The sequence below is a fragment of the Callorhinus ursinus genome, unplaced genomic scaffold (assembly GCF_003265705.2).
Source record: "Callorhinus ursinus isolate GAN/ISIS: 27379988/994484 unplaced genomic scaffold, GSC_fseal_2.0 scaffold24, whole genome shotgun sequence".
In the NCBI taxonomy this organism is placed as follows: domain Eukaryota; kingdom Metazoa; phylum Chordata; class Mammalia; order Carnivora; family Otariidae; genus Callorhinus; species Callorhinus ursinus.
Window position 1 is genome coordinate 1,461,030 of NW_027397086.1, and position 238,243 is coordinate 1,699,272.

The 238,243-nt window shown below is 49.5% G+C and overlaps 5 protein-coding genes and 1 long non-coding RNA gene across 21 annotated transcripts in view; 1 reads left to right on the top strand and 5 right to left on the bottom strand.

Moving 5' to 3' along the window:
* Nucleotides 1-266, bottom strand: part of PRRC2B (proline rich coiled-coil 2B) — an 88,106-nt gene extending 87,840 nt beyond the window's left edge. For 4 of the 9 annotated variants that reach the window (XM_073905604.1, XM_073905603.1, XM_025888114.2 and 1 more), the window contains exon 1: nucleotides 69-263. The gene's annotated coding sequence lies outside the window, so the exon portion shown is untranslated. Of the gene's footprint in view, nucleotides 1-68 lie in introns of all 9 variants that reach the window. The other 5 variants (XM_025888113.2, XM_025888115.2, XM_025888110.2 and 2 more) reach the window with 3 other exon arrangements.
* A 49,422-nt stretch (nucleotides 267-49,688) lies between these two features.
* PLPP7 (phospholipid phosphatase 7 (inactive)) lies at nucleotides 49,689-67,233 on the bottom strand. Of its 2 annotated transcripts, XM_073905595.1 has the most exons (3): nucleotides 66,504-67,233; nucleotides 52,864-53,224; nucleotides 49,689-52,190 (listed from the first exon to the last, which is right to left on the bottom strand). In XM_073905595.1, coding segments are annotated over exons 1-3 (813 nt in total). In that variant the 5' UTR covers nucleotides 66,955-67,233; the 3' UTR covers nucleotides 49,689-52,189. The 2 variants fall into 2 exon arrangements, with proteins under 2 accessions (XP_073761696.1, XP_025744223.1); XM_025888438.2 differs by having other exon boundaries at nucleotides 49,689-53,224.
* An 11,814-nt stretch (nucleotides 67,234-79,047) lies between these two features.
* Nucleotides 79,048-94,016, top strand: FAM78A (family with sequence similarity 78 member A). 3 transcript variants are annotated; one of them, XR_003211457.2, is made up of 3 exons: nucleotides 79,048-79,370; nucleotides 90,790-91,884; nucleotides 92,010-94,016. XR_003211457.2 is itself a non-coding variant. In XM_025887944.2 (2 exons), the coding sequence occupies exons 1-2, from the start codon at nucleotides 79,048-79,050 to the stop codon at nucleotides 91,316-91,318; spliced, it is 852 nt and encodes a 283-aa protein (XP_025743729.1). In that variant the 3' UTR covers nucleotides 91,319-94,016. The 3 variants fall into 3 exon arrangements, 2 of the variants coding, with proteins under 2 accessions (XP_025743729.1, XP_073761697.1); XM_025887944.2 differs by having other exon boundaries at nucleotides 90,790-94,016; XM_073905596.1 differs by lacking the exon at nucleotides 79,048-79,370 and adding an exon at nucleotides 83,862-84,656 and having other exon boundaries at nucleotides 90,790-94,016.
* Nucleotides 93,983-100,244, bottom strand: LOC112836323 (uncharacterized). Of its 2 annotated transcripts, XR_012382157.1 has the most exons (3): nucleotides 95,987-100,230; nucleotides 94,988-95,193; nucleotides 93,983-94,728 (listed from the first exon to the last, which is right to left on the bottom strand). It is a non-coding gene; the product is annotated as an uncharacterized lncRNA (long non-coding RNA). The 2 variants fall into 2 exon arrangements; XR_003211458.2 differs by having other exon boundaries at nucleotides 94,988-100,244.
* Nucleotides 100,245-113,181: 12,937 nt separating this feature from the next.
* NUP214 (nucleoporin 214) lies at nucleotides 113,182-214,436 on the bottom strand. Of its 4 annotated transcripts, none has more exons than XM_025888657.2 (36): nucleotides 214,281-214,436; nucleotides 211,357-211,552; nucleotides 210,617-210,768; nucleotides 209,595-209,793; nucleotides 208,859-208,929; nucleotides 207,356-207,419; nucleotides 206,790-206,893; nucleotides 204,969-205,075; nucleotides 203,835-203,901; nucleotides 200,435-200,561; nucleotides 198,974-199,135; nucleotides 195,402-195,852; nucleotides 193,695-193,870; nucleotides 191,504-191,598; nucleotides 188,390-188,476; nucleotides 188,040-188,189; nucleotides 186,958-187,116; nucleotides 183,942-184,045; nucleotides 181,894-182,076; nucleotides 181,134-181,219; nucleotides 180,950-181,033; nucleotides 169,835-170,092; nucleotides 168,748-168,909; nucleotides 166,761-166,860; nucleotides 154,696-154,771; nucleotides 153,068-153,146; nucleotides 150,176-150,266; nucleotides 147,672-147,733; nucleotides 143,748-145,562; nucleotides 141,677-141,747; nucleotides 129,400-129,553; nucleotides 122,236-122,388; nucleotides 117,888-118,059; nucleotides 115,802-115,941; nucleotides 114,946-114,970; nucleotides 113,182-114,421 (listed from the first exon to the last, which is right to left on the bottom strand). In XM_025888657.2, exons 1-36 carry the CDS (start codon nucleotides 214,323-214,325, stop codon nucleotides 114,388-114,390), a joined length of 6,261 nt encoding a protein of 2,086 aa, XP_025744442.1. In that variant the 5' UTR covers nucleotides 214,326-214,436; the 3' UTR covers nucleotides 113,182-114,387. The 4 variants fall into 4 exon arrangements, with proteins under 4 accessions (XP_025744442.1, XP_025744443.1, XP_025744441.1 ...); XM_025888658.2 differs by having other exon boundaries at nucleotides 129,400-129,550; nucleotides 191,504-191,601; XM_025888656.2 differs by having other exon boundaries at nucleotides 191,504-191,601.
* Nucleotides 214,437-215,657: 1,221 nt separating this feature from the next.
* On the bottom strand, nucleotides 215,658-237,822 carry AIF1L (allograft inflammatory factor 1 like). Its single transcript, XM_025888732.2, has 6 exons — nucleotides 237,666-237,822; nucleotides 237,417-237,478; nucleotides 226,657-226,723; nucleotides 224,015-224,056; nucleotides 221,580-221,742; nucleotides 215,658-218,559 (listed from the first exon to the last, which is right to left on the bottom strand). The coding sequence occupies exons 1-6, from the start codon at nucleotides 237,694-237,696 to the stop codon at nucleotides 218,472-218,474; spliced, it is 453 nt and encodes a 150-aa protein (XP_025744517.1). The 5' UTR covers nucleotides 237,697-237,822; the 3' UTR covers nucleotides 215,658-218,471.
* Nucleotides 237,823-238,243: the final 421 nt, after the last annotated feature.

Here is a 238,243-nt window from a genome sequence, read left to right on the forward strand (position 1 = left end):
CCCCGGCCCCGGCCCGGCCCGCCCCGCGCCGCCCCGCGCCGCCCCGCCGCCCCGCCGCCCCGGCCCACCTGGTCTGGTTCCGCGGGCGCGACTGGGCCGGGCGATGGCGATCGGGCGGCGGTCGGGCGCGGAGGCGGCGGGATGGCGGCGGATTGCGAGGCGGCGGCGCGGCTGCTCGCTCGCTCGCTCCCTCCCTCCCTCCCAGGCTCGCTCGTCGCTCGCTCGCTCGCTGGAGCCTCGGAGCCTGTGTCTCGCCGCTCGCCTCCCTCTCGCGCTCGGCTCCCCGCCCCCCGCCTGCCGCCGCCCCCGCCTCCTCCGGCCTCCTCCTCCCGCCGCCGCCCGCAGCCGCGCCTCGGCCCGCGCAGCGCCCCCTGCCGCGCCGCCCGGCCTTGAGGGGGGGCTGGGGGCCCCGGGAGGGGAGGGGCCGGGCAGGGGGGGAGGGGCACGGGAGAAGGAGGGGCTGGGGTCCCGGGGGAGCTGAGGGGGAGGGGCACGGGAGAGGGGGGCTGGGGTCCCGGCCGGGGCGGGGCCGGGCAGCGGGGGTGGGGAGGGGCACGGGAGAAGTGGGGGCTGGGGTCCTGGGGAGACGTGGGGGGAGGGGCACGGGGGAAGGAGGGGCTGGGGTCCCGGGAGGGGCGGGGCCGGGCAGCGGCGGGGAGTGGACTAGAGAAGAGGGGGCTGTGGTCCGGGGGAGACGGGAGGAGGGGGGGCGGCACCGGAGAAAGGGCTGAGGTCCCAGGGAGACGCAAGGGAGAGGGTACGAGAGAAGGGGGGCTGGGAGGGATAGGAAAAGGCCGGAACTGGGGCTGGGGAGACTAGGGGAGGGAGTCGGGCGAAGGGGGTCTGGGAAGCGGGTGGAACTTGGGACTGGGGCCCGGAGAAGGGGCCCCGGGAGAGAAGGGGAAGGGGTCCTAGGGAAGGGGAAAAGGAGGAGGCCCAGGGGAGGGCGTTGGGGCGAGACGGGGCGCGGGAGGGGGGAATGAGTGCTCCGGAAGCCGGGGGGGGGGGGGCTGGGCTAGAAGGGGCCTGGGGCGGTGAGGCCCAGACTCAAGGAGGGTTGAGAAGGGCGGGGGCGCGAGCCCGAATCCCCGCCCCCTCCCCTTTCAGAACTGCCGCGCTTCCTGACAGTGAGCCCGGATTTTGTTACGTGATGTATACACGGAGAGGAAACAAACAATACACTGTTAACTCGAAAGCAAGGTTGTTGCACAATATAGATACTTTATCCGCTTTTGTAAAATGAAAAATAATAAGCCAAGCACCTTCGGCGTTTGTGTATTTGTGTGAATGCAAAACAAAAGGTCTGGGAGAATGCGCTCGGCTCCTGGTTACCTCTGCAGTCTTGAGTCTGGAGAGCCAAGGAGAATTCTCGCTTTTTATTTTCGAAATATCGGCAGTTAAAAGAACAAAAAATTTGCAAAAGCAAAAAAACAGAAAGAAATGTAGCTGGGACCTGGAATCCAAATCATCCGCCCCTCTCTGACATTTCAGGCCATACTCTGTGTGCCTTGGTTTGGAGTGGTTTATCTCATTTAACCCGGGTCCTGGGGCAGATGTTATTTTTCCAGTTCACAGGTGAGAAATGGAGACTCTTGAGAGGTTAAGTGACTTGCCCAAGGGCACACAGCAAGCGCTGGGGGGAAGGTCGACCCGCTTCAGTTAACTAGGAAGTTTAGGGGTTACCACGGGGCACGGTGCCCAGCACACGGTAGGCGCTCTGTAAATATTGGCTGGTTTGTTGGAAGGAGGAATGGGTGGCTCTTCTAGGCTGGTAGGTAGAGGCTCACGGAGAATCAGGAGGGGTTATTTTTTTTTAATTACCCGACAAGAGAGAGCAGAAGATGAAAAGCTTGGGTCTTGAGTGCTCTGGGAAGACAGAGGAGGATCTATTAAAGGCCACAAAGGGGGTGAAAGTCAAGTCAACAAGTGCTCTGCTCCCCTGGCAGTTCTGGAAGGGGAGTGACGCCCTCTGGGGACGGGAGGGCTCCTAGGTTCCGGGGAGTTCACTGGCCGCAGATGCTTCACTCCTGTAAAACGCAAGGATCAGACTGTATCCAAATCGCTTCCAGAGTTCAGGAAACACTTTTCTTTCTGAACTTTCCTGGGATGACAGCAACAACAATGCTAGGTACCCTTTACTGAGCACATTGTCTGGGCCAGCCATGCTGTTAAGCAGTTTACAAGAAATACTTAATATCTGGGAGACAGTTATTATTGTTCCCACTTTCTGGATAGGGACACTGAGGTCAGAAGTGAAGTGACCTTAGGTAAGATCACAAATTTGGCTTCGGTGGTAGGGCAAGGGTTTGAATTCAGCAGTGCCCTTCTTAGGGGAAAGCAAAGCTAAGATGCCCAAGCAGGTGTGGGGGCTGGCTGTGAAAGGAGGCCGTCAGCCAAGGCTGGCGCCTGAGATTTTTCCAGAACTCTGAAGGTGCCTGTCGAAGCTTTCCCAGAACTAAGGACCCAGAGAGACCAGAGGGAGGAAGAAAGAAGGAGGGAGCAGAGCATGAGGGCTGGATCAAGGCTCCTGGGGTCACTTAGCCCCAAGAGACTGCCTGCGATGTCGAGGGGGACGTTCAAGGGCACGTTTCTCATGTCATCAAAGTTACTATAAACAGCAACTGTCCAGAGTGGGACTACTGAGAGGAAGGAAGGTTTGGACCAAGCAGCGCAAAGCTGGGAAGAGTTGGCATGAACCAATGAACAACAGTTTCTTTCATTTGTGTTATTGGTTTTTTTTCCTTTTAAATCTCAGGAAACTTGGCAACTCTGCATGTGGGTGGAGAAACCTCTTCAGACCCCCAAACTGAGCAGAAGGGGAATTTCATCCATCCCTAGAGACCCAATGCAGATTGTATGTATTTATCATTTTTTTCTTCCCAAAATGTGATGCCTGAGGGGCGCCTGGGTGGCTCAGTCGGTTAAGTGTCTGCCTCAGGTCATGATCCTGGAGTCGCAAGACTGAGCCCCGCCCCGCGTTGGGCTACCTGCACAGCGGGGAGCCTGCTTCTCCCTCTGCCTCTTACCCGCCCCCCCCATGCTCTCACAAGCGCTCTCTCAGATAAATAAATAAAATCTTTAAAAAAAAGAACACCAAAATGTGATCCCTGAGTTGTTATATTGCAATTTAGTATTTTTGCATAATACTTATAAATGTATTTCTTTAGCCATGATTTTCTTTGTTGAACCTCAGTATGGCTAGATATGGCTCTCCTTCGCATTGATTTCTTTTTTTCTTTTTTTTTTAAATATTTTATTTATTTATTTGAGAGAGAGAGAGAGCATGAGAGGGGGGAGGTTCAGAGGGAGAAGCAGAGTCCCCGCTGAGCAGGGAGCCCGATGCGGGACTCGATCCCGGGACTCCAGGATCATGACCTGAGCCGAAGGCAGTCGCCCAACCAACTGAGCCACCCAGGCGCCCCCGCATTGATTTCTTGTGAAATATACAAAACCCTGCCATGGTCACATTCTGGCCTGCTGTGGTGGTGGTGGTGGTGTTTTTGAACTCATCTGGAAAGCTATCTGCTTTTATTCTCTCTCTCTCTCTCTCTCTCTCTCTCCTTTCTCCTCCCTGTGCTCTGGCTTCTTCTCTATCCCCCACCACACTGTGACATTCCGTCGATGATAGTCCCCATCTTGCTGGTGGTTGTCACTTCTATACATATCTATGTGCCCCCACAGGACTAGGAGCTCATCCAAACACAGTCACTGAATTATTCAATTTGAATTCCCCAGCACCTGGCACACAATCTGTGGCACACAGTAGGTGCTTAATGAGAGGTTATTGAATGAAAGAAGAAAAAATGTAAGGCAGAGAGAATTTGAGACTCAGAGAAGGAATCTGACCTCTGCTGATGCGCTGTCCAGTCCTGGCCTCCCAGGGAAGCCAGAAAAGCTTCCATGAATCACTCCATTGCCTGGAGAATCTAAAGCTTTGCTGGGCTTCTTTCATCCCTTTGTCAGAGACAGTTCCATTTATTGAGCACTTTCAGATGGGGAAACTAAAATGCAGACAGGCTTAGTGACAAGTTCACACAGGGAGCTCACACAGGGAGCTGGTGGCAGAGCTGAAAGAGAGAAAGGCTGGGAGAAAGAACACACACCTGCTGGGGGCTTGTGGTGCCAACACCCACTTTCTGTATATCACAGCCTCTTCACCAGGATTTTGTGAGTTAAGGTCTATTATTATCCTCATTTTACAGATCAGTAAAATGAGGCTCCAGGACATTCACTCGCCACTGCTTGGTTGCCAGATGCTTGTCATATCACTGTGGTTAGCAGAGGCTTTTTGGTTATCCAGACTCCAGAGCCAGCCGTTAAAGTGCTGGCCCAGGCACAGTGCCCAGGGGCAGCCCAGGGGTCTCTCATGTGGACCCTGCCTGGCTTCAAGGCAAGCTTCCCTCCAGCCACTCAGAGCCTGAGTATTGTCCACAAGGTGGGCATGTGTACTGACTCTGGCTCCACAACACACAGAGGCCCAGCCAAGCTCACCCCACCTCACCTCCTCAGTGGGGCCCGTCCCAGATAAACCCAGAAACAGGCACCGGGTCTGTGCCCCTGCCCTGGGCTGGCCCCCAGCACAGAGCCATGGCAAAGAGTGCAGGATTTGGAGTCAGACCGACCTGAATTGAGACTTGAATTTTGTCTCTATCCTCATTCACTGTGTGTCTTTAGACAAGTGACTCTAACTCTCTGAGCCTCTGAAAACTGGGGAGGAGGTTTGTCGTGAAAACAGACTGAGATTATGTGCACTGGCTGTCAGCAAACTCTTGCATCCAGCAGGCACTGAGTGTATGTCTGTTGCTACTGCTTTTCCTTCCTATTCCCAGATACATCAGAGAATGATGTCCCTTGTCAGTCATCCATTGCTGCGTAACAAACAGCCCCCAAACCAAATGGCTTAAAACAACTTGTTATTTCTCATCATTTGGTGGGTTTGGGGATGGTTCTTCTGCCCCACCTAGTGTTGATTGGTGTCAGTCATGCTGCCACACTGTCCCTTCCTCCATGAAGGGTCTCAGCCTCCAGGATTCTCCATGCGGTCTCTCTCCAGCAAAACGGTCTGGGCTTCCTTAGAGCAGGGCAGCTGGATTCCAAAGGAGTAAAAGCAGAAGCAGACAGGCCTCTTTGAGCTGTCACTTCTGCTGCATTCTCTTGGCCCAGAGGGAGTCACAGGGATAGCTCAGACCTCAGGGGGAGGGGAAATAGACCCCCTCTTGAGGGCAGGAGCAGTGGAGGTGGCTGGAGGTGTATGGGAACGAAAGGTTGCATGGCGGACTATTTGTCAATAAACTTTCAGGTTCTCGGGACCTCTTGCTTTCCCCCACCCTGTGCCTAGCCAAACCTCCACCCATCCTGTCTAATGAAGACACTCCATCCGACAGCACAAAACGTTTACTGAGCTCTATCATGGCCAGGCCAGTGGGAGCGCTGAGAAATGGCCAGAAGAGAAATACGCGATCCCTACACTCAAGAGGCTTCCAAATTTAAGGGGCATTAAAAACAAAAACAAGGGGTGCCTGGGTGGCTCAGCTGGTTAAGCGACTGCCTTCGGCTCAGGTCATGATCCCGGGGTCCTGGGATCGAGCCCCGGCATCGGGCTCCCTGCTCAGTGGGAAGCCTGCTTCTCCCTCTCCCACTCCCCCTGCTTGTGTTCCCTCTCTCGCTGTCTCTCTCTCTCTGCCAATTAAATAAATAAATAAAATCTTTAAAACAAAACAAAAGCAAAAACAAAACGGCAATAAGAAAAAACTGATCTCTCTGGCTCTCACACCTGCCAGGCACGGGCCTGAGGTGGGTCTGAATCATCAGGGCCTGGTCCTGGCCTGGTCTGGCTTCCCCACACCTGAGTCCTGCAGGACACTGGGTGACATGCCCACAGCTTGCCTGCCATACAATCCAGAAATGTGAGACCTACAACTTGTGTAGTGACCACGTGCTCCAGGATTCCTGGAAGGGCCTGCTTTCACATTCACTGCACCTGTTCTCCATAGTGCAATGTACTGATGAGAGAGAGCGTGAGTCCCTATTTCAGTCATCTTAACTGGCAGGGGAAGGGGGCATAATAGTCCAGGGAGAGGGAGAAATGGATTCCAGCTGGGGAGACTGAGGGCGCCTTCTTGGTGCAGGTGATTTTGATGCCAGGCTTTGAAGGAAAAGAGTTTAATCAGGGAGACTGGGCATGAACATTCCAGGTGGAGAGGCCAGCTTGAACAAAGGCCTGGAGATGGTGGTGTCTGGGCACTGGGAGGGGCCCATAGGCTGGCTGGTAGCCGTTGGAAAAGTGGCCCCAACCCAGGGAATGTGCATTCCAGTAGGGATGGGAGCCTTGAGCTAAAAATACTACACTTGGGTCTGAGCACACAGCAGGGGGCCCTGCACAGACCTAGAGACTCACACCACAGTGGGCAGCATCTGAGTCTCAGCACCCAGCACACAGAGACTAAAAGCATCTCCTCCGAGGGCCTGGATGACAAGGAGAGTCCAGGGCAGAGAGCCCTGGCCCCTTCTCTCCACATCACACCAGATTCTTACAAATCTGCCCTCATGGGGCACCTGGGTGGCTCTGTCAGTTGAGCGTCTGCCTTTGGGTCCGGTCAAGATCTTGGGGTCCTGGTATCAAGTCCCGTGTCAGGCTCTCTGCTCAGTGGGAAGTCTGCTTCTCCCTCTCCCTCTGTGCTCGGTCTCTCTCAAATAAATAAATAAAATCTTAAAAAAAAAAAAAATCTGCCCACCTTTTCCCACCAAGGGGAGAGACAGGAGGAGGCGGAGAGGAAAAGAGCCAAGACTGGAGATAAAAGAAGACTGAGGGTAAGATTGAAAACTCAGCAACTTCAGCTGAGAAAAAGCAGCAAAAAAATATTGAGGGGTGCAGTTCGAGAAAGCAAAGGAAAGAAAGGAAGAGACAGCTCTCTCCAGAGGCTCCCAACCCGGAGCTCCAGGAAGCATCCGTACCAACCACAGCCACTGACACGGGATGTAGAGGCGGCGTGCTAAAGGCGGAATGAGAGAGGGTCGTCGGCAGGGGCATTTAGTAATCACGTCTTGCCCTCTATGGCCACTACCTCAGAAATGTAGGCACTAGAGAAAGAATAGATCTCAAAATCTAACCTGATATCAAGAAAGAGAGAAGACAAGCCTCAGAATGGGAGGAAATATTTGTAAACCAGATACCTGATAAGGGTCTAATCTCCAGAATGTATCAAAAACTCTTGCAACTCAACAACAAAGAGACAAACTAACCAATGGAAAAATGGGCAAAGGACTTGAACAAGACCTTTCTCCAAAGATACACAAATGGTCAACCAGCACATGAAAAGACGCTCAATATCATTAGCTATCTGGAAAATGCAGATCAAAACCACAACGAGATGCAACTGCGTAACAACCAGGATGGCTATAATCTAATAGATGGACAGTGACAAGTGTCAGCAGGGACTGAGAGATATTGGAGCACCCCTACAGCGCTGGTGGGCATTTAAAATGGTGCGGCTGCTGTAGAAAACAGTCTGCTGGGTCCTCATAGAATTATCCTATGACCCAGCAATTCCACTCGTAGGCATACCTAAAAGAATTGAAAAGAGATATTCAAACACAATGTATACCTGAATGTTTACAGCAGCCCTATTCACAATAGCCAAAAGGTAAACATAACCCAAATGTCCATCTCCTGAGGAGCGGATAAACAAAACATGGTAGATCCACCCTGAAATACTATTTAGCCACTAAAAGGAAGGAAGTACTGATCCACACTACAACATGAATGGATCTTCACAACATTATACTAAGAGAAAGAAGCCAGACACAAAGGCCACATATTGTATGACCCATTTATATGAAATTCCCCGGAATAGGCAAACCCACAGAGACAAAAAGCAGATTAGTGTTTGCCCAGGGCTTGGGGGGGGAGGGGAGTGACTGCTTAATAGGCACGGGGTTTCCTTCTGGGAGGATGAAACAGATCTGGAAACAAACAGAGGCCCTGGTTGTACAACACTATGAAGGTACTAAATGCCCCTGAATTGCATACTTTAAAAGTAATTAAAATGGTAAATTTTACGTTACGTGTTTTTTATCACAACAAACAATGATCTCACTTGAAACTGCACTTTTGCAGGTATATTGGTCAATTATGTTACTATCATTTGTTCACACATGTTATCATTTAGATTTCCAGACTTGCAGGTGATACTTAAACATTAAAGGATGATGAGCAATTTTCTGTCCATTTCTTTTTTTTTTTTTTTAAAGATTTTCTTTATTTGAGAGAGAGAGAGAGAGTGAGACAGAGCATGAGAGGAGAGAGGGTCAGAGGGAGAAGCAGATTTCCCGCTGAACACGGAGCCCGATGCGGGACTCGATCCCGGGACTCCGGGATCATGATCTGAGCCAAAGGCAGACGCTTAATGACTGAGCCACCCAGGCGCCCGGATTCCTTTCAATCTTAACACAACCCTAAAGAGATTTTGTTTATGGGGGTTATAACCGTCTCTATTTACCATATTAGAACTTAAAACTAAGAAACATTTTAAGTATTTATTATTTGATTTAAAATAACAATAAGCCCCTTACATATTAACATCAATACTATGGTTTTAGGAAACTAATTCAATTTTCCAAAACATCTTTTTTTTCTTACCAAGGAAACTGGCATTTAAAAAATTTTCTTCATAAATCTGTTTACTGTCTGGCTTAATGGAAAACAGCTGGATTCTCATAGCTGCTTCTGAATTCAATCTATTGTGATATGTTGTCTTAGTTGAAGTATATGAAGAATATGGAGCCTGACATAGGGATGCTGTTGGAGAAGAGAGGGCTATTTCAATAGCCTTTTCAGATCACTGTGGATATTATTTCTTGACAGTGCACCAAAACTTGCCAAGTTTTCGTTTCTTAGTGGCCATTTGAAGCTGAAACCATAACCATGAACTTCCCTTACTGTGTGATCTCGAAATCCATTGGTCTATCTTTCCCTTTCATCCGGATCCTTTACTCATTCTGTAACATCATGAATTGGTCCCTCGGGAAATATTGATTCACTGACTCATTCAGATCTCCCAATGCCGACAAATGTAATTTTACTTCAAAATCACATTGGTTAATATCACTGCCAAAGCTCGAAGAAACTAACTAGGAAACTGTCAAGCTCACAGGGGCTGACACAAGTTTTCCAAAAGTCTATCTTTTGCTTAAGATTTCCAACTGTATCATCGGCAACAAATCCTGGCAGTGGCTTTCCTCCAGGTGACAGGCTCCCTTTATTCACTTTTTATTCACTTTCAAAAAAAAAAAAGGTCTTGTCTGAATAACCATGGTTGGTCAGATAAAAATGGTGGTCCCTGCAAAAAGCAGCTACTTCAACTGGCAGCTCAAATCCTCCAAGTGCTTTTCTTGGAGACAATCACTGTACTTTGGTATGTGGCAGAAGAGTGCCTTTTGTGTACTTCCCACCTCGTCAGACAAAATACTCTAAAGGTATGTCCTCAAGGGCTGAGATTTAATAAAAGGATTTTTACTGCTTCATCAAGGACACTCTAGAATAGAACCGGCTTTTATTTTTTTCTGCAAGAACATGGCAGTTGAAGAAGGCAATGACGACTAGGACAGCTGGGAGCAACTGCCTTGACACACCCTAAGGTGCTGGCTGTTTCACCGACCTCTGTTTTTGCACCACCAATCCACACAGGGAAAAAGGCAAAACTATGAACATAGTTTTGAACCATGCAGGTGCCTGAGAAGGTCTCAGTGACCCCCAGGAGTCTGCTTACCACGCTTTGAAAACTACTGGTTTCAGCTTGTTTCCTTCACGGTAATTTAAAAGCAGAACAGATAAACCCACCCAGAAGAAGCAGGATCACTTTGAGTTATTTATGGAGCACATGACTCAGAGTAAGGGGCTCAATAAACATTTTTTGAATCTTTTTTTTTAAATTTTTTTACTGTTATGTTAATCACCATACATTACATCATTAGTTTTTGATGTAGGGTTCCATGATTCATTGTTTGTGCATAACACCCAGTGCTCCACGCAGAATGTGCCCTCTTTAATACCCATCACCAGGCTGACCCATCCCCCCACCCTCCTCCCCTCTAGAACCCTCAGTTTGTTTTTCAGAGTCCGTCGTCTCTCGTGGTTTGTCTCCAGACATTTTTTGAATCTTGAATAATGGCTTCCTCCTACCGTGCCAAGCAATGTGCTAAACGTTTGACCTGCATTGTCTTATTGAATCTAATGTCCCCATTCTACAGACCAGAAAAGCAAGGCTCAGAGAAGAGCTCAGATAGCTAGTGATGACCAGATCTAGGAGTTAAACCTAGTTTTGTCTCATTTCAAAGTTTATAATTTTTTTTTTTAAGAGAGAGAGCGAGAGCACAGGGGGAGGGGCAGAAGGAGAGAGAGAGAGAGAATCTCAAATAGGCTCCACGTCCAGCGTGGGGCTTGAGCTCAAGACCCTGAGACCATGACCTGAGCCGAAATCAAGAGTCAGATGCTTAACCGACTGAGCCACCCAGGTGCCCCTCAATGTTTCTGCTCTTCACCACTGTGTCACACTGAATCTGATTGGCAGCAAAATCTTTGGTCATAAGTTAGATCAAGGGGAAAAAGAAAAGAGGGGTGCCTGGGTGGCTCAGTCGTTGAGCATCTGCCTTCGGCTCAGGTCATGATCCCAGGGTCCTGGGATGGAGCCCCGCATCGGGCTCCCTGCTCAGCGGGAAGCCTGCTTCTCCCTCTCCCACTCCCCCTGCTTGTGTTCCCTCTCTCGCTGTGTCTCTCTCTGTCAAATAAATAAATAAAAAATCTTTAAAAAAGAAAAAAGGAAAATAAAGGAAAATTTAAGGAAATTTTGTACAGAAGTTTGACTAACTAGGCTGCCTTGATGAATCTATTGTTTACTTCCCGGCCAACACACTGGATGAGGACACACTCTGTCCCATTGGCCTGGGCCGGCGGGCTTAGTGGCTGATTAATTGCAAGGCTGGTCTAAAGAAGGTGTATTAAGAATTACGGGCGGTGATCACAGGGAGTCCTTTCTCACAAGGACTGGGTGTACACGTTTTCATCATCCCAGCGGGGCACCTGACACAAACAATAGCTGGGGGCGGGGGGACATGCCATTGGGGCCCAGGTGTGGAAACTAAAATGCAACAAGAATAATGAGTCGGTTGGGCTTCCCTGGGCTGTGTCCCCACAGGTCAGGGTCCACACCTGCAGAAGTTCTGCCAGTGTGACAAGCAGTGGCTTTTCCCCGGTGTTCATCCCCCGTCCCGCCCCTGAGAGGCTGAGCTGAATCACTCCTCTACTATTCCTATCCCTTTCAGGGAGGCACTAACCAGTGAAAGACCAGCTGCCAGTCTTGCCAGGGGCTCATGAATGCCTTTGGCCATGTGCCTTGGCATTCCAGAATGGACTCTGGCCCCACTGACCTCTCCAGCCTTCTCTCTGCTTTCTCAATTTCCAGAGTCATAGCTTTTCCTCCCCTCCAGACTTGGTACCTGTTCTCTCTGCCTAGGATAAACCGCGCCCCTTGCCCACACAACTTCCCTTGCCTTCGTGAATCTTACTCAACGCTCGGGCCTCAGCGTGGACGTCACTTCCTTTGAGAGCCCTTCCCCATGGGTGCCCACCTCCAAACCGCCAGAGTACCAGTCTTTTTATCTCTCTCACTTGGTCAGCACCAGCACCAGGGATGCCAGGGCTTACAAGACAGATAGAACATTCATGAAGCTCATGGACCAGTGTTTTATATCAATAATGCTGTTGGCTTGTCTTACTTGCCCGTTAGACTGTAAGATCCCCCTGGACTGGGATGGCGTTACGTGTTTGGAGCTGTATCTCTGAGTCTCATACAGTGCCTGGCACAGAGTAGGAGTTCAATAGATAGTTGCTAAATCAATGAGTGAATGCATGAACACAGGAATCCATAAAAAAAAAAGAAGAGAGGGGGCACCTGGCTGGCCCAGTCGGTTAAGCATGCAACTCTTGGTCTCCTGGATCCTCTTGGTCTGGTCCAGGTCCTGAGTTCAAGCCCCACACTGGGCATAGAGTTTACTTAAAAAATAAGTAAATAAAATTTTAAAAAAGAAACAGAGGTGGGATGAGAATTCAATGATGTAGAAAACAACTTTTGTACCTACCTATAGCTATTTACCATTCTTGTCATTCCACAGGTATTGCTGGAAGAACTGAGCTCTGTGAATGTGAGGCACAGGGCCTCACAATCTTGTTGAGCAGCAGTGTGCACACATTTAAAATGCCCTCACATGGGCGCCTGGGTGGCTCAGTTGGTTAAGCAACTGCCTTCGGCTCAGGTCATGATCCTGGAGTCCCAGGATCGAGTCCCACATCGGGCTCCCTGCTCGGCAGGGAGTCTGCCTCTCCCTCTGACCCTCTTCCCTCTCGTGCTCTCTATCTCTCATTCGCTCTCTCAAATAAATAAATAAATAAATAAAATTCTTAAAAAAAAAAAAAATAAAATGCCCTCACAAAACAACACACCCTCAGCACGTACAATTAATCTTGTGGCAACTAAGTCAGAGGGCTGAGGAATAAAAAGAAAGTAAAATAAATAAAAATAGTACAGTAATAATAGAAATGACTATGTAGGGGTGCCTGGGTGACTCGGTTAAGTGTCCAGCTCTTGATTTTGGCTCAGGTCATGATCTCAGGGTGGTGAGATCGAGCCCCACATTAGGCTCCGAGCTCGGTAGGAAGTCTGCTTGAGATTCTCCCTCTCCCTCTGCCCCGCCCCCTGCTCACTCTCTCTCTCTCAGATAAATAAATCTTATAAAAAGGAAAAAAAAAAAAAAGAAATGACTATGTATGAGGCTGACTACCGACTGTGATAAGGAACCCCAGCATTTCAGTGGTACACCACAATAAAAGTTTATTTTCGAGTTCTCTCCCAAGTGTTTTCCTGGTTGAGCTCCTCTGTTCCAAGAGGTGTTGCAGGGATTCAGGAACTTTCCTTGTTCTGATTCCACTACCACTCCCAGCCGTGGCAGACAAGGAAATGGAGAGGACAGCAGGCCTGGGAGTGTGCCCATCACTTCTGCCCACATTCCATTGGCCAGAACTCAGCCTTGCGGCCCCACCTGACGGCGTGGGAGGCTGGGAATTGTAGTCTAGTGGTTGACCTGGAGGAGAAGGAGGTGGGGAACGCGGAGCGTAGCTCAGACTCTGCTACAGGTCTCATTTATTGAATGAGCATCTAATAAATGTCAGGCACTGTGCTGAATAAGTTACATGCATGTTGTCATTTTATACTTACCTCATCCCTCATTTCCAGAGAAGGACACTGAGGCTCGGACAGGTGTTTTTTTTTTTTTTAATTTTAAGATTTTATTTATTTAGGGGTTCCTGGGTGGCTCAGTTGGTAAAGCATCTGCCTTTGGCTCAGGTCGTGATCCCAGAGTCCTGGGATTGAGCCCCCGAGTTGGGCTCCCTGCTCAGTGGGGAGTCTGTCTCTCCCTCTGAGCCCTCCCCATGCTCTCTCTCTCAAACATTCATTTATTTATTTGAAAGAGAGAGAGAGGGTGTGTAAGAGAGTGCACGAGCCGGGGGAAGGAGCAGAGGGAGAGGGACAAGCAGACTCTCTGCTGAGCCAGGAACCCAACTTGGGGGCTCGATCCCAGGACCCTGGGATCAGGACCCGAACCCAAGTTAGATTCTTTTTTTTTTTTTTTAAAGATTTTATTTATTTATTTGAGAGAGAGAGAATGAGAGATAGAGAGCATGAGAAGGAAGAGGGTCAGAGGGAGAAGCAGACTCCCTGCTGAGCAGGGAGTCCGATGTGGGACTCGATCCCGGGACTCCAGGATCATGACCTGAGCCGAAGGCAGTCGCTTAACCAACTGAGCCACCCAGGCGCCCCCCAAGTTAGATTCTTAACCGACTGAGCCACCTAAGTGCCCCTGAGGCTCAGAAAGTGTTAGTAAATTTTATGAGGTGAAAGGCTTATGCTTGCTGAATCAATGTGGAACCTAATCTTTTCAACCCAAAGCCTGTAATCGAAAAGAAGCAAGGACAGATGACACTAGTGAGCCCCTACCTGCTCTGAGACTACACCCACCCACTCAACATCATTGTCATTGATTAAGGGCTGACTTTAGGCATTGTTCTAAGCACTTTCATATTAACTCATTTGATCCTCACAAAAAAACTCTATGAGATACTGCTAATACCCTTATTTTAAAAAGATAGGGAAGCTGCACAGAGAGCTTGTGACTTAGCTGAAATCACTCAGCGAGGACATGGCAGACACAGGGCTCCAACCCAGGTGGTCTGTCTCCAGTGTCCAAGTACACATTTGCCCCTTTCCTACTTCTTTACAGACAACAAAAGAAATTGTTCTAGGGCAGAGTCTCTGAAGTGAGGTGCCAGTACCCTGGGGAGGATTCTAGCTGGTCCACTGGGATGCAAGGGGAATAAATTTAATCCTTCTATTTATGTTTATCTTTATTCTTTAAAAAAATCATAGAGCTATTAAACTTCACTAATATGTGTTATACAGATTGACCCTGGCGCCTTCACTCGGCTGAGGATTGATCTATATAATACATATTAGTAAAATTTAATACAATGTATTTTTTGTTTTTTTAGAATAAACAAATAGGTTTCTCGTGCAGGGAGCGCTTGGATAAGTGGATCAGTGTGGCAAGTTTAGTTTTAATTAAACTAGCTCCCCCCGGGGCCTGGGTGGCTCCATCGTTAAGCGTGGGACTCCCGATTTAGGCTCAGGTCATGCATGACCTCAGGGTCCTGAGATCCAGCCAGGGAGGGGGAGGGGGAGCCTGCTTGGGATTCTCTCTCCCTCTGCTCCGCCCCACTCTCTAAAAAATAAAATAAAATAAATAAATTAGCCCTCTCAGTGTGTACAGGCACACTCTTTTTTAAAAAAGATTCACGTAGGGCGCCTGGGTGGCTCAGTTTGTTAAGCGACTGCCTTCGGCTCAGGTCATGATCCTGGAGTCCTGGGATCGAGTCCCGCATCGGGCTCCCTGCTCAGCGGGGAGTCTGCTTCTCCCTCTGACCCTCTTCCTTCTTGTGCTCTCTCTCAAATAAATAAATAAATAAATAAAAATCTTTAAAAAAAAAAAAAAAGATTCACGAAAAGAATGGATGATGACGAGATCCCCACCTTAGGTACCACCCGGGCCTTACTGCCCCAGGCTCCCTCACGCAGGCGCACAACCTCTCCTTCGCAGAGCGGAAGGCGGGGCCTTGTGGCCACACCCCTTTTCTTTCCCTCGCCTTCGGAGGCGTTATTGGCTGCTTCACTTTGCGATTGGGCGAGCCCCCGTTGTCGGAGGGCTGCGATTGGGCGGAGTCGCTGCCTCTCGTCCGGTGGCCAGCCTCTATTGGCCGAAGTGCCGCGGGGGGCGGGGTTTGCCAAGCTACCTCTAGGAGGCTGAGAGCCAAAGGGTTGGCTAGCGCCAGGTGGCGCTTGCGGGAGCCTGCCGGAGGGCGGCGCGGGTGGGGGGCCTCGGGCCCTAGGGGTCTGGGGGCAGGTCACGCGGCGAGGCCTGAGGGGCTGGGAGGGCCGCGGCCGCCGACAAGGCGGGATGTGGCCGTTGGCCTGCGAAGGACCGGCCGAGATGCCGGCGGGACCTCTGGTGGAGGAGATTGGGATGGCGCAAGGTGTCGTGGTGGACACCGGACACCCATCAGGGTCCCCAGGCCTGCCACCGGGCTTGGGAAGACAGTACGGGTCCGGAAGCCAGGATCGGAGGCTTCTGCCCCAGCAGATGCACACGACCCGTCAGGAGCAGTTGCAGGAAATTTAATCTGACCGAACAGGTGGAGTGTCTGCGGCAGCAGAACCCGCACGCAGAGGTTCATGAGCGAGGGAACTGGAAGAAACACATCAAAAACCTGATTGCGGACAGCGAGCCTCTCAGCCTACAAACTCCCCTCCAGAGCCGGGTGGGGGTGGGAGCGGGGCATTGAAGACACTGGGCCAAGGGAGAAGGATCCAGGAGAAACCTGAGCAGCAGAAATCTGCGCACAGCTTCTTCTGTCAGAAGCTCTGTATTTATTTATTTGACGGAGAGAGACAGCGAGAGAGGGAACACAAGCAGGGGGAGTGGGAGAGGGCGAAGCAGGGGCCCCAGACATAATTCTTCTATAAGAAGAAAGAACATCTGTGGGAATGAGCTTATCTGCAAAGATTGTCCCGAAGTTGTTGAAGAAGTTACGGGAAAGACTGGCAAGAAATCCATCACTACAAAAAGCCAAATGTTTTTCTGCATCAAGATTTTTATCTGTGAGATGCCTGAGGCCCAGGAGAGACTGGACTGGCTTTCTGAAAGGTTTTCTGCAGGCCTCCTGGGAGTTCTCCGTGACTCACGGTGTGGTTGCGGCGTGATTAAGACAGGCAGTGGCAAGAATGGCAATAGCAACAGCCAGAAAATTGGGCAAGTTCCATGTTAGCAGAGATAAAACCACAAAAAAAGATGATGGTAGACCCTTCGTGTGATGCCACTTGATTATATTTCATACGCTGAAGCTTGCTTCAAGACTACGCTCTGCTTGTTGAACAAGGGTAACAGAGCTGACGATACAAAGAGGTGAAGTCCCCTAAGTCAGTCACTTTCATGATCGAATCTCCAAGGGACCCCATGGAAACAACGAGGTTTATGCATGTAAAGGGGTGCCCTGGAAGGGGACCTGAACTGCAGTCTGCCTTGGAGTCCCCTTGAAAATACTCCCAAATCAGTCATTAAGAGCATTCCAGATCATTAACATTTATCTAGGGTGGTAAAAACACACAAGATTATTCTGTCCCTACAGGACTACTCAAAAATGACCCGGGATTTTTACTTAGGTCAAGCTGCTAAATAAAAAGTTCACTGTGTTCTTCAGAACCAGCAGGGGACATGCGTGCTGAAATATTAATAATCACAACTAGTACTAACTACGCAAATAGCTAATCCTCTCAGCATGCATCCAGGCGCTTTGCAAGTCCTTTACATGCATTAGTTTGTTAAATCCTTGAAATATGCCTATGAAGCAGATACTATTATCACTCCCACTTCAGAAAGGAGGGAATGGAGCTAGTCAGTTGAGCTATTAGCCCAGCTAGTAAATGACATAGCTAGGGTTTCAACTTAAGCAACTGACAATGGGTCCTCTACTTTTAGTCATTAGGCTACACCGACCGCCTCGCCATTCCCCAAGATGGCACACAGGGATGTGCTCTAGCAAGGAATGATGGTCTCTGCACCATAGCACGTTTTGTGTAATCTTAATAGAAGTTAAAATGTCAGTATTTGCCTTCTCGAATGGATCCAGTAAGAGGATTATTGACAGTAATGAATGAGAAATATTATAAAATGTTAGGGTTTTTAATCCCACAAGCCCTATCCATCCTGACAGTTAATTGGTAATAAGTTACAACACAGTTTGTGAATCTGACAGGCCGTTTCAAAACAACGTCTTAAGAATAATACTATTTCTTCCCCACCAATTAGCTTTCCAGATCACCAAAAAGAGCCCTTTAAATTCCAAAGTTTTTTTTTTTTTTAAAGATTTTATTTATTTATTTGAGAGAGAGAATGAGAGATAGAAAGCACGAGAGGGAAGAGGGTCAGAGGGAGAAGCAGACTCCCCGCCGAGCAGGGAGCCCGATGCGGGACTCGATCCCAGGACTCCAGGACCATGACCTGAGCCGAAGGCAGTCGCCCAACCAACTGAGCCACCCAGGCGCCCCAAAGTTGTTTTGTTTTTAGGGTAGGCTCCATAAGATCAAGGCCTGAGCAGAGATCAAGAGTCAGACGCGTAACCAACTGAGCCACCCAGGTGCCCCAACGTTTTTGTGTGTTTTAAAAAGCAATCTTATTTTTTTTAAATGTCTTTAAAGATTTTATTTATTCATTTGCAAGAGAGACAGAGAGAGAACAAGCAGGGGGAGAGGTAGAGGGAGAAGCAGACTCCCTGCTGAGCAAGGAGCACGATGGGGGACTCGATCCCAGGACTCTGAGCCAAAGGCAGATGCTTAACCATCTGAGCCACCCAGGCGCCCAGTTAAATGTCTTATAAGTAGAGAATCTTGGATGTAGTTAACCTTTTCCTGATCACTTAGCACTATTAATATTGATTATTGTCCCATGCTTTAATAGAAGTCTGTCTTATTTTTTGGATTACTATTACCTTCCTGTCAGGCCACCGGACCTGTGGCCATAGTCTGTCCCAAATAATGGTTTCTACACCCTACCATCTCCATCCGTACCCCCATCAGTGTGGCTGATAAAATGCTTTGGGCTAGGAAACCAAGTTAGTTCATTATGAATTGTATTTTCATTTTTTATTTTTTAAAGGTTTTGTTTATTGATTAGAGAAAGAGAGCATGAGCAGCGTGACGGGCAGAGGGAGAAGCAGACTCTCCACTGAGCAGGGAGCTGGATGAGGGGCTGGATCCCGGGACTCTGGGACGATGACCTGAGCGGAGGGCAGATGTTTAACTGACTGAGCCGCCCAGGTGCCCCTATTAATTGTATTTTTAAAAGATATTATAGGGGCACCTGGGCGGCTCAGTCAGTTAAGTGTCTGCCTTTGGCTCAGGTCATGATCTCGGGGTCCTGGGATCGAGCCCCGAGTCGGGCTCTGCGCTCAGCAGGGAGTCTGCTGCTCCTTCTCCCTCTGCCTGATACTCTGCCTACATGTGCTTTCTCTCTCTCTCTGTCAAATAAATAAATAAAATTTTTATAAATAAATAAATAAGTAAATAAATAAAAAGATATTATAATTTAGCATAAGATCTTTGTGACAGTGATTTCTTGCCCCCAGAGATCTTTTTTCCCCTTTACTTCCGGTTTAAGAATATGATTTTTTTCCTCCCCCACCCTCAACTCTCTCTCTCTCAAATAAATAAATAAATCTTAAAAAAAATAAAAAGACTATGATTTTTTTAAAAGATTTTATTTATTTATTTGACAGAGAGAGACAGTGAGAGAGGGAACACAAGCAGGGGGAGTGGGAGAGGGAGAAGCAAGCCTCCTGCAGAGCAGAGAGATGGACAAGGGGCTCCATCCCAGGACCCTGGGACCATGACCTGAGCCAAAGGCAGATGCTTGACTACTGAGACACCCAGGTGCCCCCAAGAATATGATTTTTTTTAAGAATGTACTTTTGGGGTGCCTGAGTGGCTCAGTTGGTTAAGTGTCCAACTCTTGATTTCGGCTCAGGTCATGATCTCAGGGTTGTGAGATTGAGCCCTGTGTCAGGCTCCGTGCTTGATGTGGAGTCTGCTTAAGATGCTCTCTCTCCCTCTCCCCCCTCCACTCTCTCTCTCTCTCAAAAAAAAAAAAAGATTTTATTTTTATTTATTATTTTTTTTAAAGATTTTATTTATTTGAGAGAGAGAGAATGAGAGATAGCACGAGAGGGAAGATGGTCAGAGGGAGAAGCAGACTCCCCACCGAGCAGGGAGCCTGATGTGGGACTCGATCCCGGGACTCCAGGATCTCGACCTGAGCCGAAGGCAGTCGCTTAACCAACTGAGCCACCCAGGCGCCCAAGATTTTATTTTTAAATCTCTACACCCAATGTGGGGCTTGAACCCACAACCCCAAGATCAAGAGTCACATGCTCTACTGACTGAGCCAGGCAGGTGCCCCAAGAATATGATTTGGAGGTGGTTATTGCTGGAAGACTGACTAGCAGATAAGCAGTTTACACATGTACTTACCTACAAGTTACCAGCAAGCATTCCTCACGATACCAGTTGGAGATTCCTTTTTACAAAAGGCCAAATTACTCCAGCTGTTAGGGGTTGGCAAAAAAAGGGCCCGATAGTAAATATTTTAGACTCGGAGGGTCATGTGGTCTCATTGCAGCTGCTTCACTCTGCTATTACAGCGTGAAAACACTACAGACAATAAATAATCAACAAAGGAGGGTAGCCAGGCTCCAAAAGAACTTTACTTACAAAAATAGGCAGTGGGCCAGATTTAGACCAGAGGCTGTGGTTTTCCCGCCCCTGCTCTATGATTTGATAATCTGAAGCCCTTTGCAATCAGAAGTTGGCAAAATACTTCACAGTGTAATGAACGCCTTCAGATGGATAAGGAACCAACTGCTGGGAAATCACATTAACACACCACAGCAAGGAAGACAATGCTCTGTCCATGTGAGGACAAGGAGGACCCATTGGACCTGGGCTTGGGGAAAAGTCATTCTGAAATCCACTCACAGCGTAAAAAACTTTAGTAGAAAGTAAGGTTGAAGTTCAGTATCTGGGTCCTTAATGTTGTCATAGAATATGCCAAAGCACAGGGGTTGAGTCCTAAAAGTTTCATTTCCTATGCAGGGGCGGGGGGTGGGTAGTTCTTCCTTTTGTTTTAAAAAAGGAGAAACAGGGCGCCTGGGTGGCTCAGTCGGTGAAGCGTCTGCCTTCGGCTCAGGTCATGATCCAGGGTCCTGGGATCGAGCCCCACATCGGGCTCCCTGCTTGGTTAAGAGCCTGCTTCTCCCTCTGCCTGCCACTCCCCCTGCTTGTGCTCTCTCTCTCTCTCTCTAACAAGTAAATAAATAAAATCTTTAAAAAAACCCCCCAAAACAGGGGCGCCTGGGTGGCTCAGTTGGTTAAGCGGCTGCCTTCGGCTCAGGTCATGATCCCAGGGTCCTGGGATCGAGCCCTGCATCGGGCTCCCTGCTCCGTGGGGAGCCTGCTTCTCCCTCTCCCTCTGCCTGCCTCTCTGTCTACTTGTTCTCTCTCTCTCTGTCAAATAAATAAATAAAATCTTTAAAAAAAAACAAACCCCAAAACAAACAAACAAAATCACTATTTGCGTGGGGTATAGCTGATGGGTGGCAAACTTCCACTGGGTATCAATACATCTATTTTTTTTAAGATTATTTATTTATTTATTTGACAGAGAGAGAGAGACACACAGCGAGAGAGGGAACACAAGCAGGGCGAGTGTGAGAGGGAGAAGCAGGCTTCCTGCAGAGCAGGGAGCCTGACTTGGGGTTCGATCCCAGGACCCTGATAGCATGACCTGAGACAAGGGCAGACGCCCAACCAGCTGAGCCACCCAGGCGCCCCTCAGATTATTTTTTAAAAAACAACAGGGGCGCCTGGGTGGCTCAGTCATTAAGCATCTGCCTTCGGCTCAGGTCATGATCCCAGGGTCCTGGAATCGAGCTCTACGTTGGGCTCTCTGCTCTGTGGGAAGCCTGCTTATCCCTCTCCCTCTGCTGCTCCCCCTACCTGCACTCTCTCTCTCTCTCTCTCTCAAATAAATAAATAAAATCTTTAAACAACATCAACAACAACAACAAACAACGTGCCATCCCAAGGACGTAGAGCCCCAGGACCTCTCACACACTGCTGCCAGGAATGCAAAACGGCGCAACCACTTTGGAAATCAGTTTAGTAGTTTCTTAAAATGTTAACCCTACACTTACCTATGGCCCAACTCTCCTCTTCCTAGATAAACTCAAGCGTATGTCCACAAAATACTCAGACACAAATGTTCATCGTAGCCATAACAGACAGAATAATGCCTCCCTAAAGATGTCCCTGTCCTAACCCCTGGAACCTCTGATCATTACCTTACATGGCTTTGCAGACACAGTGATGAAGTTAAGGATCTTGACATGGGGAGATCATCCTGGGTCATCTGGGCGGGTCCATTGTAATCACAAGTCCTCAGAAGAGGGAGGCAGGAGGGTCGGAGTCAGAGAGGTGTGACATTGGGAACACAGCTGGAGGGATGCTCTTTCAAGATGGAAGAAGGGCCTCGAGCCCAGGAATTGCCAATACACTCAACATTTCTGCATCTCAAAATAAGTAGGCGGAATGAAAGAGGTCAAAGAGTACATGACATGTGGGTCAATTGATATAAAATTCTAGAAAATGTGAACAGATCTACCACGACAGATCAGGGGATGCCTGGGGGTGGGGGCCGGAGGGGAGGGTGACAAAGGGGCCCAAGGCAACCTGTGGAGGTGGAGGAGATATACTGTTGTGATGATTTCATGGGTGCCTGCATACGTCAAAACACATCAAGCTGTGCGCTTTAAACAAGTTGTTTACTATCCATCAGTTTTACCTCAATAAAGCTGTAAAAGAAGAATGAAGCCATCTAGGAAAAAGCCAAGACTAGCTCAGGGTGACAGTGATGTTGAAAGTAGAGCTCCAGGAAAAAAATGTCAGAGCCGGCTCTTCTCCCAGTCCCAGGGCTCTAATTAATCCAGAAGTCTGAGATGAGGGTTTTCAGCAAGCCTCCCTCTTTTTTTTTTTTTTAAGTGGAGGGAGGGGCAGAGGGAGAGAGAGAATCCCAAGCAGGCTCCACGCCCAGCACGGAGCCTGATGCGGGGCTTGATCTCCTGACCCTGAGATCATGACCTGAGCCGGAACCAAGAGACGGATGCTTAACAGACTGAGCCACCCAGGCGCCCCAGCCAGTCTCTTCTTTATTTTTTATTGACTTAAGATTTTATTTTTAAGTAATCTCTACATCTGCCGCGGGGCTTGAACTCATGACCCCGAGATCAAGAGTTACACGCTCCACTGACTGAACAAGCCAGACGCCCCAGCCAGTCTCGGACCTGAGCCTGGGTGGAGATTGGCCTTGAGATGTCAGGTTATACAATATTCAGCCATCCCAAGTTGCAAAACACGTCACAATCAAATGTGCAGACAAACCTCTACAGTTTTCCCAAGAACATTTAAAGCTGTGTCATCTGTTACTTCCCCCCAAATTTCTTTAAACTTCATGATAAATGTTTTGAAGTTTTTTTTTTTTTTTTGAGGTTTCTTAATAGCAAAAGCAGAAACGTAAGTACCCTTGGGAATCTCTGTTCTTCCTGCTGTGGTAAAACTGTCTGTAGTAAGAACTGTAACAAAAATAAAAACAACTTGGCAAAGAACTAAAACATGTTTCTCCTTCTCCTTCTTCTTCTTCTTTTACGTTTTCTTCATCAGCAAGTATTATTGGAGAGCTGGGTGGAAAGGGTGGGTGACAGCACATCCTGGGACAGAGGAGGCAGCCCAGCATACACACGGGTAGGTGGGGGTGACAGGTGTCTCTGCTTTATGGCATCTGCCAGATTCCGCTCCACTAATGAAAGACCAAAGCACTACTCCTTAATTTTTGTGAGTCTCCAAAGCAAAGATGAACCGGAGAAGATACGGTCTCATCAATAAAGTGAGTCATTTAATAAAAACAATGATTCATGGAAAAAACAAACCCAACTGTGGGAGAATAATTACTGACAGAGCAGCTGCTTTGGACTGGAGCAAACCAAGTATCCTGGGATGCAGTTATTGAGATAGCAAAATAAAAATCACTCAGAGTATCACTCCTGGGGAAGAAATGAAGCCAGAAGTACACAAAGTACAGTTTATTTTTTTAGTTAGTTATTTTTAAGTAGGCTCCATGCCCAGTGTGGAGCTCAACGCAGGGCTTGAACTCATGAACCCTGAGATCAACACCTGAGCTGAGATCAAGAGTCGGATGCTCAACGGACTGAGCCACCCAGGCACCCCCTTATTTTTTTAAGTAAACTCTACCCTGATGTGGGGCTTGAACTCACCACCCTGAGATTAACAGCTTCATGCTCTACTGACCGAGCCATCCAGGTGCCCCCAAAGTATAGTTTATTTATTTATTTATTTTTTAAAAAGATTTTATTTATTTTTTCATGAGAGACAGAGAGAGAGAGAGAGAGAGGCAGAGGGAGAAGCAGTCTCCCAAGAAGCAGGGAGCCCGATGCGGGACTCGATCCCAGGACCCCGGGATCATGACCTGAGCCGAAGGCAGACGCCCAACCATCTGAGCCACCCAGGTGCCCCCAAAGTATAGTTTAAATAGTATAGTTTAACAGTGTTTTTCAAAAAGGAAGGGAATGATCATAAAAATGTTTGCACTACAGAAAAGTTCATTGCTTATCTCAAGGCAAAGAATATACATGGACTACTCTAACTTAAACATGAATTTTGCATTTTTCTTTTACAAAAAGCTGCATATTTCAAATTTACTGTCCTTTTCAGTGATGACAAGTAGCTCTTGGTATGTGCTCCCAACAGATCTGTCATAATAAACACACACACACACACACACACACACACACACACACACACACACACAATCTGCACCTTGTGGAGGAAGGGCCAATTTACCAGAGAATGGTACAAAAATTACTTTTTGACAAATTTTTGCTATGGAGAGGGCATTATGAAAAATGGATGTTTGGAATATTTCTAGTATTACATGATTGGATCATACATAAGAGCTCTTACATCTGCAAACTTAAATAACTTGGAAATAGAGTTTTCTAACTTGCTTAAAAATCTTCCAAATAGGGACGCCTGAGTGGCCCAGTCGGTTAAGCGTCTGCCTTCGGCTCCAGTCATGATCCCAGGGTCCTGGGATTAAGCCTGGCATCAGGCTCCCTGCTCAGCGGGGAGTCTGTTTCTCCCTCTGCCCCTCACCCTACTCTTTCTCACACTCACTCTCTCTCTCTCAAATAAATAACTAAAATCTTTAAAAAAATAAAAGTCTTCCAAACAAAGAATTTAAATGGATTTTTGATCTACTTGTTAATGACATAAAAATATGATCCCTTTTTAGTTTGTCAGGACAATTAGTAGACATTGTAGAAAATGAACTTTTTTTTAAATATTAAAGTTAGCTATTTTTTTAAAGATCTTATTTATTTGACAGAGAGAGACACAGCGAGAGAGGGGGAGTGGGAGAGGGAGAAGCAGGCTTCCCGCTGGGCAGGGAGCCCGATTCGGGGCTCGATCCCAGGACCCTGGGATCATGACCTGAGCCGAAGGCAGATGCTTAACGACTGAGCTGCCCAGATGCCCCGAAAATGAATCATTCTTTAGTCAAAACCAGATATTTGGCTTTGATATCTGCTCATCTTACAGAGAGACTACCAGACATCAGTCTCTTGTGACAATAAAAGACCTCCTCCTAACAAATTCTTTTACACACTCACACATACTTACACTCACTCACACCCCACCGCCCTCAAACTGGAGCTTCATGGAAGCCTCTAGATCCAACTCTTAATTTACAGGAAAAGTAGAGCACAAAGGCACATACTAAAGTCTATCCAGAGGATGCAGTCAGTGCACTCCAACAGTGGGAAACTCTCGGGCAAATGGCCACGTTTCTCCAACAAAGTGCAAAGCGGGGGCGTGTTATGGATTGAACTGTGTCCCCCAAACTCCTAAGTAGAAGCCCTCACCCCCCAACATGACTGCATTTGGAGATGGGACCTGTGAGGAGGTGATTAAGGTTCCATGAGGTCACAGAGAGGGACACAGCAGGAAGGGGGCTATCTGGAAGCCAGGAAGAGAGACCTTACCTGAAAGCAACCCCGTTGAGCCTTGATCTCAGACTCCAGAACTGTCAGCAAATGGGGTATTCTGTTCCTGCAGCCCAGGCCGACTCACACAGAAGCGGGGCTGGGATGCGGCTGTGTTGGGGAGGGAGGGAGATGAAGGGGGACCCCCCAGGCTGAGACACTTAAAACCATATCAGTTAGTTATATATTTTACCACATTAAAAATAAGTAAAACAAAAACCATGTCAACCAACTTGATTAATCCTCATCACCATTGTCTGGTACAATTTATGATACGTGTGAGATAACAAGGAATTTGAACACGCTGGGTATCAGATGATAGTAAGGAATTCTTATTTTCAAGTGTGATATTGCCCTTGGTGTGTATTTTTAAAAGAGTCTTGATCTTGGAGAGCTCCAGACAGAATTACTTGCGGGTGAAATGATGTGATGATTGGGGTTTGCTGTGGAATAACGTGGTGGGGTTTGCCTGGCTGGCTCAGTGGTAGAGCATGCAGCTCTCAGCATCAGGTCAGGTTCGTGAGTTCAAGCCCCGTGTTGGGCATGGAGCCTACTTAAAAAAAAAAAAAAGAATATCGTGCGAACGAGGGAGTGAATGGCTGCAGATTGACCACAGGGCTGTGTATTGGGTCAGATGGAGCTTCGTTATACTACTCCGTCTGATTTTGAATATGTTCACAATTCTGCATAATGCAGAGTTAAAAAAAAAAAAGAAAGTTAAGCCAAAGGTAACTGAGAACTCTCACGTAATTGGTAGATGGAATTGAGAAAAAAATTGTGCCATGGTTTGCTGGTTTTAGCAAGGATGCTCTTGCTCTTATACCTACGTGCCCTGACGAAGTGTCCTCCCCAGCTGTCAGAGACATTAGGGCCAAGTGTTAAAATGAACTGAACTGCTTGGAATAACTCTATAAAAGTATCAAGCCAAGATTTTGAAAAGATGAAGTATATTATTATATTTCTTATTAAAATATTAATACTATTTAAGAGAGCCCAAATATTTTTGTATGAGCCATAAAGAAAATAAAAAGCAAATTGCTTTTTTAAAAAGATTTTTAAAAATGTTTTATTTATTTATTCATGAGAGTCAGAGAGAGAGAGAGAGAGGCAGAGGGAGAAGCAGGCTCCCCGCCTAGCAGGGAGCCTGATGCAGGACTCGATCCCAGGACCCTGGGATCATGACCTGAGCCGAAGGCAGACACTTAACCATCTGAGCCACTCAGGCGCCCCCTTTTTTTTAAAGATTTTATTTATTCATTGGACAGAGAGTGAGAGAGCAGAAGCAGGGGGAGCGGCAGGCAGAGGGAGAGGGAGAAGCAGGCTTCCTGCTGAGCGCAGAGCCGGATGCGGGCTCAATCCCAGGACCCTGGGATCATGACCTGAGCCGAAGGCAGACGCTTAACCCACTGAGCCACCCAGGCATCCCAGCAAACTGCTTTTTAAACAATACTATTTATTGGGGCAGGGGCACCCGGGTGACTCAGTTAAGAGTTCAGCTCCTGGGCACCTGGGTGGCTCAGTGGGTTAAGCGACTGCCTTCGGCTCAGGTCATGACCCTGGAGTCCCGGGATCGAGTCCCACATCGGGCTCCCTGCTCGGCGGGGAGTCTGCTTCTCCCTCTGACCCTCTCCCATCTCATGCTCTCTCGCTATCTCATTCTCTCTCTCAAATAAATAAATAAAATCTTAAAAAAAAAAAAGAGAGTCCAGCTCCTGATTTCAGCTTAGGTCTCCATCTCAGGGTCATGAGTTCAAGCCCCATGTTGGGCTCCATGCTGGGCTGGAGCGTACTTTAAAAAAAAAAAACTTTTTATTTTATCCCACTCTTTAAACTCTTTTTTTTTGTGGATTATACAATATATCATATTAATATGGTCAAGGGTTTCCTCTAGGACCTGCCCCAGGGAGGACAGGAGCCCATGGTGCCACTGTTCTAGAAAGGCGGGTCAGGCTGCTGGGCCGTCCGCCATCAGTGACTCAAGCCTTTCAAGTGTGAAGGCTTCGGGGTGCTGTCCAAAGTCCGACCTCACTCCACAGCTGGGGCCAGCCCACTGTCCCCCACCCCTCCACTCAGGCACTTGTGGGGGGGTGGGTATAAACAGCCACAAGCCCCCAGGGCTGGCTAACTGACTGGCATCCCCCCGTTTCCCCTGTGCCTTGTAGCATTTATTGAAGAGACCGTCTGTCCTGCCCAAACCCAGGATCAGGTAGAACTAGCAGAGAGTCCAGCTCCAGGTCGAGCTCGGGTTCTCCTGGGGGCAGGAACAAGATAAGGACGCTGCTCTTGCCACTTCCCCACATTGTGCTGGCAGTTGTAGCCAGAGGAGGTAGGCAAGAGCAAGAAGTCCAAAGCAGCCACGTTGGAAAGGAAGAAGTAGAACTATGTTTGCAGATGACATGATCTTATACGTAGAGAACCCTCAAGAAGCCACACGCACACGCACACCCGCACGCGCACACACAGCGTCAATAAATGAATTCAGCAAAGTTGTAGGACACAAAAGCAACATACAAGCATCAGTTGCGTTTCTATACACTAGCAATTAACAATCTGAAAAGGAAATAAAGAAAGCAGTAATTTATTTATAACAGTATGAAAAGAAGAAAATACTTAGGAACAGCTTTAGTCAAGGAAGTGTGTTAAGACTTGCACACTGCATACTACGAACCATTGCCAAGAGAAATGAAAGGAGACCTAAGTAAATGGGGAGACAGGGTGTTCATGGATTATAAGACTTCATATAGTTTTTTTTTTTTTTTTTAAGATTTTTAACGACTGAGCCACCCAGGTGCCCCAAGACTTCATATCGTTAAGATGTTAATACTACCTGGGGCGGCCGGCTGGCTCAATCAGTGAAGCATGTGACTCTTGATCTGGGGGTTGTGGGTTTGAGCCCCATGTTGGGCATAGAGATTACTTGAAAATAAAATCTTGAAAAAAAGATGATAATACTACCCAAAGCAATCTACCAATTCAATGCAATCCCTATCAAAATCTCAATGGTGTTTTTTTGAAATGGAAAATCCATCCTAAAACTTTTTTTTCCATCCTAAAATTCAGGGACACAGAATTTCCAGGGACACAGAATAGCCAGGACAATCTTGAAAAGGAAGAATAAAGTTGAAGCACTCACATTTCCTGATTTCAAAACTTACTCCAAAGCAATCAAAGCAGGTGGTACTGTGTGCTAAGGTTAGACGTGTAGACCAATGGAACAGAATTGAGAGCCCAGAAAGAAACCTTCACATCCATGGTCAATTGAATTTTTTTTCAGATTTACCTATTTATTCATGGGGAGGGGTGGGAGGAGCAGAGGGAGAGGAACAAGCAGACTTCTCACTGAGCACAAGTCTAACCTGTAACTCGATCTCAGGACCCTGAGATCATGACCTGAGCTGAAACCAAGAGTCAGACGCTTAAGCAACTGAGCCACCAAGGCACCCCATGGTCAACTGAGTTTTGACAAGGATACCAAGACCATTTGATGGGGAAGAGACAGTCTCTTCAATAAATAGTTCTGGGAAAACTGGTTCTCCAGATGCAAAGAATTAAGTTGGACCTTTACCTCACACCATATACAAAAGTTAACTCAAAATGGATTGAAGACCTAAATTTAAGAGCCAAAACTATAAAACTCTCCGAACAAAATGCAAGAGAAAATCTGCACGACCTTGGATTGGCATTGGTTTCTCAAAAGACACCAAAAGCACAGGCAACAAAAGAAAAAAAACGGATGAACTGAGCTTCATTAAAATTAAAACCTTTTGTGTATCAAAGGACATTATCAAGAGAGTGAAAAGACAACTCACAGAATGAAAAAAAATTTGTAAATCACATATCTGATGAGGATTTCATATCCAGAATATATATAAGAACACTTATAACTCAATTATTTTTTTAAGCAGGCTCCACACTCAGTGTGGGGCTTGAACTCATGACCTTGAGATCAGGAGTCACGTGCTCGATAGTCTGAGCCAGCCAGGCACCCCTAAGAACACTTATAACTCAACGACAAAAAGACAAGAAACTCAATCTTAAAATGGGCAAAGGGCTTGAATGGACATTCTCCCAAAGAAGATGTACAGATGGCCAATAAGCACGTGAGAAGATGTTCATCGTTGGTCATTATGGAAATGCCAATCAAACCCCAACCAGTTTGCCACTTCATATCTACTGGGATGGCTATAATTTAAAAAATGGAAAATAACAAGTGTTGGTGAGGATGTAGAGAAATCAGAACTCTTGTACGTCGATGCAGAATGTTCCTATTTGCATTAAGAAAGGAAAAGGGGGTGTGGAGGCAGGTATGACCTCTAGGTCACAGACTCAGGTGCTGGTCACGCAACAGCTCCTGGAAGGCACCCAACTGGCATCTGTGGTTGCCGTCACTGGGAGGCTTACCATTTTTTAGAAATTTATTTTATTATTTTTTAAAGTAATCGCTACACCCAACATAGGGCTTGACCTCACAATGCCAAGATCAAGAGCCACATGCTCTGCTGACTCAGGCAGCCGGGGCCCCAGGGGAGGCTTACCTTTCATGGCATACTCTTTTGTTCCTTGAATTGTTCTTTCTTATATAAATATGTTACCTTTTCCAAAATTGCAAAAATTATATCCATCTGTTTGTTCATCTACCCTCCCACAAGTTCATTCACCCACTCATTCACCCATGTACCCATTCACCCACCCATCCATCATCCTTCCTTCCATCATCCATCCATCCATTCATCCACCCACTTGCCTGTCCATCCATCCAACCATCCATCATACAAATACTTGTCGAACACCAACTATGCTCCAGACCTTGTTCTAGGCACTGGGGACACAGCAGAGAACAAAACAGACAGAAATCCCTGCCTGCACAGAGCTGCCATTCTGGAAAGGGAGATAGACAGTGAACAAAGAAACAGAGAAACCCGCAATGTCAGGTAATGACGGGGTGTAAAGATAGCAGTGAAGTGGGTAGGTGGTGGCGGAGTTGGTGGTCGGGACTCTCAGCGACATTTGAGCTGAGCCCTGATTCAAGGGAGGTTTGAGCCTTGTGAAAATCTGGGGTCAGGACACATGAAAAAGCCCTAGGTTGGGACTTTGCTTTCCTTCATTTTTTCTTTGTTAATTCTGAAATTATTTTTTTTTAACGATTGATTTATTCATTCTAGAGAGAGAGAATCTCAAGTAGATTCCATGCCGAACACAGAGCCCGACGTGGGGCTGGATCCCAGGATCCTGGTGTCATGACCTGAGCCTAAACTAAGAGTCAGATGCTTAACCCATTGAGCCATCAGGCGCCCTCCCCGCGCCCTCCCCCCACCCTTAAACATACTCCCTGCTTCTGTGTACTGAAGGGCCTGCGTTAGCATCCTGGGGCTGCTTTGCGATAAAGTACTACAAACCAGGTGGCCTAGAAAAACAGAAATGTATCGTCTCACAGTTCTGGGGCTGGAAGTCTGAAATCCAGGTGTTGGCAGGGTCATGCTCCCTCCAAGGTGCCAGAGAAGGGTCTGCTCCAGCCCTCTCGGGGCTTCTGGTCTCCCGGTTTCTACATGCATCCCTCCGGTGCTCCAGTTCCTTGTCCTCACATGGTGTCTCCATCTCTTCACTTCTTCTTCCCTCTGTTCATGTCTGGTTCTGTGCCCTCATCTGCTCATTTTATAAGGACACCGTCATATTGGATCAAGGCCCACCCTAATGACCTCATCCTAACTTGATCACCTCTGTAAAAAGCCTGTGTCCAAACGAGGTCCCATCCTCAGGTAGCGGGGGTTAGAGCTTCTGCATATCTTCTGTAGGGGAGCACCATTCATCCCATAACTGCTGTAGGCAAAGACAACGCAGTGGCAACGTTTCCATTGAGCCCTCAGCTCCTGGAGCTTTGCCTTTGCCACCTGCCTTCCTGGGGCGAAAGGCCGGATGCCCCATCCACCAGGGCAACACCCGGCTGAGTCTGAGGGGAATGCACAGGAGGAGGCTTGAGGGGGGAAGGGCCCTTTATGAGCCCCCCGCCTGGGCTAGCCAGGGGTCCCCTGCAGCGCATAGTGCGTGGGTTCCAGATTAGAGGAAGATGGGCAGTTTGGACATCCCTGCTCTAGAAGGCTTCATGGACTACCTCAGCCAAGGCCCCTTGTTACGTGTCCCACTGCCACTGACTGTGACACCCCCCGCACCCCAGCCCTCTCTGCCCCCGGGGCCTCCTGCCCTGTCCTCGCTCCCAGACCTTGGCACGGATCTCTCCCTCACCTCCACAGGCATTTCCTCAGAGGCGGCTCCTCATCTAAAGTCCAAGCCTCCTCCTGACTTTTCCCATCCCCTCTCCGCAGTGTCTATTGTTGGAAGGTGGGGAGCCAGCCCCCGGGGGCACAGAGGGCCTCAGGCCTTGGGGTGGCCTGTCTGCTGGAGGAACGGGAGTCCGGCTGGCGGGAGAGGGAGGCCTCCACAGGAGAAATGGACTGGGTGTGCGTGAGTGGAGACTCTCCCCCAAAGCCGTGTGAAGACAATTATGGAGTTCAAGGAAAATCTAACTTAAGTGTTAAATAGGATCCAACCCTCTTCATTTTACCTAAAAGAGTATCATCGGTCACTTCCCAAACCCTTTAACCAAATTTATTTTCTTCCCAGAATTTATCATCTGAAATACTTCATATTTGTTTACGCATTGCCCGTCACCTCTCTCCGCATTATAATATAAGCTCATGGAAGCAGGGTCTTGGTTTTGTTCATTGCTGAGTCTCCAATGCTAAGGATGTAATACACGCTCAGTAAAAACCTGTAGTATATACTTTTATTTTAAGTCATCTCTATCCCCAGCGTGGGGCTCAAACTCACGACCCTGAGATCAAGAGTCGCATGTTCCACCGACTGAGTCCGCTGGGCCACCCCTGCAGACGGGAGACTGGGTCTCAGTGAAATACTTGGTTCAGCAGGGACAAGAGTTGCATAATCATGATAAACTCTGGTTATTATTATTATTATTATTTTTTACCAAACTTGTGATGTAACCATTCTTTTTTTTTTAAAGATTTTATTTATTTATTTGAGAGAGAGAATGAGAGAGAGAGAGAGAGAGAGCGCACATGAGAGGGGGTAGGGTCAGAGGGAGAAGCAGACTCCCTGCTGAGCAGGGAGCCCAATGCGGGACTCGATCCCCGGGACTCCAGGATCATGACCTGAGCCGAAGGCAGTCGCTTAACCAACTGAGTCACCCAGGCGCCCGTGATGTAACCATTCTGGGGTGGGGAGTGTAAGCACTTGGGGGGAATGCAGGGAACGTGGCCGTGGACTTAGGTGGTGAGGGAAGAAAGTTAAGTCCTTAGGAACCGTGGTGGGAAGTTAAGAGGTGATGTTTGAAACTGATACATCAGGAAAGAGCTGGGTAAACGTGATTTTAGGAAAGATGGAGGAGGTGGTTCAGGGAAACAGCTAGAAGGCTGAGGGATGTGCCTTGGGGGAACCGGCCTGGGGAGGGGGAGAGAGGATGGACAGTGATTTTCCGGGATAAGGCTTTTAATGCACTTTTTCCCCCCTTTTCCTTTGTAAACTCTGTTCTTTCATTATCTTGTTAAAAATAAACTAGCAGCATTGAGCTTGGAGGAAACAGAGATTCTCCGGGTTGCAAGAGGCCCTCGAGTTCAGCCAGTTGGGCTTCCACTCCAGGGGCTCCCCTCCAGCACGAGGGCCAACCGGTCACCTCTCTGCATCAACACAATGGGGCCTCACTACCTACTCTAGGGAATCACGGGCCTCACTGTTCTGTACGGAGCTCTGCTCCCGTGTGGCCTGTGCTCACGGGTCCTGACTGTGTTCTCAACAGCTCCAGAGACAGAAGGGTTTTACTGGGCTGGGGGAGTGGCAGAGACACCGAAAGCAGACCCTTTCCAGGAGAGGCAGGCCCCCGGAGAATCCTCAGCAAACGGACATTCATTTAAGGGGGCTCAGCCTTGGGGAGCAGGAGGTGCTAGGAGGCCGGCAGAGGACAGGCTGGGTCTGCAGAAGCCCTGGAAAGGGACCCTCGGGGGCTCCGGGCCTTGCTGTCTCTGCATCTGCAGCTGTCAGGGCCTCTGGCTGGAGGGAATCATACGGCCACTGGGAGCTGGTGGGCAGGTACCTGGTCACTACCGCTTTCTGAATGCCCGCCTCTGGTGCCTGGCCTTCTGGGCTTCCTGTCCCATTGGCAGATGAGGTCTCTGAAGATCAGGGAGGTTGTTAAAGGGAACAGGACCCAGGACAGAACATGGCAAAGGTCACTGATGCCAAATCAGGCTGCCCCGTCCGATGAGCTTCAAAGGGAAGGGAGTGGGTCTCCTCCCTCTTTGCCTGGCCTCCTGCGCATCATAGAGGCTGTGAACTTAAGTTGATCAGAAAGGGCACGTTTTGGACTCTCTGGAGCTCGGAAGCCGTGAAGCCCGCGCAACCTGGGCCCGGAGCCCCTGCAATAACCACCTTTGCCCACTAGAGGGCACTGCGGGACAGAAACGCTGTCCAGGCCAGCCCAACTAGCTGTCAGCGGGGACCAGCACCTGATGCCACGGGGACACGTTAGAAGGAGCTGGGGTTCCCAAAACGGGCCCTCTGTGACAACGACCTCCTTGAGTCCTCCCTGCAGAGCCAGGACCGGGTGCTCTTCGGAGCCCCCACTTTATAGATTAAGAAACTAAGTTTCAGCGTTGTCCTAGGGTTTGTCCCAAGTCACCAAGTTGCAAGTGGGAGAGCTAGAGAGCGAACTCAGCTCCGATCCCAGAGCCCCAACTGTTGACCACCTGACTCCCCCCCCCCAATGCTTTTTGGCTCTGCCTTTCCTCCTGGGTCCGTTCTAGATGGTCTCCTTGACCGTAGTGGGATTTACCCAGGCTTGCTCAGCAGTGAGGAGGGGTCTCAAGGATTCACGAGAATCGCCCTGCAGTGCGAGGCAGGGACATGGGGGGTGGGCAGGAGGGCCTGGGGAAGGAGCTGGGGCTGTGGGACCAGCTGAGGACATGAGCAGGGAGATCCTGGGCCATGGGGCTGGGAGTCCTCCTACTCTGGCCCCTGGCAGAGCCGGGCCCCCTGGGAGCCCGCCAGGCTTATTAATATCCTGCTGAGTCAGGGGGCTCTTGAGTTTCCGCATCACAAGACTCGGGCTGAGCGCCGCAGGAATATTCTTGACTCCCCGATGCCCTCTCTCTCCCACCTGCGCTGCTTGCCTCGGGCCGGAAGCCCCACAGCTCTGAGTTGCCCTGTGGCCTGGGGACAAGTGTCCTGACTGTGGAGATAAGACCTCTCCTCAGGGCTGTAGTCAGGCAGTGCTCCCAAATGGCCTGGCCCACAGGAGGGGCGGAGAAGCAGGAGCCGTTCTTCCAGAGAATGCTTTCCTGGGGGCCTACTGTGTGCCCAGCCCTGTGCTGGGCGCTGGGGGGTCCTGCAGCGGGGGCGGCATGGTCAGGCAGCTCAGGGTCTCCCAGCCGACTGGGCTTAGCTGGGGACTGATGGAAGCTGGTCTTACCCTGAGCTCTCCTGGACACTTGGAGCTGGGTCCTGGGGTCCCTGGTCCTACGGGGTGGGCACTGGCTGAAGGGAAGGGCACCAGAATTCGGGGAGGGGATGAGGAGCGTCCATGTGGTAGTGACCATGACAGCAGAGGGGGCCAGACTGCAAAGGACAAAATAAGGCAGATACAGGAAAACACAACTGCCGGGAGGGAGGCCTCCTAGGTCCTGGCTTTCAGCCCTCTGCACCCGTTCCCGTCCCAGCTCCAGGGGCTGCCCTGCACCCCCATACAACACCTGTGTTGCGGCTGCAGACCTCCATGCGGCCCTGTGGAGGCAGGCGGGAGCTAGGGTCATCTGGGACCACCAGGCCCTCAGACTTCCTGAGTCATGATCTAAAAACTGTTTACTGAGGACGCGCCAGGCTCCAGGGCCTGACCTGAGAGACACACATCACCGACTCAGCTTCTCATGTCTGTTCTCCCATTTTATAAATGAGGACACTGAGGCCCACAGGGCCAAGTCACAGGCCACTAAGTGACGGAGCCAGGCCTCTAGGCCTGGTGTGATTCAGTCCAGAACCCTTATTTTATTTTTAAAAAGATTTTATCTATCTATCTATCTATCTATCTATCTATCTATCATCTATTATTTAGAGAGCACATGTAAGCAGGGGGAGGGACAGAGGGAGACAGAGAATCTCAGGCAGACCCCGTGCTGAGTGCAGAGTCCAGTGTGGGGCTCAATCCCACGACCCTGAGATCATGACCTGAGCCAACACCAAGAGTCAGACGCTTAGGTGACTGAGCCACCCAGGTGCCCCCCAAATTCCCCTCTTAACCGCCTCATCCATGCCCCCAGGCTGTGCTCCCTGCCTGGGAATTCTGCAGCAGCGGCCCCCCTCACACCCAGCCCACAGCATGCAATGGCGGGGCTGCAGCTCTGGGGCCCTGTGGACTAAGCCCTTATCAGCCAGCTCCATGTGTCCCCAAGCCCGTGACAGGCAGCCACCTGCCCCAGCCCCTCACAAGTCCCGTTATCAGGGCACACATTCCAACCGGGCCTCTCCTCAAGGAGGGGAAGATAAAGCCTGCCACTTTCCGGCCCTTCTTCAGAGTTTTGTCAAGTGGTGAGGGGTTGCTCTGGCGGCAGGAAGGGGGTTATAGAAACAGGAAGACCGTGCAGTCTGCTTGTTTCTTCAGCCAGCTTGGGAAAACACCAGGGGCTCTGCCGAAAGGGCCCTCGGGCCTAGAAACCGATCCTCCTCAGTGGCCGGGGGGGGGGGGGGGGGGGCGGCTGGGGTGTCAGCAGGGAGGGACAACTGCTTCCTTGGAAGCCCAAGGGCCCAAAGAGCCAGGGTGTGGCTGGTGAAAAGGGCCAGGTCTCAGCCAGAGGCTGGTGGATTCTTCTGGAAGGATCTCAAAACACCCGCCTTCTTCACCTGGCTGCCTGCCTCACGAAGCCTTGAGTTTTTCATCCTTCAAGTTACTGATACTGCAAGTCTCACCTCTTGGGGCTATGGGGTAAAAATACGGCAGTGTGTGTAAAGGGCCTCGCATGGAGCCTGGCACCCGGCAGGCAGCGCTGGAAAGCTCTCTGCGGGCCTCACGCACACGTTTATTCAGCGCTAGCCAAGTGGCCGGCACATGCCGACCTTTCTACTTGGATAAGCACTCCAGGAATAAGGCACAATGGTTCTACCCATGGTGTGGACGAAGAAAACAAGGCCTAGACCTAGGAATTGGCTTGTCTGGGGTCACACAGCTCTAAGTGGAAGAACCAGAGCTGGATCCCGGTTGGTCTGACCTCGACATGTAGGCTCTACATCGCTGTGGTCCCGGGCTTTCAGATGAATTCACTTATCACCTTGTGTACACAGCAGGTACTCCAGGGCTCCAGAGATCCCACCTGGAGCCCAGGTTCCTATGGCTGCAGTGCTGTGGGGGGGTACCCCACCCACCCCCCAGCAACAACTGTGTGGGAGCTGGGTGGCTTCGGGCTCCAGCTCCCGGCCTGGAGTGGACATCCTGACAACAAGAAGAAGCAAAGCGAACCCTCTTTGCAAGAAGATGCCACGGCCACATAAGGCCCCAAGGGTGCTCACCGATTGGGGTGAATGACATTCAGCAGGAGCAAGCACACTCGAGGACCATGGGCCTGGGAACGCTCAAATCCAGAACCAGAATGGCCAGTGTGCCACCTACATACAGAGATCAGGGGCACACCATGAGGGAGCCGACTAAAAGGAGCGATCAGGAAAGGACAGAGTTAAAAGGCAAATGGGGAAGGGGGCGCCTGCCTGGCTCAGTCGGTAGAGCAGGAGGCTCTTGATCCTGGAGTTGTGAGTTCGAGCCCCATGTTGGGGGTAGAGATGACTTAAAAATAAAATCTTAAGGGGCGCCTGGGTGGCTCAGTGGGTTAAGCATCTGCCTTCGGCTCAGGTCATGATCCCAGGGTCCAGGGATCGAGCCCCGGATTGGGCTCCCTGCTCAGCGGGGAGTCTGCTTCTTCCTCTGCCCCTCCCCTGCTCATGGTCTCTCTCCAGCTCACTCTCTCTCAAATAAATAAATAAAATCTTAAAAAAAAAGGAATGGAGATACACACAAAGATTTATTTTGATATCAGGCAAATTTAAAAGCATTGAGAATAGAGGGGGTCTGTACGTAATGAAAAGGTTCCAATTATCCACAAGTTGTAATAAATCTAAGCATATATGTATTGATATATAAATATATGTTCATTTCTTAGATTTTTATGTAAAAGAGCCTCAAAGTACCCAAGGCAAAAGCACACAGAATGCCAAGGAGAAGGGGCTCCTGGGTGGGTTCAGTTGATTGAGTGTCTGACTCTTGATCTCAGGTTGGGTCTTGATCTCAGGGTCTGGGTTCAAGCCCTGTGTTGGATGTTGGGTGTGGAGCCTATCTAAAAAAAAAAAAAAAAGGAAAGAAAAAAATGCAAAGGAGAAATCGACACGTCTCGCCATCCTGGTGAGAGACTTCAACCCACCTCACAGGTATGCCAAGCAGATCAAAAAAGTAAAATAAAATAAAATAACTCAGCAAATACATATAAGATTTTAACAGCTCAAATAACAAGTTGCATTAGTTGACATATATAGAATCTGTATCTAATTTTTATTGATTGATTTGATTTTTACTTTTTATTTTTTTGAGAAAGCGAGAGAGTCCTCGCGTGAGAGAGCACAAGCAGGGAGAGGGGCAGAGGGAGAGGGACAGAGAGATCTCCAGTAGACTCCATGCCCAGCGTGGAGCCCGATACGGGGCTCAAAATCATGACCCTGAGATCATGACCTGAGCTGGAACCAACAGTCAGGCACTTAACCGACTGAGCCACCCAGGAACCCTGAGTGATTTTATTTTTAAGCAATCTCCACATCTAATGTGGGGCTTGAACTCACAACCCTGAGATCATGAGTTGCATGCTCTTCTTGAGTCAGCCAGGCACCCCATATTTTTATTTATTTTTAATGCTTAACATTTTGATTTATTTTTTTTTAAATTCAGGTATAATTAACACAGTGTTATACTAGTTTCAGGAGTACAATACTATGAGTCAACAATTCTATATGTTACTCAGTGCTTATGGAGAAAAGTACACTCTTAATCCCCTCAGAATCCTGTATCTAATTTTTAGAAAATCACTTTCTTTACGTATGGAACATTTGCAGAAATCAATCCAAATTCAGCCATAAACATTTTGAAAAATGTTCTTTTTCCACATTTTCTTAAACATTTCAAAATTAAAAAAATATTCTTTAAAAAAATTCTCTCACCACAGTGCAATTCAGACAGGTGTTAATAATAAAAGGATGTTAAAAAAATAATAAAAGGTGGGGTGCCTGGGTGGCTCAGTCGTTAAGCGTCTGCCTTCGGCTCAGGTCATGATCCCGGGGTCCTGGGATCGAGCCCCGCATCGGGCTCCCTGCTCGGCGGGAGGCCTGCTTCTCTCTCTCCCACTCCCCCTGCTTGTGTTCCTTCTCTCGCTTTGTCTCTCTCTGTCAAATAAATAAATAAAATCTTTAAAAAAAATAATAAAAGGATGTTTTATAAAACCAGCATATGTTTGGAAATTGGATGAAAAATTTCTAAATGACTCCTGGATAAAAGAAGAAGTCATAATGAAAGTCTAAAAAAAAAGATGTGGAACTGAAAAAAAAAAAAAAGTAGGGAATATTGCCTATCAAAATGTGTGTGTATATGGCGCACCTGGGTGGCTGGGTTGGTTAAGTGTCTGCCTTTGGCTCAAGTCATGATCTGGGGGTCCTGGGATTGAGCCCCACGTAGGGCTCTCAGCTCAGTGGGGAGTCTGTTTCTCCCTCTCCCTCTGCCCCTCCCCCAAACTCATGCTCTCTCTCTCTCAAAAGAAATAAAATAAAATAAAAACTTAAAAAAAAAGTCTAATGAAATATAAGAATTAGGCAGAAAATGCTATTTCACGAAAAGACAAATAAGAGAGAATGCATGCTAAACATAAGGAGTTCTGGTAGCATAAAGATGCCAAGAAATGCAGGTCAGCCACCTCATGCTTCTGGGACCTTCTCTGTGTGAACCTAGCAAGTGAGGACAAAAGGAGCCAGCTTAGGGGGGTTGGGTAAGTGTGAGTAATAGTATATTTGGTAGGCTTTTATCAGTGGAAGCTACTGTTATCATGCTTGTCTGGGGTAACCCAGACAAGGAGAGAGGGGCAGGGGGTTAACGTGGCTTTCCCTTCCATTCCCTGGGGTGGGGGTCGGGGGATGAGGACTGGTCTGGTCTGTGAGCCTGCTCAGCCCCCCTCTGGTTAAAGTGTGTGCCCTTCATTTCCATGACCGTTCTGACAGCCTCCTGTCTGCGCCCGACTGTGCTCGTTAAAAGTAACAGAAACCCTGCTCCATCCCGCTGCAAAGAGGCTTGATCCACTCACCCACCAGAGACGGCCAAGGACTGAAACTCGGGCCCAGCCAATTTTCAAAACAACCCCACTCATCCCATGTTAGAGATGCTGACGCCGAGGTTCTGAGCAGTCAAGAGACTTGCCCAACACTGTGCGACCCTGATGGGAAGTTGGTGCTGCAGCCTCGTCCTGCTGACCCAGAGCCTGGTTTGGGTTCATTTGCAGGAGGAAACACTGCTGAATTAACAGCCAATGACTCCAGCAGCCACAGGACTTGCGTGAGCAGAATCGACACAAACCGGTCTCCCTCCTCCTCACCCACAGCGGGGTGGTAGAATTAGTGGTAGAATTAGGTACCTGGGCCTTTCTGAACCAGCTGGGACAATGAATCCCAGGACAATCTTGCTAAAGGCTCAGAGGCTTGGGCCACACCCCAGCTGGACGCCACTGATTTTTCCAGCTGAGGGTCCTGGAAGTCAGGGTTGCTGGTTCTCGAACTTGGCTGTACTGGAGTCACCTGGGGAGCTCGGAAAAAAATCACCCTGTGGAGACCACACCCCAGGCCAATGACATCCTAACCTCTGCAGGTGGGTTTCCTTCTTCTTTTAAATAATCGAAAGCTGTGGTTAGTCTCCCTATTATCCACGCCCTAAGAGAGGCCACCTGCTTCCAGGGACCTTTTCTGTCCAGCAGCAAGACCTTGCTCTCAGCAAGGCAGGCTGTGGACCAGCACAGGGGGAGGGCCGCTCAGCGCACTTCAGGTTCCTGAACAAGGGAAGGGCAGATGACATGGACACGTAACTCTCAAAGAAGAAAAACAAATGCAACAGCTAACAGCGCCTGAGAAAACGTTCTGTCTTTGGATGAATTTGCCGGGGCTGCCACTGCAAAGTCCCCCACACCGACTGTCTTAAACAACAGAAATACTGTTGAACAGAAGTAACAACAGTACGTGTACCATTTCTCGTTTCTAACCTCAGAGGGAAGGCCGTGAATGTTTCCCCATTTATCAGGCTAAGGTAGTTCCCCTCCATCTCTGAATTGCTGAGAAGTTGTTAGCATGAATTTATGTTGCACTCTTACAAATACAAGATGCTTCAGCCTCTGTTACGATGATCCTGTGGTTTTTGTTTCTTTAATCAGTTAATGTATTAAATGACACCGATTGATTTTTCATTTTTTTCTTTTTTAAAGAATTTATTTATTTATTTGAGAGAGAGAGAACAAACAGGGGGAGGGGCAGAGGCAGAGGGAGAAGGAGGCTCCTCGATGAGCAGGGAGCCCAATGCCGGGCTTGATCCCAGAACCCTAGGATCCTGACCTGAGCCAAAGGCAGACGCTTAACCGACTGAGCCACCCAGGTGACCCTGATTTTTCTAATAGTAAACCTTTCCTTGCAGTCATGGGATAGAACTAATTCCATCATGTATATGATGCGTTTTTAGATACTGTTGTATTCAGCTGCTGTTTTAGTTGTATTTGTTTTATGTTTTACCTTTACATTCATGAATGAAATGTGTCTGTAATTTTCCTTTCTTGCACTGTTTTTGTCTGGTGTAGTTATCCAGGTTAGACTGGTCTAGTAGAGAGAGTGTCTCTCCTTGATCTGTTCTCTGCAGTAGTTTAATATTAGAAGGATCTGCTCCTTAAAGGTTTGGTAGGGTTCACCTGTCAGTCAGCCAAACCTGGTGTTGTTTGTCGTTGTTCCATTCCTTAACACAATCCTTGAATAAAAGAATATTTAATTTTCTAATATTCTTTTTTTTAAGATTTTATTCATTTGAGAGAGAGAGAGAGAGAGAGAGAGAGAGAGCACAAGTAGGGGAGAGGGGCAGAAGGAGAGGGAGAAGCAGACTCCCCACTGAGCAGGGAGCCCAATGCCGGGCTCGATCCCAGGACCCTGGGATCATGATTTGAGCCGAAGGCAGATGTTTAACCATCTGAGCCACCCAGGAGCCCCAAATTTTCTAATATTCTTTAATGGTTGGGGTCAAGGGTTCTACTTCTTGGGCCCATTTTGGTATAATTCTTTTATCCTACTGGACAAAGGGTAAGTTGATGAAACTTCTCTAGTGATCCATTTGGTAACACTCACCAAAAACCTTTTATTTCTTTAAAGAGTTATTTATTTATTTGAGAAGGAGAGAGGGAGAGAGGGAGCAAGCAGGGGGAGGGGCAGAGGGAGAGGGAAACAAGGGGACTCCCTGCTGATCAGGGACCCTGATAACTTGGAGCTCGATCCCAGCACCCTGAGATCATGACCTGAGCCGAAATCAAGAGTTGGATGCCCAACCAACTGTACCACCCAGGTGCCCCACCACCAAAAACCTTTTAAAGAAATGTACACACACAGGGACGCCTGGGTGGCTTAGTTGTTAGGCGTCTGCCTTTGGTTCAGGTCGTGGTCCCAGGGTCCTGGGATCAGGCCCCGCATCGGGCTCCCTGCTCTGAGGGAAGCCTGCTTCTCCCTCTCCCACTCCCCCTGCTTGTGTTCCCTCTCTCGCTGTGTCTCTCTCTGTCAAATAAATAAAGTCTTTAAAAAAGAAAAGAAAAAGAAAGAAATGTACACACACACATGCACACTCACCACTGGGTCTAACAATTCTACTGGTAGGAATTTAACACGAAAGCCAATGGTGCAGGGCGCCTGGGTGGCTCAGTCTGTTAAGCATCTGCCTTTGGCTCAGGTCATGATCCCAGGGTCCTGGGATCGAGTTGGGCTCCCTGCTCAGCAGACAGCCTGCTTTTCCCTCTGCTTGTGAGTACTCTCTGTCTCTCAAATAAATAAAATCTTAAAAAAAAAAAAAAAGCCAACTGTGCAAAGAGACACAGACAAGGGTTGTGACTGCATGACTCGTATTTACAGCAAACCTGGGAGTCTGTTATAATACCCATTCGAATGGCTACATTGCAAGTGCAGGGAAGGGTGGGCAGGGAGCTGGAGACATGGGACCCCTCACACCCCGCCGGTGGGACTGTAAATGGTGCAGCTACTGTGGGATAGGTGGCGGTTCCTCCAAAAGTTAACACACAGAATTTCCCTGTGCCCTAGCCATTCCACTCCGAGGTGCGTGCCTAGAAAAACTGACAGCAGGGACTCAGCAAATACTTGTGCATGAACGTTCACGGCAGCACCATTCACAACAGCCAGAGAATGCAAACAACCCAAATGTCCACCAAAGGATGGATGGATAGACAAAATGTGCTCCAGCCACATGATGGAATATTACTCAGCCATGAACAGGAATGGAGTTCTGACACCTGCAACAACATGGATGAACCTCAAAGACATTACACCTAAAGCAGCCAGACATAAAAGTCACATATTGTATGATTCTATCTGCAGGAAGTGTCCAGAAGAGGCAGATCCATAGGGACAGAAGGCAGACTGGTAAATTCCAGGAGCGGGGGGGGGGGGGCGGGGGGGGGGGGGGGGGGAAGGACAGGAGCTCACAGAGAAGTAGGCTTGGGGTTTTATTTTGGAGTGATAAAAAGGGTTTAGAACCTCGTGAATATAATAATTACCACTGAATTGTACACTTTAAATTGGTTAATTTTATGGTATGTGAGTTTCACCTCAATTAATATGATGTTATATAAGGGATCACCATGAGGCTGTTATAAGTCAAGAGGTAGATGTTTAACTATTGATGTAGGAAGATATTCGCAATATGTCAATAAATGAAAAAAGTAGGTCATAAAACTATAATGTAAACAGCTTTTTTTTGCTCAAAATACATCATATTTTTATGAACACATAAAAAAATGTCTCAAAGGAATAACCAAAAAATGTTTGCTTTTGGCTTTCCTCTGTGTGCTCATTTTTAAATAATGAACATGCATTCTTATGTAACCAAAAAACAGGCTAACTGGGGAAAGAGAGTGCTTTCTTAAATTCACCCTGTTCTTTGTGAGGCTCTCAGGAGACTCTCCGCACATCTGCTGGCCTGGGGCTCCGGACTAGACTTCCTCTCTTATAAAGGGGGGTGGGGGTGGGCGGCCGCCCAGGTCACAGGGGGAGGGGCAGGTCTGGGCCTTTCCCCAGGGACCCCTCTCTCTGCGCCAAGGTCCTCCTAGGACCGTGCTCACTAGTGTCTGTCCACACAAACCCTCCTGGCTGAAGGATTTCAGCTGAGGAATGAGGGTTTCAAGACCCTCTTGCGCTGACTCGTCTGCCACCAGGGGATGCTGCACGGGATGGAGCAGAGGCAGCTCTGGGCCTCCAGGGGCTCCCGTTGCATCTCTGACCCCACTGGAAGTCTCTCCTTGAGGCCAGGCCCAGGCTTCGGCTCAGGGTGGGGCTCTTCCCAGGGCTTGGCCGCTCCTTCCAGACCTTGCAGCTGGGTGGCTGGTGAGAGGCGCTCTCTCAGGGTCCCAGCAAGCCCTGCGCTCGGGCTGGAAGCCCTCCCTCTCCCACCAGCAAGCCTAGACCTGGGCCAGGCTCTTAGCTTCAGTAACGGGGGCCAGGAGCTGCACCGTGTCTGGGGGAGCAGCTGTGGGGCCGATGCCAAGACGCGGGAAGGTTTCAGAAATTCTGTCTGGGAGACAGCATGTCCTAGGCCGGGCCTGGGGACCCTACCGTCTTCATGAGTAAGAGTGTGTGTGTGTGTGTGTGTGTGTGTGTGCGTGTGTGCGTGCGCGCGTGCGCGCGCGCATGAACAGATACATATTAGGATTCCAAGGTAAAATATAGGACATCCAGTTGAATTTGGAACTTTGAATAAAATGAACAGTTTTTTAGTATGTGTGTCTCAAATATTGCACCCTGCATTTTTATTTGCTAAGTCTGGCAAGCCTTGTACGTGTGCCAGTGTTTGAGTGTGCACATTTGCGCAAGAGCACACATGTGTGTGTAGAGACATAGGCAAGGCCAGGTGTATGTCCGTATACACATCAGAATGCAGGTGTGGAGGGGTCACTGAGTTCGAGCCTCTGTGTGTGCCATTGTCTACGTAGGCGTGTGTATCGATGTACGTACGTGGACGTGAACGTGCGTGTTTCCAGGTTTGCATCTACACATACCGCAAACCGTGAGACGTTAGACGTGGAAGTGTCTATGTATGCGCAGGTTCCAGAAGAGTAAAGCTGGAAGCCAGCTTAGAGGTTTCCTGTGTGTGATTGCACATGGGAGGAAACCAGGTTCCGCCGGCCAGACGAGATTTCCTGTGCGCACGAGCTCTGCGGGCCACGGGGAGGGCACTCTGAGCTCTGACCCCGAGCCAGACACCCTGCTCCGGCAGCACCCCGGCCCCACAATAGCCCTCTTATCATGAGGCGCACTTCACACTCGGGGCAGAGTCGGGGGGAGTGCGGCCAGGGCACCAGCCTGCGCCCGGACACGTGTGCTCACACGTGAGTTACATAAACGCCGTGGGCCACAGTGGCGGCCAGATGTTCAGTTTCTTCCTGGAGCCAGATTGGCAGCTGATCTAGGAGTCCGTGCATTTTTCTAACTCCTGCTATCCTTCCTCTTGCCCCTTCTGGAGTTTTCCGCAGGCGGGGAAAGGGACTGGGGACGTGGGGGTTTCCTGAAGAACTGGCCGCTCCCGCTTCCCCCGGGCGGGGGCTCAGGATGATGGGGTGGCCTCTGCAGAGATGCCAGCCCTCCTGGGCGGCTCCTTGCACAGTGCTCATCCCACACCGCCTGGAAGTGTCCCGGCTCCGCCAGCAGGGTGGTGCAGGCCTGGTCCCGGCGCAGCGCTCCACTGGGCTCCAGACCTGCCCCCAGCCTGGCGTGGGTCCCGCTCTCCCCGGAGCCTTGCTCTTCCTGTGCTGATGGGTGAGAGCCAGCTGACCCGATAGACTCAGTGCATTTGTGTCCCCGGGCTGCCTTCGCACAGGGCCTCGGATCGGGGACTCGAACAACAGAAACATGTTCACTCACCGTTCTGGAGGCTGGAAGTCCGAGATCAAAGCCCCTCTCCTTGGTTGGTAGACCCCACCTTCTTCCTGGCTCTTCCCATGGTCTTCCTTTTGTGTGTGCCCTCGTCCAAATTTCCTCTTCTTGCGCAACACCTGCCCTGCTGGGTTCGGGTCCACTCTCCGGACCTCCTTTTAACTGAAGCATGTCTTTAAGGCCCTGGCTGCAAATACAGTTACGTTCTAAGATACTAGGGGTTAGGACTTCAGTGTATTTATTCAGAGGGGGCCGGGGACACTGTTCAGCCCCTAATGCCCACAGTGGTATGTTTCCTGGAGAGGCTCCCTCCACCCCAGCCCCACCATTGCTAGGCCGACGTTGCCGGGGGGCTTCAGAAACCCCAGCTTCCTGTCCCTTATTTTGACATGACAACTTTATCGGGTGCCAAGTTCCAGGTCGGGGGGACCCTTCAATCCCAGCCGCGAGCTCCTTTGGAGAGAAGGTTCGGCTGACACGGAAGCAAACTTTATGGGGCTGGAGGGGTCAGTTCGTAGCCTGGAGCCCGGGAGGCTGGGGGCAGAGGTTCGGGGGTGGCTCCTTGGTGCCCGGGGCACTTGGTGTGGCCCTGACAGCCTCACTGGGCCTCAGTGTCACCCTATGTGAAGAGGCTGCTGGGCCGCTGATCCCAGAGGCCTCGGATTTAATGGCGGGCATGTTTTCTGGGAGAGGGGCAGTGGGGCTACTGGCCACGGCAGCAGGTACGGCTGGGGTGGCCTGAGGGAGGCGCCCGGGCCAGGCTCCCCTCGCTGCCCTAACATTCACTGCGTGCTTAGGGGCTTAAAGTAACAGCAACTGACTGTCTTACCGCCTGGAGGGTCACAAGTCCACGCCAGTCTCATGGGGGGGGCTTAGATCCAGGTATGGCAGGGCTGGTTCCTTCTAGAGCCTCCAGGGGAGCATTCTTTCCCGGCTTCTAGAGGCCCTTCCTCTGCCCCCGAGGCCAGCAGGCTGAGCCCCCACGCTAGAGGCTCTGAGATTTCGTCCCGCCCCCTTCCACTTTCAAGGACCCTTGTGATTGCGTTGGGCCCACCTGGAGGCGCCCGGTTATGCTCCCTATTTAGGGTCAGCTGATCAGCAACCTTGATTCCATCTGTGGTCTCAATTCCCACCTAATGAAACATAGTCTCTGGTCCGGGGCGTTTGGGAGCAGACGTCCCTGGGGGGCTGTTATTCTGTCCGCCACAGCATGCCGCATGCATCATCTGTTCCTCCCCGACCCTTGGGCAGTGGGGACTGTCATCATCACCCTTGATTTATCTGCGGCTCTGTAGTGTCGATGGCCCCCTCCGGGGAGCGGCAACGCAGTGGCTCACGCTGTCCGGCTGTCCGGCTTGGAGGCCTGGCTCCTGGCCCCCACCCCACGCCGCCTGGGCATCGCTTCTGCTCCCTTTCGCATCTCCGGGGATGTCCTATGAGGAGACTGCCACAGATGTGTGCACAAAGAGGGAGCAAATTTTCATGGGGGGGGGGGGTGTGGGTTACAGCAGAGAAAACCTTCCAGAAGCCTAAGAAACCAGTACCTACCCAGAGAGGCCCGGCTAAGAAAATGAATGCACGTTAACTACACTGGAATTAGTATTTGAAAATTAATAAAAAGGGGAAAGCGAATTCAGCAGGGGTGCAGCTGACGGTCCTGTGGGACCCTATGGAAGCACCCAGAGATGTGTCCATGACATCCGATGACACGGGATGGCGATTATAAAACAATAGTCATCATTCTGCTTGGTTTGGAGTGTGTGTGCGAGCATCCCTACGCGTCTGTGAGCACACCGAAGGATCACCGGGACCAGTCCCAGGGCCACCTCTTCCCACGGTGGGGTTGCAGCATTTGGGGGGCTGGAGCCTCTCTTTTGCCAGGTCCGAACTGTAACCGTGATGAGGCCTGGTGCTCTGGCCCTCTCCAAGGGACCTCCCCGCCCCCACTTCCTGTCCTCAGGAGGCCAACTCCCAGTGGCCTCTCTCATCCGTGAGCTTGGACTTGGAGGGGCAGAGCAGCGGCCCCAGCAGCCCTGGTCCTCCCAGCTAGCTCCGCCTCTCCGGCCCCCTTCCCCAAATCCTCCCCACCACACCGAACAGCTGTTTGTCCCTTTTCTGGGGCTGGAGTGGGGTTCCTCCCTCTCGCGGGACTTGAACCACAGTGACGATGGTCACAGAATCCCCGAAGCCCTGCGGTTGCCATGGAGATGGGAGCAGGTGGTTAGGTGGAAATCGCACTTCCGCGCCACCCTGAGAGGTCCTCCCCCCCTCCGTCTGATGCTCCTGTAACAGCTTTCCAGAAAAACCGCTCTCGCGGGGGAGGAGCACAGACCCTCCACACCCCGCCCTGCCCTGCCCACCCCCACACCAGGGTCCGGGCGAGCCACGCCAGGAGCCGGCCCGCACTGGTCCCACCGGGACATGGGCACACGCCCACCTCCAGGTTCCCGAGCTCCCACCCGACGCCTGCCCATCCAAGCCCCTAAGCATTCTGCCCCGAGCGCCCAGGGGACATGCGCGGTCCTCTCTGGGGCCGCGGTGGTCCAGGCGGCTCATCCTTTCCTTTGCAACCTTTAGTGTGCCAGGCCTAAGCTGGGTGCTCTGCATCCCTTGCTCTAATGCTCCCACCTATGCAGGGCTAGTATTAACCCCATTTTATAGAGGGGGAACTGAGGCTCAGAGGGCGTTTGAAGCCGGATCTGACTCCCATGTGGGCGTTCCACCACCCTGCCCAGCCCACCTCCAGCTTGGCCCTCTGACCACGTGACCTGGACAGAGGCAACCCAGGTGTGGGAAGCTCTGGCCCACGCCTTTGGGGCCGGGTTGCCTTGAGGGGACATGTCCTCAGGCCTTTTCCTTACAGCACCAGGAGCCCCTGAGGGCTGGGGTGGCCACCTTCTCTGTCAAAGAGGATCTGCCCAGATCCCCCCTAACATGCTACGGCCCTGCTGTCCGCACCCCCTCGGAGCCCTTAGTCACAGCAACATCAGGGACAAGCCACACATTCCTGCTCAGCCAGGGAAATGACCTTTGCAGGTTTCCATGGTCACCGTTCTTGCAGGTAGTCTCTGGATTCCTGTTCTTCCACACTCTGGGAAGGGATCACCTTTGCCACGGTGGCTGGGCGTGGGGGCGGGATGCTGGGTGGACGGGATGGGAAAGATTAGAGGTGGGAGGGCACTGGGTGAATTCAGGACCAGCTCCAGCCCCCAGGAGGAGCAAGCTGAAGCCTCTGGGGTCTGGGTCCAGCTGATGGCGGGGGAGGGGAAGGAAGGGTGGAGGAGGTGTACAGACAGCTCCTGGGGCTTGATCCTGCCCTACCTGACATCCAGCCTGGCATAGTGGCAGGGAGTCTGGCCGAGGCTGACTTCAGACAACATGGCAGCCCTCTGGCACGGTGGGATTTGACTTTGTTTTTTTTTTTTTAAAGCAGTACACCTGAAACTAATGTAACACTATGCATCAACTATACTTCTTCTTGCCTGTAAAATATGGCTAAGTCCCCTCCCCTCCCGTCTCCCCTCCCCTCCCTTTCCCTCTCCCCTCCCTTCTCCCCCCCCACCTCTCCCCTCCTCTCCCCAGAGTCAGCTGTAAACTGAAGGGTCAGCTCCACTGAGTGGTGGTTACTGAGACGTTAGGAAAGGAGAGGCCTGAGATCTGAGGGCTAAAGAAAAAATCATGCCCGTGCTGAACAGACTCTCAGAGACGTAGAAGAGGCCAGCATTACCCCGATGACCCGAGCGGACACAGACAGATCGAGGACACAGCACAAACATCCCTCACGGATATAGAGGCAAAAATCCTTAACGAAATCTTTATCCTGTCCAATCTAGCAATATTTAGAAAGGGTACTGCGTCTTGACCCCTGGGGTTTATCCCAGGTATGCCGGATTGGTTTACCATCCAGAAACCAGCTCTCATCTCAGAATTCACCGTAAATAAAGAGAGCAGTTGTTGGCTCTGGTCACGGAAGGGCATTTACTGTACCCACGTGAGCACACGCACACACTGTCTCCGGTTCCATCCCTGGGGCGCTGGGAGCTGTCCCCCAGCCACCCCTGCCCGCCCACGTCCCCCCTAGGCGCTCTCCACGAACAGCGGGGTGAGGGCAGGCTCCCTCGGAGGAATCCATCCATGAGGCCTGGGTGGCATCCTTGAGCACAGACCTGCCAGGCTCCCACATGGAGGGCACCCCTGAGTCACACAGGACCTCCCGGGGACCACTGTCACCCCTATCTGACCGAGCAGTACATGGAGGCTCCGAGAGGGGATGTCACCCCTGCCCGGAAGTGCTGACATTGGCCTGAGCCTGGGTCTCTAGCTCCCAGCGTGACCGACCCCCCACAGGATGTGCCTCCCAGACAAAGCTTCCCAGGGACCTTTCCTCTTAACCATTTATCAGGCACTTGGGATCCCACCAGCCCCCTCTAACCCTTAGGGGGGCTGCTGAGAGCCCTCCGTTCTTCAGAAACTCCTCCTCATCCTACGGACTCCAGAGACCACCCCCCAGCCCCCGTAGATGGGCCCCAGAGGGCAGCCGCCTGTTCCCCAGCCCAAAGCTGGAGGAGGACCCACTGTGGATGACAGATTTCCAGGGTGGGGGTGAGTTGGGGAAGGAAGACACCCTCACCCCTTCTGCTCAGCATCTCAGAAACTCATCACCCGAGAGCATCTGGGGAAACATGCAGAATGTATTTTAAAAAGACTCCAGAAGCAGCCAATGATCCAGATTGGAAGTTGGGGCTTTTCATCGTGGTGGCCTGGCCAGTTTGGTGCCCCAGAGCCCCTTTAGGGGAAAGACAATGCGCAGATGTCCTGCACCCCCAGCAGGGCAGGGAACCCTGGGGGCTCAAGAGAGCAGCCCCGGGGTCTTGGGAGAGTGGGCGGGTGGGTGGGGAGGGTCCTGTCCGCAGGGGCCATGCCCCAGCCTGGCTGTGGGGGGTGCCCACAACCATTGAGGATGTGGTGAGGATTTGGGTCCCCTGCAGCAGGAGGGGTGGGTGGTCAGCCCCGAGGGCTAGGCCGATGGAACAGTCTGGGTCCGGAGACCCAACCCCCCTCCATCATTGGCAGCTGGGCCCCTCTCCCGATGGCAATGTGCCCTATCCTGGCCCTGTCCCCATGGCCTGGCTGAGAGACAAAGGTGGGTTCCTCCCCCAAAGGGTCATAGGTGTTATGGGTCGAATTGTGGCCTCCCCCAAAAGATATGTTGAAGTCCTAACTCCCGGTACCTATGACCGTGACCTTATTTGGAAATAGGGTCTCTGCAGATGTGATGAAGTTGTCGGTTAAAACGAAGTCACACTGGAGGAGGTGGGCCCTGATCTCCCGTGACCGCTGTCCTCAGAGCGGAGGAGGCACGGATGCGGGGAGAAGCTCCTGCCGGGGCTGAGCAGGGACGGAAAACTGTGGGGCCGTGGCCAGCATACCCCCAGGACCCCGGGCACCAGCAGAAGCCGGACGGGCAAGGCAGGGCTCTCCTCAGAGTCGCAGAGGCAGGATGGCCTCGGGGACCCCTTGATTTTGAGCCTCTACCTCCAGATCTGTGAGACAATAAGTCTCGCAGGGGCTTTAGGCCGCTGGCTTGTGGCACTTCTCTACGATAGCCCTGGACGCCGAGCCGAGTGGCGGGGACGTGGGCGGTGGGCTGCAACATACTGCCCCCTGCAACCTTGGGCAAGTCACCTCCCCTCTCTGGGCCTCTTTTACTCCTCTGCACCATGGGCACGTCAGTGGCCCCACGTCAGAGGCCTGACATAAGGTGTCGAGCCCTCACACACTAAGCGCTCGCTCCTGGAACCCCGAGCCTCGGCCCCAGCCTGACGCGTCTCCCCCCTACCCTGCCCTCTGGGCGCAGCCGTGTGGGGCTCCCTCTCATCTGTGACAGGCACAGCCTCTTTGCTCCCTCCTCCCCCGCCTAGAACACTCTTCCCCTCCTTCCTGGCCGGCCCCCGGCCCGAGCTCCCCTGGCGCCCCTCGTCATGGCTCTCCTCGGGCTCGCCTGTGTTGGCCTGATGGCTTGTCCACTGGCTCGGGGGCAAGGAGCCGGGGAGACCTGAGGCTGGAGCGAGAGAGGGTCCGGGCCCCCAGGGGAGACCCCGACGGTGGCACCTTAGGGGCATCCCGAGCTGTTCATGACCCAGGCCCTGGACCCCCAGACAGTGACCTCAGGGAGAACGACCCACCAGCCTGGAAAAGTCTAGGAGCCCCTTGCCCCCTGACCACTTGACACCTTAGCCCGTCTGGGGCTGAAGAAATCCCACCCTGGTTGTCAACAGAGACTGTCCTGCCCGGAAACGTGCATCACATGAGAGAGAGCACGCGGGAGAGGGTCCGCTGCATGTCATCTGTATTGTCACATGAAACGCACATCCATAACGGGTACTTGGAAATGACCTATCAGGTCACACGGAGTCCGGCCCCTGGGGGCCAAAGCGGCACCGATGCCCGTGGCCGGGGGCTCTCCGCAGGCGGCACGCGACACCGGGCCTCCCCGGGCGCTGGAAGAGGCCCACTCTCGCTCAGGCCCTCCGGCTCCCGGGCAGCATCTCCCAAAACGTGCTTGAAGAGGCGGCGGATCTTTGGGGGTCTGCAGCTGTTCCTCGAGAAAAGGGGTCTATGGCCAAATAAGTTGAGGAAACATGGAGTTAAACCGGGTCTGACAGGAAGCGTTTCTACAGGACTTGTCAGAGCCTTTATGACAACAACGGCCCTTGTGAACGGCCAGCATGGGGGCAGAGTACGCAGCATTCCCCAAGGTTATTTGACCACAAAACCCTTTTTCTTCCAGAAGCGTCTTGCAGGCCGGCGTCCGGCAGGGCACCCTTGGGGAAAGGGCTGCCCTAAGCTATCGATGGCTGTTAATGGCAGTGGCACCTGGGTTGGGCGCTGGCTGGGGGTGTCTTGCCAGGCATCGCGCTGTGGCATGGGGGGCATGGCCAAGCACTCAGCAGTCACGATGACAAAGGGACAGGACAAGACTCGGCCCTGCTCCTGCCACCTTGGTTCTCGCCTTCCTCCTCCAGGGCAGAAGCAAAGCGCGGCTGTCCCACGGGTGCCCGGCCTGCCTCGAGAGGACGCTCACAGTCTCAGCGCAGGAGCGGGGACACCAGGCACTACCAGCCACACCGGCCCTCGGGGCGGCCTGGCCGAGGTCGCCAGCCTCCAACCGAGGTGGGGGAGATGAGGCTGCGGGTTTGCCGCTGTCCCCCCCCCCCACCGCCGGCCCTGCTGCTCCTGTCCCCTCTCTCGGGCCACCCCAGGTCCTGAGCCACGGCCAGGTGGCTCACCAGGCAGAGATGAGCATCTGGCAGGTGTTGGAGGACATCCAGACCAGCTCCACCAGGCGGAACTGGAAGTAGCCGATGATGAAGCCCGAGATGACATCCGTGATGTGGTGGCGGCCGATCATTACGCGCGACAGGCCCACGCAGAAGGCCCAGAGCACCAGCAGGACGCGCAGGGGCACTGCCAGCACCAGGTGGCTGAGGAAGAACTTGGACACCATGGCCGCGCGGCTGGCGTGCCCGGCAGGGAAGGCGTAGATGTCCATGGTGAGGTAGTCCAGGAGGCTGGGGCTCGTCTCGAACGGGCCGCGCCTCTTGATGAGCTTCTGGACGCCGGCCACCGTCATGATGTCCAGGAGCAGAGCTGTGGGCGAGAGAGAGAGAGAGAGAGAGAGAGAAAAAGAGAGAGGCCCGAGGGACGGTCAGTGTCCCCTCACAGCTCAGCACCCCCCACCCCATCTTGCTTTCTTCCTTCCAGCCACACTCACCCCGGGCATGTTTCCACCTCAGGGCCTTTGCCTGTGCTGTTCCCTCCGGCTGAGCGCCCTTTTCCTGGGCTATCCACTGGCTCATGCCTTCCCGACCACCTGTTCACCACAGCCCTGGTACTCTCTACCCCTCCCGGACTCCCTCCTTACAGTGTTTCCCAGCCCTGACACATCACACACTTTCTTAGGATTTCTCTCGTCTCTCTCTTCCCTGATGCTACAGATGCTCTGGGAGGGTCCGGACCCAATTTCTTCATGGTGCTCAGGAAAGGTGCTGCATGAAAGAGTGGGTCATCGGGGGGCATCGCTGGCCCCTGGGGGCCCCTCGGAGGGCCTGATCCACTGCCCTGGCTGGTGATTGTTCTCGAAGGACCTCACTGAGGTTCCTGCTGCGTTGAGAGCAGCACATTACCACCCCTGTTTTTTTTAATTTATTTTTTAAAAGATTTTATTTATTTGAGAGAGAGAGAGCAAGCAAGCATGGGGGCGGGGTGAGGGGTAGAGGGAGAGGGAGAAGCAGTCTCCCTGCTGAGCAGGGAATCCCAGGACCCTGGGATCATGACCTGAGCCGAAGGCAGGCACTCAACCGACTGAGCCACCCAGGCGCCCCTCCATCCCTGATCTTTAAAAGTTAAGGTGAAATTCACGTCACTTACAACGAACCATCTTTTAAGTGCACAGTTCAGTGGCATTTAGTACATTCACAGGACTGGGCAACCATCACCTCTATCCAGTTCCTGCATATGTTGATCACCCCGAAAGGGGGTCCCGTACCCAGTAAGCAACCAGCCCCCGCCCTCCCCACAGCCCACTTGTCTGCGTTCTGTCTCGATGGATCGGCCTCTTCTGGACGTTTCGCATCCAGGGGATCATCCCCGCGGCACGGGCCCGTTCCTCATTGCCAAGGCTGAATAATACTCCCCTGTCTGGATGTACACGGTTGGTGTCTCCGTCCATCTGTCCGCAGACATCTGGGCGGCGGGCACCTCCCGGCTATTACGAATGTTTGCGTGCGAGTATTTCTCAGCGCCTGTTTCCAGTTCTTGTGGGCGCACACCCACGGGTGGGGTCACCGCGTCCTACGGTGATGCTACGTGTCTCTTTAGGCGGGACCTCGTCACACTAGTTTCCGCAGCAACCAAACCACACCGTCCCCCTGTTACAGACGACAAGACAAAGCCTTGGAGATGGGACCGTTCATCCCTGCGGCTCCTCCTTTCCAGAGGGTTCCGCCCTTTCCCTCCCCCACTGACTTATTCTCCCTCATCCTTCAGGCCTTGGCATGAACGTCACCTCCTCAGAGAGGCCTTCCCTCACCACCAGGTCAGGCCCCGAATGGCGCGTTCCCAGCACATCACGTTCACCCTCCTCGTCACTCGCCCAGCTGCAGCCAAGCAACCCTCTGGCTGGCGAGATACTCGGCATCGGCTCCTCCCCGCCTCCCTGCACCATCCCTCCATGGAGGCCGGGGCCGGGGCCCCCTCATTCACAGGTTTGTGCCCTGGGCCAGGCATGGAATGGAAGTCTCTAGATGTTTGTGAAGTCATTGCCTGGGGTGAATGGCCAGGGGCATGAGCTCTTCTCCCGTTTGGGAGCTCGGGGGAGGCCTGGGTCTTCATCCATCCTGCCTCCGCCCACCCACTCCATGCTGTGTGGTCTTGGAAGGGGTGCTCTGTCTCTCTGTGCTGTTAGAGGAAGGCATGGTGCCAAGGCTCCGGTTTCACCCAGCTGATCACAGTGGCATCCAGACAGCCAATGGGGGGAGGAACCTCCGAGGAAACCGTCCCCACCCTTAGAAAGGCCCCTGGAGACCCCTATCAATCACAGCACCTGGAAACCCTTCTTCAGGTGACAGAGGAGACCAGGCATCGTGGTGTGACGGCCAAGCTCACGAGTGTCACAGAGACCTGGGTTTGCATCTCAGTCTGGGAGCCTCCTGGCTGTGCAACCTTGGACAAGTCACTCACCTTTCCTCACCAGGACGATGAGATCACAGACACCTACCTCCTGGAGGGGGTCAGGCCCAGGTGACCAGCCTTCTCAAGTGTGCCTGGGACAGAGGGGGTTCCTGGGACACAAGACATTCAGGGCTCAAACAGGGACATCCCAGTGCACTGGGGCAAGCTGGTCCCCCGTCATGCCTGGCACAGCAGGAGGGCCAGGGAAAGGTGGAGGATTGATTGCCACTATGTGATAATTCACTGCAGCTGTGCACTGGGAGCTTTTCTGGAAACTGCAGTGGATATCTAAATTGTCGGCCTACAACGGCTCTTCCTCAGACATGGGGAAAAAATCCAACCAACATTTGAAAAAAAAAATGATGCAGTAGGTATTCACTATAGAAAGTTTACAAATTAGAAAACAAGAGTAAAATTTTAAATCACCTGTAATCCTGCCACCTACAGGTCGCTGCTGTTCCAGACCCTCATCCACCTACGGAGCATGCATAGATTTAATATCTGTAACACGCTCTGCACACGGTTCTGTAACCTGCTTGGGAAAATCTGGCCACACCCCGCCCCCCGACTCCCACAGCCGTGGCAGATGAAGCCCCGTGGCATGTTTATTGAAAGGTCCCAGCACGGGCCGTTCAGATCGCTCCCAAATTAACACTGCGTTCCCTGGTTAGTTGTGCGGAACTTCTCGGCCTTCCTTGTTACCTGCACCCTGCCCCCCCAACCCCACAGGACTGCTGCCTGCTATCTGGTCTCTTGGTTTGGGATCTGAACCCCTGGCCTCTCGCGGGCCTTCCCCTCTCTATAGCTGATGTCTGCCCACCTTGGCAGGTGCCTGGCCAGCAAGGGAGTCCAGGAGCAGGGAGCCGTGGGCGGAGAGGCTGCCGGCCCGAGGGAGGCCGAGCCGCCGGGAGCGAGGGAACCTCGTTCTATAGGCGCCCACCCCGCATTTCCATGGCAACTCGTTCCCGGGAGCTAGCCAGCTCCTCCAGGGGGAGGCGTGTGGCCGGCCAGCCCACTGACCCAGGTGGAGGCCAGGCCCAGGCAGGGAGCCAGCTGGAGCCTGCGGGAGGTCACAGTCCCAGCAGGAGGAAGGGACCAGGGCTGCCAGATCCCCGGGGCAGGGGGGAGCTGAAGGGAGGCAGCTGACCCCTGACACTCTTGGCCTCATGGAGCAGGAACGGCAGGAGGCCAGGCAGGAGGGGGGCAGTTCTTGGGGTGGGGGTTCAACTCACAGCTTCCAGGATCACGGGTGGGGCCAAGTTCTCCCTGCACTACTTAAGGACGAGTCCTTCACTTTTCAGGACCTTGACCCCCTCACCTGTAGCGGGCTTGTCACAGGACACAGTGAGCTCCTCAGTGCCCGAGAGGCATCCAGCACAGCCTATGTGTGCTGGTTGATGGCATGGCTGCTGTCATCCTCCCTCAGTCCCAGCCGGCCCGACCTGGTGGCTAGCTGCCATCAAGCAGGTGCATCGGTGAAAGGGTTTCCTTCTGTGAGCTCCCACCAGGGTCAGACTTTTACATGGCCCCGGTCCTGCGACCTCTGTCACCTGAAGGGAAGTCAGAGCGTCCAGGGCCCGGGCTTCCCTGGTGCTGGGGGGCAGTGGCCAGCCACAGTCTGCGTGTCAGGTGGGCTGCCGGGGTCTGAGGGGGCTAACGTGGACCAGAGCCAAACAGGACACTAGCCACTGGAAGACACAGTCGTCTGTCCAACCGGTGACCAAGTTTCCTAGCCAAAAAACCAGGGCTCATCAACTTGGCAAGTTGCTGCTGGTTTGAAATCTGCCTTCCCAGACAAGTGTGAGTCCTGGGGAGGTGTCCGCAGAGGAGTTGGGCGGGAGCAGCGTTGGCACGTCTAGGCTGCCCAGTGGGGGCCCTGGGCTCAGGGCCTGGCTCAGATTCGGTGACTGAAGGCAAGAAGGGCTTGTGCCCCCACTCCCCCCACAAGCCCCAGCTCTCCTCATGGGTGGTCAGGATCCACAGGCCAAGAACTGAGCTAGACCCACACCCTCCACACAGCAGCAGAGTGTTTTTTCCCCGGTGAAAGCATTTACAAAGACTCAGTACATGTACCAGATGCCCGAGGCCGCCGGGTGGTGAAGCTGGCGGGGGGTGGGGGGCTTGGCTCTGCGACCCTCCCCTGCCCCCCTGACGGAGGCCTCGGAGGCTGCCTGTGTCGCATGATTTAAGAACCCTGCATCTGGGCCTTGGGGAACCTGCTGCTATTTCTGGCTGGTTCTGTCTCTTGAGGCCATAATGTGGTAGAGACTCTACCCCTTTGCCCCGTGCCCCTCGGAGACCGCTGGGCCATCCTAAGCCGTGTTCATTCATTCACCTGACCTCCAGTTCTTGGGTAGGTCAGGCGGGGCCGGGCCTGGGGCTGGAGAATCAGGCTGGCCGAGGCAGCAGGCGGGCAGTAAGCACTGGATACAGAGTTCCCGTACAGGTGCAGCGGGCCGGTGGCCTCCCCCGCGCCACGCTGCCTCCGACCTGCCCCGTGCCGAGGCTTCCCCGGGCCCCCCACCCCCCAGCCCCTCTCCTGCTGCCCCGACAGGGCCGCCCTCCCCTCCTCCAGCGCCGGGGCCAGCCCTCCCTGTGACTGTGATTCTGACACTGTCAGCGCATAATCTACGGCCCAGAAATAGAAGCAAATGGCGCCATCACTCAGGGCTCCGTGAATTCTGCTCGCCCGGCGTTGTCAGGTTCCCTGACCTACATTCCTCCTGGACTTGGAGGGAGGCAAGGGCTGCCCCTCGGGGAAGGCCCGCCTGGCAGGACACTCGGGGGCGAGGGGCAGGAGAGTAGCCGAAGCCCACTGCCCCCTGACAGCTAACCTGAGCAGGGCCGAGCAGGGAACCTCCTGGCCTCCACTCCCTGCCATCAGCCAGGGCACGCACCTGGGCTCCAGAGTCAGAGGCCAGCTTCAAGGGCAGCTGCTTGCAAATAGCGTGACCTTGGCACGTACCTCTGTCCGAGCCTCCCTCCCCTCACTGACAAAATCCCAGAGGCCACCCGAGGGCTGCTCGTAGGAAGCGCTACCTAAACAGGGCCTGGGACAGGGTCGGGCCTCCCTCACCACCTCTCATGCTTGTACTGGTGGCCATCTCCACGCTCAGACCCTCTCAGCAAGCAGGACTCTGAGGTGCCTGGACCCCCAGGCCCTGCTGCCCCAGTGGCCTCCCGGCCTCAGAGCAGGGTGAGACCCTGCCTTGGCACCCTCTGTCCTCCCCCAACCCAGAGACCCTGGGGGCCTGTGCTGCCCAAGGAAATGGGGCTGCCGGGGTGCAGGGGCGAGGCAGGAACCAGAGCTTTCTTAGAAAAAAACAGCTATCATGGGGGATTTGGAATTGGCTGCTCCTGAGGTCTCCTGCCTGCCTGTGGCTGGCTGCAAGTGCCTGCGTGCGTGTCTGCCTGGAGGCAGGGGAACGGCTGGGATGACCTCTCACGGCCGCTGTGGAGGCCATGCCCTCAGGAAGGAGTAGAGCTGGGCCGTTCGGGGGCTCCTGGTTGGCTGCTGGGGGGACAGGTTTGTGGGCCGTGGGAGGAGGGGTCCCAGCTCTCCTGGCCTGGGGGTCGACCCCGCCTCTCATCCCCCATTCCAGCTCCTTCAGGAGCTGGGGGGGGGGCCAGCCCACAGTGCTGGGGGGCAGTGTAAATGGGCCTAAACTTTCTGAAGCGCATTTGGCCTCAGACTTAGAAGTCTTTGCAACACATCTCCCTTGACTCAGTTCTCCCGCAGGTAGGAATATCTCCTCGGGAAATAATTAGGGATGTGCCCCATGATTCACGGTCAAGGGTGGCCACTGCAGCATTCTTCATAACATTGAAAACCGCACCAACCCAGTGCCCTTGAGGAGGACCGGATGGGACACATCGTGGCCAAGTCTAGACAATGGTGCACTCTGAGGCCAACGCCAATGATGAGGTAGATGTGTATTTATAGCCACCGAGGGAGTGCAGTGGGGTTTTCTGTTAAGTGGGAAAGGCCAAGCCCCAAACAGGATTTACAGTAGGATGCCATTCTTATAAAATAAGATGTAGATGTGTTTAGAGGTAGAGAAAAAAAGTCTGGAGGGCACCGCACTGAGTGGTAACAGTGCTTCTCTCTAGGTGGGAAGATGAGGGTGATTTTCATGGTCTTTTTGTAATTCTGTACTTAAATTTTTCCTTACCACAAACAGGCATTACTTGGGCACATTTTTAAAAAGTTATTTTTACAGGGGCACCTGGGTGCTGCAGCCAGTTAAGCGTCCGGCTCTTGGTTTCGGCTCAGGTCAGGGTCTCAGGGGCGTGAGGTCAAGCCCCACATCCGGCTCTGTGCCGGGTGTGGAGCCTGCTTGAGGTTCTCTCTCTGCCCCTCCCCGCGCGCTCTCTCTCTCTCTCTCAAATAAATCAATCTTTTTTTTTTTTTTTAAGATTTGTTTATTTATTTGAATCAGAGCTGGGAGCAAGAGAGAGAGAGAGCACATGAGCGGGGCGGGGTGGGCAAAGGAAGAAAGAGAATCTCAAGCAGACTCCCCGTTAAGGGCAGAGCCTGATGTGGGGCTCGATCCCAGGACCCTGAGATCATGACCTGAGCCGAAATCAAGAGTCAGACGCTTAACCAACTGAGCCACCCAGGTGCCCTTCAAATAAATAAATCTTAAAAAAAAAAAAAGTTATTTTTACAAAAGGACAAATATTGCATGACTGCACTTTTATGAGGTCCCTAGAATAGACAAACTCATAGAGACAGAAAGAAAGTAGTGTTTACTAAGAGCTGGGGGATGGGTGAGGACATTCGGCCAAGTGAACTAAGTGAATGAGGAGTTCTTTTTTTTTTTTAAGATTTTATTTATTTATTTGACACAGAGAGAGAGAGATAGTGAGAGAGAGAGCACAAGCAGGGGGAGCAGCAGGCAGAGGGAGAGGGAGAAGCAGGCCTCCCGCGGAGCAGGGAGCCTGACGCGCGGCTCGATCCCAGGACCCCGGGATCGTGACCTGAGCCGAAGGCAGCCGCCTAAACGACTGAGCCACCCAGGCGCCCCTGAATGAGGAGTTCTTGATTACTGGGGACAGAGTTTCACTTTGGGAAGATGGCAAAGTTCTGGAGGTGGATGGGGGTAAGTGTCGCACACACTTGCACACCCAAGTGTGAATGCACTTAATGCTACTGAATTTTAGCACTTAAATATGGTTAAAATCATAAATTTTATGTTATGTGCATTTCAGCACACGCACACCAAAGTTATTTTAAAAAACAAGCACGTGGTCCCAGCAGGATGCAGCTCTTGGGGAGGGGTGAAGGGAGCAGAGGGGTGGGGTGGGGGGTGTCCTAAGAGTAGGCGAGAACCTTCCAGTCTCTTAGCACTGGGACCTCTGCTCTGCTGGGTTGAGTAGTGTGTGTATGTGCGCGTGCGTGTGCGTGTGTGTTCCCATGCCCGGCACCTCTCCTGACCTGGGCAGCCCCTGACGTCAGCCGGAGCCACGCCCCCAGCCCCGGGCACCCGCGAAGCCGCCACATGGGCCCTGGCCGGTCTCTATCTCCCCTGGCCTGAGCGATCCTGAGCACGTTCTGTAACTTTGCAGGCTTCCATTGCTCAACTGAAGAATCCAGATACTAAAGTCGGCTCTATCTCTGAAAACCATCGAGGTACAAGGAAATGAAAACTACGGGCATTGGAGTCTGACGGCAACATCTATTCACTCAGCTGAGTGCCAGGCAGTGTAGACACGAGCCTGCCCAGTTGCACATGGCCACAAGGGCAGCTGTTAGGACGGCGCCTGGGCAGGGGGCGGCTGAAGGCCCCCCAGAGGGACCGACATCTCACCGAGCCCCACTGAGACATGACAAGTGAAGCAGGGGTGGGGGAAGGAGGGGGCCTTCTCTCCCCCTGCAGAGCTGGCAGGGAAGGCTAGGGGCAGCCTAGGTCGCCATCGATTAGGGACAGGCTCTGCAAGTCTCGGGGACGGTCATCACCACGCTGTCCCTGAGAGCAGGACCTGGTGGGCAGTGAGGGAGAGCCGACGCCACAGATTATACGGAGGGTCTGCCCAGGGGGGCTGGCTGGGTGTAGGGGTGATGCAAGGCTGAGGGACCAGTTCTGGTTTCTGAACCTTCCAAACCTGAGGCAAAGGGACGTGGGGCCGAGACCATGGTCCCGAAGAGCACATTCACGGCCCAGCAGGTCCTTTGCTACCCGTGAGAAGGAGGCCAAGCTGGGCAAAACACCCCAGGAGGTCATTTGAGAAACAGATGCTATGTTAGCATGTGCAGAGTTAGGGTGTCACAGGGGGCCAGAGGCCCATGCAGCGGATGTCACTCCTGGGAAGGGGGTTCAAGGGTTTTTTCGTCATCTGTCCTTGTAATGTTTGAGTTTTCCTTACTGTAAGAACATACAATGAGGGCGCCTGGGTGGCTCAGTTGGTTAAGCGACTGCCTTCGGCTCAGGTCATGATCCTGGAGTCCCGGAATCGAGTCCCGCATCGGGCTCCCTGCTCAGCGGGGAGTCTACTTCTCCCTCTGACCCTCCCCCCTCTCATGCTCTCTCTCTCTCTCATTCTCTCTCTCAAATAAATAAATAAATAAAATCTTTTAAAAAAAGAACATACAATGAAAAGGTGCTCAACATCACTAACCATTAAGGAAAAGCAACTCAAAACCACGAGATACCACTTTTCACGCTCACTAGGATGGTTATCATCAAAACCCAGAAAACAGCAGGTGTTGGCAGGGACACGGAGAAATCGCGCAGCCCCTGTGCATCACTGGTGGGAACAGAAAACGGTGCAGCGGCCGTGGGCAATAATACGGGGGTTCCGCAAAAAATTAAACATAGAATTACCATTTCACCTGCCAATTCCACTTCTGAGTATTTATCCCAAAGCACTGAAAGCAGGGACTTGAACAGATGTATGCACACCCGCGTTCCCAGCAGCACTATTCACAACAGCCGAAAGGCGGAAGCAACCCAGGTGCCCACTGATGGATAATGGATGGACAAGGTGTGGTCTACCCACACCATGGAGTATTATTCGGCCTTAAAGAGGAAGGAAATCCTGACACCTGCGACAACATGGAGGAACCTCAAGGACATTAGGCAAAGTGAAATAAGCCAGTTGCAGAAGGACAAATACCGTGTGAGTCCACTTTTCTGAGGTCCTGAGAGAAGTCAAGTTCATAGAGACAGGAAGTGGAATGGTGGGCACCAGGGGCTGGGGGAGGGGAGAATGGGGAGTTAGTCTTTATGGGGGCTGAGTTCCAGTTTGGGAAGACGAGAAAGTTCTGGAGATGGGCGTGGTCATAACATGGTGAATGCTTTTAATGTTTGTGAAGTGTGGATTTAAAAGTGGTCAAAATGGTAGGTTTTGTATCGTGTCGATTTTTTCACAATAAAAAATGATACAGCGGGGCGCCTGGGTGGCTCCTTTGGTTAAGCGTCTGCCTTCGGCTCCCTTTGTGACCCTGCGGTCCTGGGATCAAGCCCTGCATGGGGCTCCCTGCTCATCGTGGCGTCTGTTTCTCCCTCTCCCTCTTCCCCTACCCCTGTCTGTGCTCGCTCTCTCTCCCACTCTCTCTCTCAAATAAGTGAAAAATTACAAAAATGATATAGAACAAGAAGAATGTATAGTTTTCATAATCAGGAAAATCTCAATAAAGAGATCATGGCAACAAGACATGGGAGCCGTTGTCCACCAAGCACAGGCCCACCAAGAAACTGGATGCACCTCGGTCACTTGTCAGGTGGCTCCCTTTGGGATCATCAAGCCGAGAGCGGCAGGGGAGGGACAAGGGAGGGGACGTGGCATCCACAGGCGTCTAGAGCCTGCAGGGGACCTGGGACTGCTTTTATTCCAGTGATGATGAGAATGGTGATCACCACTACTGCAGGAGAGCTCACAGGCCCTGGGACGCACCAGGTTTCTTATGTGTGTTCTTTGGTGAACAGTCCCAGCCACCCCTTTGACAGACGAGGGAAATGAAGCTCACAGAGGAAAGTCCCTTGCCTGAGTTCCCACAGCAGGGCTAGGATTTGCACCCAGGTCCAGCCGACTCTCGAGACCAAGGTCTTGCCAGTGGCTCCGATCCCTTTGGGCTTTTTCTCCAGTCTGGGCAGCATGCCCTGGGGGAGGGAAGGCGGAGCAGGGGGGCCGTGCAGAGAACTTCCTCTGGGCCCAGCTGGGACTCCTCCCAGGCCCCGCGGCTAGACTCCCATTTCCCAAGGCCCCTGAGTTTTCTGCTCTGGGGCCGCAGAGAGCCCAGGTCCCAAATGTACAGGTGGGGCCTCCACTCTTAGGGTACTGGGTGGCATTGGACCCCCACTGGGAATGGCATCGGACACCCCCTGTGCCCGGTGCTTTCTCAGCTTCCCATAAACTGCTGGAGCCCCAGGTACAGATCAGGAAACTGAGGCTCAGGGATGGGATCCGGCTTGACCAAGTTCACAGGAAGAGAACGGGTCAGGGGCACCTGGGGGGCTCAGTCATTAAGCATCTGCTTTCGGCTCAGGTCATGATCCCAAGGTCCTGGGATCGAGCCCCGCATCGGGCTCCCTGCTCGGCGGGAAGCCTGCTTCTCCCTCTCCCACTCCCCCTGCTTGTGTTCCCTCTCTCGCTGTGTCTCTCTCTGTCAAATAAATAAATAAAATCTTTAAAAAAGAAAGAGAGAGAAAGGGTCAGAGAAGGACTGGACAGAGCCCAGTCTGACCTTGGAGCCTGTGCTCTAGGATTGAAAGCTGCCCCCTTGGCCCCCCAAAGACTGAAGGATGGACAGAACCCTGCAGTTTGTGCTCAGTGGATGGGCTGTTCTCCCAGGTGGAGAAGGGCGCCAGCAGCCCCCTTGGCAGGCTGGGCCAGAGCTGTGGGATTAGAACCCACCTTGGCTACTTGCTGGAGTTTTCTCCCATGGAACTGAAAGGCTTGGTCTGCATCCCCCAGAGTGAGCCGAGCCCACAGAGCACTCTGCCGGCTCTGAGCGGCTGCTTTGTGTTGGGCCCTCATTTCTCCATGGTCTCGGTAACTAGAGGGGCTGGGAGGTGGAAAACAGCCCGCCAGACCCTTTGCTCCCTTACTGCATATATGACCCTTCACCTCCTTGCTGTGTTCACGCCTCTGGAATGGATTGGGTGGTACGCCCAGGCTGCAGGCGAACAGTGATTGGGGAGGGGAGGGGTTTCCCCGTCTGGAGGATGTGGCTTTGGTTCCTGGGCCGAACACTAACACTTGTGTGCGGTGGGCATGTCCCTTGACCCCTCTGAACCTCAGTTAACTCCTCTGTAAAGTGGGTATATTAATATTTATCCTATTAAGTCATTAAAAATATTTTTAAAATTATGAAATACAGGACATTCATGGCTTAGTATTTGGTACATGATAAAGCTCAATAAATTCTTATTCAAGAAGGGAGACATCTCGAATCCTGGTCTTCATCCTCTGAAGCAGACACCTTTGTGCCCACAGCGGCGGGTTGCTGGAACGAGCCAGAAACGCCATCTCCACAGGCTAGAGCTGCTCCCAGGTCTCACCCCTGCCCCATCTCTGACTAGCTGCATGACCGTGGGCAAGCCGCTTCCCTGTGCCTCAGTTTCCTCCTCTGTACGAGGGGAAGAGTCACTGCCTCTCCTTCCCGGGGCTGTGTGAGGATTACAGCGACGGTGCGCTGGGAACACCAATGCTGGGCACACAGTAAACACTGAACACATTCCCAATACGGTGTCACCACCTCCAGCGTCATCCAGGGAGGGACGTGGGGGCAGGGTCGAGGGGGCAGGGTTGAGAGGGAGGCTTGAGGGTGCCTTCTCAGCCCTGTCCTTGGACACCAGACAACCTAACTCCCAACACAGCTTCCTTGAACTGCTGCTGTGTCTGGGGCTGTAACAGTCCCGGGGAAACCTTGGGTATTGAGCGTAGGGTTCTGCCCGTGGAAGCCCCTGGCCTGGCGCCTCAGCCACCTTGCTCTGTGCCCCCTCCCGCTCCCCGCCCCCCCCCCCCGCTCCCAAGCCCACGGCACTGCGCCTGGAAAGAGCACAAGCCTGGGTGTCAGGCCGACCCGGCGCCAATCTCCAGCTCTGAAGCCTTGGCCAGGTTGCTTTATTTATAGGAACCTCAATTTCCTAATCTGTAAAGTGGGAGTGATAATAGCACCAGGCACGCGGGACTATCTGTTCGGGAGAAATAACAAGTAATGTAAACAATTTAAAAATGAGAACAAGAGAACACGGAGGGTGTAGGAGGCATCTGACCGATTCCTCCTCCGCGCGGCCCACCCACAGAGCGTCCAGCCCCAGCCCCTCTGGTTATCCTGCCTTCCTCTGGGACCACAGCTCTTAGTGGCCCAGCCCACATCCCTTCTGGAGCTGCGTTCCCCCATCAGTGTGTGCTGAGCCTGAGACCTCCGGCTGCCTGTGCCCAAAATGGTGGCCACGCTGGGAGGGCCCAGCACGGAGGGTGGAAGCTTGGGGTTCCCCCAGCACCTTAGGGATCTGGAGGCACCTGGAAGTGGTCAGGACGGCGGCCGGGTGTCACCTCGTGAGTGGAGGGGAGGGCCTGCCTTCCACATGGGTCCCCTGTGCCAGGCGCCACAGGGCAGCGCTAAACTGAGAGACGCTGGTGGCAGAGACTATGGTAAGACAAACCAAGGACCAGCTCACCTGCCGCTCCTCCAGTGACTCACCGAGGGAAGCAGGGAAGCAGCAGGTAAGGACCCTTGGTGGCCACAAGTGGGCGGAGCCACAGACTGGACCTCCGGCACCCCCAGGCCCAGGCACCTGGCAGGGTCCCTGAACCAAGCAGAGCGGGCATCGGGGCAGCTCACAGGCGCGGTCTGCAAGCAGCCTAGGAACTCAAGGGCCCCAACCCATGGGATGGGAGTTACCCCGCTCTAGCACACTTACCAGGATCCCTACCAGACTCCTGACCGCCTCCCTCAAGGCCACAGTGGTGCACTCTGCCGACAGCTGGGCCTTTCCTTGGAGGGCCCCACAGGGCCTCCACATCCTCGAGGCCCCCACTTTGGAGGGGGCCCCTGGTGGCACATCCCCAGTTCTCTCTTTCCCAAGCTGGAGGCTTGCTTGTTTCTGGGGCACCCTTCCTGCCTAACCTCATTAGATCATTCCAGTTGGTTTCTGAGGGCCCCACTCTTCCTGGCCGGGGTGGGGTGGCGTGGGCTCCCTCCCGGAGGGCCTGGCAGGGTGGGATGGTGGATGGCAGGCACACTCACCTAGGAGCAGGTTCATGAGCACCTCCTGGCCGGCCAGCGTGCTGCTCTTCACCAGGCAGAGGATGGTACCCCCGATCCAGGGGATGCCGTGGCCCGTGATGCCAATGAGCTTGACCATGGAGCGGGCGCTGGCCCAGGACGCGGCGCGGCCGGCACACACCCCCAGCCGCTTGGACATGCAGATGTCAATGGCCAGCAGGGAGTTGAAGGCGATGCCCTTGAAGGAGGGGTTCAGCTGCATGCAGTCCTCCTCGGGCAGCTGCTGTGACTGGCGCCGCTCGCGGGCCCCATCGCCAGGGGGCGGGGGCTGCGCCGAGGGGCCCGGGGCCTTCCTGCCTGAGCTGCGGGGCTCCGGGGCCCCCTTGGGGGGCTGGCTCAGGGACAGGAACTCAGCCCGGTTGAGGACATTGCTGCGGTCCCGGGCCCGGGCGCGGCTCTGGGAGGCTGGCATGGTGACGCTCACACGGCGAGGGCCGGTGCCAGCCCGGCTGCGAGGCCTTGTCCCCGAAGACAGGAGCTGCCCCGGGAGCCACCACCACTCCCTGCCTCCCTGCCTTCTCCGCAGCAGCTGTTAAATATAGAGTGGAGGATTGCACGTGGCTGTTTACCTCGGCTGCCACCGGGCTCCGAGGGGACGTCAGTGCCAGCTGGGCAGCCAGTCGAGCCCACCGATGCGGGCCGGCGCCAACGGAGCCAGGGGGAGGCGGGCGAGTCCACAGCTGCCCTGGCTGCCTCGGGCCTGGGCTATTTAAATCTTCCAACGGCTCACTCCCCGGGATCGGGGCACTCTGGGAAATGTAGTCCTTCTGCTGTTCTGACCTCGGCTGGGCCCACATGTGGGCCCTGGACCAACCCCTGCAATTTTACCAGGTTCCCTCTGAGCAGTGCAGACCCCTGTGAGCCAGCCCTGCCGGCCCCCCTGGTCCCGCGGACGGGGCGGCAGAGCCAGGTCAAAGGCCCGTCCGGGCACCAGACAGAATGAAAGACGTCACTGACAGCATCATCTTGGGTCCGCTGGGGCCAGGCCCAGCACCTCCCCTCTGTGAGAGCATTTCATTAAGCTGGCAGGCTGGGGTTTTATTTTTATGTTTTAATCAGTCTTGAATTTGACTTCCCTGCATCAGAGTCCAATCAAATGGCAATCCGTAAGATTTGATTTCCATTAGCGGGAGAGCTAATTGATCTGTTGGTAATGGATCTGCCCCTTGGAGGCTGTCTCCGACAGGGGCACTCCAGCAGCTCAGGCAGGCCCACGGCCATCAGACACCCAGCACGGGCAGCGAATGAAATGTCTGTCCCCGTCCCCGGGAAGCTCAGGGCAGTGGGGATTAAACCTGCAACATGTAAATGATGGCAGGTGTAGAGATGTGGGGTAGGGTCACAGAACCCCGGCCCTGGGTTTGGCCTGGGAATCATGAGGGGGGGCTTCCCCTGGAAGAACAGGTGGGAGGCCCCAGGCAGGGGCGAGCCTACCCCAAGGAGGCCCGGGAGGCCCGTGTGGCTGGTGTACTGCACAAAAGGACAAGAGAGCCTGAGAGCCCAAAGAGAGCAGACCAAAGGGCCCAGTCAAGGATTTAGGGTTTGAGTCAGGCCTCTCTGTCCTCCTACCCCCGGTGACTAGAGGAACCGGAAGTCTCCACAGCCCTCATAGGGCTGACTGGGCCTGGGTTCAAGGGAAAGTCACTGGTATAGGGTCAGCGGAAGAGTCAGGAGCGAATGCCCTGGTCTCACAATTCAGGGCAGCCAAGGCCCTGTCCGCCCAGCTGGGCTGGAGGCAGGAGGCAGGAGGCAGGAGGCTGTGACTTCCCTTCCAATCATGGAGCCCACCCGTGAAGCCCAGGGCCCACCCCACATCCTGCCAGGCACCAGTGAGCGGCCTGGGGTGGGGTGAGTGCTCTCTGGCCACAGGGCACCAGCCGTGGGGTTCAGATTCTGACAGATGGGGGATGATCTGGGCTCTGCCACCAACTAGCTGTGGGGTCTTGAACAAGTCACTTGAAGAATGCCAGGAAGTCTGTAAGGAACCCTGGATTCAGGGCTCCTGGAGTCTGGCTTCGCACCAACAGGTATGGCATAAGGGCCCAGTCTCTGGTGGGAGGGTCCTTCTGACGGGGGCAGCCGGAGGGGAGAGAGGACTGTGCCTTTTCTGCTGAACAGGATCAGTTCCTAACCCATGGAGCGAAAAAGCTCACTATGTGTCGGGGACCCTGCTCGGTGTGTAACAAACATCATCTTCGATCTCACACTAGCTTTTTAAAGGTAGACACTATGATTCCCACGTTACAGGTGGAGAAACCAAGGCCCAGACTTCCCGGCATTCTTCTTCCAGAGGGCCCCATTCAGACCACACAGCTACAGAGGAGGATGTCCCAGCCTCTTGGGTAGAAATGATGGCTTATGCTGCCTCCTCCCAGACCCTGGACACACGCGGATGGAGATGGACTCAGAACGCGGGGATAGTGGGCAGTGTACTGAGCTATGTGCTCTAACTTATTCACATCCTACAACCAACCTTTCCGTGAAGATGTGATACCACCCCCATTTTACAGATGAGGACGTTGAGGCTCAGAGGTGTGAAGGCCTCCAGCCAACAAGCCTAAAAGAGAAAAGAGTGGATGTTCAACTCCCAAGCAGTCCCTGGGGAGGAACACAAGGGCCTCCAGACAAAGGTCCCTCGGACAGCAGGGACCTGGGTGTGCTCGCTCAGTTCTCCACCAGGGAACTCATCTCACGCTCCCTGGGTGGGGCCCCTGACCTCGGCTGACCTCTGGAAGGGAAGAGGAGCCCAGCCCAGACTGGGGCTATTAATGCCCTGAGGCCTGTGTCAGCATCTTGGTCTGGTCAGAGCTGCCAGCAGGTTCTGAGGGCCACAGTGGGCTCTATGCTGAGGGGGTCCATGAAGTCCAACCGGGCTCTGCCGTGAGACAGCCCCAGGTTCAAACCGTGGCTCACCCACCTCCAGCTTAGTGGCCACAAGTGAGTCTCGTGAGCCCTCCTGGCTCTGTTCCCCACTCTGGGGGGCTGGTGGAAGGATGGTGTGAGGGGCTCATTCAGCCTGGGACCTGCTCCTCCCTCTGTAAGGTGGGGTGACCCTGTTCACATTCTCAGACAGCTGAGACGCAGGCTCCATCCCTTTATGAGGCCCTACCATAGACCACACAGTCCCACTTCTCAAGGATTCTCAGAACCCACTCATTCACGGAATCGATGCTTTCGTTGATCTCTTCATGAAGCCTAGTTGTGGAGATAGGACACACACCCCGCGAAATAACTAGCCAGTTTATGAAACTGTTTACTTTTACCAATACCCTTACTTTTTTTTTTCTTATTGTCAAGATACTACATGCTTACTGAAATAAATTCAATAAATGCAGACAATATAGGCAAAATCCTACTGCCTGGAGACCACCACGGTTAACATGAGGGTGGTCAGGTTACAAAGGAATTCTCCCTTGTCTCATTGCCAATTATTATAATATTTTACGAAACTAAGTATTACTTTATTTTTTTGAAGATTTTATTTATTTATTTGACAGAGCGAGAGCAGGAACACAAGCAGGGGGAGCGGGAGAGGGAGAAGCAGGCTCCCCACGGAGCAGGGAGCCCGATGCGGGGCTCGATCCCAGGACCCTGGGGCCATGACCTGAGCCGAAGGCAGACGCTTAATGACTGAGCCACCCAGGCGCCCCCTAAGTATTACTTTAATAATCAGAAAGAATATATATTAAACAAACTGTATGTGTATGTATCATATATACACAAATATGCATTTAAAAAAATGGTTGTGGGGCGCCTGGGTGGCTCAGTCGTTAGGTGTCTGCCTTCAGCTCAGGTCATGATCCCAGGGTCCTGGGATCGAGCCCCGCATCGGGCTCCCTGCTCCGCGGGAGGCCTGCTTCCCCCTCTCCCGACCCCCCTGCTTGTGTTCCTGCTCTCGCTAGCTCGCTCTCTGTCAAATAAATAAATAAATAATCTTAAAAAAAATAAAAAGATGGTTGTTTTATATGCCCTTTAAAAAAATAACGTACACGTTTTCACTTAATATAAACCTGGCTATGTTTCCATGACAATCCACCATTTTTCAATGGCTGCTTGGCATTTTGTCATGTGGACGGGCCATATTTTATGTAAGCGACCTCTTATTATTGGACATGTAGATTGTTTCCATTTTATGACTATATAAAACTATTCTGCCATGGCCATCCTTATACACACACCCCTGCACACCACATATAAATGTAATTTATTTATAAGTATATAAACACGAACATAAATACGTGGTTCAAGTGGCAAGTGCCAAAGAAGACCATGTGCTCAGCTGCCTTCACATAGCTCTGATGGGTCACCCTGAGCTACCTACTGCAGTATCCAGACCTGGAAGAGCACGGATTATAGACGTTTCCAGCCAAACAGAGCAAGTCCAACCACCCTTTTCCCATGTTAGAGACGAGGAAGAGCAGCCTAGGCATCACCTGTGAGGCCACAGAGCTGGTCAAGGCCAGAGATGGGACGTGGGCTGGCTGGTCCCTGCAACTCTGAGCCTGCAGTCTTCCCTTGTGGCCACAGGTCCCCCAGCTTCTCCATTCCCTGACAGCTTGGCACTCACTAATTCACTCGCCTATTTGTGGAACACTTCTTGAGGACTGCTACACACCTGGCCTCATGCAAGGACCAGTGGGAAGTGCAAAGGTGACTCGGAGGTGCCCCGAGCCTGCAGAGCACCTGGCCTCCGCTGAGCCACTACCCCACCTGGCCCGGGGTCCACACAACCTTCCTGTTCCAGCCCTGTCAGGTGCTGAGAGAAGGCTGAAGCGACTTGCTAGGGCCCACAGCTGGGAAGAGGCACAGTAGGATTCAGACCCAGGTTGTGGGATCTAGAGCCGTCTGTACACAGCAGACACTTGCTGTCTTTAAGAGAGATCAGGGCGCCTGCGTGGCTCAGTCGTTAAGCGTCTGCCTTCGGCTCAGGACGTGATCCTGGGGTCCTGGGATCGAGCCCCGCATGGGGCTCCCTGCTCGGCGGGAAGCCTGCTTCTCCCTCTCCCACTCCCCCTGCTCGTGCTCCTGTTCTCGCTGTCTCTCTCTCAAATAAATAAATAAAATCTTTAAAAAAAAGAGAGAGAGATTTACTACTACTATTTACTACTTCTACTACTAAGCGTGTGTATCATTAACTGGTACTTAGTAGTTGCTCTGCGCCTACTCGGAGCTAAGTGTGTGTCCCTGAACTGTCACAGTAACTTGACGGGCTTTTAGTCTTCATCGCCCAAATGGGAACATCAAAGCTCAGAGGTGCAGGGGTTCTGTCCCGGTCATCGAGTGAGCCAGAGGGGCACCCCGGGATTCAAACATCACCCCGCTACCCCTTACCCTCTCTGCTCTTTTCCTTTTCCCTTGGTCATAACACTTATTCTCTGTGTGTTTATGGCTCGTGTCCTCACAGCAGTGTCAGTCCAAGGGGCAGGGACTGTCCTCTACTTGTTCACCTATGTGTGGCGGCGGGGGCGGGGGGGGGGGCAGGCAGGGTCTGGCCCACAAGAGGCGGCCAGTACGTATTTATCAAATAAATGATTCTGTGTTTCCGAAGGCCGGGCTCTAATCTACTACAAGCTTCACCATCAAAGACGGATGACCAAAGGAGGCCGGTTATTTGGGGTGATAACCCCAGCAGGGAAGGGGAAGGGAGTGGGGGGGAGAAGCTCCGCGTGGGGCGGGCGGGAGGCGTCCCGGGGAGACGCAGACCTGGAGGGGGGAGGAGGAGGGGCAGCGGCGGGGCCCTTGCCTGGAGGGGGAGGGAGGCCTGCGAACAGCATTTTTCACCACCGCCTCCCCACCCCGGGTGCTCCCGCCCGGATGGCTTTCGCAGTTCGCATTTCGAAGGCCGCTCCTGGGTTATTTCGGTCGGGAAACCTGATCCTTCGCGGGGTTTATTTTAGCACCTTGGAGAACTCCCAGTGCCGCACCGATCCGGGCCGCACCCAGCCCGCGGACGCCGCCTCCGGGCGCCTCCGGGCGGTGGGGCAGGGGGCGCGGGGCGCGGGGACCCGCGGAGCAACGCCCGCACGCGGGACCCTCACTCCCGCAGATGCCGTGGGGCGCGAGGGCGCGAGGGCGCGGGGCCCGGGGGCTGTGCGCACTGCGGCCACTCCCTGACCTTGGGGCGCCGGCTGGGGCGACGATTGTGCGGGAGAGCACGACCTTGGATGCCCTGAACTGTGGCTCTGAAGGCTCCGCTGGGGAAGCCGGACCAGAGGGGCGGGGAGAGTCCCTACCTGGGACCCCCAGAGGGCGCCCCCCTTGGGAGCCAGGCTGGGAGGAGCAGCCCCTAGCCACCCTTAGGTGACCTCCACGTGGCCAGTGGACTCTCCATCCCGCAGGTTACCACCCCCCCCCGACCTGGGAAACCACCTCCCATACGCCTGTAGGCACAGACACACATGCACACCCTCACATACACTCACATTCAAAAATGTGCTCAGCTACACTCACCATCACACACACATCCACTCATCCACGGGACGCACACTCGCCCTCACCCACAGCCACCTGCTCATACAGACATACCTCTCACAAGGCACACACACTGTCATACGTGATAAACACACACTTGCTCATCGATACCCACACCACTTAGGGTCATCACACCCAGACACACTCATACACACACACAACTGTCACATGTACCCTCCCACACAGAGCTGCACAAACCCACAGTCACATACACTCACACCGTCACACGCTCACACATACACTCAGTCACACACTCTAACCTCTACTATGCTTACTACACACACTGTTGCACCCCCGCCCGAAGTGCTTCCTTCACCCTCCCTTCCCCAAGCTCAACACTGGACACACACAAATCAAAACAATTTACTCTCTATATCTGGATTTATAGCAATCAATGCTGACTCGTAACCATTGCAAGTATGAATTTGTACTTATATGTTATTCATGTTATTCATACCTCCATTCATCATTCCTGGTTTTACCCTGACGTCTCTCCGACCCATGGGACATAAGTGCCGTGGGGACCACGCCCGCCGTCTGTCCTGGCTCTGGCTCTGTCCCCAGCGTCCTCTGAGTGCCCAGCCGAGCACAGGTGTCCAGTCAATACTGGGGAAGGAAGGCACGTGCGGATGGTGGAAGGACCAGCTGAGAAGTCCCGAGCCTCACACACCCTAGAAGCAATGTGGTTCTGAACTTCTGGCCGGAAAGGCCTTTGCCTCCAGACATGCAGCCACCCGAAGCGGGCGGACTTAATGCCTTCCAGACATTTCCCAGACCACACCACTGCCTCTTAATGGAGAATGACCTCGTTTCTAATACGGGGGGCCCTCTCTGGATGACCTCGCTGGGCCTACGTTCCCCATCTGTAGGGGAGGCCGCGGAGCAGCCCTCTCCGAGATCCCATTCCTGCTCCCCGCAGAGGTGGGGTGCATCAGTGACGTCAGGTGAGCTCTGCGGCGGGATCCACCTCCTAGCCACCCGATGCCCACCTCCAGCCATCTGCCTGGCCTTCCAGCCCTTGCCCACTCTTTCCCAGGTGGGCATTCCCAGCCTTACTACTGGCTTCCAGTCTGGTCCCGAACAGTTAAGGAGAAAACCCTGTTTCCCAGGGCAACAGAATTCCAGCATTCACATTTCCATCTGCAGAACAAGGGCTTTTACTTCCTGGGAAATGCCTTTCTAGGCCCATGATGACAACACCCTTGGAGGCCAAGAGCTCTTGAAGGGCTGGCATTGGCCTTGAGATGCAGGTGGGCCAATGAGAGAGATGGAGCCCGGGGACCACCTCCGATGGCCATGAAAGCGAGGCCCCGACAACTACAGGGACATGAGGGAGAGGGCCTGCTTCCTTGAATCACCAGCCTCCGGGTCTTAGGGCTGGGCTGCTGAGTGCAACCCACACCACTGCCTTCCCCGGCCTCAGTGTCTCAGCTACAGAATGGCATGGTGACAGAAGCCGGCTCATGGGCTCAGTGTGGAGGGCCGTGAGGAGGGTAAGTATGATGGCTTATAGTGATGCTCAGTGAGGAGAAGCTGCATCCGTCCAGCTCTTTCCGCAGACCTCGGAGGACTCTCAGCTTGTTTGGGCTGCATGTGAAAACCCAGCTGGGCCAGGCCACATAGTTTTGATCTCGGATTTGTTGTATGGATGGTTCTCCATGGCCTCTCTGGGCCAAACGTGCCCAGAATTGAGGGACCTTGCCCTCCCATTGACCATACTTTGAGTCCCCAAGTTGCCACACTGGGGAGTTCACCATCTCCGGGCCGGCGTCGGGGCTGTGCATCCAGTCCCCCCTCTTTCCCATTCACTGGCGACTTTACCGACTTTACCAGGGCTCTAGGGAGACTGAGGTCTAGGGGAGGGGAAAAGGTCGGCGGGGGGCACCGTGAGTGTCCCCGTGGTGTTGGGCCCATTACCACCAGATGTCCCCTTCCTCCGATCTGCAGATGCTAGCCTTTCACACAAGTGTGGATGCACCCCGAGCCTTCCACAGATGCTGAGGCAGCCATGGGTCGGTGCCCAACACCCACAGAGCTCCAGAAAATGCTGAGCGGGAAGAAGACTGAGTCGGGAGGCAGGAGGGCCAAAGGGGAGCTGAGGAAGCAGCCAGAGCCTTGAAGGGCCCAGCGGGAGCTGGGACAGGGCATGTACAAGAACCCAGCCCCTGGAGACCCCCTCTCGGTCAGGGCTGGCCTGCAGGGAGCACTCTTCAGCTCAGAGCCTGGTGAACAGGCCCACAAACACTGTCGTAGCCCTCTGCCCACAAAACCAGCCTTCAACTAGCCCAGGACGAAGTACTGCATGGGGCTTGATGTGAAAGGGGCGGCGTCTATGGGGCTGAGGTTAAGGGGGAGGGCGCTTCTATTTTGCAAGAGCCCTCACCCTATGGGCACCTGAGCACCTCTTCCAGTGGGACTCCCTAGGGACAGGGCTTACTAGGGGTCAGTTCCACCCCATTCAGAGGGACTGGCCCCAGCTAGTAAAGGGCAGCATCCCTGGAGGAAGGAACTGAGTGGGCTTTGGACTTGGCCAGGTCTGGCTGGGGATCCAGGCTATGAAAATCTCCTGCCCCTCAAACCCCGGGTCTTTGTCTGTATAGCCCACCTCCTGGGGTCAGTGGTCACTCAGGCAGCATCATCTCTAGGGGTTTGGCTGTTTAGTGACAAGGTTAAGGCTCTGGCCTCTGTCTTTTTCACATCAAATGAGAAAAATGTGCAGTTTGGCACATGTTCACGGAACACCCATGTTCTTGTCACCAGGCTGGCATCTGTGACTTCGGGGAACACCCTGGCCAGTGGGGGCTGCTTTGTTCCAGGCACTGGGGGTGATGGGGGTTGGGAGATGAGACAGACATCCCCACAAGTTAATATCTTACCTACATAGAAACTGAATAGCATAATAATTATCCGAAGGCAAAGCAGGTGTTGAAGGCCATAGTGAGACCCAGAAGGGCAGAATGCTTTGGGGGAGCCATGACTTGACAGCAGGGAGAGGCCACCTTGGGTTAAGAGGCCAGGGAAGTCTTCTTTGTGGGAATGGACATTTACACGGGGTCCCTGGGAGACATGTGCTGTCTGGGCTTCTACTGTGCAGCAGAAAATAGGTCATGAGGGCCACCCTCCCTTCGTCTCAGTCAGCAGGACTAGAGATAAGGTACCTGTGGCCTAAGCTGGTGTTGGCATGCGACGGACCCCTTGACCTGGCTGGTCATCCCTCCCTCTCCAGCTTCTGCCCTCACTGGCACTCAAGAGGCTCTAGCTGGAGAGTGGCCGGACCACCTGCTCCCCAGCGGGCTGTGGGTACCTTTGGAAGTCAGAGTCATGGGGCTGGGGCAGGGGCAGAGCTCGGCTCTAATGTGGCTGCCAGGTTTTCTGATGTCACAAACCACCTGGTCTTTCCCTGGGGGAGGAAATTGCAAGGTGCGGTGGGGCTATTGGCTTGAGGCAGCTGAGAGAGGTTCACAGGGCTGTCCAGGGTCAAACCCTCCTTGAACCTCGGCACTCAGACTTCTGGGGTCCCAGTATCAGCTGGGACACCTGCCAGGGTGGGGCCTCAGGCAAGTCTCTGGGGTCTCCCAGCTTTGAATTCCTGCTCTGTGAAGTACCCGTAATAGACCTCCCTCCACAGGGTGTGGCTGATGGCAGATGAAAATGATGAAGCTTGTGCAGCACTTATCACAGTTGGGGCCCAACAGGCCTGACCACCTGTCAGGGTGCCAAGAAGCTCAGTCCCAGGAACACTTTCCCCAGACTTCTCTCCCCCACCCCAAGCTTCCCAGCCCTGGGACCTCCCAAGACCCCTGCACTGTTTCCACCCAGCCATGGCCTCAGGAATACCAGGACCGTGCAACCCTCCTCCCCAGAGAGGCTGCCCAGTTGAAAGGGCAGAGGAGCCCACCTGGACCCGAGACAGAAAGCCGCGAACTACACTACCCAGAATTCCCGGGGCTAGCCCGAAAGGAAATGTCGTTTATGCAAGGAGAGGCTCAGCTCCCCACAAGCTGCAGAGGGAAAGAGAGGGGGGGAGCCGGGGAGAGGATTAGCAAGGGGAGGGCGGGTTGTGTGCTCGGAGCGAGGGTGGAGAGCAGGGCGGGCGGCGAGGAGGAGGCGGCGCCCGCCGCCGCCGCCGCCGCCGCCGCCGCCGCCGCCTGCGGACCTGCATCCCCGCGGGGCTGGCGAGCGGGCGGCGGTCCCTGCGCGCGCTGCGCTCCGGCCGGCGGCTGCGGGCGGACGCGGGGCCAGGCCGGCGCAGGGGCTGAGTTTCTGCAAAGTTTGACCTGGTTGCCTTTCCGATGCTGCAGCAGAGCGAGGCAGCGCCGGGCGCGCCAGGCGGCTGCGGCGCAGCGGCGGGGCTGAGCGGCGACAGCACGCTCACAATGATCATAAAATAAAGCGGGCGCGCGGGGTGGGGGCGAGAGAGCCCCGAGCCTCACCCCTCCGCCCCCGGCCACCCCCCGGCAGTCCCGGGCTAGGAGGAGGTGGGGGCCGGGGGCGCCCCCGGCCGCCCCGGACCCCAGTAGAGCCAAAGGACACTGTCCGGGGGAGGGAGGGACGCCCCGCGGACGTACCCGCGGCGGGGGTCAGGGGCGTCCGGAGAGGGCGGCGGCCGGGGCACGCGGAGCTGCCCGAGGGGCAGGTGAGTCGGTGGCACCGCCCGGGTGGGGGCGTGCGCGCCAAAGTTCCCTGGCGGCAGCGAGCGCGCCCGACGCGCGGGGGACCCAGGGCCGCTCGGGGCTGGTGAGGGTGGGGACAGAGGCGACAGGCGCGGCGGGACTGGGGCACTGCTCCCTCCGGGGTCAGGGGATCCCGGCCCGGGAAGGGGCGCACGCCCGATCATACCGGCCTGCGGGGTGACACTGCGCCCCCAGGGGGCCGGAGGGGCCCGGCCGGGAAAGGGGCGCCGGCGCTGGCGGCGAGGCGGTGGGGACAGTGCCAGGGCCGGCAAGTCCACGCGGCCCACTGCAGTGCCAGCCGGTCGCCCCCCCCAACCCACGCCCCCCCCGGGTCGGGAGGGTGTCAGCGGAGATGTCACGGGCCGCGATTTTCCCCGGTGGGGCGCGGTCGAGCCGCCGCCACTGGCGGGGCGGGGGGGTTGGGGGGGGGGGGCGCCGCCTCCGGGGAGACCGCCCAGAGCTGCGCCGTCAGCTCCGCAGCCCGCGCGCCCCGCGCACACGCGTCGCCGCCTCGCGCGCCCCCCCGCAGCAAAGTTCGGCTCAACTTTGAGGCGGGCCTTGACGCCCTGTCCCTTCCACCCCCCCCACCAGGTCCTCGGCGGCCGCGGCGAGCCAGGCGGCGGCCCGAGAGCAACCCCGGAGCCCCGCGCGGCGGCGGGCGGCGGGCGGCGACAGCGACAGCAGCGGGGGAACGCGGCGCGCCCGCGTGGGGGCGTCGGCCCGCGCCCGCGAGTGGGCGCCGACGGGGACCCGCGCCGCGCCGCCCTCCTTCGGGACCCCGCGGGCGGCCGGAGCCGGCGCTCGCCTCCTGGAAGCCGCGGGTCGGCGCTCGCCCCCGAGGGCGCCCCAGCCTCCGCGGTCGAACAGAAACTGCTCTTCCATTGATTGGGCCCCGTTGGGCGAGCGGCCGGTGCGTGTGCCCCGAGCGAACGCGTGCGGAAGGCAGAAGGGCAGGAAGTCGGACTTCTGCAGTGAGGGTGGCGGCACCGCGCAGGGGACGAGCCTTCCACATTTATGTGTCTGCCGGCCTTCGCCTTCTTCGCCCTAGGACTTCAGAAGCGTCTCCGAGCTGCGTTCCCCGCGTGGGAGGCACGGAAGGGCTGGATGTCTGAACAACATGATTATCCATTAACCTCCAAACTTTCCTTTTTTTAACCCAAAGAATATCGGTGATTTTTGTCCACTGCTAGCAGAAGAAGAGAGAACCCGGGGCTCTTGAAATGCAGCAAAATCCTTATTTATAAACAGGCCCAAGAGAGTGATATGCAAACCCCCTGTACTCAGTGAATTTTCTATCCTATGGATATCAGTCTTGAGATTTGAGATTGTCTGCACTGGGTCCGGCAGCCTCCATCCTTTCAATGCCCAGTCTCCTCTGGGACTGCTGGCCTTCCCTGGAGATCAGAGCGGTCCTGTGTGCCATGGGCTGTATTCAGAGCATCGGGGGCAAAGCCAGAGTCTTCCGGGAAGGTATCACGGTGATTGATGTGAAAGCCTCTATCGACCCCATCCCCACCAGCATCGATGAGTCCTCCAGCGTGGTGCTCCGCTACCGGACACCCCACTTCCGTGCCTCGGCCCAGGTGGTCATGCCACCCATCCCCAAGAAAGAGACCTGGATTGTCGGCTGGATTCAGGCGTGCAGCCATATGGAGTTCTACAACCAGTACGGGGAGCAGGGCATGTGAGTACTGCCCACCCCGCAAATGTTGGGGGGCTGCTCAGGGTGGGGAGCGTGAGGGCTAGGGGGCCAGAGGGGAAGCTTTAGGCAGGTACGGAAGTGGCCTCTGAGTCCTTCTTCTTGGCCAGGTGATCTCCTCAAGGGTTTGCCTGTTGATTCAGATTGGGGTCATGGCTCTGGGACCTTCCCTCCCTCTGTCACTGGCCCCTGGGGGTCCTGTGTCCTTCCCTGCAAGAGGCCGAGAATGTGGAGGCGCGTTCCACCAGGTGCCTCTTTGGCAAATTTGACAAGCGTGCTGTGCTGGGGCCATTAGAGAGGCTGAGGCTTGGCCCCCCCAGGCTCGGGCCTCCCTGGGACGCACCCGTGGCCGATACTCAGGAGGAGAATGGGGCCCTCGGTTGCCTCCATGGTTATTTGTACAGTGCTTTGTGCTGGGCTTGAACTTGTGTCTGCGGCATTATCAGAGGCACATGAGGACCTGGGGGAATGCTTTGCTGTTCCTACGGTGTTTTGTTAGAGAGGATAGCTAGTTCTAGAGACCTGGTGTGTTTCACGGAGTAGCGTGTTTCTCTCTCCAAGGCAGAAGGCCGCTGCATGGAGACATCCAGTGTCAGTGTCCAGAAGGTTCCAGAGGGGCCCTAACAGCTGAGAGGAGCCCACTGGCCTCTTCTTTCCAGCCTGGTCTCCAGAATGTTCCCAGGACAATGCACATCTTGGTGCAGGACACGGGGGACCTGTGTCTTCTTTCCTGCTATGTTCTCTGGCCCCAGAGATGGTCATCCCCGGTCTGGAAAGAGTAGTGATAGAAAGGAAAGCCACTTTGCTTTCAGGGCCGCCCTCAGATAGGGTAGCGAAAAGAGCTCGGTCAGAGCACGAGGTGCCCTCGGAGGGAGCTAGGCAGGCCCTGAGGGCAGCCTCCCACCCTGTGCACCCTGCTTCCCGGTTCTGCAAGTGAGAAGCAGAACAGGGGGTTCCCTGGGAGTTGGACCTTTTCGCTGATTTCAGAACATTCTGCCCCCCGCCCCCGAAATGAGAGGGGCTGAGGAGGGGGCGGAGGGTGGCAGGACCCTGGATCTTGTCGCTTCTCCACTTAACAGTTCCAGGGGCGCCTCTGAAGTTGTAAGGGAAACAAGAGGAAGGTGGTAAAGCGTAAAAGGGGGGTGTAACCAGGATCACCCCACGGAGGTGCGTGGGTGGCCTGTCCCTCTGTCAACCTGATGTCTGTACCCAAAGGCTTTTGATTCTCAAAAGTGGCTGTTAACCCAGGTGGGGGCAACTTTCCATGGCAAGAAGGAAAACATGATTCTTAGTTATTCGGTGTGGACTGTCCTAGGAAGCCCTAAGCCAGAAGCCTTTTGGGACTTTGTAAAGGATCCAGGATAACTGACAAGACACAAAGGTTTTTCTAGGGGTTTTAGGTGAAGCCTGTCTTCTTCCCTGGAAGCGGAGGGAAAGGCAGAGAGTCTCGCAGAATGTGGAAAGATAGAGTGCCTGGAGGAAGGAAGTGGGGGAGAGCCAGGGGCGCTGAGTTGAGACAGACACAGTGCTGTGCTGTGGGGAGAGGCAGGCCCGGCTGGGGCCTCTGCTTCCCGGTCTGTGCCCCGGGGGCTGGAAGCCTCCCTGTGGTGGCTCTGTGTCCTTTCAGGCACTATGGCTGGAGGCAGACCTGAGGCCGGAGACCCGAGATGACTTTCCCTTGCAGCGCCAGTCCTTGCTTCCTGGTTAGAGGCATCCGGTGCACACCTAGGTTGCAGTCGAGCGGACCTGGGCCTGAGTCCAGGCTCTGCCACTTTCCAGGGTGTGACCTTAGGCACTCTGGCCCTCGGTTTCCTTGTCTGCAGACAGGGCCAGTCACAGCCCTTGCCTCCTGGCTTACTGCGAGAATTATGGGAGGTGACATTTGTCAAGCGGTTGGCACTGCGCCAAGCCCAGGGTTGTTGTCTTTGACGTTGTTTACTGTGACCATCCATCTCTCAGCCAGGGGCTTGAGCCCTGGTGTCTGTGAGGACCTGAGAACCGCGGCCGAGACTGCAGAATTCGGATACATGCAAACTTCTCCTGGTCCCGAAGTTTCTCTAGAGCACGGGTCTCCGTCTTTTACACAGCGCCCACTCCCTGCCTTTTAAAAAATTTAAAAATAGTGCAAGTCACAGATGATTTGCGTTTTCAGAGGTTGAAGGCCATTTTCTTTGCTCTCCATTTGCTTCCCTTTGTTTCCTCCCCCACCCTGGGGTACCTCTTACAGCATGGGGGGCCCTGTGTCCCCTACACCCATTCTTCCTGGGGCCCCCAGCTGGGGCAGGAGCAGCCCCAGGCGGAGGGCAGAGCCTGAGGCTCCCTGGCAGGGGGGTGGGCCGTGTGCAGCAACCCCTCCTGGGCTCAGCACGGGGGCAGAACAGCCGACCACCCTGGCTCTGGGGCCCTGGCCGGTCACCTGGTGCCATGTGTCAGCTGTCAGGGGGCATAGGGAAAGAAGTCCCCGCAGGCGCCTTTGAGGGCCCAGTGAGGGGACAGTTCTAGGTGACCACCCTGTGGCTGCGCCGCTGAGTTGGAAGCAGCTCCACTTAGTACTCATCGGCCAAATCGTATTAAAAAGTGGAATTATCAGAGAGTGTGGCTCCTCTGAGCCGTGGGCAGAGCTCCGTATTCGACCGGCGCCCTCTGGGAATGCGAAGGGCTCGTTTGGAGAAAGCCTGATGTCTACTCCTTCTTGAGTGTAAATGGAAGCATTTTAGGTGCGATCCTCTCAAAGCCAAACGATGCTTTTCGTTTTTTTGAGCCCCGCGACATGACAGAAAGCGAGGGGCTTTCAGGTGGGACTGAGCAGAGACCACGGGGCAGGACACAGCTGCCCCCGTCCCGTGCACCTTGGGATGGGGGAGCAGCATCCCTAGACTCTGCCCACTTGGTGCCAGGAGCATTCCGCCCCTGCCTGGACCACCAAACTGTCTCCAGACATGGCCTGATGTCCCCGGGGGGGGTGCAGAATAGCCCCTGACTGAGAACCACTGGACGAGACCCTCACGATTAGAATAATTAAAATGAAACCCACGCCCTGGGCCTTCGTGGCCCGGGCAGAGGGCAGCTAGGTGGCAGGGGTTAAGGTTAGGGCTTCTCTCCTTTACAAACGGGCTTGTATTCAAAATATTAATTCCAAACACTTCACCGAAACCCATAATACCCCTGCACATTATCCCTGCTTAAAATTAATCTCTAATCCAGGAGAACTTTCTAGCATGACATCCTGGTTTGAACTGTTTGAAACAACCATCGTGCACGCCACCTCAGTAATACCCTGACTCCTCCAGAGGAGAGCTGCAAAATGGTGAGTCTCTCCGTGCCAGCTTCACAGGATTCTATATGGTTTTCGACCAACCCACATTGCTTTAAAAGCCACCCCCCCTCCAAACTGTTGGAGACACCTGCCTCCACAACCCCATCCTCCACGATTCCTCAACCGCCACCTGTCAGCTGGCATAGCCTTCGAAGTGACAAGTCACAATTTCTAGCCTGTGTGGGAGACGCTTCATGTTGTTCCTAGCTTGCCCTCCTCTGGGGCCCCCAGGGAGGCAGGGGCATGGCTGGGGCCAAGGCCAGGGCTAGTTTGGGGTGAAGGGGAGAGAAGAGCTTAAGAGAGAGGGTCTCTGTGGGTGGACGGTGCAACTCCCCACGCCCTAGTCCAGCCAGGTGTGGATCCCAACTCCTGCCCTGCGCTGGAGCTGCGAACTTGGGGCCGGTCTCTTAACCCTTCCGAGCCTCTCTGTTCCCATCTATGACATGGGGAGAACGGTCCTTTCTTTTCCTGGGTGGTTGTGAGGATTAAACGAGATGAGGCACGATAAGAGCTCAGCACAGTGCCCGGTGCATTCCACGCACTTGATCCGTGGCCCCGACAATGGCAGAGCGCTACTACGAGTTCATCGTTAGTCCTGCAATGCCTGGTGGGGTCAGCAGAAAGATTGCTGTGGTAGTGCTGCGCTCTCTTCTGGGCTGGGTTTCGCAGGCCCGCCTGCAGCGTGAGAGCCGTGAGTGAGGAGACCTGCAAGGAAGGGTCTTTCCAGCCAGAAGTGCGGTGACACCTGCCGTCAGGACCGTGGGAGGCTGGTGGGCAGGGGCCAGGCAGGGGTGGAGGGACTGAGGCTTCAGGCGGAGGGATGTGCACAGCTGCCCCGGCTCCCCTTCCTCCCTTGTGTCCCCAGGACCTCATGGGGTCCTCATTTTATGCTGGGGAAGCCGCCTCTGAGACCTGAGACCCCTTGCCCAAGGGGGCTTGCTCTGCTCCGGTGGGGGACCATGTGGCCTCTTCCTGCTGTGAGGGCCTGCACAGAACAATCGAGGACGAAGCTTCCTCTCTGGGACCGGAAGGCGGCCTCCCCCATCTGCTGGGCCCTGGCAGAGGCGAAGGTGGCGTGGGTGGGAGAGGGAAGTCCTTGTTTCCAGGCTTTGGGGTGGGAGGAAGTGGGGGGGGAGTGCCTGGCCCAAAGAGAGCTCCCCATGGACCGGCCCTAGCCAAGCGACGACTCCAACCCTCACCTTCTGAGTGCCCAGTGCCGCAAACAAAAGCTGGCTGTGCTCGGAGACGTGCAAGGAGGGACATGACCGCCACAGTGATCAGGGAAATAACAGATTAAATCCTGAGATCCTCTGTTGTTCGCTGACCAGATCTGGGCAGAAATGAAACTGATCACTAATGCCCCGGGTGGGGGTGGGGGGAAGTGGCCAGCCTCACCCGTGGTTGGAGGGGGCACGATGTAGGCAGCTTCTAGAAGGTGAGTTTGGCTGGATCTATGACAATTTCACACAATCCTGCCCTTCAGTGCTGTTCCGCTTGTGGAGTTTGTCTTACAGAGACTTGGAGCACCTGGCCCGGTGCCTGACATATAGTAGGCGGACAAAAAAAAAATCTCCTGACCAAAAAAAAAAAGGAAAAAGAATTGCCTAATGCATGAACGGAAGAGCCAGGGTATAAGGATGTAGGTATGAGGTTGGAAACTCCAGCACTGTTCGTAACTGCAAAGCGCCGGGAGCAGCTCGGGCGCCCATCAGTGGGGCGGGGAATTACGGTCTGTGTACGGTGCGGGAGATGCGGAGGCCGCCACTACCGACGAGGCAGAGCCAGAGGTGCAGCCTCGGGAGAGAATGATCCTCGTGTTGCATTTTGTTACGAAGTTGTAAAATATGTAGGGTAGAAACCCAGTTTTGTTAAAAAGAAAACACTGTCAGTGGGAACATGTACTGCGTGTCTGTGCAGAGAAAGGTCTAGAAGGATGTTTACCAAAGTGTAATGTGGTGAGTAACCTCAGCGAGGTGGGGGAAGGCATGGAAGATGCGGCTTTTGTTTCTCACTTTATACTCTTCTCTACAGCTTTTTTTTTTTTTTTTAAGAAAAGCACCGCTTTTGGGGCACCTGGGTGGCTCAGTCGTTAAGCGTCTGCCTCTGGCTCAGGTCATGATCTCGGGGTCCTGGGATTGAGCCCCGTGTCAGGCTCCCTGCTCAGTGGGAAGCCTGCTTCTCCCTGTCCCTCTCCCCCTGCTGCTCCCCCTGCTTGTGCACGCTCACTCTCAAATAAATAAAATCTTAAAAAAAAAAAAAAAAAGTAAAGCACAGCTTTTATAAAGCAGAGCTTTTATAACTAAAAACTCAAATTAGACAGGCACTGTTGTTGGTTCTTTCCGGGGGACCCGGGACTGTGGCCTGGACAAAGAAAAAGGCTGGGCCCCGGAAGGAGTGGGGTTTTTGTTTGGGGGAAACCCTGGGAGCAGGCAGGGAGGGGGGACACCCCCAGACCCTCCCTCGGAGAGCAGGCACCTGGTGGGAAGGGCCAGCCCTGTGGGCGGCCTCACGGGGCAGAAGTTGGGAAACTGGGCTCCTGGTTGCAAACTTTTACTGATTTAAACTCTTTGCAAATTGTGCAAACCATGAAATGTGTAAAACTGGGGGTGGGGGAAGATAAGACCTAAGTGTCCATGTGACCCATCTGAGGCCCCGAGACCAGCATGGGCAGAAAAGCCTTGGTGTGGGTGGCCCTCTTTGTCCTCAAGCCTCAAATCCTTGTCTGTAAGCGAGTTACTCAGAGCATCCGACGGGCATCAGTTGTGGGATGTGAAATAATATTTAAGTGATCTTGGTTAAGCCTAAGTATAATTTGAATTTTAAGCAGCATATTTATTTTAATGTATGTCGGGGAAAAAATATATCTAGCCTACCCAACATGTTATTTCAGTGTGTTTCTTGGGAAAAACTGAATGTAGTTTTTAAAAAACGATTGATTTGGGGCACCTGGGTGGCTCAGTCGTTAAACGTCTGCCTTCAGCTCAGGTCATGGTCCCGGGGTCCTGGGATCGAGCCCCGCATCGGGCTCCCTGCTCAGTGGGAAGCCTGCTTCTCCTTCTCCCACTCCCCCTGCTTGTGTTCCCTCTCTCGCTGTCTCTCCCTCTCTGTCAAAAAATAAATGAAGTCTTTAAAAAAAATAAAAAAATAAAAAATGATTGATTTTAAGAAAATAATTTAGGTGAATAATAATACAGGAGATATGTAGACAGGATCGAAATGAACAGAGATGTAAAGCTTGGAAGCTCTGCTCTGAGGCTCGGTGGGCTGAGCCAGTCCGGCTCTGGGGTCCAGAACTCAAAATGCAATCAGAGCCCTAGGAGAGGCAGGGAGCCCCAGGGGTGCAAGGGGCCATCCATGCTGGGGAGAGAAGCCAGGCCCAGGCTCACTGCCCCTGCCCAGCACGGACCAGGGCTCTTCCTAGAGCCACGGGGAGGGTTGGGCTTCTGTCTTCCAAGGTCACACAAGGAGCAGGTCCCACCTTCCCTCCCAAGGTGCTGCCCTGGGCATCCCGGGGTTCGTTCACCTTCCACTGAGAGGGCTTGGCCCTGGGCCAGTCCTGGGTGATGCTTCCCAGCCCCCATGGTTGCCCCTCAGCACAGCCTCCACCCCTCCTCAGTCTCAAGGGAAGGCTTTTCTTTTCCTTCCTTCCTTCCTTCCTTTCTTTTTTTAAAGATTTATTTATTTGAGAGAGAGAGAGAAAACGCATACATGAGGGGTGGAGGGGAGCAAAGGCAGAGGCGGAGAGAATCCCAAGCAGACTCCCTGCTGAGCGCAGAGCCTGACACGGGGCTTGATCCCAGGACCCTGAGATCATGACCTGAGCTGAAACCAAGGGTCAGATGCTTAACTGACTGAGCCACACAGGAGGACCCAGGGAAGGCCTTTCTCTAACCCCTGCAGGCTTACATTCTCGGTCAGTCATGGTGCTCAGAGCTTGTGTGTGAATGCCCATGTGCGTGTGTGCATGTGTTGGGCAAGCCTGTGTGTGTGTACGCGTGTGCGTATATGCCTGCATACGTGTGTATGCCTGTATGTGCACGTGTTGAGTGAGGGTCTGTTGGCAGCTGTGGGTCCTGGCCCGGTGGCCTTGTGGTTGAGTCACCTTGAGCTAGGCCTCTCCTGTCTCCACGCCTCTGCCATCAAACGTGCCCCCAGTCTTGGCCCCAGGGTAGTTGAGGAGAAGCACTGCGCGGACGTGTATACACGGGGTACCCGGCACACGCGATGTGCTTGGGGAACGACTGCTGTTACTGGTGTCGTCGCGGGGTCGCCATGTGCTGGGAGGGGCTATTTCAGGGGCACTGGCTCTAGGTGAGACAGCGCACAAACAGGAGCAGCTTGGGGCGCTCTAACCTCATTAAGGAGACCCCCTTATGGGGCCCAGGCCCTGAAGGAGAGACTGGGCAGGCTGCCCACTGTCACTGATCCAGGCCGCCAACACTCATTTTGCCTGATTCCAGGCCAGGCCCGGCACCAGGACAGATCCTGGAGGCCCGGCTCCTGCCCTCTAGAGATCATCAGCAAACGATGCCATGATTATTTAATCAGCCATGTGCATGTGCCAGGAAGCAGCAGCAGGAGGACGGAGTGGCGTCGGATGTGGGGTAGGGTCAGGGTGGGCTTCCCTGGGGGGATCCGGAGCTGAGGCATGAGTAGCCCTGGCTGGCACAGGAAGAGGAGGGGCATGGCCCCTTAGAGGAACTGAGAGTGACTAGTGGGTCTGGAGCCTGGGGAGGGTGTGTACGTGTGTGCACCCCAGCATGAGGGGTCCTTAGCTTCGATTGCGTCGGCTTTAAGGGCCATGAGGAGTCATGGCAGGTTTAACAGGGTTGGAGGCAGGGATGGTGGTAACAGATTTGTGTTTTTAAAAGATCACTTGGGCTTCTGGGGAATATTGAAGGAGGCAGGAGTAGAGGGTGGGAGACCTGGGCAGAGGTGCTGGCCAGGGTGAAGGCAAAGAGAAGGGGGGCATCTAGAGGTGAAAAGGAGAGTCAAGGATGGTGCCAGGTGCCCAGAGGGTGCAGGTGCTCTGCAAACACTGATGTTGGGTGCTCTGCAAATGTTTGGTGAGTGGATGACGGATGGGGACTGCCGCAGGAAAAGGGGTGTGAGGCAGGCTGAGGAGTCCGATTCAGACGTGATGCGAGGGGATCCCAGAGCATTCTGAGGTCCAGCTTCGAGCCTGGACTGGCCTGCTGTCCTTTGGATTCTCACACTTAAGAGGACAAGGGCAGGAGTGTGACAGGCGGCCCGTGGCAGCAGGGCGGTTTCCGGGGTGTGCAGACCGCAGGGGCGCACTGGGCCCACGCTCTGGAGGGCCTCTCACATGGTTCAGTGCTCTGCTGTTGCCATGTTGAAATTCTTCATTTTTGAACAGGTGATCTTGAGTTTTTGCTTTGCACTGGGTCCCACAAGTTCTTTAGCTGGTCATGCCCTGAAGACCAGCAGAAGCCAGTGAACACCTCCAGGGGGTAGACGCAAGGGAGACCAGTGTCTTCTGCTCGCATGTGCGAAGGTGAACACAGACGCGTCTGCACTTACGCACAAAATGCCTCTACTCCCAACCGACCCATTGGCCGAGCACTTGTGTCCGTGCGCAGTCCTGGGAGGCTAGCTCACCCCTTGCAGTGGCCTCTGTGTACCAGAGCCTACCTATAGCATCTCTGTCGTGCAGAAAGGAGAAGTTTCAGTATGTGCAGGGCTTGGGTCCCAGCTCACCCCTCCATGCCGTGGAGCAAAGGACTGACGGTCTGCCTTGAAGTCCAAGGTCATTCCAGAGCAAACAGGGAATCTTAGAGGAGGCAGTGACTGTGTGCAATCCACTCCCTTCCGAACATGTATCGTCCAAAAACTGTTAACTGGGGTCAAAAAAGCTTCAGGTCAGTCAGGGCCGGCATACCTCTAAATGCCTCCCTCAGATGGTTTCCGGGAGCTTCCATGTATTGCCATTTATATTAACGAATTTAATCATCACAAAAACCTTGCGAGGTGGGTAGAATTATCCGCAGTTAACTGATGAGAAAACAGAGGATTGGAGATTTGTGACTCAATCAGTAGCTGGACTGGGGCTGGATCCAGGCTGGTCTGTGTCCCCTGTAAGTTGTGCCCCTACCCGAGTTCCTTCCCACCCCCTTGACCAGGGGGAGGGGCAGGGCCTAGGACCCCAGGGAGCAGAGGCAGCCTGTGCTGGCCTGTGATGATTTGAAGGCAGATGCCCTGGGACCTGGTTCTGAGTAATATCCCACATGAGACACGGCTGTCTGCCAGCTCATGGGGACCGTCACCTGTCTGTGACTGAGCCAAGGCTCAGGCATTTGGGGGCTGGGGGAGGGAAGCAAACCTGAAGCTGGGAGAGAGGGGCCATTCTGGTGCTGAGTTCCATTACCTTAAAACAAGCCGCTCTTAGGCAGTGAAGGGGGGCCATGGAAGAGCAAAGTTCCTTTTGCAAGTTTACTTTCTGCCTTTTTATTATAATTACTATTATTATTATTATTATTATTATTATTATTTTTAAGTAGGCTCCACGGGGAGCCCGACTTGGGGCTTGAACACATGACCCTGAGATCAAGACCTAACCTGAGGTCAAGAGTCAGATACTTAACTGACTGAGCCGCGCAGGTGCCCTATTTTCTGCCTTTGGAAAAAAACCTTTTGCAAGTGGGTATAGCCACTGTGAGAGGACAGAGTGGGTGCCTTCCGGGCGCCTGGGCACAGGTGGGGCAGAGGCACGGGCTTCTGATAAATCCAGGACGGGGACCCTAAACTCCTTCTCTGGCCCACAGTGCCCACCTGCAAGGGGAGCCGGATCAGCAGGCTCATGCCTGCTACCACCCACCCGTGGCTGCTGTGGCCTGGTGGCTCTCGGGGACTGGTGGCGACTTCAGAAATGGGAGGTCGTCTGAGCTGTTGCTCCAGTTCCCTGGGACTTTGATGGGCACAGGGCCCCAGGCAGGAGGTGGCCTAGTAGGCAGGTGTTACCCTAATTTGTGACTTTTTCAATGGAATAAACATAGAACAGAAAGGAAATAAACAGGAAAAGTAGCAACGTCGCATTCCTAGTCATCCCTCCCAGAGCGTCCCCAAATTTGCTAACTGCTGACATCAAATGATGCATTTGGGTAGAGGAGTGCATCTTTTTATAGTGATAAGATACGCCTAACGAAATTGACCATTTTTACCGTTTTTGAGTTCAGTGGCATTAAGTACATCCACATCGTTGTGCATCTGTTTCCAGAACTTTTCCATCTTCTCTGCCCGGAACTCTGCACCCGTGAAACACTGACTCCCCATCTCCCCCCTCCCCCAGCAATCACTGCTCCACTTTCTGTTTCTATGAATTTGACCACACTGGGGACCTCCTCTACGTGGAATCATATAGCATTTATCCTTTTGTGTCTGACTTATTTTACTCAGCATGATGTCTTCAGGGTTTATCCATGTGGTAGTATATTGCAACATTTCCTTCCTTTTTAAGGCTGAATAATATTCCCATTGTGTGGCTAGACCGCATTTTGTTTCTTGATTCTCCCGCCGATGGACACGTGGGTTTCTTCCATGTTTTGGCCATTGTGAATGATGCTGCTGTGAACAGGAGTGCATCCTGTAAGGTACTATAGTCTGGAGGGTACTGCTGGCTTACGCCGTTGTGAGAATTCTGGGTGCAGAGCGTCCTGAGCTTTGGTATTACAGGTGCTCAGGTGGAAACAGCACCGGATGAACTCAGGCTGCCTGGAAAAGCTCCCCTGGCCCCGGCTTCACTGTCTTTATCTGTCTGGTGGGATGGACATGATTGTTGATGAGTGTCCAAGGAGGGGGGGCTCCCTGGCTGCCGCTGTGCCCCCAGCCACATGGGAGACAGGCTGGTGTCCTCTTCTGTCCGAGAGCTATTACTATACTAACAGTAGTGATGACTGATTTGAGATGAGGCAGGAGAACAGGACGTGGCTTTGAAGGGGGCTGCGTCTGGGGGAGCCCAGATGGGACGGTGGATGTCTGTGGATTGTCTGCCCCTACCCACCCCCAGAGGGGGGGTGGTGGAATGCAGCCTCGTGGGTGGCTGATTGAGTAAACTGGCCTTCCTGTCCTCAGGTCCAGCTGGGAGCTCCCGGACCTCCAGGAAGGCAAGATCGAGGCCATCAGTGACTCAGACGGGGTGAACTACCCCTGGTATGGCAACACCACAGAGACGTGCACTATTGTGGGTCCCACCAAGAGAGACTCCAAGTTCATCATCAGCATGAACGACAACTTCTATCCCAGTGTCACGTGGGCCGTGCCCGTCAGTGAGAGCAACGTGGCCAAGCTGACCAACATCTACCGGGACCAGAGCTTCACCACGTGGCTGGTGGCCACCAACACCTCGACCAATGACATGATCATTTTGCAGACGCTGCACTGGCGGATGCAGCTCAGCATCGAGGTGAACCCCAACCGGCCCCTGGGCCAGCGCGCCAGGCTGCGGGAGCCCATCGCCCAGGACCAGCCCAAAATCCTGAGCAAGAACGAGCCGATACCGCCCAGCGCCCTGGTCAAGCCCAATGCCAACGACGCTCAGGTCCTCATGTGGCGGCCCAAGTACGGGCAGCCGCTGGTGGTGATCCCACCCAAGCACCGGTAACAGCCAGGGTGCCCTGCTAGGCTAGACTCAAATAATAACACTGCTCCAACAACACCCACACGGACTCTTCAGTCATTCAGCAAAATACAACCACTCTACCTTCTCGAGCGGGCGGATCTCACTGTGCAAATGCCCCGGGATGGCCTCCCCCAGCCCTCTTGGCACCTGCTTCCTTTCGGGGAGGGGGAGGCCCGGCCGGGACACCCAACCCCCCATGCCCCCTTCACCTTGGGTCTCCTTTTCTGGCAATTCCAGTCATTCACTTGCAAGACTCCCTGAAACAACTGCTTTTTCAGTTCTTCTTCTTCTTCTTCTTTTTTTTTTAAACACCTCTTTAAGAGGTTCTGGGCGGGAGGAGGCGGGGCTGGCTATGACCCTGACTGGCAGCCGCTGCTGATTTGTGAGTGGCGGCCCCCCACGGCAGCTCCCCTCGTCCTCCCTCACACGGCCTTACGTAGACTCGCTTTGCCAAACTTTTGCCTTAAGCTGAATTTAAAGGAAAAAGCCCAAAACAGACAAAGAAAGCAGGATCTCTTTTCTACCGGACTGTTCATCTTCTGCTAGAGGTGAGGGAGGGGGCAGGGCCAGGGAGGAGAGAGGGGCACCTGAGCCCTCCTCCCGGCGGTCTTGAGAGAGGGGCAGGGGACAGATTTAGACCTAAAACCAGCTGCTCATTCTTTCGTTTCAGCAGAAACGAAACCAGAAACCAGACCGACCACCTAAAGAGCTCCTTCTCTCAGGCTCGGTGGAAGCCCCTCTTCCCCATACGTGCGGAGAAGGTACCTCTGCGCTCCCACGGGGTGGATCTGCTGGGGCCGCTTCTCTCCTCTCTCTTCTGGCAGCCTTACCTTGCCTGGGGCGGATCTGGGAGGAGTGGGGGCTGAGCCCCGGGATTCTCAGATTCTTACCATCTCAGTCCTCAGCACCCAGCCACAGATGGCTCCACAGGCACATCTCACTATTGTGCGTCTTTTTCCTTTTCTGTCCACACTGGCCCCAAGAGCCTGGAGGGCCAGCCACCTTGAGCCAGATTTAGTTCCAAGGTAAGAGAGGCAGGCAACCTCCTTCCTGGCTCCTTCTCAGGAGATGCCCCCCCTACCCTGTGCCAGGCGCTCTGGGAGAAGCTACAGACAGCTCTGGGCACCAGTGTTGGGGGTGGGAGCAAGCTGCCAGGGGGGCACCCAAGGATAGGTGGTCCTGGATCTGGGGAGGCCGGGGAGGCCATCAGCAGATGCCCCCTGCTGCTTATCCTCCAGGAAGCAAACCAGGGCCTCTGGCTGGTGGGGGTGACATGGGGCCATGGTTGACAGGCATTGGGGCCGCTCTGGAGGCTGGTCGGGACAGTGTGGCCAGTCTGGAGGGCCACCATCCCTCAGGGCCTGGGCCCTCCAGAGCCCAAGGATGGTCCTGAGCGACCCCAAGCTTTACTTAGTAATGTCTGCCTTGAAGGCTGCTTGCAGGAGCTATGGGGGACACCCCACGGAAGCCCCCTTTCTCAAGCTTGCCAACCCCCACAGCTACTTCACCTGGCCCTGCATTCAAACTAATAATACCCAAGCACAGAAAACCATCAGAAAAGAAAATTCATTTCTGCTGCAGATGAGCCACTTGTTAGAAGTCCCAGTGACAGCGTGGGAGGATGTGGGTCACCTTGCTCTTGTACTTACTCCAGGGGTGCTTAATGTCCTGTCCGTCACCCACGCCCCGCTCCTGACAGCGGGCCCTCAGCTATCCTGGGACAACTGGACCGGAACATGCCTGTGGTACCAACACTTGCGTGCTGCTTGGGGAACCCCTTTGTCAGGCCCAGGACCTTCCCCCTGGAAACTGCCTGTTCCCCTCAGTGTGTACGGAGACCCTGTCACCCCGAGAGGCCAGAGAGCCTCGAGTGAGGGGGACGATGGGTCCCAGCTCTACCTCTGGGGAAGGGCCAGGGAGGGTCCAGGCTGACGGCGTCCTGCTGCCGTGGACAGGACCTGGCCTCCTAACGGAGCGGCCCTTCTCTGCACTCAGGTCTTTCTTGCACTAAAAAAAAAAAGAGGAATGGCCCTGGGCGAGGGGTCAGGGAGCTGGAGTTCGGGTTCTGGGCTGGGTCATCATGAAGGGATGCTCACTGTGCGATGGGGTGGGAGCAGGAGAGGACAACATGGAGTGGTCCTGAGCTGTTGGGGGCGGAGTCCCCCAAACACGCACCGGCTGAGCGTGAGCAAGCTCTCACCAGGGACCAGCGCTGTGCCCACTGGGAGGGAGCGAACCTGCTCTGGCTGCCTCCCCCAGCCTGCCGCATGTCTGGGCCCCAGCTCGCCTTGCTCCCTGACTCACCTTGTCCCTCCGGCCCCCCTTTCTCTCTGTCGCTCCTGGCCTTTCTGAAGACGGGGCTGGGAAGACCCTGGAGAGGCCACAGGTCCGGCCAAGGACACTGGGCTTCACTTGGGTCTGGTCCCTGGGCCTCCTCCCTGTCAGGAGCACAGACCCCAGGCTTCTCACCTGGGTCCCCAATCCCTCTGGTGTCCCCCTCCCCTGGTGTGGACACACTCCTCCAGCAATAAGGACCATTCGTGGTCGTGGAGAGTACTGTGAAAACAAACCAATGCACTTACCAGGAGGCACAAGACTCTTGAAGAACATGTAAAATTCACCTTTTTAAAAAAGAACCAACAAATATTCACAAAGAGAAATAAAATGTAATTTTAAAGTAGGCCTGGCTAGGATCTGGATGTTTCTGAAGTGTTTTCTGAAGTGGTGGTTCATTTTGGGGTCGATGGTGTTCTGGCCACGGGAGTGAGCATACTTGGAGGTGGGCCACTTTGTTCACACATCCTCTGCTGTCTGCAGCCCTGGGACCTCAAGTCCCCGCCCAGAGTGCCCCGGCTGGTGCCCTGTGTGGAGGCAGGACCTGGGGGCAGCTTGGTTTTTTGGCAAACAGTAGAAACCCACATGATGGGGAGTTAGTGTTCAGATGCCCACGGGCCTGCAAACCTGTCTTCACACGGAGAAACAGCTGCCGGGACGGTGTCAGTCCAGAACATGGCTCTGTGCCCTGCCCTCAGTCAGCTGCCGACGAAAGCGAAAGGGGGTGGCGTGGAGTCATGGCCCTCGTTGTAAATGCTTTCTTCTAATTAGAACTTTCTTATGAAAGGATGGGAGGTGGGTGTGGGCTCTGAAGGTGGACTGTGGAGTCAAGGCAACTTGCATGAGTTTGGGTAAGACACTGAGCCCCTCTGAGCCCCCTTTACCTTGTATGGAAAGTCGGGATTCTCCGAGTCGTTGCCTTCTAGCTGACGTGGTGAACACACGCTGGTCTACTTGGTTTCCAGGTGTTAACAACCCGGGTGTTCTTAGGGTCCCCATTTCACAGATGAGGAAACTAGAGGACAGCAGAAGTCGAGAAGCTGCTCAAGGCCATGCATCTGGGAAGAGGCAGAGTCAATCAGAGTTTGAACCCTGGCCCTGGAGCCCAAACCCTTACCACTGCATACCCTCAATCCTGGCGTATTGCTACAGAGCATTGTTTGGTGCTCAATAAATATCAGTGACTGTTAAGAAGGCCCTGTGCCTCTGCTCCATCCATCCTGGGCTCCCGGGCAGGAAATGCCTTTCTCCCTGCTCCCCCGACCCCCCCGCCGCCCCCGGAAGGTTTTGTGCAGCCGTCAGTCCTCTGATACCCACAGTGAGTCCAGCCTGTTCCCTTTGGTGGGAGGGCTGCCCGGTTGGCTGCAGACCACGGGCTCATCCTCCAGGGGTGCCAGCAGCCTCTTGGCGTTGCCACGGAGGACAAGGGACCCCGTTCACTGTGGGCATCGGGAATTGGTTTTCTTCTCTGGGTTTTCCGCATTGTAACAACCCAACGGCATTCTGCATCCTGTCTCCTGGGTCTGAGACACCAAAGCAGGAAATTGCATAACAGGCTCTGCTGGCCGCCCTCCACCCAGATGGCTTATGGGTGGTACAGTTCACTGTGGTGGTTTGGCTTTTGGTTGTGGTGTCGGCTCCCAAGCTCTGCCTATGAGAGAGCATGGGGTGTGTGTGCGTGCCTGCGTGCGTGTGTGTGTGTGTGTGCACACGTGCACTTGTGGACAACAGGGGTGCCGGTCTAGCCAGCGGCGGGACAAAGCCAGGGTTGCTCAGCCATTTGGGCCTTCCGGCCGACGCGGCTGACGACGCGCAGATGGTGGCGCGCACTGGGGGGTGGGGAACGTTCCAGAGGGGAATGCGCCAGGAGGGTGGCCATGAATGAAGAGGGTTCCAAGTGGCATTTAGTCACAGTGGAAGCCCTCCTGCCTCTCAAGCTGATAGCAGGTTAAATTTAGAAGTCCCAGACTGGGATGAGACACAGACACCAGACTCGAGCCAGCTGTCGCAAGGTCCCCTGCTGGAGCGGGGCCTGGGAGAGCCAGCTGTCAGGGCCGGGCCAGGCCCGCCTGCCCCACAATGCCGGAGAGAAGCAGGAGCGCTGTGACTCTACACACAGACTGACTGTCGCCTCTGGAGAGAGTCCAGCCTCTGGACTCGGGCTCCCTGCCGGTGAGGTCTTGAGCCCACAGAGGAAACCCCACTTGTTGTTGGGCCAAGAGCGGGACAGCTCAGAGGGAACCACAGAAAGGCCATGGCTGGAGGCACTCTCAGACCCCAGGGGACATTTCTATCGGCCCACATGTGCTATCTCACCTCCGGCTTGATTTCTCTCTCGGTCATCATCTGTCGTGCCCGGCTGTCCCCACAGACACTGTTTCGCACCTGGCTGGGGTCTGGGCATTGGATTAGGGCAAATATTGGAGGTAGCAACAGGTTACTGTGCACACATACCATCCAAACAGACCCACCCCAAATCCTTAGCCCACCACTCAGCCCCGCAACAACACACATGCAGAGCGCATGCTCTGGTGCTGGAGGGCCCTTCCTGCCACCGCCGAGCACATACGAGTGTAGAAGGGGAACTTTCAGAGTTGAGGAAACTGGCCCTCAGAAGGGGCTGCAGGACCTGCTGGAGGTCACTCGGCTGGGAAGTTGCAGAACTGGGAGGGTTTCAAACAGCCGTCTGGTGACCTTGCTGGGTCACTGCTCATTTGGCTACACCACCCCCGGCCTCTCCACACTCCAGTTCTACCAGACTGCCCATCCCTGCTCTTCTGCGGACTGCCGCGCAGAAGGCCCCTGGCGTGGGGCTGAACGTGACTCATCACAGGCCCGCTGACCCAGGAAGATGAAAAGTATTAAATGCAAGAAAACACATCTGAGCGAATGAGCTGCATCTCTGCACTCGGGTCCAGAGAGGCCAACCCGTGCTGCTGACAGGGGTCCAGGCAGGTCCTTCCCCACTGCTCTGTGTGGACTGGAAGGCGGGACGGATTCATTCCTCTACCGGCCTGAGCCCAATATAGCTTTAAGGGCCACTGCCCTGCTTCATCGTTTATGGTCCCTTTTTTAATCAGACAGATGATGGGCGGCGGCGCTGGGTGTTTACGGCAAGTGAGACACAGTTAGAAACCCTGCGCTATTCTTGGCTGCCACTTGTCTTGGTGAATGAGGTCGGTGAGGGAGGTCGGCTGGTTGCCTGACCTCACATGCCTGAGTTTCCTGATTGGCAAGCTGGGACACGCACACCTAGCTCGCCCTCCTGTCAGGGCCCAGCAATGTGCGGCAGCTGTGAACCCTGCCCAAGGGGCTGCCTGAGGATGACCATACCAGACTGGGGCTTCCACAGGAGACCAGAGACACCCTTCCTTCAAAATGGCAACACCCAGACCACAGGCCTTGATTATTCGGGATCCTTAGACTCTCACCCAATGCATACTGGGTGCCAGCCAGCCAGCCAGACAAGAGGGTTTCAGTGTTGTTTCCACGGCTTATCGAGTTAGAGTTCACATGTCAAACAGCTCACCCATTTAAAGTGTACCATCCATTGGCGTTTCGTGTATACACAGAGTTTGCAGCCAGTACCCCGACTTTGGAATGTTCACATACCTCAAAGGGAAACCCTGTACCTGTTAGGTATCATCGTCCCCAACGCCCCAGCCCCAAGCCACCGCCGATCTCCCTTCTGTCTCCATCCATGTCCCTACTTGGGACATTTCGTGTGAATGGAGTCACACCACATGTGCTCGCCTGTGCCTGGCTCCTTCCCCTCAGCATGGCGTTTTCAGGGTTCCCCTGTGTCGTGGCGTGCATTGGCACCTCCTTTTCAACAGATGTACTTCTGACCATCTCCTGTGTGTGAGGCCTTTGCCAGGTGCTGGAAAAGCAGCGGCTTGGAGCTTACCATCCCCAGGAGAAAGTGGTCTGTGACGATGAGTCTGCAGGGGGCCGACTGGAGGGTCAGAAGGGGGGACCAGGAGGATGGCTGGCTTCTGGGCACACAGTAGGTATGAGGGAAATTTGACCTATTAATGCTGGTAAGCCCCTGAGAATCAGTTTCCTCATCTGCAAGATGGGGCTATGGTGTTCTCTCAGGGAAGGAGGACTTGGGATTGGCAAGCATGGCCCTTAGCCCAGGGCCACAGGTGTTAGCTGTTATTGACCTTGTAACCGGATGTTAAAAAGATTTTTTTCTGTCTCCTGCTGGATGTGCCAAGGGACCGAGGAGCACTTTGGCCTGCCTTGGTCCAATCCCTGCTCAGGCATGTAAGCGAACGGTGGCAGGGGTGCGGAGGGGAGGCTGGAGAAAGGCCGCCCTACGGAGGGCTGTTCATGCACTGAGCATTCTTCAGGGGTGGCTGCTTCACTCCAGCCCCTGCCCGAGCTGACAGTCTGTGCCAGCCCAGCTCTCTGCCCACCAGGTGCTTAAGGCTCAGTGAACATTCACCACCACCTCTCCCGTTGGAAACGATCCCGAAGAGCTTAGAGGCATGGTCCCGCATCAACGCTGGCTCCTTGGCTCGGCGGTTCACTCTGAGCACCGTCAGGGTCCTTAGCTGAGAATGTGGATGGTCTATTACTCATCGTGACTTGTGATAACATAATCACAGAACTGACCTTCGTAACCACGTTTAAGCGTGCCATTCATACGCATTGTGCAACCACCACCACCCTCCGTCTCTGGAACTTTGTCATCTTGCACTGTGGAGACTCTACCCTCACCAAACAGCTTCTTCCCTCTCCCCAGTGCCCCGGCGGATGCCTTTCCACTTTCTGTCTCTGGATGTGATGACTCCAGGGACCTCCTATCAGTGGAATCACAACTTGTCTTCTTGTGACTGCTTTACTTCACAGCGCATCAGGCCCTCAAGGTTCATCCATAGCGTAGCATGTGTCAGGATGTGCTTCCTTTTCAAGGCTGGCTACGACTCTCAAGGCATTTCTGTCTGGGGCCGTGGGTCTCAAGACGACCCAGAGGCCTCCTGGGATTACAGCCTAGCCCCCGCTGCTCACAGTGAGTCATCATACACCAGCAGATTATGGAGCTGTGCGAGTAAGTCCACATGTGGTTCATTTTGGAAGACTTCCCTCCCAACTGGTTAAAATAATGAAATTCCAAGTGCTTGAAGAGGGAAACTTTTCTCATCTGGAAAATTCACTTATCTGGAAAATGCTCTTTTCCATAAAATGTTATTTCTGTGCATGAATAGGGAGGCAGGAGGAGGAGGAATCATTTTGGGAAGTGCTGTAGGGCGGCTGGACTTGAGGGTGAGCTTCAAGAAGGTCCTTTACTGTATCCTCGGGGGCAGGTGTAAACTCGGGCTTCCCCAGTCCTAATCTGGACGTGGCACCTCCCAAGATGTGGTGCGGACAAGAGGGGAACCCAGAGGCTGCGGCCACGGTGCTCCCCGTTGGCCACCAGTTGATGTCCTCATCATGAGTTACTGGCAGAGGCACCTGCCCTGATGTTCAGTGATCACTTGGTGAGGCTGCAGATCTGGCTGTCAGCCATGGAAAACGAGCTGTCTTGGGACACCTGGGTGGCTCAGTCGTTAAGTGTCTGCCTTCAGCTCAGGTCATGATCCCAGGGTCCTGGGATCAAGTCCCGCATCAGGCTCCTTGCTCAGCAGGGAGCCTGCTTCTCCCTCTGCCTGCAGCTCCACCTGCTTGTACCTTTGCTCACTCTCTCTTGCTCACTCTCTCTAACAAATAAATAAATAAAAATCTAAAAAAAAAAAAAAGAAAACGAGCTCTCTTAGGGACTTCTTCTGGAACCTCTGATCAGGGAGGAGTTCTGCACTGCAGGGCCTCAGAGAATACGCCGGGCAGCCGGTGAGGTCTGAGCACCAGGCACCAGCCTTTCGTTGCAGAGCATGGACTGAGCCACTAACACAGCACTTCGGGTGTTGCTATGTGTGAGGCAAAGGGATTTCCCTGTGAGCAGCCCGCCATTTCCTGTGAAGGTTAGCGGAGGGAGGCTGGCACGGCCTCTGCAGCTGTCCTCTTGACAGACAGCACCACACCACAGTGATTCTGCTGCATGGACCTGTTCCATCTCCTTCTGATGCATGAAGAGAATCCAACCCCCGGCTCCCAACAGGAAGCTGCTGATCCTATAGGAATGATGGGTGTGAGAAATAGCAGTGGGATTGGCATAACCGGTGGTTGGATGGCCAGGGAGCCCAGAAAACTCTGAATCCTGCCCACTTCCTTTGTAGCCGGGGGCAGGGAGGTGTCCTGAAATCCAGCCTGAGAACCCAGAGAACTGAATCCTGCAGAAAATCTCCCCCGAACTGCCTCTTCACCTTTGTCAACAATTAATCATATAGGTGTGGATCTATTTCTGGACTTCCTGTTTTGCATAACTTGATCTCTTTATCTTGACACCAATTTCACGTGGTCCTAAATATTGTAGCTTTATAGTAAGTCCTCCAACTTTGCTTTTCATTCTTTGAGGTTGTTTTGGCTGTTACAGGTCCTTTGCATTTCCATATGAAATTTAGAATCAGCTACAAAAAAAAACAAAAGATCATGTTATCTGTGAATGAAGTTTAATTTCTTCCTTTCTAATCTGGATGCTTTTTTTTTAATTTAATTTTATTTTTTTTAAAGATTTTTATTTATTTATTGAGAGAGAGAGAGAGAATGGTAGAGAGAGAGCATGAGAGGGAGGAAGGTCAGAGGGAGAAGCAGACTCCCTGCTGAGCTGGGAGCCTGGTGCGGGACTCGATCCTGGGACTCCAGGATCATGACCTGAGCCGAAGGCAGTCGCTTAACCAACTGAGCCACCCAGGCACCCTGGATGCCTTTTTAAAAAAAGATTTTATTTATTTATTTGACAGAGAGAGACACAGCCAGAGAGGGAACACAAGCAGGGGGAGCAGGAGAGGGAGAAGCAGGCTTCCCGCTGAACAGGGAGCCCGACGTGGGGCTCGAACCCGGGACCCTGAGATCACGGCCTGAGTCAAAGGCAGATGCTTAACTGACTGAGCTATGGAAACGCCCATCTGGGTGCCTTTTGTTCCTTTTTCTTGCCTTGGCATATTGGCTAGGTCTTCCTATGCGGTGTTGGATATAGACAGAAGCAGTGAGAGTGGCCATTCTTGCCTTGCTCCTCATCTAGCATTCTTTCACCATTACATGTGATGGTAACAGTAGGATCTTCCTAGATGCTCCTTATCAGGCCAAGGAAGTTCCTTTCCACTTCTGCTTTGCTCAGAGTTTGTCAGGAACAACACTGGATTTTATCAAATGCCTTTTCTGTATCTATCGAGATGATCATGTGTGGGTTTTTTTTTTTAATTTTTTACTCTGTTAATGTAGTGAATTGTATTGATTGATTTTCAAATGTTAAACCAACCTTGAGTTGCTAGAATAAATCCTACTCGGTCATTATGCATATCCTTTTTATATAGTATTGGATCGGATGACTAAACTTTTAAGAATTCTTACATCTAGGGGCACCTGGGTGGCTCAGTCAGTTAAGCGTCCGACTTGTTTTTTTAAAGATTTTAGTTATTTATTTGACAGAGAGAGAGAGAGAGAGACAGCAAGAGAGGGAACACAAGCAGGGGGAGTGGGAGAGGGAGAAGCAGGCTTCTCCCGCAGAGCCGGGAGCCCGATGCGGGTCTCGATCCCAGGATCCTGGGATCATGACCTGAGCCGAAGGCAGACGCTCACCTGACTGAGCCACCCAGGTACCCCAGGTGCCCCATGTCTGACTTTTTTTTAAGCTTTTTATTCACTTATTTGAGAGAGAGAGAGAGAGAGTGCACAAGTTGGGGGCAGAGGCCGAGGGAGAGGGAGAAGCAGGCTCCCCACTGAGCAAGGAGCCCAACATGGGGCTCGATCCCAGGACCCTGCAATCATGACCTGAGCTGAAGGCAGATGCTTAACTGACTGAGCCACCCAGGTGCCCCATTCCCTTTAATTTTCTGTAAGAGTTTGTGTGTCATTGTATTATTTCTTCCTGAAATACTTGGTAGAACTCACTGGGGAAGCCCTTTGGATCTGGAATTTATTTTATGGGAAAATTTTGATAAATTCAATTTCTTTAATAGCTATAGGGCTATTTATCTGTTTCTTCTTGAGTGAACTTTGATGATTTGTGCTTTTAATTTGTCTACTTCATCTAAGTTGAAGTAATGAGTAAGGATATTCATATTCCTGATTATCCTTTAAATACCTGAAGAATTTGTAATGATGTCACCTTTCTCATTACTGACATTAGTAACTTGTGTCTTCTCTTTTCCCTGATTAGTCTGGCTAGAGGTTTATCAATTTAATTGATTTTTTCAAAGAACAGTTTCATTTATTTTTCTTGTCTTATTTTATATCCTATTGTATTCATTTTGGCTCTGTTCTTTATTATTTCCTTTCTTCTACCTATCTTGGGTTTTATTTACCTTTTTTTCTACTTTCTTAGATAGCCTCCTTCTTTTTAAAATATAGAAATCGGGGCGCCTAGGTGGCTCAGTCAGTTGGGTGTCCAAATCTTGGTTTCAGCTCAGATCATGGTCTCAGGGTCATGGGATGGAACCACACATTGGGCTCTGCACTTGGTGTGGAGTCTGCTTGGGTTTCTCTCCCTCTCCTTCTCCCTCATGGTCTCTCTCTCAAATAAATAAATATTAAAAAAATATATAGGCATTTAGTGCTATGAAGTTCCCACTAAGTACTGCTTTAGCACCACAAATTGTGATTGGTTGTGTTTTTTTGTTAGAAAAAAATTTTTTTAGTTCAAACTATTTTCTAATTTATTTTAAAATTTCTTATTTGAGTCATGGGTTATTTAGAAATGTGTTATTTAGCTTCCAAATATTTGGGGATTTTCCAGATATCTTTCTGTTACTGACTTCTAATTTAATTCCACTGTGGTCAGAGAACATATTTTGTACGACTTGATTCCTTTCAACTTTATTGAGACTTGTTCTGTGACTCACGATATGGTCTATCTTGGTATTTGTGTACACATGAAAAGAACATATGTTCTACTGATATTGGGTAGAGTGTTGTATAAATGTCTATTATGTTCAAGTTGGTTGAAAGTGCTATTCATGTCTTTTACAGCCTTATTGATTTTTCTGTTTACTTCTATCAATTATTAAGAGGGTTATTGAAACCTCTGATTATAATTATGGATTTATCTATTCTTGCAGTTCTGTTGGTTTTTCTTCATGTACTTTAAAGCTCTGTTATAAGGTCTAAAAACATTTAGGACACATGTACTCTTCATAAATTGACATATTATGAAATGACCGTGTCTTCCCTGATAATATTCTGAGCTCTGAAATCTGCCATATTTAATATAAATATAGCCACTCCAGCTTTTCAGAAAAATTTATGTTGGCATGGTATCTTCTTCCATTCTTTTTTTTTTTTTAAATATTTTATGTATTTGAGAGAAAGAGAGAGAACGAGTGCATGAGGGGGGTGGGGAGAGGCAGAGGGAGAAGCAGACTCCCTGCTGGGCAAGGAGCCGGATGCAGGGCTCGATCCCAGGATCCTGGGATCATGATCTGAGCTGAAGGCAGCTGCTTAACTGACTGAGCCATCCAGGCACCCCTTCCATTTTCTTTTTAACCTGCTTGCATCTTATATTTAAAGTTGGTTTCTTGTAGGCAACATATAGTTGGGTCTTACTTTTTTATCCAGTTTGACAATCTTGGCATTTTATTTTTTGTTCTTTTTTTAATATATTTTTTTATTTATTGACAATCTTGGCATTTTAATTGAGAAATTAGATAATTTACATTTATTGTGATTATTGATATGGCTGGGTTTAAATCAACCATCTTGCTGTTTGTTTTCTATATGTCCTCTCTCTTTTTTGCTCCTTTCTCCCCCTTTTTTTCTGCCTACTTTTGAATTCGGTTTTATGATTTCTTTATATCCCCTTAGTTGGTTTATTAGCTATAACTCTTTGTTGTACTATTTTGGTGATTGGTTTGAGGTTCACATCTTTAACCTACCATAGTCTGTCTTCCATTGATGTTATGCCACTTTAGGAGTAGTGGATAAACCCTACAACAGTATACTTTCATTTCTTCTCTCCCAACCTTTTTGTTATTGTTGTCGTACATTTTTTCTACCTAAGTTACAAAACTGTAAACATGGTTATTATTTTTGCTTTAAACAGTTATCTTCTAAAGAGACTTGAAGAATCCCTTCCAAAATCTTTAGACTTACTCATGTAGATACAATTTCTGATGTCCTTCAAATTTTCCCCTCCATCTCTCCTCTCTTTTTCAGGAACTTTCATTACACATATTATTAGGCTACTTGAAGTTATCCCACTGTTGAGTGATGATATATTCCAACTTTTTCAGTCTTTTCTCTTTGTGTGGTTCATTTTGGGTCATCTCTATTGCTAAATCTTCAATTTCACTAATTCTTTCCTCTGCAGTGGATAACATCCTCTTAGTGCCATCCAGGATATTCTCATCTCAGACATAACAATTTTCACCTCTAGTTTGATTTGGGTCTTTTCTATGTCATTATGTAACATGTTCAGTCTTTCTCCTAGCTTCTTAAACATATAGAATACACTTTTAATCATGGCTTCAAAGTTCTTGACTACTTTTAGCATCTGTGTCACTCTGGATCAATTTCAGCTATTTGATTTTTCTTATTATAGACCATATTTCTCTGCTTTTTGCATACTTGGTAATTTTTAAAAATATTTTATTTATTTGAGAGACAGAATGAGCGAGAGAGAGCGAGAGAGCATATGATCAGGGGGAGGGGCAGAGGCAGGGGGAGAAGCAGACTCCCCACTGAGCAGGAAGCCTGATGCTGGGCTGGATCCCAGGACCCTGGAATCATGACCTGAGCCGAAGGCAGACACTTAACCGACTGAGCCACCCAGGCACCCCTCATACTTGGTCATTTTTGATTGGATGCTGGAAACCGTGAAATTTATCTTATTTGGTACTGGGTATTTTTGTACTGCAGTAAGTTTCTTGAGCTTAGTTCTGGGGTCTAACATGGAAATAGTCTGATTCATTTGGGTCTTGCTTCTAAGCTTTGTTAGATGAGATCAGAGTGGCATTTTGTTTAGGACTCACTTTTCCCTGCTACTGAGGAAAAACCCTTCTGAGTACTCTATCCAAATGCTAGGTGAATTATGAGCATTTCCACATTGGCTGGCAGGAACCAGCACTACTTGCTGCCCTAGAGCTCTGAGGATTCTGCCTCTAATCCTTTCATGTTCTTTTTCTCCAGATACAGACTTTCCTCAAATGTGCACACTGATCAATACTTAGCCAGTACTTGAGAGTCCCTCTGCAGAGCCAGAGTCCAGAATCCACGCTGTGCAGCCTTCTCCTCCCCTCTCTGATACCTTGCCTTGTGAACTCAGGGAGGTCACTGATCACTGGGCTCCACTTGGACTCTCCTTCCCTATGCTGGTCTGGAAATGTTTTCCAGGCAGGAAACGGGGGCAACTGTAGGGCTTACCTCATTTGTTCCTTGAATCTCAGGGGTCACTGTCCTTTGCTGCTTGATGTCAACCATCTTGAAAATTGTTCGACTGAGTTTTTAGTTTTTTCAGAAAAGAGGGCAAACCCAGTATCTACTAATTCATCTTGCTGGAAACAGAAAGGCTCATCTTCCTTTACTTGGGAATGAAACAATCTGTGGGCCAGTGTCACTCATTTCTACATTTTCTAGAGGAAAAGAAGAACTCAGAAATAACCAAGAATTAGAGGAATCTACTAATTAAAAAAAATGGTATGACTGTAGCAATTTCACAAGAACCTAATGATTACTCAAGACAAAAGCAATAATAATTCTACAATTCATTAATTCATCCAGGGCAGCAACTGGAAACCATGACCCACTCAAGGCAACAGTGATGCCTGCAGAAAAACAAAAAACAAAAACCAAAACAACAACAACAAAAATGTGGCCCTACCCTAAACTGCAGGAATTCCAAGCTCTCCTGACAGGTACTCCCTCCCCACCCCACCCCCGCTCAGAGAAGCACCACAGGTTGCCAAAAGTTGCACAATGGCCAAGCATTTCAACAGGGACTTAGAATTCCCCATAGACTTTCCCCATGCTTTTAACTTGTGACTAGCTACACTGGGTAGCTCTTTCTAACTCAGTAGGTCACTTTCCTTGCATGTGAAAGAAATCTAGGGAATTTTGTGTTGAAGAATAGACTTTCATTTTTAGATCCATAGACCCTTATAGAGAATGCTGCCCCCTGGCTTGGGCACTTGGTCCATAAGAAGTAGCCCTGATGCCAGGAGCTGAGACACAGACTGAGGGTTTGGCTTTAACATCTGTCTTCTTCTCTAGCCCTTTGCCCTCTCCTACCCCTCAAAGCTTATGTTAACACCAGGGGCAAAAAACAAAACAAAACAAAAAAACCCACAACCGGAGTCATTATTTGACAGTATGAATACACCTACAGATGGTAATGGATCACCTTAACATAGGTCCCCAAGGTCCTGTTTCATTTTAGGAGGCAGCTAAGCCAAGTGTACCTCGAATATTCTATTTGTTCTTGACAGAAGTTTAGCTGTAAGACAAAATGAACATCTTTGACTAAGAATCTCATTGGAAATTAAATTGGCTTTTAGATTAGAAGAGTTTTACCTACTCAGGCAAGTTAATCTCATGCCCTGATCAACATTATATGACCAATTGAGTAGAGCTGTGCCCTCCTCTCTCACTCCCAACCATCCAATCTAATCACTTCAGTAAAAAATACTCTTTATAAGCAAGATAAGCCATTGGAAAGAAAAGTGAGGGGCGCCTGGGTGGCTCAGTCGTTGCGGGTCTGCCTTCGGCTCAGGTCATGATCCCAGGGTCCTGGGATCAAGCCCCGCATCGGGCTCCCTGCTTGGCAGGAAGCCTGCTTCTCCCTCTCCCACTCCCCCTGCTTGTGTTCCCTCTCTCGCTGTGTCTCTGTCTGTCAAATAAATAAAATCTTAAAAAAAAAAAAAAAAAGTGAGTAGCAGAGAAGCCCAAGGTGCATTCTGATTTTATATCTAAGAGGCAAGCGGATGGACGCCATCATGAAAAGGCTCATCTCTACCATAAAAATCAGACTAGAAGCTTCTTCAGAGGTAGGGTTTTAATTTCTGTGTATCATTAGCAGGTTGCAGTTTCAGGCCCAGTGCATTTTGAGACCTCGCTTTAGCAAGGATTGCTGAAAAGTGAAATCTCAACCTCCATTGCAAGAGGTGCCATCCTATTGGGGAAAATTGTGCAGGGAGGGCATTAGGGACAGCCAAAGGCCATTAGGGACGGATCTTGGTAAACGGTTGGAGGTGGGAGGAGGCAGGACCTGCCTGGTTTGCACCTTTGAGCTACGAGCACTGTTTCCTGAGGCCAAGCCAAAGCCCCAAACGGACCATGTGTTCCTGCTACTCCTCAGTCCTTTGGAGACCACAGAGACCCATGGTCTGCCAGATCCCCATCATGTGACTTTCAATAATTGGTATCTATGGCTGAATATGTGAAGATAAAATATTTACCACAACAAGTTTGACCATGGGTATCTTTCTTATCTGGTGAATATTCACTGTGCAAGCTGACCCATCAGGCATATCTTTTTCAGTTGTAATAATCTGAGAAAGATTTTACCTCTGGCCAGCCATCTCATCCGTTTGGGAGCCTAAAGGGCTAAAAGAGCAAGTGACTCAGATCTTGCAACAGACTCAATTTCAGCTCTTTGACTGTAGCCGTACACTAATGAGTGTAAGAATCGTTATGTACAGTAAAAGAGAAACAGGTCAGGGATGGGGAACTTTGCTTTATATACAATGTCTCATTTAATCCTCAACAAATCTAGATGAATGTATTATCACTTACCCTCTGTATGGATGATGCAACTGGGGCTCAGAGAGGTAAAACGACTTGTCTGAAGTCACACAGCTAGGATGGGATTCCGGTGCAGACAATACCCGTGATCTTAACCAACAACCTCTACTTGCTAGAATGACTCACTTTTGTCTCTACTCCCTTCTGTGTTCAAGGAGGGAATCAAACTGGATAATCTTCAGCCCTAAAATGCTAGACTCCTCTGGTTCCCACCTGGGCCAGGTGAGAGGGCCACAGAAGGAACCGCCTCCTCCCCGAACACACATCCAACAGCCAGCAACACACTCGGTGAGAGTAGGGCCTGGGTGACAAGTGCATGGCTGGAACAGCCAGACCCAGCATGCAATAGGAGAAGGCATGATGTGCCTGCTATGGTGATGCTGTCCTGGCATGGGACCAGCACACAGGAAGTATGAGACGTCAATACAGGCTTCTGGATGGTGACCACTGGTCCCACCATCTGTGATGCCGACAACCGCACGGCCGTCTGAGCACCACTGGGCTTGGAAGGCTCTGAGATGATGCTCATTCCTGTTTCCAGAATGGCTCAAAATGAGGAAAGACAACCCTACAGACCAGAGTCAGGGGTCAGCCAGGCCAGATGCCTGAAGCCCTCACGTGGGGAAGAGGCTCCAGAGCCGAATTTAGCTCCGAACGATTGCTGCTACTTGACAAACAGTCTCGGCTCCCTTGGGCCCTAGGCAAGGATGGGTTCAGGCCGCACTGTCCAATCACCCGTATCTAGAACCTTGAAAATCATTATAGCAGTTTCATTTCCCTACGCTGGGGCACATCTTGTTCCCTAAAACACAGAAAACAGAAGTGATTTAAAAGCAAACATCTCAAGACGTGAGAATTCAAAACGCTCCTGAAAATGCTGGCTGGTGACAGTCAAGCCGTTCCATCAGCTCATATAGCCCCTTTGTCAGCCACAGCCAGGGACTCGCCGGCCCTCCCTACTCCTCCTGCACACCCCCCTGGCCGGCTGGAGAGCTCTGGGATGGAAAGATTAGCAAGGGCAGGACCAGAGAGGGGCTGGGGTGAGGTGGGAGCCGAGCAGCTGGCTGTTCTCCCTGCAGGGACAGAAACCCGTAGACTGAACGATAGGGGACCCAGGGGCTCCTTTTCCTGGAGTCAGCCCCCAGGCGCCTGGTGTGGTGGGCTTTTGACCGGCCGCCAACCCTCGTCGTCTCCTGTTGGGGTCTGGCTACCGAGTGAGTGCCGGCTTCTGTCTGGAAAGCTGGTCCAGGTGGCACTGACTCGCGCCGTCTTTGGCAGACAAGGTGGACGCGGCCCCTGCCCCCCGGGAGCTGCCTTTTTGGAGGGCGGGAGGCAGAGTGCAGGCTAGATGAACAAATCCAAGGACCAAGTACACAAATAACAGTGATTGTGACGCATGCCCCCACGAGAGGGGAGCTGCCGTACCCGAGCACGCAGGCGTTGGGGGGCAGCGGGCGAGTGGGCAGGGCAGGAGGACGCACTGCTGCGGGGACCGAGCTCCTGCGGAGGGAAGCACAGTGGGCCATCTGAAGAACAGAGAGAGTGCAGAGGGGCCTTGAGAGCCAGGAGGGCAGAGAGGCGAGACGAGGGGACGGGCGAGGTGGGAGGGACCAGACGTAGGACCCGCCGGCTAGGGTCAGGACTCCAGCCGGAAGGGGGGGCACCGACCTCAGGAAGGGCAGGCGGCCAACCTCTTCTGTGTCCTCCTAGCCGGAGACCAGCTGGGCCAGCAGGGGGAGGCCGGGCAGGTGCGGTGCTAGGGGGACACCGTGATGGAACAGAGCCTGGCTCGCTACCACGTGGACTCCTGCCCGTGTCCCCCTCCCACACACAGACTGTTTCACTGCAGCTGCCGATCTAGGGTCGAAAACAATGTGGAGAATCTCCGGCCAGGGCTGTGGAATGGACAGGATTCTATTTATAAGCAGAGAGGGGCTGAACAATGGAGTAACTGCTGCCTCAGTGGGTCTGCGGCCTGACCTCCTGTGGGACTCTGGAAAGCCTCAAAGCCAGACCCCGGAAGAGATGGCACAGGAAGGAGGGGATGAGACCGCTCAAGGGCACGAAGCCAGCTGCTTCCCCCAGGGTCGGATCACCTCCATCAGAGAGCGGCTAGTAAGCCCCCATCTGCCTCTGGTGCGCACCAACATAAGCTCAACGGATTCCGCCTCTGCCCCACCTCCCTCCCGGGTGTGCTGTTTAGACAATGACCACATACCAGGTTGGAGCCAGCAGAATAAGGGGGCAAGTAACCACATGATAGGTAGAACATTTGCTGTGGTCCGCGTCCAAGGTCGGCTCACGTGCGCGGGGTAGGCTGGACAGGTACATGGCAGTGTCCCTGGCACAAGCAGGCAGGTATCTCTTCTGAAATAATGACTATATTGGGGGAGAAAAACCATGAGAGCCAAGGGTGGATGGCCCGGGGCTAGCAGGGGGCAGGGGCGCATGGTGCCAGGCTGGGCAGGGGGCACTGCCCGGGTTCCTTCTGGCTCTATGCCAACACCTGGTTTGAGACTCAGCAAATGGCTTACTCTCCTGGCTTCATGCTCTCCTCTGGAAGATGTGGGTCACAATATCTAGCTTGTAGGTTAAACGGGAAAATGTCCGTGAAGTGCTTAGGACAGACGTACCTGGCACATAGTAAATCTCCAGTGAATCATCACTACTGTCATTGAATACAAGAGAGGAATGTGCGTTAGAAACACAACCCACAGGAAGTAAGCTATGCTTCTGTCCCGTGACACCAACGATGAAGCAGCTCCCAGCACGAGCTCTGAGGAATCTGGCTCCAGCAGAAAGTTCCCCGGTCAGAAAGATTTGGGAGATGGCAGACTAGTTCATCTTCCCGATTTACGAAGCAAATTTGCATGTTAAAGTCTCAACAGAGGCCTTCAATATGAAAAATCCGTGAAATTTTGTTCCGTCCATTCTTCTCCCCAACTTAGCTGGCCACAGAGCCCTTTCTGTTTTGGCTGAATACAAACTTCCCCCAGGAATCACTTCACACAGAGGTCTGGGAGCCAGAACGGTCCCAGTCTTGTTTCCACACGCGAGGCGAGAGTAGACAAACCAGGGAGAACGAGGGTAGGAGGGGGGAGATGGATGCGGACAGCCCGGCCCAGGGGCGCCCCTGCCCTGCTTTCCACCCAGTAGGCAACACCTGCAAGGAACAGGAGTACGAATCAGCAGGCGCTCAGGGGTGCCGGCCGGGTGTTCTGGGAGACAGGGTGTGGAGCCTGCGGGATGATGACGACGGAGCGAAGGGAGAGACCGAGACCCAAGCTCGGGAGGGCGCAGGGGCGTCAGTCCTCCTCCATCACCTTGTCACAGCCGGCTACATGGAGGCAGGACGGAAGAGGGAGGAGTCAGGCCAGGAGGCAGGGTGAGGTGAGGGAACGTCCTCTCCCACCCGCCACGATGAACAGAGGCCGCGATGGGGAGCGGACAGCCCACCTGTGCCGCAATATATTACCTCCATCCACAGATACGTAGTGAGCAGATGGCCCAACAAGCAGCTACAATGTAAAATGCGTGTCTCTCCTTGACAATTCAGAAAGATCCCTTACCTTGGATTAACGGCAAAAAAACCATGTCCATGGCAGTGAGGTTCTCTTTCAGACACTCCCCTGGAGGGGACAATATTTCTGGTTATTGCAGTTAAAAGGTTTCTCAGAATGTGGCCCACAGACCACCTGCGGAGCTTGTTAAGAACATTCAAGGCCCCAAGTCAGCTCTCTGATCAGAATCTCAAATTAAAGTCGAGGACTCCCGTGTTAGAGCTTCTTTACGTGGGGGGCAATCCCTCACCCAGTGGAGTCCTGTGTTTGACGATGAGGGGCTCAACTGCCACGTGGAAGATATGCCCCTCTCCAAATCCGGAGAGGTAGAAGCGGGAATCTAGAACTCTTTACCCTGGAGGTAGGGCAAGGTCCTGTGAGGCAAGAACAGTCTTCATTTCGTGACAGCCTGCTTTGTGCCGGGTGCTCTGCCATGTGTCACACCCCCCACGAGACCCCCTGCGAGACCGGCCTTCCCATCTCCATCACCAGCGAGGGAAAGGCCCTCGGGACACCAGGAAGCCACGGTCCTCTCCTGCTTCTGGTGACAGAGCCCGTGAGGGTTAGGATCAAGTCAGCCTACCAAGTCCATACTCTCCCTGCAGCGCCGAAGACCTGACCTAGAAGCTTCTCTGGATGTTGCCAGAACGGAGAGCAAAGCTGAGGGGAAGCACCGGATGCTCAACGCAAACAGGCAGGACGACACCGAGGGGACCTCTGCCGCAGGTCTCGAGGGCTGCACAGCCACATCAGCACACAAGGGGACTTGCACGCACACCTATTTTGTTACTTGGGTTCTTCTGTCCCCGAGAAACCCATTTTCTGGCCTCTATCAGTGTTGCCATCTGAAGCACCAATTACAAACATAGGACATTTGTGTCTGGAAAAGCCAAACAAAACACAACCTCACTCATTAAACCGTCTTCTTCTCCTTCCTGCCTTTCCTGTGCCACACCAGCAGAAATAGAAACCGGGCCAGCGAGGCCGCCCACCTGCCCGCCGCAGCTGACCGTGCCGCAGGAGCGGGTAGGCCTCCTCGTGGGCCTGAGCAGCCCCTGTGGTCCTTTCCCCTCAGAGGTACCCGGGCCCCACACTCCTGCCCCTCTTCGGGGAGGGCTCACGGCCCTGGGAGCTCGGGTTTCAGTGGATGCACACAGCCAAGCTCCGGAGATGACCCTGGCCACCTACCAGTGTAATCGACCCCAGAAAAGGCAGGCAGAGGGGCCGGGGCACCGGTGGGGCACTCCTCTGCTGACAGTGAGCGGCGGAGGTGTTATCGGGTCGGGCACAGCTGATATGGCCTTATGGAGAGATGTCACATGCCACCTCTGTAGAGGATTAACGCAGAGAATTCGAGGTCAAGGGTTTAGGCCGAACCAGCTTCTATTTATAAAAAAGAGCCTCAGGGGGAAAACAGGAAGGCAGGAGACTGGCTCAGTCTGGGTGCCAGTCGGCAGGATGACACGCTGAGGCAGAGTCCGCTCTCACTGCCTCGCCTCCCTCAAAGCGGGGCCCCCCATCGGGAGCTTCTCCCAGGGATCTGAGCGCCTGCAGTCTCTAGATGGCCCGTGTGTGTGAACTACAGGGCGCGGGCGGGCGGAACACGCCCCACGTCTGGCTGTGTGGATGTCGTGGGGACTGTCCCCTGCTCCACAGCTCAGGAGGCCTCGTGTGAGAGCAGGGGGAGACAGGCTCTTTAGTTCCACAAGGACCCAAACAGGTACGTGGTAAGCAGCTCCAGTCGAAGCTCTCTGAGAGGCAGATGCCCTGACTGACAGGAGGCACAGACAGACCCCTACTCTTTTCTCCTGCCGCACCGGGGACCTAATCCTGGTTTGGGGTTCCTGAAACCCAACAGTGCCACACGATGATACTCCTCTTCTGAGGGGCCTAAGAACCAGGGAGCCCAATGCCCTGGGGGCATCCGGGCCCAATTTCAGGACTATCGAGTCACGGTCTGCAGGACTGGGGCTCGAGGGCCTGTACTTCACACAGAACCTCCAGGCCAGTGTCGCAGAGGAGGACGACAGAGCGGGCTGTGGCACAGGGGTCCCACCCCCACGCCCACCTGCCCCTACGGAACCAGTGAGACCACACTGGCTGTCACGGGACAGATATAGTCACATGGAAAACTTTTATTAAAACTTTTTAAAATAGAACTTTCCAATATGTAAAACTCCAAACAACCCTTCCTGACCCGCCCCTGCCACGACCCGAGCCAATGCATGGTCGCATCCCTGCCCGACGGATGTGAGGCAGTCCTTGTTTGTCGGCAACTGCCTAGGACACCACAGGCCCAAGAAGTGAAACATGCCCAGACCTGAAAGCTACTGCACTTCACGTGCTTTGATAAGACTGAAGTTGGGGTCCCTCCGCCACGCCAGCAAGCACGTGACTGTGGTGTTGGCTCGGCTCCAGGCCTGCCCCAGGGTTATCTGCACTGCGGTTCACAGGCAGCGGGCCAGGCATGGTGACCAGTGTCACGGTCACTGGAGATAAAGTCGCTCTTCTCCATCACGCCTCTCCAGAGTCGAAGAAATCAGCCATGGGACACACAGCCCCCAGAGCCAAACCAAGCAGACGAGCTGACGGGGCTGGTCCAAGGGCAGCGTCCCTGTCATCAGCGCCCACTTGCCTTTTTTCCATGCTCGTCTCAGGGCCACCTGTACTTCAATTTAAGGTGCCACGAGCTCTTCTGAAACTCAGCTGATGCCTGCGTGAGGGAGTTCCTGGCCCTCCACCCAATCACAAGGCTGGTGCCTCAAGGGTCCTGATACCCAACAGCAGCAAGGGCACGAAAAGGAGATACCAAGTTATGGCCTCAAAAAGGTAGCTGGCCAGCACTCAACCTCTTCCCTGGGCAAGGGCCTAGGCAGGGGAGAGCGGGCCATGGGAGAAGCTCCTGCCCACCCTCTGCGTGCACCCATCTCCTGCGTTGCTAACTTCTGGTGCCATCCTTGAAGACAGACACTGCTGGCTGGTGGAAGGCCAGGAAGGTTTCTCAGAGCCACAGCCATGAGGAAACCTCTCTGCCAGGCTGTGACCTGACATAACCCACATACATTCAGCATGGAAACAGACCAGAGTTTAATAGTGGGGGACCGACAGTGGGGGCGGGGGGAGCACGACAACCAACACGAACTCGAAAATAAAACAAACAAGCAATCAAGCATCTCTATAGAGTTTTGGTTTCTGCTGTTTCTTTCTGGGTGTGTGTTTTAGCGCAAATGTTCACGGGAAAGGACTGCTCCAGCGTGGCTCAGCGAAGAGGAGCTGAGAATGTAGTTGGTCACGGGAACTGAAAGGAACACCGACGCCCACTCAGCTTCTCCAGCCACCAAAGCCCTGGACAGACCTGCAAGGAAGCGCCGGGACAGAGGCAGATCAGCGATGCTCTGAGGAAGGGCTTCGGGGCTCATGCGACTGCCCGTGGGCCAAGTTCGGGACTCTGAAAACTTAATGTCATGCAATTCCACACAGCAGCACAGAGTGAGGATCAAAATGTAAGACTTGGTGATGGGCCTGGAGGCCTGCAGGGAGCACGAAGCGAAGCTTCTGAGACACTGACAGGGAACTAAGGAACAGCATCCCTCGGGTCCCGCCCTCCAGTCTTTGTTCATCAGAAGGCACACTCCTCTCTCTTACGCGTGGCCCTCGAGGAGGCCAGGCTGGGCACCTCCTGCTATAGTCCTGCCAGGATCAGCAGGTCCACGAAACCCAAAACCTGCCGCTGAACCCCATGCTTCCAGGACAAGCTTATAAAACGGGGAAAACAGATCAAATGTACAAATAGCGCAGAAGTTAGTAGTGTAGTATTTTCACATACCACACACTCCTCCCTCCTTATTTAATGACTGGAAACTGGAGGTGGGTACTTACGAGTTGGATGATCCAAAGCTGAATCCTGAAAAAGATGGGAAGGGCGGAGTGAAGTGAGCACGCACACACTCGAGAGGCAGAGGGGTGTCCCAGGCCCCACCGTGTCCCTCCCTTCACTCCCCATGGAGAGCCCCGCTGGGTGGCACAGGGAAGGTGAGGGGCCTTGTTGGCATTTCAGGGTTCTTCCCTCCCCGGCACCCACTGTGAGCAGTGGGTCCCTGGCACGGCACCTCCCGCTCAGCTGCCCCGGGGCCACATGGACCCCCTTCATTACGAAATCATAGTTTTCTCTTTTCATCCACTTGCTGCTTCTTGGGAGAAGCAAGACACTTGGGTTCTAGGCCCGGCTCTGTGGCTCATTCTCTGGCCCTTTGGGCAAATGGGCCCCATGGGGTTTTTGTCTTCACTTGTTAAACAACAACGATGCCAGGCTTCTGTGCCTCATAAATGTGTTGTAGGGACAAAAAGCAGAATATACGTCTTCCACTATCTGAAGAAGCGAGAGTGCAACAAATCAAAGACATTTCATCGAGTCTCTACAGCTTATTGTTGGCATTTGCCGCCTTGGATTTTTTTAAAACCAAGGTCTAGTAAGACAATTATTATTTTGGGTTCTTGTCTTGAGAGAAAAGTCAAGGCAGTTATGTCTTTCTTTGGTAAGAAACGGCACAACGTTACACATCTAATTAAAGCCTAAGAAGAACATTTTGTCTTTCACCCACTTTCAGCCTTCAAAATACTAAACTGAATCGCCAGGTAAAAATCACTCATTTCTTTGGGTGCAGAGGTGGGGGAAGGTGTTTACTAAAGAGAAGGCAGGAGGGACTGCGGGAGGGAACCATGTCTGGTCACCTACCTCCTCCGCTTGATCCAAAGCCAGAGAATCCCCCGCTCTGGGTCCCAAAACCAGAGGTCTGTTGGGACAGTGATCCGAAAGTCGGAGCATTCTGACTTGCAAGGGTGCCGAAGGATGTGGTGTTGCTGCTGCTCCCAAACCTAGGTTCCAGGCAAAAAGCAGTTGGTGGTTTGCATGGCCGCACAGGCACCTGCTGCCCGGAGGCCTTGGCCTGCCTGCCACACACAAATCGAGGGGACATGCTTGGTTCAAAGTAGTGGCCTCTCAGAAAGAGCAGGCTAGAGCCCAGAGCAAATCTCAGCTTTGGGAAAGAAGACGACAGGAACCCAATACGAAAACCAACCAGTCCAGGCTATTAGCTTTACTCCACTGTCTGGAAATTCCAGGACATCTGGAAATCAAGCAGCACTACCCTTTTTGCTCTATCTCCAATAATTCTTGGATTTCATCCCATCATTTTAGCATTTCTCATTTATCGACAACCTTCTTCCCCCAGTTTTTTGTCTTCAGCTCCTCTCTGGATCTTGATCTACTGACTTTTCACAACAAGATGAGGGGTCTTCTGGAAGCAGACTCTTGAAGCGGTCCTGACTGGTCCTGCTCTATTCCTACCCCTGCTCCAGGCTTCCCAAGAACAGCGGGAGCTCCTCAGACATCTGTCAGGGGCAGATCAGGGGCCTGGGGAAAGGTGATGGGCTCTTCTGGAGTTCTCATACCCGAGTCAGCACTTGTCAGCTGTCTTTGACAAAATGGAACTAATCAGCCAGTCAGGATTTATGTGGGTGAGCTCCCCCCGCCAAGGCAGAATATGACACTTTTCTACTAGTAAAGAAACTGGCAGGTTTCAAATAAATAAATAAACTTCAAGATTCCCAGTCAACCCAAACCCTCCAACTCTGCAGGACTCTGTGCTGGGTGGTCACTGGAGACATCAGTGTCCACTGGAACGTGCCAAGAATGCTAGTTAAAAGTTGGTCCCAACTCTCCTTTAAAAGCTTTCCTTAACTTTAATTCTTGGGGTTTCCTGGGGGAAACTTAAAAGAACCATTAGTCTCTACATGAAATCCAGGAAGCAAATCTATCAACTCGCTCACTTTCTGGAAACTTGCCAGCATTTCCTCACCAGCATCTTTCATGGGGAGGGAAAGGGTATGAGTAAAAACATACTTCAGTTTACTTTCAAGATAAAGATGCTATCACCTCGCCAAGACTCACCCTAAGTACCCTGACCATTCCCCCAAACAAAGCTCCCACCCCCTCCCCGCGTCTCGAGCTTTACGCATCCCATGTCCTGCGCCCAGGGCCAGGTCCACCAGACGGTGACTTCAGATGCTAATATGCCCTCTGAACGAGGCACTTTGTAGTCATCACCACAGGCATTTTATCGTGACTTTGTGGTGTGGTGAAGGCTATTTTCGCCTTGAGGTTTTGGCAACCAGACTGAATTTCTGGGGCCCTTAAAAGCCAATCCCTAATATGGCATTTTCAAGGGAGGATGTGCACGAGGCGGTAAGAGCAGCTTTGAAAGCTGAGCAGTCACGGAGACTCTGAAATGTGCAGGGGGCCCAGTCAGTGTCCAGTGTCCCTGGGACTGTGACCCAAATACCCCCTCTGGGGGTCACGAGTGGAACGAGGGACACAAGGAGTGGTTTGCTCAAGGACAATGGGTTGACGACACAACAGTCCCAAGAGGAAAGAATGTGGCAAAAACTATTCATCTTGAATCTCCTGACAGAAGTCACCACACAAGGGGCAGGCCTGGCTCTAAAGTAGCCAGGACAGGACTTTCCTTAACTCATCCTGTAGTTCCACCAGGAGAACAGGGGCCTGCCAACCAGTACTCTTATGTTTTCAGGCGAAGGCAACACAGCTGGTGCCCACCCGCACACTTGACAGAGTCTGGCTTGGAAGAAGCGAGCCTTCCCCAGGGAGGAAGAGGCATCGTGGACTGACTTGTTCGTGGATTTTGAGGGAGGGGGGCTCAGCTCAGTCAAGAGTAGGGAAAACGCAAGAACTGTCTTTCCAAGCCAGGAGTACCGGGCCCTGTGCTTTCGGCCGTCCCCAGGTCCCTCCCCGGGGGGCTTACCCGAATCCTCCCGCGCTGGCAGCCGCAGTACCCTCTCCGAACACTTTGCCTCCCGTCGAGCCCAGAGGGCTTGTAAAGGCTGGGGCTGAACCGAATGCTGGCACCCCTCCAAACCCAGGGGATCCCCCAAAAGTAGGAGGGCTGCCAAACACTGGAGCAGCACCGAAGCCACCTGAGCAAAACAGAGGCAAACAAACAGGGAAAAAGAAAGGAGACAGGAAGAGAAGACAATGAGCGGTGAGAAACCAAATCAAAAGAGGAAGGAAAACGGGGGAAATAGGTTAGAAATTCAAATTCAAAAAACTGTGACTGGGGGCGAAAGCCTTTCTAAATACCAAACTACCCCCTCCATTTCTAGCAGAGGGGTCGTGTCCACCAGGGGAGCTCCTTGGAGCCCTAAGAACCCAGCAGACCCCGTGTTTGTCTGTGAGACCCTCGAGCCCTCCCATGGGCAAGCGGGAAGTGTCTGCTCCCAGTCTCATGGCATCAGATTATCACCAAGAACCAAGAACCAGCCTGGCGCATTTCTGACCCCTTCCCAGCCCCACTGCGCTGTTCTGAGGCTCCTCACTGAAAAAGCATTCTCGGAAACTCCGATCCCGGCCCAGGTGTCAAAGATGACAGATGTTGTTACTATCACGACACAGGCTAGGCCTCCAGCTGTGTGGAAACACACATTATAAAGCCAGAGGCTCAAAGTCTCCTCTCGGGGAGAACCTATGAACTGGGTTACAGAAGAGATGGAGAGGCGCACGGCACTGCTGCTCAGCCAGGGGCTTTTTATTTATTTAAAGCCTTATGGCTCTCACATCTCTCTCCACAGTCTCTCTGCACAGAATTTCTTACAAAATGCTTTCTCTGTGCAGTCAGGAGCTACTCCTCAATAAAAAAGCACACCAAATTTGCTCTCTGGAGGAAGGCTGCTGGATAAATGTGATAAAACAATCAAGCAGTCCTGAGGAGAGCCACCAGAGCCCCTGACGTCCCCTGCTGCTCACGTGAACAGGGGCAGAGGGGGCGGGGGGGCCGGCACACGCGCAGGCCATCGTGCTGACGGTCAGGTGCGCCGAGATGGCCTCCTCGGACTGGCAGAGATGCCCACTGGGCGGGAAGCCTGGCCACCCTTCTCTGACTATTCCTTGTGCTCCTGAGGGGGTTCTCAAACCCCAAGATTCTGTGTACATCATTTTAGGCTATGAGCTGAGACCCTCAGTGAGTGTCCACTGAACAGAATGGAATAAACTGGTATAAGAAATGTGCTCTAGAAAGGAGTATTTCTTAAAATGAGTACTGGCTTAAGAAGCCATGTGCTAAAGGGAATGACAGTGGCTTCGGCACAAGGAAAGGGGCGCCAGGGACACTATTCTCGCCCCTTGTGGAAAGTGAGTCCTGCTGTCAGAGGCACGACTCAGGCCTTCTTACATAAGCATAATCACACCACAAGCTTCTGCTACCTGGATCAGGAAAGATCAGACTCTGGGTAGGAAAAGCTGTTAGCTGAATTCTTTCGTTATTTGTTATCTTGTGATTCAGTCACATGCTTATTATCATTGCTAGTGAAGATACTTCTTGCTAAGGCCCATGTTTGGGTTAACATTCTAGGTTTTCAAACCTTGAGTGAAATTCCAAGCCATGATAATGGAGACTGTCGGGTTACAAATATAAGAGACTGGAAAAAAAAAAAGTGCTAAAAAACCCTTGCAGTTGAATTATTTACGACCGATCACAGATCTAGTTACACTTTCTTCCCAGACACACGCAGCTGGACCTGGTGCCTTGTGCACAATATTACTCCAACTTCTTGATGGAGGGCGAGTGAAAAATGAGAAGTCACAATGATACAGAAAGTAAACTGGACAGGGGAGAGGAGATTAAACATGCGTACACACACGTGTGCCACCCCTCCCCCCACATGCACACACACCACAGCCACACAACGCATACACATCTACCCTCACATACACACCCCACATACACACACACACCCCACGTACACACTACATTGACATACACAACACACACACACACACACACACAATATGCCCCCAAACAACAAACCTGGGTCATAGCTAAGTGAAACAGGGGGAAAATGGTCACTCTGGTATTATTTTTTGGAGATAGGCAACCCACTCCTGATGCTAAGAAGGACTTGATTTTATTAGATGCTACATTTTCACGATTCTCTTCTCCAGAAGAAAGAGAAATTCGCTCTCAATGATAATAAAATACCTGACTTACTGAGGGCCCCCTGCGTGCCAGGTACGGCACCAGCTGCTGTACAACACTCTGCCTTAACCCCCTCTCATCCACCTGGGGAGCCTACCTAGCAGGTGAGGGACAGGCTCCGAGAATGTTATCTGCCCAAGTTCAGCCAGCTGATTGTGGTAGCGCTGGGCTGAGTGACTCAAGAGAGCACCTACCACCTAACTGCATGAGTCAGCCTGCCTCCCTCTACCACAACTGGGGTGAGCCCGATGGGCTGGGCACGGTGGTCTGGGCCCACCTCTGTCCCCCCGACAAGTAATCTCCAGCACTACTATTTCCTAAGGCAACTGTACTGAGGGAGGATGGACACTTCTGGAATTTTCCAAAGACCCATCAAAAATGGTCCATCTAACATCGTTATTCAAGCAAAAGGCCAATCATGATGTCCTAGGCATTTGCACTGCCTGGGCAGGAAGGATGACTCCTCTATTTAAAGCAGCCTTTCCTTATGCTCAGGACTCTGTGGCACCTCCTTCTACAGCAGGAGAACTGCCACGAGTCCTACAGCGAGAGCCAAACTGCCGGAAGCACAGGGGACATGGGCTGCCTCCACCCTCACTGTCACCCTTGTTGCTACCGGTTCATTCATCCCTTGTAGCTCTCTCAGTCTTCAGTCTGAGGGATTTCACGGGGCAAACAATCAAACAGGAAAAGTATTCTGAAAGGGAGGAGGATACATTTTCTCTAAGACTAAAAAAAATAAAAGCATAAGATTCTCAAAGTCAATTGGGACCTGATTCCAGGATAAAGAACATAAAAAAACCACATGAATCAAAAACAAAAAACAAAACAAACCATTATCCAGTTCCTTAAAAAAAAATAAATTAAGCCTCAATGAATAATGAATTAAAATTTCTTAGTCAAATGTTTTCTTTGTTAGCTAGGCCCCAGAGCTTTGTAACCTTTTCATTTTTAAATCCTTCACTGTGAGGAAGGCTGGGGGCAAAATAAAGCTGCAGCGCTCATGTCTAGTGCATTTTAAATTCTAGGAAGAATCAAAAACTGGAAGGCAAAGACTAAGCCACCCGAGCCACAGGTCTGCGTAATGGAACACAGTGCATGGAAACCACAGCAATTTAGGTTCTAGAAGGTGGGATTCCAGGCATGGAATGTGGGGCGGTCCTAAGTCAGAGCCACCTACGCATCTGGTCCTCAGTAGGGTCCTTCCTCTGGAACTCACATAATTTCAAAGGCTCCCAAACACACGAGGGACAAGCATCCTGACCGCTCCCCCATGGGGAATCTGCTTTAAAGAACTCCTTTCTCTGCAAACATCCTCACCATCTCTGCCAGTGATTTTTTGGGGAAAAAAGTCTTTTCACACAATTTTCCACACAACAGGGGCAGGAATGCAGACCCTCTGTAGCTCTGAGACAGAAAGAGGACAGAGAGGCAGTTGACAGAAATGAAATATGTCTGTGTACCAAAACATGCATTGTTCCTTAAATTCTGAAATTATAAACGTCGTATATGATCACAGAAAAGTCACACTGTTCCCAAATGTATCCTTTACAAGTAATGCTGGGATAAGAAGTAATGCTGCTGGTGCTCTTTACTCTTGATCCCACTGGCGTGTTCTCCCCGTGAGAAGTAACCACGCTGTGTACTTACGATAAGTGGATGTTGTATGCGGGCACGTATATGTAATATATTTATTTATGTTATGCTCAAAGGTTAAAAAAAAAAGTGACTTGAGAAAGAGGACAAATCAAAAAGACATAAAAACTAAGCAGACCACCTGTCTTGCCCATGACCACGAATGGGACCCAAGCTCTTCTCTGACTCTGGTGTTTTCTTGTTTATATTTTAGTTATCACTGTCTTGTATGTTCCTTTACTTTGGATGCTCTGCACTTGCTGAATATTTACATTCTTGCTTTTAACATGTCTCGGAGACCTAGAACAGTGTTAGGAACACAGTAGATGCTCAGTAAATATAAAAATGAATTGGGGAGAAAAAGTCACTTCATCTATACTCCAATCCTACTCTCTTGAGAGCCACCCTAGAGACATCTCCTTCCAGGTATCTACACATATGTAATATACACCTAAAAACAAACCACAGCTAATGAGTATCAGAGTACCTGTTTTATTTGGAGTAGAAAACCCGAAGCCTTGGGATGCCACACTTCCTCCTCCAGAGCTGAAAGTGCCGGCAGGTTTCTGCTCTCCAAACGATGAGCTGGCAAATCCACCAAATGTCTTGGCCCCACTGTTTCCGAATAGATTAGAGGTATCTAAAGAAAGGGGGAACATGTTGAGGGAGATCAGAGGTAGAAGAATGTCCTTATCTACTCTGAACAGAAAAGAAACTGCAACTAGGTGTTTGAGGAGAAGCAAGTGACAAGTCTGGAATTCAAGGGAGCCGAGCTGCGGTGCACACCTCCTGTGATTTGCCTGCATGTTGATGACAAGTTCTTAATCTCTGGGAGCCCAGGCTCCGGGTTCTATGGGCACACCATACAGCGGAGCTGCAGCAGGGCCCAGTGAAGGGGCTCCTTTGCAGAAACGTGCCTGTGCTCCCACACGTATTGGGTCTATCTACCAGCTTCCCACGAGACGGTTTTCTTCTGAAGAAGAGGGCTCCGTTTCATTCATCTCCTCACACGAAAACCAACTTCACGTTTTGTCGAGCTAGAGAAAATAAAAGTCGGAGCAAATCCGGAGCAAGCTTAATGGCTTCCAGCTTCCTGCTTTTATAGTCAGGATGGACATGTCTGCTGTTGCCCGATCTGCTCAGGGAATGGCAGCGAAACAAGAAAAACCATGATGCTCCTAACTCTGATCTGAGGGGAGCTAGAGATGTTCTGAAGAACGTTAAGAGGCAGCAAGACTTCCAGTCTGATTTCCTTTTCCTAAGCGGTTCAGTGTGAAGCCCTTGACCTTTCAGATGCTTATCTAGGTGGGTCACTCCCTCTACACAGTGAAGCCACACCAAGACTGAAACGAATAAAGGAAACTAACTCCTAAAAACCAAGACGGGTAAGAACTGTTTTGTCGGTTACAAGAAATGCAGATCTGACCGGTAACACATAAGTAGCCAGAACCATAGATACAGAAGCACTTGGGAACACAAACAGCACACTAGCAGGAATTTTTCTTTCACCCTTTTTTGGGGGGAGAGGGGAGGGACAACTCACACTTCCCCACCGTGTTTGGATGGGTTTTATTAAAGTAAATTTGCACGCAAAGAAGGCAGGGAGAAGCTGTCCCAAAACGGGGTCTAGGCCCAAAGGCACAGGCATAAGCTCCAGTGGGTAATGGAGAGTGCGTGCCACACCACCAAGTGAGAAGAGCAAGCATCCGCACGGGCGGGTCTTCCCCGACACCGATCAGGTGCTCTCCGGGAAGGTGATGGAGAGAAGTGGAGGGGAGCAAGTCACTCTCAAAGTCCAGTTGTTTGAAGAGGTGGTCCGCCACTAACCCGTCAATCCCAAGGCCCCCCATCTTGCTCTGCTGCCAGCCCCACCCCCGCGTGAGATGCGACTGTCAATACTTCCAGTTGCAATGCTCTTGGTCTACGATCCAGGAAGTGAACAGCCTTATCTCAGGGACATGACCACCTCGAATTTCTAGGCACCAATACACACAGCCCCAGGCCACCACATGGTCACCTGCTCTGTGAAACTCCTGCTAGCAGTTCGAGAGGCCGGCTAGGAGTGTGCCAGACACTGACGGCGGGAGGGGTTCACGAGCTCCTTTTCATCACCCCCATATGCGGTACCACGGGATTATCCATCTCCCTTTTGTAGAGGGATTCGTAGGGGGAGCCTACAAAATGTCCTTTTTTTTTTTTAGATTTAGATCTAAATTTTATATTTAGATTTTTTTTTTAAGATTTTATTTATTTATTTATTTGACAGAGAGAGAGAGAAAACACAAGCAGGCAGAGCGGCAGGCAGAGTGAGAGGGAGAAGCAGGCTCCCACTGAGGAAGGAGGCCGACGCGGGGCTCGATCCCAGGACCCTGGGATCATGACCTGAGCTGAAGGCAGCCACTCAACCAACTGAGCCACCCAGGCGCCCCCAAAATGTCCTCTCAAACAGCCTGAGTTTTCTGTGCGCCAGCCTGGAGGCCACATTTTCTTCTTTCAGGGGCAGTACATTCTCGACGCTGGAGATGAAAAATGGGCTCCTCAGCCATTCCTTCACTTGGTACCTCAGGAACAGAGGGCTGCAACTTTCTGACTTTGTTAGTTATCAACGCGGCAAAAATTCCAAATAGCAAATCAATTCAAGTGTGAGATCTGGGGCTAGCTCTCCTCTTGGAGAAATCTGAGATACAGAGGTGAAATGATTTTACCGGGACGATGCTGGGAGACTGGAATGCCTGAAGTCAGAGAACACAGAAGTTTCCGGGCATCTTTCACCCCTTCATCTCCTTGAGACGCCTCTGTCTGAAGATGCTCACGGGCGTTACAGTGGAATGCACAGGTGTTCTGCAGTCAGCCCTGGCTCAGGACACCTAGTAGCTAGAGGCAAGGACTTCACCTTCCCAAGTCCCAGTTTCTTCTGAGACAAAACGAGGATAGCGAGGCGGGGGTCCACATGGCTGCTGTGAGGATCAGATGAGCTGACGTGTGCAGAGTGCCTAGTTGGGCCGATGGTGGATCCTCAGGAAATAGAACTTCCCCTCTGTTTCTTTAACTCTTCCTCCTACTACATCCCACTTGTGTTCAGTATAAGACACAGAGCAGATCAGCGGCAGAAAATGTAATCCTTTTCATTTTGCAAAGATCCTGAGAGTTAAACCAGTCAAGTTGTAACAGTTTTCGTTCGCAGTCTCAAGAGGAGCTCTGCATGTTGAAATGTTTTAGGATTTATTCAAGCGACTCTGAAGCAAAGTGGCATTAAACGAGGTCTGCTTCTCTGTTTCCACGGTCAACAACGTGCTTCTCGGTTCTCTCCCAATAGCTCTAAAATAACACTGTCCCTGGCTCTTAAAATACGGCAAGTAAGAGGGTTATCTTGGTTGTTGGAACACTATGTCATCGTAGGAGATGCCTCTTCGGTTGTGGGTAGAGCAGCTGGAAGAAAGCCTGTCTTCACAGAGCTGGCTGGTGACTTCTATTCTCCGAGGTGGCGAGTCCAGGGACAACCGGCGTCTGCTCTGGGCTTCCCCCTGCTGGCACGACATGGGTCCTCCGGGTCTTTTATTTGGCAAAAAACACTTGCCTAACCCAACATCAGGGTCCAACCCTACTTCAATTAAATTATACCTGATATAAATTTGATATAAACACTATCACAGAGACTAGGTCCCATGTCATTCTGCGGGTCTAAAGTCACTAATTAGAATTTAACACACACTGAGAAGGGGGTTCCTCAAGAAGCTCTGGCCCAGGATACTTTCCAAGACATTTTCTTAAAGAACAGTTGTAGAGGGAGCCTTGTGGGCCCACAAGCTTGTCCTCAAATAGCTTCTTTATCCTCACGCAAGTATGTCTTTCAGATCTCTGAACAGAAAGAATGTGCTGAGGATGGTTCTAACCAGTGTCCTTAGGACAAGACTCGAGGAGGCAGTAAGTCCCAGGTAACAGTGTAGGGTGGTGCTGAATTTTAAGCGACCCCAGGGGTTAACCGTGTACCTCAGGTAGTCCCTGGGGGCAGAGAGCGCAGAAACCTTTATGAGGTGGGAGCTTCTGGATAAAGAACATGCCAACTCCCAGCAACAGTGTTCCTGGCTTGTCTTTCTCTGTCAGGGCAGAGGTCTAATGACTTCTCAGGGCTGAAGAGGGCAGCTTCAGGACCAGGCAGCCTGGAGCCCACATGTCACAAGGGAAAACTGCTGGCTGCTCAGTCTGTGCTCAGACCTCTATCCGCACGGAAGCACGTTCGATGCCACCGAGAACGAGCCCGAGGGCTGTCAGACAAGACACACCTGGGAGGAACTGTGCTCCGTCGCAAGGCTAGGAAGATCTCAGGAGGCAAGGGGGTGGATCAGAGTTCTGCAAACATACTCGGATTAAACCCTGGCTCCTCCTTAACGGCTGCTACCTCTGTAAGTCCATGTCCCTTCTCTGAGCCCATTTCCTTACTGGTAAAATGGGGGCAGTCACATCTAAAAGTCCTGTTGTAAGAAGTGGCCACCCCACCTACACAGAGCATCTGGTGCACAGTAGGTGGCCCATAAAGATCCGTTCCCTTCCACCTGATGTCACATGAAGGAATGGAACACAACGGCTGCCGGATTCCAGATGCAGGTGTAGACTTACAGTCACCTTTAAAGGAAGGGTGGGTTCGGCGGGTGGAGTAGAGGGAGCAGGGGAGCCCTGGCACTGAAGCGGGGAGAGAGGAGCGGCGTGTGTACGAAGGATGGCCAGCAGACAAACTGGCCAACGCAGAGGGAGCATGCTGGGGGAACAGAAAAGTGTGCGGGGCAGCTCACAGAGGGCCCAGACTTCCAAGCGGAGGAGCTGGCTTCACGTCGGTGGGAAGCTGCCGGGGGCTTTACATAGGGAGAGAGGCAAAAGCAAAGCAGAGTTAAAAACACTCAGCTTGGCGTGAATGTCCACGTGCCAGGGGAGGAGGCTGGAAGCAGGGAGGGGAGGCTGGAGACTACTGTGATAACCCAGATGACAATGGGGACATGCCTGCAAGGCCAGAGAGAAGCAGTAGAGAAGGAACCGTTTGAGAGGCAGGAAGAGAACCAGGAGAGTCGGTCTATCCAGCGCAGGAAAGATGTTGTGCTCAAAGTGTCAAATATTGCAGATTTACCCAAAGAGAAAGAGGCTGTCCCCAGTGGTTTGCAGAAAGCATCCTTAGTTCTGGCGAGGACAACGCCTGTCCCCAGATGACCTCTAGCTCCTTCTCCTCCTTCTCCTCCACCGTTCCTGCCCTTCTGCACCTGGTCCTCTGCACTACAGAGGCTCCTGTCCCTTTCACTATCGAATCATACCTTCAGTTTTCAAAACAAAAGAATGTTTAAGTCTTCTGTACCTGAAACTTCTCTTACCATAAAAGTAAACTGATGATTTATAAAAAACCAATGTTTAGGAAAATGAAGACCAGCAGGTGTCTGGTATCAAGAATCTGGAATAATCCTATAAAAATATCTGGTTTAATTTTATTTATTTATTTATTTACTTATTTATTTAAAGGTTTTATTTATTTATTTGACAGAGAGAGACAGCGAGAGAGGGAACATAAGCAGGGGGAGTGGGAGAGGGAGAAGCAGGCTTCCCGTGGAGCAGGAGCCCGATGTGGGACTTGATCCCAGGACCCTGGGATCATGACCTGAGCCAAAGGCAGATGCTTAACGACTGAGCCACCCAGGCGCCCCTCTGGTTTAATTTTAAACCAGAATTAAGGAATTGGAAAAACGGTGTGCCAGTGGACAACGGACTGGGGGTGCAGGAGGGCAGTGCTGACTTGCCCTGTCGTCCAATTCCCATGGGGCACACACTCGCATAATGGCAGAGTTCAGGCTGCCCGACATGAGGTCACCGGAGGCAGATTTGGAGAGGTGTGCACAGCCAGCTCTCACGAGCCAGGGCAAACCATCGTCAGTCCCCCACCAAGAGAAGGCAATTCTTTGACAGGTAAGAGCCAGGGCCTAGGAGATGAATCAGCCAGGAGGAAAGGGGATTTTACAAGGATATGACACACTTAAGTTTCAACAAAACTGGTTAGTAACACAATCTCACAGATGGTAACCTACCTACGGGAGAAACCCACGTTTCTAAGTAGCATGTTACCAAATGCTTCTTCTGCGCCAGATGCTGTTCCGTAGGCTACATATGCACTAGCAGAGTCCTAGATCTGCCACTTTCTGGCGCTGTGACTTAAAATCACCTCACCATTCCGGGCTTGTTTCCTCATTGGAAAATGGAGAGAATGCCACACAAGGATCCTGTTGTCCAAGTATGTGCTATGGAGCCCTGCGGTTCCATGCTGAGAGCTGGGTGCGGGTAGATGGGGAAACCACCCAGCATCTCTGGTTCTTGACCCCTACACTTCCAAGCAGACCTATTTTTACCTGTTTTACGCATCAGGATTCTGCTTAGAAGTTCATCTGCAGAAAGTATTTTGAAAACTACTAGACTCAGTTTCTAGGATCCCTTCATTCTAGGATTCTTTTTTTTTTTTTTTTAAGATTTTATTTATTTATTTGACAGAGGGCGCACAAACAGGGAGAGCAGGAGAGGGAGAGGCAGGCTCCCTGCTCAGCAGGGAGCCTGACACGGGACTCGATCCCAGGACCCTGGGATCATGACCTGAGCTGAAGGCAGATGCTTAACCAACTGAGCCACCCAGGTGTCCCTCATTCTAGGATTCTAAATTTCTCCCGGAAGACTGAGAGCTGAAGAACAAAAATTTCTGCTCATATAATTTCACAAGTGAAGAGGTCTGTGTCTCTTGACTCTAATCTTTTCTTCTGTGTTACTTAGGTGGACAGTGACATCAAAACAACTGATCAGTGACTCTGGAGACTCAGGACAGAGAACTCTGCTTGGAACTGCATGAGCCTTAACGTGAAGGGAGTATCTGTCCTGTCTGAGAACATTAGCTCCTGATTCTCGAGGATCTTGTGTTAGCACAGCAGATGAGAGATGCTCCGTGTGCAGCGTGGTAAAGGAGGGAAGCAGAGATGAAGATGACAGGCCCCCAACTTCCCATCTCAGCCTCCATCTGCAGCAGGATTTTTTATTTTTTTCAGATTAAAAAAAAAAAAAACAAATTTCTTTCATTTCTAACCACGAACAGACAGATCAACAAAGAATTTGAAAAATTAGCTGGAGAAAAAAGTGCCAGCAGAATGATACAGCTTCATCTGAAATGTGAGAGATGAGAAATAACGAAGGCTCTGAGTTTTGGGTAACATTTCTCTGTGGCAGCTGAATTTTAACGCAAATTCAGAGAGAGTACTACACAACGAAAATCCAGATGCCCCTTCTCCAAGCACACCCAGCTTGCTCTGCTGCTCTCATTTATGCCTGTCCGCTTGCATTCACTTCATTTCAACCCTAAGAAACAGAGCGATGTGGGCCTTGGGAGAGAAGAGGGGAGGAGCTCAGTGCACAGACACTCACCCTGCAACTCTGATGTCTTTTCATGATTATATAGGACATCTCATTAAAAAACCAAAAATCAAAATCAAAACAGATCACACTGCTTTGATCCGTATATTAAACAGGCCTTCTAAACCCCCTCTTTCCTTTCTACACTTGTCACCAAAGCTCTGCTCGCACCACAGGGATGACAATGGCATTATGGGGCCAAGGGACTGGGAAAACGGTCTCAACTTACTTGGGGTGGCTGCCGATCCAAAGCCCCCGCTGGCCGAGCTGAATGGGTTTTTGTTGGCTGCATCCTGGCTGGGTTTCCCTCCAAGGCCACTGAAGAAACCTCCCCCTCTTCCAGTGTTTCCAGACCCAAACACGTTCCCACTGCAAGAGGGCTGCTGGAAAACAAAAGGGGCAGGAAGCGAGATAGGATGAGAGGTCATCGTCAAACGGCAGGCCACATCCGCGGAAAGAAGGCGCTCACCACTGGGACAAAGGGAAAAAGCAAGAGGACTCTGATTAGTTCTGGGACGGATGCTCTAACACCCACAAAAGAAGCTGGACTCTGGACAGGGACTTCCTACAAATCAGAAGTTCTCAAGCTATTCCATGTTCACAGTTCTCCGAAAACATGATTTATGGGAGGAGGGAACTTTGAATGTTTATCTGCCCTGCTGCCTCCAGTCTCTGCTTGACACAATGCCAGGGGCAGGAAAGCCAGACCCTCAAGAGTTCCCCCAAATGAGAAAGTTTAAAAACATTTCTAGGCAATTATGAACACGACTTATTTTGATTCCTCCAGGATTTGGCTGAACTCATCAGCAACTGATGAAGAGTGATTTACACTGTCTTTTCTCCTAATTTGTGCACTTTTATTTCATAATGACTTTCCCATACTGCAGAAATAAGCTTAAATTAGCTCCATTGTTGAAATGATGACCATAGCTGAATTTTGTCCAAGTCTGCAAATCTTATGCTCAGAGGATGCTGCTAACTTAGGGTGCTTGCTGACTCAAAGCTGTCTCAGGCACCACACACTTTATTTCTGTTTGGAAATTGGTTCTCTAAGAAAGACCAGTGTAGACTCGAGGGACCATTAATATTAGTTACACGTAATGTCTTCTTGGCTGATGATGTAGAATAAGATAGGCTTTTAGAAATGGGTCACTGTGGGGGCGCCTGGGTGGCTCAGTCGGTTAAGCGTCTGCCGACTTTTGACCTCAGCTCATCAGGTCTAGATCTCAGGGTCGTGAGTTCAAGCCCCGCACTGCGCTCCACACTGGGTATGGAGCCTACTTCAAAGAAAAAGAAAAGAAGAGAGAGAGAAATGGGTCACTGTGCACAGGAACCTTATAGAAGTGTCTTTCAAAGGCGGACACAGAGGTGCAGAAGTCCATCCCCTGTAAAATGGGAATAATGAACTACCTACCTCAAAACAACGAGTCAATTAAATGTGCTGAGAAGCGTGATGCACTTTAGAATAGCGCCTGAAATATAAGCACAGGCTCAGAAAACAGCTGCTGTTTAGTATTTTAACAGTGATAGTAACAGACCAGACTGAGCACTCTCTAGGTGCCAGGCATTTTTCAAACACTTCATACTTAAGTCACACCTCCAGTGGGCCACCTCTGAAACCCCCCCAGGGCGTCCCCTCAGGAGCACAGCCACCACCCAGGTCTGAGCCACCACACCTCGACTTCTTGCCTGGACTACACAACTCAACCGACATCCTGCTTCCACTACAATCTATGTTCACACAGCAGCTAGAATAACATCTATGAATGGCAGTCAGATCATTAAACTCATATTTAAAAATTCTACAAGACCCTACGCGATCTGGCCCCTGGCCACCTCTGACATCATCTTTTATCCTCTCTCCCCCCCTCTTCCCCCAACGTGGTCCAGTTAGCCTGGTCTTTTGTACTTGAATACGACAGGCTAATTTTTACTTGAGGGTGACTGTACCTAAGGCACTTATACTTGTCTCCAACTCCCTCTTTTTTCCCCCTAAATTTCTTTAAAACAACAGTAAGTTTACTACAACCATTTAATGACTTTTTTTTTTTAAAAGATTTTATTTATTTGAGAGAGAGAATGAGATAGAGAGAGAGCATGAGAGGGGGGAGGGTCTGAGGGAGAAGCAGACTCCCTGCTGAGCAGGGAGCCCGATGTGGGACTCGATCCCGGGACTCCAGGGTCATGACCTGAGCCGAAGGCAGTCGCTCAACCAACTGAGCCACCCAGGCGCCCCTAATGACGCTTTTTAAAACCTGGCATCCAATCCAATCATAAAAGCTTTGCTAACTAGTAGCCAGACTTTGAAAAGAAGGGAGACATGGCAACGAACCCATGCAGCATGTAGGAAATATCAGACATTGTAGCTGACTTCCACGCATCAGACTGGAACAAAGTCAACTGCCAATATGTGGATATTTTCACCCTACCAAAAAATGGGAATTTCAGATGGTTTAACCTAAATTGTAAAAATAGGATTTGAAAAATAGTGACTATCTAAATGAACAGAAGGGGATCACAGAAGTGAATGTGAATTGATAGCTACTGCACCCTCAGAAATAGGTTAGAGAGAGTCCCGTTCATTTTAATCGCAATAAATTATAATAGTTTTAAAATTTTAAATTATGGAAAATCTCAAAAGTGTACAAAAAGTAGACAGAAGAATATAATGCTCCTACCCCATGCCCATCACCCAGTTTTAATGAATTCATGGCCAGCTGAGTTTTATCTATACCCCACCTACTTCCCCTCGTCTTTTATTAGCATGAAGCAAATCCTAGACATCTTCTCACTTGAACCACTGATGTTTCTAATATAATCTCTAAAACATAAACCATAACCTTACCATTATCATGCCTAAAAAATTAACAATTCTTTAATATCATTAAATAGGGAGGTAGTGTTCAAGATCCAAGCTCATAATGTTGCCAAAAAACAAAAAAAAATCAAATCTGAATCTCCTCAAACCTCCAGACCCAACCCCCACTTCACAGGAAGTTAACCAAGGACAGGGGACCAAGTTAACCTAGGAGCTGTAACACAGGAATGCAGTCAGCAACCAAACCATAGGAAATTCTACAGAACAACTGAATCATGAGAAACAACAAGAGGAAGAGAGACACGGAAGGGTTATCTATAGAGAGACACTCAGGAGACCTACCAAGCGGTCTCAACGTGTGGACTGGATTTGATCCTAATTCAAAGAAACAAATATAAAAAGGAAAGGGAGACACTGATGAGACTTCCTCAGAAAGGCATTTCCTGACTATGTAACCTAAATCCTTCTTCCTGATTACTGCTTTATTCTCTTCATAGTACTTAAAACTCTCTGAAATTAAACATTTTAATAAGGACTCTCTCCATCAAATGTAATCTTCCAATCCATGAACACTGGACATCCTTCCATTTATTTAGATCATCTTTAATTTCTTTAAACAATGTTTTATAGTATTCAGAGTATGTTTTATACTTGTTTTGTTAAATTTATTCCTAAGTATCGTACCCGTTTTGATGTTATTGAAAATGGAATTTTCTTACTTTCACTTTCAGACAGTTCTTTGCAAATGTATAAAAACAGAACAGGCTTTTGAAATTTTAATCTTGCATCCTGCAACTGTGAACCCATTTATTAGTTCTAACAGTATTTTAGTGGATTCCTTAGGATTTTCTATATACCCGATCATGTTATCTGCAGATACAGAGTTTTAGTTTTTCCCTTCCAATCTAGATGCCTTTTATTTCATTTTCTTGCCTAAATGACCTGGCTAGAATCAACATATGCTTTTGAGATTCATCCATATTGCTGCATGCATTGGTCATTCTTCCCTTTATACTGCTGAGTAGTATTCCATGATAGGAGTATGCTGGTGTTTACTATTCTCCTGCTAGACATTTAGACTATTTCCAGGTTTTGGCTGTCATAAACAAAGCTGCTATAAGCATTAAGTCTTTCTGTGGACCTAGATTTTCAGCTCTTTTGGGTAAACACCTAGGACTGGAACTGCTAAACCACACAATTAGTGTGTATTTGACTTAAATTGCCAAATGATTTTCCAAAATACCATTTTATAATCCCACCAGCAACACATTAAGAGATCTATTTGCTCCAATCTCCACATTTGGTTTTGTTAGCTCTTAAATTTTAGTAATTCTAGCAGCTTTGGAGCAGTGTCTTACTGTGGTTCCAATTTGCATTTCTCTGATGACTAATAATGGTGGGCAAGTTTTCACATGCTTATTGGCCATTCATATACTTTGTAAAGTTATCTGTCTCCAAGTACTTTGCTTAGTTTTTAAAGTTCTTTATATATTTTTTTAACATTTTTTTAAAGATTTTATTTATTTATTTGAGAGAGAGTGAGAGAGAGCATGAGCAAGGGCAGAGAGCATGAGCATGGGCAGAGAGAGAGAGGGACAAGTAGACTTCCCGCTGAGCAGGGAGCCTGACTCGGGGCTCGATCCCAGGACCCCGAGATCATGACCTGAGCCGAAGGCAGATGTTTAACCTACTGAGCCACCCAGGTGTCCCAAGTTCTTTATGTATTCTTTACATATTCTGGACAGAAGCCCTTCATTTGATACATGTATTATAAATATTTCCCCCCCGTCTATGCCCTCCCTGCCTTTCATTTCATAACATTTTGATTAGCATTACTTTTTTTAAAAATTTTTTTATAATTAGCATTACTTTCTAATTCTGATGGAGTCTACTTTTAAAATTTTCTTCTTTTATGATTAAGTGCTTTTTGGGTTCTAAGAATTTTTTTTTTTAAAGACTTTATTTATTCAACAGAGAGAGAGAGAGAGAGAGAGAGAGAGAGAGAGATCACAAGTGGGGGATGGGGGGAAGGGAAAGGGAGAAGCAGGCCTCCGGCCGAGCAGGGACCCCAACGTGGGGCTCGATCCCAGGACTCTGGGATCACGACCTGAGCCGAAGACAGACACTTAACCAACTGAGCCACCCAGGTGCCCCTGGGTTCTAAGAAATCTTTACCTCATAACGGTTTCTTAACAGTGGCATTGACATCTGGGCTGGATAATTCCTTGTTTTGGAGGGTTATGGAATGTTTAGCAGCATCCCTAGCCCTAGATGCTAATAGCATCCCCTACTCATGAGGACCAAACAGGCCTCTGGACATTGCAGTTGTGAAATTCCTCATGGGGGTGGGGAGTGGAATTGATACCATTTAAGAACCACTGGTCTACGTGAAGAGGGCAAAGATATTCTCTGCCTTTTTGCTCTGATTGCCATATATTTAACATCTCCTCATAACCATACAGATACATTGTTTTCCTGTATGGCCTGAGTCTTTTTAGCTGCTTCAAAATTTTTCTCTTTGTATTTAGTTTTCAGAGGCTTATCTATGATGGGTCTAGGTGTGGTCTTCTGCTATTTATTCTGTTTAGGGTTCACAGAGTTTCTTGGATTTCTGGATCCTTGTTTTTCAATACATTTGGAAAAGCTTGGTCATTTTTCTTCAAATATTTTTTGTCTACTTCATTCTGTCTCCTTTCCTTCAAGGACTCTGATTACCAATAAAACAGACTGCCTGATACTGTATTACATAGGTCCTTAACGTTCTGCCCAGTGGTTTTCTCAGTCTCTCCAAGTTTCACTCAAAAAATTTTGTTTACTCTACATATATATTAATTTTAAGTAGGCTTCATGCCCAATGTGGGGCTTAAACTCACAACCCTGAGATCAAGAGTTGCACACTCTACCAACTGAGCCAGCTGGGGCCCCCATTCTGAGCTTCGTTTTAGATAATCTCTACCCTGACATGTGTTCAAGTTCACTGTTCTTCTGTAGTACTCACTCTGCTGTTATACCTAATAATTTTTTATTTCAGATACTAGATTTAAACTGCAGATACAGATCAAGACTTTCTATTTATTTTTATAATGGCCAATTCTCTGCCGAGATTCAACCATTCTTTTCTTCTCCTCTAAATCCTTGAGCACAATAGTTACAATAGTTATTTTAAACTCTCTGCCTGCTAGTTCCACTATCCAGATCATCTACAGGTTGTTTCTTGCTGTTTTCTAAAATACAATTGTGGGTGGCCCCTTTTATTTTTGCTTTTGCATATGTTATACATACTATATATGTGACATGTGTAAAACATATACATACATGTATTTTTTGGTATATAAGACTTTGCATGTAGAACAGCGGTGTGCGGATTGAAGAACACTGTTTTTCCTACATCATGAGAAACCTCTCTTTCATCTGTATCCCAAAGTCAATATGCAATTATTCATATTTCACTAAGTGTTGAGTTGATCTGGAAATGAGTCAAAGATTGAAGAATGAACTTACCTCTGTGTTTGCTTAGGGTTTAAGTTATTTGTCTTAAGGTTGAGCCTGGAGCCAGGAGGCAGGTGGGCTGCAGTGTTACCTTTGGATTCAACAGTTCCGGGCAGTGAGAGATTGCAGGACTGCACAAGTTCTTTCTGCTTTTCGGTCCTGCCTCTACTTTCCTTCTCTTAGCAAAAGTCAGGGAGGGGTGGATAGGGAAGATTTTTATACTGAACAAATTACTGTTGTACTTGCAAGTCTTTCAGACCCAATCTGTTTGTTTTTTTTTTAAACAAAAGAGCTCTATTAGGATACAATCCATATCCCATAAAACTCACTGATTTTAAAGGATAAAATTCAATGGTTTTTGGTATATTAACGTTATTAAGTTAAAATTGCGGCAAACTATCATTTTGTCATTTTAACCACGTAAGCATACAATTCAGCGGCATGAATTATGTTCACAAGGCTGTGCAGCCATCATCACTACCTATTTCCAGGATTTTTTTCATCACCACAACCAAAATTCTCAACCACTAAGCAGTAACTCCCATTCCTCCTAACAGCCACTGGTAATCTCTAATCTACTTTCCTGCTCTATGAATTTACCTATTCTAAATACTTCATGTATGTGGAATCATACGTTATTTGTCCTTTTATGTCTGGCTTATTTAGCATAATGCATTCGCGGTTCATCCATGTGTAGTATGAATCAGGATTTCTTCCCTTTGGAAGGCTGAATAATATTCCATTTTCCGTATAGACTGTATTTTGTTTATCTAGTCATCTGTTGATAGACATTTGGGCTGTTTCCTCCTTTTGGCTGTTGTGAGTAATGCTGCTGTGAAGACTGGTGGAAAGTGAGTCTTTGACTTCCTGCTTTCAATTCCTTTGGGTATATACCCAGTAGTGGAATTGCTGGGTCATATGGTAATTCTATGTTCAGCTTTTTGAGGAACCACTGACCTGTTTTCCACAGTGGATGCACTATTTTACATTTCAACTGGCAATGTTGCGTTCCATTTTCCCCACATCCTTGTCAACACCTATTATTCTCGGGTTTGTTTGTTTTTTAAATTATAGCCACCAACTGGACGTGGAGTGGTATTCTCATTACGGTTTTGATTTTCATTTCCTAATGTTTAATGGTATTGGTCATCTTTTCACATGCTTATTGGTCATTTATTTTGCTTACCCCCACTGTTGCCAATAACTTCTTCTGGCTTCTTCTCTAGCCAGTACATTTCTTCCTCAGTCTTCAGCAAGGCCTCTCTTCCACTTCCCAATCTGAGACCTGACACGTGCCCCCAGAATCTGCTATACCATTACACTCACCTACAATGGGCTCCCCTCTCTCTGGAAATGAATTCCACAAGGCTTTCTGCCACTCTTGGGTCCCACTATGAGATTATATTTTCCAAAGATGGTCACAGCAATATTTCTAGACTCATGTGCTCTTCTAAGAGGTGAAGTCTATTGCCCTCCTTTTACACCTGGATGGGATTTTATGACTGCCTTGAACAAGAGAATGCAACATAAGTGATGCTCTGTGACTAGGTCATAAAAGGTTATATATTTTCTGTCTGCCTCCCTTTCTTTTTTGAAATTTCTCCTTGGAATCCAGCCACTACATTGTGAGGAAGCCCAGGCCACACAGAGAAGCCAAGAGCTCCAGTTCAGTTCTGAGCCAATAGCAAAACCAACCACTGGATATGGATATATATATATATGCCACTAGGTTTGGGGGTCAGGTGTTACACAGCACCAGAAAATTCCAATATCCAACGGATAAGTGTGATTATTACACTATCTGGATTTTGCTTTGTGTTGTAACAGGAGTTAAGGTATTCTGCATCCTAGCCAGAATCTGCCTTGTATCCTTAGATATTTCTGGGAATACTCCTATCAACTGAAAATTCATTCATTTTTACAGTGCTTATCATGTGCTAGACACAGTCCTAGGAACTGAGGATACAGCAATGAACACAACACAGAAGGCCCCTGTCATCAGAAAAAAAATTACTGACTTGAATTTCTGGCCCCTCCAATTGCAAACATAATTTCTGTGACGGAAGAATATGGGGGGGGGCGGGGAGGAGTAACCAATACAGAGTTGATCACAGTAAGTTTTCTGTCTCTTAGCTCAACATCATGCCTGTGAGTCCCCCGTGCCACTCCAGGTTAGTCATTGTCATAGCTGGATAAAATTCTATAAAATACTACAAATTCATCTACCCATTGGAGTACTGGTCAACATCCAGTATTTGGTTACCAGAACCAGTTTTTGATTACCAGAACACTGTGGCTACGAGCACCCCTATATCCTGGGGCCTGTGTGCATGAATTTCTCTAAAGAACACACCTAGGAGTTGGAATTGCCAGTCTCCGTTGGATCACACCAAACTATTTTCCAAGGTGGTTGTACCAAATGACACCCTGGCCAGGAGTGAATGCAAATTTCCTTTGTTCTGCATATTCGCTGGCATTTGGTATCACTGGGCTTTGAATTTTTGCTATCGTATGGGTGTGTATCTCTTTGTTGGTTTAATTTGTATTACTAATTGACTGTTTCTTGGTCTTCTGGCTAACCCTTATTTACTTATTATATTTTATTTCTCCTTTAAAAAATTGTGATAAAATATTCATAAAACTTACTGACTTCAGCATTTTTAAGTGTACAATTCAGTAGCATCAGGTAAGTTCACAATGCTGTGCAACCATCTTTTTTTAATGAAATCTTCTGCCTATTTTCTTTCTATTGTGTTTAAGTTCACAGATTTTGTGTGTAGAGAGCTCAGTGAATTTTGACATGTGTTTGTAACAGATCAAGATAGAAAACATTGTTTTAGAACTTTGGAAGGCTCCTCTGTACCCCATGTTTAATGCTCTAAGAGTAACCACTATTGTAATTTCTATCATGCTAAGTTTTGCCCGTATTTCCCTCTTTAGGAAACTGTAATCCAACAGTATGTATTCTCGGATCTGGCTTCTTTCACTTAACACTACGTCTGTGGGACTTACCCAGTTTGTTTTGTACACGAACAGTACATTTGATTTCACTGCTTTGCAGTGTTCCACTGTATAAATATACTGCAATTTAATTACCCATTCTTCAGCTGATATGCATTTGGGTTGCTTCTTGTTTTTAGTCATTAGGACCATACCTTCTAGTGAACACAGGCCCTCGTTTCTGCTGGCTACCTATCTGGAAGTAGATTCGCTGGCTCAAGAGGAACTTTTTGTGTATCTCGTTTTGGTAGTACCAGGTGGTTTTCCAAAGTGGTTATATGGATTTACACTGCCTTCTCCAACATGAGAGTTTATTGCTATACTCCTCACCAATATTGGGTATTGTCAGCCCTTTCAATTTTAGCCACTGTGGTAGGGTGTACTTGTCTTTTCTCTTTTTGATTTGTATTGTTTATATATTCTGAACACAATTACTCCGTCAGTTTTACAGGCTGTAATTTTCCCATTTCATGGCTTGTTTTACCCTAAAATTAAAAGAGCCATAATTTTAGTGAAATCAAATTTTCCTTTTGCCTGAAGAGCATCCTTTAGAATTTCCATCAGGTCTGCTAGGCATAAATTCTCTCAGTATCTGTCTGAAAAAGGTCTTGATTTCCACACACTCTTTAAAGATGTTTTTTCTGTGGGGTTTAGAAATTCTAGACAGCTAGACTGCCTCTGGCTTTCACTGTCGCTGTTGAGAAGTCAGCTGTGAGTCCAACTCTTGCTCTTTTGAAGGTAACCCGTCTTCTTCCCGAGCGCTTTTAACATTTTATCTTTCTAGCTCTGCAGCTTCACTGATGGGTCTTGGCATCCGTTTCCTTTCACACGTTCTGCTTGGTGTTTGCTGGACTTTTGAATCTGTGGGTTACTGTTTTCTACTGGTTTTAGAAATGTGTCTTTTTCTCTCATATTGTCACACATCCTTTCTCTTTCTCTTCTCCTCTGATTAAACATGTTAAATTTCTCTTTTAAGATTTTGCTCTCTCTTGGGTATTTTCCATCTTTTTTGCTCTCCGTGATGCATTCCAGATAACTTAATCTGACCTGCCTTCCACGTCAAGGGCCACCAAACTGTAGTCTGTGGGCTCAATCCAGACTGCTGTTTTTTGGGGTTTTTTTTAAGATTTTATTTATTTATTTGACAGAGACACAGAGAGAGAGGGAACACAAGCAGGGGGAGTGGGAGAGGGAGAAGCAGACTCCCCGCCGAGCAGGGAGCCCAATGCGGGGCTCGATCCCAGGACCCTGGGACCATGACCTGACCGAAGGCAGACGCTTAGTGACTGAGCAACCCAGGCGCCCCTGCTGTCTGCTTTTGTAAATAAAGCTTTATGGAAGTATAACCATGCTCATTCACTTACTTAATGTCTATGGCTGCTTTTGTGAAGCATTGAGTAGCTGTGATGGAAACCGTATGTGGTTCTCAGGGTCTAAAATATTTACTATCTAGCCCTTTACAGAAAACGTTAGCCGATCCCTGTCTACTATGTTACCGTTCTCTTCAGTTGGGTCTAATCTGCTGGTTTTAAATTTTATTTTTCTAGAAGTTCTATTTGGTTTTCAATGTAGCTATGACACTTATCTCCTATTCTGTACAAGTATGTTCAAGTTTGCCTTTTATTTCTACTGAACTTGTAAAAACAGAGCTGTTCTGCATAGCCTACAAGTCTCTGCAAATGTATGTCTGCTGTTTATCCTGGCCCTTGCTCATGGTTCTTTGTTTCCTTTTGTGATTAATTTCGGCATGGGAATCAATGTCCTTAAAAACTGTCCAAGGACTAGAGTGAAGTTACTTTTCCTCAAGGTGGGTCTGTGCTGCTTTTGTCAGGAATCTGCAGACACCACCATCCTAGGATCCTGCCAGGCTACATTCACAGGCAGAGACCAGTGAATCTGGAGTCCCAGCTCATTGTGGGGCAGGGTCTCTCTTAGACTCTCCCTTCTTTGTGCATATCTCAGTTAGTGATTTCTGTCCCTTTGCCCTTTGGGGTTATTAAAATAGGAAATTAAAATTTTCTCAGATTAATAAATGTCCTCACTTCTGTAGGCACCCATTTTCTTTTCATTTGGCTTGGTAAAATACCTTGTTAGCTTTCCAGTGCTTTGAAAACTATGGTTTTTATGTTTTATCCACCATTTTTAGCTGTTTCCAGTGAGGAACTTGGTTTACATGACTTAACCTGCCATTTCCAGCTCTGAAGTTTCACTTCTCCCTGCCACAGATCATGGACCAGGGCAGAGCCCATCTTTGAAGGAAAGGGAGCACCAAGAAAACGTCTTCCTGCAGACGTGGCAGAAACACACAATACGTCTGCTGCTGCGTTAGTTAACGGACATGTGCCAAGCCCACCTTCAGAAAGCCATCATCGTCTCTGATCCATCAGAGGACCTTTCTTCAGAAGGACTCTTCGAGGGGTTACTATGACCTGAATGCTGCTGGCATGTGATGTAACAATACAGTTACTCTCTCTGGGCCCTTCCCGTCCTCATCTGAGGAATGGGGACAATAATAGCACCTATACCTCAGAGAAGCACTAATGATCACGTGAGTCCATTTATGTAAAGCACTTAAAACTGTGCCCACACGTAGATAACCACTAGTTGTACAAACTCAAACAACTTAGGTCACCAAAAGGAGCGGGTACAGCTTAGCCCAGGGGCCATTTATGGTGTTGGTTACATAGTCTTCTTTTCGTTTAAATAACCATTTAAAAGGGTAAAAACTATTCTGAGCTCCAGGATCTTAAAACACACACACACACACACACACACACACACACACACACACACACACACACACACACACAGGCTGAGGAGCGGATTTAGCCCATGGACTGTAGTTTGCCACACACACACACACACACACACAGGCTGAGGAGCAGATTTAGCCCATGGACTGTAGTTTGCCAACCCCTGCCCTAGCAGAACGGGCAGAAGATGGATGGAGATTAGGCACTGCGCTTTTTAAGTGCTTTCCTAGAGGACTGTCAAAGAAAGGTCAAAACTAGTGAGTCTCTCCAATCAGAGGCTGAGATTTCTGCCTCCCCAAGGGAGCTAAAGAAGGCAGAACTTGAGAACCCCATGAGGCTGTTTGCTGGCCTCGGGCACACAGTACGAACTGCTTACACTGTGTGGGAACAATGTGGATGGGTCTGCTACACACCGATGCGAACGGAAGCAAACATAAGTTATTTACCTGGCCAAAGACTGTTCCGCCAGTGCTGGCTGCTTGACCAAACAAAGAACCAGTATTACTAGACCCAAAACCTGTAAAATAAGAAGAGAACAAGTTTAATTTGGATGACTCCTTCACAACATCAAGTATTTTGTTTGTTTTTAAATGGCATTCAGGTGTACTAAGATACCCGATAACAAATCAACTCATGAATAAAATCCGTTTTCCTTTATAGGCAATGGAGAACATTATGAGTAAATAAAGATCTTTGGTCATTGCTAAGATTTCACACTAGCATAAATTCCAAAATCTTGAGGACTGAATCCTTGTCTCCTACCAAACTCCGGGTGCGTAGGGGCTGATAATGGCGGTACATGCACGGGGTAGCTTTTCCTTAGATTTAGCTGTCAAGGAGTCTTTCCAATGACTGACTTAATACCATGAATATTTTTACTCCCTGGTCTCCTCTGATCTCAAATACAGATTTTTTTTTTTCTTTTGAAGATTTTATTTATTTATTTGACAGAGAGATAGCACAAGTAGGCAGAGAGGCAGGCAGAGGGACAGGGAGAAGCAGGCTCCCCGCCGAGCAGGGAGCCCGATGCGGGACTCGATCCCAGGACCCTGGGACCATGACCTGAGCCAAAGGCAGTCGCTTAACCGACTGAGCCACCCAGGCGCCCCTCAAATACAGATTCTTTTGGGGTAGTTCATCTTTCTTCTGGGTGGCATTGGACGGTTGGGGTGCTGGTCTGAACAGGGCCTGGGAAAACCAGGCGGGACTGTGTATTTTAACCAAAGAGCCCTAGATAAGGAGTTAGAAGGCTGGAGTTCCATTCTCATCTCTGTCATTGATCTAGGTAGGTGAGCTCAGGCAAGTCTCAATTCCTCCACCAGAGCTGGAGCAGACTGCTCAGGTACCTTTTCACATCGTTACTAGAAGAAAGATTTCTTCAGAGGTTCTCAATGTGTTCAAATAGTTTGATTCTACTTGTGTGTGAGGGATTCTCAAGTTCAGGCTGCAGAAAAAAAGGACGCACCCGAGAGCGTGTTGAACACCCTTCTCCGCAAGACTCCTCAGGCTTTTCCCCCTGCCCACCCTCTCCACTATGTCATCACATTTCCCATAACTCCCACAGGCCAAACAGCCTCCCAACAGGGCAGGAGGTAGATCTCAGGACTGTCTTTCAGCCCTGTGTCCTTGCAGCTGAACTTAGTGGGGGCTTAACAAACATTTGTTGAAGGAAGGAAAGAAAAAATTTCCTTCCTGATAAATTGAGCCATTTTCAAATAAATAATCACCCAATGAACGAATGAGCAGTTATTTATAATCTTGCCCACCAAGAAATCATTAATCCTTGTTTCTCCCCCCAGAGCCTTACTGCTGAAGAAATGCCTTTCCTAAGATAATGATCAGAAAGTGAAACTTAGAAACTATTTTCAAATTGTCCTACTGATAACTTGTGGAAGTAAAAGCAACTGCTAAAATTGGACACGCAACAGTGGATTATGCTTTACTTCAAAAAATAGTAACATTTATAGATTTTTAATTACACTGAAAGTAGGAAAAAACACACCTTTTCAAACGTCAGTTATCTGCCCTTCTAGCAAGCAACATGGTGCCAGAGGAAGCAGAATATAAAATGCTGTCAGGCAGCAAACCAGGACAAGGTGCTCCAGAGTCTGGTTCTGGCTCCACGGTTAGCACCTCATGACACTAGATTGGTCTCCTCGAGGCTTGACAGTTTGGGACGTAATAGCCTCTAAAGCACCTTCCAAATTTAAAGGTTCATATTTATGAGTCATTCATTACTTGCCATGACCTTAAGCTAAAGATGCCTGTGTTCTTCCCCATGAAACTGGCACTCTGGTGGCTAACAGAGTAGAGAATTTGCTGAGCAGCAGAACTGCAGTGATGGTGACAAGGCCCAGGAAATTCCTGAGGCCGCCAGTGCTCCAAGCACCCTTCTTGAATTTGGAGTCTCTCTTTTGTTTTCCCTTCCTTTCCTTTAATTTGAAAGTAATATAAGACTTTTGCAAACATTTCAAATAATGCAGAGGAGAACAAAGGAAGTCTTCCGTAAATTCTTACCTGAAGCTTGACAAAAGCTAAACCCAGAGGACGACGCTGTCGTGGTGGTGGCTGAGGTGCCACCAAACACAGAGCCTCCCTGCCCAAAGCCGGGACTCTGCCCAAACGCAGGAGGGTTGCTTTGGCCAAACAGCACCCCTCCTGTGCTGGCAGAAGACTGTCCGAATGAGAAGGAGCTGGAGCTACTGGCGCTCGAGGAGGCACCAAAGACGTTCCCACTGGCAGACGTGGAGGTGGAGGACACGGGCTGCCCAAAAGCAGGCACAGAGCTGAACCCAGGCTGACTGAAGGAAAAGCCGCTCGCGGGGCTGCTTGTTGACTGCCCAAAGGCCGGGGCCTGCCCAAACGACGCCTGTCCAAAGACCCCAGGGGCCGAGGTGCCAAAGGCGGGGCTGCCAAAGCCCGAGCTGCTGACCGGTGGCGTAGCGGCCGCCGAGCTGGCTATGCTGCCCGTCTGCTGAGCAAACAGGCTCGGTGCAGTGCTGGCCGCCACCTGCCCAAACATGGGGGCAGCCGAGGGGGCGGTGGCCGTGCTGTTGGTGAGCTGACTGAAAGCTGAGCTAGAGCTAGCAGCAGGTGGCTGAGCGAAGACAGAGGAGCCTGAAGTGGCGGTCCCAAACGCCACCGTCTCCGTCGCCAGGCTTGGAGCAACGCTGGTAACAGAACTGGAGGTCGTGGGGGGACCTGGGGTTTCAAGGGCCACGGGGACCGTGCTTGGGGCCGTCGCTGCCGTGACGGTGGGCTGCCCAGGTGCCGAGAGCGTGGAAGCAGGAGCTGCCGGCTCCGTCTTGACATCAGGGACCGCGGGGGCTGCTGGAGTGGCCTCTGCACCGGGTGCCACGAGACTGGAACTGGACGCGGCAGAACCGGGGCTGCTGACCGCGGGCTGCACGAGGGCAGCTTCTTTCTTCCCAGAGTCGGAAGTCTGCAGAGGAGCTGGGGGAAGTGGGGCTGACTGGTGCTGCCCCAGGAGTGAGGCTGTTGATGCTGAGGCCTCACTGCTGTCTGGCTTCTCAGGTGAAGCTGAGGATGTGGCCTCCTCTGTGCTTTTACCAGAGGACACAGGCAGGGAGGGAGCAGATGCTGAACTCAGGAGGCTACCAAACGACAAGGTGGGGAACGAGGTAGGAAGGGGAGCGGCAGTCGTTGCCGACGGAGGGGCGGATGGGGGGACTGTACTACTCGTCTGTTGGCTTCCAAAGGAAAAACTCGTCTTGCTACCACTTGGGGCCATCCCACTGAAACCGATCACCCCGGAGGATGCCGCACTGGTGAGGGGCAGACCGCCAAAGATGCCAGTCGAGGAACTGCTAGCGCTTGGGCTCGCTCCTGCCGGTGCCCCTGTACCGGTGGTGACAGAGGAGGTCACAGGGGGCTCTGCGTGCTTCCCTAACACGGGAGGGCCAGTAAAACTAAACCCCGAGGGGACGGTTGAAGTCTTGGTCAGCTGTGCACTAGTCAGGCTTGTGGATGAAGCCTTAATGGCCGGCTTTGTAGAATCATCTGCTTGGCCGACGCGCAGTCCCGAGAAACTTCCCAGGGTCTCTCCGGCCAAAGAACTTGGAAACAGAAGTTCTCCCAACTTGGATGGTGGAGTTTCCAGCTTGCTAGAGGAGTTAGAAAGAGCAACTCCAGAAGGTGCCGCGGGTCGGCTGCTGGAAGGCGCAGGCTCGGCGGGAGAGGCTCCGGTGCTGGGTGGCGCTGTCATCCCCGACGGGGGTGAGCTCTCAGCCACAGGCTCATAAAAGGGTTTGCCTCCCCCGCCAAATGAGAACGCGTCGAGCTGGTGTGACTCTTTAGTGGGGGGTGCTGCCCCTAGCGAGAAAAAGAAATTACAAAGTGGGTTGGATTTAGTGACACATGACCTGTCACATTCCCACGGACTGTGTCCAAGCCCAGGTCTCTCTCCCCTTGATACAGTCGGGACGGCTATTCCGTGACAGCGCTTTTCCTCGGGGAAACAGAGTGAATGCATGCTCTTCCACAGGAGCGCTAGCTCTGAGCTCACGGAGGTGAGAAGAATAAATATCCTTTTTATGGCCACTCCGTCATAACAAATACACCATCCTACCCGGAAGGCATGAGATTCACAGTGTTACCCCAAAAGAGAAATAAGACGGCATCTTCTCTCATTTTCCCATGTTTGACTCCCTCAGTAACACTCCGGACACCGTGCCCGTCTATGGACCTCCTGGTATGCCAGGACTTGATCCAAAACGGAAGTTCCTCCTGTGTCTTTCCACTGTCTGTGTCAGTCCACAGACTATTATTTTTATGTACAATGAAGGGCTACGTCCTAGTGCTCACCTCAGTAAACAGCTCTACAGAGGGCAACGTGGCCTCGTGGTCAAGGACACGGGCTCTGGAGCCAAGCACTCTGCCACTTGCTGGCTGTGCAACTCTGAAAAAGTTACTTTACCTCTCTGGGCCTCAGGTTCCCCATTTGGAAAATAAACACAGTAATAGTAGCCACCTCAAAGAGCTGTTATAAAGATTAAATGAAATATAGGTGAAGCCCTGATAAGGCCTGGTCAAACAGTAAGTGGTCAACAAATACAAGTAACCAAAATTGGATAGTTATAGGTAAAATCAACCTATTAGAGTGTTTATTGATATTTCTAACTCCATATTGTTCTTGGGAAGGCTATAAAGCCCCAACTTCCCACGTACAATTTCCTGAAAGACCCTGTTGTATCACTGCTGTTGTACTGAGTTGCTTATGGTTTTGGGTTGTTTCTATTCTCATATTAAAATGTTTATGGAATTACCCCTGCATTTTACGACTATTTTACTTATGACTTCTGACAGTTATTATTTTATTCCTTTTAATCTTTTTATATCACTGAGTTGTTTTTCCTCTAGAAAGGGTGATGGGGAAGAGATGGACCTCGAGGGTACTCTGCCCTATCTAAGTGGGCAAAGGTTACAAAAAACAGTTTAAGAATCACTATTCTAGAAAGAAAGGAAGGCTACCAACCCTTTAAGTGAAACACATACAAATCCGGTTTAGGAAGTCTGCCATGCTTTCAGCCCCCTAATTTCCCTCCAGATCTTAAGGGATCCCCTTTTTTACTAAAGCCTCTACCACTTGGGTTGGCACAGAGAAAGAACTCAAAAAATATTTGTTGAATGAACAGATGAAAGATGGTCAATGTCTTATTTATCATAGGGAACATCTGGAAATAACTTAAATGTCCAACAGGTAAATGGGTTAAATAGTTCAAGGCATATATACAAGATAGAAATTATGTAGCCACTACAAATAACACTTATGTAAAATTTCCAGTAATACTGGAAAAGTCGTAAGAGATGGTGTTAAATGAAATAAAGTAGAAGACAAAACACCCGGAAGGACATATAACAGAAATGCAGTAACTGAAGGGTACAACGCGTGATTCTAGGATACATCACTTCCATAATAAGAGCTTGCTTTTTAAAATGAAAGAAAAATAAACTTAATTACTTAAACTGAGAATTGGAAGGCACTTAAAAAATACATGTGGTTTCTTTACAGGTCCCTAAATTCTTTTCAACATTAAAAACATGCCAGTTGATGGATACATAACAACACACAGAGGACCAGCGTGTTTGCCAACAGGTTATGCAGGAGAGATGAACAGTCTTTTACAGATAAGATGGAGCGAGACATTTTAATTCCCATGTTAACATCCACATCGAAAGTACAGCCTTGCTTTTCCAGAAGCAAATCCTTTCCTTGTTCTTAATTTAAAAAGTCAACAGAAGTCCTCCCATTTAGTTTAAATCCAGCTTATTTTGAATGCACAACCTCGGCACCGAACTTACTGCAGATGCTTTAAGCAAGACTCAGCAGCAAGGAAAATGTCGACGCATCTGTACGAAAACCCAGCATTTGTTTAGAGGAAACACAAAAGGACGGCTGCGCCCCGCAGAGAGAGACTGTACCTTGTGTGGCAGTGACGTTAGAAGACGGGGTTGGTGTGATTATCCCAAAATTAAAGCCAGTCCTAGGGAGCGCAAGAAGAGAAGTTAAACACCTGGGGCACAATACTGCCCTTTCAATGTCACATATTATGACTTACTCACACAATCGATCTGCTCGTAGGAACTTACAACTAAGAAGATAAATGACAGCAAAGTGAAAGCATGGATCTCAGAGGCAGTAAAGGGCTCAGAGGGATGGCCGGGCTCTCCACGGCAGAGTCTGGGTGAGGCCCTGTGCCAAGACCAGCTAAGGAGCAGTCGTGGAAATGCGATGGGAATGTGCATGCGGGCACGGTGGCGAGGGCAGACGGCGTGTCTTGTGATGGAGGCAAGGGAGCCGGGCCAGGGAGAAACCCTCAAAACGCACCCCAAGATCAGAGAGCTCGTCAGGAGCATGCCACACTGCCAGGGAGCAGGGAGGAAAGCATGAAACAGAAGCCACCATCCCTGCCGTTTGGACAGAACTCTTCATTCTTGGCTGGGAAAATTTGGCTCAAACCGTTTCTGGACTCCTTTTATAAACCCCTCTCTCCTACTGTAGCTTTTCTTTAAACTGTGAGTTAAGTCACCCCAGCCAAAGGAGAAAATTCAGCACGTGCATGAACCAGAAGAGACTATTCACTGTGATAAAAGTTCAAATAGCAAATTTAAAACCATAGTTTTAAAACATCAAGGGCCAAGCATATCAAATATAGTATTGTAAGGATTTAGGTTTTTCTTACCCATCACTGCCTTCCTTGAATGGACAAAGACCATCTAAGAGGATGTGCTGAACATTTTATCATATTTTTTAAAAAAATCCTTTCTTTGTCTCAAGCTTGGTGAAGAAATTTTCTCTAATAGAGGTAAGCCATTGACCTAGTGACCCAAACTTTTTCATCTTATCTTAAAAATGGGAAGAAGAATATCTGTTTACAGAAGTGAAGGTTATTAGCCTTTGTGAAGGTAGCAATAACTCCTGGCACTGACCTACTCTTTAAGATTGGCTCCAAACTATCTTTGAGAAGTATAAAATACAATGATTTACACTAAAGAAAAAATATTTAACCTCCCCCCTCAAATTCTATTCTAACCACTCTTTGCTCTTAACGTGTTCGGTTGAACGACTCTTAGGAAACACATTCACATCAGGGGAGAGACTGGTTAATGTGATTCCAGTCACAAAAACATGAAATGAAAGAGCTCCAGAAGCTTTCCTAATGGAACTGAACATGCAACCCTTCAATGGCAAAAAAAATCTTTGGATAGGTTTTTATCTCTACTCCACAGAGCCTAGCTCCCCGCTGAAGGCCCCTTCCCCAGGGCTCCACACAAGTGTCTCCAGCACAGAGAAAAGGCACTGTCCCTCTGAGGTTAATCAAGGCTCCCATGGAAAGAAGTTAGAAGACTCTTTCATTTTTAAAAATGACTCAACTTCACAAGTACAGCCATCATTACTTTTAGAAAAATGCGACAGGAGGGCGCCTGGGTGGCTCAGTTGGTTAAGCGACTGCCTTCAGCTCAGGTCATGATCCTGGAGTCCCGGGATCGAGTCCCACATCAGGCTCCCTGCTCAGCAGGGAGTCTGCTTCTCCCTCTGACCCTCTTCCCTCTCGTGCTCTCTCTCTCTCATTCTCTCTCTCAAATAAATAAAATCTTTAAAAAAAGAAAAAAAGAAAAAAAAGGGAAATGGAAACAGGAACACTTCCCCATATCTATATAAGACCCAGATTTCCCAATGGCTACTGTCTTTCATCACCTTCTCTCAGTTTAATGTAGTGACCTCTCAAACAGTAAAGCAATCCAAACATTACACCTAGCCCCCAAATGGTGTGAGAATGCAAATATGTCAGGGTGATAAGCTAGAAGACCAACCACAGCATCTGACACAGACCTACTACCCAAAGAAAAGGAGGCTTATCCCAGAAAACAAAACAAAGAAATATAGTAACACACGTATAAACTTGAACTGGAAAGGGGAAATACAGCTGGCCCTTGAACAATGCAGGGGTAGGGGCACCCACCCTCATGCAGTGGAAAATCTGTGTATAACTTTTGACTCCCCAGAACTTAACTACTGATAGCCTATTGTTGACGGGAAGCCTTACTGACAACATCAACAATTGATGAACACATATTATACGCATTATATCCTGTATCTTACAATACAGTAAGCCAGAGAAAAAAATATTAAGAAAATCAAAAGAGAAAAGATATCTATGGTACCGTACTGCATTTATCGGCAAAAAAACCTGCATACAAGTGGGCCTGTGCCGTTCAAACCCATGTTGCTCAAGCGTCAGCTGTAGATTTACGTTAGGACGATAAGCTGCTGCTACTATCATCAGATGCATTATTGAAGTGATAAGAACTCCGGGTTCATATACAGTTAGTAAGCAGATAAATATACCTCTGACTGTAAGACTGGGGGAAGCTATCTATAAGGTTGCTGGCGATCTGCCACGAAATTTAAGTTCATTACTGACCCTGCCGGAGAAAATGAGAAAGACTTGCTGAGCTGCCCAGCAGCAGGCGGGGGAGAAGTCACAGCTGTTTCTATCTTGGCTGCCCCTGGCCCTGAAATCGTGGGAAAGAAAATAAGAACGTTACAAAAAGCTGTTAGAAACGCCGTTCCAGTTTGTGATTCTGCACAGCCCCAGCCGCACGGTGCCACATAAAGAAGCACAGCCCCAGCCTGCGGGCCACACCGTGCTCTCCCGACGGGCCAGGTCAGGGGCCAGGGGAGCGGGTGCATTCCAAACTTGTATGCAAGGCCTTTGAACTTGCTCATTGGCTCTGTCAGTGTTAATTCCAAACCAACACATGCCCCACTCTCCTTTCCACAAAAGCTATCAAAATGATTCCAGTGCAGTTTAAATTGAAACCTTTGAAAGTAGTTTTATAATTTTATAAGACATAATTTACAATGAATTTTTGTAATCATGGAAAAGTAATATATACTGAAGGAAAAAAAATCCAAAGAGAAATAGGTTAATATGCGAAACATCTCTTCAGTAGTGACTTCATGGCCATTTGCTTTCTCCCTACATTCCTGTATTTCTCATAGAGAATAGTTTTATATTTGACAAATAGCTTTCTTTTTCATTACCAAAGTATTACATGATTGCTGTAATGCAGAGAAGCGCAGAATGCTAAAAGTGTAATCCAACCTCTTCCCCACGTTCAATTTCACTGCAAGTACTCATGAACAGTTCGGGGTATTCAATCTTCAATCTCCCGCCTATTGCTCTACTTTAAAAAAGGGAGGGAGAGGAAACACTTTATCTAAAAAGCCCAAACTGGGGCACCTGATGGCTCAGTCCGTTAAGCGTCTGACTCTTGATCTCAGTCAGCTCAGGTCTTAATATTGGGTTCCTGAGTTTAAGCCCCAGGTTGGGCCCCACGCCCAGCGTGGCACCTACTTAAAAAAAAAAAAAAAAGCCCAAACCAAATCAAACGTTAAGAAAAAGTACATTCTCTTCAAATGAGTCCAAGGTAGATATTAGTAAAATTATTTTAAAAACTACTATAATGTAATGTGCTGTGTATTAAGGATATTCAATGCAACCTTGCTTATAATCTTGAAAAATCAGAAACAATCTAAACTATCAGCACAGTACTGGTAGAACTTAACAGGGTGCAAGTCTTAGGCTACAGCTGATACAAGTGAGGTAGAGCTGTGTCAGACCTGGAAAGATGAACAGAATATTTATTGCAATAGGGGGAGGGTTAACATATATAGGATATGTCCATTTTTGTTTGAAAAACAACAATGAAGTAACCTTCAAGATACACAAACTAAATCATTAAGGGTTATTTCTGGAATACGAATTTAATGGGCAGTTTTCACTTTCTACATTATATATCTCTTCAATGTAGATTTTTTTGAGCATAAGAGTTTTATAATCAGAAAAGACAATGAAGGTATATCCATTCTTAAAGAACTATAGAGGTTTCAGAAAAAAATTTTTAAAGAAATTTTTTGTAAACTTTTAAAGAGTATTTTTCAGGGAAATTTTTCTGCCTCCAAAAGTCCTTTTCCTTTGATTATCCAGCAAGTGAAAACAGAAGCAAATGTCCAGCAATGAAAGACAGTATTTCACAATCACTGCTACGTGATAAATCTTAGAAATGTCTGGGCAAGTCATGCTAACTGTGTTAAGATGTATGTGAAGCAAAGTTTCTTAGATTTCCTTGGTTCTTAAGTTCAGGAGTGACAAAAAGCCCTTCAAAGCAGTCCTTGAATGAAGTTGGAATACAGGGTCTTTCAAAAACTTTCTAAAACATGAGCCAGAAATGGAAACAAACTTCTTAATTTGATACCTAAATGATTCAGAAGTCTTTGGCAACCCTGCTAAACTGTTCCTTCAGTAAACTTTAGATCCCAGTCCAGAAGTGCTGCATACCTCCTTCTCAAGGAGCGCGCATGGTGACAATGGAGGCGCTGCACTAAGCCAAATTCTAGAATACACCTGTGGCGTATATGCTAATGGTTTTCTTGAGTGCAATGATAAACCCAGTATCTAGTCAGACAGCTTTCGAGTACAGAGAAAGTTAGAATGACGGTATGGCTGAGCAGAGATGCTGGCAAGTGGGCTGCTAATGTGGGGGGTTCAGTCTCCAACAGAATCTGCCTGGAGACCCACTTGAGAGCATGAATGAAAACAAAGCCAGAGTCCCAAGTGTGGTGAAAACTCAGAGCTGTGGGTGGCACAAGACCCCCAAAGCAGAAAGTAACACATGCCAAATTAAGGGTTAAAAAAAAAGGTGCCCACAGAAGGGGATGCTGAGGATCAACATCAGGTTATACATAAACTTGTGCTTCAAGGTGGTTTGGGCAACGTGGACCTCTTGGTCAAAGCACCAATGGTGACTACAAAGACTACAAATTTTAGTTAAGAATAACTAAGCTTGAGTGGGTACTGGGAAGTACGTGAGGCCGTAAAATCTGATACTGACATGACATCTACTCTGACATCTTATATTACAACACATCTGTTTTACCTTCTGCATTTTACCAGCCTTGAATTATCACTGTGAACCAAGAGGATTTTTCATCCCTTTTAGTAGAAGAATACAGTTCGTGTTCCACTCCCCTCCCCTCTTGACTTTCCAGCAAGGCTAATGAAGACAACACTATTGCTTCTTTTCAGGAAAAGCACTTCCAGGAAGATTTTTCTCCTACTGTGCTCAAATTTCAGAAGTCTGCAGAGCTGATGAGGGCTCACTGATTTCCTGGAGATTCTTCATTGACTGAGGCCTTCCAAAGATCTCTTTATTTAATTTCCTATGTCAACTGCCTCTGTGATCTAGAACACTGAACTGCTGTGGGGATTTCTTTCACCTTTAGTTTCACTAAAGCAAAAATGTAAACTGACCTGAAGCTTTATCACCAGATGACAACTGACCAGACACTGGTGTGGGCCCCGGAGGCTTTAGGGAATTTATTAGAGATCCCTGTAACAGAACACAAGCAGAACATTTACGTGAAACTACTAACCATCCTTTAGAAAAAAGAAACATGTAAAAGGAGAACATCATTTAAAAGTAAGCAAGCATAAATACTTTCATTTAGCTTAATTTTAAAGATCCTTACAATTTGAGTATATTTATTTATTTATTTTTAAGATTTTATTTATTTATTTGACAGAGAGACACAGCTAGAGAGGGAACACAAGTAGGGGGAGTGGGAGAGGGAGAAGCAGGCTTCCAGCTGAGCAGGGAGCCCAATGTGGGGCTCGATCCCAGGAGTCTGGGATCATGACCTGAGCCGAAGGCAGACGCTTAACGACTGAGCCACCCAGGAGCCCCTAAGTGAGTATTTTTAAATGCCTGCTGTGTGTAAGAGCGTATTGGAGGGTGGAAATGGGAATATCCTGCAAGCTCCAAGAATGCAGTCTTGCCTATGTGGCTATTTTCCCAGTGCCCAGCACAGTGCCTGGCACACAAGAAGCACCGGATTATCAGGTAGGTGAGTAAGTGAATGAATGAAATGGGTGCTGGCTCGCAATAAATTTACAATAAAATAAAAAGCAAAACTGTTTACCTTCTCCACTTCTGGGCAATGTTCCTTTACTCATTTGTTACGACTCAGGCCTACCCAGGTGTCCTCCAAGGCCAAAATGGAACCCTCCAGAAGCATGACCCGATGCTAAATGCTTAAATGCCATTTTAAGTCACGGCAAACTAAGGCTCAGAGCCATGTTGAGAACTCACAATAGGCAAATTCTGATGTTCAATCTCAAAGACAGTCTGAAATGACTCATCTCAGAGACATGGGAAGTAGCAGAGAAACCAGGTCTTCTTAGGGAAGATTTCAGAGATAGCTTAATCTACCTTTCAGCCGTCTCTGATTATTCTTTTCTGGATTGTTTAACTGTTTACAATGTAACCTATATTTGTAAGAAACAATGTTTATCAGGCAAAAGCCTAAATGTAGACATAAGGAACATTACTGAATATGTAAGCTCTGAACAGCAGACATTGTAGGAGAAAGCCAGAGAAGCTGCTCCCCAGGCACTGATCCTGAAAGGTGCAGTGTAAAAACCACAGATGGGAAGGAGGTACGAGAGCTGGGCTCCAGCTCTGGCTCCAGCATTTATTGATCATGTGAGCTTGCATCAGTCACTTGTGCCTCAGCTTTTCTTCAACAGTGAAACACATTTAAATACATGCCCCATTCTACTGCACATGGTTGTCGTATGGGTTAACAAAGATCATGTTAAGTGAACGTAAATTAGAAACCCAAATAACCCTTACAATGATAAGGTATTAGAATTTTGACCCAAGATGACTAGGTGCAGAATGTCAAATGGTACAAGAAGACAACGTCAGGTCCCGACTGACCTACTATGTCAAGACCGGCATAAATTATAGAGAAAGGATCACAGGTCTTTGTGGGACTTAGTGTTTGTTTAAACAAAGTCAAGACTTAAAACAGTACTGTCTTCAGTTTCAAAGACAGACACTGCAAGGCTGTTCAAAAAAGCAAAAACCAGTAAGTCACCTGCTTAGCCTGGTTAGCAGCTGCCGGGGTCATCACGGGGTGAGGCGTCTTGGCTGCAGAGTATGGCACCGAAGAGCTGGAAAAAAAAAAACAATGCTCCAGAGAAAGACACGTGGGTGGAGATCGCGTTCATCTTCGAGCCTACCTTCTAGCCAATAAATGATACCAATTTTGGGTAGGATATGCCAGGGACACCAACCAAGGTCATGTGACACTTTTCTGAAGAATAAATAAATAAAAATTTGAGTCTTCAGCATAAAAGTCAAAGCAGTGAGCCTAAAACTTTTTTTTCTTCCTGAAATCCTAAGAAAAAATGTTAAAACCGTTCAGAAGTAGAGCTTTTTCTTATCTGGAGAGTCAGCCTTCCTTATCCTCTCCCCCCAGTCCTAGTTCTAGACTCTGAGGGGCCTGCCTCTTCTCTTCTCCAAGCCTGAGAAAATGTTGACAGGATCCATGGGATGTGTGGGAACTGCTGCGATAAACAGCTCCAAGGTGTTCCTCGAGGAGGAGGCTGCAACCACCTCCTCGAGCCCAGTGCCCACCAGCCAGCACACAAGATAATCAAATGCACTGCTATAGCATAGAGCCTGCACCTTCGCTGCAATCTGAAGTCTGTCCACTATTTGTAGAAATGAGATCTTTTGTTAACCCTGAACGCAGTATGCAGTGAATTGTTATTTTAGGAATTATTTAGTGTTCAAGTATGAGGGAACAGACCCACTTGCTTAATGCAATCATGGATAAAAGCTCTATTCTCGGTTCCTGGGAGCAATTTATGTACCTGTCCTCAGTCCAAAGCTACTCTGACTGGTAAGGATAGCAGTAGTAGTAGCTGTAGGATCCAGTTTTATTTTTCAGAATCCCCCCTAGAGTAGGGAGGACTGCCATTTTCCATCAAAAAATTAACTTGGAAGAGGAAAGACAAAAATAAGTCCATGCCTCACAGAAGAAAATTATCAAACGATGTAACGATCTTACAAGCTCCTCACGATTCTCTGCCAGATTAACACAGGCACCTTCCCAAACTTTATAGATGGAGAGACAAGAAAAAACGGGTTGTTTTCAATGAAACAAATCCCCTTTGCTTTTCCAGGAAGACAGAAGAAGCTATAAACGTGTTCTCTGAAGAAACACATCTCTGCTCCCCTGAGATGTTCCACCACAGAGAGAAGGAATGTGGGAGCAGGGTTGCTGGGGCTGAGAAAGCCCCGGGGCAGACACGGCAGACCTGGGTAAAGATGTGGTTTGAGCTCATAAAAATCACAAGGGAGGGGCGCCTGGGTGGCTCAGTCGTTAAGCGTCTGCCTTTGGCTCAGGTCATAAACCCAGGGGCCTGGGATCGAGCCCCGCATCGGGCTCCCTGCTCCGCGGGAAGCCTGCTTCTCCCTCTCCCACTCCCCCTGCTTGTGTTCCCTCTCTCGCTGTCTCTCTGTCAAATAAATAAATAAAATCTTAGGAAAAAAAAAATCACAAGGGAAATGAAAATCTTTTATGCTTTCCCAAAGACAAACAAAAAAGAAATTATAAGTAAAAATAAAAGCAGCAATTTATCCAACCTTTGAATATTTTTTACACCCAAAACTTAGTCATGGCGTGATGGTAAATTAAATCATGCACAAAATAGGCTGAGTACAATTATTGTTCTCGTTGCTTGTGATAATGCTACAAAATCTGTTGGGTGTCCTAAATCCCCAAAGACACAACATTAGGAATTCCCAGCACCTCCACACAGGGCCAGGCCACGTGACAGTCCTGCAGAGAAATGCTGCTCAGCGCAGGCCACTGACAAACCAATCGACTAGTTGGGATCGGCCGTGATCCCAGAGAGCCGCAGATGAGAAGGCATGCCTGAATTCTACTTTATAGCACTACAGGCCTGAAAGGGATGATGAGAACTTCATTTGATGTGCTCTGTTCCACACATGGAAACACAAGTCAGAGGACCTCAAGCCGACACCGGCAGTGCACCAGAACTCCAAAGAGACGCTGACTGCAGGCGTCCACAGATGACATTACATTACTGGCAACACTTGAGTGCTGCTTTAGAAATGAGTAACCAGGTTGAGCAGGTCACAGAGTGGGTCCAGTTTGGTTCCTGGAGAAAAAGACTTTCAACGGAAGCTAAGTCCTCTGGTTCCCATTCCCCAGACCACTCTGATAAAAATTAAGCAACAGTGCAGGTGAAAATACCAAATATCATCAACACAGGAAACGTCACCACAGACCCCTGACAGAGACTGCCTTGAATACAGAAGAATCACTCTGCTCTCTGTTGTTCTGCTGTTTGCCACACCCTCTCAGCGCCACCTGCCCACGGAAGCGGGCTGATGTGCCCATGTTGTTAGGGTGTGCGTTCTACACACGATTACAAAACCGAATCGTTAAGACCATGAAGCATTAAAATGTCACGTAGGCCCTTTCTTAGCGGTCCTTTAGATGTTAATGAACCTTAACAAGGTAAATACACTGTTGTTGTGAAAGGGGCCAACTACTCATTCTTTTATCTATTTCAACATTTTTTTAAGTAAGCTCTATGCCCAACATGGGGCTCAAACTCATGACCCCAAGATCAAGAGTCGCATGCTCTACCGACCGAGCCAGCCAGATACCTCTATTTCAACATTTGAAAGGGCTTAAAAAACAAGAAACCTGAGGGGCGCCTGGGTGGCTCAGTCAGTTGAGCGTCTGCCTTCGGCTCGGGTCATGATTCCACTGTCCTGGGATCAAGCCCCACCTTGGGCTCTCTGCTCAGCGGGGAGCCTGCTTCTCCCTCTCCTACTCCCCCTGCTTGTGTTCCCTCTCTCTCTCAAATAAATAAATAAAATCTTAAAAAAAACAAAAACCAAGAAACCTGGTTATGCTTTATTTTGATAATTCTGAATCATTATCATGAGCATCCTGTTATGTATTCATCGATGACACAGCAGATCTAAACTGTGAAAGCTACTCAAATGTTAACTAAGGAACTAGGAATTTTTTGGTAATAGTTTAAAGAAAGGTAAGGCAAGTGAGGAGAAAGGACAACATCTCAAGAGCAACCGGAGAAACAGACAAAACAAAGATCAGGAGAGAAAAGGAAAGCAGATGACAGAAGATGCGGAAACAAAAGTTATCAGTCCATTTTCTCACCTACCAGATGGACAGTCACCCTGAAGTCTGATAACAACTGTGACACTCTGGGCAAAAATACAGGCAAGCTTGTCATCATACACTGCTTGTGGGAAGATAAATGATACAACCTCTACAGGGGTAAATGTGGCAACAGCTGTCATAATTACATCCACGTACGACCACAAGTACACAGATGCCTCCGTGGCCTCAGAAGTCCCGCACTGGAGAGTTTATCCTACAAATACAGCCAGCTGCAAGCATGCAAAATGATCAATGTGTCCATTTGTCGTAGCATCGTGGGTAACAACGCAAGAGGAGTACCCCCAGTGTCAATCAGTGGAGGGAGAAAAAAAAAGCTATCAGTTCATTTTTAGGAGTTTCTTATGTCTGTCAGTGGAGATTGTAACTGTCAACCATTGTTCCCTATTGGTAAATTTTATATCCTTGAAGATTCAAAATATTTTCCAAAATACCATTAAAAGTCTTCTAACCCAAACTGCAGTTCTTGCATGAATGTCCAGATGCCAAATGACTTAAATAATGTAAGTTGTAACTGCTTTACAGTCCTGAGAAAGGCCTATATTAAATATAAAAATGGGATTCTGTTAAGAATTCATAACTTGGAAAATGTTCACAACTAATAATGTTTCATGTTTAAGCTGAAAGAGGAGGTTACAAAGCAGCATGTATTCAAACTTTACTTTAAAAAACTAAATTTTCAGAAAATAAAGATGAATAATATGTAAACAGTGACTGAACCTTTGTGGTGGGAATAAAGGTGATTTTAATTTTGTTCTTTTTAACTACCTGCTTTTTATAATGTCTACAATGAACATTTATAATTAGGAAACATAAGGATCAAAAAAATTTTTTAAGGTTATGGTTGTTACTAAAGTTAAAGTGGGGCAACAACCTTAAGTAAGTGAAAGAAAAAACTGTCAGCCTAGAATTCTTGGTGAAAATATTCAAAATACTTGAAGTATGGTCAACAAAACATTCAAAAACAAAAGTGAAATAAAGACTGTGGCAAACACATGAAAGCTGAAAGAATTCAGATCTACACCTGAAGAAATGTTAGAGGAAGTCCTTCAAGCAGAAGGGAAACCATAGAAAACAGAGACATGGGACTGAACAAAGAACTGAAGGACACCGGAAATGATAAAACCATCTGGGTAAGCAAAAGAGGTTTTTCTTCTTCTTTAAATCTGTTTAAAGGATAATCAACTGTTTATAACAATGTATCATGGAACTGATAACACAGGTGGAAGTACAATGTACAATGATGACAACAGCACAAAGGTGGAGAGGGCAGAAATAGAAAAACAGTGTTAAGATTCTTTCATGGTATTTTTTAAAAAGATTTTATTTATTTATTAGAGAGAGAGAGAGCACGCAAGCCCACACGATCAATGGGCAGGGGCAGAAGGAAAGAGAGAAGCAAACTCTCCGCTGAGTGGGGAGTCACTTGGGAGACAAGACTGGGTAAGTTAAAGATGTACACTGTAAACCCTAATGCATCCACATAAATAACATACAGTGTTAACAGCTGATAAGCCAACAAAAAAGATAAAATAGAATCATAAAAAATACTCAACCCAAAAGAAGTTGCAGAAAAAGAGGAAAAATGGAACAAAGAACAGATGAGACAAGTAGAAATCAAACAGCAATATAAGATTAAAACCCAACATCATATAATCACATTAAATATAAATGGTTTAAGTACTCCAATTAAAAGTCACAGATTGTCAGACTGGATAAAAAACAAAGACTCAACTATATGCTATCTACAAGAAATCCATTTTAAATAGAAAGACACAAAATAGGTTCAAAATAAAAGGATGGGGAAAAGATATGCCATATTAGGACCAAAGAAAGAAAGCTGGATTGACTACATTAATATAGGAGAAAGTAGATTTCAGAGCAATTAATCCTACCAGGGATAAAGAGGGTCATTTTTATAATGTTAACTGGGTCATTTCATCAAAAGAATGTAACAATCCTAAACGTTTATGCAACCAATAACAGTACTTCAACAGGACAAAAAAACTGACAGCACTGCTAGGTAAATAAGCAAATCCACAACTATAGTTGAAAATCTCAACACCACTTTCAGTACCTGACAGAACAAGTAGATAAAATCATTAAGAATACAGAACACTTGAACAACACCATCAACCATCTTAACTTAATTGACATTTATAGAACACTCCAACCAACAAGAACAGAATACGTGTTCTTTTGAAGTGCACAGAGAACATTTACCAAAATGATTGATATTCTAGCTCAGAGGTTGGCAAACTACAGAACAACGACCAACTGCCTGTTTTTATAAATAAAGTTTTATTGTTAACAGCCATGTCTATTCATTTACCTAATGTCTATGACTGCATACAGGCTACAATGGCCAAGATGAGTAGTTGAGACAGAGACTCTATGTCCTGCAAACTTGAAATATTTACTGTATGGCCCTTTAAGAAAAACCTTGCTGATCTCAGTTCTGAGTCATATAAGAAGTCTCAATAAATTGAAAGACTTCAGGTCATACAAAGCATGTTCTCTGATCACAATGGAATTAAGTTAAAAATAACAAAAAGATATCTAGAAAATGTCCAATTATTTAGAAACTAAGTAACACTTTTAAATAACCCACAGGTACACATTTTTTTTTCAAAAACCGCAAAAGATAAATTCAAAAGTATTTTGAACTGAATGAAAATGAAAACATAACATATTCAAAATCTGTGGGATGTAGCCAAAGTGGTTCTAAGACAGAACTGTATAGCACCAAATGCCTGTATTTGCTCTTTTCCCCCTGCTCACGTGCGCGTGTACTCTCTCTCTCTAATAAATAAATAAAATCTTAAAAAAAAATAAGTAGAATTGCTAGATCATATTGTTAATTCAGTGTTTAGCTTTTTAAGCTAAACATAGTTCAAACTGTTTTCCAAAGCTGCTACACCCTTTCATGTTTCCAGCAGCAATGAGAGTATTTGAAAAAGAAAAGAATGGTCATAAATCAATAACCTTAGTTTCAACCCTAAAACACTAGAAAAAGAAGAGCAAATAAAACCCAAAGCAAGCAGGGGCGCCTGGGTGGCTCAGTTGGTTAAGCGACTGCCTTCAGCTCAGGTCATGATCCTGGAGTTCCAGGATCGAGTTCCAGGATCGAGTCCCAGGATCGAGTCCCACATCGAGCTCCCTGCTGAGCAGGGAATCTGCTTCTCCCTCTGCCCCTCCCCCCTCTCATGTGCTGTCTCTCTCTCAAATAAATAAATGAAATCTTTAAAAAAAAAAAAAACCCAAAGCAAGCAGAAAAATGAAAAAAAAAAAAGTAGAAAAATAATAGGAAAAAAAAAATCAGTGAAACCAAAAGCTGGTTCTTGCGATCAATAAAATTGGTAAACCTCTACCTAGACTGATCAGGAGGGGGGAAAAAGATACAAATTACCACTAACAGGAAAGAGGGAAGTGAAATCACTATGAATTCTAAACACATTAAGAGGCTACTAATCTGGGACTATTAGGAAAAACTTCACACCAACAGATTCAACAACTCAAATAAAATGGACAAATTTCCTGAAAGACACAAACCATCAAAGTTCACTCAAGAAGAAGTAGATAAGCTGGAGTCCTATAGCTATTAAAAAAAAAACTGAAAATTTTAAACCCAGATGGCTCTACTAGTGACTTCTACCAAACATTTAAGGGTGAGATAATAACAAATCTACATAAACTCTTCCAGGACATTGAAGAGGAAAGAATACTTCCCAACTCATCCTACAAGGCCAGCATTGATTGTTCTGATACCAAAAACTGAACAAAGACATCACACGAAAAGAAAATCTATACATCAATATCCTTCATTAAGATAGATGCAAAAATTCTTAACAGAATTTTAGCAAATGGAATCCAACTATATACAACAAGGGCAATGCATCATTATCAAAGATTGGTCTAACATTCAAAAACCAACCAATGTGACGAGGCTACCAAGACAATTTAATGGGGTGAAAAAAGAGTCTTTTCAACAAATGGTGCTGAGACAACTGGATATCCATTTGTCAAAGAATGAAGTTGGACCACAATGTCACACTATTTACAAAAATTAAGTCAAAATGGGTAAAAGATCTAAATGTAAGAGCTCAAACTAAAAGATTTAGAAGAAAACATAGATATAAATCTTTATGACCTTTGATTAGGCAATGGTTTCTTAAATATGACATCCGAAGCACAGGCAAAAAAAAAAAAAAAAAAAGAAAGAAAGAAACTGAACTCCATTAAAATTAAAACTTTCGTGATTCAAAGGGCACTATCAAGAAAGTGAAAAACCACCTGAGGAATGGGAGACAAATGATGCATTTAGAAAATGGGCAAAAGATCTAAATGGACATTTCTCCAAAGAAGGTACAAATGGCCAATACACAGAAATGGATGCCCAACATCATTAGCCATTAGGAAATGCATATTAAAACCACACAAGAGGGGCGCCTGGGTGGCTCAGTCAGTTAAACATCCGCGTTCGGCTCAGGTCACGATCCCAGGACCCTGGGGTCGAGCCCCGCATCGGGCTCCCTGCTCAGCAGGAAGCCTGCTTCTCCCTCTCCCATTCCCCTGCTTGTGTTCCCTCTGTCGCTGTCTCTGTCAAAAAACAAAACAAAACAAACAAAACCACACGAGATACCACTTAACACACAACTAGGATGACTATAATCAAAAACACAGATAGTACAAGTGTTGGTGAGCATGTAGAGAAAATGGAACTCTCACTCATTGCTGCTGGGAATGTAAAAGGGTGTAGCAGCTTTGGAAAACAGTTTGAACTATGTTTAGCTTAAAAAGCTAAACACTGAGGGGCGCCTGGGTGGCTCAGTCGTTAAGCGTCTTGCCTTTGGCTCCGGTCATGATCCCAGGGTCCTGGGATCGAGTCCCACATGGGGCTCCCTGCTCCGCGGGAAGCCTGCTTCTCCCTCTCCCACTCCCCCTGCTTGTGGTCCTGCTCTCGCTGTCTCTCTGTCAAATAAATAAATAAAATCTTTAAAAAAAAAAAAAAAGCTAAACACTGAATTAACAATATGATCTAGCAATTCTACTTATTTTTTTTAAGATTTTATTTATTTGAGAGAGAGAGAGAGAGAGTACACGTGCACGTGAGCAATGGGGAAAGAGCAGAGGGAGAGGGACTCGATCCCTCAACCGTGAGATCATGACCTGAGTCAAAATCAAGAGTCAGATGTCCAACCGACTGAGCCACCCAGGTGCCCCTACCGATTCTGCTTCTAAAATATTACCCAAAATACTTGAAAGCAGGGACTCAAACAGACACTTGTACAAGGACAGTACACAATGTTCACTACATTATTCACAATAGCTAAGAGGGGGGAAACCCACATGTCCGTCAACAGATGACTGGATAAAGAAAATAGAGTATATCCATACAATGGAATATTAATCAACCATAAACGGCCTGAAATTCTGACACATGCTACAACTTGAATGAATCTTAAAAATCCAAGTGAAATAAATAAGCCAGACACAAAAGGACCAATAGTGTATGATTCCACTTATATGAGGTACCTAGAAAGGCAAATTCTTAGAGACAAAAAATAGGATAGAGGTTACCAGGGGCTGGGGAAAGGGTGGAGTGGACAGTTATTTAATGGCTACAGGTTCAATCTGGGATAATGAAAAAGTTCTAGAAATAAAGAGTGGCTTACACAACATGGTAAATGACTTAATGTCACTAAAATTGTACACTTAAAAATGGTTAATGGTAAATTTTGTTATGTATATATTCTACCACAACAGGAAAAAAAAAAAAAAAAAGAAAGAAAAAGCTTCCTAACTGTTCTATTTCTACCATTCCTCACTCTAGCCCTTTAGAAATATTCTCAATATAAGAACGGGAAGCTTCCTGCTAAAACTGTAGGTCATCCCAACTATTCATGTTTATCAAAGCTCACAGAATTTTACACTAAAAAAAGGTGACTTTTACCATATATAAATTATGTCTCAACTTAAAAAAATCTGCTAAGGTTAAAAAACAAAACAAATCAGATCAGGTTATACAACTGCCCAAAGCATCGAATGGTCTGCAGCTAGGTCCTGACTAAGGTTCACTAGATGTTATAGGACACAGTACTCCACTCCTGCCCCCACTCCCTGACCTTGGCTCCTGGTGCCCTCCCTCCTGTTCCAGCCACCAGCAGCCTCCTGGCCTTCCCGAACTTGCCAGACACGCTCCTGCTACAGGCCCAGTGGGGCTTTCTTCTTTAGGATACTCACGAGACCTGCTAGCTCTCTGGCCTTTTGGTCTTTACTCAAATGTCAAGTGTCAAAAGCCACTGGAAGGCAGAATTTTACCTAAGACAGGAAGAGCCAGCTTAATGGTGAAAGCAATATGGTCTGGTGCTTCTGAAATACTTTAGTCACTAACCATGGAGAAGCACCCTCTTCAAAATTATAGCCCACACCCAGATAAAAGTGCTTAAATCCCTTCCCTACTTCAATTTCCTCCATCACAACTGTCACCATCTTAAACACTTCATATTTTACTTATTCATTTCATTTATTGTCTTTCGATGACTAGGGCAGGGTTGGTTGGTTTTTTGTTTGTTTTGTTAACTGTTAACTGCTTTATCCCCAGCACCTAGAAGAGTGTATTAAGTATTTAATTAAGGGGCGCCTGGGTGGCTCAGTCAGTTGGGCATCTGACTCTTGATTTCAGCTTGGGTCGTGATCTTGGGGTCATGGGATCGAGCCCTGTGTCGGGCTCCACGCTTGGTGCAGAGTCTGCTTCTCTCTCTCCCTTTGCCCCCTCCCTGCTCACATGCTCTAAGATAAATAATTTTTAAAAGAGTATTTAATTAAGCATTTGTTGAAAGGATAAATAAATGAACACCAAAATTCCTGAAAGAAATGATGTCTCTGGGCGCCTGGGTGGCTCAATCAGTTAAGGGTCTGCCTTCGGCTCAGGTCGTGATCCTAGAGTCCCAGGATCGAGTTCCACATTGGGTTCTCTGCTCAGCAGGGAGTCTGCTTCTTCCTCTGACCTTCCCCCCCTCATGCTTTCTCTCTCTCTCACTCTCTCAAATAAATAAAATCTTAAAAAAAAAAAAAAAGACAGGAAGAAAAAAAAGGAAATGATGTGTCTGGCGTGTTTTGGTAAAAAAGCAAAGAAACCAGCAACTCCACCTCATTTGGCCCCCCTCTTCATACTCCACCTCCTGCCAGGTCTCTATACTGGCCTTCTTTCAACTCTGCCTCAAATGTGCTCTGCTCTGTCCCAAGTTTGGGCTTCCAGATATTCTGCATCCTCTGTCCAGAACACTCTTCTCTCCACGGTCAACTTCCGGTCACTTTCAGCTAAAGTATCTTTCCCTTACCAACCTCCTCCTCAACCCAGACTCAAGGAGACTGCTCATTACATGCTTGCACTTCCTCATCAGACTTAACTGTACTGCAATCAAATAACTCCTTGTGTAATTGCCAGTGGCTCTTAGTGGCTGTCTTGCTAAAATGTAAGTGCCGTGAAAGCGGGGCCTTGGTAAGTCTCATTCGCGACTGCATCCCTAACATCCAGGGCAGTGTCATACTCCTAGCAGATGCCCTGTAAGAATCTGCGGAATCCCACGTGACTGAGTAGCCACGGGTTTGCATTAGATAAACCCTCTTCCTTAAAACAGGGTGGTTAGTCAATGAATGTAATGGATGAAGCCATGCAGAAATATGTAAGCTCATCTTACAATAAATTTCTGTAAGATACTACTCAGAAAAAGTTAAATGCAAAGTGAAGTACTTAAATACTTAAAATACACTTAAGGAAACTACCGCCTACCAGAATATGAAAGCAGTTTCACAATGAACGTCTTTCTCTCTCCAGCTTTTTATTGGAAGAGGCGGTAAATGCCAATTTGCATTTATCAATTAATGCTTAGCATTAACCCATTAGTCAATGCATGGTTATTAAAAATGAATTCCATTCCAGGCACTGCGCTGGGCATACAAGTTCAATAAGTGTATTAAGAGTCCAAATCCGTAGGGAAGGAAGAGAAAGTTTAAGATTCCTTTTGATTTTCTTTGTCTATTTTTCTTAAGTCAGAGAAAAGGGCAAGCATAAAACTGTTCCTCTGACAAAGCCCTGATCAGAGATCTGCTCAGATGAACCAGTTGAGGGAAACAGAGTTTAAGAAAAGGCTAAGTGAAACCACTAAGGGTGCTTCTCCTCCATGGTTAATGGCTAAAGTATCTCAGAAATCCCAGACCATACTGCTTTCACCACTAAACTGGATTTTCCTGTCTTATGTAATATTCTGCCTTTTGATGGCTTTTCTTTGCCTTCCCTACACTAGGAATCTGGCTACAATTCCCAAACTCTAATACACAGTTCTTTCCCTTGGAAGTTCACAACAACCACAAATGCCATCTTGGTATAAACAGCATACCAAAGCTTCAAGGTCACTACAAGATAGGAAAGTGGGTAGGTTTGTTTTTAGCTGTTAGGATAGCCCTGAGACCACTAAGAAATTCCTGGAACAGGCAGTGTTGATAAACGGACCAATAAGGAATAAAGAGAAGGCCGGTGGACTAGGGAAACAGGGTCACTCGATAAGGCCAAAACAGAGCAGTGAGCAGACCTGCTCTGTGGCGTGGCAGAGAGCAGGCACGATGTGGAAAAAACCAGGGCCTGGGGCTGCTCTTCCTGCTGCAGGACTAACCACCAGACACCAACTCCCTGAACGACATTGGTCCTCACCACCGCTATGTTCAAAGTGAAGAAATGCCCCTCAACTCTTCCCTGTGCCCGGGAGAGGGTGCAGTGGATAAAGAGATCTAACCGGACAAAACCTAAGGCTCCGCCAGGAACAGTGTGACAGCGCAGTGCTGCCCCCTGCAGGCAGTCCGTCGCTACTACAGAAGAACTCACTGGCTGAAACACACTCCAAGTGGTAACATACCCCATCGCGGCAGAGGTGGCTGTAGGATTATTCTTCAGTTCCTGCACATTTACCACTTGAGGGACATTCTTCAGAGTTGATTCAGTCAAAGTACTTACAGCTTTTTAAATAGAGAAGAGAGAGGCGTATTAATTGCAGTAAAGGATCACAAATTCCAGCCATATACAAATGAAAAACCAGGACAACAAATCCAAGCAGGATGTAATCTTATTATATAAAGGAAATCTACTCTGGGCAGTTCTGCAGCTCTGTGCTCAATGGGACAGCTGGCCTACTCCATTAGTCAAGATTACGGGGTGAGGTTTTGTGCAATTTAATCAAATGTACTAGTTTAGGGAAAAAGAATTCCCTGGCCATCTTTTATAGAGCGAAGGCACATGAATAAGATGTGGAAAACGGAGCTTGGACAAGAATGGGGGAAAAGGCCAAGAGGCCTGAATTAAGGAATGGCAACAGGGATGGGCGTGACACCTTATCTATGTTAGGCATGTCAGCTTGCATGTGTTTTTGGTCTTTCAATTTAAAACTGCGTTCCAAAACACTTAATGACATTTTATAATTAACTACTAAGAAAGTCTGAGCAAAGCTCTTTGATCAGTTTTTTGACACAGCTGAACGCGGTGGCCAAAGTGGACCGGGGGGTGTGTGGCAGCTCGCTCATTCCCTCCTTCAGAGAAGCGAGCAGGCTCTTCTTGCCTACGGCTACACTACACCTTAGGAATTTTTGTTTCCAAAATGATAACAGAAATCACACCACCTCCTGCTGAGTGGAATAATCCCACATCCTGGCAGATTTTATGTTTATAAATAATTGACTCAATCAGCTTGATTTGGGGCCTATTCAGCACAATGCCAAGATTCTGCTTCCTCCAAGTAACATTTAAAGAAAACATCGAAGACTTCTATTTTTTTTTCAGAAGGCTCGAAGCTACCTTAAAAAGTTACCTTGTTTGTGCTCTTTCATATCTTTTATAGACGCCTTAATAAGGGTTTTAATATTTGAGCTTTTCTTCAGAATGCTTTTATCGTAATGGTAATCCTGTTTTTGTCTAAATCAAACCACTATGTCTCTTTAGTCTTTTAAAAAAGAACTGTCCAAAGTGATACGTGTTCTGAGCAGTGATAAAACTAAAAAATAATTTTATTCAACTAAAACAAAACTGTTTGATTTATAGCAGTTTCTCAACTTTGGCACTCCGGACACTGTGTTGTGGAGGTGCCCTGTGCACCTGAAGGTCTCCCGCAGCATCCCTGACCTCTACCCACTGGATGCCGGCAGCACTGCCAACCACTGCGGAGGCGTGCGGGGTGCAAAACCGCCTCCATCTGAGAACCACGGGCTTGTACAAACATGACTGGTGGCAACTGAAGCCCTTGAGGCCAACTACCTAGAAATCCTAATGCAGGAAGTTCTGGATAGCCACAAAGCATTGACAAAATGCAAGTGCTGCTGCCGCTGAGCTCATTAGAGTTTCCATCTGTAAAGGCTAAACTGGCAATCTTAAGAAAACACTGCACTGAAACAGAAAGAGCACAGGGTTGGAGGCCAGGTTCTGCTCCTTATCGGCTGGGTCACCTTCACCTCTCTCCAAACCTGACATTACTCAAAAGCAAAATGGGTACACTAATACCCACCCCCTAGGGTGGCTGGGATCCTATGACACTATGAGACAATTCTAATGTTATCCAGTGATCTAACAGCAAAGCTTAATTTGGGGCTTGAAGCAGATATTATTCAAAAGTAGGGATCAACAACCTCACCCCAAAACCACGGACTTTCCACTTGACTGGATGTGCCTGATCTAATACCTCCCCTTGAAATGGAAAAGCTTCAGATCTAGTCTCTGCCTTCTTGGAACCCACTCCCCGAAATGGGGGGAGGACTGTCCCGTCAGTCCTCTCTTCTCAAGGGCAGCAAAGAGAGCCAGCTGCCGCCTGGGACCTGCTATGCTGGCCTGCGGTGGCCAGAGCTCACGACCATGGCTACCTGGGGCCTGGCTGGCCATCTGACGTCTCAGCGCTGCAGCGGCAGCTGCCTGGGGGGCCGAGAGGCTGTGCGAAGGACCGGGGGCGCCATGCTTCACGGTTTTTGTTGCAAGCATTGTGCTATCAGCTCCTTGAGGAATAATTTTGCTAGCAGATGTCGATACTGAAGGAAAAAGAAACACTAAGTGAGAGAGTGGGTCGGAGAGGAATACACAAAAGTGAAAGTGGCATGTCCTCCACTGTGAGGTTACAGGGAAAACACTAAGGTTAAAAATGCTTAAGCACGCACACAGAAAAGTACCAATAAACTCACGGGCTGGCACCTCTATCTTTCAAAGACGTCACATGCGATGTGCCTGCCCACGTCCATTAGCTAAATCTTTAACATGAGCACTTCCTCTGATACTGACCGAGATAGAACTTTCATGCCAACATAGGTCAACTCCCTGCTCTCTTCTCATAAAATCTCTCCATTCGAGCACCTCCCAATGGGTGTTTGTTCTGTTAGAAGTCCCTTCAATGCGAAGTCCTGACACTGAACTGGAGGTGTGACAGCCCAATACGGGTCACTTCTGAGAGCCAATACAGACACCGGGTGTGGCAGCTGGCAAGTTCCGGGGCAGCATATGGCTACAAGTAATGAGCTGAAATGAGCTAGAATTTGAAAGGCATGAGTGTGGATGTTGCTTTAGAGCGAGGCAAACAGCCTCCTCCTCCTACTCCTGAAAACATCATTTGTGCGTGTGCTGTTGTTTTTTTGTTTGTTTTAATGTATGTATGTAATTCTCTCCACCCAACGAGGGGCTCGAACTCACGACCCTGAGATCAAGATTCGCACACCCCTCCAACTGAGCCAGCCTGGCGCCCCACACCTGTTTTGAAACACCAGCTGGACTCAGCAGGAAAGCTGTGCCGGTGTGAGGCCTGCAGGGCCCCTTCTTCCTGCCTCTTTCAGATTTCCTGAATTCAGCTTCTAATTTCTGGACTATTAGCAGAGTGGGGCTGGACTTGGTGGTGGGACAGTATAATGGCCAGGTACGGCTCCTCCAGGAGACCCAAACCTAAGAGGGAGCTTGCTGTGCACTTACTAGATGTCCCCAGCACGCCAGGTGAACCATGAATCAGGTGAGATTTAGTGAAAGGCATTGCCTGCGGCAAGACACCAGGCTGGATGGAAGGGGTGCGCGCCACAGGCGCGTGCCGCGGGACCTGCGCCACCGTGTCGTCTTTACAGGATGCCCGTATGTCTTCGCTCTCCAAAGACTGGGACACAGACGATGTGGAGCTGGCTTCGTCCAAGTCTTCATAGTATCTCTGAGACAGGAAGGCTGACCGGGACAGGCTGGCTACCAAGCCCGAAACAAAACACAAGTTAGACGATTTGGGCAAGTCTGCAAGCTGTGTCATTTCATTTTCACTGTCAGTAAAGAAATATCCAGTTGAGAAACACTTTAATTATGACTTATTTTAAGTGGAAGAAGCTGTTGTAGAAGGTGAACATACACGGTTTGGGGGCCCTGCTCAAAGGAAGCTTTGAGAAACCGAGCAGTGCAGGACAGGAACATTTTGACTGTCAAACAAAATGTGAAGTGAGAGGTGGGAGCCATGCTGTGCTAAGGCAGCAGACCTCGAGCCACCACCACAAGTTGTCACAGGCAGAATACCAACAAACCGGGAAAGTACCAGACAAGCTTGCACAGAAGAGTCTCTCGCCAACAACAAACTTCTAAGAATAGGTCACGCGAACTGGGGAAGACTGAATGCCCTCAGTCCCGGCACCTCCAACATCCCCAACCCTCACATGATTCTTTTGAATCAACTTGGTTTTAAAAAAAAAAAAAAAAAATCCCTGAAATGAATCCTGACTTTCCCTCTTTTTTCCCTTCTATAAATGATAAAGTAAGGCCTCATGCTATTTTGGAATACATATGACTGCCATATACCGGAAAAAACATAAACCAAACCAAAGACCTAGCCCTTTCTCAAATTACTTAAAAGCACTGCGACTATTTACTGACTTGGTTGCCTCACAGGCACATCGCTTCAACTCCAGATTTTATTCGTCGCGATCAACAAATGCAACTGAAAACCCATGCTACCTGCTGGGGCTGCTGCACTGTTCAGTTTGGTGGCCATTAGCCATATGTGACTATTTAAGTTAAAAATAACTGAAAGTAATTAAATGAAAATTTCAAGTCTTCAAGCTTCGCCAGCCATATTTCAACCGCTCAACAGCTACATGGGGCTACCATACTGGAGTGCACAAATGCAGAACAGCTCTCATCACCAAAGGTTCTACTGGACAGCAGTGGGCCAGAGTGCTTTCATGCGAGTAAATATGCAGCAGGGTCACCTGGAAATTCCATCCATAACCACCAGCACCGCTAATAAAACTGCACTGCATATTTTCTGAGAACTTATTTGGTGCCAGATGCTGTACAAAGGATCTACATATATGATCCCATTTAATCCTCACAATTATCCTATAAATTAAAAATTGCTATTATCGGACTTTATAATTAATACTTAAAAAGTTAAGTATTTGCATAAGGTCCTGAAGCTGCTAAGTGGTGGACCAGAATTCAAATCCAGGTGCATCTGACTTGAAAGACCATGTTCTTAACAATATTACCGAACCCTGTGCTGGGCAGAACTGTGACCCATGACCTTTGCTCCTGGTGCCACACCACGGTTATGTTTCCTCAGATGGCAAAAGGAGGTTACAGACATAATTAAGGTTACTAATCAGTTCGTCTTAAAATTGGAAGGTTATCCGGGATTATCCAGGTGGGCTCAAAGTAAAGTCTCATGAGCCCTTAAAGGCAAAGAGGGGAAGCCAAAGAGGAAGTCAGAGAGCTGACGCCCAAGAAGTCCTCACCGTGCTCTTGCTGGCGTGCAGATGAAGAGGCCGGGAGCACACACCAAAGAAACACTGACCTCAGTCTGACAGCTGCAAGAAACTGAATTCCGCCAACAAGGGGAATGAGCTTAGAGGTGGCCTCTTCCCCAAAGCCTCCAGATAAGAACTGGGCCCAGCCAACATCTTGACCTCAGCCTGGGAGCCCTGAGCAGAGGACACAGTGCAGCCATGCTGCGCCTGGACTTCTGTCCCACACAACTGTGAGAGCATAAATAGGCGGTGCTTCAAGGCACTGCATCTGCGATAACTTGTAACAGCATGCAGAGAAAGTAAGTACGAACCCCACATTTGCTTAGGGCAACACTGCTCTAAAACAGTTCTCTAAAATCTTAGTTCCTCAGAGGTAAAAGCAACAGAAGACGATTCACATTCATTACCTTCAAGAACTGGACAGAGACTGATATAACTATGTAACTCCCAAGGTCTGATATGACCCAGGAGGTCTCGTGTTTCCTTCCTTCATCTTTGTGATGCCATTCGCTGACCTTGGGCAGAGGGAGACCCACTGAGAGATGCAACGGTTATGCTCACTCATATGGGCCAGGAGCCCGGCCCGCCCACCTTCCCAATGGCGCTGTCTTCACAGCTGATATGCCCACTCCCTGTTGGGATCAAGGATGCAGCTACCTTCCCGGCATTAGAAAAGGGGCTCCACTGAAACCTAAAGAATCTTCTTCTGCTTAAACTCTAACTCAGATTAGAAAACGCAGAAAGCCACGTTAACAGAAAAAAAGAAGGAAAGAAATCATCATCTCAGTAGACCCAGCAAACCTCACATCTCACGGGGAACTACAGAAACCGTTCCCTTTGAGCTCAGGACAAGGATGCCCATTCACCACTTGAATGGACTCTGCACTGGCAGTCCTAGCTACTGAAATAGGTAAGAAAAATAAAGGACCAAAAAAGTAAGAAACAGAAGTATTAGTACCTATAGAGAATGTAACTGTTCCCATAGAAAGTTCAAGACATAGCTACAGACATTATTTGAATAAGTGAGTTTAGCCAGGTTGCTGGATACAAAGTCAACATACAAAAATCCAATATATTTCTATTATCACAGCGAACATAAAACAAAAAAAAATAAAGAAAATGAAATTTAAAGAAAATCCACCATTACAGGAACATCAAAAATACTAAACTCATAGGAATAAATCTAACAAAAGATGTGTATGTTCTTCATGAAGAAAACACTGAAATTAAAAACGCAAATAAAAATATACCATGTTTAGAAGCTAAAAGATCAACATTGTACAAATGCCAATTCTCTTAAGTCGATCTAGAGATTTAATACAATCCCCATCAAAGTCTCAATTTTTCTTTGAGGGCTGAGGGAGACAGAATTTAGCAAGACAATTCCAGTATTAATATGGAAAAAGAAAGCACCAGGAAGAGTCAAAACATTCTAGATCATGGGTCAGCAAACTAAAACCATGGGCCAGCTATCTGTTTTCACAAATAAAGTTTTACTGAAACACTGACATGCCCATTCATTTGTATACCGTCTGTAGCTGCTTTCCCATCACAAGGGCAGAGTTGAATTAGGCACAACAGAAAACCATGAGGCCAGCAAGCCTAAAGTATTTACTACCCAGCTCTTAAAGAAAAAGGTTACCAACTGCTGTCCTAGACTGCAGAACTTTCTGTGATGATAAAATTATTACTATCCTGTTATAGTAGCCACTAGTCACATGTGCCTACTGAGCACTTGAAATGTGGCTACAGGGATTATATAACTGAATTTTTAGCTTGATTTAGCTTTTATTAATTTACATAGGCTGCTGTATTAAGACAACACAGCTTTAGAATCTAGAAAAAGAACAGTACTGAGGTTTATTTCAATACAAGTTAATTAAGGCAGTGTGGTAGCAGTGGTTTCTAATCAGTGTATGACACCAAGAGACCTACATATAAGGATAACTGATTTACAACAAAGGTGGCCACTAAGCAGGGAGCAAAGGAGTCTTTTCAATAAACACTACTGGGACAATCAGATATCTAAATACAAAACATGTGAGCCCTATTTATATCTTACACACAAATCAATTCCAGACAGTATAAACAAAACATGGTAGACCCATACAACGGATCACTACCCAGCAATTAAAAGGCATGAACTACTTATATATGTTATGCATCATGCATGAACCTCAAAAACATACTAAGTGAAAGAAACCAAACAAAAAAACTACATATGATTCCATTTATATGCAATTTCAAAAAAAGGCAGATCCCTACAGAAAGAAAATAGATCAGTGGTTGCCAGGGGCAGAGGAGGGAATGACTATAAACAAGCACGAAGAAACTTCCTGAGTGGTAGGAGTGTTCTAAAACTGGAATGTGGTAATGGTTATACAATTCTGCAAGTTTAATAAAAATCATCAGACTCTAAACTTATAAAAGATGAATTTTATAATACATGAGTTATACCTCGATGCAGCTGTTTAAAAGAGAATCAATTCCAGGTAGATGGCAGATCTAAATTTGAAAAGCAAACCATTAATACTTCCAGACAATAATAAAAGTGCACGCATACTCTTGTTACACAGCACTAGAGAAGGATTTCTTTCTTTTTTTTTTTTTTTAAAGGTTTTATTTATTTATTAGAGAGTGAGCGAGAGAGAAACAGCATGAGAGGGGAGAGGGTCAGAGGGAGAAGCAGGCTCCCCGCCGAGTCGGGAGCCCGATGCGGGACTCGATCCCAGGACTCCGGGATCATGACCTGAGCTGAAGGCAGTCGCTCAACCAACTGAGCCACCCAGGCGCCCTAGAGAAGGATTTCTTAAAGAGAACACAGAAAAGTACCAACTGCAAAAGAGAAGGATGGGGAAGTCTATTTTAAAATGAAGCACTTCTGTTTGCAAAAGACATCATTAAGAGGGAAAAAAAGTAACGAAGTGAGTACCTACAGCCCATATAACCAAAAAAGGGCTAGTATCCGGCATGAATACAAACTTTCGCAAATCAGTAAGACAGATTACCCAATAGATAAGTGAGCAAAAGATGCAATCACACACTTCACAAAAGTCAACAAATACGTAGTAACACATACAAGGGTTACATCCGAGTAGTTAAAAGGAAAAAGACTGACAATATTAAGCTTGACAAAAATGGAGAAAACTGAAAGAGCCAAACCTTGATGGTAAAAGTAAAATAAGCTGGTACAACCACTCCGGAAAACGGTATAAAAGACTCTACTGAAGCGGGGCATGTGGACAGACCACTAGCTAACAATTCCATTCCTCGCCACGTGACCAAGTGTAAGGTGTACACATGTGCCTGAAGATGTTCAGAACAATATGCTATTCTATTACAGCCAGAAACTGGAAACAGTAAATGTCCACTAAGAGGAGAATGGATAAGCAAACGCGGCACATTTATACAGCCGGATACTATACAGGCCGCCACAAAACAAATGACAGCTACCTGTGCTGGCATGGATGACTCTGACAAACCTGATGTGCAACGACGGAAATCCAGCCAGAGAATAAACACATGGATGTACACAGCATGCAAACCCCCCGAAACAGGCAACACCAAAGGACAGTGTCTGAGGAGACACTGTTCAGGTAATAAAACTGACAAGAAAAGCACAGTTAAGGAGACTAAAAAGAATGACGACTTAATGCGATGTCCAACCCTGGACTGGATCCTTGATTTTCAAAAGAGTTGCTATGAAGGTCATAGGAGGGACAGTTGGCAAACTGGGAGTGCGGACTGCATATCAGATAACGGTGTTCTATCAATGTTAAATATCCTAAATCTGATCACTGCATTATTGTGTAAGAGAACATCTTGTTCTTAAAGAACACACGCCGGAATACTTAGGAGTAGTTAAGTCCTGTCTGTAACTTATTTCAAATAGTTCATCAAAAATAATAATATAAAGACCTGTACTCTGAAAACTATAAAAAAAAAAAAAAACCAATGAAAGAAATTCAAGACGACACAAAGAAATGGAAAGACGGGGGCGCCTGGGTGGCTCAGTCAGTTAAGCATCTGACTCTTGATTTTGGCTCAGGCCATGATCTCAGGGTCCTGGGATCGAGCCCCCTGTACGGCTTTGTGCTCAGCAGGGAGCTTGCTTGAGATTCTCTCTCTCCCTCTCCCTCTCCCTCTGTCCCTTGCCCCCCTCGCACACATACTCTCTCTATGAAATAAATAATAAATCTAAAAAAAAATGGAAAGACATTTCATGCTCATGAATTGGAAGAACAAATATTGTCAAATGTCTGTATTACCCAAAGCAATCTACACACTTAATGCAATCCCTATCAAAACGCCGACAGTCTTTCTCACAGAACTAGAACAAACAATCCTAAACTTTGTATGGAATCACAAAAGATCTCAAAAAGCCAAAGCAACCTTGAAAAAGAAAAACAAGACTGGAGGCATCACAATTCCAGATTTCAAGTTATGTTACAAAGCTACAGTAATCAAAACGCGATGGTACTGGCACATTAAAATCTGACACATAGATCAATGGAAAAGAATGTAAAACCCAGAAATAAACCCACAACTACATGATCAATTAATCTTTAATAAAGGAGGAAAGAATATGCAATGGGAGAAAGACAGTCTCTTCAACAAATGGTGCTGGGAAAAGTGGACGGCCACATACAAAAGAATGAAGATGGACCATTTTCTTACGCCACACACAAAAATAAACTCAAAATGGATTAAGGACCTAAATGTGAGACCTGAAACCCTAAAAATCCTAGAAGAGAGCACAGGCAGCAATTTCTCTGACATCAGCCATAGCAACATCTTTCTAGATATGCCTCCTAAGGTAAAGGAAATAAAAGCAAAAATAAACTATTGGGACTACATCAAAATTAAAAGCTTCTGCACAGCAAAACTAAAAGACAACCTACTGAATGGGAGAAGATATTTGCAAATGACATATCCCATAAAGGATTAAAATCCAAAATACATAAAGAACTTACACAATTCAACACCAAAAAAACAAACAATCTAATTAAAAATGGACAGAGGACACGAACAGACATTTCTCCAAAGACATACAGATGGTCAAGAGACACATGAACAGATGCTCAATATCACTCATCATAAGGAAAAGGCAAATCAAAACTACAATGAGATATCCCCTCACACCTGTCAGAATGACTAAAATAAAAAACACCAGAAACAAGTGTTGGTGAGGAATGTGGAGAAAAAGGAACCCTCGTGAACTGTTGGTGGGAATGAAAACGGGTGCAGCCACTGTGGAAGACAGTATGGGGGTTCCTCAAAAAATTAAAACTAGAACTACCCTACAATCCAGGAATTTGCACTACTGGGTACTCGCCCAAAGAAAAACACTAATTCAAAGGGATACATCCACCCCTGTGTGTGCTGCAGCATTATTTACAATAGCCAAATTATGGAAGCAGCCCGAGTGTTCAATAGATGAATGGATTAAGAAGATATGGGGTGTGCGTACAGACATAAAAAAGAATGAAATCTTGTCATTTGCAACAATATGGATGCGTCTAGAGAGTATAGTGCTAAGCGAAAAAGTGAGTCGGAGAAAGATTAGTATCATGATTTTCACTCATATGTAGAGTTTAAGAAACAAAAATGAACAAAGGGGAAAAAAAGGAGAGAGGAGGGCAAACTAAGCAACAGCCTCTTTAGAGAACGAACTGCTGGTCACCAGAGGGTAGGAGGGTGGAGGATTGGGTGAAACAGGTGACAGGGGTTAAAGAGGACACTTATCCTGATGAGCACTGAGTAATGTATAGAATTGTTGATTCACTATATTGTACACCTGAAATTAATATAACACTCTATGTTAACTATACTGGAATTAAGATAAAAAACTTAATAAATATATTAGAAATAATAATAATAACGTGAGCATGTGTGGTAGAGAGGAGAAAAATAAAGTTAATTGTGACCAACGTTACTAGGAAATATGGGTGAAGGGTAAGTGGGTGCTCACTATTGTTCTTGCAGCTAGAGTTCTGAAATTTTTCAAAATAGCAAGCAAAAATTACAAATATCAAAAGAAAACAAACAAACAAAAGCAAAGGCATACTTTCATATATGTCCATACAGTGGTACCTCTCGGGAGCCGGAAGACTGCAGTGCACAAGGGGGGTCTAGGACGTTGGCAATGACAAGGTTCTGTTTCCTACCCTGGGTAGAGGTTACATAGATGGACATTTTTGTGTTCTTTTCTGTACACGTGTTATAGTTCAGGCCTTTAAAAGTTAAATGTCTTGGGGCGCCTGAGTGGCTCAGTCGGTTAAGTGGCTGCCTTCAGCTGAGGTTGTAATCTCAGGCCCTGGGATCGAGTCCCGCATCGGGTTCCCTGCTCGGCGGGGAGTCGGCTTCTCCCTCTCCCTCTGTGCCCCTCCTCTGCTCGTGCTCTTTTGCTGGGTCTCTCAAATAAATAAATAAAATCTTTTTTAAAAAGTTAAATATGCTTATATGCTCTGAATTATTCTTTATAGTACATTTCCTAGATTTAAATGCTTGAGTCTAATATGCAGTTTCTGCTTAATGTCTGTATTATCTTCCTATTTGAAAGTCTAATGTGGTCAGAGACTGTTTCTCTTATTAACCACTGTCTGGAACAAAGCAGGCAATCATATTTGTTGAATGATCAAATAAATTACATAAATCTCACTTCTTAGGAATTTATTACAAAGATAAAATCAGAGATGTGGTTAAAGTTTTGTGAACAAAGATGTTCTGAGCAAAATCCTGGCAATAAGATTAACACTTAACAGGAACTGGGTAAGTAAATTACTCCTAATACAAGGAAATAGTGTGCAGTCATTAGAAGGCCTATGTTCAATATTTGAAAACAGAAGGCAGAGGAAAGGCTCATGAAAGTTATTTTTCAATTTTTAAAATTTTCCATTTTTTTTATTGTGGCAAAATACACAAAACATGAAAATTTCCCACCTTAACCATTTTTTAAGTGTACACTTCTCCAGTTTTATGTACATTCACACTGTGGTGCAACCATCCATCTCCAGAATTCTTTCCATCTTGTAAAACTACAGTTCTGTACCTGTCTACATAATCCCCCATTCTCTCCCCCTTGGTCCCTGGCAACCGCCATTCTTTTTGTGTCTGTAAATTTCACGACTCTAAGGACCTCATCATGTAAGTGGAATCGTACAGCATTTGTCTTTTTGTGACTGGCTCATCTCTCTTAGCATGTCGTCCTCATGGCTCATCCACAGTGTAGCATATCATCAGAATTTCCCTCCTTTTTAAGGTGCATATATACCCCATTGCACGTATCCATTCAGCCGTTGATGGACACCTGGCTTGCTTCTACCTTTCAGCTACTGTGCATAGTGTTGCTGTGAACATGAGTGTACAGTTATCTGTTTGAGTCCCTGTTTTCAGTTCTTTTGGGTACCTACCCATGAGTGATTTGCTGGATCACATGGTAACTCTCTTTCCCATTGTTTTTGTTTTTTTTTTAAGATTTTTATTTATTTATGTAGAGAGAGAGCATGAGAGGGAAGAAGGTCAGAGGGAGAAGCAGACTCCCTGCTCAGCAGGGAGCCCAAGGCGGGACTCGATCCTGGGACTCCGGGATCATGACCTGAGCCGAAGGCAGTCGCTTAACCAACTGAGCCACCCAGGCACCCTCTCTTTCCCATTGTTTAAGGAACTACCCAACTGTCTTCCACAGTGCCTGTGCCATTTTGACCAACAGTGCATGAGGGTCCCAATTTTCCACATCCTCACCAACACTTACTTTCTGTTTCATACTAAGAAACCGTGAGGACACAGAACTACGAATGTTATAGTCCCAATCTCATTTTCAAAAAATCAAATTTATGTATGCAAAGAAAAAAGTCTGGGAGTAAACCAAAATGAACTAACTGATGACATACCCAGATTGAGGGATTAGAGTTATTTTCTATTCTTCAGACTCTTCTCTATTTTTCCAAATACACACGAAGAAAATATATTCTTTAGACTTAAGAAAAGGCTGTTAAAAATTCCCTTGTTGGAGCACCTGGGTGGCTCAGTTGGCTAAGTGTCCAACTCTTGGTCTCAGCTCAGGTCTTAAGCTCAGGGTCGTGAGTTCAAGCCCTGAACTGGGTGTGGAGACTACTTTCAAAAAAAAAAAAAAATTTCCTTATCTATGACTACTATTTACCTAACTCAACACTATATGATTATAGAAAAACTAATAAATCATGGTACAGTAAGATTAAATTTCCTTCGGCTATTTTAATTACCAAAAAGCATTTGTTGTTGGTATAAAAAATAAGTTTCAACTCAAAACAGAATTTCAAAGAAAAAAGCAGATATGAGCACTAAAGCAAAGCAGGATTATGTATGAAGTTGTACATGACAAGTATTTTTTTTTTAAAGATTTTATTTATTTGACAGAGAGGGAGAGAGAGAGCATAAGCAGGGGGAGCGGCAGGCAGAGGGAGAAGGAGAAGCAGGCTTCCCACTGAGCAGGGAGTCCAATGCAGGGCTCGATCCCAGGACCCCTGGGATCATGACCCAAGCCGAAGGCAGAAGCTTAACCGACTGAACCACCAGGAGCCCCTGACAAATATTTTTTTTAAAAAAGATGTATTCATTTGAGAGAGAGAGCATGCTCAAGCAGGGAGAGGGGTAAGAGGGAGAAAGAATCTGAAGCCGACTCTGCACTGAGTACAGAGCCCAAGGCAGGGCTCGATCCCACAGCCACAAGATTGTGACCTGAGCCGAAACCAAGGGTCGGAAGTTCAACCGACTGTGCCACCCAGGTGCCCCAGGTGACAAGTATTTTTTTGAAAAGAAAATTGAGATAATAATGTAGATAATTTAATGACAAAATTCTCTTTCATTAGTCACATGGGCTTCTTTTTCCACAAGTGTGTTGTGCCATCATTCCCTTATCAGCAGTTTTTTGCTTTTTTTCCTACATAGTTCCCCCCCCAGCCCCAATGCAATTCTACTCAAAACCCCATACAAATGAGACAAGTAAAGCATCTCCAGACAAAGCAGAGGCCTGGGTCCCTGGCGCCAGCTCAGCCTCCTCCAAACCCTTGGGAACCACCATCATATAACTGAAGGACTGCAGAACACAGTGTCAAAACCACAGCAACCACCTTGAACTGCCCTGTCCGGTATGTATAAACTGCTCCCTACTCTAACACTCAGAGGGACAACAGATTCTGGGGACATTTTCTCTGTTTCCTATTAAGAACTAAAGGGACACACAGACACAGATACATACAGACTCCTTCCATCCTACTTCCATACCAGGTGCTGCATGTTTGATGCTAAAAAATTCAGGACCAGTCCCCTTTACCTGGAGCAGTGGATCTCACTGGGGGAGTCTTCCTCTTGGCCAAGAAGTTTCTCAGCTGTGCCTGTTTCACGGGGGACAGTTTAGCTGCAAGAAATTCATGAACCCATAAATGCTTAAGACTTGGTTATTAAGACGTCAATAGAAGAGGACCTAGAGAGTTAAAGAGCGAGAAGAATGTGTTTACCTGGCACTCTGGACAAGGACTTGGTGTGGGATTCTATGGTGGTTTTCAATAAAGCATTACGGAGACTTTCGAGGTCACTGTCAAAACTGAAAGAGGACCGTGTTACATACAAACCAACTAAGACCTGAGAAATCTCCCAATATAAGTGCCAGAGAGGAAAGCCTCCCCAATACAGAAACAGGAAATCTGACCAATCAACATAGCCAATCCAAAAGGAAAGAGATTACAATCTCAATACCTCCCTAACCCGGGGCAAACACAGCACTAACAGCGCTTTAGCACAAAGGGCAATTAGAAGGTACACATTCAGCCTAAAGGCAGAAACATAAAATCACCCTGGTAACTGCAGGAGTAAACTGTCTAACTGCCAGGTCTGAATGTTTCTACTCAAGCAAAATGACAAGTCTGAGCTTCTAGACACGTTAGTCAACCTAATTCTACCAGTTAATTTTCAAAAGAACAATGCCATTTCTATAGGATCTGCCATCATCCGCTGGTACCCGTTTCATCTGGCATGCTTAATTTAACTCTCCAATAATCCCGAGGCAGGTATTGTTACTCCCATTTTTTAGGCAAAGGAACAGAGAATCAGAGAGGGTGAGGAACCTGACCAGGATCACACAAGTGACAGCAGAGTCACTTTCAAACCCACATCTGAACTACTCTAGGACTTCTGCACCTGACTCCCAAATAGTTATCTGTTCCTTCAATCACATTCATCGAGTGCCAGTGGCACTGACAGGCCAGTTCCCCTGCACACCCATGAGTGCCGCTCTGGGAGGTGACATCCGAGGGAAGGCTCCACTGGGAGGTTTGGTTATAGAGACGGAGCTGCTGGAGACTGTCCACCAGGTGATTCAACCTCTTCCTCTGCTGGTTGATGATTTCCCGGTTGTTCGCTAGGGTGTTAAACAATGTCTCTCGCTCTGGCACAAGCAAGCGCCTGTTGACAGTAAGGAGGAAAGAATTCAACATGAATGGTGCAAGTACTACAACTCTAACAGTGAAAGAATAAAATGGAGAAATTAACCAGAACATAAAAAGGGGATGAAAGCTTTACAAGGATAATACAGAATGAGGAAGGAGAAGCTTAGGCTAAGCAGGCTGGGCCTGTAGCAAAGGATAGCATCATCAGACAAAATCTCACAGAGGTTCCAGGGAAGAAAAGGGTGGGAGACAGAGTCAAAAGTGGGGATGGGGGGAGATGCGTTTAGCTATATATACTTAGGGTTTGTCTATTTTCCTGCATGTCAATTACACCAAGAAAAAAAGCCCTGGGGTCCACTAGAGGTCTATGGAAATCAGTCATTTCTACAGGGTGCTGTTAAGAAACACTGGGATAAGCTCTCAGTTTAGCAACAGGGAGGTACCCACCTAAAAGATCTAACACAAGAAAGGAACAACAGCACCTTTCTTTCTGGTGACAGGACAGTTCAACATAAATTTTTAAAAAGGCATTTCAGTAGGCTATAATATTTAGATGGACTTAAAAACAGAGATGTGCTAGAAACCTACAGATTTATGAACTTAAAACTCTGCAGAAAAGGAACTTAAAAAAAAAAATGTGAAGCAGAAAATCCATGGTTGTCGTTAACGGGGAAGAAAGCCCGGTTTCTCTGTTAGCATCATACACTTTTGAGGAAGCCTAACTTATTAATTAGCAGAGAGAAATCCATCAGTCATGCAGAACAGAAGGCTCCTGCTGTCAGGTCAAGCCATTCCCTCCCATGCGCTTGAACATGAATTCAGAACCAGCGCAGTGAGCTGTGAAATCTCTAATGGGGCCCAACTGCCCAGGCCACAGAATCCTCCCCCTGCCCAGCGTCTGCAGCATCGATGCTCACCTCTACCTTCCCCTACCTATGCTCCAAACTGAGGCTCTCAGGTCAGGTACAAAGCCTTCCTCCGTGTGGTACAATATGACATACTAGATTCTGTTTACTGAATTTTAAGCACATTCTAGCCCAGCCCCTGACATCACACCCAGCTTGTCCCACTTACAAGTTCTGTGATCCCACAGAATAGCAAGTAAACAGATCATTTCCTGGTTTGCTTCCTTACAGGGCTAATCACACTAATCAAGTGTAGGTGTTTCAGAAGCCAAGCATTGTGAGGGCTGATCTGTTTCTCGGTTTTCCCGTGGGCACCTTCACTGTTCTCACGATGTACTGCTTTCTACTCCTTCAGGAAAACGGATGGCATACAACCAAACAGCCGGGGACAGAAGAGCAGGGTAGTACAAGGCTTTCCTGCACCTTTCTCCCTCTCTTCCTTCTAAGTTATCCACACTAATTAGGAATGTTTTCTCAACAAGAAGATTTGGAATATACAGAAAAGTATAAAAGAAAAATTCCTCTTAATCCCACCTCGAAGATATAACTGAATATTGTGACTGATTTATTTCTAGCCTCTTTTCTACGTTTAGACCCCCAAACTGAGATCATCCAGTCTGATTTTTGTCTTACCTCTTTCTTCCATATTTTGGGGGGGGGGGGGAATCAGTGGTTACACAGTATTCCGCATTAAGGAAAAACTGTGACCGGACTTATTTAGCCACTCCTCTAGCTTCTAGATATTAAGTTGAATCCAATTTTTCACTGTCATATATTCCGCTGCAATATAAATTCTTTTATGTAAACTGTTGCAAATGTTGCTATTATTTCTGTAGAACAAATTTCCAGAAATATAGTGACTGGGTCAAAGAGAATGAACAACTGTAGGGTTTTTAATCAGTGCCCCTAAATTATCTGTTAAAAAGGCTACAGCAGTGTCTCCTGCAACCCGTGGCGGATGAGAGGCCTCGCTCACTTTTGTTTTTTCTTTTGTTCCAAATGTCGATCCCATTCCAAGTCTAGCACATCGTTCACATCTTGGACAGCAAATTTCACATATTGATGAAGGCGCCGAATTTCCTACAAGAAAAAAACGAGAAGGCAAATGACTAAGTTTTTCAGTAGCTTGGAGGGTGTATCAAAACAATCAAAATAATTTTGCAATATTTTCCTACTGAGAACCATAACGAAAAAAGGAAAACACAAGAGGCTTTAATATAATCATTAGAACGTTACAATTAAATTATAATTAATTAAAGCAAAAGAAAAAAATAGAACTCAACCTTTTTAACTGCGATAGAGGGGCGGTTACAAAGCACAGGGAAGCAGGTTGGGTGTGCCGGCCTAGGGCTCCAGGGAACTGTTGCTTATTCTCATTTGTCAGCTCCTATAAAGCAACTCAACACGCTCTAGGAATTTTCCACTGCACTCTGCTGCTCCAACAGCACATCCCCTTAGCTTTTGTTCTCCCACCCATGAAATTAACTGTAATACAGACAAAATTATCCTACAAAAGTGCTGAAAATAATTCTGAACCTATGTATTCATAGCACGGGACACTGAAGTCTTCTTACCAGTTGAGAAAAACTCATCTCTTCTCAAAGAATAGTATTAGCACTAGACATGGGACTGACCATTCACTAAAATTCACACCTATTTATTTGAGGCCTGTAGTAATTTTCTTTAAACTTCAGTCTGGTGTTCACCTGCATGGCTACACAACCTAACTCTCAAAAATTAAAAGTGAAATAAAGGTGAAGCATTCCATTAAACATGTATACAAAGGAAGACAATGTGCTATGCACTGGGAATAAGTTTTTACATCTGTACAAAGTTCTTACTGTGTTTAACTGTATTTTCAAAATTACTCTTGACTAAGGGTATATGGCCCGAGTGGAAAAGAGCAAATTGTCCTTTAAAAGGAGCCAGGCTGGGGTGCCTGGGTGGCTCAGTCGTTAAGCGTCTGCCTTCGGCTCAGGTCATGATCCCAGGGTCCTGGGGTCGAGCCCCGCATCGGGCTCCCTGCTCCGCGGGGAGCCTGCTTCTCCCTCTCCCACTCCCCCTACTTGTGTTCCCTCTCTCGCTGTCTCTCTCTGTCAAATAAATAAATAAATAAAATCTTTAAAAAAAAATTGCAAATGCATTTAACTGCTGATGCAGTGATCTCCTTAAAAAAATAAAAATAAAAATAATAAAAAATCAGGAACGCCTGAGTGGCTCAGTTGTTAAGCGTCGGCCTTCGGCTCAGGTCATGATCCCAGGGTTCTGGGATGGAGCCCCGCATCGGGCTCCCTGCTCAGCAGGGAGTCTGCTTCTCCCTCTGCCTGCCACTCTCCCTGCTTGTGCACTCTCTCCCTCTCGCAAATAAATTAAATTAGAAAAAATAAAAAATAAAATAAAATAAAAGGAGCCAGGCTGATACCAGGAAGCAGTAGTAACCTTAGCACCGAGTACAACCTGCAGCTCACTACTCAGATGGCTGCAGGGAGGCCTCCTTTGAGCACAAGTGCCGCCGCGCCTCGTGTGTTCGTGGGCGCTGCTGCTTCTGCGTGCCCTCTGTCTACCCGACAAGCCAACTTCTCTTTTAAGGCCTGTCATAGCTACTTCTTCTCTGTGGCCTAGCTGCTCCCTCATCTGCACTGCCATAGCAACGGATCCCACGTTCACATGTTCCCTTTCCCACCACCACTTATCCAGCTGCAGGGACGGGACAGCGTGGCACAGTGGTGAAGAGGCACAGGCCCTGCACCAGACTCGGCTCCAGCATTTATTCACGGGGACACCTGCACCGTTCCAGTATGTGCCTCCTTATCCTTCTTTTGTACATGGTATGCGCTTGGTAAATGCTAGCTATAATTATCTGCTTGGTACTGTGAAAAAAAGAAAAGCATTTCCTTTTGAATGGGGAAAGTGTTCCCCCAAAGCTGCATGCTTTTCTTTTCGTTTGGACACAGAGCAAGAGGTGAAAATGCATGAAGGAACAAAGTGTATCTCGATGCAACATGGAGGTGGTCATTTGATGAGTGGCAGGCAGGGCGCCTGCTCTCTCTTGCTAAGACAGTAAATACCCACAGTCCTCCAGCAACAGCACAAGGGCTGAGGACACAGCGGGGGTTCCTCAACCTCTCCAGGACAAGGATCATTTCGTTCCTTTTCCTACCATCGGTCAGTTTACCAGGTATGGGATGGAAATGGCAGAAAGTGTAGAGTCTGCAGTCTCAAACTCCCTGAGGCAGGAGGGGATTCATCACACTCACAGACCTCACATCCTAGGCGAGGAAGTTCAGAGCGGCCACCTGTGCACCCTCTCCCACCAGGACTCTGGGCAAACGCGAGGAGGGAGGAGGTAACCCCGCTAAAGCTTGTGATGCAACAATTTTCAGTAAATTGAAAGATGAAAACAAAAACCAGATTTCACTACAACAGAGAATAAGAATAATCATAAATGAATGAGAGAAGTGACTCTGCTGAAGTATGGTGTACAGGAAAGAGCCCCAGCAGGTGGAGCTTTCCAACTGTTCACTCTTAACTAACATCATCATCATGGTCAAGCTCCTTAGACCATGGGGCCCAACTTCGTTAACTGTATAATGGGATCAGTAACTCTCACCTTGCAGAGCAATTGGTTTTGAAGTCTAGAAATCATGTGCAAAACACAGCCAGCACTGTTACTTAGCGCTCAACGAGTAGTTGCGACATGAAACCTTATTATTCATCATTTTGATTTTTAGGTATTATTTTTTTTCAATGGTTTGCCTTCTACCAAGCTTACAGTTTACTCAAGAATTCTAATGTTAGTTTTAATTCTACAAAACATCAAGTGGAGAAGTGCTGTTTTCATGGCCACAGCCAAGGACATCTATGGAAAGTGGGCAAATCATTCACAGGAAACCAACAATTTCCGAAGGGCAGGCATCCGAATCAAGACTGACAAAGGAGAATGACTTGCAGGAGTTGGTTTTAAACAGCTCGTTTGGGCTGGATTCTCCTACCTGGAGCTGGGCTTCGCTCTTGGGGTCCAGGGGTCTCTTATAGAGCAAGTGCAGATACCCAGAGTCGCAGTCCCTCTCATTTTGTTCCCTGGCCTCTTCCACACCAGCAAAGCCCTCAAGTAAAGTTGTTTTCAGGGCACTGATATCTCCATGAAGAGACTAGAAAAGGTACAAGGGCCATATTGAGACAGAGAGTAGCATTTCTGAGAAACAAACCTTTCTGTCCGGATCAAGGACAACTATTTGGTGTTTCTCAAACAGCTTACGTGATGCACCTGTGAGTACACAAAAAGAAATTCATACAAAAAAGAAATTCACTGCCTGGAAAGAAAAAACACAAATATTCACTTTTTTAAAGTTATTTTTTCTTCCTCATTAAAAACCACATGTTCTAATGACCAGAAACTCAGAGAGTAAGAAAAGCTACTGGTCGTACCTAGAGTCCCACTGCCTGAAGACAACCACTGCCGACACCCTGGAGAACTCTTCTCTTTCCAAGGAGAGTTTTCAGAGCAGGGCTCTGGAGGCAGACAGTCGGGTGTGGCATATGGTAACTGGGTAGCTTTGGGCAAATCATTCCACCTCTCTACGCTGAAGCTTCCTTACTTGCAAGAGACACAGAGCAATAGCACCTACCAAACAGGACGGTTTGAGAATCAGCAGTAATACTTGATATTTTTATATCGTATATGCTCGTAAACCTCTTTACTATAATCTAACAATTTATTATAAAATATGGTAAATTTTCAAATATACCTAAACTAGTAACTATAATAGACTTTTATGGAGTGGCTGGTATGTGTCAATGGGATAGAAACTGTTATTATTCCATTTTCTATATGAGAAAACTAAAACCTAGAGTAGCTACATGAACCTGCCTAAAGACACATAATTTGTTAAGTGCTGAAGATAGGATCTGAACTTGGGCATTCCTAGGTAAACTACTCATGCTTCTATTAAAAACAAAAAAACAAAACAAAAAAAAACCCACACAATACCGGGGTCCTTGAAGAATGGAGTGCTAGGAGAGCAACTTTTTTAAAGCGCAATTCAACTCAGGAAGAACGTCAGTAAGCACAGACCTCTGTGGTCTCTTTAATCTCCAAAAGAAAGGTGTGCAGGTCGTCGGATTCCGTTCGCAGCATCTTCATCTCCTCCAAAGTGCCCACTTGGAAACAGGCTTTGGAAGTCCGGGCTTTCAGCTCTCCCAACTCCTTCTGAAAGTGCGCAATCTGCGGGAGCAAGAGGAAGGCCCTCAGTCTGAACAGTGCTGCGGTGCTGTCACTGCTCCTGGTCCCTCACAGCATGCAGCTCCAGGGCGCACCATGGCCAAATGCCAGAACAAAACGGTCATGCATGAGCCTGCACTCAGAGCCACTCCAGTCTCACAGTCAGAGCTCCTGCCGGAAAAAATCTGTAGGAACAACTTTACCTCTTCCCCGATTCCAGCCATCACAGGATCTGACTCTTTCCACTGATGTCCCTGCTTTTCTGTAACAGGAGGCTGAAGTGGTTTCGCCTGAAATGGAAGGCACAAGGTTGACAGATGCACGCCCACCATATGAATGGCTTCTTGAAGCAGCTACTTCAGTGCCTGGCACCCTCACAATACAGTCACTGCTCCCTCACCCATTCTTTCGAACCCATACTGACAGGGTACCTACTTGGTGTAAGGCATGTTCTAGACAGTGGAGAGAGAGAGAGGTGAACAAGACAGAGGAGGTCCCTACTCTCCTGGAACTTCGATTCTACTGGGCCAAGACAGGTGAGAAGTAAGCAAGTCAGATCATTTCAGCTGGTGACAGTGATAGGACAAAAGTAAACAGGAACTTAAGAAGAGAAAGGGGGCACGACTGGAGAGGAGAGGGCCCAGAAAGCCCTCACTGAGCACAGTCTCTGAACTGAGTCCTGAGGTAAAGCAGAAAGCTATGGAAAGTCCTAGAGAAAGCACCTTCCAGGCAGTGAGAGGAGCAAGCGCAGAGAATGGGAGGCAGGAAAGAACTCTGGCATGTTGGAGGTCAAGAGATAAAGTAAATGTGGGCCCAGGGAAGTCGGGGAGGGAACTGGAAAGGGCTGGTCAGGTCGTGTATGACTAAATGAATGAGTCTGAATGTTTTTCTAAGAGTGCTGAAAAACTACTATTGGAGTTCCGGGAGAGTTTGTTCTTTGACTTATGATTTTAAAAGATCCCTGTTGCTGCTAAATCGAGCACAGATGTCAGTGAGAGGGAGAAGAAACAGGGAAACCAGTCAGGAGGGTAATGAGGCAAGAGACGACAATGGGCTGAAATAATGACGTTAACAGGGGCAACAGATGTGGATTTATGCCACGCACACGCCACATCAGAGTACAGCTGACAAGATCTTCCGCTAGTAAGGACTAGGGGGAGCTTCTGTTAAATAGAGGGATCCAGAATGACTTCTGGGTTTGGGGCTTGAGCAAACCACCTGGAACAGGTTCTGGAGGAGACAGAAATCAAGAATTCTACTGTAGAGACTTTATAACTTGAGATAGCTTTTAGATTATTTGATACCTACAGCAATTACCATATAGAGGATTTTTAGACTAAATAAGCAATCATTAAAACAGCAAACATTTATCTGATAAATACCACGTGTCGTGCACTATGCCAAAAGCTAGACTTAGAGGCTGGGCATTTACTATGCACCCCGTAAAACAGCAAGCATTTATGTAGGAGTCCCACAAGTCAAGCATTATGCCAAAAGCTAGACCTGTAAATGGGGCATTTACCGTATGCCCTGTGGGGGTGTGTGCTGAGGGCAGGAGTGAGGCTGGTTGGGAAAGAGAAGGAAAAAAACCATGACTCTGGTCCTGAGGGCACACAAATCAAGTGGGAAAGTGACATAAAATTCTCTTGAAGTTAAACCATAATAATAAACTGAGGTGAAAGATTGTAAATCTTTAAATATGAAAAGAAAGTAATAAAGCTTTTAGAAAAACACAGGAAAATATCTTTTTGACCTTGGACCCAGAAATAATTTTTAAAACAGAACACAAAAAGCACTAATTTAAAAGAAAAGGTGATATACTGAACTATATTAAAAACTTGTCGGGCACCTGGGTGGCTCAGTTGGTTAAGCGACTGCCTTCAGCTCAGGTCATGATCCTGGAGTCCCGGGATCGAGTCCCACATGGGGAAATCCCTGCTCAGCAGGGAGTCTGCTTCTCCCTCTAACCCTCCCCCCCCTCATGGGCTCTCTCTCTCTCTCTCATTCTCTCTCTCAAATAAAAATCTTTAAAAACAAAACAAAAAAACTTGTCATCAAAAGACACCACCAGCAGAATGAAAAAGCAATTACAGAGAAAGTATTTGCATTATATGTGTGCACACATGCGTGTGTGTACCCGACAAGGAACTCTTACAGAAATCAGTAAAAAGACAGACAACCCCGTAGAAAAATAGATTGAAGACTTGAAAACAGACACCCCATTAAAGAAGATACTCAAATGGCCAAAATCACATGGAAAAAAGGCTGAATTTCAGAGGTCATCAGGGAAATACTAATTAAAACCACAAAATACGACAATAAAAAATGAAAAATAGAAAGACCAGTGAGGATAGAGGGCAGCTGACTCTCATATACTCCTGGTGGGCATTTACTGAAGAGAAATATACACGTATGTTCTATGACCCAGCAATTCCACTCCTCGGCGTACGCCCAACAGAAACGCATACGTATGTTCACCCATAGACCTCAACTAGCATGTTCGCAACAGCGCTATTTGTGGTAACTTAAACCTGGAAGCTCTTCAGATGTCTGTCAGGGGTAGAGTACACACTTGTAGTATAGCCGCCCAATGAATTCCATACAGCCACAATGATATGGATCAATCTCACAAACATAATGTTGAGCCAAACTGCCCGATACAAGAATACACACTGTGTGATTCCATTTTAGAGAAGGTATGAAGAGGCCAAACTAAATTCCACTGTCAGAAATTATAGCAGGGAGCCCCCTTCGGCAAGGGGAATAACTAAAAAGGGCACATGTGAGGGAGAATTCTGGGGTCCTGGTGATGTGCCATTTCTTGATCTGAGTGTTGGTTACCAAGGCATATTCAGCTGGTGTATGGGAATACTTTTTTTTTCCCATATGTATTATATGCCAATAAAAAAATTAAGAAAAATAAACTGAGATGTTATGGGTAAACTGAAATGTTATGGAAAGCACAGAAAAAGACGGCATTGGATAGATTTCTCAGTTACTTTGGGAACGAGAGAGAAAAATCTGGTGCTACAGTCTTTTCAGACAGAGAGAATACAACAAAGTGAACAGCACAGCACAGACAAGCTCAGGAACCTGCAGAGAAAACAACGCTAAGACTCTGCGGCCGAGATAAATGGCTTTTAGGAGCACACATTACAAATGTTCCAAGCTCATACTTTAGTGTTTCCCATCACATAGCTCTGAGTACTATTTCAAAGGCATGAATGCTGAAACACAAAAACCCATTTTAAAATAAACATGCATGACGGGGGCAATAGATGAATACACATACCATGGTAAATCAGGTTTGGACATACCTGGGGAGAGCCTGACTTTGCCCCTGGAGGGGTTATCCTGGGTGACTTCTGTACCATTGAGGGCACGGGGCCTGGGCTGCCCTGAGTAGACCGCCCTGCTGGAATAAGAGGTCAGTGAAAACAGAGAGCATTTCTTGCCATTATTTCTCCCAGCATTGTCCTTCCCTCAAATCTAAAAAAAAAATAAGCTTCTCAGTGTCCCCGGCCCCGCTTTCATGGTTTTTGTTACCAAGAGGAGCATCTAGTTTGTTAGGCCTGTTCCAAGATAACAAAAAGCTAGATGTGAAACTCTTTTATAAAGCAGATGAAACTGGAATGTCTCTGATAGTAGTAGGTATGTGCAGTTTTGTGCAGGCCCAGGAGGCTGGCCATTCGGCCCATCCTTACTCCCCAGAGACTTCTGTTGCACCTCTGGGAACTGGGGACAAAGTTTAAATAATCCCATTACCTTGTAAGAACTCACAGGGCCTTCAGGACCCTCCTGGAAGTTTCTAGAAAAAACCTTGCTCTTTTGCACATTAGAATCACCTAGGGAGCTTTTAAAAAACAAATATACCAAAAAGTCATACTCAAACCTCACCCCCAGAGAGCCTGACTGAACTGTTAGGGAGAGGATTCCCCAGGGAGTCTAGAGTGCCACTGGAATTGTAATCCAATAACCCAGGACCCTCCAAACTTTAAGAACTAAATAATGCCAGCGGGGAGGGGAGTGGAAATCTGGGTGGTGAGCAATGGAAATGGAGACCGTGTATGCGCATCACAGTTCAAATTTTCTCTCCCACACTGAAAACAGATGTGAAAAGACTAAGGCAAGACTCCTTAACTTTCTGGGTCATAGACAGATATCTTTCAGAATTGGAGGCAAAGTCCCAGAATGGGGTGACTTTGGCAAACTCCATGAGGCAGTCTTCTCTCCGGAGCAATAGATAAGTCAGGTAAGAGAGTTATTTCAGGAATCCACAGCCCCGTGCCTGCTCACTATTTACCAAGATAACATTGTTCCTGACACTCCAACACTAAATGGTTACCCAGACATGTCTGGCTACGTATCATCGCAGATATTCATGAAAATAACCCACTTAAAAACTGAGACAGACCTGGTAAACACCATCTAACCACGTGAGCAAATTCACATTACTCACCTCAGGACAAAATGAAATCATGTGACGTGATACCCATCACCTATGTGCTATTATTGCCCAAAACATTTAAATAGAATCTCATCGTGTGGAAACAATCAAGTCCAAATTGAGGGACTGTTCCCAAACTACTGGCCTGACGTCTCCACAAACATCAATGCTGAGAAACATGAGAACAGCAAAGAAATATTTGACAATGAGACTAAAGAGGAAAAACTGGAATAGAACATGTGGTCCTGACTGGAGGGAAAAAGGCCATAAAGAACATTATTGGGACAACCGTGGAAGTGTCAATGTGGCCTACAGATCAGATTAGGGTTACATTTCCTGAGTGTGACAATGTATCACGTACCCCTGAATTTAAGAGATATGTGCTTACGCGTTTAGGGGTGAAGTCTCTGCAATTAACTCTCAAATATTTTATTAAAAGAATGTATGCTAAAAAGACACAAAGCAAATGGTGCAAAGTGTTACCAAGCATTGTCTTGGTGGAGGGCACAGTCTTCATTACACAGTTTACACAACCTTTCTGCAGGTATGAAAGGGAAAAAAGACAGACCAGGTACCTTTGCTCATGGAGTTGTACCATGCACTTCGATCCAATCTGGTTATGAGAGCCATTTCCACTTGTAATCTTTATTTAATAGCCTTGCTCACAGTAGGGCTGAGTATGAAAATCACAGTCAGCCATTAGAAGCAAGAAGCTTAGAGTTACCACAGGCTTTTCCTCCTCTATGGAACTTCACGAATTGTTCTATAACTGCCCTTCACGTAGAGCAGGCTCCACATGAAGATAGATGTCACACAACAAGAGACTTGAATTATCAAGTACACTTAGCTCCATGAGAAACGTCTGGAGAGCCAAGGGTGGCAGCACCCAGGCCACGGAAACCCTCCCAACGGAGAATACAACCATCAGAGCTCACCAGTGTTGAGATACAGGAAGCAAGAACGAATGATCTAGTCTATGGTGGCTAGGGTTCCTAACAACTGAAATACGCAAATGTAAGAATTCAGGGCTGAGCTCTGGAGCAGTTTGCTTAAAATCATACCTGATGCTGAGGGAGAGACTGAGGACTTTGAAGACACAGAGCCAGGTGGTGCTGAGAGCGGCGTGGGGTGGCTGAGGGGTCCAGAAGCAGCCGGCTTGGAGGCAGAGGGGAATGGCAGTGTCGCGGGCACACCCTGGGAGCTGATGGCAGGAGTCGAGGGAGCCACGGCAGTGAACCTGAAACAGTGGCCCGACTGCGTGAGGAGCGCCCGCGCCGAGCCTCCTTCACACTGGTCGTGAGCAGTGCCACCAACGGATGACTCACTGCTCCTATGGGTTTGCCTTCGTGAAACATAAATGTTTAGCTATTTCCTACAAACGGTGAACACTGCAAGGCAACATTTACCTTATCTTCTGCGTATTGAGGAATAAACTACTCCATGAAAATAACGAGCACCTAACATGAAGGAGAAATGAAGTTTATCGGGACGTGAAATATTTTTCTTTTATCAAGCCAAGTGAAAAAAAAAAAAGGAGCCTGGGACTCCATTATACTTAGAAGCGGCTAGTATTGTCCTGCCGAGGAAATCCTGAGAACTCGCTTTGGGGCACTCACCCCCTCTGGGGAGTGAGAAAGGCAGAGGGGAGCAGATCACTGGCTTTGGGACGCTCATGGTCATGGAAAGTTAAGTTTTACCTACAGAGCAAAAGCCCGGAAACAACCTAACTGTCCAGCCTGAGTGGACTGGCCAGAGACATTTCAGCGAGGCTACAAAGTGGAATCCCAGGCAGCCATCCCAGTTAGAATGAGGTGGCTGTGTGGCCTTGGCAGCAGCGGGGGCGACAGCGAGCACCGCCTCTGTGGCAAAGAGAGCCAGCAGAGAGGAGAGCAGGCAGGCTGGGAGGGGTGCGAGGTATCAGCCAGCACTTTCCGCAGGAGGCTTACACTCCAGCGCGGAGAACACAAGCAGCAGATAAAGAAGTAAAAAATGGAATCTGAGTGAGCTGGTAGGACCCACGTGGGGAGGAAACGGAGGGCCATGTTAAGGAGTCTGGACTGTCCTGGAAAAGAAGTGAGAAGCCCCTGGGGCCCGTCAGGCGGGAGAGTCACCTGACACAGGTACAACTTCACAGACCACCGTGGTGGCTGTCACGAAGCAGTTTAGAGACTAAAGGGGAAAAGGACTATAAGAGATTCATTCCCACCCCCCCCAACCAAGGATGTACATTCCTTATTGTTTCATTTTTTTAAAATAAGGAATATCAGGGCGCCCAGGTGGCTCAGTCGGTTAAGGGTCCAACTCTTGTTCTTGGCTCAGGTCATGATCTCAGGGTCTTGAGATCCAGCCCCACATCAGGCTCCATACTGGGCATGGAGCCTGCATGGGATTCCCTCTCCCTCTGCCCCTCCCTGTGCACGGGCACATTCTCTCTCTCTCTCTCTATATATATATACACACATGTAAATAGAAAATAAGGAGAATCTCCTGCATTTTAAATCTGAAAAAGCAAAAACGAGCATATAAATATAACCTCTAATGATTTAAAAAAAATTTCAAAGAGACTCTTCTGGACGCCATCCACTGATTAAACACAAACATTTTATGTTGTTTAAATTCTTACCACTTGCCATTATTATTTTGGAAAACAAAAAAAAAGTGAAAATCTATCTGTAACTTCACCCACAGTGGCTCTGTCTCCAGTGAGTAGCACGTGATATTTTTACTCATGCCAAAGCAGCCGCAAGCTCTCTTCAAGTGTTACTTACTTCTCGCTAAGGTTGACCCTGACGGAGGAGGCTGGGGGCGGGAAGGCCGGCTTCGGGCCTACGTCCGGAGCAGAAGCACTCGGCGCCGGTGCGCCTTCCACGGTAGGCTTCAACCCCGGGGACCCGAAGGAGAACGGGGCAGCGGGCGGCGTCATGGGAGAGGCCACAGGGCCGGGCGCCAGGGAGGCCTGAGGAGGAGGAGGAGCAAAAGAGAAGGTGGATGCGCCTGAGCCACTGGCATGTGGAGGGGGCTCCCCTGGGACAGAAGTGGATGACTTCAAGGAGGCAGAACCGAAGGAGAACGGTGCAGGAGCTCCAACAGCAGAAGGCAAATAGAAGGTGGAGGGCGCAGCAGCCAGCGACGACGGTGGGCCAGGGACGGGCGCTGCAGGGGCTGGTGCGTCGAGCTTCTGTGGAGCTTGAGAGAAGGTGGGGGTAGTGGGAGTACTCCCTGCAGTGAACAAGATGGAGAGAAAGGAAGGGAGAAGTTAGCACCTTAACAGTGGACGTCCACGTGACAGAAAGCAAGTGGAAAAGGGCTCGTGGCAGAACGAAGCCAGAAAGAATGTTCAGTCCTAGTTCGGGGGGGGGGGGGGAGTAGGGTGGATGGCGGACTTGCCATAGCAAAACTTCCACATGGTCAGACGGACAGAACTGTGAAGGAAAAAGAAGATGGGGAAAGACCTTAGATTAACAGGACTTCACGGACGGGGGGGGGGGAGGAATGTTTCAACGTTACAGTGAAAAAGAAACCATTTTGCAATATTTCACAGCAATCAGGAAAAAACTTTAATTCAGACCTCCACTTCATAATAGTCACTAAAACCAATTCCAGCTAAATTAAAGACGTCTACACATACAGAAGCACATGTATGCGTGCCTCTCAAAACGAAGGAGGCAAAAAGCGAGTCAAGTCACGAAGAGTGTAACAACTTGAAATTTAGAAGTAACCAAAAAAAAAAAAAAAAAAAAATCACAGGAGGAAAAGATTAAGATTTGAGATCTGACCGAGTAAAAACGGTTACAAAGCTAAAAAAAATCTGTAGTAAATAACCGTGTTTTATATTTTTTTAAAAAGCTCATACGAATCAAGATAAAGAAATTTCAAGACTCTGATATGAGCTGAGAACCTAAATCGTAAAATAATACTTCAATCTGTCTAATCAAAGAAGTGCAAATTTAAATGATTGCATATTTTTATTGTTCTCTAAATTATCAAAATTTAAATATGTATAACCCCCTATGCTTGGAAGGGAAAAACGAACCTGAAACCTTTTACACCAGTACCTAATTTAGCATAACCTTTTAGAAAACACTTTAGCATTATGTCTCAAAATCATAAAAAATGGATTTAGTAATCCCACTCCTAAGAATAAAGCCTACAAAAATAACCTAAGACGTGAAAAAGACATTTAATACAACCCAAATGGTAAAAGATGTTCAATGGAATAGTAAGCACTCTTAAATGAATCACAAAGATTACGTAAGACCCTAGAAACAGAATTTAAATTAAAAGCCTGCACACCAATGATGTATACAATAGGATTACAACTATGAAGAAAGATGTTTATTAAAAAACACTAGAAGGGAAGACAGGTTTAAATATTTTTCTATTTTCAAACTTTCTATGAACATGTTTATTTGCCAAACTCAGTAACTCGATAAATAAATAAGAAAGCAGTATTTTTTATCAATACCTTTATGTTATTGGGTCTTGATTCTTCCAAACTGTCTGAGCTGACTGATAATTTACCTTCATTATGTCAAAAGTAATGAAACACTTAGGATACAAGTATGAAAATACTTCTGAAAAAGAAGACCCCAGTAAACTGCCACTTTTATGGAAGTGTAAAAATGCAAGCAAATTTATTGTTAATACTTCTTTCACACAATAAATATGGAATCGGCGACAGCTAACTTCTCTAAAGACACAAACATAGAGATGTTCATCACTTCTATGCACATTCAAAAGACCAACGTGAAAAGTATATGCCAGACCCGAAAGAAATCAGAGGCACTTTCCTAACATATGAAAACCGCCGTGATCATTCACCCCAGCATCTGTGGAGCTGTAGCGTGGAAATAGGCAGAACCATTAACGTCTCCTGGACCTACCGCCTAGGCTTTAGCTACAGCTGGCAGGCTACTTTCTCCCCCTTCCAAGGCTCTCTTCTGCTCATCTGAACACGGCTGCCTCCTCTGGACCAAGTGTGAGGGAAGAGGGGGCTTTTTCTAGGAGAGGCGAACAATTAACACTAGCCTCCGCCTGTGCTCAGGGGTTTGATGGGCTAGTAGCAAAGTCCTTCACGTTGGACTGTGCTCAGAAACAAACACCATCCCTCAGGCTCCCAACTTCATGGGGTGTACTGCTTGTGGACAGAGACAGACTGTGCAACTGAGTGTAGATAGTGTGTGGTACTCAGGAGCACTTAAAGAAAAAAAACAACTCAAAGAAGATACACTGTAGATGATGAGATGCCCCAGCACAACGCTCATACAGACTATGCACGGTCACCTGGTTTACTACTTGGGGTCGCACTGCCAAATGACAGGAGCCCAAGTGTCTTGGTGGTTCTATTTATGAACCACCCACTCTGCATTGAGAAGCAGCAAGAAAATAGTGTCAACCTTATCCAACCTGGCTGGTCAACATGCTTCTTCTTAGATAGAGAACTGGTTACACCACACATTTTTTAGCCAGAAATAGTTATATAGTCACAGAATTCAAAGAGAAATAGTGGTGAAATTTTAAAATATGGAACAATTCTCTTTTAAAAAGTTTTATATTTTGTTCTCACAAATGATACACTGTCACTGTGAAAAATGTGAAAATACAAATTAGCGTCTGCATGTGTGCATTTATGTATATAAAGAATATGCACCAAAATGTTGACTATGGCTACTGCTTGATGACTGATGGGCTCTTAAGTGATTTTATAGTTTCTAATTTTCCTCCAATAAACATATACTACTTAAGCAATATTTTCAAAGAAGAGAAGAAAAAAATACCTAAAGAAAATTAAATATAAACAAAACCTCCATGTTCCCACCACCCAGATATAACCACTATTTAGATTTTAATATCCACCTTTCTTGTATTCCCTATGTATATATTTTTTCTCATGAGAAAAGAATCATAGAGTAGATAATACTTTCTCATGATATAGTCCACTAGCGCTTTGTCAACAAATGCAACATTTTTAAGTTACATGGCATTCACTGTATGCATGTACAACCACATATTTAACCAATCCCTCAGGACTACACATGTCTCTAGGACTCAGACCACAAAATACAGGGTGCTATAACAGGATACTGTTGGTAGATTACCTGATGGGATCCATCTGGCTGGGCTTCCTTTTCCCTAAAGTAAAGGTTGGAGAATAAAGCTTGTGGGCAAGGGGATGCAAGAATGTGCGTGTGTTCAAGGAAAAGTTGGTCCCTGCCCCTTTAAGACAGACGGGCCCAGTGAAAAGGACCACTATGTGTCCCTACACAGTGTTCATCCTTGGCAACGGTCCGGAACAAGCCCCTGGTATCCCCTCTGTGCCAGAGCAGGAAGAGGCACGTACCTGACGACTTGGGTTGTCGCTCTCCTTCTAATGAGAGCCGCTCCGGCGTCTTGATGAGGGACCTAACCCCAGGATTTTGATTGATCATATAAAATGGACAAAGCACACCATCTGTTGAAAGTAACATAAGAACTGGAGCGGGAGGAAGAGTCTTCTCATCATCTGTTAAAAAAAGAAAGTGCAAGTGAAAAAGGAGCCAAGTCATGAAGGGCCTGGGTGGGAAGGGAAAGACTGCCCTGAGCGAGAAGGGGTGTAGCAGACTCGCCCCAACAGTAGCTCAAGTCCGTTTGTTCCAATTCACACCCGAAGAGCCTCTCGAGCATCAGCTCTTGAAAGACAGCTCCTGCCATTATCGACGGCCACTGTCCTGCCGGACCCTGCAGGGGAGCTCCAGCAGACTGTGGCAGCCGTGACTGTCCCTAAACTCCCATGATTTTTATGAGTGTCTCAGTGTTCAAGATGTTCCCCTGACCGAGGGGCGCCTGGGTGGCTCAGTTGGTTAAGCGACTGCCTTTGGCTCAGGTGATGATCCTGGAGTCCCAGGATTGAGTCCCGCAGTGGGCTCCCTGCTCAGCAGGGAGTCTGCTTCTCCCGCTGACCCTCCCCTGTCTCATGCTCTCTCTATCTCATTCTCTCTCTCAAATAAATAAATAAAATCTTTAAAAAAAAAAAAAAGATGTTCCCCTGACCGAGACAGGCATCTCTAGGAGGGGGCCAGTCTAGCAGAAAAGTGACAGACTACACACTTTGGAAAACACATGGAAGGACACAGAAAGGTGAGTCAAACTACTTTATACTCATTCACAGTTGAATCCTAACTTGTATTCTGTCAACTAAGACTTGAAGAGAATCAGAGTAAATGAGTTAAGGAGACCCAATAACCTGACCAGGGAAAGGACAGGAAGGAGCTTAGCAGTGCTCGATGAGGACACCTCTCTACGCTGAAGTGCCGAAGAGCAGAGAATACGTGTTCCGCAGCACGTGTGCAGCTCTGCCATGTTCCAGCAGGGAGAAGACACACTCAGAGCACACACTCAGACCCACTTTGGAAGCCAAGTGCTTGAGGTCCCCATTCTCTAACCCATGTCTTCACACCAAGCACTGCTATGCAGGACTGGGCCAGGGTGCTATTCCCGTGAGAGGCCACTGGGGAACTGGAGTGCTCAGAGAAACAGGGTGATGAGATCCCTGTTCTAGATTTTGCCCATATGCAAAAGCACATACAGATATGCGTGTACGCACATAGAGTCTGGCTTTTGTCTTATCAATGAATGTCCATCAAGTTAATCCAGTGTTGTCACAACGCACTCTGTATCACTCTTCAAGTGGAAATGTGCTACCAGAAGTTAAAAGTGCCCCGCAGAGTAGATCCTATCACGAACACGCAGAACAGGATTTAAATATCAACCACCATTACAAAGAAGACCACTTCTGCACTGAGCTACGTCAGGCCATACTTACTGATGGTGATTTCCACTTGGTTAGTATAGTCGACGGCAACTCCCACGGGCAGCGAGTCATCACTCTTGTCGGTCACAGGCAATTCAGCTCGACTAGAATCCTCCAGGAGCCAAGATTCCCAATTAATCTGGAAAAAAGAAGATGAAAATGCTATGTTGGTTAGAGCTTTGCATTGGTTCTCCCATTATTCAAACAGGAGAGAAGAAAAGACAAGTCACTTGGTTTAGATTTATGTATTGACTAGACTCTGAAATCTGGGAAGATGGTCTAAAAGCCATGAGCATCCTAGCAAGTGAGGGGTTAATTTTTCAAATTAACCTATGTATTCCTGGTATACCATGTCCCTGCCTTGTGAATAAATAATCACTATCATGAAACACTTTCCAAAGTACCATCCACCCCAACTAGGTAGATTCCTAAAAACGGTGGGTGAATCTTAATACCTGCACCAACCAGTTATTAGCTGCTCCTAGAAATGTGGGACTGGTACCAGGAACTCCAGTTGATTGCTAGTGTGGTCTTCAGCAGTGTGGCTTATAAAGCTAGCCAGATGCCCTATGCTCACTTATCCATGGAGAGTTACCCTTAGTTCTGGTCTTCCCAGATCTTGGCATCAGTTCCTCACATGGGCGCCTCTTCCTGCCTTTGGGGTCCTTGAGAAACCACTAAGTCTTTCCCACAAACTCCCCTTCTGCTTATGTCTATGCTTGAATGGGCTGTATGCCTGCCAATAAATGATTTCTGATTTTTTTTAAAAGATTTTGTTTATTTATTTGACAGAGAGAGACACAGCGAGGGAGGGAACACAAGCAGGGGGAGTGGGAGAGGGAGAAGCAGGCTTCCCGCGGAGCAGGGACCCCGATGTGGGGCTCGATCCCAGGACCCTGGGATCATGACCTGAGCCGAAGGCAGACACTTAACGACTGAACCACCCAGGCACCACCAATGATTTCTGATTTTTAAAATCACTACATTTACGTAACTTTCAGTGTCGACCAAAACTGGGCAGCATGAATGAAAAGGGAATAATGCTCCACGAATAACAGAGAAAAAAGCAAAAAGCTGTTTAGGAAAGGGAACGTAATCATACTCCATGACTTAGCTATGGTGTGAATAATAGTCACATTCACAATAATGTAAACAAAATTGACTTCAACTCTGAAAAACAATCTATAGACAAAATATAGAAGACTTAATCACTACAGAACAGAATGCAAAAGTTTTGATTTTGCAAAAGACAAGCCAGATGGGACGCCTGGGTGGCTCAGTCGGTTAAGCGTCTGCCTTCGGCTCAGGTCATGATCCCAGGGTCCTGGGATCGAGTCCCGCATCGGGCTCCCTGCTCGGCAGGGAGCCTCCTTCTCCCTCTGCCTCTGCCTCTCTCTCTCTGTCTCTCATGAATAAATAAATAAAAAAATCTTAAAAAAAAAAAAAAAAGACAAGCCAGATGACAACAGCCAGGAGGTGGGAGTGGGGGAAGGTGTGCTAAAGGCAAGGGTGGGAGAGAAGGTATTCCTCTTCTCACAAAGTAGGTCAAGAGATACTGCGTATGGTGACACCGTAAGAAACGAAGGTAAAAAATATTACTTACGGTTACAACACAACAGTGCTGTAACCCGAGAGGAAGGATGAGAATTTAAGGGCCATATGTGAGCTATATCCTTACCTGCCACAACAGGTGATAAGGTCTAAAATCAATAATCGTTAACTAGTGATATAAAGCAGATTACTATTTATTTTTTTTAGAGGTGGGGAGAGAGGGAGAGGGAGAGAGAATCTTAAGCAGACTCCATGCCCAGCACAGAGTCCGACACAGGGCTCTATCTCACAACCCTGAGATCATGATGTGAACCAAAATTAAGAGTTGGACGCTTAACCAACTGAGCCACCCAGGTGCCCTGAAGATTATTTACAGATAAGGAGGTAACCTTTAAAAGTAAAAATTTACAAGATAAAAAAAGTCCCCTGTCAATAGGGCTGGATAAGGATGGGGTAGGGCAAGGGTAATATTTTTTTTCACTTATAAACCCTTTCTACTATTTGATTTTTTAGCCACGTACATAAATTATCCAGGTAAGAAACAAAAATACAAGTATATTTTAAATGTGTCAGTACATAAAATAGTTGTACTCTTAGGAAATTGTTACTAAAGACAATCTAAGACTTTACATCAGACTGCTGAACGCTGGCCTGTGACCCCAGAGTGGCCCACCCCAGACACTATGAGAGCCACGCATGTACAATGGACCGTCTTGCCACTCAGAGAATGAAGGATAAATACTAAATGGTTGGAGAGGCATAAGTCTCTGTGTGTGGGGCGCACACGTTTTTAAATTCAAGGCACAGTTTTAAGAAGAAAAGTTCCCTAGGGTGCCTGGGTGGTGCAGTCAGTTACACACCTGACTCTCAGTTTCGGCTCAGGTCATGATCTTGGGATCGAGCCCTACATAGGGCTCTGCACTCAGTGCAGAGTCTGAGTTTCTTTCTCCCTCCCCCCTGCACGTGCACACTCTCTAAGATGAATAAATCAATCTTTAAAAAAACAAACAAAAACAGGGGACGCCTGGGTGTGGCTCAGTAGGTTGGGCGGCTGCCTTTGGCTCAGATCACGATCCCAGGTTCCTGGGAGCAAGTTCCGCATCAGGCTCCCTGCTCGGCGGGGAGTCTGCTTCTCCCTCTGCTTGTGTTCTCTTGCTCTCTGACAAATAAATAAATAAAATCTTTAAAGAAAAAAAAAAAAAGAAGGAAAAGAAATTTCCCTTTCATCACATCCTTCTGTGGTCACTCTGTATAACCTACCTTGGTTTAGGATGGCTTACCACAATCACCTCAGCCCAATTCCTCTCCGCAAGCAGGACAAGTGCCAGAAAGGAGGTGGGTACTTACACACACAGGTGCTTTTAGCTCTCTGGTGGTTTTTCAAAGTGAAACAAAGTATTGCTGGTGAGTCACAATTTGGTACGATCTGCATGTTTCTCTCCATTAATCAAGGATGGGTTAGAGGTGACTGAACAGAAGGGGCAGGTTCAAGCAACAGGAAGAAAATAAAGATGGAAAACAGAACAAGGCCAAAAACCCTCCTACACACCCAGGCGTGCTCCTGTGGGACGCTGATTATATCATATGTTTCCACAGCTCGTGAGTGGATCCGGAAAGGACAGGGTTTTTTTATGACAGTGGAGGAGCTGCTGAGTCTGAAACCAGTATCTCTGTCCAGGGCGATATCCAAGGCACCTGGCCCAAGGCACTCTGTCATGTCAGCCAAGTGTCAGCTTTGCTCTCACCCAGAAATTCATCCAAAGGGACGTGGCTTCGTCTAAACGTTCTCCACACAGTTAACTCCCTCCAGAATCTTTCTCAGAAAAGTATCCCATAAAAGTGACCAAAGAGTGAAATTTACCTGATCTGTCTGTCGAGCAAGGATACTGACTTCTGTCGAAGCCGCAGATGCTGCCAGCACTAAATCCCTTCAAGGAAGAAAAGCGGAAGACCGTTAAATTGAAACACAGCAACAGCTCTAACCCGACTTGAGCCTGCGGTGGCCTCCATGAGGACTTCTCGAGATGTCAAGGAAGACGGTGAGGTTTCCTTCATGGCTGAAGAAACGTGAGAAGATTTTAGATGTAAAGCTTCTTAGTTCATACGATAAAGCCCTGGAGACTCAGCCAACTGCCCAGGTATTTCTGACGAAGTTCAGAGACACAACAAAATCAAGTCAGAATTTCCAATAAATCTACTGCCCTGTAAACAGAATAATCTGGTGAATTAAAAAAAAAAAAAAAAAAGCTTTGTTTCAAGCTATCTTTCAAGCGGAAACTTCTGCTCTCAGAGGAAAACTTTTAATACATTCCTTAAATATCAGTATTGTAAGTCTTCACTGGTGTTACTGAGAAAACAGGGTTTTTAAGATAAGTATTCAATCTAGATAATTTAAGATTGGGGAAACGGAAGTAGTATCCAGCATCAGAGCAAAATATGTTCAAGGGCATCTCAATTCTCCATTCTCCTTTCCTCCAGAAAAGAATTTCAGGAGTGGGGCGCCTGGGTGGCTCAGTTGGTTGAGCGACTGCCTCGGCTCAGGTCATGATCCTGGAGTCCCGGGATCGAGTCCCGCATCGGGCTCCCTGCTGAGCAGGGAGTCTGCTTCTCCCTCTGACCCTCCCCTCTCTCATGTGCTCTCTCTCTCAATCTTTCTCTCAAATAAATAAATAAAATTTTGAAAAAAAAAAGAAAAAAAAAAAAAAGAATTTCAGGAGTGCCTGAGTGGCTCAGTCGGTTGGGCGTCTGCCTCCGGCTCAGGTCATGATCCTGGGGTCCTGGGATCGAGCCCCACGTCGGGCTCCCTGCTCAGCAGAGAGCCTGCTTCTCCCTCTCCCTCTACGCCCGTGCTCCTGCTCTCTCGCTTGCTCTATCTCAAATAAATAAATAAAATCTTTAAAAAAAGAAAAGAAAAGGAAAGAATTTCGAAGTCGGAACAAAGCGATGCAGGTGCGACCCGACAGAGAGAGGAGTCCCTGCTGGGTTCTCAGCTCACCATTCTTCGATGTAACTGAGGTAGTAATGGTGCTGCCTCTCTGTGCAGCTGCCATAGCAGGGCTCCATAAAGTTCACAAAGATCTCTGGGTGCTTTTCTTCTTTCTTCTACAATAAACAAAAGGAGAGGAAAAAAAAAATCCCACATGCAATTTTTCTTTAATTCTAGACAGTTAAGGATCTCGAAAAAGAAAACCACTTATGTTTTATGAGAAAATTCACTCAAAAATCTATGTCCAAATATACAGACACGCTAGAAAGGCAGAGTTGAGCAGTTGGGCAATATGAATGGTGACCACTAACCAAACTGGATTCAAACTGCCTTGTCGCTTTCTGGCCGTGGGACAAGCACGGCTAGACTGCTCAGCCTCTCTGATACTGTTTTCTCATGTCTGTAGTGGGCCTGCTGATCTTACTCCACAGGCTGTCTTAAGTGTGGAACAAAGTGATACCTGTAAAGCTTCTAGCCCAGGACATGGAACCTAAGAAAGAGTCAATAAACGCCAGAGCTAATATTATCCCTGGGAATAGAAAATCGTAATGAGCTCTTCAAATAAGGACCTCAAAAACATATTTTTAAAATTCAACATTATCAGGAACCCAAAACTTAATAAAAACAAGGCCTTTTTCTACATATCCCTAGCAAAGATTAAAAACGCTACCACTGCATTTTGACACACTCGTGGGGCAACTGGGATCACCATTGGTGGGAGATGTATAAACGGCTACAACTTTTCTAAAAGACACTTTGGCAATGTTTTCAAAAGCTTAGCATATACCACTCAACCAAACTCACTTCTAGGTATTTATCTTAAAAAATAAACATAGTCACAGAAAAGGCACATAAAAGAACGCATCATGGTATTCCTTAGAATAGGAGAAGACTGAAAACAACTTGAGCATCCAACAGTGAAAGAGCTCAATAAATTAGCTGTCCAAAAAGCCAAATACAGATTGTATTCACTGACTTAGAAAGATGCTTACAATTTACCACTAAGTAAAACAAGGCTGCAAGACAATAACTCGTGCAACTCCCACTTTTGTTACGTTTAGACATTTATTTATGTATTTTTAAACTTTTTTTGGACTTTGAAAGCCAGTACTGATTTGAAAATATAAGCTTTACCTCATTTGTTTTTTTTAAATGCCACTGCAACTTAGGGACATTTTGTAGATCTCATTATTAACGTTCTTCCGTGTTTTCAAAATGACTCACTCCCTTCGGTCATTCCGCTCTCTGCTCAAATGGCTCCTCCTCAGAGGCCTTCCTTGAGCACTAATCCGCACTGCACCTCCGTCATCATCTGCTCCATACCCTTCATTGTTCCCTCCATCACCCTCATCATTCCTTGATCTACACTTATTTACTGACTAGCACATTCATCAGAATGTCAGATCCACAAAAACAAGGACTCTGCCTCAGTCACCACTGTATTCTCAGCTTTAAAGCAGTGCCTAGCACACTGCAGGCATCTGACAAATATCTGATCAATATAAATAAGTGAAAGAATTTTAAAAATCACGGTGTTTAACTGCTTTTCTAAAACCTCTTTATCAAGTTAACATCTACCAGGGCTCCCAGTTTACGGTGTAAGCAAAAGCAACTTTTAGGATTTTTTTCACCTTACGACTAACCAGGAGAATATGCTGTAAGCAGACACCATAATTTTGGCCCCCAGGCCCATGGTGCAGCATTAAAGTTTTACACTTGAAGTTGTACCACCCCTGCCAGCAAAAAAGGAAACTAAAGCCAAAGCCTTGAACTTTATTAGAGGACCTCTATGATTCTCAAAGGACAAGGATGTCCCTTTCATACACATACCGGGAGGAGAGCCATCACCACATCTGGAGAAGTTTCCAAGGTCCCATCTGCAGCAGCATATACGATTGTGAAGACATAAGTACCAATCCACAGCACATCGAGAACTGAAATACATGAACTCTAATAAAGCATCTTATGTTTGGAATAGCTCCTGTATGTTAAAAAATTAACAACCCATGGATATAAAAATCAGAGTGCGATAGTTTTAACTAAGGTCCAGATTTCACTGGCTAAATATAATTCACAAATACAAAGAATTCAAGAAGCCCAAATTCATCCCAAAGTGGTATTTTTTTTTTTCTGGCAGACTGTAAGGAGGGCAAATTTTGAAAGAATTCTAATAAAATATCAGGATCCATTTACTGTTATTTACCACGAGACACAGGTGTCTACCAGAGGATTATTGTTACGCTGGCTTAATTAGCTAACTGTAATAATGGGAGTATTCATGCAGGAGGTGCTAACAATTTCCTGAGTGGGCATGTAGCTGCATCACATGATGTGAAATTTCTGTAATACTGTCACCTCATTAGAGGTCGACCCAGTAAGAAAAGCAGATGGGTTACCTCTGACAGGATGATCTGACTCATAAAACGGCGGACAAGGAATAACTTTTTTTTCCTGCAAAGTCTGAAAGAGATTTGGGGGTGGGGAGGGGGGAGAGTGTCAAATGAAATAAACCTAAACCAATGAAACTCTGTCAAATCCAGTATGTCCGCTCCAGAAACCACTGTGTTTCACCTTCCCAGCCAGGAGAGTCTGAACACAGGGAAGACTGAATGACTATGTCCAGGATCCCATCCCTACTGAAATCTCCCACAAATGTGTTCAGGCGTAGAGAGAGGACGCTCAAGGCGATACCATGTGTACTAGCAAAGCCACACACACTGACACGGACAGCCACCAATAATGGAACAGAGAAGTAAGTAATGGGGCATTCACACAGTGGATTACTCTGCAGCCATTCAAAAGAATGAAGTGGTTCCATATATGATATGTTGGAAAAAAGACCCTGATAAAGTATTACGTCTAAGACAAAACAGGCAAAGAGCAAACCAATAAAATTAAGCCAATCATCTTTTTACAGGCTAACGCCCTAAAAGAATACGTACCGAATTTCATATAACAACTTTCTGCAATAACAAGAAATAAAACCTTAACCTCAAACCCACACCACTACATTCCCTGCTTTACACCTACGGAGAACAGTCTCTTGAGGAGGAATGCATAGCAACACAGGCCTTGGTACTGCCTGTGGACCCCTCCTTCCCACAGAGGCTTGACTGAACATATATGCATCTTTTGTCAATTTATACTGAAGAATATCTATGAATATTATCTCAGGAAGACCACAGGGAGAGGATGACAGAGTAACAGGGGCATCCATTGTCTTGGGTGCCTATAGTTGGAGAAACTGAACCTTTGAGATGGATTCAGCTGGCAGACAAATAATGCTATGCTTTAGCTGTTTTTTTTTTCCTTAAAGATTATTTATTTATTTATTTATTTATTTATTTATTTATTTATTTGACAGAGAGAGAGAGAGAGAGACAGTGAGAGAGGGAACACAGCCGGGAGAGTGGGAGAGGGAGAAGCAGGCTTCCCGCGGAGCAGGGAGCACAATGCGGGGCTCAATCCTAGGACCCTGGGATCATGACCTGCGCCGAAGACAGCTTAACAACTGAGCCACCCAGGCGCCCCTGCTTTAACTGTTTTGATGGAATGTTTTTATGGAATGGATTGGGAATACAAAGTTAGAGAACACTGTGTAGATTATGATCAGCGTGTACAGTAGACATGTAATGCATCTATACACAGACTATTTGTATAAGCATCCAGAAAAGTCTGGAGGCTACCACTAAATAAAACACAGAGCATGTCTCTGGAAGGACTATGGGATAGAAAGGAAGAGTTCCACTCTTTCCTGCATTCACTTGTTTACTGATGAATTTGTTGCAGTGATCATAAATTACATTTTAACAGAAAAAACACCAATGAGCCCCCAAACCATCCCCCCAAAAAACAGTGGGTAACTTAAGAAAAGGGCTGAAGTCCAAGGTAAGACTTACGGGAAGATACTGGACCACAGTTCCATTCTGCTTCCCCACTGCCAGCTGCTTTCCTTTGGGGCTCCAGCACACTGAGCAAAGAAGAAAATGCTGCCAATTAAGCACTGAAGAGAATGCAGCAAACCAATGAGGTCTGTACTGAAACAGCCATATAATCACCACTTCCTGTTCCTCTGTCAGTCCATGGAAGACTGTAGGATCATCCTTATTTGGCAAAATTTTAAAAAAAAAATCATTTTGATGATACAAACCAATTAAGACTTATCACTGGACCATTAAATCGACTTCTAAAAATGTTTTTTCAATGAAATACCATCCAGAAAGCTGGAAAGTACAGAGAACTCTATAGTCTTTAGAGAATAGAGGTTTTCAGGCATCAAGAAATCATTCTCTTACTCATATTCGATATTTGTCATGCTTTTCCCATGATGGTACAAATGACTTTCAGTGTACCATCCACTGCCCTTGTGGACCCAGAAACAATTATTCTCAAAAGCATATTTCTAAACCCGCTGTACTGAAATATTTCTTTCTCCAGAAAACCCACGCACATTCAAGTTAAATCATGTCTGCTGTTTGGCTTCAAACATTCACTATGGAAATAAAGAATACACTCCACTTCTACCAGACAACTACAGATACAACAAAAAACCCCATTTGCGTTTATTTCCAGAAATTAATTTTTAAGTAGATCACCATTACTGTATGTTATGGAGTGAAAGCCTTTATTACCCACCAGATGTTACTGCCACTGTGGAAGGGAGAGTCGCACACACTTTGACTGTTTCTGTGATCTGTAGGACAGCAATGCTGCCATCAGCCAGACAAACTGCCATCATGGAGGGAACAGTGGGGTTCCACTTCATATCGATCACCATGCCTCCTGCATCTTTCAAAAGCTTATGATAGGCAAATGGGCGTTTTTGCTGTTTAGCCTTTTAAAACAAATGCCCAAAAGCAAAAATAAATTGATAAATTAATAAATATATACATTTAATAGTCAAAAAAATATCAAATATGCAAGTTTTCTCAAATTATAGTTCACTTTTCTCCACGACGATGACCAAAAAAAAAAATGAACTCTATGCAACAATCTATTTGTTACAATTTCAACACAACTTTGAAAAATGGCAGGCAATTATTCTAGCACACTGGAGGGACTCCCAGCAGGGGAATATACAAATGCAAAATAATCAGTAAAGAGCCAGTACAAGATTAAAATCTTGGCTCTGCTTCTTAATAGTGTTGGGTCCTTGGATGTTTAAATTCTTTGGGCCTGTCTCTCCATCTATAAAAGGAAGACAACAGCACCTATTTTGTGAGGTCATGGTACGTACAAATGAGCACATATAAAGCACAGGGCCTGGCACACAGTCAGTATAAATACTCAAATTATCGACAATTTTTATTATGAAACTGCTTGGAATGGCAGAACACTACCAGAAGAGGTCAGAGACCCCGGATGTAGGAATTTCTGACATTACTGTTAACTCTAAAGCCTTGGTCAAGCCACCTCCCTGGGCTTTGGCTGTCTCATTTGCAAATGAGAAAAAACACCGTGGGGCAATGTTATGAAGTAATTTCTTGAAGTCCCTTCTATCTCAAAGATCTATGATCCTACAGTTAAGAACTCTCTTTAAACCCATACTTTAATCTAAAAAATGATTCCAAGGGTCAACCCAGGAAATTCTAGGTTATGATTCAATACCAGAAAATCTTTTTAGGTCTCATGCTGACATTAGTTTGCCAGGAGCTTACCTCATTTGAAAATGTGCGAACATCAAAAAAAGCGATAATGGAACCATATTCACTGGACATCATGCACACGGAGAGAGTGAGGTTATCACAGCTCAGGGCCAGGTGATGTATCGGGAATTTCATAGGAACCAGCAAGCTTTGAACTTTATCAACTAAGAAAACATAAGAAAAGACAAAGCAGAAGCAGAAGCCACAAGCCCTGCATCCAGGTCTGTGTGAAACAATTTTCATATCTACATAAACATACAAGCACACTTTGATACCTGGTCATGCAGATAAATCTCAGCTTTCTTACAGATGTAGAGTGATGCATTAAATTTCCCAGACTCTTCCTCCTAAGACCTAGGGAAACTGTGGCTGTTGCCATTGTTAAAATTAATATCCTGTACCCATGTTTTTGCAACAATGTTCCTATTTGTTTGGATGGTACTACTGTGCGAACTAAAATGCCATGCAAATTAGAGATCCAGAACCTAGGTTCAACTGAGCAAAAATAAAAGCATGGTAGAATGGTCAATTCCTCTTCCTTCTGAGCTCAGAGGAACAACTCACCAAAAGGACCAAAGAGAACAAACAGAAAGGCTTCCAGCATCCTACCTGGAACTTACTCTTCTTGGGGATCAACGTGAAGACTAACAGCAGTTTTGATTTATATACTAGAATGATTTCTTGGGAAGGACACTACATTAACACTTTGCTACACTCCTCTCTCGACCGTGCAACAAAACTAAGTAACTTACCTATCTTATTGGGATCGTCACCAGGTTTATTTTGAATCAGAAGATTTTTGGTAGGAAAAATCTGCAACCCACTGGCTCCACCAGCAAAGACCAGGCCATACTTGTTGGACACGGCAAGTAGACTCGAGCGTTCCTTGGGCAACTCCTCAGGCGAGTCAAAGATTCTCACCTTCTTCAGTGCTCTAAACTGAAAATCCTGTTGTTGAGGGAAGAAACCAAGATCAGTTCAAGGAAAAGAGATTAAATCATATCTGTCATTATATTCCAATAGACCTAATTCCAGTGCAACAAAAATAAATATTACCCTGAGGTCAAGGGCTGTGTGGCTCAGTGTTTTTTAAGCTTCCTGTGCATATCATGGTACCTAGCATAGGGCTTATTTTTTTTTTTAAGATTTTATTTATTGAGAGAGAGAGAATGAGAGATAGAGAGAGCACGAGAGGGAAGAGGGTCAGAGGGAGAAGCAGACTCCCCGCTGAGCAGGGAGCCCGATGTGGGACTCGATCCCGGGACTCCAGGATCATGACCTGAGCCGAAGGCAGTCGCTTAACCAACTGAGCCACCCAGGCAGCCCCCCAGCATAGGGCTTATTAATGTTTACTGAATGAAATAAAGTTTTAAAAATTCTTTCATGAAGCCTTCCTTAACTAATCCAGCTCACATTGACCTTTTCCTTTTCTGAACTCCTAGTTTATTGTCCTAACCACCAGCACTTCATGCTGCACTTCAACTCCTAATCTCATCCTATTTTATGGTATGTATTGTCTCATGACCCAGACTGGTGCTTAATAACTGTTGTTAAATATTGAAAGCAACAGGACGCCTGAGTGGCTCAGTGGGTTAAGCGACTGCCTTTGGCTCAGGTCATGATCCCAGGGTCCGGGGATCAAATCCCACATTGGGCTCCTTGCTCAGCGGGGAGCCTGCTTCTCCCTCTGCCTGTCACTCCTCCTGCTTGTGCTTGCTCTCTCTCTCTCTCCTCTCTCTCTGACAAGTAAATAAATAAGATCTTAAAATATATATATATTGAAAGCATCACCCAACTACACTGTTAGTCTGAACTTCCAGTGCAGTACTCAACAACAAAAAATACACACACACACACACACACACACACACGGAAATAATGACCACAGAATAACCAAATCCCAAGAACTGGCTTAACTGCATTAACTACTAAACAAAATTCCATCACAGAAAAGGACAGGTGTGGTCAATCTCTTAATATTCAAGACCTGTAAACATACCTAGATGCTATGAGGACATCTAAACACAAGTCCAAAGCCCTAGGCTATAAGGCCAGGCACGGCTTGATGTGTCCGCCTCTACAGCCTCACCTCACAACACTCTGCTTTCCTCCCACAAGTGCGCCATTACCTCTGCAACACCCAGGGCCACCTCCAACCCAGACCTGTTTCCTTTCCGTTTCCTTGAATGTTCACGTTCCTTAGCACTTCAGGGCCTAGGAGCCTTCCCCAGCCTCCTGTCAACGCCTGACTCACCCAGTCTTCCAGGAATATATCTATATGCTTTCAAAGACAATTTTCAGTGTGTACCACCTCTTGGTAAGAATTCCCTAAGTTTACCAATCACTATATTAAACTGTACCATATAAGGCTGATCTTATTCTTCCAATTCCAAATCTATCTTAAGTCAAGGTTTCAGTAAAAAGAATGTGAATCCCCTTTTGCTTACATTCCCAAAGGGTAAAAGCCAAAGACAGCCTTTCTCAGCCTTCATTTTTGTACGCTTGTGGTGTTTTGTACAGGATCCCTAACACACCCCACATAATAATTTCCTTAGATTTGGTGTTTTACACATACGTGTTAAAAGATGAACTGAAATACTCTTCTAAGTTCCAAATGAGTAGGGTGACCAGAAACCCACAGCGTTCCAGATGAAAACATACAGGAGCAGAATGAAATGTTCAGTACTTCTGTAATTCTCATCCTGATAATCCTAAATATCCTGTTTGGGTCATGGACACAGGGGTGTGGAGAGCCAGTGGGATGAACAGGCACAGGAAAGCTTTCTTTCTGTTATAATCAGTAACTCAAAGGGAGACTGTCATCTTCCAAGTCTGTGGTTCTGAACCCTTTTTTTCCCCCCCTTCTGCCCCAGCAAACTGGAGAAATTGGCACACTCTCATTGGGTGGCTCACCACTCCCCCCGCCCCCCACCCCGTCATTCTCGACAAAGAAGAATCACTACAAATATGAGATGGATTACTACTCCCTAAACGCATTTCAGTGACGGGTTCAATCGCCTAAAAGCTTCCCGCAACTTACTCATAACCGTCATTTGGATCACCTGTCCCTCTCTTCTGTTTCCTGACTTTACCCTGATTTCCAATACCAAAATAGTCCTCCTATTCCATTCAACTAAAGGTTTTGTAGAACAGGTGATGAACCCTGGCTCTGCGTTAGGCAAGCCTGGACCCTTTTACAGAGGTAGTACAGTGAGAGCGTACAAGAGAGGGTCTTAAAAAAACCACCACCTAGATTTCAGCCCCTTCGTCAAATGTGACTTTGGGGAAGCTACTTCCCCCGCCTCACTGTGCGCCTCTTCTATTAACAACTACTCATAGGGCCGCTGTGATGAGTACCACAGTGTCTGGCACACAGTGAACGCTCAATAAACAGTAATCATTACCACGACTCCGACCACCACATGAGAGTAGCTAGGGAAACTCAAGTGGCGCGCACAAGACCGAGAAGGGACGGAGAAACTGCATTCGGCGGGGCTATCGTGCCGGCGGCACGGCAGAGTACACCAGGACGCGCCGGCGAGAACTCTGAACGCGGCAAACTGTTCAAGCAGGAGGCGGGAAGTGGGACAGCCGGCCCCGGCGCTGCGCCGTTCAGCGGGGCTCCAAGGCAACGCCGGGACTAAGGAAGGGAGGGAGGCCCCGGCCAGTCTCTGACCTTCATCTCCCGCTCTGGGATCATGGCATCCATCTCGTCTCCCATCGCGCCACCCCCAGTTGGTCGAAGCAGCCGCCGCTGCCGCCCGCGGCCTTGCCCACGCAGCCCAGGCCGCTCCGAGGCCAACTTCCTTCCCTCACCGCTGGCAGCGCGCAGCAGACTCCGCATTTCCGGCGCGCTTTGGTGATGTCACGCGCCCGGGGCCGCCGCGTAGTCGGAGGAGGGGGAGGGACCATCTGAAGTCGCGCGCTCTCCTGGCCACCGCTTCCCTTTGGCCGGGTAGGGGGCGTAGCCCCGGGCCGACGCGCCTGCGCCCTGAAGCGCCCAGAGCCCGCCCCCGGCGTCGCCGCTAGAGCTGGCCGGAGGCGTGTGTCGGGTTGTGTGGTTGGTTGTGCGGTACCCGTTCGATCGCTCTGCGCGCTTTGTGGCGCTGAAACCCCGCAGGAACAGTAGGGTGTACGTGGTTATTAACGGTCTCCGAATGAGAGGAGTTAGGAACCTGACAAACATCTCCAGGGGGGCAGCTCCTGAGAGAGGCTTTGGAGGGGAGCGAGGAGGAACAGAGGTTCTGAAAGTGGGTGGGTGGGGCCTCGGAGGACTCTTCGGCTCTAAGCGCGAAGGCTCAAGGGGCAGGGCAAAGGGTACCAACATCAGCTTCGTCTACTCCTTTCAGGGTAATCATTTCCCAGGCGAGAACCCGGGCACTGCGCAAAAACACTTTCAGACGTTTTATTTAAGCTCCAAGACGTCCTAGTTACTGAAGGTGGTTGATCGTTGCCGTTTAATTGATGAGAAGTTGAGACAGTTCCCCAGTGCCCCTCACTCACAAAGTGGTGAAGACAGGATTAGAATTCAGCTTGTCCGGATATGTTGATTGACGACAGTCTTCCGTACAGGTGTTTGTCTTGAAATTATAAATGCTCTAGGACAGAAATTCTTAATCTGGAGCCTGTGGGTTAACTGGAGGGGCAGGGGGTATTTTCTGCCACTTACTGTTTGGTTTTCAGCAAATTGCTTATTTGCTCCAAGCCTGCTTCTCATTTTTTTTTTAAGCTTTTAATTATTTGAGAGAGCATGATGGGGGAGGGAGAGGGAGAAGCAGACTCCCCGCTGACGTGGGCTCCCCCCCTTGGACCCTGAGATCATGATCTGAGCCAAAGGCAGACGCTTAACCACCCAGGCACCCCCGTTTCTCATTTTTTAAATAAGGATAACATAATAGAACCAGCCTCATAGGGCTATTGTGAGGAGTAAATGAAGTCCAGTATTTAACAGAACCTGGCACACAGGACACATTCATTAGAGCTGTTACTATATCAGCTATCTTTTCTGAATTTGCTGAGTCTAGGAACTGTCCCCAAAATACACAAGTCAAGACATTGATAAGTTTGTTTTATTTCTAGTCTGTAGAGATGACATCTGGCGCGCCACACACACACGCACGCACGCACATGCACACTTATCCACCTGAAGGTGCCCGGCAAACTTCCTTTTGAGTCACAGGGACAAAACCATACTTGGCAGTCCCCGAGTTGCTGGTTACATTAGATTTGGTCTTTCAGAAAGAAGACAGCTGAAGTTCTAAGAAGCTGAGCCCTTAGCCAGAGAGGTCAGTCCCAGAGCCAATAGCCACAAACTGAAATACGCGCAGACCACGCCCCCTTTCCAGGGACCACTTTTGAGCCCCTGTCCCTCCCGGAAGTGAGTTCTAGTAAATGGTGGGGGGGCTGGTGGTGTTTCCCAGGACACCCCCCCCCTTTCCAATGAGAGAACTCTCTTTCCCGCCCTTTCCAGAAGCTGGGGACACACCCACTTATCCACCTCCCTTAAAGGAGGCTTCCTACAGTCTTGCAAGCGGTGAAACCTGTTGAAATAAGCCTGGTTGCTTCTGCCCTCCTTTCTGAGTGAAGAACAGGTACACTGACTATAATGGGTAGTTAAAGAAGGTATTACCCTGCTCAAAGGTCTCAGCCTGTCCCAGAGAAGAGAGGCCAGTGGTAAGGGGTGGGGGGCAGGCAGTTGTTGATCTAATGATCTGGGCGGGGGGAGGGAGAGGCAGAGGAGGTGCTGGGGTGAGATTTTACATTTACAGGGAGAACTGTTTTGCTGGGGTTTAAACTTCAACTAGGTTTGTGCATTTGAAGCTGCTCCTTAGGCTGAAGATCAGCCAGTCATGGCCAAATAATCTTGTTCCTGAACTGGTTGAGACCAGTGGATTAACCCAACCTTGGCAATTCCCCATGCCCTACCTGCTCCATTCCCTCCCAAGCTGCTGCAAGGGAGCTCCTTAGGCCCTTGATTATGGGGTCACTAAGGAGCCACAGGCAGCCCACACTGACTCCCACCTCCAACAGCAACCTGACGTTTCCATTTAACGTTTTGACGAGGGCTTCTCCAAGATTCTTGCTCAGTCTTGGGCCCAGGGTTGCAGTGCAGTCACCCTACAGTCCCCTCTTTCTTAACATCCATCTCACTGATCGTTGTCTGGTTCTGACTTCCCCACTAGACTAAATTCCACGAGTCTGTCCATTTTACTGCCTGGTTCTTAGCTCTTGGCCCATAGCAGGTGCTTCATAAATAGATTCAATGGATGAGTGCCTCTAAGTCCCGAGTGGGCAGGGTAAGGGACTCCAGAACACAGATGGGGTCAAGGCTGGGGTCCCTGCTCAGCCAAGATGGGGCTGAGTGGGACACCTTCCTGCTTGAGTTCTGAGAAGTGGCTTGGCGGAGAAGCTCTAGGGAAGGCAGAACTGCAGAAGCAGCCAGGCCCATACCCAAACCCCCTGGTGCTGACATGGAGGCACTGGGAAGGGTGAGTCCTGGCCCAGGGCCTCCCCCACGTACTGACCTGGGAGATTGCCCCTCCCCATTCCTTCTCCCATTTTCATCACTGAGCCCAGACTAGCAATGAGGACGGGCATGGCATCTGGACAGCTGGGTTCCAGTCCAGACTTCTGTCTCCCGATTAACCCCTTGGCAAGGCACTTAATCCTTGTAAGCACCAGTTTTCCCACCTGTGAAATGAGAGGACCGGTCTAGCTAACCTAGAGAGTGGATCAGGGCTCTCAAACCTTGGGAGTCCATCATAAGGGAGCCCAATCCGATCCCCAAGCTCAAGGTTTTGGGTGATTGGAAATGGAGATTAGGAGTTGAGGGCAAGGCACATGTCAGGACAAAGTGGGGGGACTTAAAGCTTATAATAGGTGGTCAATAAATATCCATTGAATGACTGAGTGAGTGAGTGAATGAATGAATGAATGAATGGAGTAAGATGGCAAGGCAAATAGGGGGAGCACAGTCAGGTTTCAAGCAGATTGGGATCAGAAAGGCCACCTTCTGTTTCTCAGCTCTTGGCTTATTAGTGGTGCTGACCGTTTGCCACGAGCATTCTATTCCTCCTCCTATCCTGTTGTCCTCAGCATCCTCCCCAAAAGGTGGCACCAGACCGAACAGACACCCCTCCCAAGGCCCCTCGCCTCCCTTCTACTCCCAAAGCCCTTTGCTGCCCCAGCAAAGGACACGGGGGCTGCACTTTCCCTCCAAGCTGCCTGTAAAGGTGTGGCTGCGGGGAAGGCCAGAGGATTCCTTCTGGAACCTTCTTAAAGGGCTCAGATCACCAAGCCCCTCTCCGTCTCTCCTTCTGTCACCTCCCTGAGGATGAGAAGAGTGGACTGGGGGAGGGGGCCAGCGGGGGAGGTGAGACACTGGGTGGTCACGCCCTAGACGACTCAAGAGCAGGGAACCACAGAGCTGTCTGAGAAAAGCCTGGTTCCCACTCCAGGGTCTTCTGTGAGTGGGCTGTGGTCCTGACCAGGGCCAGGCCAGCAAGCCTGGACTTAGCTCAGGGACCCTGGAAGGCCGGACTCTGCCAGTTCCAAGCATGAGGATCACAGCCTTCAGTCTCCCCGTCCAGGCTGCCCCCTCCTGGCTTTGGTTTGATGTCAGCCCTTCTGCACAGGGAAGGGGGAAGGAGGGGAGACAAGAGGGAGGGTCCCCAAGGCTCAGAATTCCCTGGCCCAGAGCCCCTTTAAGGCAGGTAATTTGTGCTTTACAAAGATATCACTGATTTTGCTGGTTGAAAATGAAACAAACGCATAATGACCAGACAAAACAAATAAGACAAATCACAATGAATCAAGAAGGGCGGCAAGATCAGGAAGCAGGAGCGGGGGCAGGTCCAGACGGGGGTCCTCAGGGCAGGCTGGCAATGTCTCTCTCTGGAGGGGGGCCAACTGGCTTGGGGCTGCTCTCATTGGCTTTTCCTTCAAACATCATGACTCTGGTTTGGAGACGGAGGTTTAAAAAAAAAAAAAAAAACAAGGCAGGATTAGGACTCCTTCCCTCAGCCAGGGAGAGATCATCTCAGCCCTCCTGTCTGCAGGGCCCTCAGCCGAATGCCCTTGCATCCATTCTCCAGTGGGATCTGCTCAGCGTGGAAGGGGCTGCTAGTCCCATTTCACAGAACAGAAAACTGAGGTACAAAGATCTCTATATTCTAGGTCATGGGTCTTCCCCTAACCACGTTGCCTGAAGGAGGCAGAGCTAGGCTGGGCCATGGCTCTGCTCAAAACCCCTTCAGATCTTCAAAAACTTCCCGAGGTTTTAAGAGTAACATCTGGGGCCCCCCGGGTGGCTCAGTCGGTTAAGCGTCCAACTCTTGATTTTGGCTCAGGTTCTGATCTCAGGGTCATGAGATCAAGCCCCAAATCAGGTTCCACTCTGGGCATGGAGTCTGTTTAAGATTCTCTCTCTCCCTCTCCCTCACCACCCCCCCCCACCACTCTCTCTCTCAAAAAAAGTAGCATCTGGGGGGCGCCTGGGTGGCTCAGATGGTTAAGCGTCTGCCTTCGGCTCAGGTCATGATCCCGGAGTCCTGGGATGGAGTCCCGCATCGGGCTCCCTGCTCAGCAGGGAGTCTGCTTCTCCCTCTGCCTCTCTCTGTCTCTGTCTCTGTCTCTCATGAATAAATAAAAAAAAAAATCTTAAAAAAAAAGAATTAAAAAAAAAAAAAGTAGCATCTGGGAAGTAGAGGATAGAGGTTTGGATGGAGCCTCTGGAGGGAAACAGCCCGATATGAATCCCAGCCCCACTATTTCCCAGTTGGTGACTCAAGCAAGACACTCGACCCCACTGATGCTCAGTGTTCCCATCTGGAAGTAAGGATGCCCAAAGTGCCAACACCCTAGAGCTGTTTCAAGTACCCCACGCCTCCTGTAGGCACTCCTTGGGTGGGCTCTTTCTGTCCCCTGGCTATAAATCCCCTCCAAAGGGCGACAGTCCACAAGCAGCTTACCTCCGAGCTGATCGGCACATCCAGGCCCTCCTTGACCTCTCCCCTTGGATGTCTAAAGGACACTTCTAACTTAATCCATCAAAAACTCAACTGCTAATTCTTCCCCTAAAGCAAACAGCAATGTCACTCATCCCAAACAGACCAGGATCATCTGACTCCTTGCTGTCCGTCACACTCCGTACCTGGCCATTGAAGCAAGGCTTCCAGCTCCGTCTCCCAAATCATTCCCGGTTCCAGCAGCTTCTGCCTACCTTCACTGCCCCTTCTCCAGGCCGAGTGGCCTCATCTCTTGCCTGAACAGCCTCCCTGCTGCCACTCTCACCCCTGCCGCAGCCAGAGGCTTTTAAAAGTCAGCCCCGAGCTTAGAGTCGTCCAATGGCATTCCTCCATATTAGTGCCAAATGCTAAGTGGGACCATGACCTACCAGGCCCCGTGTCACCTAGCCCCGGCCCGTCTCTGCAAACTCATCCTTCACTCACTGCACTCACTGATGGCCAGACACACTAGCTTTTGTGCTATTCCTTTGAGCATACAAGCACAGTCTGCCTCAGGGCCTTTGCACTTGCTGCTTCCTCTGCCTGGAATGCTTTTCCCAGGATCTTCGCAGGGCTATTCTCTTTACATCTCCCTCCCTCAGGGCTCTGGTCAAGTCTTGCCTTCTCAATGACCTCCTCCCTGCCCACTATCCCATCCCCCTCTGTTCCTCTTGTCCACTTTGTTTTTCTTTGTACTACACCATTGCAATCTGGCATTTTAGTTTTTTGGGTTTTTTATTTTGTTTTTGTCTGTCTCTTGCCATGAGGATGTAAGCTCCATGAGGCCAGCAACTGATGTGTCCCCAAAGCACCTAAAATAATTCCTGGTCCATAGTTGGTGCTCAAGAAATACGTGCTGAATTAATAAATGATACATCTAAGGAGTCACTGGGTAGACCAGTGCCTGACTGCCACACGGTAAATGCACTAAATCGTAGGTGTTTTCTAAGAGCATCAACACACTCCTGTTGCTGCCACCTGTGTCATCCGGCATCCCAGGTGCACTGAGGTCTGACCTTGATGGTTTTCCCACCGTACCTCTTGCCCCATCCCACCTCACACTAAAAGCTCGGTAGCCTGAACTGTGGGCTCATGAGCAGTTCCTCAGCTTCCTTGGGCCTCGACTTCCCCCTTTGTAACAAATGAGGTAGGTAGATTTTACCTTCCTACCAGAGACTCTCCAGGGAGTCTCTGCAGCGGGGGCAGGACCTGGGAAGTGTGATTTTGGCCACCACATACTAGGTGTTTGCCAAGAGCCAGGTACTGGGCTGGGGCCTTCATGTGCGTTAGGTCATTAGCCCTCAGGACACTTCAACAAGACACGTGATATCATCTGATCTCGCTTACAAACCAAGAAACTAAGGCTCAGGGACCTAAGGGGATTTGCCCAGGCTCGGTTAGGGGGCCGGTAACGGCATCAGGATTTGAACTCTGCCTCCTTTCAGAGCCAGTTGATAACTACGTTATGCTCTCAACAACCCCGTGGGGTAGTGGAATCACTTTACAAATGAGGAAACCCAGGCTCAGAAGGTTTCACGGTAGATTTATTTTTAAGATTGGATTTATTTATTTGAGAGAGAGAGAGAGAGCACACAAGCAGGGAAGAGGAGCAGAGGGAGAGGGAGAAGCAGGCTCTAAACTGAGCAGGGAGCCCACTGTGGGGCTCAATCCCAGGACCCTGGGATCATGACCTGAGCTGAAGGCAGATGCTTAACCGACTGAGCCACCCAGGCGCCCCTCAAGGTAGATTTATCATCACCACCATTGTTCTGCTTCCTGAGTGCTCATTCTACCGGAAGTTCTGGGTATGTATTAACGTGACCATTTGACAGATAAGGAAACTGGGTTCAGAGAAATCAAGAACCTCGTCCAGCAGGTCACACGAGGCGTTGCCCGCTGGCTGGGGCATGGCCTCTCCACGCACAATGACTTTGCCTTCAGAGGCCCCAGGAGAGGCGGGAGGTACTCACAGCTTGAGGACAGCCGACCGCTTCCCCAGCATCATGTTCACAAAGTCTCGGTAGGAGATGGTGTCGCTGACCCCACCTGTCACCTCTGAGATCATCTTTTTCATCTCCAGGTGGGTCTTGGGGACCCCGAGCTTCTCCATCATCCTCTTTAAAGACATCAGGTCTGCCAGAGGAAAAGCAGATCCATTAATTGGAGACAGGGTGCGGGCCAAGCGAGGAAGCTGGTAGAGCTCCCCTGGCTCCCACGTCCAGGAGAAGCCCTGCAGCACAGCCCCTCCCTGGGGACTGCAGCCAAAGGCCTTTCTCCTCCAGAGAGAATGGGCCCATCACACCCTCCCTGCTCCCTTCAGAGAGTAGTATAGACTAGTGGTTAGGGACATGGACCTGGGTTGCAATCCAACTCTGCTCTTCCCGTCTGCGGGACCTGGGGCAAACTACTTAACCTCTCTGAGATTCTGCTCCCATAAGCGGTAAAATGGGTTGACGGGATCATTTGAGAGGGCGCGATGCAGAAGTACCCAGCACAAAGCAGGTGTTTAGTAACGGGGCCGCTACTCTTCACTCTGTTAATGTCTGCTGCGCCCTGAGGTCGGGGTGAGTGTGTGCTCACTGCTCCAGCTCCCTGGGGAGTCACTGCCCAGCAAGGTGGGGTCAGGGAGTTGGCTTGACCCGAGGCAGGGCAGGTCATCCTGCAGGGTGCCGGGCAGCAGCTTCTCTCCACCTGCCACTCCCACCCAGCAGTCCGAGGGTTCCGCCTCCGCTGGCAGGGCGAGGGGGCCAAAAATACCCTGCAGAGCAGGAAAACCAACAAAGGAACAAAATTCAAGGAAAACAAGGGAGGCACCAAAAAGTCACTACACTCCGCAGAATCGCTGCCTCTGACCCCCCGGCTCCCCAGATCTTAGGCAATTTCCTTCAGATTGTTCTGTGAACAATTGGGCCGGCAAAGGATGGCGGGAGGGAGGCGGGACTGGGGGCCGATTTTTGGGCCAGGGGTGTGGCGAGACAGCTCACCCGAGAGCAGGGCGGGCAGAACTGATGCCAGACCCCCAGGTAGGTGCCAGGATGTCCAGGGCATTTCAAAGAAAACTAGGCATCGCTCTGTGGGGAAGAGGGAGCGGTCTCCCACATGCTGCTGGCCAGGCTCGAAATTGGCAAGACCTTTCTGGAAGGCAATTTGGCAAAGATGCTTCAAAAGCCTTTGACCCAGAATGTCTAATTCCTGAGATTTACTCTAAAGAAATAATTGGCGATGTGGACAAAGGTTCATGTACAAAGATGCTCTTCACAGGACTATCAAAAGTAGTTAAAATTGGAACTGTCTAATTGCGTGATATTAAGGCACTGGCTAAATAAGTTATAGTCCAGCCCCGCAGTGGAATATTACCCAGCCATTAATTATATTTCACAAGAAAAGTTAATCACATGTCAAAGCACTCACAATATATTATTTTTTAAAAAGGAGTTTCTAAAATGGTTATAAAACAGCATTTGTGATTAGAACAAAGGGTGGAAGGATATAAACCAAAATGTTCAGAGCAGTTATTTCTGGGAGGGAGGACTGTGGTTGACTTATTTTTGTCTTTGTGCTTTACTGTGTTTTCCAAAAGTTTTTATGATGAAGATGTATTGACTTGATAACCCCATTTTTTTTTTTTTCCCTAAAGGAAAGCAAGGATAAAAATATTTAAAAAGGAGAAGAAGGAGACAAGACAGAGGAGGGGTAGAAATGCCGCAGAAGCGGCAACACTGAGCTCAGGGCAAAACACAGGAGGGAAAGCCAGTTTGGGAACCAAAGGCTGGGATCTGGACCCTGGGCCGACCACTTAACCACCATGTGCCCCAAGAGAGTCAAGTTCACCCTGCCGAGCCTCGGCTTCCTCGGCTGTAAAATGGGGATGATTAAGCCGGCCTTGACCATGTTATAGCATTACTTGTGAAGGTCAAGGTATAGTCTTGGCCCTAAGGGCCAAGGGACAGGCGTTTGTCACCCCCCACGCCTGGACCACACGATACTATCAGGGTCTGCTGGAAGAGGGAAACAATGTGCTCAGAAGCACGGTAACCAAATGCAAGGACAAAGGAACCGCCAGCCCCACCCCACCCCCAGGGCCAGGGCGGCAAGAGCCTGAGCGTCTCCAACCCTGGGCAGGGGTGGCACCCTCTCTATCCTGAGTCCCCGTGGCACCTGGCGCGGAGGGCTGAGACATGCGCAGGGAGGTGAGTGGGAGGGACGCAGTGAGGAGAGGAGTCTGGGCGCAGTGGATCCAGGGTAGAAGGCAGCCAGGCTTAAGGCCGGCACGCCGGCTTGGCCCATCAGGGAAGCTTCAGTGCGTGCCCCTCACCCACACAGGCGGGCCCAGTGGGGCTCTTTGGACCCTCATACCCTCCACCCACCGGACACCCCCCTCCCCGGCAGTCGAGGCCTCACTTACCAATCTCGCCCTCATTGTTCAGGTCAAACTCCATGTACTTCTCTGGAAATCACAGAGCAAAAACCGGAGTTAGCTCAGAAGCAGGGTCCCAGAGACGCCCTTGAGGGCAACTGGCTGGGTCCCCAGGGAGCCCACACCATCCTCCTCACCCCCTCACTTGGGGGTCTTGACATGAGACCCATTATCTCAGCCATTGTCTCTGGAGAAAGAGCTCGCCCTGCCTGCACCCCTCTCCCACGGGCGCCATGGAACAAGGTGCTAGGGGCCGTTGTGACTCTCTGCTGAGGAGGGCAGCTACTTCCTCCCAGGTCCCCACCAGCGTGAGCTCGCTGCATCACACTGGCTCCAAACTGACTAGAACAGATTCCCAGGCCCTGAACTACGGGTGCAGTGGCTTTGGGAAGGGTGGGGTGGGGTGGGGGCAGGAACCGGTATGTTCTAGAGTGTCTCAGGTGATTCTGAGCCGGGTGTGGGAATCACCGATTTAAGGAGTCCCTGCGGTTCTGAACCTCTGGCGGCGGGGGAGGGGTGTGTGTGGGCACCACTGAGAATCTGATGCTCTCCTGAGAGAAATGCCGTGAACCTGCCCTTGACCCAGGTGGCACATACAGTGTCCAGGGGTACGCAGACCCTCCCCATCAAACCTCACCTACAGACCTTGAGTGACGCCTCTCTGATCAAAGGGTCCAGGAAATCTCCAACAGTGAGGGAGGAGAGGTGGAGCAATGAGCTTGGTATCCTCTGACAAGGACAGCACGTGGCCCTGGGCAGGTCCCCAGCCCCCCCCCACACACCACAGAAAAACAGGGTCCTCTTGGTCTAGTCTGCACTGAACAGCCAGTATGAGAAGGCCAAGGTCTTCCCAGTGGCCGGAGTGGTCCCTGTGACCTTCCTGAGGGTCTGCCCTCCAGCCTCTCGGGCTGCGTCTTCCTCCCTCACCTCTGCTCCACTCCAGCTGGTCTTGCTGCTCCTGGCCCATGCCTCCACCGCACCCACCCCACCACCCCCTCCCTGCCGCACTCCTGCCGGGGAGTGCTGCCCCTCGGCCTAGATGTTCCTCCCAGGTATTCTCCGGGCCCCCGCTCATGCTTTCAGGGCTCCCCAGCCTTTCTGGTGGGGCACTGCCACCCCCACAAAGCCCCTACGGCCATCTGTGTGCTCTGCAGCGTCCTTCTGTTCCCCACTCCCTTCCCTGCAGCACATAAGCTCCTTTACTCAGGGCTCTCTGTGCCCCATTGCACCCCAGGCCTGAAGTGGGGCTGGCACGTAGGAGGTGCTCATTTGGAGGTCAAATGAGTGAGTTGAAAACCTTTACAGTCCCTTTGATTCCAAGCTAAGTTCCCGTGGTTCCAGTCCACCCCGATGGACCCAAGCCGAGGTCCCAGTGAAGACAAGGAGAGAAGAGCTCTGTCCCTCCTCCCAGAGCCACCTCTGGAGAGGGACCCCCCCTCCTTGGTACCCAGGGATAAGGGAATGGACCGCTCCTGCTTTGCGTGGCTCTCCCGGGGGTGGCGGGACGGGTTGGTGGAACGGGGCAGGGACGGGGATGTCTTTGTTCTAGTTCCTCTTTTTGTTAGTGTAAACAGCCCCACTGGGTAATGGTTCAGAGCAGGGGATTTTGGAGAGAGACCAACACGTGATCAAGCCTGAACTCTGCCATGGGCAGGCTGTGTGACCCCATACAAGTGACCCCACCTCTCTGAGCCTGAGTTTCTTCAACTGTAAATTAAAGCTCGTACCCACCTCCCTCCTGGCTGACTTGGGATGACCCGGGGAGCTCACAAACAGCTTTCGAAGTGCTTCCCACAAGGTCAACACTCAACAAAGGCTTCGCCATCAGGGTCCTGCCTAAGGACAAGGAAGCTGTGAACAGCTTGAGGAGCACTTGGCAGGCTCTTTGCCTCGGAGCAGGGAGGATGTCCACATCGCCAAGACTTGGGGGAGGGGGGATGCGGCCTCGAAGATATTCGTGGGGGAGGGGGGATGTGGCCCGGAGGATATTCGTCGAGGTCCTCCAGTGGCCAGGGCTCCCTGCCCGCCGAGAGCATCTCCCAGGCAGGAAAGGTGGGTCTGCCCTGCTCCTTATGTGCACGGCTCCTCTCCTTTCGGGCGGCTGGCTGGGAACCAAGCGCCGGGGCCCGGAACAGAGGGACCTTTATGCCGCCCCCTCCCCGCGCGGGCTCCTGGGCCCTGTTTTCTTTTCATCCTGTGCTGCTGGGATTCAATGGGCAGAAACTCTGCCCCCTGCCCCACTGTGGCGACACAAACGTCCATTCTGCACAGGGGCTCCCGAGCCGCTCCCCCGCGGAGGGGAGAGGCCAGGGCTGCTACAAAGGGCTGATTGTGTGCTGGGGCCCCAGGAGCGAGCAGGGCCTGGGCAGCAGCGGACAGGAGCCAGCCTGAGCCCTGCCTGCCTGGCAGCCGGAGGGATTGGGGCCGGGGGAGGCTGCGGGCAAGGGTGAGGGGCCTGGGGTTGCATGGAGGCAGGTAGAGGGGTGGGCACCCCATCTCACAGCCTTCCAGGAGGAGGGCGTTCTGGAAGAAGCAGGGGGCGCAGGCTGGCCTTGTGGGGTAAGAAATCCTGTGCGCCAGGGGGCCAGCCCAGCTCTCCCGGGAGGGTGGCGCAGACAGCCCCAGCTTACCTTTGAAGGCGGCGAGCTTCTCCGGCAGGGTCTCTTCATCGCTGTACTTCTGGTCACAGAGAAACTCCTTCGAAGGTGAAAGTACAGCACTGAGCCCCGGGTCAGCAGGCAGAGCTTGCTGACATGTAGGCCCATGGTCCCAGTGTCTGCTCCCATGCCAGGTGGCCGGCCTTGGCCGGGGAGGGCAGGAGGCTCCAGTGTTTGTCCTGGCTCCCTGTCAATCCCTAGAGGCAGATCCCTAGAGGCAGGAATCTGCCCCGTGGGCAGGAAGTACGCTTGGCAGCCCAGGGTGGGGCCCCGGAGGCTCTGCCCTAAACACCTTCAGCCAGCCTCTGAATTACCAGTGTAGGCACCTGGGCCTCCTCCCCCAGGGCACCCCGGCTCCAAGATCCATGAAGCTGTTAGCCCCAAACACAAGCTGCCGGGTTTCCAGCCTTAACTTCTTAAGTGTATGACCCTAGCTTATTAATTCCTCCCTCGATCTCTATTGTTTTATCTGACAAATGGGTACAGTCATCACAGCTACTTCTCAAGTTTTAAGAGACTCCAAGGAGGGTGTACGTGTGACTCTTGGCATAAAGCAAGTGCTCAATAAACAGCAGCTTACTGCGTTGTTAGTCTTTGCTCTAGCCAGAAAATGATGGTATATGGCTTGGGAGCTTGGATTGTATATAGTTCTTGTCCATGTCCTCACCTGTAAAACAGGGCCACCTTCCCCTCAAATGATGCCTTTCAGAACAAGATGTGCAGGAGGGGGAGGGGTGTGGGACACAAGCAATGGCCTCCAGAATGAAACACCAACGCGCATGATCTCTTAGGCTCTCCCAGTGGGCCCACAAAGTAGCTCTATATTACTTCCATTTTACAGACGAGGGAACTGAGGCTCACCCAGGCAGAGCTTTCACCTCGGCTCCGACTCCTGCAGAGCCCGCACCCCTAACCCCGACACTTAAAGATGGGCAGATAGCAGGCATTCATCCGGCTTCAAAACAAAACACCACTAATTAGTAAGCACCTGTTATGCTGGGCACAGTGCCAGGCAGCTTGCTTGCCTTGTTGCTAATCAAGCCGCCCTAGAACCTGTATTCAGATGGGAAAGCAGGGGCTATGTCCCCACCCTAGCCCCGGACTCTGCAAATTCCCTCTCTTCCCTGGACCTCGCTTTCCCCATTACTGAGCAGACCGGACATGGGCATCGCCCCCTCCTTCAACTGTTTTTGAGGGACCACAGGGTACACGGCTCTGGTCGAGGCATCAAGGGAGCAGGTGAGAGCAGGGAAATAAGGTCCTTATTGTGAAATTACAAGAAGCTCGTGTTTAAAATGATGTTAAATGTTATCTAGAGCCACCACTCCATCTGTTTCTAGATTCCTGCTGCCATCTCCCACTAACCGGTGACCAAGTCTGTACTTAACGCATCTCCCGGGACACAAGACCTTCCAGTCTGCCGTGTAAACCCCCAAGAGCTTTAATGTAGGAGAATGAGTCGGAGAATAACTGATAATAAAGTACTCTGGGTTTGGGTCTCAGTCCCCCCCTCACTAGCTGTGAAATGGGCACAAGGGTATCCATCTCCTCGGGCACCTGCCCCTCAACGGGGATAACCCACTGTGAACGCTTAGTACCAGGTCTCGTTGTCAGCCCTCAAGAAGCAGCGGGTATGACTAAATGTGAGGCAGAATAGGGTCCCTTCGAGGGTTCACGTTCTTCCACATTAACTCAACCCCCTTCGACAGAGAAGGAGCTATCCACCCGCAAGTGTGGCTCCCCTCGTTGGTTCTGGGGGCTCTGTTCTACCCCTTGAGCCCAATGTGCCTGGATCCCTAGAGGGGGTCAGTACCTATTGCGGACAAGCTCTGGCCGGTGCAGGATTTCTGCTTTGGGAGGGCACTGTGCTGTCTCGTTAGGGTGGGAACGGTAGGGCCGGAGGTTAGATGACATGTGTGAAGTCCCTATAGCTAGGAAGGCACAGGCTTGGTTTGGAACCTGAGTGTTGGACTCCAGGGTCCAGGCCTCTAGCAGCCTAGCAGAGGGCAACCCCAGCGCCCACGGTGTGGATCGGCCACAGCTTCACATCGGATCTCATTACCAGGTGCCGCGCTGGGTCCCGCCCCCACTTAGCCGGAGCTGGGCTACCCTCCTCCTGGCTGGCTCTGTCCAGGACTTCTCTTCATCTGGGCTCCCTCTCGTAGCGCCCCCCACCCCAGCCCCGCCCCATTCTCTGACCCAAAGTAGGACAATTAACTCTTGTGTGTGGCCCCGAGCAAACCAGGCACCTCCTGGGGTCACAGGTCCAATGATCTGCACAGCAGAGGGACAACTAGTCAGTGGTTCCCAGACTTCGGGATAATGCAGAAGGAAACGTTTCCCCAAAAAGTAAAAAATAGAGGGAGGTGCCACGAGTTCAGAAAAGGACATTTCGGGGGCGCCTGGGTGGCACGGTCGGTTCAGAGTCCGACTCTTGGTTTCGGCTCAGGTCATGATCTGGGGGTCCTGAGATCGAGCCCCATGTTGGGCTCTGCACTCAGCATGGAGTCAGCTCATACCTCTCCCACTGCTCCCCCCAACCCTGCTCTCTCTCTCTCTCTCTCATAAATAAAATCTTTTAAAAAAAGGACATTTCATAAAAGTGGGAAGTTCATCATTTTTAAATGGAATCCATTTAGCCTATGTTCGGTTCACTGCCTCGCCCCCCGTGTTCCCTCTGCTTTACCATTTCGGGAACTGGAAAACCTTCTCAGGGGAGGCACAAGGCTCCAGGCAAGGCCCAACATCTGGGAACCTCTGGCAAGAGTCCTGGGGGCCCTCCCAGCTCCTGCCTTCTGGTCGACCAGAAATCCTGCACCAGCCAGAGTCTGTCCCCAACAGGTAGCAACCCCCTGTGGGGAGCCAGGCACGTTGGGCTCGAGGGGTAGGACATGGCCCCTGGTCTTGGAGACAAATCACACACAAACGATCACAGGACAACCAGGCAGTGACTCCTGTTCACTGGGCCTGACCCCGGGCTGGCAGGGCCAGCAACCCTGGGGGGCCATGATTATTGTCTTCTCACCGAGGAAGCCAGTTTTCTCCTTCGCACTTCTGACCACCTAACATGCTGTTTTATTGGTGCTCTCTCCCCCCACTGCTAAAGTGAGTGTCTCAACCACCCTGGCCTCCTTTCTGGGTCTCCCCCATGCCAGGCTTGCTCCCACCTAGGGACTCTGCCCTTGGCTGTGCACCCTCCCTGCAGCGCTCACCCCCCCGACACCCGCATGGCTCTCCCCCTCACCTCCTAACACAATTGACAATGTGGTGCTTATTAAGGGTGTCGTCCATGGTCTGTCGCCCCTGCTACAGTGTAGGCTGCACATAGTAGGTGCTCAATAAATACCTGCAGGCTGAGTGAATGAACTGAAACCCAGAGAGGATAAAGAACTTGCTCAGGGGCGCCTGGGTGGCTCAGTCGTTAAGTGTCCGCCTTCGGCTCAGCTCATGGTCCCAGGGTCCTGGGATGGAGCCCCGCATCGGGCTCCCTGCTCCGCGGGGAGCCTGCTTCTCCCTCTCCCGCTCCCCCTGCTTGTGTTCCCTCTCTCGCTGTGTCTCTCTCTGTCAAATAAATAAAATCTTAAAAAAAAAGAACTTGCTCAAAGCAGTATAGCTCCCAAGTGACCGAGCTGGGATTAACGACCACAGTGGAGACTGTCCCAGGCCTCCACAGAGCTGAGGAATCCAAGTGACCCACGGTGGTGGCTGTTGGAAGGAGGCCGGGGGTGGGGAGTGGGGGGTGGGGGGGAAGGCAAGCCTTTGGCCACAGATGCCAGGAGGATGAGCTTACTGTCTCATGCCCCAGAGATGCCTAGCACCCAGCAGTGCCCAGCATACAGTAGGGGCTCAGGAAACATCTGTTGACTGGAGAGGCCTGGCATTCAGCCTGGAATCACTTTCTCCAGTCTCCACCCTGACAAGGGTGGGGCAACTCTGCAAACGTGCACACGTACCACACAGACTGGAGGGGCTCAGAGATGGGAATCCCATTTTTCCTTAGAGCCCCAGACGACAAGGGCTTGAGCCACACAGTGGCCAGGGCTGGGAGAGGCATCTGACCCGTTCATGCGTGGGCGGGCAAGCCTTGCTGACCCCAGGCTCGGGGCAGCTGTGTGGACCAGGCCTTTGGCAGGGCACCAGGGAGGGGGCAGGTGGGCCACAGAAACAGGAGTCCCCATTGGCGGGGCTGCCATCTCTCCCCACCACCCCACCGGCTCCACGCTTCGGATTCTTGGTTCCTGCTCATGCCCAGCCCTCAGCCTCCCCACTTCCAGGTGTCCTCCCGCCCCCACCCCGGATCCTTGCCCAGCCTCGGGGCACAGCCATGCCCAGCAGGCAGGCACCCTGGGTCCCCAAGGAGAGGAGAAAGAGAAGCCACTGCAGATGTTCAGAACAAAAGCAAAAGAGGGTGAGCTGGAGCCCCAGAGCCTGGGCTCGAACCACTGAGTAGCTGTGTGTAAATATGACCTCATTTGTCTGTGCCTTGGTGCCTTCGTCTGTAGGAAGGATAAAAACATCTCCTAGGCTTGGCCTGAGAATCGCAGGATGTAAGCAAATACATGAGAAGTGCTCGGACAGTGCCTGGCACCTAGGAAATACTACATAAATGTTAGCCGCTTATTATCGGGACCTCCTAACACTTACATGCATATAATCCACTTACAACCCCCACGGCTCACCATTCAGACCTTCATCAGCTATTAAACGGATTCAGAAGCAAACTCCCTCCCCTCACTTAGGCTGGTTATGATTTCTCTTTCCCCTTTCTGGGTATTTCCCTTGGATAGATGGACAACTGAGGCCCAGGGACGTTGCTCAGCTTGCTCGACGTTACAAAGTTTTAACAATTCAAGCAAAGTCTACCTCCCTTCACCATCCCAGCTCCTTCCCTGCCCCAAACAAGGAGAGGGTGGCCTGGCCACAGGTTTCTGGGCAAAGAAAGTCAATACCGAGAGTTACCTTTCCTCTTGGGCAGCTGCAGAAGGTTATCCCAGGGGCCAGGGAACCACTCTCTAGCCCTCTAGGGGGATGCAGAGGGTGTTTGGATGCATTCCTCCACCCCCATGCCCCTCTCCCACTCCAACTCACTGTCCCCAAAGACCAGTTTTTCCAGCTGCAGAAACTGCTGTTAGGGCCTCTAAGGGATGAGGGGTGCAGGGGGCCCCTGGGCTCTGAAATGGTGGCCTGGTCAGTCCCTGGCAAAGAGCAGAATCCGCAAGTGGGCAGGAGTCTGGGGTCAAAAACAGGAAACTGTGAGCCCCAACGTGGAGTGTCCACGGGCAAGGCCCAGGAAGGTGGCAGGACTCTGCTAAACACCCACACAGGCACAGAACCTGGAAGGGACTGCTCAGAGCATCCGGCTTGTCCTCTTTGTTCCATAGCTGGGGAAACTGAGGCCCCAGAAGGGAAAGTCTTGCCTCAAGCCACAGTGGTCAGGACCCACATAAACTCCCTGGGTGCGGGGTGTGCGGGTCAGGGGGCTTGGTGGGGGGAGGTTGAATCGAGTTGCCTGGGTTCAAATCCCAGCTCCAGCACTTGCTAGCTCTGTGGCCCTGGGCAACTTGCTTTCCCACTCTGGGCCTCAGCTTCCTCATCCGTAAGACGCGATCATAATGATAGAACCTCCTCACCGGGTTGGTGTACGGATTAAATGAGCTAACTGCATAGAGACAGCCTGGCTCCTAGCACACTCACTAAGTGTTAGCAGTTACTACGATGTGTTTGGATTGTCCAAACTCAAGCCTCACCAAGAGATAAACGTGAGCAGGGGAAGGGCAGAGACCTACCCACAACTCTCTCTGTCCCATACTGCGCCACGGAGTCCTCCTGGTAAGCCGCGACCCTTTGGCCGTCCCTCTGCAAGGGCAAGCTTTGATTTGTCCTTGGACACCAGGCAGACTTGGCAGTGACGGGCCATCCACACGGGACAGAGTGCTCCCACCTCGGCCCCAGGGGACGGCCCCTGCTCGCCGCTGCCTCTCCCTGTCCTCTCCAACCTCTGATGCACATCAGAATCCACCCCTCATCCCTGGGAGCCCCATCTAGGCACTTGTGCCGGGAAGGGAATGTTTCCAAAACCAGCTGAGGTTGGCAGCCCCTGTTGTGTCCGGCCTTCCGGATCCCTGCCACCTGCCGCCTCTCACCTCCTTAACTCTCTTTCTGGGCTGGTACCTCTAGCACCTGTTCCCAGAGGCTTGCTCCTGGCCCTCCAGGCTTGTCTTTATATATTAGCTGCAGCAGAGTTTTGGGGCGGGCAGATATCACCATCTTGGAGGCCATCCAAGGAGCTGGTGGCTGAAGCCCTGGGCAAAACCCCCAAGGACAGGCAGCACCATACCGGGCCTGGGCCAAGATGCCTCTGATGCAACCCACAGGCTCTTAAAGGGCCAGGGCCAGGTCCGTGCCTGGTGCCTGGTGTGCAAGCGCCTGTAACGTGCCCCACAAGGACAGCAGGCTCACGTTCCCCACGGCAGCTCTGGGGCCTCAGCTGGATGCAGCATCCTTGCCAGCAGATGGGGCAGCTGAAGGAAAACACCCCACAGACTACACAAACGAAGCCGACCCGACAGAAATTCCATCCTCGGCTTCCTGGGACGCGGCCATGCCAAGGTCGAGACCGGCTGTACCTGCGGGGACACTGAATCCTCGGAGGCTCACGTGGCTGCTTATCACCATCTCCCTTATAATATATTAAGGAAGAGCAAGAGAGACGGGTGCCTGGCGATGCCAGCTGGGCACATTCACCGGGCAGGGACAGACAGGGTGGCACAGGGTACACAGGGAAAGAGACGCACCTGCGTAGAGCCTGGCTCAGGTCTCAGAGGTCCCCTATTGTCGGGGCAGGTTGGGGACATATAACACCGGGGCACAGATCCGCAGCCTGCCCTGTCCAACGCTTCCCAGTACAGACAGTGCGTGGGCTCTGAAATAACCACTAGGCCCCTAAATGCTGCAGGGAATGCCAAGTGCCCTTCACTCGACCCAGGAGGGCTGGGAAGGTGAGGCAGTAGCCAGAGATCCTTATCACCCAGGCAGGAGAGTCCTGTGTCACAGGCGACCTGGCGGACAGGGTCCCGGGAGGGCCACGGGTGCTGTCAGAGTCAGAATCCCTGCTCTGCCACTTCCTGGCTGGGTGACCTTGGGCAGGTGACTTCACCGAGGCTGTTTCCTCATCTCTAAGACGTGAGCCTGAGTAATCCCTGTCCCACGGGGATGTTTATAGACTCCTCCTGCACATCTATCTAATCAAGTGCTCCATTCGGAGGAGTCACTGAGATAATGCACGTCAAGTCCTGTGCATGGGGCAGAGGCACGACCCACGTTATTGGTTCGAGATCCTGGCCCCTGGATGGTTACAGATGCAGCCCTCGCCATCCACTGGGCTCCTCCTGCTCAGTCCCAAGGGTGAGGGCACTCTGCGGGGCCCCCTCCCCGCTCCCCCCCCCCCGCCCGCCCCCAGCCTCACTGCTTCTCTCTGTCCCTGTGGGAAGCTGGAGAGAATTTGTCCTGTTGCCATATAAGGCCAGGCCTGGCTGGCCCGGGGTCACCTGCCATGCCACCAAGGCTCAGGGAATGTCAGCTATGTGGGGGGGAGTAGGAGGCGCACGCAGGTCCTGCCCGCTTCAGTAGTGCCGAGAACGCCCACACGCCCTTGCACGCGCACGCACACGCAGGGCAGACAGGCTGGCTTCAGGCAATTTACTCAGCCCCTCTGAGTCTTGTTTTCCGTAAAATGGGAATAGATACTCACAAGATGAGAGTGAGCGTTCCATGCGATAATGCCCAGAGCACTCCTGGCACGCTGCCCGGCTCATGCCAAGGGCTCAGAAAATGATCACAAAAACTAGAGTGAAACCAAAAAAAGTGCATTTCCATGCAGCCCCCCAGGACCCTCCAGGTCCACCCAAGTCTCCTTCTACTTTTGCTCCTGACCCTTATAACAACAATAGCTGAGACTGAGCTGCCCTGCTATCCTCGGGAAGCTGGCCTGGCCCTGGGGTGGGGGGGAAGGCCCCAGAGGGAACTGGGGTGTTGGCCCGGAGAAGCCCCCAAGCACATGCAGCCCAGTGAGTCATGACGCCCCATCCTCCAGGCACTCCTGCTTCCGCAGGGCCACCGGGAAACTGCTCCATCCGGCCCCCCCCAGAAGCCCTGCTCCAGTGGAGGCAGTGAAGCTGCTCCCCAAAGAAAGGCAGTCTTTTCTGGGCTTCTGGGCTGACAACATGGTTCCCTCTAGAATCCGCTCACCCCGGGGAACTTTTGCTGTGGTCACGGTCATGGGTGAAGCGGACTCAGACCCTCAAACAGAGCGACTCCCTCAGTCTGCAAAGAGCTCCTGTCTGCTCATCTCCACTGATTGTCGCAGGGACAGAGCAGGGATCACTGCTCCCATTTCAGGCTGGGAAGACTCAGCTTCTGCCGCATGGAAGGGTGCAGCCCATGGCTTGTCTCAGACCTTGCCCCTGGGATTCCACTCCCTGCGTCTTCAAGCACCAAACAAACTGATGACACAATCATGACAGCTCTGTGTCTTACACAGATTATCTCCCTGAAAAATCACCGCAACCAAACTACCATTATCTCAGGTGGCGTGCCCAAGGTCATAGAGCCAGCGAGCGCTCTGCCCACCCCTTCATCCCCACTCAGGACTCCACACTATGGGGGGGGGGGGCTTGACCTCCTGGGGGTGAGGGAGCAGCTTAAACTTCTGGTTTGATCCTGGAGTCCCCTTCCTCTGGTTTGGTCCAGCAGCCGGACAACAGCCTGGGTTCGCATGGGGGTGGGGGCTCAGAAAAGCTTCTGGGCAGGGAAAGGACACTAGACCGCAAACTCTATCACAGGCTTCTGTGTGGCCTTAGCCAGCTGCCTGCCCTCTCTGGGCTTTGGGGTCCCCATGGCCCCCTCTTGCTCACTTTCTCCAGTCCCAGCACTGTTCAGATCAGCCCCTGAGAGCCACAGCCCCACCTCCTTCCGAGCCAAGCCAGTCCACCTCCCAAACCAACCGGTAGCCTACCGCACGCCCCTGCCCTGGCTTGCCCCCCACCAAGGGCAGGACTGGCACGGAAGTCCCACACATTCTCAGCAACTGTGGTTTGTCTGACCGTAGAGCCCTCTCCCTCATCTCCAGCTGTCTCTGGCTCAGGGTCCTGCTGGCTGTGGGTGGATTCAGCCAGCTCGGAACCCGCCCTGTCGAGTGGCCCAGGGGGCTGTATGAGGTCAGGGTTTCAGGCTTCTGTCCAGGTGGCAGGAGCAGCCAAGACCAAGGGCGGGCTGGCTGCAGAGTAAACTGGGAGGGAGCCCAGCAACCTGGACCCCTGAGAGCCCCAGCCGCACGTCCAGTCTCCCTTTCAGCTGTGTTCAAGACAGCCCCAAGAGGCAGGGTGATGATGGTACAGAAGGGACTAGAGTTGACTTGGGAGGGACCCTGGGGCCCCAGAGCCTTGCTTGGGATTCCTGCAGCCAGCGGGATGAAATCATATAGGCTGCCTCCCCCCAGACACTCCAAAAAAAAAAAAAAAATCAAGGAGGGAATCAAGACTGCAAGCCCAGGCGAGAAGAAATACTACAAAATAGGACAGCCGTGCCACAGCCCCCAGACCCACCTCCGTGCAGCCTTGACCCGGGCCCTGCTGACCATCACCAGCTTCCCATTTGGGGACTCTAAGCTGGGCTTGGACCTTGGGTGCCCTGCAGCTGAGGGAGCCAGCAGGGGGAAATGCCCAGCCTTGTTTCAGTGGACATGCCTCTGCGGCCTGTGAGGCGGGGATCTGGGAGACGTCGACCTTAGGAAAGAATCCTCTCACGGTCCACAGAAGTCATCCCTCCTGCCAGGTACTGAACCATGCACACTACATGCCTTCCCTTGGTGAGTCCTCATGGTGACCCCAACTTCGTTCTGAGATTGGGGTACCAGATGGAGGCCAGGCCTGAGTACAGATCTCACAGAATCCCAAAGCTCCGCCTGTGCTGCCTTTGAGCTTTGGCCAATCCAGGCAGACCCTGACACTTCTCCTTATCTTCTAGAATTTAGGTGGTCATTAAGCAAATGTTTACGAAGCTCCCTTTGTGTGCCTGGCAACAGCAGATTTCTATAAAGAAATTCACAAGGTCCAACAAGAAAAGCATCAAGTATCTCAGAGAACCTTTCCTAAAAGCTGGAGTGAGAAAGAGTTATGGGGTGGGGTGGGGGTGAGGCCTTGCATTTTCTGTGGAGGAGGGAGCACCGGCCTGCAGTCTGGACCCCGGGTTCTAAAGGCAGCCCCACCTGGACTTGCCGGGCCATCTCGGGGCAGCCACCGAGCCTCTCTGGGCCTCCATTCCCTCCCGCGGCTGTACTACCGGGGACTGCTCAGAGACATCGGGGGTCCCCCTCCTCCCTGGGCCCAATCCTTGCCGCTGGTCCCAGGCGGGCTTCCGGGGAGGCCCGGCCGGGCGGCATCAAAGCTCCCGGGCGAGCCCCACCTCCCCAGTCTAAGAGTAACAACTTGCAACCCGAGACGCGGGAGCCGAGTTGGGCGGAGGGGGTGGAGGCGGTGGAGGCGGTGGAGGGGGACCCACCTGGAGTCGGGGGCTCGGGGGCAGGGGCCAAGGGAGGAACTTGGGGGAAGCCCAGAGAAAGAAGAGAAGGGGGTTGATGTTGCGGCAGGCACAGCCTCGCAGACGGAGGTGGGACCTGAGGGGCGCTGGGATATCTGGGGGCGACTCGCAAGCCGCCCCGGGCGGCGCGCGCTTACCCGGTTGATCTCGGCCAGCCTCCTGTCCTGCCGGGCTTTGAGCAAGCCGAACGCCTTCCCTCCTGCAGGAGACAAAGAGGCGGCCCGGGAAGCGGGGGCCGGGGCGGGGGGGTCTCCCGGGGCCGCGCGCCGCCGACCCCGCCGTCCGCCCCGCGCGCGCAGGTGGCGGGCGGGGGACTCCGCGCCGGGGGATGGGGGGGAGGAGGGCGGGGCAGGGGCGCGGGACAGCGCGGGGACGGCGGCGCCTACCTTGGAACCTGTTGCTGAGCGCGACCGACATGGTGAGCACCGGGCTCCCGCCGGCTCGGGGCTTGGCGGTCGCGGCGAGGCACGACGAGGAGGGACAGGCGCCCGGTCCGAACTCCGGCGGCGTGTGGCGGCGGGACGGAGGGGCGGAGGGATGGCGCGGGCGGCCGGACACACCCCTCCCCCCCCCCCCCCCCCCGCCCCGGGCCCTCCCGCCCGGCCGTCGGCATCAAAGCGCCTATTATGCGGGACGCCGCGCCCGCCGCCCGCCCCTCTGCTGGAGGGCGCGGAAAATGCACGGCGCGGGGCCACCCGGGACCTCCCCAGGCCCCTTACCCGCCCGGGGCCGCGGTGTCCCTAAAAAGAAAGTGGGGACGATCTCAGGACGCACTTGGGGTGGCCTTAAGGAAGAAATACGGTCCCGGCGGCAGCGAGCGAGCGCTCCACCAGCCGAAGCTGTTCGTTCCCGTGGCCCTTGGCGCCGCACGCACTTTGGAAGGCAGGCCAGTCTCCCCAACACTTACTTTTAACTCTTGAAAGAAAAATATGAAAACTTTCAGGGTTGTTTTTTTTTTTTTTGG

Excerpts from the sequence above, each read along its gene's own strand:
- FAM78A (XM_025887944.2), top strand. The coding sequence starts at position 79,048 with ATGCCCAGTCTCCTCTGGGACTGCTGGCCTTCCCTGGAGATCAGAGCG. Across the intron at positions 79,371-90,789 it reads CAGTACGGGGAGCAGGGCAT|GTCCAGCTGGGAGCTCCCGG; the intron begins GTGAGTACTGCC and ends TCCTGTCCTCAG.
- AIF1L (XM_025888732.2), bottom strand. The coding sequence starts at position 237,696 with ATGTCGGTCGCGCTCAGCAACAGGTTCCAAG. Across the intron at positions 226,724-237,416 it reads GGCTGGCCGAGATCAACCGG|GAGTTTCTCTGTGACCAGAA; the intron begins GTAAGCGCGCGC and ends TCACCTTCGAAG. Across the intron at positions 221,743-224,014 it reads GAACAATGAGGGCGAGATTG|ACCTGATGTCTTTAAAGAGG; the intron begins GTAAGTGAGGCC and ends TTCCTCTGGCAG.
- PLPP7 (XM_025888438.2), bottom strand. The coding sequence starts at position 66,954 with ATGCCAGCCTCCCAGAGCCGCGCCCGGGCCCGGGACCGCAGCAATGTC. Across the intron at positions 53,225-66,503 it reads GCTCATGAACCTGCTCCTAG|CTCTGCTCCTGGACATCATG; the intron begins GTGAGTGTGCCT and ends TCTCGCCCACAG.
- NUP214 (XM_025888656.2), bottom strand. The coding sequence starts at position 214,325 with ATGGGAGACGAGATGGATGCCATGATCCCAGAGCGGGAGATGAAG. Across the intron at positions 195,853-198,973 it reads GCGACAACCCAAGTCGTCAG|GGAGTACTCCCACTACCCCC; the intron begins GTACGTGCCTCT and ends TGTTCACTGCAG. Across the intron at positions 168,910-169,834 it reads TGGCGTGCTGGGGACATCTA|TATCGACATCTGCTAGCAAA; the intron begins GTAAGTGCACAG and ends TTTTTCCTTCAG.